Source organism: Theobroma cacao, chromosome 1 (genome assembly GCF_000208745.1).
Source record: "Theobroma cacao cultivar B97-61/B2 chromosome 1, Criollo_cocoa_genome_V2, whole genome shotgun sequence".
NCBI lineage: Eukaryota > Viridiplantae > Streptophyta > Magnoliopsida > Malvales > Malvaceae > Theobroma > Theobroma cacao.
Window position 1 is genome coordinate 3,868,256 of NC_030850.1, and position 279,787 is coordinate 4,148,042.

Genomic DNA, 279,787 nt, shown 5'->3' on the forward strand with positions numbered 1-279,787 from the left:
AGCTTAACCAAAAGAAAATTGAATATAGTGATATCTAAGAAGTGGGAAAGTTAAATTCATCTGTAGCTCGCTAGGTTGCTAACCTATCTTCTGAGGCAAGGCAATCCAGTTGCCACCAGTGCCGTTTGCCTCTATATAAGCCTTAAGCTTGGCATCTTCCTCCGGCGACCATGGGCCTTTCTTCACGTTAGCTTTATCACAGCAAGGAGCTCTCCCCATGCTTTTTAATGCGTGAGTTTGTTTGCTTGAGTTGAGAGAGTTGAAAGTTAGCTGCTCTCTAGTTTCCTGTCACTTGACAACAATGAAAGTGTGGTAATATTGTTATATATACACACACACACAAAAAAAAGGAAGAGAGGGAGACTATAATGGCTAGAGGAAGACAGACAAGGAACCTCTCCCCCAGGATTCAAAAAGGGAATGAGAAAAAAAAAAAAAAAAGATGCGACTTTAGGTATAAAATATTGCAGAAATTGAAAGTGCCAGAACAGGAGACCAGGATTTTTCTTATTGTCCTGCTACCTCCAGAATCTATGATAATCTAAATTTGTATATATAATATAGTTATCATTTGCTACATTAATTAGCCATCTGCATTTGACTCTCTCTCTCTCTCTCTCTCTCTCTCTCCCCTGGTACCTAGCTATGACACATGATCAAAGGCTGCTATCCGATTTGAAGATGATTGATGATCATGGAATTAGTGGACCCAGCAAAGGTGTAATTAGTAAGATCAGTTCAAATAAGACGGGGTTGAATGGTTCCTCAGCTATACGTGCGTGGCTTTCTCAGCAATTGCCTTACTCCATTATGTAAGATATAAACGTCATGGTTTCACAACAAGTTTCGATGGGAAGAGACCAATTGCTGTTGAGTGTCGGCTGTAAAATTAGAGCTGCGCGCTTCCTAATTAGCTTGAGCTTAATTTTATTTCTTTTTTGTTTTCTTTTTAATTCCTACTCTCATTTTATTTATCTGTGGTATTCCTATATTTGTTAATACAATGTGTAATTTCTATCTTTCAATGGGCAAGCTTAATTACTAGTTATTAATTTCTGGCTCAAGGCCATATATATTCTCTCCATACTGAAGACTATAATTAATTAATTAATTAATAATCATCATAGTAATTTTTACATGTATTACAAAATATTCATATTAATAACTTATGTATTTTCTTTAAAAAAAAACCTTATTGCTTGTATATACACACTGTTGAATACATCTAGTATTTATATTTACGTGCCTTGCACATGAATATATACTTATTTTTAATTTTTTTATATGTAAATAATAATTATATAAAATGCAAATACTTATTAGTGTAAAGTTAATTGTTTAAAAATAAAATATAATTATATATAAAAGATTATTAATGTTTAAATTATATATAATTAAAATTTTGTACCATTAATTTATACATTACTCAATACTATTAGAATTAAAAAAATGAATAAAAAAGGGTTCACTGCAATTAGACTATCTATAACATTCATAATTTAATATATATTATAAATAAACTATAAATGACATATGTAAATATATATTATAAATAATAAATATAGATAAATTATGGATTAATATCAATTAATGCGGTTTGTTGGTTGGTGAATATATATTTATACTCTCTCTGTTATCCGGAAAATATATATAGTTTTTATAGTAAAAAAGAGAGAATTTGATTCAATGGGCCTTCTTTTGATTTCCCCACCTTCAGCACCGTCAGATGTCAACCCCACAACACCCAAAAAACAAGTTATAATTAATAGGGTAATTACAGAGAAAACTGTCCATAATGAATAGGATAATGAGACACAGTTGAATTTTTCCTTCTGTGTCAGCCTTTTTCTCAAAGAAAGGTTACACTAGTTGATTTGGTATATGCTCTGACCTCCCAAATTCATAAGATTTATTACCAAGATGGAGAGAGATGGTGTTAATTAGGCACATGCGCTAATCTTAGAAATGAAATTACCTAGTTTCCGGTCTTAAAAGGGAAGTAACATAGGTAAAAAAAGTGATCTAGAAAGATAGACATGGTCAAATATACCACAATAATGTAGAATTTAAGGGGTATTCTGTTAGGTTAGGTGACCAAATTATTGGCCAAACAAGGAGAAAAATTACCATGGTGTTGAAGAGGAAACTCTAGCCGACGGTTTGAATTTACCACGCACACCCCATTGATTAAATAAAATAGTAATGGGGTGCCAATAATAGATGGGCTTTCAAGCTTTGAGGGTAGATAGATAGATTTCGTTAATTATATTAATTAAACGATATAATTGACCAATGATCAAAATTGGGTCCTAAATTATAATTAATAAAGAACGGAGTCCAAGTTTAAGTATCGGAAGCAGGGAGCGAGGAAAGCCCACTATCATGTCAATTGCGTCACGAAACTGACCTTCTTGCCTGTCCCTTATGCTTTTTACATTTCCAAATTGTCAAATTTTTTGCACACTCAACATGTTATTCACACTAGTGCACAGATAAATAGATAATAGACATAAGTCCCAAATTTAGTCCTAACTCATATTTATGCTTTTTCTAATTTTAAATTAACTTTTTGTTATAATCATCCAATTTTAAAAATGAAAACACAAAAATAATGATAAGAGTAATGTAATATTCTTTTTGTTTTATTTTTTTATTTTTGAATATCTCAAAATTATTTTCTTTTTTCGTTTTTGAACATCTAAAATTCTTACCTTTTATATTTTAATAAATTATTTTTCATAATTTTGATACTGTTTGACATTATAAAACTATGGAATATCAATTTATAAAAAAATTAAATTTTGATATTGAATACACTAAAAGCAAATTTTTTGTTTTAAACTATATAAAACTCAAAGATCATGGTATACATTTCAGGACATAGATAGAATATATTAAGAATAAAAAAAAATTTTGTTTAATTTGGATTTTTAAAATTACTATATTTTCAAAAAAAAAAATTCATTTCTCATTTAAAAATATCCTTAGTATCAAAAGAAAATTTGAGTTTTGGAATAGTTTGAGTTGAAATTCTTTCCTTAGGATTTAATTATGCCAAATTAACTAGAAAGGTCAACCTACTCAAGACATTTGAAACCTAACTCATGAATTTATTGAATCAAATGCACAATCCTAATTTAAAATGTTATGAACCCAAGTTTCACGGATTTATTATGTAATGCACAAAATCTTGCGTAGATTTGAGGATGTTTGGACATTTCCTCAACCCCAAAATTGCCCTTCATAGTTAATAATGCATTACAGATTGGGTTATAACTTAAATAATATTTAGATTTCTTAATTCTCAATTAGGAATAAAAAGAAGAGGGCCAACATTAATGCGAAGAAAGAAAAACGTCCTTAGCTGGTAAAGATGGCTGACTTGACTATAGAATACATGGGAGAGTGGAAGTCAAAATATGGCAATATATATATATATATATATAGAGAGAGAGAGAGAGAGAGAGAGAATTGCAGTTGAATTTTATTCACTTGGTTGCATTTCTTTGTCCATTTTTAATCCCTGTGTTGCATTACCTAGAGCCTCGACATGTAAAAAAATAGATATATTCAAGTATAAAAAGTAAAGTGAAAGTACACAACGTTTTCAACACGCAACCATGGGAAATGGTCGCCTTGGTAGGCCACAGCTCAGCTTTACTTTCTCTCTCTCTCTCTCTCTCTGTGTTAAATTTCCTTCAACGTGTGTGTTGATTTGGAGGATACTTTGAAGGAGTCCCCTTGACAGTCTTCTCAAGGCTTTACAGCTTTGAGATCAAGCCCTCCTTTCTTCTCAAGGCATCTTTCTAACGATGCTTTATGTATATATCTGGGTATATAAAAATATTTTTCTAACGGCATGGCCAATGCAAATTTGACATTGTTTGAAAAGACAGAAGTACAGGCGATAATTGGAAAAAGAAAGTGGAACTCGTGGGGGGAGAAATTTGCTGTTCACTGTAGATTAAAAAAGACCCAAAGATAGGGAAAGCCACTTGAGTTGATTAGGTACAGAGAGAAAATCTCAAAATGATGGGATAATGATGAGATAATGATGGCATTTGGTCCTTGTAGTGGTCATTCAAGGTTAGCTAGCTAGGTACAAATTTTACATTATTATACATATTACTGTTTCGGTATGCCTGGAAATGAATCAAACACAATGAAAAATTAAAAACAATAAAAGAAAGAAGACTATCATCTCTTTGGATTCCTCTTTAGAAGGAATGAAAGAAAAAAAAATAGAATAAAATAATGAATCAAATGTCTTTGTCCTCTCATTTGAGGAAGACTTGAATTGTATCTCATGAGAGGAGACTTTTTTACTTCCTCCTCTCACATTTTCTTCCTCTCTTCTGTTGCCAAGAAAACAAGATACTTGGATACATAATTCTGTTCACACACCATAGAAATAATTTCAGTCCATTTTCTCCCCAACCAAGCACATTATTTGTCTTGGGGCATGGCATAGAAAATGTCAGTAATCTAGTGTTGATCAGTGGTAGAATAAGAAAGTACATGCAGCACACAGTTTTCTCCACTTTTCCTTGGAAGCTTGAAAATTCTAGATATTTTGCAGCTATGTAAGACCCAGGAAGGTTCTCTATTAAATGAATCTTGCTGAAATTTTTGCCCAGAATCCTTGAATTTTCAGCTTCAGCTACAATGGAGACATGATAAATTCTAACACCTCAATGTTTGAATCAAATAGTGCTTCTCAACTTGTTTTTATAACTTCATCTTATTTTTCCATGCTGAATCTAAGACTTTTGTTCTTATTCAATATAATAGCATGCGCTGTCCCACGTTCACATTAAGGCATCTGTTTCCTCAAGTGCAACATGTTTCCAAACGATTGGAAAAATTACCCCAATGAGCTCTATCGGATTGGAAAAACCCTTCCGTACTCCTCCAAATTAAAATATAAAAACCGTAAAGAGAAAAATATATGTTTCTATAGAAATCAAGCAATGATTTTGAAAATCAGACATCTAGAAACATTTATCTATCGTTCGTCTTAGTTTGAGTGGCCATGAAACATGTGAAAGACTTAAATTAATGTAAATACATGCACCTGCTTGTTTTTCAACTCAAATTACAGCGATTGTAGGAATTTAAAGTTGAATGCCTCTGATTACTGAGTCAAAAGTCTTTTTGATAGATATTAACTCTTTACATATAGATTACACAGTAAAAAATAGTTGTTAAGATTCAAATTTGCTAAAAGGATTTGCAAATTCAAAGTTTTAAGCTACAATTGTTCGATGCATTACCTTAAGTAGATGATTTAAAGGAAAGAACAATTCAAAAGATAATTGGCGATGGTGCCTGGCATGTTTATAGATTTTGTAGTACTAATAAAAACAAACCTAGACTAAATTTTTCAATTACATATACATAGAGAGAGTTGAATAGTACCGATTGAGTTTATAACTTCTCCTTTGGTGTCACATTTAAGTGCGATTTGGAATCCCATAAACTTATCAAGAGAAGCCAACGGGGACCTTAGTCCAGTGGTCAAACAAAAAGTTTAGATTTTGAGAAGTTTCAAGTTTAATTTTTTTCTATTTTTGTGTGCTATGCGTGTCATTCTGTAGAAAGGTATATCCTAAGGAAATACCAAATTCAACCTACATAAAACTTGCTTTGGAAGCTACACGACCCATTTTACTTACTAATTTATTTTACTAGAGCTAAAAATCTATGGATATGGAGAGAAGATTGATGTGATTGACAAGAACACAACTGGCAAACTCAAATCTCATTCTTTTGTTTAGATGAGCTAATGAACTCAAATTTAATTTTACATTAAGCTAGCTAGTTAGCATGATCATGATCACAAAGGATCCTTTTCCAAGGTAATAAAGACCTAATGGTCCAGACCCTTTGTGGGGATAACACTGAACTATGCAAGAGGGATTAGTTCCATTTACTGAATTATGTTTCTTCTCCTATTGCCTTCTAGCATGTTCTAACTAGGTACTCATTTTACTCGATCAGCTTCTCTCCATGCATGAAAGGGTCTGGAAACCATGTCATGCGTAGAACATGACGTTGACTGACTCTATGTAGTCGTCAGGCTTTGTAGTCAAGAAGGGAGGTACTCCCGGGATTGACTGCTACAAACCGATCCCTTGAAGGATAGAGTGATTGAAACTTTCCTCTGCTTTAGCCTTTTCTCCGCCATGGCAAGCAAGTCAGCAACGCGGTTTCTCTCTTTTCGCTGCTGCCGCAGCATTAATGCATGCTGAGTTTTAAAGCTAGTGGAAGAAATAAAAAGATGTGTGAAAGGTCAAAAGAACAAAGAAAAGACAAAAATTTTGCAGATAAAACCCAGATTCATTATCAACTTTAGAAGTTTAAAAAATGGTACAATTCAAATTTAATATTGATTATGGTATTTGTTTCAGACCGTTTTCACAAGCTAACGCGATCTTGTGACATGTCTTGCTCTTTTCTTCTTTGTTTTTTCTCTTATTTTTAACAAAGAAAAAAACATGTGAAAAGATAACGTACAGGGGGGGATTAACTCTAGAAACCCTGGTGCAGCAAGGTAATTTCCTTACATGGGACCTTTTTGACAAAAACATAGACTATTCCTATAGTGCCTTACTTTCCGTAATGACTTCCATTGTTTTGTAGGAAAGAAAATAAAGATCAAGGGGAAATGTTGAAACGTATCTTGGCTTTTATCAGTGTTTCACCTCATCAAGCCATTGATTCTAACGTCCATCAGAAAACTGGAACCCCAGGAAAAATAAGAGCATGTTAGCCAAATATAACATCTTCAGAAAGTTCAAGGACACCTCACATGAAGCAAGGCAGCTATTAGCGAACTAGCGTTCTAAGGCAACAGCAGGAGATGTTGTGGGCTGGACTTTGACGAGACGAACTCCGATCTGACCCATCATAGGCCCAACTGCCTTTTCTTCTTTGGGGGAAACAGCAACAGCACGCGATCGAAGGCAAAGAAAGTAACGACAACTTCAAAATTGGTTTGATAACGTAATCCTTGCTTTAGTACTCTGAAGCCCACTTTTCTGTCTTATTAGAACCACAATCCTTATGAAAGGTGGTTAAAAGGCCAGCAAATCACACTAGTGAAATGGATTGGTAGCTTTTGGTACCCATGAAATAATAAGCTTGTTATTAGCTCAATACGTTTAAATACAGACAAGGAAGTCGTGAAAAATTAAATTGATGAAGTCGATATCCTTGTGTAATGCTGCATCATTCAAGAGAGAAACGATAAAACTTCTAATTACCAACGTAAGAAAAAAACAATATCGGCATGTTACATTGGAGGAAGAAACAACATTTTTAAACTGAGGCAGTGATGGATGTCTCTGTATAAGTCGAAACATTGGAAACCAGATGTGACAAAAAGTATTCCTAACTCAACTCAACAGTCCAATCCATCTTGTCCTCGATAAGACCCATCTGGAGTCTGGTAAGCACGGAGTAGAGCTGCTGTGACACAGCCCCAAAACCATCTGCTCCATAAGACACCCTGCACGATTTAAAATTTTACAACAAACTCCATTTGTCAGCACCCTATCCAAAACCAAGAAGATAGACAACTCACTTCAGCACTCAGGCAAAAGTAGCAGTTTTGCTTCAACAAGACCAGGCTACCTATGGCTTTAATCAAAGATTTTTACTCACACTTTCATTTTCAGTTAAAGGAAAAGAAGATTGAGTAAAACCATGATAAAAAGAGAGGGGGAGAGAGAGAGAGAGAGAACTAATGCTACTGTGTCACGTATGTACAAAAACCGTGGTAGTACTGACAAACAGACTTGTGACTTGATCCAAGAAGAGATAACAAGACAGTTGTAATTGCTTCGGAAATCATTAAAATTTTCCTTCCATGAACTCAAAACAATAGCTGCAATCATTACGAAGGCTATCAAGTATTGTGGAACAAGTAATGATTTTTGTTTCCTCCACTGAATGTGTCCATCTAAATCTTAAGCTCAACATCCGCCAATCCTATTTTTCAATACAATTGGAATGTTAAAATTCCATTTACTAAAATAATAGCCCGACGCAAAACTAACTAACAAACAGTACATGCCTACCATCTCCATCTCCCACAAAAGGAGACAAATAAATAATGGAAGATATAAACAGAATATGAAGAAGCAAAATTACCAAGTTATGCAAAATGCATTCAACTCAACAGCACAGAGAATTTACCTTTCACCCTTGTAAGTAATGCTGCCGACAGGTGACACAACAACCGCTGTCCCTGTGCAAAAAACTTCGTCAGCATCAAGCAATTCCTCCACTGGCACAAGGCGCTCCTCAACCTGCATCATCAGCAGATGAGCATTAGGAAGTGATACAAGGAGCTCCTGACATACTCTCACTGATGCAGACAAGCAACAATTATGATGTCACACAATGTGAAATTTATAAAAAAATTTATTAACTCAGTCTAGAGGAAACCATCCATATAAAATCTGAAAAAGTGGCCGCATCATAGAGTATTGCAGAATACCTACCAATACCTTCAGAAGATACAGACAAGTGAAGAAATTTTATTAACAAGAAAAAGTAGCTCACTCTCCACTTCATGTTTTCTCCAAGTTCTATGATCTTGCAGCCTCTATTTCTACAAAATAATTCTACGTAACAAAGAAGAAAGAGAAAAGGATGGTAACCACTCTCAGACATTCTTTCATAAGTAAAACTTAATCAATAAACACCAAAAACAATTATCCAGATGAACACAACAACATCCACAAGTTGCAGAAACCAAATCGTAAACGTCCTCCATGATCCAACATGTGAACTTTGAACCACAGGGCTCCTATAAAAACCCCGTCATATTTTCATTTCTGAATCATTGATGTCTAGGAACTTTTATATGCTGGCAACAAAGAATACTATTTCAATGTGCATTTTATGTATAACTCTATAATTTCATCAAAACGTCTGAAAAAGGCATTGCAAGGCTTTGAGGGAAAAGTCTGAAAAGAAATTCAATTGCCCTCCAATTGCAAACAACAGAGCTTTTGGGAAGCCCAGTTTTTCCTGCCAGAATCTTTGACAACTTGAAACTCTAAGATTTAGGAGACAAGCACTTGAACTATGTCAGCATAAAAATCAGGTGCAACTATACCTTTCTACAAATATCATATGTAAAAGTCTCTACTTTAAGACATTATGACATATCAAGACTCCAAGGAAGTCTGAAAGATGTGCCTAGAATTGGTGTCTGTATGAACAACAAATCTGAGCAAAAAACTGTAACAAAACTAGAATGACTAGGTCCAATTACATACATTCCCAGATACACATAGGATTACTTTTGACAAAATGAATTTATAAATAGCCTTCCAAACTTCACAATGAGTACCTGGAACCCCCGGCTTCGAGCAACATCAATTATACTCTTTCTTGTGATGCCAGGTAAGATTGTTCCCTTTATTGCAGGAGTTGAGATGACATTACCCTAAAAGCACAAAAATCAAGTTAAAGAAAAAGGGATACTTCAGTGTCAACTACATTATTCAGTATGTTTTAACTCGTCAACCATGGAGTATAAAAAGATCCAAAACAAGCCTTATTGAACTCAGAAATCTAAACTCTTAGACAGCATTTTGTTCTTAGAAACAGAATAGCTTCTAGAAATTTTCATTCAAATCACTTAAGTGCAATTATTTTATTATAAATAGATGAAACAATATCCTTACAGATTGATTGAACTAAGAAACCATTTAGAGGTACTAGATTTAACAAAGATGGATTCTAAGTAGCTACCCCAAAGTAGAAGTAAAAGTTGGTTGTCATGCCACAGCTATATGTAGGAGTCATTTGGTCAAAGGCATGACAATATGGCAATGATGTTAGCCCCAATTTGTAGTTGAGTACCACCAAAAGACTACAATGGTGGGCCTTTATTGTAATGCATAACTTAAAATTCAGGCTGAAGATAAAGCAAGGAGATCATGATCACAGAACATGGTCCACTAACAAAGCATTGTTTTTAAGTTTCAATGTTTTTTTTTTTTTGAAAGCCTATTAAGTTTTCATGTTAAGGCACATATAACTGTTGAAAATATTGAACAAGACTTTCAAAGAGGGGGAGATTCATGTTTAACACTTCTTTCTATGATAAATAGCATACCACCACAAGTCTACATGAGAAAAGAAATATTAACTACTAACAAATAAATAGATCATAATACCTTCACCACGAAAATGTTGCAAGAGGAAACTTCCTCCAAATACTTTTTGTGAACACAATCAAGATAGAGGACATCAGAGTATCCTTTGGCTTTTGCCACAGATTGCGCCTTCAGAACCTACATACACGGTAGAAAGAGATAGCATTAGCTTGTAGAAAATGTAATTAGTGTCCTTGTTTCACTATAAAAAATATTTCAACTGCCTGAGGCAAATGAATTGGTGAATGGATTCACTAAGCACTAGAAAAGCTAGCTTACTGCAGCATAATTTCCGATAGTTTTAACACCCCCAGTGCCGCCAGGAGTGGCACGATGCAATTCATTCTCAACAATTAAATGTATTGGAGCAACACCCTCCTGGAATCATATACAACTTGTAAATGAATAATCATATGATAATTTGCCAAACTATAAAAACAAGGAAACAAAACGATACCAAAGAATAAATCACATGAAATGATTATGCCTCCAAACAGAAAATTAATAGCTTGAAATTGTGAACCTTCAGTTATGTAAGAAGATTTTAGCAGAGGGGAAAAGGATTTTAAACTTAATAGAGCACAATCATGAATGGTTGCTTATCTCGTATGTAATTAAATAACAAACCATCTTCATTGAGTGTTAATTTATGGCGGTTATAAACATAGGCCCATGTATAGAGATATATTATATTATAGGGTAAAATACCCCCAGTCCCTTAAGTTTTGATCGAAAGTCCAAGCAGGTCCATTAATTTTTTAAATTGACATTCCGTTCCAAAAAATTATCTTCTGTTGGACACATAAATCCAACCGTTAGTCGATTGTTAGTGTTTCCGTTAGTTTGATGACATGGAAATTTGAAATGATAATTTTACCCTTTATTAATTTTAAAAATTACTATTATATAATCTTTATTAATTTTTTATTAATTAAAAAAAAAAGAGGAGCACACCAATCGGTGCTCCCCTCTCTTGGGGAACACTAGCCGGTGCTCTCCTTTCTTGGTAAACACCGGCCGGTGCTCTCTTTTCTTAGGGAGCTGGCGAGCACCGATCGATGCTCCTTTTTAAAAAATATATATATAATAATAATTTTTTAAATTAACAAAAAAAAGGCATTTTAGTCTTTTCATCATCTCTATTATCGGTGTTTACACTTTTAGGACAGTGTCAATTTCAAAAACTAGTGGACCCGCTTGGAATTTCAATTAAAACTTAAGGGTGTGAGACTATTTTACCGTATATTATATTATATTATATTATATTATATTATATTATATTATATTATATTATTATACATAAATGTGTATGCATGTGTGTGTATATAATGATAGAAAAAACCTTAAAAAAAATTATACAGCTAATGTATCCCTATTGCGGGGCCAAAAGACAAGGAAATTTGATTAGGCTTATGCATGACTAAAAAGCTAGTATCAAAGATAATAAACCTTAAAATAGTTTCCCACAGGTGAGACATAAATAAGAAAGGTGTACTCAGGAGCAGGTGCAAGACCAAGAACAGCTCCACTCCCCATGAGCAATGGCCTGATGTACAAGGACCCTTTACCACTGGGGGGAACCTGAAATGAGAAATTAACAATTTAGTCATTAAACGGGATAAAGCCAATTGCTAGCCAAACTCCTGCTTCATATCAAGGTTGTTTGTTACCCAACGTTTGTTTGCCAGGACAGTTGCCTTTACAGCTTCCACAAACTGCTCAACAGTGGGTGATGGCATGCACATCCTCTCTGCACCCAACCTCATTCGAAGAGCATTCTCCTCAGGACGAAAAAGAAGAATATTACCATCTTCTTTCCTGTAGGCTTTCAGACCTTCAAATAATCCCTAGAGACACAAACCAGGAAACAATGATGGGAGAGAGAGAGAAAAGAGAACTAGTATAGCACAATGCTTAAAGACAAATTAAATATAAGTTTTACAAGGCAAAGGTAAATGGGCCCTAACAACACATTATCTTAGAGCATTACACTAGATATGACACATCATGAACTCTCTCTCTCTCTCTCTCACTCTTTGAGGGGGGAGGTGGTCATCAAGCTTGTGTAACATAATATAGGTATATTACTTACTTAAATTGTAAGCATCTGCACATAAGAATAGGTTCGTACATACTGCACAGCGACCATCATGGCTAAGTAATGAAATCTAAGCAAAGCAGAAAAAAATTCAGGTATGGAAGTTAAGAAACCTAACCTGTCCATAATTTAAGACCCCAGCTGAGGGGCTTAATTCAATTTTCCCAAATTGTTGTAATTCACCTTTAGAGAAGTTTCCACCTCGAGTACATTTCATCATATACATATAATCAGTAGGAAGAAACCCAAATCCAAGATTGTCCCACTCTATATCAGCCAATTCGGATGCTTCAGTGCTGCATTCAAAACAGTTGAGTCAAATGCACAGAAAAAAAAAATCACCATTTCGGATTGAAAGAAGCAAAGAAAAGCGGCAAAGTAGAGGATAAGTTTGATAATTTCATCATTTTGATACCCATATGCAGAGAATTTATGAAAACAAGAGAAATATAAAAAAGTACTCTCTTCTGAAGTATTTTCCAAATCTTGCCACCTTTTGAAGAGATTTGGGACAGAATGTAACCACCAATAATATTGGGCATAATATACTTTGTAATACAACCCATTTCTTTATCCTCAAGCCTTTCATATTCAAGCAACTAAAAAAAATTGAATTTCACTTCTTATCAGCTTAAATGTTAGCATTTCTCTTGACTTCTCTCATTACGTAAATTTCCAAATTACTGGATGAATTGTTGATTGCATTGGTAAATATTTAGCTACAAAGAAAAACTAAGGCTCCACTTGCTAGCAATCTGCTCTGCTATAAAGGAAAAGCAAACAGAAAATTTTTTTAAGCCAAAAATAAACAAGTAAATGAATGCATATAAAACCATAGTCATAAGTTTCTGATACTTAAAAAATGGAAATGTTTTAATTTTTAATTGGTAAAAGCCTTCTCCATATGTACCCAAACATTATCCTTTAGTCATGCAATAGTATCAACCAAAATGAAGTCTAAATCTAAATTATATACATACTTTTCCTTTTTAGCCTTTTACCAAAAGCAAGAATCTAACTTGAGGCTCTTTCTGTTGTTGCTTTTGCTATTTTTTTTTTCTCGATAAATAAATTGCTATAAAGAAAAAAGGCAATAGAAAAAAAAACTGATAATTCATAGAAAAAACTAAGCAAATAGTTAAATTGAGACAATAATTCAAACAAATTTGTTTAAAAGAACAAATGAGTTATGTTATCCATGAAAGGCAAACTTTTAACTTTTTATAATTCTTAAATATTTTAGAAGTTTATAATAAAAAATGTCGCCTACTTTTGTATCCAAATGCAATATACCTTAATTTTCTTGCTACAAAAAATAAACGACTTGAAAAAAGAAATAACCATAAAACCTTAGATCTTCCAAACTAAGCAAACACCAAACACACTTGCTAATGATATCCTTTCTTTTACTTTATTGCAAAATTACGACTTTGGAAAAAGAAAAGTTCTTTGATAAAATGTAAAATTAAAGAAAAAAATAGCTACTAAAAGAGAGCCTAAATAAAATAAATAAATAAACAAAGAATGCAATGAAATTGAGCAAATCTAATGCAATTTGATCATAAAATTTCAAAATTTTAATCTTCATAGTGAAAAAAAAAAAAAAGAGAGCACGCACCTATAAGAATCGGATAACACAGCAGCACGCCTAAACGGATAGTTAGCTTCATTAACATTGCGAGAATAAGCAGAAGCTAAAATTTGCTTCTGCAACTGAGAAAGAAACACGGAGCAAATAAGCAGAATCAAATAGGCAACTGCGACGAGGAAGGAAAAAGACAAAAGAGGTTACCTGCGGAGGAGAGAAACGCGTTCGTTGAGGAAGAAATGCGGCGGCGGCGGCGGCGGAGGAGGAAGAGGAAGAGCGAGAAGGGCAAATAAGGCAAGTTGGCTGGAGACTGGAGAGGACGGCGCTGCTTTCCATTTTCTCTCTCTATTTTTTTTTCGCCAATAAACTTGTTTTTCGTTTTCTCTTTGTCTTTCTCTGCCCTTTCTGCCAACAAATGGAAAGCATTTTAAGTAAGGATTTTGCAGACTGGAAAGGGCTACTTCTAGCTGACGTGGATGCTCTTATAGTCCTCGTCAACTTTAACCTAAACCACATTTTAAAATTAAATAGGACTTTTCTAAAAATAGAATATAAAATAGCGAAACGGAAAACTATGGTATATGAATAAAGAAAAAGATACTAATAAAACACTAGTAACAATGGATAGATCATAGATCATACACCTACTTTCCGGCTTTAGGATCAGGACTACTGAGTCACGGACCAACCCGGATCCACTGCGGAAGTCATTTCTACCGTGTAGCCAGTGGGCCAACTTACGTTAATAACTTCCTAATTAAATGTCATTAAATATATTTTCAATATTTTGTAGCCTCGAGTAAACTAGACAAAATTGTAAAATTTTGGCAGCCTGGTACAGATAATCCCTTGCATTAAGTAGAATTGAGTATTTGTTATTTAATACCAACCAAATTTTTTTTATTTAATAAAAAAAGTTCTTAATTTAAGGTCGATCATAATCATTATAATTAATTAATAACGTATGATATATCTATGTTCATTATTAAAACGCGTGAAACTCCCAATTCATTAAGTAAAACTCTTTTCTTTTTGAAATAATTCGTGAGTGATAAAATCCCCAATCCTAACCATAATTGCTCTGGGTGAGAGTCGATGAATGCGGTTAGTTACTCCTTAGCTTCCATACATACGAAAACTCCTTATATTTAATGCCCAAAAGAAATAATGCCTGCCGCCTCTAAGCTAGCAGTCACCTTGAGATTTTTTATTTTTCTTCGGTGAAAAATAGAAACACATAAGCAAGAGACCATGATCCTCTCCCATAAAGATCATGCCTTTAAAAGTTGATGGTCGAATGAGTTTTAAGAAAACCAAACCGCATTTCCTCAATTTGCTATATCATTCAAGTTTGTTCGGTGGTAAGAAAGGCATCAAGCCGTCCAAACCAATTTCCAACACCACACCATGCTATAGGCTTTTAAAATACCTAGGCCAAATCTATCCGGTTTTCTCATCATACAAGCCATAAACCAACACAAGACACTCCCACCTTCCAAAAGCTATCACACCACCCTATTGAAACTAACTAGGAACATCAGAAACCAACCACTAAACATACCCACGCAACAACAACAGAATAAAGAAGCATTTACAAATTTCAAACAAGCTCTGAGTTAGTTCAACACAATCGCATGATTAGCTCCTGCAAGGTAAATCGACCCCTTCCAAGTATATACTAGTCACTTATGCTATTCTGCAATAACCAAAAAGAGTAATTAGAAGGCTGTTTCAATCAAGATAGATCTTTATCATAATTTGACATGAGACTAGACCCCAAAGAGAGGACAAAAAGCATACCTTTGTGCAAAATGGTTAAAATTTACAGCCAATTAACTGTAGCAGCTCAAAAAAACTACAATTTTACAACTTCTGCATTGACCTCGTCCTCATTCCAATTTTCTCATTGTCATCAGGTTTGGGAGCAACATTTGCTTCAAGCTTCTGTTCGCTTCTCTCTGAAATGTCTTCCATTGGCTACAAAATGAAGAATGGCATGAACCTTAACTATAAGTATACAAAATAAAGATTGAAAAGCGAAACTAAGTTAAGGGGCATATCAAATTAAAAACTGCAAGTAGATTTGCTTTGACTAAAATGCCAGGGAACACTTCCTATTTGATGAAGTTGCATAAATAACTGATCATCCTGTATAAGTACCCATCATGAGAAAATTTATTAACTTGCTCATAAACAGGGAATGCTACTGTTTACAAACCAGAGATACAGCACCGGTAAGGGTAAAAAAGCGAATAATTCATATTGCATATAAAAAGCCAACTAAATGTTGATAGTGTCATCTGCATGCAAGAAAAAGGAACTTGCAGATAGGGGCAATCAGCCCTTACCTGACAGGGCTCAATAACTTGAGACAAGTCCCCCAAATGTGCTTCTTGCACCATTCCTGGTTCCTCAGATCCCCCATTCTTTCCTTGTGTAGCATTTGCATGACTGCACATTACTCCACTTTGAGAAATATCCTGCACCGATTCTGCTACAATATCATCATCACCAACAGACTTTTTCTCATAGGTTACTTCTGAAATGTTAATTATTTTATCAATAATCAGCCCATTGGTCTCATCAGCCCCTCCATGACCCTGATTGTCCGTTAATGCAGGCTGATCCTGTGATGCATTTGGTTCAGTTGAATTTATGCTGAAAAAAACAAATGTCATCGTAAGCAAAACTGAGCTACATGCATCAAGAAATAATCTGAATATTAGTACAAGGCTAAATAACACGCTAAAAACAAAAAATTTCCGATATAAGGACAGAAGTGGATACCTGTTCGTAATATCCTCTTCTTCAATTAAAGAAGCATCTTTCTTTTGCCTCCTTTTCTTAGTACCGCGTGAAGGTGAGTTGGCAACTCTTCTTTTCTTTCCAGCTTGATTGTCTTGTTCAGAAACTAATACTGACTTTTCAGCATCATTTTTCTCAATTTCAGATTCCAAATCATGAATTCCTTTTACCACCTCACCTTCACAGGGCACTTCCACTATCACTTTCGGTTCTCTATCAAACCCCACAGGCTTTCTCCCATACCGCTTGTATTTTTGGCCATCACTTGAAACTAACTTTCCAGCAGATGTCAAACACACATTTTCAGTGTCAGATATCAAAGATCCTTCTTCAGGCTTCATTTGGGCCTTGTCTGGGTTGTGTTTGAATATCAATTCACTGCAGCGCTTGATCCATGAGAAACGAGCAGAGCTAGGAGGAGAAGCACCAGTTGGTTTTAACATTGGAGAGTTGAATCCATTGCCATTGTCAGCAACAACCATATTTTTATCTGAATCAGATCCAGCGTTTTGCATGAGAGTTTGCTGTTTCAGATTCTTTCTTTCAGATGCTTTCTGCTGGCTAAGCTCTATAATTGATTGTTGCATTTGAGCCACCATCATATTATCCAAGGCAGCTTTCAAGTCCCCCAACTTTTTGAGCTCTTCAATCTCAGCATGTATCTCTTTTCTATCAGCATGCAATAGTTCCCTCTGTTGTTTCAATTTGTGCCTTTGCACCTTAAGCTCCTCAATAGACTTGTTCAACTCCGCCCATTCCCTTTCCCTTTGCTCCCGATCCAACTTGATCTCCATTCTCTCAGCATCAAGCCTTTTCATTTCCAAAGTAGCTTGTTCCAACTCTTTCTCCACTCTTTCCTTGAGAGCATTAATATGCTGAAGTTCATTTTTCCTTTCTCGCTCAAAAGTTTCCTCTCTTTCCTTCAAAGAACCCTCTAATTCCTCACGCCTTTTCTCAATACAGTTCTCCAACTCCCTCTTTTGGGTTTCAATTCCCAACAAGAATTCACCACGCTCTTGTTGAATCTTGTTGAACCAATCAGAATGCTCAAGAACCATCTTGTTCATGAAGTCTTCTCTCTCACGATTCAATGACTCAACATCCTTCTTATGCTGCTCTCGCATCACATCACGCTCTCTTCTCAAGCTATCACGCTCATCCTTGAGAAACTTCAAAACAGCTTCTCTCTCATCACGAACACGCGCTGCTTCCTTCCGCAACTCTTCTCTTTTTTCATCTATCAACTCCCACTCATTTTCAAATTTTGCTTTCTCTACTTTTAACCTATCTGCATCAGCCATAAGCTCCAATTTTTGAACCCTGACCAAGTCAAGTTCTTCCTTCAGTTTTAATTCCAAAGTTGATAATTCACGCGTCTCACTTCTCATGGCTTCTAGTTTCTCCTTTGCACAATCAACTTGGTTTCTTTTATCTTCCAATGAAGACAACGACTTCTGAAGCTCTAATTTCATTTTAGTTATCTCTTCCTTTTCTTTTTCTAAAAGAGCTTTCTTCAACTCAAGTTCCCTATCAAGAACACTCACATTTTTTTCTCTCTCATCTATGAGATTTGACTTCTCAGCCACATCCTTCTCCTTCTCAGCTAACATCCTTGATCGAATCTCAAAATCATGTTCCCTTTCACGAATTTGGTCCTCCCGATAATTGATATCCATCTCCTTCAACTCCCATGTCCGTCTCTTCATTTCAATCTCATCTTCTGTCATTTTACGCTTGATCTCAAGCTCAGCCTCAAACTCAGATTTTCTGATTCTCAATACAGTTTCATGACTAGCAATGGCTTTGCGAATTTCAACCTACATTATTCATTGAAAAGAATAAGTTTTCTATAAAAGAGAAACAAAATTGAAAATCATAAAGCATGTTCGACAAAGTAACTCACAGATTCCTTGTTTGCAAGTTTCTGTTCAGAAACAAGCAGCTGTTCCTCTTTCTTGCTAAGCAAAGCTTCTCTTTCAATAACAGCCTACATGCACAATGGAAGAATTGAATTAATATGACTTCCACAAGGTAAAAGCAACAAATTCACAAGAAAGTTCATCCAAATCATATGGGTAGATAAATTATACAAACCTCCTCTCTTTTTGACAGAGAAGCTAAACTCAACTCAAGGTTAGATTTCTCATCCTTCAAAGCCCTACGTTCCTTTTCAATATCAGCTCTTGAAGCCTCCAACTCCTTCTCAAGTTGATTTAGTTCTTGAGTTCTACTAAAAATATACTCCTCTCTCTGATTTAAGGAAGCTTGCCCATCAAGTAGTCTTTCATGTTCTTGCTGTACGATCTTCTGCCTCTCACTCAGCGATTGCCGTTCTTGAACGATCTCTTTCTCTTTTGCATCACAACTAAAACATGTAGATAAATAATTAACAGACTCCTTGAACCAAACTTTTAAATCAAATTTATAGACTCACAATTGCACCATATGACATCACGGTAAAAACAATTAGATGAATTATATCATCATCAGCAAACTACAGAAATGCAACCGAGCAAGCATGCATTTTCACACAATATTACCATGACCAAGCCAATTAAGTTTTACTTGTTTTCAGCAACAGGCGATTCAATCATGCTCATCTTAAAAATATTATAGATTAGATTAGAAGGCTATCATGCCATGGTTCTTATTTATAGAAACTTTTCGATGCAAGACCTAATTCATATTGCAATCCAATAACATGAAAACTACATCCTATCTATGAACACAGGAAGATATACAAGGCACAAATACTTCCACTTTGCAAGTAAGAGCATGTTCAAGAACTGCAAACTGAAAGGGAAAAAAACAGAGACACAATCGAAAAAGAAAATGATAGTACACACAACATATAGAGGGAAAAGATGTGTATATCACATACTCCTTTTTGAACAACAAAATATGACGACCAAGATCATCTTCACGTGCTTCAACTTCTTGGAGCTTTCTCTCAGCAGTGCGTTGAAATAGGCTAACTTCTGCTTGTAAAGACTTTGCAGCATTAAATTTTGCCTCAGCCACTACAAACTTCTTCTGAGCATCCTCTATCATAATACGTGCTTCAGCTAATCTACTTTCAGCTGCAACCTTGGTTTCAGCAGATTCAGCACGCATCTCATGCAAAGCCTTCTCAATCTGCAAAATCCCACCACAAAGTCCTAAGAAACATATAATAGTGAAAGAGGAGGGATAAAGAAAAATTACTAAAATTAATGAGACTTTAAATGAAAATCATACACTTGTGATGCATTCTTTCTCAACTCCTAAAGCTTTCTTCAAACCATCCTCTCGCTTTTTTGCTTCTGCAAGAGCAGATATATGTGCAGCTTGATCACGTTTGTGCATTATCTCAGTTGCTTCAGCAGAGGATTTAATTTGATCATACTTGGAAGCCAACTCCTTTCTTTCCAATATAAGAAGGCCCATGTGGTGTTGGTGGTCAAAGAGCTATACACAAGAATAAACATATATATAAAATGTGATAAGAAGCAGAAAATGAATGAAGATCTGCGACATGAAATGTGCATAGATCATCATATGCTAAACAAGAGTGCCACCAGTCCTCATTCTTATCCTTTGCACAAACCATTCGTTTAAGTTTCATTCATGCACCAAGGTAGAAAGAGATCACTGCTCAATTATATTTCAACCAACCATTGGAACCAAGAAGTGCAAAAACTCAGAAGAAAAAAAATACTATAGAGTGGCATTAAATCCACAAATAGTGGCATAGAAATTGAGAAAAGCTAACTAAAAGCAATAAAACAAATTATAGAACCCACAGAACAAAACCATAAATGCTCTAAAATCCCATTAAAACCCACAAAGTTAACAGATCAAGGTGCCATTTGCATGCTCCCAACGTCAACCACCTACTGGGTATCAGAAGGGGAAACAACACCTCAAACAGCACGAACAAATAGTTAGATTAAAAAAGTCAAATTTTTTTCCATCAAAGCTCAAACAAAGAAAACAAATATGATGCTACTAGAATTAAGTGAATTACAAAGCTTTTAACCTAAAGCAATATTCAAGACTTTAGTTGGTAGCTTGACATTGAAAATTGACCTCATAAATCACATGGTCACAAATATTAAAACAAATTCTATATACAATTACAACAAACTAAAAATCGAAACCATTTCTGTTTTATGTTGAAATTTGTTATATATAATACAACAAACTGAAACTGAAACTGAAACTAAAACACCCCACAAAGAAAAAAGAATTTATCTTTTTTTGTTCTTTTGTTGCCACCTTTACAATTCACAATTTAAATTTCAATATACTACTAATACTTTCTTTTTTATCTATTGCACCAGCAACCAAACAAACCCCAAAAAAATAAACAAAAGACAAAGAAAAATCATGAAAAGAATTAAGCAAAGCAGTTTGAAGAATTGAAGCAAACCTCAGTTTCAAGCTTTGCAATATACGCAATGAGAGCAGCTTTATCTCTCTTCTTGATCGATTCCTCATCGAATCCAGCTTCCTTGAGCCGCTTCCAGATTGTTTCATCGCTAAGAGGACTCTTCAAAACCCTAGACCCCGGCGTTATCGACAACGCTCTACTAGTACCTGGCGTGACCGGACTCGCCATCTTCCAAGCCCGACCACCGGCGCCAAATCCCTAGACTTTCGATGATCCGGACGCCTTTAGCTTTTTTTTATCTGATTCTTTACTTTTTTTTCTCTCTTCGCTGGAAAAACAAAGAGCATCAAAGTACTAAGTCACCGGCTCACCGCTGAGTCGAGTTTTGTTCTTTAGACAGTAGAAATCGCTTTTACTGCCATTATTAAATGAAAAAGAAAAAGATTCTTTTTTTGTGTGACATAAAAGCGATGTCGTTTTTGAAAGTTTAGGCCGCCATCATGTGGGAAAAAGAAGGGAAGTGAATTGAAATTGAAAGTTTAAAACAGGATTAGACCGAAGTGTAAAGAGTGACAGTCAACACCCCACGTCAGCTATGTTCAAAGTTTAGAAAAGAAGTTAATTTATGGCTGGCTTTCGTTGCTGTTTGTGGGCTGAAGCCAATGAGTTACACGTGTTTCTCTACAATTGGACATTTTGCACCCGGATGTCGCTCTTCATTTACACTTAATTTTGGGCAAATAAAAAAAAGATTTAAATTTAATTGCACTTATTTGCCTCCTCATCTCAGCTTGTAATTGATATCCGAAATTACTGCAAAAGAATATCTTTTTATCTTTCTGGTAAATCAATCAATCCGATCTCAGTCACATGGCCAAAACTCACATCAAGAAAAAGATAGAGCCTGTTCCCCACAATTGCCAAAGCGTAGAAGCGAATGCTACAGAACATAGCACATCGGTTTTAACCTATTTAAATTTACTTGGCCTAAGTTGTAGCTTATCTGGCAATGCCAGATTGGAAAAACATGGGCAGAAGCAGAGCTTTGAAGATACGTACACACTTATTTACGTTAACATCCAACTTCCAACAATCTTTCACATCTAAATTTTGAAGGTTGCTTTCATTTTCTCACGGTAGTTGTCCAACCAACCTTCAATCAACTCGATCTCAGTTTCCCTCTGTTCCACTAACCAGTCCGGGTCTTCAGTCGTGGAGGCACGCAAATCTATGTGATGGGCACCTGCAACATTGCATAAGTAAAAAACTGTTGTTATACTTGAATGGTACTGGCTGCGGTAAAGGTAATCAGTTAGAATACCACTTCATCACTAACTCCAATTGTGCTAATAACGGCATTCAAACTGTTCTGTCTAGAGCTGTAAATAGTACATCAGCTAGCACATTACTGATGCTAAATCATGTCCTTTAAACAAATTCTAGCCTCGACATCAATCTTGTACGGCTTAGAAGTGAGAATAAAGAAATTGACATTGAAGATGCTTGAATCTAAAACTTAATAAAAGACCAGAGGAGCAGGAAGATTCATTGGCTGTACGTTGAAACATACTCATTAAATTTAGAAATAGGGATGAGGTGGGAAACTTTATCAGATTGGTATTGCTTGACAGGCTATTCTTAAATCTTATAAGAACATTGTAGCTATAATGTTAAACTTGAGTTCTACACTTGTTCCATGATTATAATTGTTAGACCAGGAAGATGTGATAAGTGGATAGTCACCACAAAAATATGCAGAACAGAATGGTACAGAACAATAAAACAGAGCCAAAAGCACTCCGGGATCATAAATTTATAAATTTGGGTTACTGTTTTGTGTTTATGGGATGGTTGGCTTCACTTGTTATACAAAAGGACAGCCAAAGCTGCAACTAAATATGTGTAAGATTCTCTATATGGTCCAATCAAATGCATGCTAGACTTGTTTCCTTGAAATTAAGACATTGTGATTGACAAATTATAATATTAAGTGAAAAACAAAATGCAATTGCATTGATGGAAGTTGGAAGCAGCAACAACTGAAGATTTACTTACAACTAAACTATCAAGGATCACGCTATCATTAGAGACATAATTTCTTTTCAAGCCAAATGAACTATGAGGACAAGACAAAAACCCAAAAAGATGACAGGTCAGGACTAGCTAAAGTGACAAGTGACATTTGAACAGCCCCAATTAAAGAACCAATGAGAAAAAGAATCCATAAACTGAGTAGATTTGACATTTAGGGCCTCCTAATTGATGGGGCAGTTGCACAAATGACACCTTATTCATTCAAGATAACAGCTTACTAGCTAAATCAATCACGTAGTTTAGTTTGAGAACCTTATGCCCCAAATTATTATACTTATCAAAAATGGAAGCCACAGATGACTTCAGAAAGTATTACCTTCCTCTGTAACAAGAGCAACAATTGTTTGGGATATATTCTTCAGAACACTGCAATGAATATTATCAAAATTAGTCACACATTAGATGATTAAAACTTTGATAAAAGTAAATACAAAGCGCTCACCCGCCACCACTCCAAGGATCCAATAGACCATTTGAGAATATGATGTTACTTCCAAAGAATTTCAATACATGCTCGATATCCTTCACATAACAACAATGCTTGTTCATTATCCTCCATATATCAACAAATGCTTATTCATTTAAACCATGCAAATGGAAGGAACTAAAAGAGATATGGTAACATATTGTTCTCTTACATGTCCACCAAATTCGGTTGTTATCCATCTAGGCCTTGGTGTCACCTGGAAATCCCTCCTGCACTCCTCTTGGAAAGCAGAGTAATCATAATCATATGCTGGAAACATGCTTGTCTTTCTATCACTAGACATTGGCATAACCATCTCAGTGCATGCCTAAAGAAAGAACCAGAAGTGACAGAAACAATAAACATTAATGCATAATAAATAATGCTTTGCAGAATTATAAGACTGATAAAAGAATAAAATGTAGTGTCATTTTCAGACCTGCCAGTTCCACCCATCCATGCCATGAGGATCATCATCAAGTTGAAAACAGTCAACTTCTCCAGTATAATTGTAGTAGACACTTACTCCGTTGAATATACGCTCCAGAATACTAGACCCGTCAGGAGAACTGTCAATCTTTCTACATACCTGTAATAGGTACATATTTAATTAGAGCAAGCTGGAAAACAACAGAAAATATATCACGCAAGAAAACCAGGTCCACAATAACAGCAACAAGATGCATAGATTGCAATAACACAATGAAAGGAATACTTAGAGCAATGTCAGTTCATAAAGCTCATTCGTCTAAATCCATTACTTGTAAAATCCTAAAAAGAAAGAAAGAGGCATTTAAAACCAAAGAACGGGCATTCTCACTTTCAAAATGCAAACATATCTAATATAAACAAATCCAGATAAAAGTCATTAGAGGGTAACCCTTAAAATCAACATATTTGCACGATTGACAGTGAAAAAAATGGACGCCAAAAAAGAAGAAAAATTCATAATCAAGGCAGCTGGAGGAAATTAAACTTATATTACATGGCTAATGGAATAGAAATCATTATCTTTAATATATTTTCCTATCACCTTCAATTGATTTGTATACTAATACAAAATCTCAGTCATCCTGAATAAGTTCCAAGTGGGCTCCATATATAGAACTTGCACAACAAATGGTTGATGTTCTATTATTACAGAATTACAGTGAAAAATATGTGTAAGTGAGCATTAGCGTGCCATTTCTTGAAGCTTATGCTGAACAATACACAGCAAGATGCAAATCAACAGAAAAACAAAACAATAGCATATGCAACTCAACTGTTATCATTCACCCTCAATTGATTAGTTTCCTATTTTTTTATTTCACAAAATGTCACCAAATTGATGCTCTGAGAGCTGTAAAGGGCAACAACATCATTGAATAAAGACATTCTGTACTTCATAAAAGATCAATGGTAAAGGGCAGTTCCGGAAGTAGGCTTGTTAGTTGTTATCATATTTGCGAAAATCCATCTTACATACATTTGCATACGTGGTTGAATTTAAGCCATAACATAAGTTTCAAATTACATTATTCCCAACTAACCTCTCTTATGGGATGTCCAGGTAGCGGCATCAAAAAATTAGAAGGATATGGATAATTCACCATCCCCAAATAACTATAAGCGGATTCTAACCAGTTTGAAAGGTCTTCGACACTCTTCAGTTCCCTGCCAATATTTTCAAACTAGATCAAAACCCAAAAATTTGTGTCTCTGTTGATTAGAACAGGCATATATACAAATTTCTTCCTTTGTCCTTACCGACACATCAAAACCCAAAAATTTGTGTCCCTGTTGATTAGAACATGCATATATACAAATTTCTTCTTTTGTCCTTACCGACACAAATGAAAAGTTTGAGACAGTTGCTGAAGACCATCCTCTCTTTGACCCGCAGATGTCAGTGCATTCCATGACTGTTTTATAGTGTCAAAGCAGCTATTGCTTTCATGCTACATATATTCAAAGCCGAAAAAATGAAGTGACAGTGTTATAATAGAGACTAAACTATAAACAAACTGTAACAAAAACAAAAATAAACTTAGAACTGCATTGCCTTGAATGAGTTGGAGACAATATTATAAAATGTGTCTGGAGGTACAATGTCTTCAAACTGAAGAATTGGCGCTGACGAAGCAAGTGCTCCAATGGCAATGTGAGGATATTTCAGCCTCATCCATGCCGCTAACACTGTTCCATTAATGCCATGAATATAAATTACATAACTAGACACTTTCCACTAATCAAATTCCACCATTCATTTAGCAACAACAACATTCAATAAACACCCAAAAAACTAAATTAAAATTTTTAAAAACTCGTGGACTTACTTCCTCCATAGGAGCCGCCAAATAAAACAACCGGACATCCTTCAGCAGACAAATTCCTCTTCAAATCAGTAATCAGAACTGCGAAATCCGCAAGCGCTTGCTCTGTTGTGAGATAAGAAAGAGTAGTGGCATTTTTATAAGCCTCTTCTTTACTTCCGTACGGCATTGACTCCCCATAATACCGGTGCTGCCAATTCCATTACCATTACGTTTAGTAATTAGGTTCAATCAAACAGAGCCTTAAAAAAAACGGAAATTTGAAATTTGAGTTGACCTCGGGAAAGAGAACCATGGCACCGAAGTGAGGGGCGATATCCCAGACAAAACCGGTGTTGACGGCGAACCATTCGATGTCACCTTCGTTGCCGCAATAAAGAAAGACTGGGCCGAGACGAGATGCGCCGACCCAGTGTTCGGTGTTGATAAGGTAACGTTGTCGGAAGTTCGGAAGATCCGAGAAGCTGAAATGGTCCAGTCGTTGAGAGAAGTACCGGGTTTCGTAACGGTATTGCTGGTGGTTGGTTTTGATTGAGTGTGAGTGTTTGCCCAGAAAGCGCGGGGGTTTATTGGAGGGAAAGACATTGGAGGGCTGTGATGTAAGGGATGAAGAAGGGGATGGTAAAAGGACGATGGTGATGATGATGCGGATGAAGGAAACTGTGAGACTTGCCAGTTTTTGGGGGGGGGGGGGGGGGGGGGGGCCGAGTTTCAGCGGAGCAACTGAAACTGAACCATGTACCGCGTTTAGCCGGGAAGCTTGGAGGTAGGTGAGGTTATGTTCGGGTGCTTGCAGGATCAGGGAAGAAGGCTGTCTCAGCAATTCTGTTCTATTATGTAGTTGAGTTGATCACGTGATTGCTGGAATTTCATGGCAAACTGGATTTTGGATATATGGGCTGGGCCTGGTGATTAATAAATAAACACTCAAAGGGCAAAATGTAAGTTTTGAAAGAGCTTAGATTATTTATTTTTAACAAAAAAAACAATTAGAAGTGTAATTAAACCAATCAAATTACTTATGAGCAATCAATTTGATGAATAGCTTAAATAACAAGTTAAACTAAGTTGAAGTATTTTAATACTAAATTTTAAGTAATTTCACAAATTTAATCTAAATTATAAATCATTTATGTTATGAATATTTTTATAAATATCCATTTGTATTATATATATATATCTGGATTTAAATATAAATTATATTTGGTGAAGATTAAAATTTAATTCATCCATCTAATCCCTTAATATTGTCTTTATATTATAAATTTAATCTAGATAAAGAGTTATTAACCTTTAAATAAACTCCTTCACTTTATTTGTAAATATACAAATGAATAAGATCTCTTTACTCTTTCTAAATACTTTCTTTCCCTCTAAATATTTTTTTTAATATTTCTTTTATAGTTGTTCTCTTAAGATTTATTTTATAACAATTTAATATTTTTTTAAAAAATATGTATTTATTACATAATTGCAATACTCAAGTTTTGAATCTAAGTTGGGTTTGAAACTCCTTATTTGAATTAATAATAATCAAAATGAACCATATTAAAAATCAAATATATTCGATCCCCATTTATACTTGTTTCATGATATTATTTATCCACGTTGAATATCAAAAATATTTCAATAGACTCATTTAAATTCACTAACACATATTCCTTTTAAATCTCGAAGAGCAAATACATAACACTTTTAAATTAACTTAAATAATTTAACCACTCGCAAAAGTCCAGATATCACTTTTTAATCAATTAAAGCCTATAACATGTCTTTGTTAGGAAGCTTTTATACTAGCATGCTTTCAACCGAGATAAAGTAACTTCATATTTGGCACATGTCTTTTGGTTTAGAACAAGAAAAACAACAAGGCTAGGAAATGTTATATTTCCTAATAACTTATTTCGTGGAAAATATTGGGTATAACATTAATCTTGAATAAAACGTGAGAAGTAAGATCCATGACCTGAGCTAGTCAATTATTTATCACCAAATTCAAACCATTAATAAGTTGTGGGCCTTTGGGACCCTAATTGGAGAACTGGATAGTCATAATAATGGATTTCAACTTTCAACCATACGGGCTTCATAAAATGACATAAGCCCGTACTCAATTATTATAGCCATTCACGAGCCCATACCAATCCAACCAATGAAATTTGTGGGTTTTTTTTTTTTAATGATAAGAGAAAGGGAATTTGAATCAGATTCTTTGAGGAGAGACCATGCATGCATCATCGTTTAGTCAAATTTGTAGGTGTAAAATTTGTGGGTTTTTAGTTAAAAATAAAGGGAGTAGAAGCTAGGAAAAAGGGGTGGGGAGTGGGGGGATAACCAGAAAGAAAATGATGGAGGGAAGGAGAGAGAGAGAGATTTGATGTATTGTAGGCTGGATAAGAGGCAAAATGAATAAGAATGTCCATCATTGCATGCTTAGACCGAATCTAAATTAAAAAAAAAAATTGAGCAAAATAAAATTCCATCTTCCACACTTCTACTCCAAAACCCAAAGGGTACAAAGCATTTCTCTTTCCCGAGTAGTGAATTCCGATCACAAACTCCAAAGTCCAAAAATCATTTTCGTAGCTTTGCTTGGTAGTAAAAAGAGAAAGTAATCAGCTCATAGGTTGGTCCCAATCTTGTTGGCCTTAATGTTGGGAACTATCATTCACCTCAAGCATTATTCAATTCCCTGTATCAGAATAAAATTTTTTCTGATTGATGAAAATCCCATAAGAAATTTATTTATTTTTTATATACATATAACCAAAGTGAAAAGGAATCATATCTTCAAAGGAAATCTCCCAAATAATTACACACCATGAAGCATGACCTTTGATGCTCATTTATAATTTGGCAACATTATAGGAAAAAAAAAAAGATAAGGCAGCTTATCTTCATTTTAGTCAAGTGCTGAAGACAGTTAATTGATATAAAATGCTGCAATATATAGGACAATTTTATAATCTCCCTTGTTAGCTTTAAGCTTGCCTTGAATGGTAAAAAGACTGGATGGGGGTGGGGGGGTCCAAAGCTCACGTGGGCATAGTTTTGTCTCTACCAGCCCATTGCGTGCCGTCCTCTGCTTTTCAAGTTCATGGTTCATACGAACAAGCTCTAAAACCTTTCGCATAAAGGGGTGGGGCAAGAAAGTGAAAGGAAATTCCCATTCCAAAAGTAGTATCTGAAATATTTATTTGCATTTTATCCATCAATAATTCTTAAATTAAAAAAAAAAGAAAAAAAAGAAGAGATTATTATCGTCACCACAAATTAATCATATAAGTATTGAATTCATTATACAATTTAATTAATTAATATCTATTAAAATTTATAATTTTAATATATAACAAAATCATCCGTATACGTTATTTTAATTAATACTTACTTCTCACAACTTAAAATTTAAATTAAAATTTTTATATAAATAAGAATTATCAAATCCGTGTCCAAGTTAATTAATGTGTCGAATAATTTATAAATTTTGATCTAATTGGCAATATATCTTGTTGGTTCTATCCCTTTATTTCTTTACCAAAGTTTGGTGGAATCCAAATACACAAGCAAATTTTGGGAACTTAGTGTCCACAAGGAAGCTTCACATATCTTAGTTGCAAGATGTCCAGCTTATCAATGGTCCCTGGCTCAATTGGATGTTAAAGGAGGGGAGAGTTTAAACCATTGCAACCACAATCTCACTGAAAAAGTTCAGGTGCATGTGGAGGACAATGACACTTTTTGGCTCAAGAGTAAGACTCTCCAGATTCTACAATGTTAAGGTTCTATTTTGTGGAAAGGATTCATTGTACCGGTGGAAGTCTAAGTGGAAATTGGACTATATCAAAAGGACAGTGAAAGCAATCACTTGATAATAAGTTTTTTTTTTTCTTGAATTTGAGTGTCAATCCGATTGAACACAATGGCAAGGCTACAACATTTTCAAACTTCATATTAATTAGAATTGGTAATGAAGTTTAGTAGTAACAAACTTGACCACTACCATCCTTCACACAACGGATATCTAAATATAGTTTCGTGAGCAAATTGATGGGAAGGTAGTAAAGTTTACAATCCCATTGATATTTCCTTTTTGGTACAACTAAAACTTTTATTTTGCTTCATCTCAAATTGGTTAAATTGGGTGAAAATTTTTGTATTTTTGTTTATTTTCTCTTTTTTTCCTTTTTTGGACAATGCCGATACGCATCTTTGATGTCTTGATAAGACGGTTTAATCTAATATAAATATATAAAGATAAAGTCTCGAATTAAAAAAGAAAATATTTTTGTAGATAAACTATTTCTTTTTGTATGTGTCTTTTAATTAATATGTTTGGTTTGATTTGTTTTGATATATTTTTAATTTATGAAATAACTTTTTTGACTAAATTAATTTCAATTTTTAACTAAGGTGTATTCTTTGCATTGAATCCTTAATTTCTTTTATAAAAATTTTCTAAAATATAATATATCTATTATTTGCGTTTAATCTCTTAGAAGAAAATCTACATTCAGCTATCAGCTTTTGTAAAAAAAGAAAAAAGCCCTCTACCAGCAATTTTTGCTCTTTACGAATTTTAAAAATTTAACATAATTTTATAGTTCATAACATTTACACTAATTAAAGAACTCAAGCTTTGAAATGATATAAGTATTTCTTACTCAGTCGATTCGTATTTTTCAAAGAATACCAAAATTATTTTTTTTCTCTTATATATTATTAGCATTTCAATAATTTAGTCAATCTATCACTCACTTACTACTTTGATCTTTCAAAATTAAATTAAATGCACGTAATGCACTTTCTTTCTCTATAATACTATTCACTTGATATTTGAAAATTTTTAAAATATTTTGGAAAATTGGATTTTGTATGCAACATTCCATGTGGACTTATATATTTTAGATATATATTATAAAATTTGAAAAATTAAAATATAATTTTGTCAACAGCACCTATTTTATTTTATTTTTTTAAATGTATATAAATTTTTTATATATACATAAAAATAAATAGTACATCTCACTTATTAAAAAAGCTAGTTATGAATTTAAAGACACTCAAATAAAAATTAATTAGTAGTTTACTTTTTTTTCCTTTGAAAAGAAAGTTACCACATTCAAACTTGCTATTGCCACTTTGAGATTTAACAGTTTTCCATTAATTTATGAAATAATATCAAAGTGAATTTGGGGGCAGGACAAAATGTCGGAAGAAACTATTTAACCTAAGGACAACATGTCAACATTTCAAATGGAAGAAAGATAAAGAAGAAGAAGAAGAAAATACTAAATACGGATTGTTTTAAAAAGATAAAGGTTCATCATATTTTGTTGAATTATAGGTGAAATTATGAGTAAAAGTCTTAAAAAACCAGCTAAGGCCCAGTCCTCGTGAAAACGATGTGTGTTGGATGTTTCACTACTTCCATATATGGAGATTACAGTGGAAATATTGCAATTCAATGATCAGTGGGAAACTTGCACATGAATTTTGTTCTAATTAATGTGGCATCTAGCACTACCAACATCTAGCATTCATGGTTTCATGATTAACTTCGGTGGGGAAAGATAAGTAAAGCTTGTGTGTCCCAAAGGCCCAAACATAAGGGAAGTGAAAAATGATGGACTTTTCTTAGTAATTTTCTATTTTATCCCTCATTACTTACTTTTCCTAATTACAATTACTTTTAACTTTTTTATTTTTAGCAGAAAATCTTTTATTTGTTGAAATATCCACTCACTTTCTTAAATCCAAAGTAAAAAATAATTAAAATAATTATATCTTTAATAGGAATGGATAAACGAAAAACTATTTATAGTAAAAGTGGGAATTTTTTTTTGTTTCATAAAGGAGTTAATAGGATTGTCATGAGTCTATTTAATAATTGAATAATAATTATTATTTTTAAATATACCCTAAATGATTAAATAGGGAAGAGGATATATGACCAGAAACTAAAATCATAGTGAACCTAGCAATGAAAAAATTCTACTTGATTCAAAGTTGTTGCTTGAACATTAAGGATATCTATTAATGAACTAGTAATTAACATTATCAAATCTAAAAAGTTTTGGCCAAACCCTACCTTAATACATTTATTAATTATAGTTTAATACAAGTTGTATCCGAATACTTAATTTAATAATTTAAAAAGTTAAATTTGATTTTTTTTAAATAATAAAAAAAGTTTGATATGTGTCATGGAAGATGATCAACAACTCTAATCGTTTAAAAAGCAACTTATAGGTATAAACACCTTTAGCTATTTAACATCATTATTGTTAGTGTCAACATGGCATTATCTATTTGTACAAAAACAAAAGTCAACAAGTGCCTGAATGGAATACACAAATACAAATATTTTCCTGTATTGAAATTGAATTGAATTGACTAAAACTGAATCGCATTCCCATGATGATACAGGTAATCTAATTGCTGTCTGAAAAGATAGGGAGGGTTTTAGGCTCAAAATCTGGAAGAGTGTATCAAAAACCCACATCCCACACATAGCCCCACTGAAACTGAGTGACACAATTATGACACCAAGAATTTTTCACAGAGAAAGCAATAATTCCAATTCCAACAAGTAATAATATCCGCAGATATCATGCCCAAGGCTCCGTCCATGCCCTAGGCCATGTGGCTTGGCTCTGGCATAGCCATGTTCAACCCCACCAAGAAATTTGCCCATGTGTAAACCATATGTGCTGAGCCCCCTCCTAGCATTTTTTTTTTTAATGGATCGGACCATGGGGCCCCATTGCCTTAACTTTGTGCCACAATGCAGCAGGCAATTTCTCAACTGTTTCTGCCCCCTTCCCCAAACCCGAACAAGTCAAAATTCGGGGGTTCCCGTCCAAGTGTTTAACGTGGGGTCCCCCCCCCCCCCCCCTTAGACCTGAAACAGCTAAATCTCTTCTTTCTCTTTGTAATGGGAAACAATGAGAGGAAGTCGCCATAGTGGGGGTGACATGGGTCTCCCATTTCACAACCTTTAAACGCAAGCAATGATGCTTTTGTTTGTGTGAAAGCTTCACCCCAACAAGTCTTATTACAGATAAAAATAATAATACAACAATAAAGAGAGTTCTAGTGGGGCAAGCTAAAGCTTTTGCTTTGGTGAAAGTCGGTGGATTTGTTTTTGCTTGATGCTCCCTTCTGTTGACAAAGAAAAAAACAAAAACCCAAAAATCCCATCCAAAAGAAATTAAAAAAAATTAGATTAATATATTTACTGTGGCTAGATTGATCGTTTTGTTTTCCAATGCCAAATGATTCTACCTTTATAAAAATTCAACTCTCCTCTCCTATGAAATGATCCTTCATCACTTTCATTCATTCTTTTCCTTTCTTTAATTTTAAAAATTCAACCCCCAGCCTCATCAGATGATTCTTCCCCTTTGTTATTTTATTTTTCCTTGTCTGCTTAAGGTAATATTCCTTATTTCCTTATATGATTTATTTGTTCCCAACAGAAAACCCTTGCACGAGTCAAAAGGCAACAATCCCTAGTCCCATCCACACGGTGGGACAATCATAATACTTTGTACTAAGAGCGAATTATTCAACTCTCAAATGCCCTCCATAAAGAATTACTCGTACAATAAATACTTATCCTAAAGAAAAAGAAGACTTAATCTCTACTCTCTTTATACAATATTAAAGTTTACGTACAACGGGGATTTGATATCCACACGTGCATGGTACGGTGTTTGTTCTTTAGTTTGTGAAAGTATGTGGGGAATAATAGTGCATACTTTTCTAAGCATGTGGCTGGAAATCTCCATATAATTACTAGGCCTATGGACCTATACCAGACTTTACATTTCTTTTTCTTCACTCTTATAATAATAATAATAATAATACTAAGAAGAAGAAGATTCAAGTTTGATTTTTTAAAATTATCATAAAATCTGAATATCATTTGATATAAAATAATAAATTATATTTTAATTAATAATAAGTAGTTAATCATTAATTATAAAAGTCTATTTTATTCAAAATATAATCTAAGAGTTTAATTAAATGCAACAAAAGAAAAATGACTTTATTTGAAATTTTTAAATTTTTTAAATTTTTTTAATAAAATCATTTTAAAAATCAACTTTACAATTTTTTTAACCGTAAAGTCAACTGTACATTTTACTCATAAATAAATTAACAAAAGTCTTTATGATTCATGAGAAAATTCAAAGTCTTAATTTAGAATTTAAAGCATCCAAACATCATCATTGTTAAAGACTCTAAAAAAAAAATGATCGTAAGTGTTAAAATGTGATGTTTTATCTTAATTATCCCATTTGCTTGTTGTCTGAAAAATATTATATATGTATTATTTTTAATTTTTAAAATTTTTTTCTTTAATAATAATATTATTATCTTTAAAATGTAATGGGGTTACGTTTTTCATGTTTAATAAAAGTATAATTTGATTACCAGAAAAAATATTATTATATATAAATTACTATATTTTATTTTGGATTTTTTTTTTGTTGTATATTTAAAAAGTAAACAGTAAAAATTACATGCAATTTAACCTTAAATATCTTCTTGACTTTTTGGACTATTGTTTAGAAAATTACTTGCCATGTAGCATATATAGGGTTTAGGAATTCCCTACATTTTAGATCCATACTATTTACTCAATTTTGTCCCCATTTCAATTATAGTCAAATTAACAAGACTAAAATGATAGAGAAATAATACCTTAGTCTTAATTCCATTTCATCAATTACGTATGGCTACTCTATGTCAACATCTTCTCATCAATTATGCAAGCCTATGCTAATCTTCTAAAGGTGATCAATATTGATAAACTTCCAACCACTTTTATGAAAAATATTTAAGTTGCTAAATTCAATTTAGACGCTCGTCTAGAAGAGTAGTAAAGCTGATTATTTGGCTGCAAGATAAGGTTCCATACTTTTCAAGACATGGAAAACTCAAATTTCAAAGGAAACTAGAGGAATAATAGTTAGGAGTGCGAAAATGATTAATTCGGTTAAATAAATTCTTTTAATTGAATTAATTGAATTGTTCGAAATGAAAATTTAACCAATTAATCAAATTAGACCATTAATTCGATTAATAATCATATTAAACAAAATATTTTATAATATCATTATATGTTGTAATGAATAATATTTATATTATGATATAAATATATATGATATAAATTATAAATGGTTATATAAATTGGATAATTCGATTAATCTTAAAAAATATTCAAATTAAAATTGATTAAATTAATTGATTTAACTGTATTAATTTTTGAATTAACCGAATCATCAAATTAATAAAATCTTTTCAACCAAAAATTTTGATTAATTTGATTTTAATCTAAAATTGCTCGCCCCTAAATAACAATGTTTTTATTATAGTTGTGCTTAAGTTATTTTTTCCCACATTTATAATATGATAGTAATAATTTAATTTATCTATACAACTCATACATATTAGTCATAAATTTTTAAAGCAATTCCAAAAATTAGTGAATTTCGTTTTAAAAAATATATTAATAATTATTTGTCACATTAAACGCTAAAAATATTTTAAGCAGTGGTAATAGGACAAGAAACTCAAACCTAAAACGTATACAATTAACATCCTACTTTATCAACTACACAAGGCAAGTAAAACGTGATTAGTATCAATTACAAAAGTTTTGATATAAATTTGTAAACTTCTAATGCTAACCTCTTTAATTACGTGTAATTAAGCAATTATAATCTTTGTAGGACGGGAAAGCAAGGCAGTTAGCTTTGTTACGGCTCTAGAGTACTATTGAGAATCACGTGTTTAACAGTAAACTTTGTACTCGGTTAGGCAATTGGAAGTATAGACGAATATCTAAAAAAAAAAAAACAAGATGAAGGTAAATTTAAAAGAACCTTTACCGTCGGTAACTTTGCAATTTCACCTATGAAATCATTAGCCTAAATCATTCTCGCCTATAGTTTGGTTGGGGTTGAGGGGGGGGGGGGGGGAAGGGGGGGAAGGACCAAAAAACCCACTACGTTTCCGTTTATTAGGACGCTTGGTATCTAAAGTGACATAAAAGTGAAAAGTTACAAAATATAAAAATATAAATTTTTACTCTTTTATAAATATTTACTAGTTAGATATCAAAGTTCAAATATTTAAATGACAGGTAAATTTGATAACATAAGAATTAGCTATTATATTTAATAATTAATAGTATTGAGATTTATTAAATAATAATCAATGTGTGCCAGGTAGATACTACAAAGCATTTAGACTTTGATAAATGCAAGGGCAAAAGAAAGATTAAAAAGAAAAAAAAAAAAGAAAAAGAGAAAGGCCTATTTCAAATTCTTACCTCCATCATTGCCAACTTCTACGCTCCACAATCATCAAACCCCCACGGAATCAAATGCCCATCATACCAAATCATTGGTGGCCCCCACTTGTCTCTTAAAATCTCCCTTCTTCTCAACTAGCCACGTGTCTATTATTTTAATAAATTAAATAGGCACATATTATCTTTGTACTATGTTGAAATTAAACCCATTGGATGGAGGAGATTTTGGGGTCATACTAATTAATTACGAAGTAAAGATTAGTGGGGTTTTTCTTTATTATTATTAATAATGAATGTGTAATTATTTGCAATCATACCCCTAAAAAGTGAAGGTTGGGGGGGATACCACATTTAATTAATTGGTTAAATAATTGTGATAAATATTGTTAGATTTTCTCGAATGTGTCAAAGTCAATGTCTATCTACTCGGGGTCCGAAAATAATGGCTAATAATCTGATTGATTTTGGTATTCAGCCACTGGCTGACTCCATCTTTGGATAAACCATATTTTCAAATTCCCATTACACATATCTTTTGCTCTATATAAATAAATATCGAGTTTTATTTCTACTCTCTTTTTTTTAAAAAAAAACTGGGATATATAATAAATTATTTCCATATCGTACAACCTAATTGGCGGCCAAATATTATATTTCATAAATTAATCTTAATATTAATATTAAATTAATCACACATAGACTTGTCCATATATCAGATTACCCATCACACTTGTAGGGCTGGACTTGGCCTGAGTTAGGCTTTGGATATAATTTTTATGTTCGGTTTAATTTGAGATATTTATTATATTGAAAAAGATTTTTATATAATTTTAATTTAAAATTTAAAAATAATTAAAATATTTTTAATACTTCAATAATAAATTTAAGCTAAATGATGAACCGAATTCAAGTCTAGCTCTTGAAGGTTTCAACCAACCTGCTAAGTCCAATTTTAAATACCTTTTGTCACACATATAATATAAATATAAATATATATATACTCGTGTATGTATATATAAACACACATATATATGTATGTATAAAAATAAATTGATAATTATTCTTTAAATATTTTAAAAAATTAGGAAATTTTAAATTTAAATTTTGAAATGATATATATATATATATATGGGAAAGTTGATTGAATACACATAACTACCTTTGTCATCTTGTAATCCAAAATTATATTAAAAAATAATTAACAAAATAGATTGAGAACTTAGATATTTTTTAAAAGGCAATTCGGATTGGGAATCAGAAATAAAAAATAAAAAAGAATCTATTTATCTAGTTAATCCAATGTCAATACCAGTAGATTTCGCTTTCAAAGAAATTTCATGTATTTCATGTTTGATTTTTCTTTCGTTTTGGTTGTATTTGAGTGTTGTCAAACAAATGATGATGCGATATTTCGTTTTTCACATGCATCACTATGAGAAAAGTGTACGTAGCTAGGTAGGGGCCTAAGCCCAAGGATGAAAGTTACAGTTGGTTGGATAATTAACCTTACTGCGGGGAAAGTGGAGATGCATGGCAAATGGCAACTAGACCATTCCTGTCACACCCTATTAAATCCCTATGAAAATTCTATCCAGTAGCACAACGAGAAAAAAATAAAAAAGTGCAACAAGTAATGCCGCCTTTATGAAGTCTAACATTCTATACAGATTTTTCTTTTTCATTCATTCAATAGGAAAATGTGCGTATTAATTTTTCTTTTCTAGAATCAATTATATACCCAAAAAGAATATTTTTTTGGTATTCAAATCTTCGTATCTTACGTCATTAGGATGCTAAAAGAATACCCAGACTCTCAATTTGATTCATGAGTACACATTATGATCAAAAACAGAGAGTTTTTTTTAATATATATATAAAAGAAAGAAATAACATTTAAAAAATTCATGAATTAAAGAAATATTGAAACTCTCAATTTGATTCGTGAGTATAAATTATGACCGAAACATAGATTTTTTTTCTTTTATATACAAAAGAAATGAAAATACAAAAGAAAACCATTAAGGATATTTTTTCTTCCATTCAAAATTTGAGACTTAAGAATTCAACTTTTTTTTTTCTCGTCTCGCTTTCTTTTCTATGATTTTCTCATCCTTGACTAGCTCTTTCCAAGCAATCATAAATTATTATGGTCTATGTTGTTACACCCATTCAAAGGTTACTTAATTATGTGTCTATTTAAAAAAAAAAAGAATTTTCCTCCGAATTTTCCACTGTGGGTGATAGTAAGTCAATAAATTAAAGTGTCATTTGGTTGTTAGGTTTACTATTTCCTTTCAGTTTTTGAAAGTTAAATATTAAAAACATGTTTATTTTTCCTGTACATATATATATATGTAATAAAACATGTTAGCGTACAAAAAATAAATTATACATTATAAAATTACAATTAAAAAAATCATTATTATTTTAAAATAAAACATATGATTTTATTTTTATATAGAACAATTATTTACATTTTTGGTTTTTTACAATTTTTTTTAAAAGTAAACAAATAAATAATAAAATACTATAACAACTAAACAATGCCTAAAACAACAAAAGGAATTATTATCATGATTCATGTTTATTCACGTGAAATTTTCATAAAATGGAAAAAAAAAAAAAAAACATGTACAACAACCGGGCCAACGGCCAAATTTGCCTTTGTTTGCAATATAAAGAAAATTTCAAGCAAATGATGTTTACAGTTTACTTATGTCTCCACTTTCTCGTTATCTTGAAGCAGAAGATAGTCATCCATTGGGTGTTGGCTCCCAACCTTTTTAAAAATGCGCAGTCACCGTACACACACCAAATTCAGCCTAATCCGAAGGTAACCAGAGAAAAAGCACAATCAAACTGACTAATCAGAGAACGCAATTCCTTTCCAAATTCCCATTGATTAGTAAAAAAAAATCTAATTATTAGTAGTACAAACTTTTTGATCCAATTTCAAACTTGATCAGCTGAAAATTAAATATATATATATATATATATATATATATATATATATATGAGAAATACTAAATTAACCATAGAGAAAAGAAACTAACCATTATATTAATTTCGTGGAAACAAGTGCACCACACCTTTCTGATAGATGACTTGTCGAGGGGACCATCAAAGGCCCTGAATGAAAGCATAATTCCCATAATTTTTAGGTCCTAATTATTGTGTTTTTTTTTTTAAGCTTGGGTTAGCCAGTAACAACTACCGAAAGCTTCTCTTGTTATTTGCATTTGTATTATTTTAGACTTTTATCATGTTTTATGGGTGACCTAACTTCTAATCAGAATAGCCGACAAAGCATTATTGGAAGTGCTTCTACAATGTATAGGGGAGAGGCAGAGAGGGGGGGCAGTAGGCCCCAAACCCTCCACATCAACTTTCTAGTTAAGCAAAGATCCGGATTCTTGCTGATGAATCATATTCTGGCACCATTATAACTCTTTGAAACTCCCCCATGGTGTCTTCTACCTACTTTTCTTTCTTTTTATTTTCTTTTTCCTATACAACAAACAGCAATACAAAGAAGCTACCACACTCATGATCATTGAAACTATAGGAGAGATAGATAGTGGGCATCCTTTTCTAATCTCCATCTTCATAATAAGCAAGGGAAAAACTGCCCACCAGCCCCTCTTTATTGAAAAGGAAAAAAATTTAAATTTGGAGTGCAATATTTGGTAAGCAAGGTGACATGAAACCCATCTCTAACCAGTTAAACCAGGCATGGAGTGGGAGACAGTTCATGTGGTCTGTTGTAAAGGGAACTTGGTTAATATACACCCAATTATGTCCCCCTTATCATAATTTCAGATTAAGGCAGGCTTTAATAATTACCCAATATTATACGTCATAAAACTAAACTCTTCTTTTGTGAAAGAGAAAATTTTTTGTAACATAAGTAATCTTTGAATGGGTGCAAAAACATAGGCAATATATTTATTGGTATTGTTTGGGAAAGAGTGAACAGAAAAGAAAAATCATACTAGAAAGAAAGGAAGATAAAAAGAAAAAATATCAAGGATGTATGAGAAAAATAAGTTAAACAAAGGAAAAGTTGAATAATAATTGAAACATGCAAAGTAAAACAATATATACACACAAAAAAGCAGCCATAGGAAAAGAAAAGAGGTAGTAGTAGACTAGTAGTAATAGCTAAAATTGGTACGCTAAGGGGTGGCGAGGTGCTGACGAATCATTCTCTTGATGTGTGTTTCCCATTACCATGTGAATTGAGGGGTATTTGTAGCTTTGAGGGAGAGGAAATTGCCCTTGTTTGTTTGTTAATATAATGGAGATAATTGTAGTGGGGTTCAACATGGTCAACCTATGTATAGAGAGAAGGATAGAGAAAGAGGAGCTTTCATAATTTCGCTTACCCCAGATTCGTTTCTCTACTCAATTCATTCCTTTGATTAATAATCATAGCCACCCACCCACCCAACGCCCCCTCAAAAAAGTCTTACTCATTCTCTTCCCTTCTTAAGACCCTTTTGCACCCCATATCTTTCAAACCACTCCCCCCCTCTCTTTCTCCCTTTCCTCTATTTCCTCCCCCATCTCACATACATAGCAAGAAGAAAAAAAAAAAAGCTGTCCAACTCCATTGATAAACAAAATTTTGAGCTTAATGGGTCTTGATGATGCATGTAATACAGGCCTTGTTCTGGGGTTAGGCTTCTCATCAACCCTGGAAACTCCATCCAAGGCCAATAATCAAACGCCCAAGAAGTCATCATGCCTCAAGTTTGAACCAACAGCCACGGCAGCGGCAAGTTTCGAACCATCGCTGACGCTGGGGCTTTCCGGTGAGAGCTATCAAGTTGTTACTGCTAGCAAAAAGATTGATGTGAACAAAGGTGGTTATCATCATCATGAGGAACCTGCCGCCGCCGGTGACTTGTATCGTCAAGCTTCTCCTCATAGTGCTGTTTCTTCGTTTTCTAGTGGCAGGGTCAAGAGGGAGAGAGACCTTAGCAGCGAAGAAGTAGAGGTAGAGAAGAATTCCTCTAGAGTTAGCGATGAGGATGAAGACGGTGTTAATGCAAGAAAGAAACTCAGGCTCACCAAAGACCAATCTGCTCTTCTCGAGGAAAGCTTCAAACAGCATAGCACTCTCAATCCTGTAAGCTCTCTCTCTCTCCAATTCTTTGTCTGATATTTATCACTATCAGCTTGATTAGTTGTTATATTATCTAATTGACTAATTATTAATCTTGCTTTTATATATTTTATGTTAACAGAAGCAAAAGCAAGCTTTAGCAAGGCAATTAAGCCTGAGGCCTAGACAAGTTGAAGTATGGTTCCAGAACAGGAGAGCCAGGTAAATTAATCATCTTTTATCTTTATTAAAACCATAACCCAGAAAGTTTTTACAACAAAACAATAACAATAACCGGGAAAATTTTCCAAAAGGCCCACGAAAAGGAAAAGCTTCTTTGCCCCAAAAGAAACATTATGATCACAACATTTTCACCCCGAAGGAAACCTGTGCATAAAGCACACGGAACAAGTACTTCAAAGCAGCTGCCTTCATTGTTATCTCTAGAAAGTTTTTGGCTTTTACTTTTTTACTCGTATGACCTGATCCATAAAAAATCATCTAAATCATGCAAATCTTTGCTTTTTTTTTTTTTTACTCTGACAGGACAAAGCTTAAGCAAACTGAGGTGGACTGTGAGTTTCTCAAGAAGTGCTGTGAGACACTAACAGATGAAAACAGGAGACTGCAAAAGGAGCTACAAGAACTCAAGGCACTGAAACTGGCTCAACCCTTTTACATGCACATGCCAGCTGCTACTCTCACCATGTGCCCATCTTGTGAAAGAATTGGCGGCGTTGGCGATGGCAATTCCAAGAGCCCGTTTTCAATGGCTTCAAAGCCTCATTTCTATAATCCCTTCACCAATCCTTCTGCGGCATGTTGATTAAGTTGTTAGAAATTTGTAGCAAAAGAAAAGGAAAAAAATAGACCACCCCCACAACCCCTCTATTTTTTGGTTAAGGGCTTGTAGTGAATTTAAAATTAGTGTAATTAATTAATTTGTAGAAAAAAAATAGTATAATTACTGATCAATCTCCTCATCTTATTAAATATATGTTTGTAAATCATTAGAAAGATATAGTATCTATGAAGGGATTACTGTTATTTATTATTGATTCTTTTGTTCCATGTCTAATGCTAGACTTCTTGTTTTGATAATTTATCCTTAAATATTTATTGTGTTAGCTTTTATTATATGGATATGGATGGACACATTGCTTTGATTCTTTTATTTTTCAAAACTTAGTCGAGAAAAACTTTTGCCCTGATATTCGTACAAAGTTCTTAAAATATAAAGAAAAGTAATGGTGTTCACATTGACTCTCTTTTCAAGATTTTCCCAATTGAATAGAAATCTTGTTGGACATGTTGGTTGAAATCAACCCATGTGTACATATAACACTTGCTCCGAAACTTCTTCTCACACACTTGTCAAAAAATACTTTATAGTTTCTGCTACTATTACAATAAAATAATATTTTTGATAAGAACATCAACAATCAAATTAAAATCTACCTTAGTTGGAATATATATATATATTTTATAGTATCAAATTAAGAATGTAATTCTTGAATGTATAGTACAAATGGGTCATCCCACTTTCATGCGGTATAGTGTCCACCTTTTTGGGTGTCTCAAATGAAATAGAACCTGGGGTAATGATAAATCAGTTGGAGGTTATGATTAAGTGAGAGAGGCAATGGGTGTGGGGAGAAGGAGGTTAGCTCACGTGTATCTGTCTCTAATTTAGTTGTTTTTATACATGAGAGAAAAGCTAGAAAGCAAGAGAGAGTCAAGGAAAAAAAAATGGGTGGTGAGAGGCGTGTAGACAAAGAAAGGAATGGATGATTCACTTGAAGAACTCTTCCCAAAAAAAAAAAAAAAGAAAATTGGAGGGCTAGGCTAGCCATAGTCTCGTGAGATGCTCTCTCTTTAAGGGAACTGGTGGGTCATACCCCACGTGATGTCCCAATGGCGCACCCTTTTTTTTCTTTTTAATTTTTTCCTCACAATCTCATTATGGAGATTTTCCATGGAGGTCAGACAGGCGGCCCTTCTATTAGATGGGCCCAGAAGAACCCCCCTTCTTTTCCTCCCCTCAGCTTCTTCCTCCCCTCTCAATTCCCCCCTTTTGATTAAAAATTCCAAATCTCATCCCGAAAGCTAGATATTCCACTTTACAATAATGGAACCTATCTTAGGTTTGATCAATTCGAGTGGACGGTCTTGATTCAAGGGGGGGGTGGTTCTTGCAACTCTGCAAGTAAACCATGTATACGTTATAGGCACGCTATCATGATTGCTGTGGATAGGAACATGAATGATGAGAATTTTCCCTGCTTACCAAATACTACTTCTAACTGGTGGAGTACTACTAGTTTAGTCTTTTTTTCCCCTCTCATTCTTTTATTTGATGCCCTGAAATTATGGTGTGGACCAATAAAATGATGAGAGCACTTTCCTGGAAAAGAGGGTCACTTTCCAGGAAACTGCTCTCTCCCTCTCCCACTCTGATGTTCTCATCATCATCATCATCACTTTCATCACCAATTTTTTACCATCGCCATCGTCATTATATGAACTCTTCAATTCTTTTTTGACTTCAAATATAAAAATAATTATTTACTTGACGTTTGCCAAGTTACTGTGTACTATTATTAGTTAGTATGATTTTTTCCTACCCGCTTTTGGCTCTGTCAAAGGAGTCGTTTTCTTGTCTTGGGTGATGAACAAGTGGGGAAAGAGCAAGTTCTAGAGTGGATAAATTGACATATCTCCTTCAAAGTAATAATCGTAATAATCTCGTCTGTTATATGATTAAAGATTTAGCCTTACGTGTGTGCCGACGTAATTATACTTAAAATAAAGAAACACCAAAAGACATGTGTCTTGCGTTGGCTAATTTGTCGGTCCATGGCAACTTTTTTGATACCAAAGAGTTGGGTATGGCATTATCGGACACATCTTAATTTGCATTATTTATTTTCCTTTCTTTTTCGTCAATTAAGCTTTGAAAGCAACTAAGCTGGTTTTAATGCAACCAGATCCGGTTATAATGAAACAGCAAATCATACATATATATAAAAAAAAACACTACGTGTTGTTTTGTATTAAATGATACCCGCTCCAATTAGGGGTAGGTTGAGTGCAAATTCTTGCCTGCACCAATCAAGCTTTCATCAGCCATTTTCAGAAAGGACCTTGTCAAGATCAAATTATTTATGTTTAGTTTGGTTGATGCTTGGAAAAATGGGTGCCAAATGATGAACCTTGTAGCTTTTTGGACTTGGGTTGGACTTTTCGAATATACTAGACTTTTAACCGTAAACGGACTTGGTAGTTGGATTTGATTAGGCCAAGTCTTGATGATCATTAGGTTTAGGCGGGGAATTAGCTCATGATTATTGATTAAACTAGACCCGGCTCCTCCGTGATTATAAAGTGGGTTTGAGCTCTTCCAAATAGGGGGAAAAGAGCCGACCTAGGAGTAAGGTAAAAGCAAAAATAATTGAGGCTAAAAGGACATAATGCCAAACTTAGTCAAATTCCTATTTATGGAGTATAAGATTGCACCATAAAGTCAAAAGGACATCGCGGGAGGTCCATGTTGCTTCAACAATGATGCCCTAATTAAAATAACTCTCGACGAGAAATCAAAGCCAATGATATCAACAACATGTGAATTTGTTGCCTTTCTTCAAGACATGATGGATTTGCTTTTGAAAGGCTCTATCTAACTCTTTTAAATGTAGTGAACTTCGTCGGCAGATGTGTTATCTTTCCACGTATTACTCGGTAAAATAAGGTTTTGACCTAATTAAACTTAAAACTGAAGTGACATATATCTCTTGAACAAGAGAGTTGGAATTAGGATTGTTAGCTAGTTACTGTCTACTAGCTTGAATGGTTAGATTAATTATATTGGGCCCATTTTTTTACTGCTAGTCGTAGTTTTCACGGTGAAAGATTACTTCTGTTTTCCCAACTTAAAAAAATGAAAAGAAAATCCCATTTTGTTGTTATAAGGTATCTTTTTATCTCTTCCTCTTTGGGTACTTTCAAGGGGTCATTTCTCTTACTATCAAAGGGAAGGGCAACATAAAGAGAAAAGAAATGATGACTGAGCTTTTTGGCTGAAATTGCTTTAATAATTTGCTCCAATCAAAATCAATTATACACGCTGATGATTGCTGCAGAAGATTACAGAGAAAGAGCTGTCGTCTTTTGAAAATATCATCCGCGTAGACAATTCTACAAGACTTTTAAACTTGTTTTGCCCGTTCCTCCATCTGGGTTTAGGAGCTGGAGAAACCAGCATTAACTTTGGTAACATCACATGGGTACGTAGCTGCTACAGGGGACTGAGGGTGAATCTTTTGATCCGGCAATGCATCTATCAACATTTATAGACTTCGGAGCTTGGACACAGGTTTCCATATGATGCTATCGGCTTGCATTCTGACCTAATTCCAGTAAACGATCAAGCACAAAGAAGTTTCAAAGTTTTATCACATAATTTTTTTAATTTTTTTGTCTAAATTCTTGACAGTATTATTTCCAACATTGTGTCAACTGTCATGAAATTTTCATATTCTACATATAGATATATATAACCCGTAAAAGAAGTAAACCAGAGAAGCTAACTCAATCTTTTCAAACCTTGGCCAGTTTTTCTTGCAATAAGAATGGAATACACACTGAGCAAAAATGAGAAAAATGAATCAAAATCAAAAGAGGGAACATGGCATGTGACCATTCTAAATCAAGTCATGAACATGGGGCCCTGTAGAGTTTAGTTCAACAAGCTTGACCCCATCAAACACATGACAGCCGAAAGACTGGTGGGGAACTATGGCATTGCCGTGTTCATATCTATGCCATCATCCAGAGGGAAACCAAATCATATTTGATTAACATTTAAATGGTCCCAAGACTCGCCTTGGCAAGACTGGAACAGACACACACACACACAAAAAAAAAAAAAACTAATCTAAGACCTTGAACCAGTCTTAGTGAGAGGACCAGGATCCTACCATTAGAATAAATGTTAAACAAACGAAAAATTAATGTAAACAGAAGAATGAAAACTTGATAAGGCAGTTTGTCAAACCTTAGATAAAGACCTTTTATGGTTAAGTAGTCCTTATAGATCTAATCAGAAATTCACGCCTGGAACCATTTCCATTATCCAATTATCTTTGATGGGTCCCCGTAATCTTTTTAGCTTTTTCAGCTTTGTTTTCTTGTAATTGACATGATTAAATCAGTAAACATGGGTTCAGATGAGACAGTACAAGAACTCAATCATGGCTTGGATTTAGTATTGAAAGAGGAATGACATCACCATCATGTAAGTGGGATGCAACTTCCTCCATCATAATTTCTTTTTTCCTTGGTATTTTTTACCATGGGGCCAGGACAAATTTTCCTTTGACTAGATTTTTCAAACTTTTTGGCCCAATGTAAAAAGGAAACCTGGCAAATTGCAATATTGGAGATGAAGAGAAAAAATAAGCTTTGAAAAAGTTTGTTCAAAGAAAAGATTTGGGGGAGATTTCTAGCATGATTCTTGGTCAAAACATCAAGCATGGCTTTTAGAAAGAACCAATTATTAAGATGATAAAACCTTTTGAAAACCATTTATCTACACATAATCACTTATATGACCAATAAGCTCTAAAAGCCCCATACATGTGCTAGTCGGCACTCTTTTTTCTTTCTTTTCTCTTTCCCACCTTTTTTTGGCTTCGTTTATATACAGAATTTCTGTTTGTATTTGGCATATTCTCCAATTTTAGAATACACATCTAATAAATTAAGATAAAATACTCTCACTCTTAATTTTTAGTCATAATTTCATATATGTTCATTAATTTTTAAAATAGATAATAAGATTTTAAGTACAAACACCATTACTAGAGAATATGACAAAGATTAAAATACTTTTTCTTTTTTTTCTTTTTATTTTTTTTCTCTCAAACAATTTAACCGACTAATGACACTTTCATTTTTCGATCGACCACCCACGACAGGTGCTCCCAAAGGAGGGTAACACCCTTGGGAGACCGATCTTGGTGCTCCCTCTATTGGGAGCATTGAGTTGGTGCTCCCTTCCTTTAGGAGCACGCATCATATCGGCGCTCCCCTCTCTTGGAGAGCATCAGATGCTATCAATCATAGGGTGGTATGAGAGAAATTTTTTTTGCAAAGAAAAGAAAAAATTTTTAAAAATAAAAAAAAATTAATTTATATAATAATAAAATTTAAAATTAATGAAGATTAAAATTATTTTTTAATATTATCATGTCATTAATTTAATAAAATTATTAATGATTGACTAATCATAAGATTTATGTGTCAAGTGAAAAATATTGTTTTAGATAAATTGTTTATTTTAAAAATTAATAGATTTATGTGAAATTATGATTAAAAATAAAAAATAAGAGTATTTTACTTAATAAATTAATAAAAAGCTAAATATTGGTAGATTTGGTTTGGACATCGTAATTAAGAAGCGTGGAGCGGCCCAGTTCTTTTCTTTTTCCCCTCAAACGGGCTAGTTGCATTCTTGGCTGGTTCGACAAATTTCGCACTCCATGGCCTTAGATGTAAAAGGAGGATATCCTTCTCTTTAGGTAGTTATTTTATTTTCCTTTTATATTAGCATTTTTCATTTTTTGATTTAAAATAATATTTATTAACAAGCACGATAATTAATGCTTTTTTATGATTTTTTTTTCAACAAATGATTTGAAAATTGTGATATTATAAATTTATCACTATATTGAATGTGAAAATATATTTATAGTTATCATCTTAGTAAATTCCTTTTCTACACTCATTATTAAAACCCTTTACCCAAGGATAGATGTCTTTTGCATATCAAAAAGGGTATGTACTCATCTCTTCAGAAATAGAAAAGCCCCGAGAAGGTTGAAGTGTGACTTCATTTTAAGGTATGTGCCCCTTGGATCCTGCTAAGAGAATCGAAAGATAATTAAGCTTTGCTTGTAGAGCGGAAAAATGAAAATGGTTCTTACTAATGTTTGGTAAGAGGGATCATGAGAGAGAGAGAGAGAGAAAAAAGAATAGTATTTTCCCCTCCTTATTCATAAAATCAAATTATTCTAAATTGAAAAAGTAAAGAAGAGAAAATGAGAGAGGCCTGAGTCAAGCGTTGCACATTTACAAGATTGTTCATTTTTAAAAAAAATTGATCTTGTTATCATAACTTATGAAGAGTATATTGATTGAATAATATATTTTTTATTTTTTTAACTATTCCAAGCAATGGATGAAAAAAATTTATATTTTCTATCCATTTTTTTCATATTTCCTACCATGCTATCAATAGAAAGAAAACAATTTTCCGTCTTTTCACTTTTATCCTCCACTTTTTCACCTTTCAAATTTTTTTATCTAAAAGACAGAAAGAAATTAATATTAACAAGACCCATAAAATTGTGCCAGTTCCCCAAAAATTGAGGAAAGAAATGTTTGTAAAATGTGAATTGGACATATATGATCTCCTCTTGATAAAATCTTGATTTTTATTGCTCTTATATATATGATGACCATCTTATATACATATATAAGAAAAAGAGGTCTAAATGGGTAAGTTAGAACAACATGACACGACCTAGAGATAAGATCAGCAATACATTCTTAACAACGTTAAATCCCATTAAAATTGGAAAGAGAAAAAAGGATGAAGTAATTGGGCAATACAAACATAAAGCATATATATATATATATGGACACTTAACCAGGAACCGGGCTACGGTTGATAAATTAAATTATTAAGGCGTGTGTTTCAGGTGTTTTCTGTAAAGAGACCAACTATTCTAGAGATTGGTGCAACTGTTGGGGGAGATGAGAGAGTCTCAGGCAAAGTACAAACTGGACTAGGCTAAGAAGATATGGTTGTATATAATCTGTCCACTGGCTTTGCATTCAAGGTTAAATGGTAGCCAGGTACAACAGTAAATACTGTCCAAAAAACTTGTGGACGAAACAAACCAGACACGGAAAAGTACTAGATTCAAAACATCCGTCGACCCTTCTGACAACCCACTTTGCTTAAATTTCCTGATAACTCATTGTAGCTTGATTTTGCCCAAAAACAGAAATCATAGCTTCATTCATTCCTTCAGGGGTCCCAAACAAGATTTCAAGCTGCATTTTTTGGATATGCCAGTCTAACTTCATCAAGTATCAGAAGCCGCCTTCAGCAGCTATTACTCTGGTTAATGAAGATCTTTTCTAGAAATCTTGTTACGGTTAAAGTCATGGTTCATCAGGTCTTGAATGGTTCATCTGACAAGTGAAGACAAGTTTGTTGAATGGTGATGAGCATGGGTGCAATTACATTTCTGGTGATTCTGCTGATTCTTGCAAATTTCGGAGCTCTCGCCGGTGCTCGTGGAACTTACAATTTCTCTCAGGTGGATTCATCCTGCAAAAATTCTTGCAATAACACTTTGGAGGACAAGAGAGGTGTGCCAACAGGAGCAAATCCTCTGCATAACAGGTAGAACTAGAAGAGAGGAAGAAATTATGCTCCATGGATAATTTCCTCCAGCTCTTCATTTTTTTTCTTCAAATTTTTACAGATGTTGTTCATTGAAATATGTTAATATTAATTGATTTCACACACAAATTACATGGTTTATCGAAATGGAAATGAAAAAAAAAAGAAGAAGAAATTTGCCTTTAATTATCGATTATGTTAGCAGTATCTGTTTCCTTCCAACTAAAATATAGTACTAGGGGTCCGACATGTGGTAGCATGAGTTGTCTGTTGTTTTGGTGCTGCATGCTTTTGAATAGCATAGCGTGTCTTTATTTAATTATTATTATGAGGTTTTGGTGATGGAGTCGTACATCCATCATAACGTTCCTGCAAAATGAAATGAATGAAGTAATCCCTTTGTTGTTTTCCTCTTTATTTGTTGAGCCAAAACATGCAGTAATCTATCATTGCAAACCTTCCCTCTGAATTGAAATGATGACCAAGATATGATTACCAAAATTTATTACAGAATTGGACTTCAAATTAACAATGCCTTATTTCAAATTCGAGCCAATTGCTCTTCTAGATTCAAAATGAAAGCAGAATGGGTTTGCATTTGCTGTATTGATAGTACTTAAACTTGTTTTACTTTTTGTTTTTAAAATAATGGTTGCTATATAAATTTACATGTGGATTGAGGGTCGCCATGCATGCGCTTTTCTTCTCGTGAAAGATGCTAATGATGAATACAAACAGCAAACAACCTATTCTAACTACTAATAAACTACGCATTAGAGTGTATTACTTTACCTTATCTGCTAAAATATTCAATTCCACGCGTGATACAGGGGATAAGCTTTTGATAATAAGTAGGTAATTAAACAATAATTAATGTTTGCATGCAAGAGAGCAAAGAGACAGAAAGAGAGAGAGAGAGAGTTGCTGTTGCTTGTTGGCTGTTGGTGACTTGGTGTATTGTGTTGGGGCGTTTCTGATGGTCTCTTCACGCGTCTCATTCTGTGCCGTGTCAGGTTTTTCCTATCTCATCAAGCTGACCAGTCGCCGAACGAGGACAAAATTTATTATTACTGGATTGCGTTTTAGTTTATACTAGTATTTTAATTTGTGATTATAATTATTTGCCTATAAGTGATTTCTTTATAATTCATAAAATTTCTAAATTTTGAATTTCACTCCTAATTGATTGATTCAATTTGAATAAATAAAATACATTAAAATGTTTTTTAATTTACTTTATATATAAGGTTTGGATGCACGGGCATTTGAGATTTTGATTGGCATCTATATTATTTATAATTAAATTTACGAGTTTAAATTTTTTTAAAATATAAAAACTTGGATTCAAATAAAGTTTTAAGTAAATTTTTAAGTATTTATTTTTAATTTCTAGATATGTTTGAATGAATTTCGAGTAAAGTTTCATTGAATACAATGATGAAATTGACCGTGATGAGATAGAAAATAGTCATAGCAGTTGAGATTGAGACTTATAACAATAAAGTAAAGAGCCGTGATAAAAAGATTGAAACCAGCAACGGAACAAATGATGTCGATCAAAATAGTGGTGGCTCAGGGTGAGAATAAAATTTAGATATGGCCATAATTTTATAATATATTTGATATTTCAAATGCTAAATAATAATAATAATATATTTACACATGTATATAAGTAATGAAAATTTATTTTTTTGAAAAATTACAATTATATTATATTAGATAAACTAGCAATTTGTAATAACTAATAATAGTATATTAAAAATAAAAATAAATGAAAATTTTAAGAAAATAAAAATTAAATGAAATGACTAGTACTTGTTCATATATTGAAATCAAATGAATATTTTAGGTAATAATGAATTATCCTATTTCTAAAAAAATAAAAATAAAATTTATTTACTTAGTTATGAATGCATTAATTTATTATTTAATTAATTATGAGTATATTAATTTTTTTTACTTACTAATTTATTTAATAATGTATTACAAAGTTATTTATTTTATTTACTTACTATTTTACATATTTATGTAATCACATAGCTGTTTAATTATTTTACTTCATAGTTATTTATTTCCATATTAGTTGGACTCAAGTTAAAGTATTTCAAAATTCGTAAGAAACCTATTTGTTCCTTTTCCCTTTTTTTGTTGTTCTTTGAATAATATTCGGTTTGTGTGTATCAATATAGCATCAATATAAACAAAATAATTATTAAAAAGAAATAAATAAAATACAAATGATTTAAATGTAATACCAGCAATTTAAACTTTATTTTTTCATGTAAATGTATAATAAATTGAGTTTATACTTACTGCTATTTACTTTATTACAAATTTTGTTGAGCAGAAAATAAGAACTACTAAAATAATAAAAATAACCAACAATTAAATTAAATTTAAATTTACAATCGAGTATTTGGTTTATTAATTAATAAATAATCTCTAAAAATTCGAATCCCTCTATATCAATTATATATAAAAAAAAAAGTTTAAATCTAAAATAAAAACGAAAAGAAAAAGAAAACAGCAAAACGCAGCGCTCTTAAGATAATTATACTAATACCTTCCCGCTCAAACCAAGCAGAATCAAACGGTTGCGATGGAGGCAAAGCAGAAACGCCTGAAACCGCCGCTGGAAACACTGTTGAAGTCCTCGTCACCCTAACAGCACCTTAGCGAAACAACAACGCAGCTTTTCCCTTCTTTCTTATTCCCTAGAGAAAAGGGTCAAATGGTAATTTCATTATCTTTCACATTTTTGCATTTCCGGGTGTATTACTCTATCTTCACAATTTCTGACGATATGTTTGTCAAAATGTCTGAACGAATTTGGGGTCTTACCCTGTGGTATTTTTGTTTTATTAGTTAATAAACACAATGTAGAAATAAAATCATTGATGTCTTGATTGGTAATTAAAACTATTTTTTTTTTAAATTTTGCCAAAATTTGTGCTTCAAGTTTATGTGCTCTTTTTTGCTTACAGGAAGTTAATGAACAGGCTAGATGCAGAGAGTTGGCTAAGTCGTCCTCATTTTACCGCACAGTTTACTCAGAGGTCACTTAAAATTTTCTTTTTTTAACTTATTCTTATATGGGTTTTGTTTGAAATTCCTTGATGTTAATTTATTTAAACAGGTAGAAGAGGTTGGATGGGAGCATTTGGTGAGATTGGGCGGAGATCTAACTTTCCTTAGCTTTCGTGTTTTGTAAGGAACTTTTGATTGTAGCCACTATCAACTTAATATCATTTTCCTAAAGGAAGGAAACAGCTTTTGGTTGTTCTGGTTATTTTCTATGTGTAATGTCTGGCAATAATCATGTCAAATAAATAAGAGACAGACTAACCAGTGGGATTGATGTTAAACTTTGCAATTCGTTCTGTGATTTTCTTAGATTTAAGTAGATAATTAGTGCTTCAGAGTGCAATTGTTGGAAACAGTTTGAATTACATGTCGAAGGATGTAATTTACCTTGTGAGAGTAAGGGAGCCTAATTTGTATTTTCTGTTTACCTGAAATGAGGTGAGTGCTTTTTTTTTTTTTCCCAATTTGAGATCAGGTGAGTGCTGAGTGATCATTGAGTATAGCTCTTGTAGGCAAGTGCTAGTTCAATTGCCAGGGTTGGTCAACAGGTTGTGGATGTCTTTAATCATTTTTACAGTATCAATTGCTAGCTGTTTTGCAGCCTGTCATTGTTATCAATGTTATAACCATGTATCTTTATATCTTTGATATATTTTGACACATCAGTCGCTATATCTGTATCTATATCTTTAATTTTTTTTGACACATCAGTTGCTATATCTTTAATATATTGAAGACTTGGATATATATTCTCAAAATTGATTAATAATTGATATTGGTGTTATAAAATCCTCGATACACCATATATCTCTATATACCTGTCAACATATTCCTATTGTTTGAACTTCAATATATTTGTCAGTATCAATATTGTAAACTTGGTCTTGGTCTCCTTTTGTGTTTCATGTTCATATCCTATTTATTACTAGTTGCTTATCCCTCTTGTACATTTTGGTGTTAGAGATAAGAAGGGAAGAGTGCATATCATGGAAATTCAGTTGGATAAAGCCTATCCTAGAGTTCCACCAATGGTTTCAGCGGTTTGTCTCCTATCTTTTTGGTGCTAATGCTTCCAATGAAGACCTTATATTTGCTCTGTTCTTTTTTTTTTTGAGAAATAATATATATTTACTTTATTCTGTCGTCAGGATGTACCCTATATCTTCAATTTAAAATGGTCAATGAACTCAAGATTGAAAAACTTGGTGCAACAATTTCAGGAGGTATTTGTTTTAACATTTCTGAATGCCACACAGTTCCATTTTGCTTCAAATCACCTTTTGGTGCTATGACTTATTTTAGTATTTGGTAGTACTTAGGAGTTTTCCTTCTGTATCCAGCATCTGAAGAAGCTTCAAGGATTCTGGTCTACTTTGGATGAGATTGACAGGTCTCTATGGGTTGTTGATTCAAAGCAGGCATCTCTTGCCATGTCTTGTCGTCAAATTCACGTAGGTGAGCCATTACTTGATCAAACATCATCTTACGTATATTACTTTGTTCTTGTCCCCTGTTATTATTAAACACCTTCACGCATGTTTAATTATTTGCTTCTCAGGAAATGATTGCCTCATCATGTTGTGCATTAATATCAATGACCCTAGATCATTACCAGAGTAAGAGTTCATATGAAATTACATTGAAAGCTGCTAGGAGTTTCTTTTTGTGTATCAGTAATGAATTTTTAAGTTGTGGTAGGTGTCGTTTTATGGGTTCAGGTACTATTGTGAACTCCTTGAGAAAGACATGGAAAAGAAATGGCAATAGATGGTATGCCCTTGCGTCTTATTCTGGATTTTAGCAAGTATTTTTAACTTTTGCACTTGTTAAGTGAAGGTATGGTTAGCAGAGGGGAAAAAATTACAGATATACTTGCTTAATTTTCTGCATGCAGTGTGTTAATTCCTTCTCTAGTGACGAAGTATGGCTCAATTAGATTCTTGAAGGCTTCCATTTAGTTTCATTTTCAGAGGATGGAAGCTATAAAATTGTGGTTTGATTGGGGATAAGTTTCACTCCATTTTAGTAATTTTTATTTCTTGTGTTTTAAGGAAAAAAGAGCTAGTCCTTCTCTCTTCTCTCTCTCTAAGGGGTTGTAATCGTAGAATGCTTGAACCTGTTATGTAGAAGTTATTTTTTGGTAAAAGTGTATTTTATGTGATATACTTATTATATTTATGTAGTCTGATTAATTGTGTAGGATGAGTAATAAACCCTTTACAGAGAATATTGAGTGTCTTCTGAAGACCCAACTGCCAAGGCCCCCTGACAAAGAGGAGAACAATCTTCTAGTTGAATGTGGAATCTGTTATGCTCAATATCTCCCCATTGGTAATGCTTTACATGCTTTAAATGTTTTTTTACTATTGTTTATAAACATGGCATTAACTTTGATATGTTCATGTAGGTGATGAGCTTGTACCTAAAAGTGGAAGTGGAACTGATTATACTTGTGAAAATAACAATTGCAGTAAGGCATTCCACAGCATGTGCTTAGTGGACTGGTTGCGTTCCATCACAACGACAAGGCAGTAAGTTGAGCTCTTAGTGTGCTTGTGTCCTTTAATCTAGTTCATGCCAGAGTATAACTTTAGTTCCTATGCACTGTGTTGTGATCAGTTGTAAATTGATTGCTTGTGGCATTTCCTGCTTCTGGCATGGGCTACCCGTCTGCTGAATGATCAATCGTACTAACAAATTGGGTCACTTGATCCTTGTTCATGTCCTTGTTTATGTCTTATTGATCTAGTACGCTTAGTTCCCTTGTGTAGGGGTGGGAACCACCATGACTGATCTCATTTTCTTCAGTTTCAATTAGGTTCTCTAGTGCAACTCTACTCAGAAGGGACCTACATGAAAGTTGAAGGGGCAATATAGATTAGATGTGTTGTGGATGTTTTCTGGGATTTGGATGCATCTGCCACGTTTTACCAAGCTTTTAAAGGCACAAATACATTATCCAAAATATTGTACAAAAAATTATTGGAGCTTTGTCACCCATTAGGTTGAATGGTGTTAAGGTTTTATAAGTCGATGACAGAGTATTTTTGCTTTTTATTTTTGTGATTTTACAAATGGCTCTTTCAGTTATATGATTCCAGGTACCGTCTTTCATACCTTATAAATCAGATTGGCTTTGAATATGCCTCATTGCTTGTGCATCCCCCACTTTTGATTGAGCTGATAAGCAGATCCATATAATGTTTTCCCCCTTCCAAACACTCAAACAAGTTCCCACGAAATTGTCCAAATTTATCTTAAAAGTTTGATGTGCGAAATTTTCTGCAATTACTTTATGAGAAAATATTAGTGGAAAGTGATCTTCCATGGTATTGAAAGGCTAAACTAGCACTAAGGGTCTTTGTCATCTCATCACATATCACGTTTACAATGTGGTTTCTCTTATTTTTCGTTGGCAACTTGGTTGCTTGATTTATGGTTGTGAATGCTTGTGTTGCAGGTCATTCAATGTTCTGTTTGGGAATTGTCCGTACTGTTCAGAGCCAGTTGCTGTCAAGACTAATACAACAAAGAATTAGAGACTTCATTATCCAAGTCGATTCATCCTGCCAACCTTAGAGAAGGTGTATGGAATTTCTTAACCCAAAGCAGCAAAACTTCTGATGTCATACACTATAAAATTGGAATGATTAAAGCTTCTCTTCTCCATGAATAAGTTATTGAAATTTCATTTCCATTTTGCTGAAATCATAAGCTTTAAACTAAGACTGTTACAGTATCCAATGTAGGGTTGTACCCACTTGTACTGTTGCATTTACGGTGACTTATGAACAACAACGACTTGTGGCTTTCCTTCATTATATTTTGTCCTGGCCTTATCTTAGGCCCTATTGACTTTGATTAAAACCTTGTTCATTTGATTGGTTGTCCATCCTAAAATGTAGATCTTTTGTTGCCAATTGATTCATTTCTTTGACGTTGTATGTCCTATTCCAACATTATGTTGCCAAAGCCAGATGAGCTTTTTAATTGAAACATTAAGCATTTTTTCCACATTTTTCCCACATATTGGCTGCCTGACACAACTCTCAGTCCGAACTAAAGCACCCTAGTCAAGTGTTCAACCGACTTATTCACACTGGGGATTCTTTTATGGGAATTGAGTGCTTTCAAGAACCGACTTCCATCTCTGCACTTGATCTGTTTGAAGGCGTGTTAAAATATGATTAAATGGAATAAAGTTGCAGAAGATATTGCAGCTGGCTGCTGCTTCACAGCGTGGTCCCTGCTCTCTAGTTTTAATGGCAGCCGATTGGGGCATATCGTGATTTATACCTGTTGGGGCCCTAGACTGTAAATACTAGTAAATACACCTAAAATGAAGATAGCTGGTTCTCCCAATGTTGTTCATTTATTGGAGGATGTTAGCAGCTCACATGAATTACAGCTCCTTGTTGATTGAATGACCAAACAGGATTGAATCCAAATCGTCCTCTTCTCTACCCCATTTTCGTTCTCTTCTTTACCCATGTATAAGCATTTAAAACTACCAAATTTAAGTGAGCATGCGATTTGCATATCTCGACCTAGACACATTTCATGCTCCAAAACTAAGCCAACGGCACTCAGTTTTCAATTTCGACCTCTCATAATATGGACGAGGTCGATGAACCGAAGACTAAACCTTCATCTGGGACCGTGAATGTGGTGCACATGCTTAATCAAGAGCCTGCTTTATGGAATTTCCGGGACCAAATGGATCAAACACTGGCCAAACATTCAAGAGCAAAACAATACATCGCAAAAGGGGGACCATTCACAAATCAATTAAAAGCAAATATTGAAGCACTATTGAATTTCCTGCCTGCAGTGTGTCATTTCCTTCCAATAAATCTATTTTGTTGTTTTGTGTCGCTGTGAAGAACCCATAAAATGGATCGACCATTTTCTTCTTTTTGAAGGCAGCCAAAGATTTTGGCCTTAGGCCTGAGAAATGAGAATTGGATGCTACAACAATGTAAGAAGATAAAAGTTTAAATTAATAAGCAATCGTTTTGGCGAAGGCATTTTTTTGGCACAAAATGCCATGCACCAAATACAGACAAATAGATGTCTACAATGAGAAATTGACTTTGCCCATTCCAGGAATCCCATCTTTCACTTCACAATAATATGCTCACAAGAGTAACTTATTCCCCTTTATAACCCAATTTTTTTGCATGGCTCTCTTCAGCACATATAGTATATATTGTACAGAGGGAGGCATGTACGTAAAGTATGACATGAAACGTATGTATATCAAATATTCTGGACAGTTGATATGGGATGGAACTTTGGGATAGGATTAATTTTAGATGCCTGCCATGCACTCCGGCGGGGTGACTGGGTAGCGGGACTTGTCGGTGCAGTAATCGTAGATCATGTGGTTCATGCGAACCCACCTGTATCTTCTAGCTTCCATGGCACTGAGGGCTTGATAAGCAGTGCCCTCCCACCAGTTCCTAGGGCTCGAGGCACAGTTCGCTGGCCCTGGCACAGGACAGCCTTCAATGTCAAAGTCCTTGTAGTAAGCTAAGAAAGGAGCTTTGCTCCAATCAATTTTCTCCAGGCCACCCCTTGTTGCCCAATCATCAGCTTCCCACAGTGTTGAATACACCCCCATAGGCTGGAACTTTGGGTAGGGGATATTTCTAGCTTCATTGTTCTTGTAAACTCTGATTGGCACGTCATCAACATAATACCTGTAAACATCAACCAAATTTTAACAACCCATTAATAAAAACCATGGGTCAATTTAGCACAGCTAAATACTCGTATCATTAATTAAAGTCACCCCAATTAATCATGCTTGACTTTATAGTGTCCAATAAAAAAGTTGATATAACTTTTACTGATATGATAGATCTCTCTCTCTCTCTCTCTCTCTCTTTCTTTCCTCCTCTCATTGCATTACCATACAAGTGTCGGCTATGTTTCTTATTTCTATAGCTATACTGAACTTACACAATATGATGATGGTTCCACATAATTGTGTAAGTATGGAAATCTGCAGCAGGATCAAACCAAAGGTTAACCCTTTGTTCCCTGTCACCCTTTCCATGAGCATATATATTGGTCTGGACAGTATAAGGCTGCCCGCTACGATTTCCCAGGAACTCGAAATCTAGCTCATCTCTTACATTATCTGTATCAGAATTCATCTGCAATCCAAATTAAAAGGAAAACCTATTAAGAAGCTGGAAACTTAGTACTGTTAGAGAACTGATTCCGATATTTGAAAATAGAGAGTTAAGTATTGAAGATTATATAGCATATATACATAAAAGGCGGTGACTGTTCCGGCGGAGTCACCAGGGATGAGCTTGATCTTCATGCTAACACGTCCGAACAAATACTGTCTTTTGGAAGCAAATCCACAGCCTGAAAAAAAAAAAAGAACAACAAAAATTATAAGGGTAAAACATCATGATTATCCAATTTTAAGTTTTATATACATAAAATTTTTACTTAAAATAATAAGTGACCCCACGAAAAGTGTAACCTGAGTTTTGGTCTAGAAGAAGTTGGATGGCCCTCCCTCCATCGATTTGCCTAATGTGGGAATCAGACCAAGTGATTCGAAAATCTTCAAGAAAAGTGGCTGGTCGGCCCGACACAGAGAGTGAAATTGCAAGAATGCTAGAGAAAAGCAAAAGAGAAGCATTCCTCAAAGCCATAGTCATATGTTGAGAAAAAAAGAAAAGAAAGATGAGAGAGAATTATTATTACGTTTTGGTTTGGAGATGATAAGGGAGTCTAGTGTATATATAGGTGGGAGATTAAAAGAGAGAGGTCTGATGTGGACTGCTGCATTCAAATGGAAAGAGCCATCACAGCTTAGCTTTCCATCCAGCTAATGGCAAGCCGTCATTAGGCCCTACCCAACAGTTTTTATCTTGCTTCAGGAACCTGATCTTCATCCTAACTTATGCTTCTAGCTCTATAATTTTTCATGCATCTCAATCCTTTTTGTTTTCATTCCAAACCAAATTAAGTTATTTCCACATTATTAGCTTTCTTCCTCGTGAGAAGTCATGATCAATATACGCAAAATCATGAAAATGTAGTGTTACTATATTCTATTCTTCTAACAATTTTTAAACGCAAAGTTAAAAGTGCCTAACATCCTGACTCATTCGATATTATTGCCATATAACATCATCTTTCGTATAGTTTTAAGGTATAGAAAAAGAAAAGGTGATTACTCATCGATTAGATTATTTATGTTTCCATGTAATTGAGAAGTATAAGCCTTTCATGGAGTCATGATATTTCCATCCATGGAACTGATTCGGCTTGAACCTAACAAAGTCCAGACAAGCACTTTCGCCACCAAGCTCTGCCTAAAAATTTTGGTCAACTCGCCTCTCGGACTTAATGCTGTAGCCATTCTCATCCAATCATCCTTCTCTGATATATCTGTAGACAGCCGAGAGATTGCGATTGATATGGAGCGGCCGGTTGTCGGGATCCGCACGGTTCAGGCCCCACCACCAATTCTGGGGTCTCATCTTATAGTCTGGGCAGGGCCTGGACTTGTTTTTGCTCTTAATTGTTAGCTCCTAAAGCATGCGTTGGAGATGCAACTGATTGAAATAATCTTTTGGCATTGGAATTTCATAACAAACTTTAATATCGGACACGTGGCCGATTGAGTACCAATCAATTACTATTACAAATAATCTTCACTCCTTGTAAATGTAGAAATATAGTACTGTAGTTCTTCGAACATAGACAAAGAAATGTTTTACATCAGACCGAGGGGAACCTGACCGACTGCGGCCAATTTAAACTTGAAAACAGACAGTGAAAGACTTGAGAAAACTGAAGACCACAAGACAGAGATCATTCTTTCTCTCCTTGCATTATTGAAATCGAACAATCCTGGGACTCACCAAACGTTGGCTGCCACGTGGTGGTGACCTCAACCCATCCTTCTTTTGTTGATTTCAGAGCCCAAAGTGCAGACCTTAGCTTCCACGTGGAGGGTTATGATTGGAAAAAGGCCTTGGAATGATGACCGTGGTCTGTACAGAGTGGAGACCTCTATCGACGTGCACGTCGGAAAGGTGAGAAAGCTTAGCCAACAATCACATGACTTAAACGAGATTAGCGTATTTAGTTAATGTTTAATTAAAGCGATTGATGAATTTTATTAATTAAGTAATAAAAATAACAGTGGTGACTGGTGAAGTTCCTTCTTCTTTAAATGATTATATATGAAAAATTTATAAGAATAATAAAGGAAGTAATTTCCTTATCCAAAGAAAAAAAGAGAGGAGAAAAGAAATCAGTTAGTATGTTTTTATTATTTTTAGTGTATAAGATGTTGGTGGGGGATATTTTGGGCCATATATGACGGCAAAGCAAGATTTCCTGCAACAACATGTGAAAATCTTGGTTTTATTTAATGTTATTTTATTCTTTTCTAGCATGCTGGAGAATCTTTGTTTAGTAGTTATCTCTTATCCGTTCGTGTTGTCTGCAGATTTCCTTTTACTTTTCTTTTTCCATTTTTCGATTTTTATCTCTCCACATAAAATTAAAATGGAATAATAAGAAAATAAAAATCTTCTGATTTTTTTCTCTTTCTATTTACAATCAAATAAGATGGATAAATAAATGAAGTCTGCCAATTTCATGATCAGGATTAGGAAGATAATAAATGTGGACTGCCTTTGGTATTGAAATTTTGTCCGTCATAGCATTCATATCTGCCAATAATTTTCAACTGGGGCTACCACACAATTACCCATTTGTGCCCTCAATTTTTAAAAATATTTTAAAATCACAATATGACTTTTTTAACTTTAAACAATTCATCAATTGGATAAATAGAATATTTAAACTCAACTTTTCTTTTTGGCTATTTAAACTATTATCAACTAAATTAGCAAATTTGAAGTTAGCGTAAAGATTTCAAGTCTGAGTACTCTAGTGCTATATGTTTTGAATACATTTGCGCATAAGTACATCTTAAACTTTTAGTTGAAATAATTGAGTAATAAATTTCCTCAAAATAAGTAGTTAAAAATGTTTGTGCTTGCAGATAAAATTAAAAACAAAATTGTCTCTGAATTTGCAAGTAAAGAAAGAGAAAGAGAAGTGGGGAGAACACATGTACTTATTGTACACATATATCTTTATGAGAAAATTAACTTAATTTTAAGATCTGTTGCACCTGTTACACGGTTTTATGGTTAAAATAATTACTGTTTGTGCAATAAATTTGGCCTCCTTTTGCTTCATTAAATTAAAAAGAAAATGGATATGGTGATAGAATTAATTTTCTGGCTGTACATCACTGATTAAAACTTAAAAGATGAACTAGTTCTTTGAAATGAGGTTTCTAATTAAAGCTAGGCAGCTTCCTTGTTTGTAATTAAAAAAAAAAAACGCATTTTGTTGTCCTACTATGTTATGGGCCAAAACTTTAACCTAATTTTGTATGATTTTAAACTTTAAAAATAGAGTTTATAAATTACGAATCCACGTTTTTAACTTAAAAAAATTAATAGGTGGTGAAAAATCCATAATATATATATAATACCCACTTTATCTTTTATTGATGTGAAATTCGTAACAATTACATCTGCCTTTTATTACTTCTAAGTAATACCATGTTTCTTAAAATAGCCTACCCTCTTAATGTTGATGGGAGTTTTCATTCGGTTTAAGTACGATAACAAATTCAATTTGACATTTATGTAATTTTACCGTCAATTAATATATAAATATGCTTTAAAAAATAACTCAACCTCTCTAAAGTTAAAAACCAAGCTAGGTATGGTTTGAAAATCAAGGGAATTGATATTCGATTATTTTTTCTCTTGTATAAAGAGGGTTTTTTTTTATTAATAAAGTTATGTAAAAGGTTATAAATTTGTAAATCATAAGCCTAATTAAACCTTCAAGAAATGCCTCATGAAGTAAAATAAGATGAAAAAAATACACAGGAATATATAGACAATAACTATATGATGCATAAAAATATCATATAGTTCCTCCACACAACAATGCCATCATCTTTTCTTGGTCAAACTAACAAGTAAGGTCAGTCTTATTAATGGCAAATCGAAATAATGCAGCTTAGCTTTCTCCAGTTCTGCTCCAATAATTCAATGGATCTGCATATATATAACTATCACTTGATTATGCAAACACTGGCTCAATTATTTTGAAATTAAGACCTTCGATGGACAGAAGGTTTAATGTATTTGTTTCTTGCCGGTAATTGAGCATGCTGGATTTGACAAAGCAACAACAATAAGAGGAATCTTGCAGATTATGGCAATTAAGGTTCTCCTCTTTCCTTTTCGTTATCACAATTTGGACCTTTCTGATAATGATAACACAAAAAAAAAGTTTGTCATAATTAAGAGATTCAAGTAAAAAGTAGCTAGTTGGAAATGCCGTTGACCTTCATTCTAATTTAATTATTATTGGCATATAAATTATTTTTCAATCTTTTCCATCCTTATGGGATTTAGTACTAGTTGATAACCACAATCATAAGTTAATCATTTTTTATCAAAAAAATAATTATATATATAATTTCATATTATATAAAATAAAATAGTTATTTCTGAGTTTATAAACATTACCTTTTTTTCGATCTCTATGTACTTTGAAATCTTTATATTAAAGATCTTAAATTTTAATTATCGAAATATCTTGAAGATGGCACATCAAAATCTTGTTAGTATACTTGCGGGTAATAAACATTAATAGCAATCAAATTTAACAAATTAGCTAGTGAATTTGAACTGAGAATGGTTCCTTTTGCCCTGATCTGATCATTTTTCTTATGTAGAAATAGTTTGACAAGGTCTTGTTTGTCTATCTCTAACGTACTGTAGTTTTCATATAAAGGATGCCAACATTAATATTTAAGAAGATACAGATAAAATTGGTTACGGTGGTCCAGACACTAGAACAATTGCACGAGTGGATGGCATTATACAAATCTACGTGTATTGATAAAATTCGAACAGGTATTTTAATTTTTTAAAAGACAATTTGAACAGGTATTATGTCAACATCGGCCAGGTACGCTACATTTTTGAATGGTGGTGATGCATGGTTGTATGAACTATGAATTTTATGGATCTAAACTTAATATATAATAATACTTCTACATATAGAACTATTGGCTGTCTCGTTGATGAAATCTTTTAGCATAATTTAATGGGTTTTTTCATGAGTAAATACTAATTATTTATAAGAGTAATGTTCTTTTATCTAATTTTTGATTGTCCGATTTCTCTTAAATAGTACGAGTATAATAAATAATAACTTTAAAAGCATTTATTTTTTAAAAAAATCGGATTATCAAAAACCATAATTTGTGGGCTATGCTGGGGAAGCGCTAGGAGACTGGCATTATCCAACAAGAAGATAATGGAAGAACCTCATGGCTCCTGCAATACTATGATCTATAGTTTGATGTGAATGCTTGCTTGCCTTATTGCATTGGCCAATGTCTTTCACCCTTTATGTTAGTTTCCCTTTAAACGTCGACAAGAGAATGGGCACCCACATGCTAATGGATAAGAAAAAATAGCCACCATTTATTTTGAAGGAATTGAAGGATAATTATGTTGTAACTATATTGCCATTATCATGATGTGCATACCTTAACCACCCTCTGATTAGTTACATGGTCTAAACAACCGTGTTCTGTTGTAATCATGCTTTATTTGTTTATGTAATAAACGACCGACAGTAAGCTTTTGCCCTGTCATCCATTGTTTAAGTTCAGTTTCTGTCTTGTCCATCAGTTCATGGCAATGTTGCTAGCTTACTCGTAGCCTCAAACGTTAATTAGCCAAATTAAGTGCACTGCTCTTTATTAATTATTATGGTTAGTTTTGCTAACTAATTAATGAACTTAATTGATCGACGTCGTGTGTGACTTGTGCAAACACCATCACTTTATTTTGGTTTAGACTACTAATTAGGAGTTGTCATTTTATAGAATTACCAAATATTAGGTCTTTCATATGTAAAGGACATATATATTATATCTTTGACAAGTTTTTTTTACATAATTAATCTATTTTTCATGCAAAATCATAAAGAGGATTAATTTGATCTTATCGGATAGTTTTTTCTAAGAGATTTAACGGGATAACGATAGGAGAGATAGAGACTTTGACACCATCACAGTTTTATGGAATGGCATCAAATCAGGCAATCTCAAGATGACAGCTTTCTACACCAAATTAAGTAAATAGAAACTTCTAGTATTAGAAATGTCAAGGTCACAACAGAAAAAAAAATTTTAAAATCAATCATCTCCTTGGCAACATTGCTGCTGAATCACAAAAAGGAGTACTTTATTGTAAAATTTTGAAGAGAAAATGAGATCGGGCATAAATTCACTAGAAAAGCAAATAAGCTTTTTGTGTGGACTCTTAAGCATGCAAATTGATTCGCATGAATATGCCATGGTTTGAATCTTTTGAGTCATTAGGAAAGCAACGCAAGTCATGAAGAAAGACATTGAATGAATACATACATACATATATATATATATATACTTCTATTTATATCTGTATTTAATTTTCTTCCCATGCTTTGTGTTTATTAATTTAAATGATCACATATCATATAATTAATCCATTGTGTGCTAGCTTTTTATGAATTTAATTGAATAATTATTCAAGGAAAACGTACTTAAACATTTTTTAATTATTATTAAGATCGTGCTAAATATTTAAAAATCGGAAAGGAAAGAAATAAAATAATAATAACAATGTATGTAAATAATACACGAATTAGTCATGTCTATTAATTGTTATTATGCACATAGTTTTATACCTCATGTAAAAGATCAATGATTTTCTCCTCACCATCATACATGAATGTGAATTACCTAAAGCTCATTTAATGTGCCATGGTAATTACACGTGCAGGCAGGCAGGCATGCACACGCTCTGAAAGAGACAGCTGAAACATCTCTTAAATACAAAGACTTTGGGCTGAAATGATTGGTCAATCATTTAAGACATTTTTCTTCTCTCTCTCTTTTCTTGTTTTGGTTTGAAGCCAGCCATTGGCCTATAATCATTTAGGCCATTGAGAAAGAATCCTATTAATAGCTGATTTCCAGGCTTCTGCCAATTCAACCTTTCAATCTAGGGAAGTCGTTGAGGGGTTTATATATATGCCTACCCATTCAACTAAAACTTTTGATAGTTTTAGGTACAAATTATTACAAGGAAAGAAATTGGGAAATCTAGGAATCTATAGAAGAAATTTCTTTCAACCTAATTTTTCATAACCATTTCTATTTATTAACATAATGGTAAACAAAATTATATTATCTATTTTAAATTAAAATATTTATCTTAAAATTTAACATCATATTGACCTCAAACATCATTAACAAATGTGGTTGGGACAAGGTTAGGGACCCAATACCTTAAATAAAAAAGTTGCACCAAAAACATATAGCCTAGAGTCGCGGTAAGTGGTCCACGACCTCCTTTTATTTCGTTTTCGATTCTGAGGCTAGGTTTGGTTCATTACTCTATGTTGTTTTATATATATGTAAAAGAAGCTACTATTTTGTTATATCACGTGCTATATAGTGGAGAGGATTATCCACTGACCTTCTTTGCAATCTCACTAAGAAAATGCCATTAGCAACTTGGGTTTCGACTTCAACCTTCTTTCAATTCCTTTCTTTTTCACTTTGAAAACCAACACCAACAATGGGCTTTTCAAAAATTTTCAGACCCACGTCAAACTAACGTGGACGTACTAGCCTTTTCTTAAAAATATTTTCAACTTAAGACTTTTTCGTGTATGTCAAGAATAAAATCAGCTTAATGTGACGAAGACGGGCAATTAATAATAATTAAAGATAAAATATGCTGGTACAATGTAGCAGCAGACGAAGTAGACCTATGCAAAAATAAGCCAAATCTAGGAAGGAAGCATAAGAGTGTGTGGTCTCTCTTTGACATTTCACATATGCCAAAAGAAACTGGGGCCATGCCATGACAACAAGTCATAGAGTGTTTCAACTCCATTAAAATGAGTAATCATATAATTCAAACTTAGTCTAATTAATTAATTAATTAATCCTATATTGGTTATTAATAACCATAGAGTCTGATTTCATATTATTTTAAACCTCGAATTCGTGGCTTTATATGTGAGTGGCGCTTCCAAGAGATAAAACTCGATTTGCAAAAAAAAAAAAAATTAACAAAATATCAATAGCTGTGTGGATAAGTACTTTAGAAGACAACGAAGGGAATAATATCAGCAACTCTTTAAAGCGCTTAACATCAATGCCTTTCTCTGACAATTTTATGTACTTCCTGAGCTCATAGCCACACAATCAAGATGAAACAGAAGAATCTCTCATCAGCAATTTCTTGCTAGTAATTATCACCATTATTATGCTAGTAATTGCCATTCTCGTTTCTCTTTGCCTTCGTTTTCAATTTTCAGCATAAAAACATAGGCATGTCAAGCTCACACCCGTGAAGAATTGTTTTCGAGACACTTTCGGTCGCTTCTTGGTTCTATCTCCCCTGTTTTAGAGGTATCGAAACAAGCACGTCATGTCAAATTATGCAGGCTTAAATCAGATTTCATTTTCCAAAAAGATGATGCCAATTTCACATCCATCTATAGTTTTAAGTATTTGTATTTCGTGAATTTTGGTAATTTAGGATTCTTGAACTTGTAATGCAAGAATACGAACCTAGTTCCAATATCTTATTCCCATGATGCAACCACCAGGGGAAACCTAGAACTTTCTTTCCCCAAATTTTTTTTATATACAGGAAGAGGACTCTGTGGCTCTGAACTTATGGTGCATTTGGTATGGAGAATAGTTATGCTATTCTCTCTCTATTCTCATGCAAACTCTATTCTCTTATTTAGTTGTCAAATAAAATGAGAAATAAGAATTCCTCATAAATAGCAATTCTGTCAACTTGGGTTTAAGTTTGGAATGGGTAATACTTGTGCCCCCTTAGTTTTATCTATTCCGTGACCCATGGAATAGGTTTAAAATGTTTAATGACTAAAATACACTCAATAAATTTACAAAATCATAACTCTGTTCCGTATAAAAAGTTCTAATATTTTCGCTCTCTTTCTCCTCTCTCAGTCGATCTTCCCCCATCTACCCCTCCTCTCTCTCAGCCGCTCTCTCACCCGTCCGTCTTCCCCCGTCTACCCCTCCTCTCTCTCAGCCGCTCTCTCACCCGTCCGTCTTCCCCCGTCTACCCCTCCTTTCTCTCAACCGCTCTCTCACCTGTACGTCTTCCCCTCTTTCTCACTTGTCTTCCCCTCTCTCTCAACTGCTCTCTCACCAGTCCGTCTTCCCCTCTCTCTTAGCCGCTCTCACTTGTCTTCCCCTTTCTCTCAGCCGCTCTCACCCGTCTTCCCCTCTCTCTCAGCCGTCCATAGTCTAGGTACTTGCTTCAAATCCTTCCGGTAACAAAATTTTAATTTAAGGGTTTTTATTGTTATTGTTGATCATGAGATTTAATAGATATGATTTACTTGTAAATTTAGGGTGTGAATTATATGAATTTTGATTCTTAGTTGTTGGAATTTATGGGAAAAAATTGTGGTTTGATTTTTATTTCATTTTTGTTGATTAGGGATTTTAGTGATAGAAAACAATTGGAAATTTTGGTCAATTTTGGTTAAATTGATTTATTATTGGGTTAATTACCGCCTTAAGTTGGTCTTGTGCTTGATTTTAATAAATATAGATTTATATCTAAAAAAATAGATATATTAAATTTTGGGAAAATTTTGGAGTAGTATTTTCTCACGTGGCCTAAGGAATTTATTGACAAATTAATTTAATTCCTATTAGAGACTAGTTTGGCATCATAATATTATTATACTTTGTTACCTAAACCAAAAGGAAAGTCTATGTCCAGCAAACTAGTTTGCATGGTGGAATCATTAGTTTAAATATTATTCATTTACCTTTACTTAAAGCCAAGTGTAAAAGGGATAATAATAAGTCAAGTTGTAAATTCATGCATATAAGGCTTAAAAGTCATGATCTAAGGCTAGCTGCAAATTCAGCTATAAATTTTAATTGTTTTTCACATGCAAATTATTACCAGTAAGAGATAGCAAGCAGAGCATGAAATTGGCTTACTCTTAAAAGTCAACAATTATAAGTGAAGAAAAAAGCTGGTACAAATTTTATTCCCCTTTTGTAATATATTGATCGTATGTATAAAATTTTTCTAATTGTGTAGAAATCTGTTCACAATGTGCATTAGTGTCAAACTTTTGCGGGTTCTTTGAATTGATTAATATATAGATATATATAACATAATGAACTTTTATTTTGTCCAACATAAACTCTTGCATTTTTATTTTGTGACATATAAGTCTTTGGACAATTAGAATTTTGCCTCCTCAGATGGTTAGGAATTTCGTAAAGGTAATTTTCTGATATTGTAACTTTTTGACACTTGTGGTTGATGTTGATACTAATTATGAGGTTCATTAAAAAGTTTAAACCCTTTTGAGTTGACCGTTGTGTTAGTGGTTGTATAAGAGTGATGTTATTGTAGCGATTTTATTGGTTTTATACATGTTGTAAGTTAGTATAGTAAGATGAATATTCATCCATTACTTTCAAGGTCAATGTATTTTTGTAAACTAGACCTTGGATTTTGATTATATGTAATAATATTTTCATCTAAAAGGTATTTATAGTATTACAAGACTCTTTTATTATTTATTACTTTCCATGTTAATATGCACTAGTTATACTTGTAAATTGTCATTTTCTTCCTAGAGATGGAGTGCTTATCTAAATTGAAAGACAGTTTATTTCTCTCTTTGCCATTTATGTTTCCTCAGCACCACATGGGTTCAAAGAAATGATTTTTTTTTTTTTAAAGGTATATGAATTTGTATTTAATCTATCAAAAGACATAATTTACATTTTTTTTAGGAAAAAATTGAAGGCCATCTTTCTATTTTCAAATATATGATTTTCTATTTAATATATCAAAAGACATAACTTACTTTTTTTTTAGAAAAAAATGGAAGACTATCTTTTTAATTTCAAAGACAAGCATCTATTTAATATATCAAAAAACATGATTTTCTATTTCTAGTAGTTTTTTCATTTTTTTCCCAAATATTTCTTCTCCAATATTTTTTCTTAACACAAGTGTAAATGATTCATAATATGTGAAGAATTGACTAAAATAAACATTTATACACAAATTTAATTGATTATGATGGAGAAAATATAATATAATTATATTTTATTTTAAAATAATTATCTATTTATAAAAATATGTGAGTAAATTATAATTATTTTTAGTAATTGAGATAAAATATAATTATGATGGATAATTATCTTTTGGGATAAATGTGTATTTAAATGATAATAAGGATAATTTTATTTTTAATGAAATTAAATGTTAATATGGTCAAGGGTATTTTTATCTTTTTATCACCTATTCCTTTCTTATTTTAATTTTATTTCTACCAATCAAACACTGCAATAAGTCATAATAGCAATTTCTGCTTTATTCCATTCATAATACCAAGCAAAATAATAATTATTCTATTCTATTCTTACTTTATTCTATTTTCACATAATAACAATTCTATTCCGCGAACCAAAGGTGCAGTTAAGGTTTCTGCTCTACTAGTCCAGTGATTAAAAAAAATCTACATTTGACAAAGTAAATACAGGAGTGAGGAAGAACCCCCCCTGCTAAAGAAAAGAAAAAAAAAAAACAAGGAGAGAAAAGGGTTACATGATTGGAATATTACCTGACTGGATGGCAAAATTGTAGACACATCGTGACGCGAATGATATCCATACACAGTTTACCATCATTATAAACTGCATAAGCCATTTAATTGACCAGCAGGACATTGAGGAAACTCAAAAAATCAGAGTAATTGTATAGATAAATATATGAGCATCAATGGTGAGACAATGACCAAGAAAAAAAAAACAGAGAAGTCCTGAAAATATGCCTCCAATGTTAGGGATAGAAGGCTATTTTAAAGTGTTCAACATGGGAATACATTAAACAACTTGGGCAAAGTCCTTTAAGTTCATTAACTTGGTTAACATCAATGATAATTAGTGAGGAACAACATCACTCTTCTTAGTAAACATGATTGTACAAAAGTCTTCAGAATCACAAAACCAAGAAGTACATCAAGTTACTTGCCGGTGAATAACACGTCTAATTTCCTGTTTTCTTCCCTTGTTTTAGTCCTTCAGCTCAAAACATCACATTTTCTGATTGTAGACGTGATTATGGTTGGCTCTTTCCCACCTCTAATTAGTAAATATAAAAAAGCTCTTTCCCTCTACTATTAATCAATTTGTCTCTTTTTTGGAATCCTGTTGTAGGATGTTATCTTTTGCTTACACTGTTGCAAGGCCAAAAGATAGACAGGCATCACATTAATGGAAAGCTGTTTGTAGCACCATCCTTTTTGATCTTTTCATAATACTCCAAAATAATCTTCATTTCCACCACATGTCCTCAATTCTACTAATACTTATCTCTTCTAAAATCATATAAATATTGGCAGCAATGATCTTTGATCTGAATTTCTCACATAAATAAAAGAAAAAACAGAATCTTCCTGCCTGATGATAATAACAGAGAAAGTCAAACAACGGATAATATATCCTACTGAAATTTCAACCCTACTTGACAAGCAAACCTAAAAGTATGCCATCAATTTAACCACCAACTGATAATTGAGAGATCATACAGAACTAAGTATATATGTTCCATGAGTTAGAAAGGAACTAGGATCACAGGATTTCGAGATGATCCACTCCGCATAAAAACAGCAAGAAATGCCATCTCTTTAAATATGTAGTAACAGATGAGATTCTTTCCCTTCACTATTTTCATTCTCAAGCATCAACTCTGAAGAAGTACAGATAAAGGATGAAGGGATCTGTGCAATAGGAATCGAACGACAAAATGACAAATTGAGGAAGCTTAAAGTAGGTGAATTGTTAGACACAAGGAAAATGATATTGTATCAAGAGGGAACACCAAAAACCAATTTGTAAAGACAAGACTAGGAAGAACTGAAGGTGAGTCTGATAGTTTAGTTATTTTGTGATTTACGAGCTGCTGGTATTGAAGCCTAAGAGATTTTCTCCCTCTCTTCCAGTCATGGAAGCCCAGACTCAGATAGTTCAGATGATAGCACATATCCCACGTGCAGAAATTAACTAAATGACTGAAATCTCTGCAGGATATATGCTACTCTATCCTCTTTGTATCCTTGACAGTTAAAAATGGTTTGCAATGGAAATTATACAAAGAGAGTCATCTTGAGCTAACTGCAGACTCAGTCGAGACTCCTTTCAAACTAAACATCACAATCACAGAAACACAAATAAAAAACTAAACATTTTTTTCCCTTAATTTCATCCGAATTGGTAAAAAAATAGTAAAAAAGAATTTATCAACAGAAAAATTAAAAAAAAAAAGAAGAAAAAAAGAAACTAAAATTGAGATTAACATACCTCCCCAGTGAGTCTCATCGGGGCCAAATATAGTGGCGCTCTAAACGAACAAGTTTCCATCACACAACGGACTGGCGCTACATCCCTGTAATTAAAATTGGTAATCTTGTAATTAAGAAGGTATTACGAATCTGTAATGTAAGTGAGTTGAGATATTTAACCTTAACCTCCAGCAGTTCGTTAATTATGGATTTGAGATCGGACAGCCGAGCTGATGATGACATTATTCAAAATTTCTGCTCCCCAGATCTAATACAAATGTAAAATTTGGAAAACCAAAAGAACGAAAATGCTCTTTTGGTTTTTTCTTTTTTTGAAAAATAAATTTTATGAATATTTTTTCAAGGTTAAAAACTTGGGTGCAGGCCCGTAACTGTTTGCCTGCATTAGGTTTGATTTTGAGCCCATATAATGGACCCTTGAAACAAACACGACCAATGTTGGTAGCCTTTTTTTTTTAATTTTATTTTAATAAAATCTAAATGCATCTACTGGAGAAAAAGTTTACATGTTACTTGTAAGAATTATTACAAATATTGTAATTAATAAATATAATTCAAAGAAAAATGAATTTGAATTACCATTTGAATTATATATATATATTTCCATTATTTGCAATAGACTTGTTTATTTATACACAATACTTTTCACTTGTAATTTCATCCAAATAGGTAATGTAAAATGAAGCAATATATTTGCTAAATTTTAATGAATTCAATCATCAAACACACACCATAATGGATTAGAGAGGAAAACTTTTATTATGCACAATATTATTCTTAGTAAATAAATATAAATCGAAATTCAAGCATAAAGTAATGCCATGACTATCTATATAGTCAAACAAGAGGTTGCAAATAGAAAAAAGAAGGAAAAATAGCAATAACATTATTCATGGGGAACAGAAAAAGACTATGGAAAAGATACGGAAAAAATGATCTATCAAGATTCAAGAAGAAAAGAAAATCGCATTGGATTGTGCAGATGACATGAGCCCATCACATGTGATTAAACCATCATGATTGAAGAGAGATACGAGGAGAAAGAATTTATTAGATTATTATGTTCTCTCTGTTCTGTTTCCTCAGTGAAAGGAAAGAAAGAAAAGAAAAGAAAGGAGGATATGGCGTGATGAGTTGGAACTGCTCAGAGACGAACTAACCACCACAAGAAAGCCCAAAAGAACAAACTTCAAAAAAAAGGAACAACTGTAATTGTTATATATCGAAGGAAAGCGAAAACCCAATTTCCCACAGCTGTTATTTCATGTCCGTTTGTGGGAATTTGGTGGCGTTTCTGGTGTTTCTTTGCTGTTTTGGTTCCTAGTTGTCCTTTTAACACCTTTCTTTTCCTTGTCTTCTCAAATCTCAAAGGCTTCTCTCTACTGTCGTTGCCGCTATCTGCTGCGCGCTTCTGTTTGCTTTCACCCGTCCGTTTTTGAAAATCTTTGTTGGTCTTGTAGCTTAAGGGGGCTCAAGAAACGAGGTTATAAGGTTCTTACCCTTTCTGGGTTCTCTTCCTTTCTTTCTTTTTCTTTGATTTCTGCATAACTCATTTGTCCTTCCACGTTCCATCATTTCAACAGAGAGCGAGATAACGCTTATATTATTATGCTGTCATTCATTCACTGAACCAGTCTCTTGTTCTGTTATAAAGTTACTATCCCTATATCCCATTTTGCCACTTTGCTTTCCAACTTCCAAGCGTCCAAAATGCTCATTGAAGAGCTTTCTATTTATTATATTTGAAGTCTCTCTCTTACGCTCATTATTTCCTTTTTCTCTTCAGTTTCTTTTTCTCGCTACCGTTTGCCTCTTTGGCACCCTTTTATTTTTTCTTTGCAAAATGGTTTGTAGTCACAGTTTCATATTTTTCCAGAGACCTTGCTGCTTTTCCCTTCTTATTCTCTTGATTTTAAGCACAACCCAACTGAGATACAAAGCTGAAGGTAATTGATCATCTATTTCCATCGCAACCCAAGTTTTGAAAAGTTTGAACAACAACAATATTTTACCTGGTTTTGGGTAAATTTTCTTATTCCTACATGTTTTTGCAGGCAGACCAAATCCCAAATCTGATAGCTTTTCCCAGGTGAGCTTGCAGTTTCCAACTTTCCCTGCCTGAGAACAAAAACTATTTCTTTTTCTGAATAATATACAATGAATGCTGAGATGATTTTCTTTTTTTCTTGTTACTTTGGATAGACAGTAACTGACGAAAAGGCGATATTGAGAGCTCAGATAGGTTCAAGGCCGCCAAGGTGTGAGAGAAGGTGCAGCTCATGCGGGCACTGTGAAGCCATTCAAGTGCCTACAAATCCCCAAGTCCAAAATGGTAACAGGAATTCTTCAACATTACTCTCTGACGTTGCCTATGCAAGAGGAGATGGCAGCTCCAACTACAAGCCCATGAGTTGGAAATGCAAATGCGGGAACTTCATCTTCAACCCCTGAGTAGTTGCCCGAACAGAATTTTAGGTTCTTGAATACCCATTTTTGAACCATGTAAATCTGTGTAAGAGAATATTAGTATCATTACTATTATTTTTTTGCTTAGTCTTTTATTCTCTTGCTTGTGAGAATCAGATAATTGATGCTGCATCTTCTTACTGCTATTCTCTTTATCTGCTCAAGATATATTGTAATTTCTTGATTACCAGAATGTTTGAAAGTAATCATATATATACATACTACTAGCATTAGTCCATAATCAAGCAAAGGAGCTTTTAAGATGTGCTTGAAGGTGGCAAACTGGCAATGCAGTGAGTATTGTTCTTTTCTCACCATTTTTTTTGTTTTGTGCATACGAAATTCTCCCTTGGACCGTATATTTGTACGCGTATACGGTTTATATATATGTTAAGGGATGCGGTTTCTTGTGCAAATCGTTATGACGCCTGAGTATAATCACATTGTTTTGTGAAGTGAAAAAGTTTCGAAAAGTTACTGTGGCGGTCCAGAAATGAGGGAAAAACACAGAAAAGTTTTGCTTAGAATGTAGACAATGATTTGGCCTGTACAGTTTCACCACACGCTATCGTCTCTCGTCTCCCCCAAAAAGTGTTGGTTTTTTTTTTCCAACCAAAAAAATAAAAAGAGAAAATCGAGAAATTGAACTCATGGGGAAAAATGTAATCTAAACAAAAACAGCTGACCTCTCAGTCTCTCAGGCACTCTCTCAGGACGCTCTAAAGCTCAAGTCTCAACTCCATAGCAGATTTCAGTTGCTTTTGGTTATCTTTCCATTATTTCTTGGCGTGTAAGGAAACGCATAAAACAATCTTTTTCCTTCTCCGGTTCTCCTTATCATTTAACAGCTCGCCAGGAATCTCAAAAGTGGTCTTATCAACATGCCTAAAATGGGTCTAAGCAAAAGGCTTTTCGGGGTTTGATTAACCAAATTGTCTGCATTGATTATTTCAACATCTTTTAAAAGTTAAATCTTGGTTTATCTACATTATGCACCCAAAATGAACCTGAGATTAGGAAACCTGAAATTGTCTCATTTGAGCAAGGCAGCCTTAATCCTTTAGGAATGCTTCAATCAAATGAATGTTCAAAGATGAGAATATTGCAGAATCCAGCTACTTATAAGCATAAATCAAGTAAAGCAAGGAGTGGTATGAGAAGCAAAAAAGGGTCTTCTACCTAGAGGAGTAAATCCTCAAGAAAAGTACTAGGAAGGATGTCCGATTTTACGTAAGAGGAAATGAAAAGATAGGAAGAAGCAAAAAACCAAAGGAAAAGGGAGAATCATGGGTGATCAGGAAGGAGCTTTGTCATATTTCCCAAAAAGAAGTCTTAACAATCGAAGTGATGGGATATTTCATTGGCATATTTCCGTCTCTGGTCCATCTTTTTTCTAGTTTGCTAGTATACTACAAAAATCATGCATCTTTCATGTAGACATGACTAAACAAGACTTTCCATACGTACGCAGGTACGAATTTTTGCTGCTTAAATCAATCACATAAACAGTAGCAAATTCCTGAATGACAACAGCTAAGGGAAAGGCAGACAGAGCTGCAATAACCAAAAGCAATGGGGAGTCATTGCTGCTACAGGTGTTTTACAATCTGGACTGGCTTTTACCTGCTTCACTTCTCAGGTACAGTAATAAGTTTTTTAAAAAAATTGGGTTTTGTTTACTTAGAAATTGTTTGTTTCAATTATTGTTGTACGTATATATGTCTTTACAGAACTGTTCACCTTCTTTTTTCTTTCACATTTAACAGTTGGGTATCAGTTCCTCTTGTGAATAATTCAACATTACCAACACAGTTGCATAAATGTTAGCAGCTTTTGCATGTTTTTATATTACAATCATTTTTCTTTTTATAAAATCAACGAGTGCATCGTTCTCCATTAGAATTCGAATCCGAAATGTGTTGCATCTCAAATAAGTAAACTAGTACTTTCCTCATCTTTTTGTAATTAATTAACTTTCACTACACCATTAATTAGTCATTAGACTAGAGTTAGTTAATCAATGATCTAATTTGAAAATAAAATTAAGAACATAAAAATTGTATTGGGCAAAAAAAACTTTTAATAATCATCACGTAAAACTCGGTTTTTGCTTACTTATTGATAAGTAAGTTTATTTCTCTTAAAATAATTGAAGGACGAGTCTCGTTAACTATTTTGATTTTAATTTTATTTTACTTTTTATATGATTTTTAAATGTAAAACCTAATATACCATGGAGAAGAAGTTAATAGGCTTTGGTAACCAAAAAAGCTTAAAAAAATAAAAGCTGAAATAAATGAAGATAACAAAATTTGGGGAGGGCACCCCTTGGGTGTTTTTTTTTTTTTTTTTTTGCAATGAAGGCATGCACTCACTGCAGTCCTTGGTCCTTTGCCTACGCTTGCAATTTCAGGCTTTATACTAACAGGAAATTTTTTCCCTTTTTGGTACTAACAGGATTTGAGATCCAAAGTTAAACAGAAACTGATATAGCAAAGCTACAGCAGCACACTCTGCATCAAGCAGCTGAGGCCTAGACCTGCTGGACAAACTATGATATCCAGACTGCCAAAGCTTACATATATGATTTTTTTTTTCTCAATTTTGTTAGTAAACATTGATGCTATGTCCCTGACCGGCAATTAACTCTCTTCAGGTAATCAAAAGCTGAACAGTTCTGTAAAAGTTGAAATACTGCACCAAACAACTATTGAATTTAAATATATAGAAACGAGTAAAATCCCATTTTATTTTGAAATGAAGAGCGACAAATAACATATGCCATCAAGAAAACAACATAGAGAAAAATACAGGGGCGGGTTTCGTCTTCAACTGCACATCCAAATTCCAAACGCAATCCTTATCATTCATCTGTTCAGTTTCTGGCTTTTCCATAAAACTCCGCAACGTTTATCCCTTGGGAAAGAATATTAAGGTACACTTGGTGCAACAGTTACGTGGGGACATGGGGGAACCATCTCCACCATGTCTTAAAAACCTAAAAAATGAAGTCCAAAGCTTAAAGAATAAAGAGAATGTTTGGTGGTGCAAAAGTCAAGACAGACAACTGAGGAAAAGCTGAGGCCCACGACAGCAAAACGGATTCTGATTCCCAAAGCCTCCTTTTTTTCTCCCAAGTTTTTTTGTGCTTGTGTGCAAACAGGCATTGAAATTTCTCTATCCCCCCCCTTAAACCATGGACAAAAATACACTGTACTTTGCTCTACAGAAACAGCAGAAGGGCCACGAGTCCCCCCTTACGATTCCCAGATGATGTAGACGGGCACCAATAATCAGAATGGATGGTTCAGAATTCTCTGTTAGGACATTTTCCAGGGCCCATTTTGAAATTAGATTTTTTTTCTCAAACCAAATTTGACCTCGGGAAAGATTTGAGGATCAGATTCTACAAATTGGGCTGATGTTCGCACACAAACGAGGGATACTGTACCTTGCACCAGTTGCTTGCTCTATTTAGTGTTTATTGAGGGCCTGCTCATGTAACCATTCAGGTGCTAAGAAGCCCCATTTGTTCGAAGAGGTAACTTATTATTAAGGAATATCCCGTTTATCAAGTATAATTGATTTTTGGTCCAACCGTTGGTGTCTAAATTTACAGAGCAAACGATACGAACCTTCTCTTCACATTGAACAGTCAGCTAATAGCTGTTTGAGCAATAGTGCCCTCTTCTTGTACGAAAAAAACAGAAGGGTAATATATTTTAGATAATCTCCTGAAGTATGAGATAAGCAAATGAAATCCTTGAGCCATAGCCACTGATCAGATCATTTAAACATCTTTTGATGTTTAAACACGTCTAAACTTGAGAACTTACAGAAATTGGATCAGTCCACATAAAAAGATTAGCCTAAAAACTAAGCCCGTCAAAATAGATATCTTCATTTCACAGACATAGCCCAAGATACAAACCACTTGCTAGTCGATACCGGCAAAAAGAATGCACTTAAGAAAAAGATGAGGATCAAATACGATCATGGTAGGCCTTTCAATGGTGTTTGATCTTGGCATCTATCACGACTACTCCCGAAATCTAGGATTTAGTTAAGGACAACGCAGTGCTTGACATAACCAGTCATTTGCCCAGGCCAACTGGATGGTTCGGCAGCATCAATAGGAAAGGATCGACTATTTTCCATGCTGAATTTTACAAGCTGCGCCTGAATTGAATCGTTGCAAAGACTAAACATCCTGGACAATTTGATAACTCGATATTGTAATCTAGATAATAGTATTATATAATAACTTTAACTAAATAATTAATATAATTATCTTAACAGGGATAATGTGAAAACTAAGAGCAAGAACAAGATGATGGCTTTATTAATTAGAGTGCATTGACTGAGTTAATGAAAAAGTAGATAAGTAACATAAAAAGTGAACGAGACACCCATTTATTTTTAACATAACTAACATAATTCATCCTGCAGAGTCTAAAATACCAAGTTACTGCAACTTATTTTTAAAGTTCATTACAGTTCTTTCAAACAGCAAAATTGTTAAGCGTATGAATGACAAAGGCTGAAGCAGTGCCCGGTGCCACATGCTTGAGTTGAATCAATCACATGATTCAATTAACACATAAACCCTTAGAAGCATTCCAGGTATTAATTGACTATTAACTTCCGAGTAGCAGAAAAATAGGTGTCAGACTAATAACACCCACTTAAGCTCCCAATGAATGCACTAAAACCAGTATCTCTTATAGCTACAATGGCTTGCCCGGCCAGAACCTTGGTCACTGCCCTGCGTTTGTCCAATCTTGCAGCAGACGAGCAAATGATCCAACAAACTTCATGAAGCCACAATGAGAATTTGCTCAGATAACAGAAAGGAACGAGGTAGTAACAAGGAGATTGATCTGGTACTTCTCTACCGTCAAATTACTAGATACATGCCCTACTATATTGATTGTTACTGAGACAGCCTAAACAATCCTTGGTTTCTGCGGTGAAGTAGCTTACTAGTTGTCTTAGATACATTTAGATTTATATAACACACACAGCATATTTTCAGTTTGGAACCAGATGTTATAAGCTTAATTAATAACGTTTAACAATGGCTTATGTTTGCTTCAAAATCAAAGTTTGAGAAAACCAAGGATCCATGTTTGGCTCATTAAGTTAGGAAGTAAATACATGATGCTTTTACGTTGATCAGTGGGAGAAATTCTATTCCTCAGACGAAAGTACCAGTTCTCTACAGCAATTCAGACAGCTAACATTCAGAAGAAACTTCCCTCAACCCAGAATCTATAAATAACAAACTCAAACCAACAGCGTCATCACTGACCAGATCACATTCTAGATGACAAACATGCATAACCTATCTTTTCTTGCAAATTTATCTATAGGCTCTAAGAAAGTACAAACGCTATGTAATGAGTAGTAAAGTGTTTCAACGAGCCAAATTCAGGAAATTTTTGAGCCTGATGAGTATGCATCATTTTCAATAAAATGCAGCATTTACAGCCATCAAACATAAAGGAACAAGTGGAGGCAGGATGCATGACATAGCGGATTTGAATGCATTAAAGAGGGAAACTTAAACAAGAAATTCTTGGACACCGAGTGCCATCTCAACTCAAGAGACAAAAGTTCATGTTGTCTCCCCAGTCCTTCCAATCAGCTGGGGAAATATACTCCAAGTTATACTCTGCAATTTAAAATAACACCATTATTTGGAAAAGGATCTAGTCACACTTTTCATTCTAGACTAGTTACCGCTATTAAGCTACACTAACATCAACAAAACTGCCAAACATGGTTAACAAAAGGAAGCATGCATCAGTAGTGAGAGAAAATCACCTACAGAGGAAAAAGGGAAAAGGTAAAACAAACAAAACCTTGCTATGTATTCAAAACAGTAGGCATTGTTGCAAATGGTGGAATGACTGAATCCAATGTACAATAATTTTCTCTTAGAAATTTGATCTTAAGCAAAATGACGACTGCCAAGCCACTCTACAATGCTTGATTTGACCTGAGACTTTACAATAATTTAATTGCTAGCAGAATTGGAGTATCATGACAAGTAATGACCAACTAACATCATCCAAATTCTTCATTCATCACATAAAAATAAAATAAACGGGCTAGTATTTTTTATTTGAACACAGAGTGAGCTAAGCAAGTTACTGACATAACAAACTACTGCAGAAGCATTCTCCTATTGTTCCTATTATCCAAATAACATATGCCTCTGTTTGAAGACAATGAGTATGATTTACTCTAACACCAGCCCGATATTGACCAAACCGTCTGCTAACCATATAAATTAACTATGAAAGCTCTCAAGGCATTTACAAGGATGACAAAAAGTGACAGAATTCCAGCTCTACTTAAGCAGCTGTAGCTGGCAGGCACTATTCATTTGACATGCAACCCATATCCAAAACAGGTCACCCATATTCAAAACTTGATCAATGTTGCGCCCATTGAATCTGCTTAATATCAATCCCTTCCTTCACCATCTCATAAAGTGGACTCATTTCCCTCAATTTTTCAACCTGTTTCACAGTAAGCTCGACAGCCCTATCAATCTCCTCCTCAGTAGTAAATCTCCCAATCCCAAACCTAATTGAAGTATGTGCCATATCCTCATCCACACCCAATGCTCTCAAAACATATGAAGGCTCCAAACTTGCACTTGTACACGCACTCCCACTAGACACTGCGACGTCTTTCAACCCCATCAACAAACTCTCCCCTTCAACATATGCGAATGACAAGTTCAAATTCCCAACATACCTCCTCTCCAGACTCCCATTCACCACCACTCCATCAATCTTCTCCCCAATCCCATTCAACAGCCTCTCTTGCAAACCCTTGATTCTCCTCTCATCATACTCCATTTCTTTCATTGCCAACTCACACGCTGCTCCCATCCCAACAACAAGAGGAGTAGGTACAGTCCCACTCCTTATCCCTCTCTCTTGCCCACCTCCATTCATTTGCGGCTCAACTCTAATCCGTGGCCGCCTTCTAATATACAAAGCCCCAACTCCTTTTGGTCCATAAATCTTATGCCCACTTAAACTCATTAAACTAACATTCCATTTGTTTACATCAATCTTAATCTTCCCTAAAGCTTGTGCTGCGTCAGTGTGAAAAGGGACATTAAATTCTTTACAAATTCTACCAATTTCCTCAACCGGTTGAATCACCCCAATTTCATTATTGACTGCCATCACAGAAACTAACCCGGTATCGGGCCGGATTTCTTTTCTTAACTTATCCAAATCAATAAGCCCATCAGACCCAACAGGCAAATACGTTACCTCAAAACCTTCCTGTTGAAGATGCCGGCAAGAATCCAAAACGCATTTGTGCTCCGTCTGCGTCGTTATGACATGACGCTTCTTGTCTTTGTAAAAATGCATAACGCCTTTGACTGAGATGTTGTTCGATTCGGTGGCGCCGGAAGTGAAGACGATTTCTCTCGGCGAAGCTCCGATAAGCTCGGCGACTTGTGCGCGGGCGGTTTCGACGGCAGTTTCCGATTCCCAACCGTAGAGGTGAGTACGGGAGTGAGGGTTGCCGTAACGGCTGAGGTAAAAAGGAAGCATCGAATCTAAAACCCTAGGGTCCACTGGGGAAGTCGCTTGCATGTCGAGGTAAAGAGGACGGCCCGCGATTTTCACGCCTTTCATGATAATTCCTTCTGTGTCCTCATACTCTGTTGGGGATGCAACTGCTGCCGCTGTGGAGAAGCGGCGGAGAAGGGTGGTTTGTTTAGTTTTGATTAGGGTTTGACGAAGAAGCTTCAAGGCCATCTTTGTTTTTTTCCTCTATCCGCGGGATATTGTTTTTTCTTTTTTGCGGCGTTATATAGAAGCAAAGTTGAAGAAGAAGAAGAAGTGCGGTTGAAGTGGATGTTGATAAAAGGAACAATATATAAAAAAATTTAAATAAATATTTATATTTTTATTACGTTAAATTAAATTTTATTTTTTAATTTAGATTAAATAAATATTAATTTTTTATTTAAATTAAATTAACTTTTATATTAATAATTAATTTAATTAAAATGATATTTATTATTATATAATATATGATATTTTTATATATTATAATTAATAATAATATATAAAATATTTAATTTAATATTTATTATTTTATATCAAATAATATTAATTTTATATATTAATATATTTTAATAAAAATAATATAATATATTAATTTGTTGCGTTAATAAAATATGTTATATTTTTTAATCTTTACGTCAAAGTTATATTAATTTTATATAAATATAAAATAATAATTAATATTTTTAATAATAATTAATTAATAATTAGTTATAAAAATTTATTTAATTAAAATTTTATTAAAAATAATAAAAAATAAAATTTATCTAAATAATTTAAAATTTATTTGAACATTAACCTCGATAGAATAATTAATCCTCGTCCGACTTTTAAGATCTTGATGATGACACGTGGCAAGTTATATGTCATTTGAAGAAAGAAGTGAATAGTTTAATGATGTTTCGAGGAGGAGTTTACAATTCTTACCACCTCCCGATGTTGAGTTCTCTTCCGAAACGAAAGCGATTGAGGCGGATAACCCGTTAAAAACGACGTAGTTTGATGATTATGTAATATCACGCGCTAGTAAGACAGTGAAGACATTAGCAGGACGAAGAGTAAGATTTGCTGAGAATATATAACTAAATACAAAATAAAATCTTATTTTGTTGTCTTTTTAAGAAGCACGAGATCTCTGGTCTGTTAAACACTCCGTTTTTTCCATTTCCAGATCCGATCTCACATTGGCACCGACACCAAGGCTTTTACTGAAAAATTTTCAATCTTGAAATCAAGATTTCTCTTTCCCTTTTTGCCTTTTCCAAACTCCTGGCATATAACCATTCTCGGAATTCCCACTCTAAAAGGAAGGCTGGCTTTCTAGTTTCTTTGGGATCATTTGGCTTCCAGGTAAGTCGCTATCAAAGCTTTTTCCTAGTTAATTTTGAAATGTTAAAAAAATGGGTTTGCTTGGAAATGCAAGTGGGTTTGATTTGTTTCCGATTGTGTACTGTTACCAGTCAAATTTCTGAATAACTGGATGAAAACGTGGGTTGGGTTTTCGTTGTGCTTGGTTATTTAGTGATTCTACGAGCCAAATGGTGGAGTTTTTAAAGCTGTAAACTTTTATTTTTCTTTGTGTTCTTTTCTCTTAAAATGACAAAAAGAGTTGAAAAAAATTTTATTTTCTTGGTTGAAGCTTTTAATAAGCACTGGGTTCTAGTGTCGGTGGTGCAATGATCTCTGTTTCTGTTACTTTATAAGGTTTGATCTCTACTTGTTTAAGTGGTGTCATTAATTTCTTTAGCCATATTTTGTCATCCTTCTTCTTCATCTTTTCTCTTTCCTTTGGATTAGGTTAGTGTAATTAGTATTATGTTATTATTAGTGTCTTTAACCATATTTTTCCATCCTGCTCTTCATCTTTTCTCTTTCCTTTGGATTTGTCTAGTGTAATTGGTATTATGCTATTATTAGTGTCTTTAATCATATTTTCCTATGGAAAGTGGAAAGTTTAATATCTGTGCTTTATTCATTTATGACGAATGAAAGCTTGTGAATTTTGTTTTTGTTCATGATAAACTACCTTTTGAGCTTTAGTTCATGGGATGATCTGGTTTCCATTGCATATGTTTTCTTTCAATAATAGTTTTATTGTCTGTTTGAGTTTTGACATGCATACTGTCATATGAGGCTGTTACTTCTTTATCGCAATCTTCTCATTGATGAAATATAAAGTTGAATTGTATGAATATATCTGTTAATTGTCAAACATGTGTTGATGAATTCTGATGTTTGTTGTGTTTTCTGACAGGTTTGTTGAAGGAAGTTCATCATGTTCAGGCTTTCACCTCGGAGGAACCAAAGATCTAAAGGTTTCAAGGTAAAGCATGCTCTACAAATATGTCTTCTGCTTGGTGTTTGTATCTGGCTGCTTTACCAAGTTAGGCACTCTAATGAGAAGAAAGCGGCATACGAGAAATCAGGGAATGAAGTCGTAAAGTTGGGGAGAAAGGACCTTCCTCAGGCAGAGGAGACAACTATTAGGGATGCAAGGCACAAGGAGGAAGAAGAGGAAGTAGAGAACAAGCCTGAGGATACTGAAAATGTGGGAAGAGAGAACGGGGATGATGATGCAATGCATGAGCATGATAATGACAAACCTGAAGAGGAAACAGAGCACAGAGAAGTTGCAATAGATGGAGAGAAGGAAAATGAAGAAAGAAGGAACAATGATAGTGAAGAGAAGGAGACTGAAGAGACTAAAGAGAAGGAAGGTGAGGAGAAGGGGAGTAAAGAGAAGGAGATAGAAGAGGGCAAAGAAAAAAAAAATGAAGAGAGTAAAGAGGAAAGTGAAAACAAAGAGAGTAAAGAGGACAGTGAAAACAAAGAGAGTGAAGTCAGCACAGAGGACAGTGAAAATAAGGTAAATGAGGAGACACAAGAAGTCAATAATCAAGAGAAAGAAAACACTGGGGACAGTCAAGAAAAGGAAAATAAACAGATTGGGGAAGAAAGTAACGAAATGGAAAGCAGAGAGAAAGAGTCAGAAAAGAGTGAGAATTCAGGTACTTTAGATGACCAGGTTCATGATGGAATTGACACAAATAATGCAGTAGCAAGAGAGGAACATTACAAGGGGGATGATGCTTCCAGCGAAGTAGTCCATGATATCCAACATGTAGCTGTTGAGAAGGAGACAAGTAGTTCAGAAAATTCCAATGAGTCAGAGCAGTTGGTAAGCAAAGATAAAAATGAATTTGACCAGGAGAACAAAACAAACAGCACTGAAGCATCCAATGTCCATCTTGATGAGGGAAATGTGCAAGAAAATGAAACAACTGAAAACAATCAAGAGAGTGGTAATGAGAGCAATCAGGCTCAGTCAAAGGAAGATTCCGGTCCTGATTCCCTGACAGCCACAGAGCACCAGAATGAGACAGATACAACACCCAATACAACTCAGAATGTAGATCATATGGCTCAACAATCTGAGAAATCTAACTTAGGTGGCACTGGTGAGCAATCAGATTCAAATGCAACTCCAAGTTCAACTGAGAATGGTGATGGAGCTAATGGAGGTTCTACAAGCTCTACCAGTAGCTCCGAATCTGTTGAGTCAAACAGACAGACTGAGAACTCCAACACATGGACAGGATCTGACAGTAAAACTGCACCTTCAGTTACAAGCCAAAATGATAACTCAGTTCAGAGCAAAGAATCCAACAATAATTCTGGAGGAGAGTGGACACAGGAAAATGGTCTGTCATTAAAAACAAATGACAATTCCAATACTGGCCAGAACAAAGGTGGTTATTCTTCTGATTCATCAATTCCTAAAGAGAGTGAAACATCCTCAAACACAAATGAAAATGCTGGTGCAGGTCTGAATGAAAATGATAGTGGCGATACCAGCAATGATGCAAATGCAAATGGGAAGGACAGCAGCGCTGACAGTCAGAGCAACACCAATGACAATTCCAATGCAAATGAAGATGTTGCTCAAAAGGACAACAACAATTCAAATGTAAATGAAAATACTGCTCAGAGCAACACCAGCAACAATGAAAATGCTGATCAGAATGTGAACAATGTCGCTGAGAGGAATGCCAACAATGAAAATGCAGGTCAGAGTGAGAACAATGCTGCTCAGAGCAATACCAACAACGAAAATGCAGGTCAGAATGAGAACAATGCTGCTCAGAGAAACAATGAAAATGCACGTCAGAATGAGAACAATGATGCTGTTCAGAGCAACACCAACAACAATGAAAACACAAATTACAATGAGAACAATGCTGCCCAGACCTACAATAATGAAAATTCAGGGCAGAATGAGAACAATGCTTCTCAGAGCTACAGCGACAACAATGGAAATCCAGGTGAGAATGAGAACAGTAATGCTCTACAGAGCTACACCGACATCAACAAAAATGCTAATGACGATGTAAATTCGGACCAAAAGGAATCAGTCGGTTCTTCAAATTCAACAGATGCATCATCAAATACAGATGGAAGCACTGATGCAAGCCAGAATAATTCCAATGTTTCTTCTGATTCTTCAACTTCTCAAGAAGTGAAAGAAGCTCAAACAGATTTGGGAACTTTGCCAGATAGAAGAGCTGAGGCGAATAACGGCGAGAATGCAGCTGCAGAGTGAAATTCCTGATGGTTTGTTGTTCACTACATGACCTACTACTGTCATTAAATTTTTGTTTTTCTTCTTCCTGAGATGATCAGGCGTTTGTATGTTCCTGGTTACATGGCTTTGTTGTCAAATAAGTGCTGAAAATATTATTTTGTACTTGTAGATTTCCACGTATAATGATTGATGTTCCAAGTTTTCATAAGCCACTGATTTAAGGTTTAAATTGCGTTCTACTGTCTGGCAAAAATGAAAGTCGTTAGTTTGATCCAACAGAATAACTTTCGATAAATTTTTCTGCAAATGTGTCTAGTTGCTTCATAAATCATCAATTTTGACATAGGACTGCCAGTTTTATGCCAAATCCAAGGATTTGAATGTGTAGCTAAACTTGCAAGGAGCAGTGGAGTTGGCAAAGCAGTAAAACCCGATAGTGCTCCAAGACCTAAAATCTTACCTCTAAAACCCAACCATCGACCTTAATCGTTGAGATCTCAACTTCTGCTGGGATGTCCCTTTGGTTCTGGCTATTCATGAACTTGTGTATAAGATCTTTATCTCAAGCTTATATACTAACTATCCTGTATTCCTCCCTCTTAGTAGAATAACAATGTCTTGGTAATTCAAACTGGGTTGTCCTTTTGCCTTATCTTAGTTTTTAGGTTATATATATTTAAAACCAAAACTTAGACAGAAAGGCTATGCTACATGCATGTAATCATAAAAGGCTAATGACTTAACAAATAATAATTGATGCAGTGAGTTATAAGTGCAATTTTTTCACATACCAATCACTAAATTCACGAGTCAAATTAGATCTGTAGTTCTAACATTCTTGCTAATGAAAAGACCTTGCATCTAACAATGCTGTGAAAAACACCGATCTCTTCGGTAGGAAAGGGCTTCAGGGACTTGTCATTTTCTCACCAATATCCCCGCTCTCCCAAATCACTTTCTTGTCACATTCTCACCGATATTCTCCTCTCTCCATAAGTAGTCTCAAATCTCAAATCATTTTCCTGTAGCTGCACTCTCTCTTTCGTTATTCCAACCACACGAGGACTTGGCGAGGGCCCTTTAGAAGTTACGCGCGAAAGCGGCCACGACACCCCAACATCCCAGTTAACTCTCACCAATAGTTTAGGTTAACCATGTAATAAGCAGCTGAAAATGAACGCGAAATACTATCCAGAATGAAAAGAACAAAAAAAAAAAAAAGAATCTGGTGAAAATTCCAAATACAACCCCATTTGGCAGCCACGGTATTATTCCCAATGCAACCCCTTTTGGCAGCCAGGTATTTTGATATTTGATGGGTTGGAAAAGAAAATTTCGTTCCCTATAGTTTATTGAGCAGCAATACAGCAATAGCTAAGAAAGTGAGGTTGAAAGAAAACTATTCATTAGTCTTATTTCGAAGCAGAGTATAGTAGACACAACCATACAGAAAGCCTTACTCAACTTGCAATGCAATGCAAGTCTTGAAATCCAGAAAGCAAAATGATAGTGCTAAAATTAACATCCAAGAAAAGATCCACAGTTATCTGATTGATCTGTCTGACAAATGAAGAAAATGTGCTAAACTCAGAAAGATTGTGTCCAATAGGCCATCCGTTGTCCTAGTGATGTTTCTCCTCGAACAGACCGTCTGGACCTGAATACCATGATAAAATGAAGAAAGGACCACATCAATCAATATAAATAAATAGATATATGTGAATAAGAAACATTATTTATGCAGTCCGTAACCAAACATAAATCCACTTCGGATAGTCAAAAGCACAATAAGCTATTATAAATGATAACACTTATCTTTATAACCAGATTCATTGCTCGCTCATCAACATCTTTCTTTTAAATAGGCTCATCAACCACAACAAATAATAATACATGCTAATATTCTCTAATATTCAAAATGCACTTACAAAGAGGCAACCCTAAACCAGCAATAATGACATCAATAAGGCTAACAAAAATCCCCAATTTATAAATGTGAAATGGCCGAGCTATTATACTTTATGAAATAAAAAGTATGGTGATTTTTGACAGCTCATATGCAATGAATGTCAAACTCTCCAACTGGCAAGTACAGGTAATTAAACTTTCTATCATTTTGAAAAAGGAAAAGAAAAAAAGGAATCTTTATGAAATTTGAAAACAAAAAACAGAACACAGGAAAAACTTGAATTCTGTTCTTTATAAGATCTTTTATGTTGGTTAAAACTAGATAAAATTAGAGACAGCTAAACTCAATGATGTAACTATAATATGGTTGAAATGAAAATGAATTTTAAACAAGGCCTTGCATTGAATCCAAGTCTTAGCAATTTATTAAGGGCTTAGGCATGGAAAGACAATTTAAAATGCTCTCTTGTATATCTTCAAACAATGATTGTAACCATAGGCTGATGGGGAATTTTGCATGGTATTCCATATAGGAGAAAGTTTTCAACTTATGTTGTAAGTTGTAAAGTAAAATCTACCATAAACTAGGAGATAAACATTCAACATATAATACAGTTTCCACTTCTAATCTTGTATAGAAGTGCAGAGAGCAAGCAAGCGAGAGAGAGAGAGAGGACTATAAAAAATAGCCTATTTTTTAAGTTAGGGTAAAACATAGGAAAGTACATAATTACCAGCAACCTAATTAAAGTTAAAAAAAAAAAATCGCCAACCATAATTGATTGGAAGTTAGCACTTTCCCATATATATAACGTGCACGTTACAATGTGCTGGCAATTTTTAAGTCTCCATATAAATTACATAGTGTTTGGATGCTTAAAAAAGCAAGTGATTTGTACAAAAATGAGTCAAATTTATTTCCTTTTTAACCAAATTCAATAGGGTTCCAGTTGGTTTTGATTCCAAAACAGACCTTAAATTCTCTAAGTTTGTCTAGAACTCCTTCCCTTCTTGGACTTTAAAGAAAATGGGTGAAAAGAAAAGAAAAATCCAGATTTGCCTTTAATTGCCATGGAAAGGCCTAAAATCTAAAAACAACATCCAAAGCAAGTAGGATAACATACCCCATGGGAACTCCTTGTTGCGAATGTGCAGATATGGGTACGCCTGCACACATACACACAACATGACAATCCAACAATCAGTCACAAAAGAATACTGTACATTTGAAATGTGAATGTAAAACATATCTAGAACTAAAAACATCAGTTTTTAAAAAATAATGAATAAAATTAAACAGAAAGAAAGTAAGCTCACTGGAGGCTCTTCATGATGGTGATGTCCCTTTGATAGATTATAAATCGCTAAAACAGTGCAGGTAGCAATCCCTAAATATGTTATCTTCTCCCATTTCGCCGTTTCATCTGAAAAAAAAAATTGCACACACATCATAAATTCCTGTTTAAAAAAATAAGCTCTGGTTTTATTAAGCTGTTTGAACTTTCGATTAGAAGACTAAATTCTATTTTAATTTTTCTTCTATTTCTAACACAGATTCGATCAAAATGTCAAGGATAAACTAAAACATAAAACCCTAGAACATCAAAAACGGTAAAGAAAATCAAAACATAATCAATCCGTAGATGAAAAAAAAAACCCTGATTCGAATCAGATCGAAAAAGATTAAAATTTGTAAAGAAAAAAAAAAAGCTCGCATACAAGCATCATCGTGATGAGAAGAGGAAGCGAAGCCTCGCTTGGGAGTAGCAGAAGGGCGAGAACCACCGCGAAGAACGGTTCGGAGGAAACCAGATCGCACGCTTGCCATCGCCATTTTGCCTTTCGGTTTTTTTCTATTGAATCGAAACCGGAAAACCCTTTCGTTTTGCACTCTTTATTTTGTCAGCGACGAGAAGAGAAAGGGATTAGCACGTGCGAAGTATGTGCTGTTTCTTTTTTTTTTTCCTCAATTCCTTAATTTTTTGTAAAGAAATTAGTAAATATTGAAAAATATTAAAATATAATCATATTTGGAAGATTTGTTCTAGATGTCAATGTTATTATCTCTTTTCTCTTTTTTAAGAATTCTCAATTGTGATCCTTTTTAAGCAAAACATTGACTTTTTGAATACAGCTACTTCCTTCCTATTTTACTTTTTCTTGTTTTTTTTTTTTATAAAATTAAATACATCAATAAAATTTATAATTATAATCAAACAACTTCTTTCAATACAAGCAGTTGCTGGTAATTGCTAACATAGATTGTGCTAATAACTGAGTATATTATCAATATTTTTTTTTCCAATAAAGTTATTTATGATAAAAGAACTTGTTAACTTTTGTCAATTGAAGGGAGCACTTGAATAAAATATCATGGCTTTCTTCCATTGGCCTCACATTCTTAACTTCAAACTACTTAAGTAGATGATTAGGATGCAATTTTGTCTAATGCAAGAAACAAGTGATAAGTGATTGCAAAGATAATCTCTCCTTCACTGCAAGCTAATTCAGAAAAAAGAGAACTTTCATCCCTCAAAAGTATGCAAACAATGACTGTTTCTCACCCTTTTTTTCAGGGAATTCAAGTGTTTCTAACAACACTATCTGCATAACCAGCACTGCTGTGTCTGGCCTCTCAGGATGTATATTATAAGATCAAATCTGCTATTGCATATCGGCAAATAAGGATTCTGTATGAAACAATCTTCAATTCTCCCTCAATCACAAAGCAATTGTTTCATGAATTGAAGCATACCAAGAAAAAAAAAAAAGGCACATAAAAAATGGTAGACATAGGAGCAGAAGAAACCAGTTTATTATTATTGATTTTCAATTTATTCGGTTTCCAAACCTCATCCCAACAGACAAAACAGAGAGGGATTGACTAGATCAGTTCACATAAATTGAAGCGCCTTTGGCAAGTCACCTTAGACACACCCTCTCCCAACTGACTGATTGGGGTAAAATTAACTCGCATGACCAACATCGTGGTCACAAGGATCACCAGAAGAATTACCCTCAGTGGAACCACCGAGAGAAGCATCAATTTCTCCAGCCGATATCAGAGTTAAAGCACCAGCCTCGACTGAAAGTTCCTGCATGCGCTTCCTCAGCTTCACCTTAAACTCCTCCAGCATTGATTTCAGTGTCAAGAGCTCCTCCAAGTTAAGTTCATCAACTGGTCTTTCCACCAAGCTTTGGCCCTGGCCTTGGCTCTCCATCCTCATCTGTTTGAGTCTCTCACCTCGAAGTTTTTCAGCCCTCAGTTTCTCCATAATATCAGAGTATTCTTTGTTAAGCTCACGCAGAGAGGCCTCATACTCAGCCTCAGTGCACTGGATTGCTTCCAGATCTGGCTTACTCAAGTTGGGAAGCCTGTTCATAATAGTGTCAACACCGGGATGGCCAAAGGAGAACGCCTTGCCACCAGGAGAGAAAACGACAAGGGCAGTCTCAACAGCACATAAGGTACAGAGTTCCCTGGCCTTCTTGAAGAGGCCAGATCGACGTTTGGAGAAAGCAACCTGCCGAGCATCTGCTCCTGGAATCATCCACATTTGAGTCCTTCGGCGGCCCTTGCTTGACAATCCTGCCATTGAGAAACTACTAGAAAAGCAATGAAAAAGAAGTCTTAGGGAATTGCTTGTGAAATTTGGAGGACAAATGCACCTTATTTATAGGGCTTTCATGCCTAGGCTAGTACTCAGAGGTATCCAACTCTCATTCCCGGATTGGTCGCTCCTCTGTTTCCTTCCATATATTACCTTGGCAGTCATGCAGTCAGAATAAACTCTTCTAATTTGTTTTACTACTTATTGCTAAATGACAATACTTGAATATCCTTAGTTGGCATACTTAAACAGAATCAAACTATTAGCATTTGGAGGCAAATGGAAGTTTTCCAGGAAGTTTGACATAGCTGCGTGGAAAAATGTAGTAAGCCTACCAAACTTGTCTACAAGATTCATAATGGCATTAAATGTTTCAAGACGTAATATTCCTTCAATGACTTAAGTTTTCATAAGCAGACGTGTAAGTCCAGCTTTCAATTAGCAAGGAATGAAGCAGTCAAGCAAGGCTTTCTTCTTTCTTTTAGAGTCAGAAATGAAAACCAAACAAGTCAAAGCAATCTTCTGCTAATAGGGTTTAAGTAATTAAGGTAATATTACATGTCTTGAAACATTAAAGGCTGTAATATTTTTCCAATAAACGAATTTGGTAAGCGTCTTATTTTTGCCCATGCAGCTATGGCAGGCATATCCAGGAAATTAACTTCCATTGCATCCAAACACTAACAATCTGATTCAATTTAAGTGACTCAACTTACCCTACAACCCAAACTACAACTAGAACTACAGGATTCATATACAGCGCTTTGAGCACCCTATTTCTGGTACCAGAAACCTGGCCGCAAATTTACCACAATAAAGCAAGTAATTTAATATAAGTTTAAGAATTGGTAACAAAATAAAGACCACATTAGAATTGGTAATAATTGCTGACCTCTATTATTACATTAAATTGTTATGAATTGTAACTTTTCTATTTGAAATGTGGATACAAGCATGAGGAAAGATCTTTGCCATCAGACTGTGATTATATTAATGTTATGGCAGGTTTCATTGTCAATCAAGAAACGCATTCACCTGAAATTTAAAGGACTGCTATCATGTCAAACTAATTTATCCGAGTAGAATTAAATTGCTTTCCTTAGTTTACAAGAACTTTTTACTGGGGGCCACAGAGAGTTATTGTGAAGATGGGCGTAAATGGTGTGACTTAAGCCTGAGAATTCTAATAGGAACTGGATTCTTATAATCAAAGCCATATTACATGATACAAACACATGGCATGACAATAATAACAACAAAATTTAACAGATCTGTGGTTGTTGTAAATTGTCAGAACCTTGAAAATGGCACTCCTTTTAATATTTCTAGAGATCTCTCATTTTGTGAATCATATTAATCAAGCTTGATAGTAATACACTTAATTCAACTGCATAAAAAAGAGGCAAGTAATTAACTTTCTAGTAGAGAGGTTGCAACTAAATTAAGAGTTCAACTTGCCTTGACTCACAACAGAATACATGTTACAGATTTACATCTTGTTTTTCAATTTAAAGCATATGCATAAGCAAAAAAACAACCCTGCTCTTGCTGTGGATAATACACTTTTGAGTTTGAGAACTGTCTAAAAATCCCTCATGTCATTTATTATTCTTGAGTCTGAACTTAATGGATGAGTGTAACAGTCTTTACTCATAAATATGCTATTATATATTCAAATCATACATCTGCAACTCTAAACCTTACAATTAATACCAAATCCTTTTGCCTTCTTCATCAAACATTTTTAAGCCATTTCTGCCACATTTTCTATCATCAGTCTAGACACACTGCATTAATCCTCGTAGCATGAGGCACGCACCACAACTACGCAAAAGAATGCAATATTTATAGAAACGCAAAGATATTTTTGGAAAATAAAAAGTCAAGGACAAATAGTATTGAGGGAAATGAAGATTCGAAACCAAGTATCTAGCTGATTTCAAAAATATCCCAGATGTGATGATAATACTGTCAATAATTTCATCCTGAGGAAAAAGTTATTTCTTTTTCATTTATCTCATAACTGTTAAAAAATTTGGTTGGAAATGAGGCACAACTTGAACAGACACAAAAATAGACTTTGCTGGAATAATGTGCAGTACCCTTACTTTTAACATTAATAAAAGGAAGAAAACATCTTCCAGAAAAATCAGTCAATCTCAAAAAATTTGGATATCTGATCATCAATCTCAACAAGTTCGGATATCAACATGCCCCCCCCCCCCCCAGTTGCCTCTTTATCAAACAGCTCATATGCCTGAAGTCAGTTACAGCTACTGCTAAAAAGTGATGATAAATTTCGACTTTTCCAAATACAAGCCTTATAGATAAGATGCGGTAGTACTAGCCTATAAGAAAACTAGAAAGCTACCATTGCTTTAACATAAGTATGCACTTATTGTGTAGTGCAATTCCAGACTAGCTGTGATGGTAAATTTCATTCTTATTTCTTGATTTCAAGAGTATTTTAGCTTTTTATGATTGATTGCCACACGGTAATATATTCCAACCTATCCATGACTCTGGGGGTAACTTTTACACAGTTTTTTTTCCAGCAATATGTGAGTGCAAAATCAACTTCTCCTCTAGGTATGTCATTGTCAAGAAATAATCTTGTAATCTAAATTCAGAGGGGTATACCACAAAGTAGGATAATAAATGCAGTTGATACATTATGCAACTAGATGCTGAACATTTCAGACATCATTAACTGGACTATTTAAGCTTTGTTTGGTTAATGTTTTTACTGTTTGCTATTTTACCTTTTTTGTGCAAAACATAAATAATGAATAAAAAACAAAAGGCAAATGGCAATTGCACAATCAAGCCAAGCCTTAGTTAAAATCTAAGCCTATTAAATTTTTAAATTAAGGATGAACCAACCAAATTCTGACAGTTATCTTAAGGTCTGACATGTGACGGTCCTACGAATAGTAACTATGCTTCTCTTATATGTTCAATCATGATAACTTATTTTACCAAACATTATTTATATAATTAGTTAGTTTCCTTAACCCTTTCCTATTTTATAGCCTCATCCAAGTATCTTTCCATTTGATAACAAGATATCAAAATGGGTTTTACTTTTCAACTAATCTGATAACAAATTCAAAAATAAAACCTATTCTCATTATAAAAAAGTCCAATCCCTGGTGGTCTCCATTTCACTGTCTTATAGCCAGCTAGAATCAGCCAACAAGAGAATGAAACCAATCTCTGGACAGAAATTAAAATTGAATCTAACTCTACCAGCTCGAAAAAATTGTCAGCAATTCATAGCTATCAACAATAAAAAGTTATTCCGGATTCCTCCTCCCCCAAGTTTATAATGAGTTTTTCTCCTGCTACATCTAGTCTGACCATGACTAATTAATTGTTCTTGCATTTGAAAAACAACTGCTGCCAGCATTCCTTCGCAAACTTCATTGTCGAATGCTTTGGAGTACTATTAATTTCTACAATTAAACATCAGGCGAAAATCTTATCTAGAACCAATTAGAAAACAAAAATTGAATTAAAACAAGTGCCAAACAATATGATGCAAAGTTAAATCTTCATGATATGGCAGCAAAGAACCAAACTAAATAGCATGAATGTGAAGAATGAATCAACGTCAAACTGAATGCTAAAAGACATAACCAGTTGAGAGACACCAAGCCCCGCTTTGTCTGTGAGCTCCACTCCGACGTGCACAGCAAAGAGAAGCCTTGCATCAGTGTGAAATGAAATCCCCCGCATCAAAACCACCCCCGAAAAAGAAAAGAATCCTGGTAGCGTCCAGAACCTACGCCAAAACCAACGTTTCTGATACTTTGTAGTTGAACTAGAAAGGTTCGTGCGTCTTTCTTGTGAGATTTGGTTAAACTCTGTTTGGTAAGAAAAAGAAAGAAAAAATAAAAATGTTTTTCACTTGTTTTTACCCTTCTCCGGTTCTCCAAACATGGCAGTAGACTACTAGCACAGAGTTTATGGCCTAGGGGAAGAAAAGGAGATAAAAATTCGAAACTAAGCCTAAATTTTAACTGAGATGGGACTTCAAAGATCAATCAAGCTTGGCCCAATAAAGAACCATGAATCCAATAAACAAAAGGAGTAATTTATCTGTTGCAGGCCCAATTACATATTTAACTCGAATTTTCAAAGCTTTAACCAGACGCAAACCGACCATACAAGCTAGCAATTCTCATCCGTCAACACTACCCCATCAAAATGAAACAAAATCGACTTATTTTCCAAACACATTGAACCAAAAATTTCGGCTACCGCTTGAAAGTTGAAAACTTCAACCAAGAAAAAGACCCAAAATTTTCCCACATGCCACCTCTCACAATCTCAAGACAGCTTAGACCGTTGTCTTATATGCCAAGTTTCAAAGTCACCGCCAACACGAGACACGTCCGAGATTTTGAACCTTTTATGACGAAACGATGGTCATTTGGTTTTTTTTTTTTTTTTTTTGGGAGGGGGGGGGGGGGAGTCGGGGTCTTGANTTTTTTTTTTTTTTTTTTGGAGAGGGGGAGAGGGGGGGCTAGGTTTTGGTAACTTGACCTTGTGCATGGTTCAATTTAAGGTTGCTATAGTCAAGCCAAAATGGTCCGGTCGGGTACAGTAGAAAGGGTCACCGAGCCGCACTCCCTAGACCCCTGAATTGCAGACCAAATTTGGTTTGATGACAATGGCTTTGTATTGGGTTGAAATCTGTACAAGCTTTTTTCTTTGTTCCAAAGTAAGAGGGTTCCTTTTCTTAATGCATTAAATTTGATAACTTCTCTCAGCACACGGAGTTCTTAGTTGGCATGTACGACTTTGAATGAAGACTCTTGCCATTAAGTCAAATATATAATGATAATTGAAGGAGGTTTTTAGAGCTATTTTCCACAAAATCCTTGCTATCATCCTTAAATAAGGCCAGCAAAACTGCAAATGTCTCCTCTCAATTACATTCAAAAATGTCCGCGGTCCCCTATTCACCACTCCAAGTTCATCATGTATTTAGCTTGTGATAGATATAAAGGGACAATTGGCCATATACATTTATACCAAGAATATTGGGAATCTACCTTATATGTATCCTTATACACGAGAGAAAAAATTATTTACAAAAAAAAAATCCAATGTTTGAATGTTAGTTATACAAAAAAAAAAAAGCTGAAAGTATGTAGTAATTCTACTAAAAAAAATTAAATGCTTATAAATTTATTCTTTATCATTTTTCCTCCATTTGTGAGGAGTTCCCATAAAATACTCTGATTATGCTAAACAGGTGAGCTGAGTTGAGGTTCATCACACTTCAAGTGATTACAGTTGAATCAACCGTCTGATACTGCTGTTTTGATGATCATCTTCCTCCATGCAACAGCTACTTGGACGTTGAAGTTCCAAACAAGGCGTTTCTTCTACAAGGTTAGCAAGCTCTTCATCACCATCATCGTCATCCTTATCGATAACATCGTGGAGATCAAGCGCGTACACCACATCTTCACTAGCCCATCCCGCACGTAATAACACAACAGACAAGACCCTCACATGCCATGCAGCATCCCCACCGTCCATCACCAATCGGGTCCCACTCTTTTCCTTGTTCTCGTTTTGATCACAGCCGTCGATCATCATCATCTCCCTCACCTCCTCCTCTCTCCACCCCCCCTCTCTCAATTTCCAAAACACTTCCTCCAAACATCCCCTTAAGCCCAAGTCCTCCTCTACCTCACCCCTACTCCACCACCCCCGCGTGACACCACGCGCCACAACTCTCCTTCCTTTCTCCGCCACGTCCGTCCAAAAGTCAATCCTCCGCGCTGTGGTCGCGGCCCAAGCCGGCACATTGTTATTGACGCTATTGCTTTTCTTCCTCGTGAAAGGCTTAAAAACCCCACCTCTTCTCAAGAATTCGACTTCTTGAAAAAACCTAGTAATATCAAAGCTCAAGATTCTAACCTCATCTCCATCAACGTAAAAAACAGGGTTTCCAGCCATGTTTGGCGTCGAAGGGATATAACAATTTCTATATATAGGAACAAGAAGAGGCGCTTTTTGTAATAAGCTTTTAACCAACGCCAAAGCTTCATTGGAATTTGAAGGTTTGGGCCCCCAAGAATCGGACCAAAAGTTGTGTAACGTAATGTTCTTGGAAAGAGACAAGAGAGGAAGGTTAAGGAGAATGTTAAGTTGTTGAGGAGAAGAAGATCGCCAGTTTGGGAAAGAAGGGTCGACGGGGAGGCCTTCTTGGAGGATAGAGCGGAGGTCAGGAGGGAAAGTGAAGTGGAGAGTAGATTCGACGGAGGAGAATTCTTGGTCAGTTAAGCCTGGAAGGATTGGAATATCAAGAGATTTAAGATGGTCAATAAGGCTTTTGGAATACGCAGCGAAAGAGAAACAAACAAGCTTTGATCTTGGTGGTCCTTTGGGTGCTTTCATTAAAGGGTTTGGAGGTTGGGTTTGGGTTGTTGTTGCTGTTGCAGCCATTTATTTAGTTGATGAAGAAGGAAAGAAAAGAGGATGCTTTTCGAAGGGCGGGTTCAAAGAGGATGATCGGAGAATTGTGAGATCCGTGGGGAATTCAGAGAGAGAGATATTTGACTAAAATTGGTAGAGGGAGAGGAAATATTAACGTCTCTCATGGGTGGCAAGGGATGGTCTGGGTTACTTAAGGGGGTAACAAATGGGAAGGTGTGATGGAGAATGGGGAAGTCACGTGGAAGCCTCGTTGACATTGTTGTCTGGTGCTTATATATAATCATCAGCCTGCATCTCTTGTTTCTTACTTCAATTAAGGCTAAAATAAAATTGGCTACGCAAGGTCGGAATTGCACATTTTTCTCCGCCATCACCCCATTTCTTAAATTTGGGATGATATTTTATCACCGCTGCGGAACAAGAAAAATTAGAGATGTGTAATTGATGAGTTTTTATATCGATTTGGTTTATTATAATTAAATATTAAATAGATCAAATATTTTTAAAAAATCAACAAAAATATTAAATTTTAAAAAAGATCAAACTAATCAAATATCGAGTTAGTTTAATTTATTTGGTTTTAAATCAAAAGAATCGAATTTTGTCACTTATATATTTTACAAATTATAATATTAAAATTTATAAATTTCATCCATAATTATAAAATATATAAATAATCTAAACCATAAAATATATATATAACATTTGTCCTTTCACTTGTATAATTAAGTCATTTCACATAAACCATCAAATTCATCAAATTAACATTTAAGAGTTTTAAATTTTAAGTTTTAACATTCCTAGCATGCTTGGTTCATTAGAAAAAATAGAATGGGAATAGAATAGTCATTCTAAGAGAATAAAATAGAGAAAAAATAATTATTATATAGATTGGTTCATGAGAATGAAATAGAATAAAAATTGTTATTACTACTTATTCTATTGTTTGGCTAGTAGAAATAATTTTAAGAATGATTAAAGAATAATGGGTAAATGATAAAAATACNTTGTTTGATTGGGTAGAACAATTTTAAGAGTAGTTAAAGAATAATGGGTAAAAAATAAAAATATTTTTTATTTAATTTTAAAAAAAATTTAATTAAAAAATAAAAATACTATGATGAGAAAAAATATTCTTTATTAAAATTAAAAAATTTATTTTGTTAAAAGGTAAAAATATTTTAAGTAATAAAATCAAATAACTTTTACTATAATTGAATAATATTTTCACCAAAATACAAACATAATTTTATTATAATTTAATAATATTTTATATTAGAAGCTAATTAAACATTTTATTATAATTAAATAATATTTAATATTAAAAATAAAATATATTTTTCATTCAATTAAATAATAATAATATAATAATATTTTTATATTAAACATTTATTATATTCGAATAATAATATTAAATAATATGCTTTTATAATATTTAATATATTAAATAATATTTAAATATTTTCATTCCTTTTTTTTGAAAATGAAGTAAAAATTTTGTTTCTTTTGTGCTTTAAAAAGAGAAGGAGTGAGGAAGAGAGAGAGAAAAATAAGTTTAGTATTTTTTTATAAAGTAATTTTTTAAATTGTAAAAGGGTATATTTGTCTAATCAATTTTTTTCTTATTCCCAATAATTTGGAATAGCCATTACCAAGGGGGGCTTTGGTAATGGCTATTCAGGCTTCTATTTGAATAGCTATTTTGAAAAATAGTCATTTCATTGAACCAAATGTAGTTTTATCTTAAGAACGAGAATAGAGGAGGAATGGTTATTCCATTCCCCCCAACCAAGCATGCCCTCAATGTTCAACATAATAAAGGTAATAAAATTAACATCCACAAAATAAGATTATCTAACACAAAAATAATCAACCATTGTATATCATCAACTTAATAATAGAAAAATATATATTTAATTAAAAAAAGTAAAATATATACTTTATATAAATTTTAAAAAATATATAATATTATATATATTAATATATATAATATTAGTTTTGTCTTTTAATTGATTCGATCTAAAAATTTTAAAACTAAGAACTGATCAAATAAATTAATTGGACCAATAGACCAATCAAATCGAACTATTTTACTTAAATTATATTCAATTTAATTGAGTCATTAGTCCGGTTCAATTTTACCCACTCCTACTTATATATGAGAATCATTTGAGCTATTTTTGTTAAGTCTAATATGTTTTCGTATGATTGAGATTCTGCCTCCAAGTGTACTTGATTGAATGAGGGATGTGAAAGCATCAAAGTACATTTGAGTGGCAAAATAGCATGGCAGTTGCAAACACAAATAAGAGAACAAGACTGCAATTTAATGAGAAATTATTAAAAGAATACTCTAACATGAAAACTACATGACATATATAAACCAGTTGCATAAAGAATAAATTTTAGAGTTAACTTGAGACATTTAATGCCAACTTGAAGTTAAATCTATGGTTGATATTTGGCAAGAACAAGATACATATAATGCAACGGATGATTGCAGATTATTGTAAAGAAATACAAGAGTATTATTATAAGCATATGATTAATTTTGAGACACTGAAATGGAAACCAGCTTATTCATGATAGCAACTTAAAGATAGTATAAGATTTCAATCACTTTGTCCAATCAAAAACCCAAGTAATTTGACTATGATTCCCATGAGTGATACAATTTTCTTCTCCTTACCTAAAAGAATTTTAATTGTCCCCTAACCGATTGATTTTAATAATAACCCACCATACATAAAGACCCAGAAATGGTCGCCCCAGAACAAGACACATCTTTTATTCATTGCATCATTTCTGAAAGTAATATAAATGTGGGGAATCAGCTTTAGCAATTGAAAAAGACAGAAATTCATCTCAATTTTTCTTCCCCTATGCCTGGATTTTATGATTCCAGAGGACCCACAATTCTGTTCTTATAATGCTTCAAGACAAATGGCCATGGGCTTCTGGAATTGTAGGAAGATGGCCATATGGCATGGATTTTACTGTTAAGGAGGAGTGATATACATTTGGGTCCATGAATTTAATATGGTGTAAAACATTGGAATCCAAGGCTTGCCTTGTTCATACTTAGGTAGGATCAATTTATTTCTTTGTTTACTTTTGGTATCCTAAATATGCTTTTGTTAACCTGCCCATATTACTAAACTTAAATATTTGATTAGGCGGGCAATAAATATAATCCCCTTGGTATGGGGTTCTTCTCATTGAGGTTGGAAGGATTTGTTTAATTACTTTATGTATCCACTAATTATCAATTATATTTGGAATTTTGGATTCTTGTTCTTGATTAGTATGTTTAAAGAGTTCAAACTTTTTCTTCCTTATTTTATTAACTAATAACCTAAACTTTAACTTTTTAACCAATAAAGTGCACAAAGAGAACGAAGCATTTAAAACATAATAATTGGATATAAAATTCGAACTAATTTTTTTTTACGGGTTAAGATAAGAAACAAAAAGATAAATAAAATAAAATACAAAGTTGAGGCCGGCTGGTAGGTCCATTTCATAACCCATATAAAAATAGGTAACGCCACCTTTTTTTATTTTTTGTCTAACGTTTTAAATGGATTCAACCAAGGTTGAGCCTGATCTTGGTGGTAAGTAAAAAGAGAAGAGAAATGATGACATTGTACAGCTGACACCACTAAATCAAAAAATATTTATTTATTATATTATTTATTTAAACTTTTATATATTTAATAATATTAATGAATTCACTTTTTTTTTTAATTTTATAAAGAATGGAGTTAAAAAGTAATTTTTATTGAAAAATTTATATATTAATAATATTTAAATGATTTTTTAAAAAATATTATTTAAATATTATCAAAAAATAATTTATATATTAATATTTAAATACTAAATGGAAAAATAAAAAAAATTTCTTTCTATAATTTAAGATTTTATTAAAAATATCAAAATCTAAACTACTCTTCTTTGTCAAAAATTTAAATCTCAACAATTCATTTTCTTCTTTCAGCGAAGAAAAATTGATTCGTATGACTTAATTGTATCTTTTTTATTTTTCAAAATGGATTTAGTGGCATTTGAAAATCAACTTGAAAACTATATTGTAAACTTGCATTTGGATGAAGAATTTGTTGAATTCAATGGAATTGGAAGATGGTTGAGACAAATATTGGTTTATTTGCGGGTAAAACTTGCATTGATCTTATCAGTTGCAACAATGTCAATTGAAAGAGCTTTTTCAGTAATAAAATTTATAAAGCACAAGCTAGTAATCAAATGAGTGATGAGTGGATGAATAATTGCTTGGTGACATAAATTAAAAATGATGTATTTGATAGTGTTTCTACTCATGTTATCATGCAACATTTTCAAAATATAAAAAATTATCGTAGATAATTATAGTTTTTTTAGATATTTTTATTTTGAAGTATTAAATGAATGTGCTGAATTTATATTTTTTAATTTAATATTAACATTTTTAATCTATAAAATTTAACATATTTATTTTTTAATTATTATTATTATTATTTAAATTATGACACCATTCAAAAATTCTTGATTTCGCCTTTGTGCCTTGAGATTTTTTTTTTAAAAGCTACTAAAACTCTAGTTTGTTAACACTGTGAGTGAAAACATTTTCTTTCTTTCCAATTTTCTATACAAAGCCATTGTACAATACAACACCATTTTTTTTCTTTATAAGAACCTTCATATAAAATGCTCATTTTAACTTTTTTTTTTCTCTAATTTGTTTACCCTTTGTTGCAGTTTTTCATTTATTTGAGAATATTTTTGCTAAATCTATCCTTATATCTATAGCTTTTACAACCTCTATACTCTTTATGCTGAGCATTGCCACAAGCATCATTATTAATATTACAATTAATTCTTAATTCCTTAGCTACAATTTAATTATTTGATCTATTACTATTAATATTATAATTATGAAGTAACTAAGGGATATAGGTTGTATGATATTAATTTGAGTAAGGTAATCATCAGTAGAGATGTAATCTTTGATGAAGGACAATTTTAGAATTGGGAAAAAGGAGTTATCAGGGGTACTGCTAGTGATAATACTGAACTGGTATGTGATAGTGATGATGAACCTATGCATATTGAAGATGAAAGATTGGCTGTTAGGGATACTAGGACATTGCAAGACATTTACAGTAGAAGCAATTTAGCTTTAATTGAGCCTCTAAATTTTTCTAAAGCTAAGTCAGATGACCATTGAAAAGCAGCAATGGATGCAGAAATGCATATGATTGAGAAAAATAACACTTGGATTATTGTTGACAAACCTGCAGATCAACATGTGATTGGTGTTAAATGGGCTTTTAAAACAAAATTGAATCCAGATGAGTCTATAAATAAATATAAGGCCAGGCTAATTGTAAAGGGGTTATGCACAAGTGTATGAGGATTTTGAGACTTTTGCCCCTGTAGCTAGGCATGACACAATAAGATTACTTACTGCATTGTCAGCTAAGGAAGGTTGGAAAATTTTTCACTTAGATATAAAGTCTGCTTTTTTGAATGGTGTGTTATTTAAGGATATTTACATAGAGCAGCCTGAAGAGTATGTGAAGAAAAGTAATGAAAACGAAGTTTGCAAGCTGAGAAATGCACTTTATGGTTTGAAATAAACTCTTAAAGCCTGGTATGAGAGGATAGATGAACATTTTAAGAACCGAGGCTTTGTTAGAAGTGTGAATGAGCATACTTTATATGTCAAGAAGTCAAATGAGGTGATTATGTTGATTGTTGCCCTTTATGTTGATGACATGTTGATAATAGGGCCAGACAAAGCTTATTTGGAAGATTTCAAGACACAAATGAGGAGTGTTTTTGAAATGATAGACTTGGGACTAATGTCTTATTTTCTAGGCATGGAGGTGTTGCAATTGCCTAGTCAAATAATCCTACATCAATCAAAGTATGCCAAGGACATGTTGAAGAAATTCAATATGGACTCATGTAAAGCTGTAGATCTACCATTCAATATTCGAAACCAGTTAAGCAAGGAGGATGAATCAGGGAAAGTTGATGGAATGTTGTATAGAAGCATGGTAGGCTCTCTGTTACACTTGTCAGCTACTAGACTTGATATTATGTTTCCTACAAATCTGCTTTCCAGGTTCATGCAAAATATATCTGTTTGTCACTTACTGCTGTAAAAAGGGTTCTCAAGTGCATTAAAGATACTGTGGAATTTGGCTTACATTACATGAAAGATGAAAACAGTGAGTTAATAGGCTATAGTGATAGTGATTGGGCAGGGATGAAAGCACCAATTTTCACTCGAGCATTGAAACATCTATCTAGCTCAATGAATAACCTTTCATTTTAAGTGATATGATTTGAGCATCCACTATTTATGAGCCACACATTCTTGGTTAAAAAAGTGTCATCTATCCTGGCCATGAATAACATTTCTTCATTCTCAATTACTAGCTCAACTACAGCTGCACTCTCCTCAGTAACCACAAACTTCTTTGATTTACAAACCTTTTTCACATGTCCCATTTGACCACAAGACCTACACTTTACATTAGGTCGATACCAACAATAATTGCTTGTGTGATTTTTCTTTTTACAATGGGGACAATGGGGACAAGGTGGATATCTGTCACCTTTACCTTGCTTGCTAGTTCTAGATTTATTTCCTTTACTATCAGATTTCTTTTGATTCCCACTTTTAACTTTCAAACCCTTAGTTTTGGCTATTAATGCATTTTCTACAAACTCTTCACTCTTGATAACTCGTCTTTGTTCGTGAGCTATTAAGGCATTTACTAACTCGGTAATAGTGATTCTTGACAAGTCTTTAGCATCTTCCAAAGAAGAAATCTTGGCTTCGAATTTCTCTGAAAGACTAAATAAAATTTTATTAACCACTTTTCTTTCATTCGAATCTTCTCCCAACAACCTCAGCTAGTGTACAATTTTCATAACCTTGTCAATATACTCCTTAACACTCTCATCATCTTTCATTTTTAACACCTCATATTCTCTCAAAAAATTCAATACATGAATTTGCATAGTTCGTTCACTGCCCTTAAATTTTTTCCTAAGTTTATCCCAAACCTCTTTAGGATTATCAGAAGTCATTATTCTTGTAAAATTTGAATCAGAAACAGCAGAGTGTAAACAAAAAGTGCTTTGTACCTCTTTGCTACATCTTCACTATACTAATAAATTTGAGCCAAGGTTAGGTTTGCGTGTCCCTAAACCGATGGATCTCCCCAAATTTCAATCACTTCCCACAAATCAAATGCTCTGAGAAATGCTTTCATCTTGACTATCCAAATCGGGTAATTTTCTCCGAAAAAGATCGGTGGTGCCGACGCATTGTAACTAGATGAAGCCATGACTCAATCAATACAAACAAAAACAATAAACAACAGAAGAAAAACAGAGTCTTGAGGTCCCTTAAAAACTAAAATGTTCTGATACCATTTTGTTGAAAAACTCAAGAAAAACAGAGAGAAAAACTAAATAAAGAAGATGAAATAAGTGGAAAACTAACTCACATGCTTTATTTCCAACTATGTTAAAGCTTTTATATTGGATTACAACTAAAACAACCGAACCTTATAAAGATCGATCTTTGTAAATAAACTTGAAACAGATTTTTAACAAGATTCACAACTACCAATTACAACAGATTCTAGAAGCAGTAAAACATTATTAATAAAACAACATGAGAACTTGAGTTTCAGCTAATATACTTAAACGACTCATGAACAATCGTTTAATTAACACTGATAATATCAAAATGATACAAATATTTACGTTTTACTACCAACCAACACAGCTACAATTTAATAAAGTTTTTAACACTTCTGTCAGCCCAGGTTTCAAGCACTTTTCAACACACCGAAGGACTCAACCTATAATTTATGTATATAAACATAAATATCCTAAATCAAGGATTATCGTGCAAATAATGTGCAACAATATTATTTTTAGGATTATCGTACAAATAATGTGCTTTTAGGATATTAGTGCAATAAGCTCAATATGAATAGTTTCAAGATGGGTGAATTGAAATATTTTTATATATTTGAACATTCTTTCTGAATTTTGAAAAAATATAATTCTCTTTAAGTTAAATCTCCAATTTGAAAATAAACAAAATAATTGATTTCTTGTGAAGTAAAAGAAGTAGGTAAACGTAAATGAAATTTAAAAGAGTAAGAGATGAAGGAAAAATCAATACAATAATTTTTATAAAGGTTTGGTCTTTTTGCCTACGTCCTCTCTTTTAAATTCAGGAGTTTAAAATCCACTATTAAAATGAAATTTAATACAATACTTTTTTATGGTTAAAGTATAATCACTTTACCTTTTATCTTGGTTAAGGTATAATGCTCAATTTTCACCTTTCCAATTGGTTAAGGTATAACCATTTTAAGTGAATACAATAAAATATGAAAGTGCAGTTGAGATGCCTCTACAAAGTTGAATAGTAAATTAAGTACAATGTTTGGTGAGAAAGAACATAAGTAAAAATGGCTTTATAAGTGGTACAATGGAAGACTTAAATTCAAGAGGAGAAGTACAAGAGCATTGAATGGTTTGAGATGAAGTTTTTCTTGGAGTTGTGTTTCAATGTCTTCTAACCTTCATAAATGTTGAGCGACCTTGTTTTTATAGTTGCTAAAGCTTCAAAAGTAGTTGCGAGTACATTAAATGTGAAAATAGTCATTCTTCTTTTCATTTAAAGTTCCAACAGTCATATTGTATCGATATATATTTGAATGTATCAATACATTCCTCTTTTATTTTTGAACTCCTGCTATGATGTATCGATACATTTTGCCATATATTGATACTTTTTAACTTTTCTACAAAGTTTGTTTATTCTGTTGAAAATGTATCGATACTTTTGCTAATGTATCGATACTCTTGACATAACAAGCATTCTATTGAAAATGTATAAAGTATCGATACATTAGTATTGATCCACTTGAGAAATGTATCGATACTTTTGAAGCATTAAGCATTCTATTGCATTTTTATCAATACATGTAAGAATGTATCAATAGATTGAGTTTGACTTTTTAAAATTTGACTTTTATTAAGAACATGTATCGATTGATTTTAAAATCTATCGATATTCGTCCAAATGTATTTATATATGAAGCACATGCATCGATAGATTTGTATCAGAATATATTTTTCAAAGTCTTTTTTATTGTATTTCTTTTCAAACTTATTTGAAAGTGTTAAGAAATGTTTAAACTTGATATTTCAAGATTTAAATAAATTTTGATCATTTTCTTTTGTCATTTCAAAACACGAGATCAATTTGAAAACTATAAAGCTAATACAGGATTATCCTGAACATCCTATTTAAACAAAATTGTTAATAACTAAAGAATATTATATTATAAATACTCTAAATTTATACCATATTTAACAGGAAGAAATTAAGTCATTACTTTTGTTAAAATCTTAGTGAACATTATTACTTTTGTTTTTGTATATTGAAATAGGATTGGTTTTTTACCAAATTGATAAGTGCATTGTTTTTGTGCAAGAAACTCCTAATAACAATAGGACTTGTGCTGCTTTACTTAGATTAATTCTTAATTCCTTGGCCACAACATTAAAATATTTTAAGAAATTTTAAACACAAAGGGTTTTATTTGTATTAGCAAGTCAAGAATTGATGGATCATGGAAAAAAGGAATTTAAAAAAAATTCAAGAATTGATAAAATTTTTTTTGTACGATTTGGATTCCACATGTCCAAATAAGGGACACAAGGGTATTATTTGTATTAGCAAGTCAAGAATTGATGGATTTATGTGTTTAAAATTCTTCCATGTCTTTGATATGAGGAAGATCATTGACGGTTATAACGAAAATCCACTTTTTACATCTGAGAATCTCTGGCGACAAACTTGCAGCTAAGCCTTTGATTTTTGTGTGTGATTATCAATAGGTTTTCATTTCTTTGTGTGTTGTTAGGCTTTAATTTTTTTTTTTCTGGGCTCAAAAGCCTTTGATTTCTTTGTGTGGGTCTAGAAAGCAATGGAAGATTGATTTCTTTTTATGGGTCCTGAAAGTGATGAAAGATTGCAGCATTCGGTTTTTTTCAGGGAAAGGAGAGTTGGGCCCGTTTGGACATTTCTTACAAGTATTTACTTTTTTTATTTAGAAAAATTTTAAAGATGTGTTTGACTTGTAAGAAGGAAAAAAGTAAAAATAAAATAATTATTTGGTAGGAGAAAATAAATAATTATTATATAATTTGATTGATAAGAATGGAATAGGGAATTTTTTTTGTTCAATAAGAATAAGGCAGTAAAAATTGTTATTATATAATTTGATTGACAAAATAAGATAATAATTATTATAAATTATTTTGATGTTTGATTTACTGAAATAATTTTAGGAATAATTAAAAAATAAGTGATAAATGATAAAATATTTTTTATTATAATATTTAATTTTAAATTAAAATATTTATTATTTTAATAATTTATTAAAATATTAGTAAATTGTTATTTAAATTTTAATATGATTATTTATTATATATTTTATTTTAAAACATTAATAATTTATAATTAAAATATTAATGTCGTTATTTTATTTTATTCTTTATTTTTAAAATATTAACATATTAATTTTAATTTAATTTTTAAATTTAAAATATTAACTTTTTATAATTTAGAATTAAAACTCAAGATTTTTTAATTTAAATTTATTTTATTTTCCCTTCTCTCGTTGACGGGTCATCGGAGATGTAGCCAACCGGCGTAAGGGAGCACTAAATTGACACTATCTGCAGTCGAATCTGGTCGTGGATTGCCAATTTGGATCGCGTGAATCTGGTTAGGGAGCATTAGATTTGGCATTTTTGCAGCCGGATTTGATCGAGAACACCAAATCTGACGCTTCTGTAGCCAAATGCAACGGAGGTGTTGGATTCAACGCTTTCACGGCTCGATTTGGTCGGGGAGCACCAAATCGGCACCACCCACGACCAAATCCAGCCATGAAGATATCGGTTTTGCCCGCCACCGCCTCTGCTGTTGCCCTTTGCTATCCTCTGCGGTGGAAGAAATTTAGTGAGAGGAGAGAGGCAGATATGCAAAGAGAGAAAGAAATTGGAAGAAATGAATAAATTATAGTTATTATAGTATGATAATTTTTAAAATTGATAGAAGTCATTTACATCTATTAACATTTTCAACTTATTTTTAACTTTCAGGAATTTACTTTTTTTTTTTTTAAATTCAGCAAGAATTACCATTACTAAAGAGGTCGGCAATGACTATTCCCCTTTTCCTTGAATCATTCTTTTCAACAAAATAACGTTTTAAAGAAAAAAGTACGAATAAGAGAATGATTATTCTATTCTCGAGCCAAACATGCTACAAATGTTGTTTGATAAATTACAAGAGGACAATCTGTGATAAATTTAATCAGTAAGACTTATATAGTATAACATTAGATGTGGGTCTTTGCCCTGGTTAAACCCTGCTATCCTACAAAATTTTGGGCAAACCTCTCTTAAATGTCGACAAAACAAAATTGTTGAAGCCCAATTGAGCAGAATCCATCCATCATCAACTATACTTGTCAAACAATTATCTATCACCAGTTATTATATTGAGGCAGATCCTTGGGGCCAGTTCCTACTGCAGTATCCATCTTGTAAGCAACCTGATCTTTTGTTTAAGCAATTTCTTCAGCTTCTGAGCTAACATCATCTCCCACTTCCTCTTCATTCTCATCCTTTGCTGAGCCTACTACGGCATCTTCAAGCTCATCTGAAGCATCCTCTTCATTCACAAAACTCCATCCAGGGATGAGTTTTCCTGCTTGTCTGATTACACAGCCATTATCATAGAAACTTTGGGAGATCGTATTATATATACTTCTCCGAGGCTGATCTTCAGGGTGGACACTAGCAGGCCAACTAAGGGTTTCATCATTTGTTCCTCCCATGTGTGTAACTGAAGCACCCTCCTTGTTTTCTTTAGGTTGCTGAGACAGAATCGAAAGGGCAGCTTTAGCGTCACCTACCTTATCACCACTACTTTTCATTTGTAAAGAGGAATTAGCATCAATTCCACAAATTTGTATGCCAGTACCTTCCTGGTGAACTTGATTGTTGAATGCAGGCATCGACAAATTACTTCCATTAACTTCCAAGTTTACACTACTGTTTGTCATGACGAACGGGATCTCACCATTACCTTTCTGGGTACTAGAAGTAGACTGAGCTGTTTTTTGTCTATCTTCCAACTTGTTCAGAGCAACTTTCTCAAAAACAAGACCTCGAGCCTCAGGTTGAACTTTACCTGCTGCAGGCTTTCTAACTCTAGCTCGAGGATGAGACTCATCAGGAGAAGCTGACACATCAACTGAAGCAACTGATCTCTTAGGTCTCCCTCTCTTTGATGCCGCTCCAGATAAGCCAGTTCGAATAACATGAGCAGCAGGCTCATCCACAGATGGTTTCAAAGATGAAATTTCAGCTTCAAGCTTTATTAAGCGGCTCTTGTAATCAGCTATTTCTGATTGCAATTGACCAATTACACTCCATAGCTGAACATTCTCAACTGACTGCAAATGGAAGCAGATAAAATAGTGTTATAATCATAGTTAGAAGAGTGGAAACCTAACTAAAATAACAGATTAGGTGAAGAAAAGACAACTACTTGAGCTTCCCAAAGTTGTTGGTGCTTCTGGGAAAGTTTTGCTGTAGGCCTGATTATTCCTCTTTGAGAGGATTCTCCAAAGGTTGCTGAGCAATTAGGCATTGCTGGAGGTGCTGAAGAAAAGTAGCCATAACCTCCCGGGGAAGTATAGTTGAAAGATGGCTGAGATTGTTGACCATGAGCCCACCAAGAAGAGGGATCCCAAGGACCTATTAACATGAAAACTCCAACATTATATATATGACTCAACTCATGCATTTAGCAACTTCTTGAAGACTAATTTACAGACTATGCAACATAAATTAGAACAATACACGAGTCAATGACTAATCATATAGCATCATATATTCATTGATAATCAATTTTCAATCAAGATGAGATGTCAAAAAGTCATTTTTCACTATTTACAATCATGCAGTATGACGTGAGATGATAAACATGAATCAGAAATAATTGCCTTGTATTACTAGTTACAAAAGTTCTTAAGTTGAAATACTACCTGGAAAACCCGGGTATGGACCAAAATGGTAACAGAGATTTGGAACTTGCTGTTGGCTTCTTGAGGTGGTTCCTCCAATTATAGCAGAAGGTTGGCAGCTAGCATCAACTGTTGGAATGGAAGTGAATGGCTGAAATGTGGCAGGCACACTTACTGCAGGAAATTGGTAACTATGTCGCTGAGGCAGCCAAAAGGGTGTGGTCGATTGCGCTAAATGGCCCTGCAGGATCGGATGATTAGGGGTATTTGGCTGCAATGTTGCTACTTGCTGCCATCGACTTACAAGGCTTGGTGCACAAGGTCTTGGATTCAAGGAAGACTGCTCTGCAGCATGTTGAGTGGTGCACGTCCATTGGAGAATATGTGGGTATTGCTCGTTTAAGGAAGAAAGATTTTCTTCTGAGGGGCTCCCAGTTTTGGTATTCTTTGCTGCAAGCGCCTCGTTGGATTGATTTTGTTCTTCCTTGCTCTGTCATGATCAAGTTCACATCATTAAAATTGGAAAATAATATGCACACTCAACAACATCACTCATCTCATTAAAGCCATCCATCAGCTGCAAAGTGGAAATGGATGGGTCAAATGGGATGAGAGGAAATGGTGATTGCTCATAACATTTAATTTTCATTGTAATTAATAGAAACATGAAAAAAAAAACATAATTATCTAGCTCATACATTTAGCATTATGCAACTAATACAACTTGACCTGTTCAACACTATCGCCTAAGATTAGAAATCAGAACAATAGCAACAAAAGCATAAAGAATATGTACGAGTTCTCACTCCAATATGTTAAAATGAAAATTAGTCTTGTTCTTATCATCCAAAACAATGGGAAAACAATTTGACACAGAGATTTTTTCTTTTTGTTCTTAGCATCTAAAATACAGAGGGAGACGCCATGTTTAAATAGGAAGAACAAATAAAATAAGACAAACCCTTTTAAGAACAAAAGAAAAGAGGAGAAGGGGCACATACCAAGAGGTCATTTGAGGCAGGTTCTTGACTAGAAGGAGTCACAAGTTTCTGATGCTTCTTCTTCTTTTCCATGGCATTAACAGAGTAGTTTTTTAGAAGCTCAAAAACCTATCTTTTATGGATGAATGTGGAGAAAGTTAACTGCTGTAGGTAAAATGCTACATTACCCTAAAAAGAAGGAGAGAGAGAGAGAGAGAGAGAGAGAGAGAGAGGAAGAGAGNAGAGAGAGAGAGAGAGAGAGAGGGTCAAAGCCATTAAAAGAGCAGGACAAGTGCCCGAATGTCTTCTTCAGCACAAAGAGAATGTGAAGGAATATTTTACAGCTTGTTTCCCTGTTTCTTGTTCTTGCCGCAGACTTGTCCTTGTGTCACTGCTGCAAATCAAGTAATAATAGTAATCAAAAGGAAAAAGAACAATATCATAAATAGTATTCCTTTATTGACTAATTGATCATTATTTATTTATGAAATATTAGTTGGCGGTGAACATATTTTAAGGTTTATCAAAACCTTTCTAAGTTTAATCTATTGTTTCAAAAAAGTAAGGAAATTAGTGCATTGAACAAAAACATCAATAATAAGTTTACTTTATTCATTTATAGAGTGCGACAGAAAATGGCCCAGCACGTGCGGTAGAGTATTAAATGAAAAATTTTTAGATCAAATGCTTGATATTTTTCTGTTGGCGATTAAGTGCAAATTTTCTCATGCAAGTAGTAAAAGTTTTGAAATTGCTTCGGTTTCAGCAAAATGCCTTGGAAACTAAGAAGCGGAGGCAGTTTTCCTCTTCCGCTTGCAGCGGGCCAATGGGAACCATGAGGGGAAGACACAGGCAACTTACATTGATATCTTGCTTCGGGCGCTGATATCTTGCTTTCTTGTTTTTCCAATTTGCTTAATTTGTTAGCCACTGGCTTCTAATTCATGAAAATTATATACACAATGGACAGAGCAAGTAGCCAACTTCTACCAGAACCAAGCAAAATTGTTGTACCAAGGTTTGTTTTATAATCATTGTGGAGGAGGGAAATATTAGTCCTAGTAGGGGAGCAAGAGCATGGAAAGGAACGTTTGCTGTGTGGAAGACCGCCCCCTCAAAATTTTACTTTGGTCAAAGCTGCATTATGTTTGCTTAGATATGATCAGAAGCTCAAACAAGTACACCTTTTCCCAATGCCTCCTCTAATTATGTACCTGCACGTGTGCTCTACGAAGGGTGAAGAAAATTAGTAAAAGTACTAGTTTTTTAAAAACACAAAAAGACAGAAAACGCCAGGGAAAATGGAGAAGAAAAAGAAAGCAAAGAAAGCCGACCATGTGAGCCAAGGAAACGCTTTAAGGCCCACTCATTCCCTCTGTCAAAATCCAGAGCTCAATGGGTTTTAACCCTGTGACAGATTAACCTTCATCTGCTCTAAAACATGCCATTGCATTGAGCTTCGGCTCGCGATGGCATCCCGTGGGAGTTCCCAGGCAGGCGCTGGGACCTTCGGGGTTCAGATTAGTACTTAGCAGTCGGGACTCGGGACTTGGGAGGGGTAAAGTCGATCTCACAATTGTAATATTAAAAAAAAAAGTCCAATTTCGAAACCATCAATAGCTTTAGATATGCTTTGAATAAGATCAAAATGTAAGCTTTAAACTCCAAAAAAAAAAAAGGAAAAACATATGAAAAATAACACAACAGAAGCGTTACTTTCATAAAATAAATGTTATAAACTTATCCACAGAAACAGCATACTTGGATGAAAAATGTGAATCCATCCAGAAAAGTAACAGCTATTGTGGACTGCATTCCCAACTTTAAACTTTATTTGAAATAGGAGCCTTACCCCCCTGATAAAGGTGGCTCAAACCTTCCTGTTTTCATGATACAAATTTATCACACAAACACCTAACAAAAAGTAGATTTCAGCAGTTTAGATTGGAAACACAAACTGGTATCTACCAATCAACCTGTTCTGAAACTTATTAAACAACCATTTCAGGGTTCATACTTCATAATACCATAATACGTGTACTGTTAAAAGTGATGCCATTTTATATGAATAAGCAAATCTTGGAACACAAAGCCACAAGCATATATCATTGATAAAAGTTTTTAGTGCAGCAACAAAGTCAAGCTACTTCAACAAAGCAAAGCAGGACCTCAAGTCAGATAACTAGAATACATGTCCACCTATTATGAAAGATAGTAACACCAGACATCACTCAAGAAAATCAGACTAACGGACCAGAAACACACATTCAATTCTTAGTACTCATCTCCCTCATCACCATCTTCACCCTCGGCAGACTCAGCACCTACCTCCTCATAATCCTTCTCCAAGGCAGCAAGATCCTCACGGGCTTCGGAGAACTCACCTTCCTCTATGCCCTCACCAACATTTTTTTTTGAAGATTAAAAGTATTTCCAATAAAGCAGAGTGAAATCCCCTATGTACACAAAAAGGAAGGGACTAGGAGAGACTTGGTCCAGGTGCCCTTCCTGAAGCTTGGCATACAAAAAAGCCAGCTGAAAACAAAATACTATACAACTACAAAATATGATATTAGCAAGACTCAAAGAAGTTACAGCCACCCTTAACAGCCAGAAAGGGCGAAGGGAGAGCAAGAGTGAGAAACATGGCCATTTTGGATGTTTCTCCTTCTTGCAAATCCATACACAAGCAAAACAACCCAAAAAGCTGTCCGCCTTATCATGCAAAAAGTGATCTGCACCAGCAACATAGCAGTAAACAGTCAAAAGCACGCCCAATCACTCAAGCAGTTATGGAAACACACAGAGCAGATCATGGCCATGTTCACCAACATACCAGTGCACAAATGCCCTCTTTGCATACATGAGGTCAAACTTGTAGTCAATACAAGAGAACACCTCTGCAAAACTGGTGGAGTTGGAGATCATACACACAGCTCTCTGCACCTTAGCAAGATCACCATCCGGAACAACAGTTGGAGGCAGGTAGGTAATGCCACACTTGAATCCAGTTGGGCACCAGTCAACAAATTGGATTGTACGCTTAGTTTTGATGGTGGCCACAGCAGCATTAACATCCTTAGGCACATCACCTCTATACGAGGCAGCAAGCTATGTACTTGCCATGGCGAGGATCACACTTGGCCATCATCAATGATGGCTCAAATGCACTGTTGGTGATCTCTGCAACAGACAGCTGCTCATGGTAGGCCTTCTCAGCTGAGATGACAGGAGCATAAGAAGAAAGCATGAAGTGAATCCTGGGGTATGACACAAGGTTGGTCTGAAATTCACTCACATCCACATTTTTTTGTTTTTGAAAGGCTGAGATTTTATTGCTAAAAAATCTCCAAATGGAGACTTACAGGAAGCAAGGTCACAAGTGGCTTGCTTGAAAACAAAAGGAATTCCCAGCAGGGAGGATTGGCAGAACTTAGAAAAGATCTTGACGAGCCTTCAGACATCAATCATACCAGAAAAAGTAACAAAGAAATCAAAGCCAATATAGGCTTGCCCCAACTAATCTGGGACACTATGACAAAGAAGATTAGTCCATATTCCCTGATAAGACAAAGTAGATATTCAACAGACATGACAACAAAATATACCTGAGAAACTAGACGGTTAAGGTTGGTGTAAGTAGGACGCTTAATGTCAAGAGAGAGCCTGCATATATCATATATGCCTTCATTATCAAGTAACACAGCAACATCTGTATGTTCCAGAAGGTAATGGGTAGATAGGACACTGTTATAGGGCTCAACGAAAGAGGTTGAAACCTGTGGTGAGGGATACACAGTGAACACAATCTTGGACTTCTTGCCATAGTCCACTGAGAGACGTTCCAGCAGAAGGAACCAAGTCCTGAACCAGTACCTCCACCAACAGCATTAAAAACAAGGAACCCTTGTAGACATTGGTATGTTCTTTAGCTTTTTTTAAGCACTGAGACATTGGTATTACGAAAAATTATTCTTCTTCCAAGAATAAGATATTATCACTAGCTATATCTTATATGATCAATTAACTACTAGTATTGGTATGAATTCCTATTCCTGGGTTGTAATCATGAAGCTTCTTTGTGTTGAAGGACAGATCACACACAATAATAAAACCTGCATGCTTTCTGATATGTTTATGTCGGTATTTATGACATATTATATTAGTGAAGTACAAAACGGTTCTTTGGTAATTAATCTTGCTGTACAAGCATACTAGTGTTATGAAAAAATTTGCCCACCGCAGATTAAAACTTTCAGGCTTGCGTCATATTGTCCACATGTACAATTCTTTTGCCAAATGTCCAAAATTAAGCAGGCCAACTGTCAACCGAAGACTCCCTTTGGGAGGGACAATTTTCATAGTCGTTCTATTGGTAATTTATCCGCGTCTACAATTTAGTTATAAAAATTTGAAAATTAAAGGTATAATATTTGTAAAAGTTTTTAAATTATTTTAAAAATTTTAAATAAAATTTTAAACTTTTTTTACGTTCAATCAAATCTTTATTTTTTTATATTGAACTAAATAAATTTTTATATTTTTATTTTAAATCAAATAAGTTTTTATAATTAATGATTGACTTGGTTTATATGTCGTTTGTCATTTGTCATTTTATGTCATGTAAGGTTGATGAGGAATGCTAACATATTATAATTAATAATAATGTGACATGTTAATATATTATAATTGATGATAATGTAACATGCTAATGTAACATTATAACATGGTTATAAGATATTTTTACTCTCCACATTAGTGGTATGTTAGTGTCATTAGATATAAAATAACTAATGATATTTTATCTAATTACAATTAGTAAATTATTAATCATAAACACTTATTTAACATATTTAATTGAATGTAATAAAAAATAAATTTATTTAAATTTTTTGAATAATTTAAGAAATATTTTAGGCATTATGCAGTTAAAACGTCATAGTTCTATAACCTCAAACTCCAAATAACAAGAGGACTTGGGCAGCTATTTTTGAATCAATTTCTAAGACACAAATTAATTATTTTATTTATTATTATTACTGTTATAATTATTAGCATAATAATCCTAATACCAAAACGACTGAGACTATAACTTCTATATATAAATATACATACCCTAAATTAAGACATTTAAGTATTCACAAGAGCTTCTACAGCAAGAAAGCCACTATTGTTTTCTGTAAGTTTTCGACATCTTTGTTTTCATCTTCTTCTTAATAATTTATTAATTGAGTAACAGAATACTGTCGTATATCAAGACTTAAAATTCAATTATGTTTCTTTATTTTTCTCAAAAACTGAGATGTTGGTGTTACAATATATTAATCTTCTTGTAAGAAATTATCACTAACTATGTCTTATATGATCAATTAATTACTTGTATTTGGTATGAATTCATATTCCTGCTTTGTAATCATGTTTGTGTTAAAGGACAGATCATATAATAAAACCTATATTCTTTGCGATAAGTTTATATTGGTATTTATGACATAGTATGTAGTTATGTACTGCTCAAAAGCTTTAGAAGATTAGTGCAGTTGGAAACTCATGGTTGGTAACTAATCTTGCTGTACAAATATACTAGTGTTATCAAAAAATTTGCCCACCGTCAGATTAAAACTTTCAAGCTTGCATCATATTGCCAAGCATCTTCTTAATACTGTAGTATGTACAAATTGGGGTTTGAGTTTTGATTGATTCTATCTGTTTTCTTTTTCTGGGTTTCTTGCTTTTTAAGAATGGGTAAGAGAAGTTTACAAATAATTGAACTTTGGTGGACCTTAAGTTGTGTTGCCTAACATGGTAATCTTTATAGGTCAACATCTTATCTTATTAGTTGGTTTTAACATTGTAAATCAATTTAACAACTATTAGTATAATAATCCTAGTACAAACAGGACTCGGTCAACCATTTAGATATATAAACATACTTACCTTAATTAAGAGATTTAAGGATTCATAAGATAGCAATACAATATTTTTTTTTGTAACAAGAATATCATTATTTTTTTGTAAGTTTTTGACATCTTTATTTTCAACTTGTTTTTTGAATTATTTATTAATCGGTGACAAAATATTATCATATATCAAGATTCAAAATTTAATTACATTCTTTATTTTTCTCAAAGACTGAGATGTTGGTATTAGGATATAGTAATCTTCTTCTAACAATAAGCTATTATCACTAGCTATATCTTAAATGATCAATTAACTACTAGTATTTGGTATGAATTTCGATTCCTGGTTTGTAGTAATCAATGATCATGAAGCTTGAAAGCTTTGGGATACTTATTGCTATGGCAATCAATCATCTATGATTGTAACCAGTTAACGTGTTTCTGATGAAGATAAAATTGTGCTTTGTCTTTGATAGGAAAAGCTGTTGGACTAGTGGAAAACTGTGTTCCCACATCGTTGAGCAATGATCAAGAGAGCAAGGAAGGGCAGCAAGAACCATGGTGCAATATTCCAAAAGATCTTTTAGGTTTAATATCGTCATACCTTGTCACTGACGACAGGGCAATTTTTGGCGCTGTTTGTAGAACTTGGCAATTGATCACAAGTGCTTCTAGACCGCTTCCTTCACCTTTTGATTATGCAGATTCTCCACCTCCATGGCTGTGTTCGTTCCGTAATGCTGGAAATAACATGGAGAGATGCAAATTCTTTCATCCCATGCATAATGATGCTTATGAGATGAAAATTAATCCAGAAGTATCGAATGCTACGATCTTATTCTCAGGATATGGTTGGTTGCTACTTTCTAAGGGTTATGGACAATTATTTTTGTTTGATCTTATCACAAAACAGAGCATTGACCTTCCCGATTGTTCTGAAGATATGGTATCAGTGATGTCATTCACTTCTTCTCCGGCTTCTCCTGATTGTTTGGTAGTTGGATTATCATCTGTAAGTGATATAGCCACCTCCTTCACTTACAAACTCGGAGAAGATAGTTGGAATGTATATTTCATTGAACTTGACAGACTATTTCTTACGAAAGATTGTTCTCCAGTTTTTCACAAGGGATTATTCTATTGTTTGGACAGGAAAGGGTGTTTAATAGAATTCAATCCTAATGAACCTGACCAAAGTTGGGATACTTATAAAATGCGCCTCCCTGAGCGAGAGTCAGCAGCTCATCAAACTTTTATGCTGGAAAAAGAAGATAACTTGTTGGCTGTTTTGATTACAGAGGATTCAAAAAGTGTTCATGTCTGTAAGTGGGATGATGAGGAGAAGATGTTCCAGCCAATAAAACGTTTAGGAGACTACATGCTATTCGTTAGTCATGGTGCATCATGTTCCGAAAGGGCTATTGTGAGAGCAACGGGTAACAAAATCTTTTCTCCAACATTTTTTGACAGAAATGGCTCATACGCATTTTACTCGCTTGCTACCAAGAAATACCATTCTTTCTTGAATAATTATTCTCGTGAAAATTTTTATGGAATGAGGGAACTTCATAATACCTTTTGGTACAGACCATCGTTAACATGTAATAAAAATATAGAATGATAGTCTATTTTTAAAATAGTTTAGGAATACGATTTTTCTTGTTTTGATATTTAATAGTTAAGAAAGCTGACCATGTGAGCCCAGGAAACGCTTTAAGGCCCACTCATTCCCTCTGTCGAAATCCAGAGCCCAGTGAGTTTTAACCCTGTAACAGATAAACCACCTTCTGCTCCAAAACGTGCCTATTGTATTGAGCTTCGGCTGGCAATGGCATACGGTGGGAGTTCCAAGGCAGGCGCTGGGACTTTCTGGGTTCAGATTAGTACTTAGCAGTCGGGACTTGGGACTTGGTAAAGTCGATCTCACAATTGTAAAAGTAAAAATAAAAATTCCTATTTCCAAACCATCAATAGGTTTAGATATGCTTCGAATGAGACCAAAATGTACGTTTTAAACTCCAAAGAAAGTATGAAAAACAAATAATGCGACGGAAGCATTATTTTCATAAAATAAATGTTATAAATTTATCCAGAGAAACAGCATACTTGGATGACAAATGTGAATCCATCCAGAAAAGTAACAGCTATTGTGGACTGCATACCCGACTTCGAACTTTTTATGAAATTGGAGCCTTACGCCTCTGATAAATGCAGCTCAAACCTTTCTGTTTTTATGATACAAAATTATCACACAACCACTTTAAACAGAAAGTAGATTTCAGCTACTAAGATTGGAAACACAAACAGATATCTACCGATCAACCTGTTCTGAAACTTATTAAACAGCCATTTAAAGGCTCATACTTCATAATACCATAATACGTGTACTGTTCAAAGTGATGCCATTTCATATGAATAAGCAAATCTTAGAACACAAAGCCACAAGCATATATCATTAATAAAAGTTTTAGTGCAGCAACAAAGTCAAGCTACTTCAACAAAGCAAAGCAGCACCTCAAGTAAGATAACTAGAATCATGTCCAACTATTATGAAAGCATAGTAACACCAGGCATCACTCAAGAAAAGCAGACTGAAGGACCAGAAATACACATTCAATTCTTAGTACTCATCTCCCTCATCTCCATCTTCACCCTCAGCAGACTCAGCACCAACCTCCTCGTAATCCTTCTCCAAGGCAGCAAGATCCTCACGGGCTTCAGAGAACTCACCTTCCTCCATGCCCTCACCAACATACCAGTGCACAAATGCCCTCTTTGCATACATGAGGTCAAACTTGTGGTCAATACGAGAGAATACTTCTGCAACACTGGTGGAGTTGGAGATCATACACACAGCTCTCTGCACCTTAGCAAGATCACCACCCGGAACAACAGTTGGAGGCTGGTAGTTAATGCCACACTTGAATCCAGTTGGGCACCAGTCAACAAATTGGATGGTGCGCTTAGTTTTGATGGTCGCCACAGCAGCATTGACATCCTTAGGCACCACATCACCTCTGTACATTAAGCAGCAAGCCATGTACTTGCCATGGCGAGGATCACACTTGGCCATCATCGATGAGGGCTCAAATGTACTGTTGGTGATCTCTGCGACAGACAGCTGCTCATGGTAGGCCTTCTCAGCTGAGATGACAGGAGCATAAGAAGAAAGCATGAAGTGAATCCTGGGGTATGGCACAAGGTTGGTCTGAAATTCAGTTACATCCACATTTAAGGCACCATCGAACCTCAAGGAGGCAGTCAGTGATGATATCACCTAAATCATCAATCGAAAGAAGATTAGTCCATATTACATGATAAGACAAAGTAGATATTCAACAGACTAGACAACAAAATATACCTGAGAAACAAGGCGGTTAAGGTTGGTGTAAGTAGGACGCTCAATGTCAAGAGAGCGCCTGCATATATCATATATGGCTTCATTATCAAGTAACACAGCAACATCTGTATGTTCCAGAAGGGAATGGGTAGAGAGGACACTGTTATAGGGCTCAACAACAGAGGTTGAAACCTGGGGTGAGGGATACACAGTGAACCCAAGCTTGGACTTCTTGCCATAGTCCACTGAGAGACGTTCCAGCAGAAGGGAACCGAGTCCTGAACCAGTACCCCCACCAACAGCATTAAAAACAAGGAACCCTTGTAGACCAGTACAATTGTCAGCAAGCTTGCGGATGCGGTCCAAGCAAAGATCAACAATCTCTTTCCCAACTGAGATAAAAAGAAGCCAGTTTAAGCAATCAACATTTCAAGCAGCAAGAATAATAGAGAAATGAAGAGGACAAGAATTATTACTGGTATAATGGCCACGAGCAAAATTGTTAGCTGCATCTTCCTTGCCACTAATGAGCTGTTCAGGGTGGAAGAGTTGGCGGTATGTTCCGGTCCTAACCTCATCAATGACAGTGGGCTCAAGATCTACAAACACTGCACGAGGGACGTGCTTTCCAGAACCAGTTTCACTGAAGAAGGTGTTGAAAGCATCATCTCCTCCACCAACGGTTGTATCACTTGGCATCTGGCCATCAGGCTATACAAAGACAAAATATAAGTTTTAGAAATCTTATAGAAGCTGGAAAATAGCAAGAGTGTCTGTAACCAATAAAGGAGTGGCGAGCTCATAAACTATTTCAATAAATTCATCATCGTACAGTTAGGATTAGCTCTTCAAAACCCACAAAACAATTATAGCAAGTGTTAAAGCGGTTGGTTCTAATGTTTTAGAGGACAAATTCATCACCCAAATTCGACACCATGGCAATAAGCGAAAAACAAATCACAGTGTGGCTTAAAAATTAAAGCAACAAGCAAATCTGCCAGAAGAGAAAAGCCAAAAATGCATAACCAGACTGTTAGTAATTGAAACAATTTCTTTCAGGGAAATGCTAGATCTTTTGAAAATGAAATAGGATAAAATAAACTTTAAGATCCAACTCGTAAAGATTAATGGATTGAAAATCGCATGTTAATTAACCTTTCATTTGCATTCAGTTGATGATGCGTCGTTATTTCACAGATTAGCACAAATCATGAAATGCGATATAAACTATAATTATTTTTGTAGATCAATCTAAAAAAGAATAAATCAAACGAAATTCAATACTGAATCAACAATAATCGGCAATTATATCGGATAAGCATGAAAATCCAACATAAAAATGTGCATCTAGCCCTAAAACTTTAGCATTTTACCAAAATGAATTCAAAATTGAAACTATCAATCTACACAACAAATTATCAAGCAAAGAGATAGAAAATTCACCTGAATGCCGTGCTCAAGACAGTAAAGTTCCCAGCAGGCATTGCCGACCTGAATACCGGCCTGGCCGATGTGGATCGAAATGCACTCCCTCATTTTCTCTGAGAAAACAGAAAAACCAACCGAGAAAAGGAAATGAAAGAAAATGGTATCGATAATGAACGAGAAAGAGAACGACGTTTATTAAGACGCCTTTCCTTGGAAATTTTTTGCTTCTGCAATGCGAAAATGCGATGGAGGATTTGATTTCCTTGGTTCCGTTTATATAGGTGGCGAGGATGTAAAAATGCCAAAATGGAGATGATTTTACCGTGGTTAGATTGACCTGCCAGTGGAGATTTCTTATTGGCCAGGGTTAACCACCTTAAGATTAACTGCGGGTATGGTCCCTTTTTAGCGGGATATTCGATAACGGCACCATTTGAAAATTCTTGCAGGAAACGACGTCGGTTCATCTATGTAGCAGTAGCATATAGATTTTAGAGGTTTTTTGACCAAATAGAAATGCTTAACATAACAAACTTGTAACTTTCCCCCTCTTGTATAAAGGAATAGTAAAATAAATCTATAATTTAGGCAAACAAATATAAAAAATAATTTTAAAAAAAGGTCCGAAAAAAGTAGGCCAATTACATCAACAGGGCAAATGTTGCTGTGATGTGGTTGACAATTTAGACACCCTTGGGTTGTAAGCCAAGCATTCATGATGTGATCCACAAGCGGATACCTGCCATCTCCAATTAATAAGAGTATCACTGTAGCAGAATGCAAGTTATGCGACTTGCAATGCTTTCTTTTTGGTGCAGTCTTTCGATCAAAGAAGCATCAACTTTTAGCTTGATCAAATGGGAAAGAAATTATGTTCTGCTTCTTGATCAGATAAGCTGTCATATCTCAAATTTATGTACGTTATCAATTGATATTTACCTTTTTGAAGAAATGGTATGTTACCACTTAAACATAGATTGAAAGGTAGATGGGAGATTGGTACTTCATTTTCGCCTGTAAATGCTATTTACAGAAATGGTGAAATTTCTTGGAAGCAGAAAGCAAAGCAACACATTCTATATATTTTCTCATAAATTAAAAATATACATAAACCAACTACTCAAAATACAAGAACTAAACCACAACTACTTTGGCACAATTGCACTAAAAGGGAAAATGTGCCATGTCTCAAAGTCATAGAGCAGGCAATGCCCAAACCTTTGGTTCATCAGCTTGGACGAACCGCTTTGTGGTCCTTTAGCAATTCAACTACCTTCCTCATAGAAGGTCTGTTAATGGGAAATGCCGAAGTACATTTGAGAGCCACGTTCAAAACTTTCTCAATCTCCTTCAAATCAGATGCAGATGGGTTCATCCTTGGATCAACAATCTGGGGTAGGTTTCGACAGCAATTCCAGCCATCCTCGATTCCTTCTTCAGGAGATGATGATAAGGTAGCCCCAGTGACCCACTTCACCAGGTCCTTGTTCTCACCAAATGAAGGGTCGTTTGGCCTTTTGCCAGTAATCAATTCCAGCAGCACCACCCCGAAACTGTAAACATCACTCTTTTCCGTGACTTTTAGCGTGTAAGCATATTCTGCAATGAGCAATCATATCAACAGCAAGTACTGGTAAACCAGTTGGCATCAGAGATGGCATGTCTTTCTTTTTTTTTGAAAGTCATTAGAAGGTTTCATTAAGAAACAAGGGGGAGAGAAATTCTCCTATACAAAAGCAGACCCTGAACAGGACCAAACCACAGATATTGGGAGATATGCCCATTGACTATCAGGTATACCTCCCAATATCCTATGGCACAGCATTCCAAACCAGTATCAACCTCTCCAGAACAAGGAACAGACACAAGAAGAACCCAAAGTCCTGCCCAAGTCCTCACTCCTGTAACCACAAAAAACATACAGGAGAAGAAACAGTATCCTATACACATGTACAAAAACCACCCAGCTACCCAACCCACAACCTGCACCAAAGGTTTAAGCAAGAGAGCCATACAAAACCACATTCTGTACACGTAAAACATCTGTAAAACATCACAGATGGCATGTCTTTCAAGAACAAATACAGAAATTTACAAGTAGGAGACAAGGGAATTTCCAAATCCAAGTCTACTATACTATTTAGTAGTACTATCACTTAAAAAAAAATCCAATCAAACTATATCAAAATCCAAGCATAGTCACAATTTACATACGTTCAAAGTTGCATTTGTGTGGCATTATGACCTCAAACTTTAAAGTAATCTTTATTTAATAATTAGATCATGTGATTAATAAATTGTTATCTTTATATAATATATTTCAATTATTATTATTAATGTTATGGTTCTTTTGAGAATTTTAAACAAAATTATATTTAATTTTTAGGTAATATCAAATATGATAATTTTTAATCTCCAATAATTAATAATTATAAACCAAACATAATAATTTTAAGATGATTAAACCACCATGATAATTTCAAATTGATACCTAACCTTACGTAAAAAAATATTATGGGGCCAAAGTTTAGCTTCCAAAATCAACAAATACCAAACCCATCAAAGCCTTAACAGTAGCATAATAATACAAAAAGTTCGGTGCCCTATCACAATTTTAGCAACATCTAAAAATTCTACAACGGTAAAACATGACAAATCAAGCATAAAAATAGTCTAGTACTAGAAAGTAAAAGGAAGAAATAAGAACTGTCTGACCTGGAGCGATATAACCATGGGTCCCAGCGACTCGAGACATGGCCCCATCACCGTCCCCAACCTCAATCTGCAACGTTTTGGCCAACCCGAAATCCGCCACGCGTGGCTTCATCTCCTCGTCCAACAGTATATTGTTACTCTTCACATCCCGATGCACGATAGCAGGCAGGCAATCATGGTGCAAATAGGCCAGCCCCTGAGCCGCGCCGATTGCAACCGTGAACCGCTTGGGCCAATCCACTAAACCTGCGAACATGTCTCCATGCAACACGTCACCCAAACTCCCATTCCCCATGTACTCGTAAACCAAAATCCTAAACTCTTCTCCACTGCAACACATAAGCAATTTTACGATGTTGCCATGTCGGATCCGACCCAATGTCTCGGTTTCGGATTTAAAAACCGCATCTGTCTCAGGTTTAACTCCCCATAGCCTCTTAACCGCCACGACTTGACCTGTTTTAAGCTTAGCTTTGTAAACCCGACCCGACCCACCTGTTCCGATGATATTCTCGTCTTTCAGAAACGGGAATATTTCCTCTTCACTAAACCCGACTCGTTGGAATGCGGTGACTTGATACGGGCGTCGGGTTTTTCTTCCGAACTTTACCCGGCTTCTGAAAATCCATATCATCGACCCAATAAGAAGGAGAAAGCATATTGCTAAAATACCCACAACGTAATAGGTAGCGGGTCTAGATCTCGGGCATGGAGGAAGCGGTTTCAAATTCGGGCTACAAAGACCCGTATTACCCAATAAACCCGAGATGAAAAACATATTATTGAAACCCGAAGGCACTTTCCCATTCAACTTGTTATCCGAAAGGTTAAATTGGTTCAGCCTCAACTTGGTTAAATCCTCTGGGATTTTACCGCTCAGTAAATTACCGGACAAATCTAGGTAAGTTAAAACCGGTAATTTACCGAGGTCGGGTGGAATTTCACCAGTGAATCGGTTTCTCGCCAGGTTCAATTCGGTCAACTCAGTCCACGAATTCTCTGAACTTGGAATCTCCCCTGTTAACTCATTATCTTGCAAATCAAGCTTTTGCAACTTCAAGTCCGTGATACAAAAGGGCAGTTCACCGGAGAATCTATTATGGCTCATATTAATTTCTGTAACATTCTCCAACCGACAAATTTCTTCTGGAATGTCACCGGAGAAATTATTACCAGAAATTCGAAGACTGGTTAACTGACGAACGGCTGAGATTGAAGGAGAAATTGAACCTTCAAAATGATTGTTTTGTAATTCAAGAAATTGAAATGAAGGATGACCCCAAAACTTTGCCGGCACGTTACCAGAAAAAGCATTATCAGCCATCCGAACATAATTCAACGTTTTACATTCACCGTACGATTCCGGTATGTTGCCCGACAACAGATTCTTGAAAACGACAATGCGTTTAAGCTTCATTTTATAACAAAGAAACGGCGGTAACGTCCCGGTAAAATCATTTGTAGAAACATCAAAATCTTCTAAAGGAGAAAATTTACCGAGGTTGGGCGGTAACTTTCCGGTGAAGCTGTTGTTAAAGAGTTTTAACTGCACGAGATATTGATTCGAAGCTAAAACTTCAGGTATTTCTCCGGTGAAATAATTGTCGTTGAGATTCAAAGACTCGAGAGGCAATGCAGCGATTTTCTCTGGTAATTTGCCGGTGAGATTGTTCTGTGACACGTCGAATCGAAGCAGGGCTGTCAAATTTGCTAGACTCTCGGGGAGCTCACCGGATAATTGATTCTGGTAAAACTCAAGTTGCTCCAGATTTTTTAACATTGATAGACTTTCCGGAATTTTACCGCTCAAAAAATTACCCGATAAATCGAGAATCTGTAACGAAACGAGATTTCCAATGGAAACAGGAATTTCGCCGACGAGATTCGCATTCGTCAACCATAAAACTTCGAGTTTCGACAGATTTCCAATCTCGTTCGGCAAAGGACTTTCTTTAAAAGGATTGTAACCGAGCTCGAAGTGAGTTAACTCACTGAGATTACCCAAAAACGAAGGAATGTTTCCATTGAGTAAATTCCCGCCAATTGAGAGAACTTTGAGAGACTGCATCCGTCCGAAGCTCAGGGGAATATCGCCGGTGAAGTTGTTGTTAGAAAGTTGGAGAATTTCCAAATTCTCGGACGAGAAATTCGGTAACTCGCCGGTGAATAAGTTGTCGGAGAGATTAATCTCTTGGAGACGAGAACATGGAGAGAGAACCTGAGAAGAAAGTGAACCGTTGAGGAAATTATCCGCAAGGTAGAGAGTTTGGAGGGTCCGAATCCGACAAAACCCGAACGGAAAGCCGCCTGAGATACCAAACCCTGAAAGATCAATTGAAATAACAGTTTGGTTTTGAATGTTGCAGGTAATGCCGGTCCAATTACACGGACTTGGATCGGGCGTTGAAAGAACCCAGTCATGAAGCTTTCCATTCGGGTCGTTGAGCTGAGAATCTTTGACCCGAGTCAAGATTTGGGAGTCTCCATGAAATGAGATCACTGAAGGGAGAATGAAAAAAGAGCACCAAATGAAGAAAAGGAAAGTTTTGAATTTTGGGTTTCTCATTTCAAAACATAAACACAGGAATGAGCATGGCTTTGTTAAGGGGTTTTGGGTTTTTAGGATTTTGTAAGAAAGTGAGAGACAGTAAAGGTTGGGGGGAAGGAAACAATTGCATGACCATGGCGACGAAAAGGAGGTAAAGTTTAAAGTGCGATTATAATTTTCTCAACAAGTTCGCATGGAAAGGAAAGGAAGGGGCAGAGTAAAATCTTTAAAGTTGGAAACTTCTACCCCTTTTCCGCTGTTTTTCTTTCTTTTCAGGTTTTATCTTTATGGGATGTCGCGAGGACATTGGTCGTTGCTGATTGTAATTAAAAGGGATTTTGTAGTTACAGGGAGGATTTTTGGAAAACAGGGGAACTGAAAAACGTGACTGCCCTTCGTTTTTTGCCCTTTTGGCAGTTTTGAGGAGGAGAAAGTGCCAATAGTTGGTGGTTTGGTTAAGTTGTTATGTGCTTTTTTGAGTTGGAATTGGGAAGAATTAGATGCCCAAGATGAGTTGCCAAACAAGGAATGGATGCAAGACTAGTGTGATGTTAATCATAATTCGTTTTTTCTTGGTGCTCGGAAAGAGACAGGTTTTTATTGGAATCGATGGAAGATTTAATTTTCTTTAGTTAGGCAAGGCAAGAACTGGAGTGCTTGAAAGCGTTAAGTACTGGTTCATTGTTTTGAATTTTAGGCTAGATTTAAAGCCTTTTTTGGTTCTTTTTCATTCTTCTGCTGATAAATGGATGTGCCAAAACATTAGAGGAAATTTGAAGAATAATGGTGATAATTGGGAAAGGGTTGGTCTCAGTCAATTTAAGAGACTATTCAATCAGTGGCATTTGAGATGGTCTAAAATTGGGAAAAGTTGATTTAAAATTGGTTGGGAGATCTGATGCAGAAACATAGTGGGCTATTCTTTTTCCTTTCAAGGAAAATAAGATTATTAATCAATTAATAGTTGTGATTAACTCATGGAAAACAAAATTACATTCGTTTTATTTCAAATTATTTATAACAAAATTTTAAAACCATCATTACTTCTGGAATTATTAGGGTTGGAGGGGAATTTCGAGCTTTGGGTTATGATGATGGATTCTAAGAATCAACCCAAGTGAAGCAGAATTAAAATTTTACCATATTCGGCACATTTCTGCAATCTATTCATCTACACTTGGATTCTAAACTTACATGGGGGACAAGTATCAAGCTTTTGTAAGAAGCGAGAAGTTTGACAAGTGAGAGAAACAGCTGCTAAAGTTAAATTTCCTAAGCAGCCATGAGCGTTTAAACATGCCCCAGAGAGCTCACCCGCGGCAGGTAGAACCTGACTTAATGTCAGTCCATTCTTATTCTCAAAGCCTTTGACAAAATAAGAAGAAAAATTAAAGATTTGCAGTCTCCCAGGGAGGCATATTAAACGCATTCTGATTTCATTTCCGGTTTTGGGGTGCATGGGGCCTTGATATGTGAGATTTGAAGATAATAAATTAAAGATCAAATTTAATTAAAGAAGGTTTCGGCTTGGGAAGTAGCAGTCGCCAGCAGGCTCTGCGTCGCCGTGAAGACTCAGTTGTTTGGACGAGAAGCTGTTGAAAATTATGCTTCCCGAGGCCCATGTGTTTAATACCAAATGAGGGGTGCCCTAGAAAGAAGAAGAATACAACTTATAATTATAAGCTAATTTATCATAACTCATCACGGATAGCTAATTTGTTCCTCGACTTGTTGATATGAAAGTTACTCGATACTTTCAAATATAAATAAGATAACAAAGTGTACTCGATTTGTTGAATCGTAAATGTAAAGTCTTATACATGTTTTATGGATTTAATCATTAAAAGAGACCTTGGCCACTTAAAAAGAAGTCAATAATGGAGTACTGTGGCTGCGTCATATGCACTAATAGCTTTTGTAGGTTATAACAGCCGCATTTCTCTTCTGTAAGCAGTTCCCCTTGTTAGAAAATTAGTAGAAGAAATTAGGTTTGAGGTGTGCTGTAACACATTTTTGAGTTGTTGTCTATGAAGATTTACATACAAAGACTCTTAAGGATACAATAAATCTTTTTTATAAAATGCTTTAAATGAATTCTGATGTAAAAGTACATTTTTTTTATAAACAGTGAGAGATTGTGTCTTTTATCTTTCAACAGATGTATTTTTTTTATTTTCAATAGATGTGTCTGTTGAATTTCAACAGACGTATTTATAAATTTTAATAATTGTGTTTGTTGTAAATATTTATTTTTTATTTATATTTATTTTATTGTTTTTTAAGAATTATATTTATTTTTAAATAGTCATATCTGAATAATTATCTTCTAACAAATGTTACAAACTATTTAACACCCCTTTTCCACATAAAATTCAAAAGCGACAAAACTTGGTTGGTTGAGCTAACCCATCTGATTCTCAATTATATACTCCAAAAGGTTTTTTAAAAAAAAATAAAAGAAACAAAGGCTAATCACGTGGTTAACAACCTTAATCCATATTAAATAGAGATTATATCAAAATGACAAATGGTTAACAAATGAAGCCAGTCAAAAACATACATTGGGTGTCAACTAATCCTAGGTCTTGAAGATTAAACAAATAAAGAAAAACTGATAAAATTCTAAGGATTTGAACTCCCCCCAGTCAAGCTAGTCAAAAAATCTAGTGTCTGGTGCGGTATGAACGCTTGATGCACCTTTTAACCCTTGATAACCAGAACTCGGCAGCCACTGTTTATCATTTTCGGGAAGTTAATGCTCCACGGTCTATCGCAAACACCCAACTCTACTGGTGAAGTGCACCGACACAGGTTGTTTTAGCTTTTAATTCTTGCAGATTGATCGATATGAATTTGAGTCTGCAAAACTTCCGTTCCTGAAACAGTAACATATTACAATTTTTAAGTCAAGGACCCTTGATCCTTTCTATTTGTATTTTTCTTTCTTTCTTTTTGGTTTTGTTGTATTGTCGTGATACAGTCTTGCATATGTGAATATTGACGTTGTGAGAAATTTGTATGGAATTCATGTATATATCCGCCTCTCAAAGTCAAACACAAACAAATCTCTAGTCGAAATCGAACCGAGAAAAACCAACTTTGGGTTTTTATTTAATTAGCTTATTGCTAGGAGACGTTAAAGTTCGTAGAATTGCCGTGGAACTAAAGTTAAGTGACGAGTAATTTACAATAATTAATTCTTTCGTTACATCATTTCATTCCAGAAGCTGCGTTTTGCATCGTATCCTTGCTGCTCTGGAAAGGGAAGGGGAAAGGATAAAACGTTGATCAGTTTCCCTGAATGTGACCCTCCAAATTAAATCGCCGTTGGCCTAGACCTTAGTGGTGCCGGATGCCTCAATAGCAGCCAGCTGGTTTATGTTGTTCCTAGCTAGGCTATAGTCATGGACAGGACCAAATGCTTCAAAACAACAAGATTTTTATGCCTAATTTGTTTTTATTTGAATAGTTTTTTATTTTGAAATATAATTTATGAATAAGAAGAAGGCATGGACTTGAATCAATTGCAAAGTCCAATAAGTTTATGAAGCGATAGCAACCCTAACATTCTGCTTCGATGGTTTGCTATTAGTTAACCTTGAAGCCAAGCATACTACATGCATTATGTGCCCTTATATTCATAAAAAAAAATGGAAGAAAAATGTACATATATAATGGTATTCTTCATGAGAATTTGAAACCTTTTTTTTTTTTTCCAACTAATTGTACTGATCTTAAGGTAGTGCATCTTCCGAATTCCCACTTAGAAAATGGTGCAACTATTACTTTGATAATATGAATAGTTATATGAAGTGATAAACATATACTAGCCAGGTCTGGCTTTACCCTACATGCATAGTCTAATATTGCCGCATTTCTTGACTTGGTGATTTGCCAGGATTACTATCTGCACTAGTAAATTTTAATGTGTTACTATTTACTAACTTTTATATAAACATATTGCCAGCAAAATTCCACATGACAAGATTATTCAAGTAATTAAAGGGTTGGCCTCGGAAGCAGAAAAGTTAGTAATGTAGGTTTTTGGAACGAAATTAATTATTAGTTTAGTGCTTCACATGCTAACATTTTTGTCCTTGCTTTTCTCTATTTGCGCAGCCAACCAAGTTTTTTACTAGTGGTACTAAAAGAGACATAAAACATGTCCATGAAAACTGGCTACATCCAAGGACAGCAGAAAATTTCAACGGGTGGTTTCAAAGTGTAAGAAAAAAAAAAAACATTATCCCACGTATCAATGGCGTTTCAAAATATAGTATTTGTTCATTTAAGTAAAAATAAGTTAACTGGAAATTGATTCAATCATGAACATGCATCTTCCTGCCATCCAAGTCCAAGAATTGAAATTAAAAGATAATCCACATAATTTGCTCCCACATCTTCAACCATGGTGCATCTCATAAAACGATGAATGCAATGAGAGAGATATGGAAATAAGTTTTGGGAGAGTAAACATCTTTCTGCACCTTACTAGAAAATAGAAACCAATATATTGCTTATTTATGGAGCATATATACATATACCCCATATGTGTATTTGCACCAAGTTGTTCCAATAATCACTTTAGGTTTCCATAACTTTGATCTTCAGAATACTCTAAAAAGAACGAGCCTAATAAGAAAAGAGTGCTAAGACAGTAAACAGAACCAAAACCATTGAGATTAATGAAAGCAGTATCAAATAGACAAAGTAGGTGATTCAATGGAGTGCTGTTGAGTCTAAATGGTTTCCAGTTTCAGTACTCTTCTATTCCCTGCACATTCTAATAGTTGAATTTTGTGACATTCAGCAAGAAGTTAAACGGTATGCTTTCCTTTGCTTTTCTCTTCTTTCGTTTCCACTATGTTGGGCATTTAGCTGCTAGAATATCAGGTTAAATGCAATGTATATGAGACAAACAACATCCGGAGCCAAAGGCCATTGAATGCAGCGAGAAAAACAAGCAGCAGCAAAACATCAATCTTCACCCAAAGAAATAATTGAGGATACATATCACTTACAAGATACATTTAGATCTCAAAAATATATAGACAAACCCACATTTACAACCATGGATATGACATCAAAAAGCTTCAAAAGTAGGTCTCTTAGTGTCAACAAAAACTGCACTAGTTCAAAACTTTTGCCGGCTGGAGATAAGGAAAAAAAAATAGAACTACTCCCTTTTACTTTTTCCTTCTTGCCATAAAGAATATCTTTTTCTGCATGTCATACGAGAGAAAAAAACATGCAAAACTCAAGAATTTCTTTTTCTAAAATAAAAATCAGTGTAGGGGTGTATTACTTTGATCCCTAAAGATCTACCAGATTGATTAATTTTGTCAGAAAAATTATAGGAAGTTAAAAGTCGAAACCCTGCAAACTCAGGAAAGCAACTCTCAGTATAAACAACCAGATCAACAAATAATTTATGGAAAGAATGAAGTACTGTTTTCTAACTTCAGAGAGAGAACAAATGAAAAGTTTTTTAAGTGGTTAACCCAGAGTAGTCCAATTTATATCATGCCTTCAACATACAAAAAGCTACAGAAAGAAAAATGGGCAGTCCGGGAAAGAACTATCCTTAGTAATCGTCTAGAGGAAACATACAACCATGAATAATAATTAGAAGACAAACAGAAAATAGCTTGAAGAAGGAAAGGAAAACAGCCAAGAAAAAGAAAAGATCTGTTATATTTATATATATGTCTGAAAATAATTATACAATCTATTGAAAAATGGGAAGAAAATGCAACATCACCATCATCATTGTGCTCATAATAACATGAAAAAGCCAGATTCTCATGCAGATACATAGATAAGCAGATGGTTTCTTCATGTATGCTGCGAAAGGCTTGTTGCTAGCTCTTCCTTTTCTTGGAAAGTTAACGAAGATTTAACCAAAAGGAGTAATGGTATGATGAGAACAATCTAAAACTAAGCACAGAAAACCATAACTACTACAATTGCCTGGCTCCATCCTGTCTGCCTTTTTTCTATTCTATGAAGGAATGTTATTGTTGTACTGAGATAGACAAAGAGAGAGAGACTTTTACATTTGCACTCTTCAAGCTTAATGCTGTTTTCCCAATTATGACCTTTGGGTTTACATGGGAATGGATGGAGGGGCAGCACAGTCCTTGGAGGGCAATTTGGTCTCATCAATTCCCCATATAGAGAAATGGGTGGTTGAGAAAGATGAGAAGTGCTTGTCCTGTTGAGCCATTTCTGAAATTTTCCTTTCAGCCCCCAACCCCACCCAAAAGAATTTCCTTCCTTTCAATTCTCCCTCAAGAGAGAAAATTAGCCTTGAGCCTTTGAGATAGAGAGAGTGTAAGAGAGGAAAGAGAGATGGGGTTATAAAGAGGGACCCAGCATAAGAGAAGAAGAGGCAGAGGGAAGGGATTTTATGCATGCGAGGAATAAACTTTTTAAGGGGCAGAGGCCAAAGCCAAAGCAATTTTTTGTGTGTGTGTGTTGGCTTTAGGTGGCCGGTGAAAGAGCCCTTTCAACTTACCCTTTGGTCCGTTTTTCTGGTAAGACATAAAGAACGATCTCTTTCATTGTCTCATTCAATTTGCTAATTATTATTTTATAGGGTCAAACTATACTGACCCACGAAGGCATGCAAATTTTTAGGTCAAGTTTTGTGTGACTCCAATGGGTTCATCAAAGCCTGTAGGTTCTCATTTCTTCCCATGGGTACTTGGATTGACTTGGGAATGCATAAATTATATGTGTTGTCCTTTTTAATTCCTAATAAGGCAACAACCAAAATCAATAGTCTTAACAAATAACACATAGAAAACATAATAATATTGACAATGACATTTGATTTGTATGGTGACTTAATCCAACTTGGAAGATAGTTCCATTTTGATCCTTACTTTTTAATTTTTTTTTCAATTTTTTTCTTAATTTAAATTGTGATTTTTTATTTTTTGACCATGTAGACTAGCAACTAGCTAGTTAATAAGGAGAAAGCAAAGCAGAAATGACCTATCAAATAAGAAGCAATTAATTTGTCATGTTGCAGCATTAATCAACTGACGAAGAATTACCCAGCAAAGGGTTGAAAAGATGAGAAAAAGGCCTTTTGGGATGGGAAGATGAAAACCTGCCCAAAGCAATTTATAACTTCGTAAATGGTTTATACTATATTTTATTTCCTTGGATTCCAAGTAAAATGACAACAAATGTCTCAGTTTCATTATGATGTTCTTGCTTTCGTGCCTCCACAAAGATAACAAAAATTCTTTTAAACAAATGGTTATCTTAAAAAGGATTAATCCACAATCTTGCTTTGCATTATACATAGATTAATATGATTAAGATTGGATAAATAATGATTAGATTTCCACCGGGGGTACGGAAAGATTGGATAAAGGAAAAGCAATTATTAATTAACCCCTAATACTTAAATTTGTTAAAATAAAATATTATATTAAAATGTCCCAACATCAGGGCAGCCACCCTCTTTTGACAATGAGAGGGGATATTCAAGTGCTGTGCCTTAGACGTCAATGGTTCTCTACATTCAAAGGAAGCCATCATCAAACCCCTTCTCCCCCAAATTTATATTGCAGTCAGAAAAAGACATCACCTTTTCTAGAAGCCCCTTTTCCCTCCCGTGATTTCTCTAGCAATGGGATCGGAAATGCCGACAAAGATATTTTTATGCTAAGTATAATTAGATATTAGCTTAGGGTAATGCACTTTGATTAATTATGTGTAAAAGCCTTGAACCGAAGCTGGTTGGGCAAGAGAAGAAGCCCATTGGGTCAATAAGTAACTTATACAAACTCATGTTTACGCCCAACAGGCTTCACAATGGGCCTCGGACTATACCGTTTGCATTGCCATATCTGTGAAGGCAGGCTCTGTTGGACTACTGTACAATACAAGGCCCGCGGGTGTTCTATGAGTCAATTTTTTTTTTCTAATTATCACCTTTTTTTTTTAAGATTCTAATTATCACCTCTTTATCTAATTACAAATGTGATTCACGTGATTTTTTAAAATAATTATTAATTCCAACGTGACAAAGCGTTGATGGTTGGAAGTAATTTTTTTATGAATTAACGTGATAAAGTGTTTTTTTTTAATTTAAACCTTAAATCCTAAAAAATTATATATTTGTAAAATTAAATATTTAAACTTAATTCTTTGTATATATAATTTGATCCAAATTTATTTTAAATTAAATGTCTACTTTTACTTTGTTATGGTAAAACAAAATAAATTTGATCATTATTTATTATAATCTTATATGTAATATGTAATTAAATGTAATCAGGAGACAATATGTTTGATTAAATGTACAGATTTGAAAGGTAACCTTTGTTTATTCTGTTAATGAAATTCTTTACTTCTAAAAAAATGTAATTAAAATTTCAAAAAATAAGTTTTGAAAAACTCTAAACTCAAAATTTTGAAATTATGATAAAGTTGATTAAATTTGATTAAAAATGATAAAATGATGATTTAATTTGGGACAAAAAGAAATAATTATAAAACTTCAAAATAATAATACTAGCTAGTACCAGTAAATTTCAGCTAAGAGGAAAACAGTGGGAACATCCGAACCCGTGGAGAGATTGGTAAGAGCAGAAGTTAAACCGAATTTTCCAAGTACCGCATGGCATCGAAAGCCACAATTATTTATTGATCTGGAAAGTTCATTGGAGATAAGATCAGTTTGCACGCTTCCCAATTCAGCAATTCTGCGACAAAACAAACAAATCTCTCACGTCATCATCTTCAAGCTTTCCCCTCTCCATCGTTTATAAACTCTTTGGCAAATTGCCAAAATCCCATCGCCCTTTCGAGTTCCAACCCCCAACCTTCTAAAACAGGAAATTTGTACTCGAGCCCAGAAAAGGAAAAGAAAAAAACATGCAGCCTAATAACTCTCAAGTCAACCGACGCATTGCAACAATCTCGGCCCATCTCAACCCTCCCAATTATTCCCAGATGGAGGGTGGTTCGGGTTTGGGTCGAGCCAACTGCCGGGCCAAAGGTGGGTCAGCTGGGTTCAAGGTGGCAATTTTGGGAGCAGCGGGGGGAATAGGGCAGCCGTTAGCGATGTTGATGAAGATGAACCCTTTGGTTTCTGTTCTTCATCTTTATGATGTGGTTAATGCCCCTGGTGTTACCGCTGATATTAGCCACATGGACACTGGAGCTGTGGTATGTTAATGTTAATGTTTTCCCTTCATAAGAACATGCTTTTTGGCTTTTGAAATTCGTTAAAGTTGTTTTTTTTTTTATTGGTGGTGGAATTGGTAGCCTGAGAGAATTTTTGGGTTGTCCAATTGAATTTGATGTTTTGGTTGGGAATTTGTTTAAGGATTTTAATAATGTTGTTTAATTTTTAGGTACGTGGATTTCTGGGGCAACAGCAATTGGAGGAGGCTCTTACAGGAATGGACCTTGTAATTATTCCAGCTGGAGTTCCCAGGAAACCTGGAATGACAAGGGATGATCTTTTCAACATCAATGCTGGAATTGTTAAGACTCTTTGCGAAGGAATAGCAAAGTGCTGTCCCAAAGCTATTGTCAATTTGATTAGTAATCCTGTTAATTCCACAGTACCAATTGCTGCAGAAGTTTTTAAGAAAGCTGGCACCTTTGATCCAAAGCGACTTTTGGGAGTCACAATGCTTGATGTTGTCAGAGCCAATACTTTTGTGGTAACTACAAATCTTGCCATTTATTTACTCTTCTTTGTTGTTGATTAGCCAACGCCAGGATTTCTTAGACAATGTTGGATAGGATTCTTCATCATTTTGCTCCATGTTGTCAGTGCCGATGCTTTTGTGGTGATTAAAAATCTTGCCATTGATGTATTCTTCTTTACTTTTGATTAGCCAATGCTGGATTTTGTTAGACAATGTTGGATAGGTTTCTTTCATCATCCTTTTTGTGCGGTATAGTGGAAATTATGTTACATTTGTGGTGAAGCTAATATTTTGTAACCTAGCTGTTATCACTGTGCAGTTCTGGTATTCAGTCATAATTTTTTGCCCCCATTATTTTGGTTTCTTTATAGGCGGAAGTGTTGGGTCTTGATCCACGGGAGGTTGATGTTCCTGTTGTTGGGGGGCATGCAGGGGTTACTATTTTACCTCTTCTATCTCAGGTTCAAAAGAACTTTTCAGACAATTACTTGCTCACTGTTTTGTATTTTAATGACTTTCTATGTAATAATCACTGTTCCCCTTATACAGGTTAAACCTCCATGTTCTTTCACCCAAAAAGAAATTGATTATCTGACAGATCGCATTCAGAATGGTGGTACAGAGGTTGTTGAGGTAAAGCTTATATCTTTTGATTTCAATACTAAGCAATCGGATAGCTTGAAACCACTGGGTGAACTAAAAGTAATCAAATCTTATGCATGTTTGATTTTGTTTGAGCACAAAAAGTGTTCCTAAAATATTAACACATCTAATAATTAGCATTCAAGAAATGGTGGGTTTGCCGCAGAACAGTGGAAGATTTAGGCCAAATTTCTTGGAGCATGTGCATTTTCCTATCTTGTTAAATATGATGCAGAATTAGACAAGTTCTATAACTATCCAGCAATTGATATGTAGATACAGTACTAATTGCAGCCTGGTGTTGAGAATTACTGAAAAAGACTTGCGAAGGGGTAGAAAAGACTCTTGTTTGTGGACAACCTAGATCAGGTGGAAACAAAAACTCTGAAAAGGCAACTTTGTAGGATTTGTTAATTGGGCATGATGGAGTGATTCATGAGGAATTGTTTTGAATATCTGGTAAAAAGATGAATCTGGATTAAGTTTTATTTGATATAATGCAGCTGGCATTAAAATTTGCAGTGAGTTACACAAAAAACCCTACCCACATCATCTAATCCATGGTTGGGGTTTAACAATGAGGATGAATAGAGAGATCTTTGCATTTTTTATTTTCTTTATGGCTTCATAACTTACTATTAGTCATGATATTCTTCACTACTTTAAGGGGTTCGTCCAAAGGATAAGACAAAATATGAGCACACCACCATTTTACACTTGTAGAGCAAATCTAGCCGGCATATGTGCTTGATACTGTGGAATTTTTGCTGCTACACCAAGATCGGTGGACAATATGTTGATCAAGTTTAAGACATAATCAACCTGACTGTGCTACTGCCTACATATTCTCTTGGTTTGCTGAAGCTTTCCACTTAAATTGGTTTATGCTAGCATGTACCTTCATTCCTTGGGCTCTAAAAACTTATTTTACCTATTTGTTGCCATTATGATGTTTACATGCTGGAAACCTGTCAGTGACCTTACTGTGTAATTTCTTGCAGGCAAAGGCTGGTGCTGGGTCTGCAACATTATCAATGGTTAGTCATATATATTCTTTGTTTTTCTCAACCAATAAGTGCTCATATTTTGTCAAGTTTCCTATTTAGACATGATTCTAGCTGGTTGTTGCACAAATGTATAAACATAAATAAAAGTGCAGGCATATGCTGCGGTTAAATTTGCTGATGCATGCCTTCGTGGCTTAAGAGGAGATGCTGGCGTTGTTGAATGTGCATTTGTGGCCTCACATGTATGTTTTCTGAGTCCCTTTTTGGATTCACATCTCTTTTCCGTTTCTTCTTCCCCCTCTCTTTGTTTTTTTTATTTTCTTTTTCTTTTTTAGGTTTATAATAACTAATACTTTTCCTTTTCTAGGTGACTGAATTACCCTTCTTCGCATCCAAGGTAAGACTTGGTCGGTTCGGAGTTGAGGAAGTATACCCTCTTGGCCCACTAAATGAGTATGAGAGGTTTGTAATTTTCTTTGTTAGAGGACCTCCTTTTGAATTTTAATTCAAAATTCATTTGTCCCATATGCCATATTTATTTAAATTTAACATAAAAACGGAAATGATGATCAACAGGATTGGCTTGGAGAAGGCAAAGAAAGAACTTGCAGGTAGCATTCAGAAGGGCGTTTCCTTTGTCAAGAAATGAATAGGTGCTGATATCTTGGTTTCCCCTGAGAGTCAAGGAACACTACAGTTATACCTATTTTCTGACAACAAAAGTTCCTAGGAATAAGGGGTAAAACCCCTGTTTTGTTATACCAAAGCCCTGTGCCATGGGTTCCTGGATGTGAGCCAACCTCACAAATGTGGTGGGTCATGGTTAAAATTCATAATACATTAATGGTTTGTAAATTAGGAACGTCTGTTGCATTTTTTATTCTATCAATCAAAAGTTATGTTAAACCGACTCTCCTATTTACCTGACACGAAATGTTTGAGGCTTGAGCGTTTCCTGACATCTCCTTCCTACCTCGAAAGTGTTTTCTATGATTCTCATTGGTAATTTAGCTCTACCAAATCATAGGGAGTCGAGCTCAGTTGAAAGGAATAAACCTGTGGAAGCATTAATTCTGGTTAGCCTGTCTGCCTGGACTTGCAGCAATAAGCAAGCCTGCTGCGACGGGCCTCTCCTGCAATTTCAGGTACTCCTTCAGGCTTGCACTTCACCTTAGCGTCAACTGTCAATGATCTTTCTGCTTTGGTGGAACTAGATGTTTTTATCAGAGGTGGTAAAATGAACTTAAACTCGAAAACCGGAACATGAACAAATTTGAATTGACAAATAAGGAAAAGTTTAAATTGTGAAATTCAGAATGACTTGAATTTAAGATGGATTCAATTTAAAATTGTACGAATTGAAAATATAAAAAATAAAAATGTAATCACTAATTTTATTTTAACTTGAATACAAAGGACTTAAATCTAAAATAATTTCGAATTTTATGCCAAAAAAAATCCGAATTTATTGTGACTTGGAACTCAAAATGAATGGAACCCGTTATTTGTCACCTTCTGCTTTTACCCTTGGCGCACGACACTATCGCCCTATTTTGCGGGTTTCGTGTGGACTTGCTTCTTTACATTGCAAAGCTAAGAAGGTAAGCCATAAAGTCACTGGCGTGACTCCAGACTACAAACTGCGCTGATTTAGGGCCAGCATGCTGGCGGGGAAACTTATGTGTCAGAGTTTCCAAAATGATAAAATGATTCTACCAAATCAGCTAGCTCTTTACATGGGGTCGTATCTTGTTGCCACATTTCTGGCCCATTAGAGATTAAAAGCCCATCCCTTAACTAGGCCGAAAATCAATTCTCTCTGAACCATCGGCCTTTTTGGTTCCCAAATTGGGCCGAGTATTGGACATTAAATCTCTGCCAACGTAAAGCTTTGCCTTTTCACCAACATCAATGGAAAACGCTGCTTTTCTTCATTTCTTTATTTGGGAAACCAAGACAAAAGAAAAGATAATCATGGCCACGTGTGTGCCGGAAAATTTCTTTGACTCTCTGGTAGGTGGCACATGAAGATCACATGATACCATGTTGTGCTACTTTATTTTTCAAGCTTTGACTCTTAACCCATAGGCTTCCACTGTTATAAAATATAATTTTAAAAATAAATTTATTTTTGTACACAAAATTTATAATATTATCATTTATTTATTTAAATAATTAAAATTAATTAATTAGTATATAGAATAACGTTTTTAATTATAATACAACCAAAGGATAAGTTGAAGGATGAGGAATCCACAATTATAGCCCCGTGAAAACCTCACGTGATTGAAAAAGCTGTTTCCCTAAGTTTATCCGAACCCAAAGTTTTTCTTGACCCCACAGAGTTTCCATACATTTTGTTCATGCACATACCATAGCTTCATGAGATCTCTCTTTCATAAACAGATAACATTAATGTATTTTATGGATTACCTTTTCCAATCTTTCTACTGAAAAGCACAATGGGAGCAGGTTTCAAATACTAAACATACTTTTAATCAGTGGAGTGGACTTAGGTTAAAGGTTGCTTTAAATGAAATATATGATGTTGGAGCCCCATGTACATAGCCCCACAAATGGTTTTTTTTCTCTTCTTTTTTTGCTTCTCATTACACATGTTCAACTTTGTTGCTAAAAATACTGGACAAGTGAGTGCCAAAGTCCAACTTAGTGCAAAAGTTTATTATCTTTCAGTCTCCTTTTGCAGTCTTGTTGCTTACCAGGCTGCCATTTTCTCTTGTTGAATTTTCAAAAGTTATGAACATGAAAGGCCCTTGTCATGTCTATCCTTTTGTTTCTTTTCCCTACATCAATTCAGTGTCTCCCCCTCGACTTGTGTGTGTGTGTATATATATATATATTTTGCAGTGGAACAGTGTCTTAATTGATGGAAAAGTGGGAATGATATAATTTTTGGAGCAGTCCTTGATTGCTTTGGAATCCAGCCATCCATGCCAGAGGCATGTTTTCTCCATGCAGCTAGTCGTGTTTAGAGATTAAGAATTCAACTCTTTTGCTATTCATCCATATGACACCTAGAGCTAGCCATATGATCTTTCACTTGTCCAACAATCAATCCTAAGAGGGAATTTGTAAGTTCTTTCATTAAAGAGTCGACACAAAGCTATCGGTATAATTTGCTCGTGCATGTAAGACTGTGCATAGTTACCGAATGTTAAACTTAAATTCCACGGTCTCTTTATATTCTAAATTACTTAGGTTGATAGCTTTTACTATGATTTTCAATTAACTTTTACTCTATATGTTTTTACTTTTTCATGAAAGCTTGGTGCTTCATTGGGTGAATTGAACATGTCCTTCTCCACTAGTGTCCTTTCTACCAACTCCAATGCCTTTCCTCCCAAATTTTGGATCATCCTGTCTCTCATCTTTATCTTGTTTATCATCTTTTTCTTTTTTGGTACATTGTATCTTCTTTTTACTTTTGTCTAACATATATAAAATATAAGGCACACTTTCAAGGAAAAGGCAGTGCCCCCCTGCTCATGGTCTTTTACAAGGTACAGAGAAACACTAAACAGGAAATCTCTTCACCAAAAATTCGAAAAATTAAACAGTGAAAAAAAATGAAGAAAGAAAAAAGAAGTGAAATTTTCTGCAACTTTGCTATACAAAGGGAACAATAATGTGAGTTGTCAAATCATGGACTGGCTTCCTCTGCCTAATATTATGAACAGCTGTCAATGACTCTCGTTTCCTTTAGCATGCATTTTCACAGCTCTTTTTTATTCAATTTTTGCAATATTACAAGGTTAGGTAGTGTACTAAATTTAGTCCATGATGGAAGGTTGAATTCATTAACTCTTTAAACCTATACAAAGGTAAAGGGGAAAAAAAAGAAAAAACTAGTAAGATTATAGCTTGCAAACAAATAACCTTTAAAATGCATAAGCACATAATGAAAGTCAATAAAGCACACTTAATTGTGAGTTTTGCTGCAGTCCAATTTAGGTATAAATATTATATATTGTATCTTTAATTAATAATTCACGAATATACTTATTAAATTAAAAATAATATTTTCTAACTTATAAAAAAAGATATCCGAACTTAATTCTTTGAATAAGAAATATAGATGTCCTAAGATAATAACATCTTTAGCTGATGGCCTTAACAGGTATCCACCAGGTAGAGGTAAAACCATGGTGAGTGACATTAAATTTACATGCGGCCATGGTACTGATGATACCCAAAAGTTTGGGGAAGTAACAGAAGCACAAATTACGAAAGAAAACAATAAATGAAAGCATGTGCCAAGAATGGTACCGTAATAAAAGATTGATACAAAGGTAGTATATATATCTGGAATTAATAAATGAAGCTGAACCCAACAATCCTAACTTCAAAATGAAGTGTGAAGTCAAAGAGATAAAGCAGATGAAAGGTGGGGTGCCACAAAGAAATATAAATTCCTTACCTACATTGTGGACTGCCCTTTCTTCCCTAATTTCAGCTTTTATTGCATGTACCAAATTTTCCGCCCAAAATCCCAAGGCCTCCAAGTGCCCCCAACATGAATTAATATGTACTTCTTTTCCCTTTGCTTGCCTCGCCATCATTAACATGCAACCTGAATAGGCCCACTCGTGTGTCCATAAATATAGAATCCGTCAACCACAGATATATAGAGGGAAATCATTAATTTCTCGTCAACAAATAGAACCGAAAAGATTACATTTTAATTCGATATAAATAATTTAGAGAATAGTAAATTTTAAGAGGAGCACTTAGGTAGCTTTCCCCTCTCCTTTCCGTAGTACAGGAAAAAAGTTTAGTTAAAGAATGAAAATACCCTACTTATTGGAAGTTTCCCTTTCGATGAAGGGCAAATCAACATAAACATTGGATCCCATCAATTAAACAGCGACAGATTTTGTAGTAGTGGAATACTCTTGACTAATAAGCATATAATCACAGGAAAAATAGAGTTACATTGATTTGTTGGGTGGTCACCCTGCTAAATGAGAAAGAAATGCAAAAAAAGGAGATGGAGACAGGGAATTATTATTGGCAAACTTCCATTAAATAATTTTGAATTGTGATGGGGTAAAATTTAATTCAAGACCTATCATTGTAGAGGGAGGCAGTGGATTCCAATGTGAGAAAATAAAGACAAAGCTTGAAGATCTCATATGGTTGTAGCAAAAAGAAAGGCTGATTTGCTGAGAAAGAAAGGAAAAAAAATATGACAAGTCCTTTTTTGCGTGGTTGGTGCCCCATGCTGGATGCATTTTTTCCTTTGAAAAAGTTGTTTGTCATTTAGGAGTATTCCATCTTTCTTATTTTGACCTTTTCCTTGTGTGTTTTTTTTTTTTCAATTTCGCATGTTCATCATTTGAAAAAGAAAAGAAATATAGACATCAAATATCCAATTTGAAGTCCCATTCACAAGAATCCTGAAACACATTCTGATTTCCACCTTATCACATTTACCTCATTTCGTTTTCCTCTCTTCCTAATGTTTTGTCCTTTCCTTTTGGGTTTTTTGAAAGGTTCCCTAGATCTCCATTTCTGAGTTCAACATCAATCATTGAGCAATGATCCATCATCTTCCATTGAATGTGCTTCATTGTTAAGGCTTCTAGTGACCAACCATAACATTAGGAAATTCTCTTTTTTCCTTCCCTAACTTCAGAATTCTATGTAACTTATTAATGAATTGGGAAACGAGAAAGTGTAAACCTGATGCCATTCTTCGGAAAGAACCCATGTTTAGGTATCAATCAAATTATATAGTATTAAGAATCTTTGGATCAACTATCATCTATTACGTTAAATGTAAAAATATTTATATAACTAATTAATATCTTAATGAGTGTCCTGACATAAAAAAAGAAAAGAAAAACAAACAGAAGGTAAAAAATTGTTGCTATTATCAAGTGACATAATGAGTAGGTGGGATTAGGTTTTGAACATTGATGTCCACTTACTAAGCTGCCAATTATTTAGTGACTACCCTACATTCAATGTGCTAATTGCCTAATTCAATCCAGACCGACAGTAAGCTCTCTCCTTGAATAGATATCTACAGAAAAACCCCTTTTTTTCACTATTTTTTCCCCTTTAATTTTCCTTCTAGGAAGATCTATGGAAGTACCAGTATACTTTATTAGTTAGTTTTCTGTCTTCTCTTCTGTTTTCCCTTCATTATTTGACCTTCACCTGTCAGTAAACCTATTAGAGAGGGGACCATATGTTCACACATTTATGTAAACATGAGGGAAAAAAATAAAACTAAAATTAAATGTTGTAAAATGACTCAGGCAAAAGCACATGCATGAGAGGATATGGAAGATAAAATTCTTAAACACATTACTAAAACCGAAATTATTGGCAAAGGAATTGTTTACATTATCAATTCAAGAGGTAGATTATAGCCAAAATCCCACCAAACTTGCCACAAATGGTGAAAGCTTTTTAAAATTTTAGCCATCTTGGATTAAGGCAAGGGGGCCGGGAGTGGGGCAGATGAAGTCACACCCTACTATCAGAAATCGAAGTCCTTCGACTTCATGTCATTGGGTGGGTCTCAGTGTTAGAAAAAAAGGGTCATCCCTTTGGACAAAGACATTGTGAACAGTTATAGTGATAGGTGAATATATATTATTGGAGTACCCAATACTAAAAACACCATAAATGATCAACTCTTTTTTTTTTTTTTAGCATTATTCCACTTACCAACCAGAAAATTGAAGGGAGATATTTAGGGAGGAGAGGAATTGAAGAGTACTTTTTTGAACTAATTTGAACAACAATCAGGGATATATCAATATGATGAAAACCTCCTTCAGAAGGAAAAGAAATGGACCAGTGAAACTTAATAGATAGACATTGCTAAGAAGATTTGAACCATTCCCCAGGTAAAAAAAAAAAGGAGAATCTATTGTGCTTTTCAGCATTTGAAGCAACCTATGAAATATGAATGAGAGCAGAAAAGTACTTTCTGATTGATTGAAAATAAAAGATTTTATTATATATCAAACTTTATGTCAAAAGAAAAAAGGGATATCAAACTTGACCTGACTCCCTGGTGAACAAACCAATCAGCCCGTGCAAAACCCAGAAAAATAAAGGTGAATGAATTCCTCTTTTCGTTTTTAAATTTTTCAGCTGATCATATAAAATAGTAGAGGAAAGATCAACTACATCAGAAAAGAGAATATAATGTCAGAATTATTTTACAATAAAATATTTTAAGACCCAACTTTCAACTCGAATTCAAGGCTACATGAGTATACATGGTGGTGAGGAATAGTAAGGCTCTGTCCAAGAAGGAAAAATACAAAACTAGTGGAGTATATTTATTCTGCACAGTTTGCATAGTGGATAGCAATATTTTGGTACAAATTACAGGGGTATATGATCATTCCATTCCAGGTGCCTGAGTTTTCACTTTGCAGACTCCAATACAAAGTGGGCAATTAAATGTAATAAAATTCAGAAACATAAAAAATTAATCCCATCAATCAAAAAAGCTCCGGAGAACGAAAAATGCCATCCCAATCTTCTCCATGCTTGTTACTTGGATTGGACGTTCCACGTCACTGATGAAATATACGTACAATCAACCATAAATAAATTTAGCCCACTTTGGGTGGAATCAAACAAAACTCCAACATGGGCACCGCACATCCTAGCCATACGAATAATCGCCAAACACAAGTAGGTACAAGCAACCGCTACCAAACAGGGACGTCGTGTTTTGTCATCGTCCTGTAAAAGAACCATATCATATGATATGAATGTTCATGTAACTTTAAGATTGAACATTTTCTGTTTTTTAGGGTTCATAAATATTCCAGATTGGTAGATTGTTTTTAATCTTTGAATTAGGAGTTTCAGATGTGGATATAGAAATCCGAAAGAAACAAATCATAGCTAAGAGACAAAATTTGATATAAAATGGCCTTATTATAAGCTAGGATGATTTTTATTCTATTAATGGGTTTTTTTTTCGTTGGTGATTTTGTTTACGAAGAATATCTCCGATTCAAGAATCAGAGTCCAACAACCAAAAGGACAATCCCTCCCTAACTCAAATTTTGCATTTGCATGTGAATTCAACTTGCATGGCATGTGACGGAAGCCTCAAAATGGGGTCCAGCTGGAAAGGCCACCATTCCCTTTGCCTCCAAAACCAGAGACCGAAAAATGTTTAAACCCTCATGGTCCCCCTGCTATTGCCACACCAAAGCCTTGTTTATGGCGGGTGAGAAACTAAGAATCTAGACTTGTAAGTTCGAAGTGAGCTTATGCATGTAAAAGGATCCATCCCTGCTTCTGTTAAAGGGAAAACAAGCACTCATTTCACTTGATCAATTGATTCAGAAAAAAAAAAAAAAAAAAGGAATCCTCAAAAAGAGCCAGAAAGCCCAGAGTCAGAAAAGCCGACGAGTTCACTCTCCACCAGAGGAAATCTATTGGCCATGGGTCTGGGTAAGTGAGCGCCACTGCTTTCATCTGTTACTGTGTGCCCCTCGACTTTACGGGCTATTATTAATCTGCATTGAACCATATAATACACGATTTTGGGTCTCTTTCAATGTTTCACTCTCGTTTGTCAGAAACACTCCTTCAAAAACACTGACTCATTTTCCCTTGATGTTTACACTGAGGCTTTGAGTTGTGCAGGGCTAGAACAGTTAACAGACGTGCCATAAACAGATAGCAGAAGGGTGAAGCAGCGGCATTTGCAGCCAGTACAGCATGATGAAGACAAAAGCTTTTATAATAAAATACCCCCCACCAATCCTACTGTACAAAATTAAAAAGGATAAAAAAAAAACCCTTCAAACGTTTAAACACCTTAAAGTTAGAGAAAAACCCCCCAAAAGATAAATAAAAGAACACAAAGTAGTAACTAGCACAATTCATGAAATTTAGAGCACAAGCCAATCCCTCCAAACAAAAAACAACTTTAAATGCTAAGAAGATCAGGCGGTGGTGATTTAGGTGCTGGAGGCTGTTGCTGGTCTTTCTGGTCCTTTGTTGTTGCATTAGGAGAGTCTAAACTTGTTCCTGGGGATGGTAATGATTCTGTGACTGTGGAATCTCCCTGCTTTGAGTTGGGTGGTTTTGGGAGTTCTGTTAGAATTTGAACCACTTCCCTCATTGTTGGTCTCTCTACAGCTTGTTCTTCAACACAGAGCATCGCTACATAGAATACGTGCATCACCTCATGGAGAGGCACTGATGGGAGTCTTGGATCAAGGATTTTTAGAACCCCTTCCTTGTTTGAATCTGTCATTTTTCGAACCCATTGAACTATGTCTACACCATCGCCAAATTCACCCACTGGTTTTCTGCCACTAACAAGTTCTAAGAGGACTACACCAAAACTGTACACATCACTCTTCTCATCTACCTTAAGCGTGTAGGCATATTCTGCAAAAAAAATGACGATGAAATTCTAAGTCAAACAACAGGAAGAGCCCAGTATGAACTTCAATGTAGCACAGTTAAATGGCTGTTGATTTTTTAACTTTGAGCAGATTAGTAAAGACGATTACAGTAGATCATTTGAAACAAGCAGCTAGAAATAACAAATTTAAGTTTGTTTTGATTGTTTCTCAATTGTGGACAAGAGGTTTAGTTGGTCAAACTTAACTAGATTGATGTACTTTCAAAGCTGCCTATACTGATTGAAAAGAAGAAAATATTTAACTTCCCTAAAGACAATTTCGGAGCACCAAATCATGCTAACAAGAACCACAAAGTCAAACAAAGTACACAAGAAATTATTGGTAGGTATTAATGCATGATCCTAACCCAAATCATAACAAGAGTCAAAAAGTTCGCTTGGAAAACATGAGTTTTTGAACATTTTTTTTTTAAAAAAAAAGAGAGACAAATATAAGAAAACTAGTACAAATTTCAAGAGACAAAAACAGAAAAAAATCAAAATTCATCGATTTTAGAGATTGATTATACCTGGAGCGATGTATCCGTATGAACCAGCTATAGCAGACATGCATTCAGATGTGCCTGAATCTTGCAGAAATTTGGCAAGGCCAAAATCAGCAACATGTGCTTCAAAATCACAGTCAAGGAGGATATTGTTGGATTTCACATCTCGATGGACTATCAAAGGGGAGCAATCATGATGAAGGTAGCAGAGCCCCTTAGCAGCCTCAACTGCGATCTTATATCTCGTATCCCAGTGCAAATGACCCCCTTTTTTGCCATGAAGAACCTCTCCTAAACTCCCATTCGGCATATACTCATAGACCAAAAGATTTGTCTCATGATTTGAGCAAAAACCCAACAGTCTCACAATGTGCCTGTGCCTAATCCTCCCCAGAGTCTGTATCTCAGCATTGAATCCATGATCATGAGAAGATCCTCGGCTCATTGCCGGTAACCTTTTAACTGCAACCTGATCACCATTAGCCATAGCTCCCTTGTACACAATCCCAGCACCTCCTTTTCCAATAATGTTATCCTCCTTCAAACAATCCAAAACATCATCACAGGTAAAATCCAAGCGCTGGAAAGCAGTTAACTTCCACGAGCGAGACTCACTGGCCTTCTTCAAAGATCTTGCTTTGATTATAGCCGCGACTGCAAACAAAATCGAGCACACAAGCAACCCAATAACAAGCAAAAGCTTCAAAGAAGCTGAGAGTCCACCTTTGACATGAGTTTGATGAGTTCCATTAGCAACCCCATCTTTACAAGGCCCCAAATAAGGGCCGCATAGTTCAGGATTCCCCAAAAATGAGGTGTAGTTAAAGTAACTAAACTGACCAGTGCCCGGAACCAAACCAGAAAGATTGTTATATGAGAAATCAACTGAAGTTAAACTTTGCATAGTAGCTATTGATGAAGGAATGCTACCAATAAGATGATTTCTTGACAGATTCAGGTAGTTTAATATCCTCATACCTGTGATCTCAGTCGGAATCTCACCGGAAAGCTCGTTTCGACTAAGATCAACAAACGTTAACAGCTTGCATTTGCTAATTTCCGGGGCAATCGTACCTGAAAACTTGTTATGACTAAAATCCATCTTTGAAAGTTGTTGTAACTTCCCAATCTCAGCTGGGATTCGACCCGAAAACTTGTTCCCGTCAAGAAGAAGCTTCTGAACACCTGAAAAGTTACCGACACTAGCCGGCAAAGTCCCCGAAAGCTTATTGTTTGATAAACTAATTTGCCCAAGATTCGCCGAAATGGAAGATTCAGTGACAGGAAACTCCCCGGTTAAATAGTTATCTTGCAATTCAACTTGAGTAAGCTTAGGTAACCCGAAAAGGCCTTTCGGAATTGATCCGTTGAGAAAATTTTCCCCCATTCGAATGCGACTGAGTGACTCACATTTCCCCAACGATTCCGGAATTGGACCAAACAAGAAATTCCCCAAAGTAATCAACGTATGCAACGTGTTGCCGGAACACATATCCAGCGGCAAAGTCCCCGTTAACTTATTCGACGAAAGATCTAGAAGCTGAAGCTTCTTATTACTTCCCAGCTGCTGAGGAATACTTCCCGTGAAGTTATTTTCCCATAACTGTAGAACCTCCAACTCAGGCAACTCACCAATGAACTCGGGAATCTGTCCATGAAGCTTGTTTCTGAAGAGATTTAGAAGTGTCAAGTTTTTGAGGTTGGCGAAACTCTCTGGTATCTCTCCGGCGAGCATATTGTTCGATAAATCCATTGATTTCAAGCTTTTTAAGGTTCCCAGCTCGGGAGTTAAGGAACCGGAGAGTGCATTGACTTGGAGGAACAACGTGTCGAGCTTCTGTAACTTGCCAATTTCTGGAGGTATTTCGCCGGATAACATGCAGTTAGCAGCGTCAAAACGAACGAGTTCGGACAAGTTTCCGATCTCCGGAGGCAAACCACCTTCAAAACTATTGTAATAACCAATGTATAACTGCTGCAACTTTGTCAAGTTACCGATTTCCGGTGGAATTTTACCATCGAGTTCGTTACCCGAAACAGCTAAATATTCTAGAAACTCCCAGCGGCCGTAACTTGACGGGATCTGACCGCTAAAAAAGTTTCCTCCCAAATGTAAGTGGAGTAAATTGGGAAGCTCAGTGACGGAAATCGGTAACTCTCCCGTCATGTTGTTGTTGTATAAATCGAGGACTTGGAGATTTTTGAGTTGGGAAAGTTGAGAAGGGAAAGAGCCATTGAAAACATTGTTGGATAGGTTGAAGTAACGGAGAGAGGAAAGGGCGGCGAGTTCCGTCGGGATTGGACCGGAAATCTGGTTGGCTGCGAGGGAAAGGCTTTGGAGGAAACGGAGGTGGGAAAAGGAAGGGGAAAGAGTTCCGGACAGGTTGAAGTTAGATAGGTCGATGGATGTCACGTGACGACCGGTATAGTCGCACGCGACTCCGGTGAATGAGCAGAGGGGCGTAGTTGCATTCCAGTTGGAGAGATAAGATTCAGGGTCGTCGGTAAAGGAGGATTTAACGGCGAGAAGCGCGCGAAATTCCGAGACGGGTCGTGCGGCGGAGGAGTGGGAAATGGGGAGGAGAAGAAAGAGAAGGAGGAGGAGCAGCCTCATTTTGCTCTATTTTTTTTTTTGGGTTTTTTTCTTTTCTTTTCTCTCCCTGTAATGGATATTGGGAGGAATGGGAGGGAAAGGAGATAGGGTGGGGAGTGAAAAGAGAGTGAGGTGAGGTCAGTGAAGGTGATGCGAGGAGTGTGATTTTATTCTGTTTTTTTTTTAAATGTATTATTATTATTATTATTTGTTTTTTTTTTAGTTAAGGTAAAGCTCGTATTTGAACAATATGGGGGGAATTTTCATAATTGCCAAAAGGTTTCATTTATTTTCATTTTGGACTGTTGTTGTTGGGTTAATTCTATTTATCCCTCTTTTCATTGAGGGAAAAATTACGACTGAGTTGGCTTGCTTTTGTAATTTTGTTAAATTCGGGAGGCACAATGTTAAAAGTTCGTTAAAGTTGAAAACCATAATCAAAGGAGAAATTTCTCCTTTAATTGAATGGTCCAAAAAAAAAAGCAAGTTATTTTTTTCCCCCAAACTTGTTGAAATTATTTCAATCATGTCACCCAAAATAGAAACAAAATTACTAGTATTAAAGGAAACGATAAGAGGAGAAAAAAGTATGTTGGCTGAATTTTACTATTTTAGTCAGCCAGCTAATAAGAGTTGGCATATACTAAGAAAGTAAAAATTAGACGAATGAACCGTTGATGAGTGGGTAAAAAGATTTGCCTCCAAGTTGAAATAAAATGGGTTCTCTTGTGAAGATGAATAATCTAATTTTTTATTGTTTTTAGGTGACCAGAACTTGAGAAGTTAAAAGAAGAAAAGATGGGATTGGAGAAGGGTTCCCAAATCAATCAAAATTTGGAAATTTGTTTGGTGTGATCCATTATTATTTATTATGTTTTTATTTTANATATATATATATATATAGTTCTATTCTTATTTTCTTTTTTTTATTCTTTTAACATAATGATTTGTAGTTGTTGCATTGATTTGCAGCAGTATGAAAATTTTGGCATTATTCGTAGACGGGTTTCATATTTCTAGTAGAGGCAATATATGTAGACTAGCTGTGTGTGGGGGGGTTGACCTTCTTACATTGTGGCATTTATTGTTCAATTAATTTCACAAACTGGTAACTTCATTCCATCATATGTTACTGCAGATTTTAATATTGTCTCCTTTCTCTGTTTCTATTTTTGAGTGTTGGGGGTTATTTTTTTTTTATGCTGATTGAAATCGTCTAATTATTGTCTGACTCTGACTACACTCGATGCTAAAATGTGTAGTATTAGTAACAGTGAAAAGGAAAAGAGCTTTACTAAATGAGATGGCTCACTGGTATTTGTTCCAGGGTCAAGAGACTGCTATTTTGTTTTCTAGCAGATTGATTACAGTGCAATGACCCAGGAATCAGGATCATCATAATTCATAAGCAAAGAACTGAATCACTGCACCAAAAAATAAAAATAAAAACAAAGAAAACATGTGGATTAGTGATAATTAATGGAGGGGATGACCAAAAATTCTCTACCCTAAAAGAATGGGTCCCAGTTGGCGTCTGATGCAACCTCAAAGGATGAACCGTAAGACACCCGAAAACCAAATGAATACAAAGGGAAGAAGGGTCCCATATGACCCTTACACTGTTAGCTACTAACTGTGACCATAGAAACCAAATATACAACAAATAAAAAAGTACCCATCATCCTCATCATCCTCATCATCATTTCTTTTTAACCCACCATATCCTCTCCCAATCGCAGCCAGTATTTTCTTGACTACGTTGTAGAATCTAAAGAGGAAGAAGAAGAAAATCTGAAAGATGGGGAAAAAAGGAAGGATGGGGGAAAAAATGATTTACAATTATTAAACAGTAATAATTTTGCTGGGGAGGTGGTAAAGAAAGTTGGTCAAATTTTGTTGACTGACAATGGAGAGAGACACGAGAAGTGGTGTCTTCGTGAAAACCCATTTCCCTGTCCCTCTTTTCTATTAGTATCATTTAGTAGGAGTATCACTTTTTTGTCTCCTTAACCGGTTGGCATAATTACCATCACCGTGTTGTGAAATTTCGGGATTACCCTCAACTAGGCCTCTGGTAAAGACAGGGGACCCCGCTAAAGGGACACCCTAGGGAGGAAGATGGTCCAAAAACAGGGAAGAAAACACATAAGCGAGCTTGATTGCCCATGGCCAGAAAATGACCAAACGGTCCTTACACGCCAGGGGAAAAGCGACACTATAATGGGGGGGGGGGGGCCGGGGGGATGGTGTCCATTGAAAGGGACTATAATACCCCTTTCTTGCCTCGTGGATATCAGTGACTTTTTAAAACAACCAAGTGTCCCTTTCAGGGTGTCCAACAGCTCATGTGGTTCAAAGGGTATTGTAGTGATTTTATCTATCTGTGCAGCCAGCAAAGTTTTTCTTTATATAAGTTCTTTTTGCTTTTTGAATTTGGCCTTATCTGTTTTGGCTCTTATTCAACTCCAACCTCGTTGATCAAAGATTCAAAACCAATGATCTAATGGCACCCAACGATTCCTGAGTAAGATTAGGCACACTGCCACCACTGCAGTTTCAAGTAAACTGCAGCCTTGCAGGTTTAATTAAAGGGGCTGTTAAACCTTCTTTATTATTGCTCATTTTAAATAATAATTATCTAACAAAATCATTACACCAATTGATCAGTTTCTTTTGTTTTAATGTTTTCCTATACATCTACACTCATTGAACTTAAAACTACATAACCAAAGATAATCTTATATCTTTCCATAAAATTTATCAATTTACATTAAAATTCAAATTCAAGTCTCAAATTCTAATCACTGAATTATATTTCTAAATTATTGAGATAATTAATTAAGAAAATTCTTAATCTTAATTTGGTTTATGATTTATATGGCATTTTGGGTTTTTAGAAAAAAGTGTGATAGGTATTTATATTTCAAAATCAGAACCTTGGTTGCTCAACTTTTATAAAACTTCATACAAGTAAGAGGGAAGATTTGGAAGGTTGGCTGGTAGGATTGGGTGTGGGTGGGGGGTTTAATATATATATATTTGGGAGTTCATTGGGAGTGTAGTTGGGGACGGGGGGGAGTGGGTGGGGGGAGATTCGCTGGTTTTATCTTCTTTTTTCAAACACCCTTTCACTAAGTACTAGAAGCTTTGGGCTAAGATAAAAATATCACCAAGCCCAAAGCTCTTCCAACCCAGAAAACACGTTATATCTATCACTATTTTATGCCTTGAATGGTGTTCCTTCTGTCCCCCTCGCCCCGTTTGGACTTCTCTTCTCTCCTTTCCATGGAAAAAACATGAAGAGTTTGGCTCGGCTTTCACTTTCTTCTTGGTTTGGGAGAGTGAAGCAGGCTCCAAGATTATCTTCTTTTACCCTCCACTAATGCCTTGATATAAGACAACTAATAGTGTACGTGCTTTATCTAGGGCAAACAAAGCCTACTTAATTTTCTTCATTTCAAAAAGTTTTTTATGGTTTGTTAGGAATGTGAGTGTTGTACACGACATGACATGAAAAGTTTAAAATACTTAAACTTCCATCTAATTTAATCTTTTTTCTTATGCATTCTACAACTTTTGTGCTTAAAATAATGTATCTGTGTACTTATATTCAATAGAAAAATAGAAACAGATAATGGTTATAGTGAATCCCGATTTCTTCTTTAATTTTTAACACTTGGACAATCTGATTTTTCTGTTAATAACAATTTCTGGACATTTAATTTCTTATATGAGCAATTGATTGCTAAACACTTTAGCATTCTTTTACAATAATCAATCCCATTATCCTTTTTCTGATTTCCATAATTGTAACTTGCACGTTGAGACCAATAATTGATTTGCCATCTTGTAAATTGGGCCTAATAAATTCTTCATTTCTTGCCATTCTTCTTTAATGGAGAAGTGATTTTGAGGCCAAAATATGGGGACACCTCCATATGAATCTAGAAGCAGCAAAAAACATATGTAATAAGGGATAATTACGTGAAGGGATGATTACAAGCACTAAACCATCTCAGCCTGCAAAAGCCAATTTCCTTTGTCTGCCTCATCTTTTTCTTCATTGTTTGTGGGAATAAAAAAAAATAAATCTCACCTTCAACTTTTGTTCTGACTCTGATACATTTGTTGCTACTAACTCCTTCCCCACCTTGTCATTAATACCCCATTGTTATCTATATATATATATATATATATATATATATATATATATATATGTTCACATCCAAGACAATGGACCGGAACATCTATGATTTGATGTATAAATAACATAAAATGTTTTCATTACTCTTCCTAACGATATGTGACATAAAGCTATTAGTGGACTATCATTTCCCTTCATCTTTAAATTTTCCTTTTCTTTTTTTTTTTTTTCTGTCTTCTTACCCTTGGGAGTTGGGGAGAGTGACCGAGGAGAGGTGGGAGTTGCGTGTGGGGTAAAGTTTCATTTCTTGGTTTGCTTCACTATACTTTACTGATTTGAAATTGTCATATTTTTGGAACCCAGATTTCCTTGATGTGTCAGCCCGATGCTCGCAACTTTTGGGTGGTTTTTTTTTTTTGGAAACCAAAATTGCAAGGTGCTTTGTCAAAATAAAAGTTACAAAGTGTGCGTTAAAATATAAATTTGACTTAGATCTATTACTCTGTGTAATTATTTTGTTTTGGTTTTGTTGTAAGCCAATAATAAGCCAAAATCATTGTTCTATTTGCAAGCTTTCTTAAGATGAGGAATTCTTTTTTTTCAAATTAATTTCAAGTAGTTGGGACGGTGAGAATTTAATCCAAGTTTATTACAAGCTATTATTACCACCAAAACACCTAATTATCAGTAAGGGAATCTGGCATCTTGGGTTGCACATGGAATTTAAGGTTTCTTATCCAATGGAATTCAAATTCAAAAAGCTTCATTTCCATGAGTGGTACTCATAACCTGTGTATATAAGTTTAATTTGAATGATAATTGCTTGGTCATGATCAAGAATCCTCACAGCCTTAAGAAAAGGCTGTGCAGTCTTTAAATATTAAAATAATGATCTACACCATAAACACTATTCTTTTTTCAGATATATGATTTTCATATGACCCATGAAAGATACCGGCTCTCACAATTTGAAATCACAAGCATCATATTTTTGTAGGATGTGTTTGCATTTTATTAGAGAGCTTGTTACATAAACCATATAAAATGAAATGATTCCGTTTTAACCTGGGGGAGGAAGCTTCTTATTCTCCAATTAATTTGATTAGCAGTTCAGATCTCACTGTCATTGGATTTGCTACAGTTCCTGCAAAAGTTTCGAAAGGCTGCACTGGTGATCTGGGATTGGTCGTCAAAATTGCAAGATACCCATTTGACCTGACGTTAGAATCGTTGAATTAATCACACCACTTTTAGTGTAAACGACGCAGTTGAGAAAGATAAGGGTGGTCCATAAAACAGCTTGAAGGGATTAATATGGGACCAAGCTTATCCTCTTGCAATCGTGGCCCAATCAGTGTGTGGGCTTCTAAACGAGCTTCTGCTACCTTTTTTAACTAACTAATAAGGTGCTGGGATACCCTCCAAAATTGAATTGGAAGCAATCAAAGCAGTGAAGTATAGGTTATTATTTTCAACATTTCTCGTTTATTTAAATGCAGTTTTATATGCATGTCTTGATATGTGGGAGGTTCAACACTGAAGAGTTCACTGAATTTGTTTCTGCTGCGTCTGGGATCTGGAGCAATGCATTAATGCGGTAGGAAATTGACAAGTAACAAGACAACGGCGTTTCAGCAGGTTTGTTTTTTACCTTACAGCTCGAGTCGTTTTCAGCTTGTCTTGCTTAACTTGTATCGTTTTGGTCAAGTGGGCACCAGTCCTTGTTACTGCTGTTCCATTTGCAGGTTTTGACACCCTGGATAACCATTTGCTCCTTAGTGGAATAAGTGAACCATAAGAAAGAAAATGAAAAATGAAATCTCACAAGTGGGTTATTTCCCTTTGACTGGTTGGCTTACCAAATTTACATGGGGCATTGTTTGGAATGGTTTTTCACACATTTAGACTACTACTCTTTCGACTGATAATGATATATCAAACATGCCTCTGTTAATCTGTTTCAAACAGAAAGGCATGCATGTCCTTTTTGTACGAAGAGTCACAAGTCAGAACCCATCTGTTAGCATCTAGACTTAAATCCCAGATCTCAATCGTTTTTCACAGGAGATACATTTCATTCTTTATTTCAGATGAAGCTGAAATTTTTACTTGACAGTTCAAAATCTGTATTTGTCAACCGACACCTTATTACCAAGATGTCCAAAATGATTTTTTGTATTTGTTAATGGATGTAACTTCCTAGGTAAACAGTTATAGTGTACCTAATGGAAGTGACAAGAGCAAAAACAGACCAGGCAAAAAGTGAAAAAGAACAATTACGCACCAAAAGGAACTACTGTTTTTTGCATGCTTAGAAAACATGTACACTGAGAAAATCAGGTATAATTGCATTAGGAATCAGGAGTCGGGATTCTGAGAAGCAGCAAGAAACAGAGCACCAGCTCCAGAGCCACCATGAGCATGTTCAATTATTATGTTGCCTGAGAGCTCATCCCCAAGCATTTCCCAAACACTGCTGTGAAGATAATTTCTGAAGATTCTGTAGTGCTCATAAAGCCCGCCTTCTATTGTAATAACACTCCTTCTGTTGGCTATTCTCCCAAGCTTCTTTGTAATGGCCACAATGCCTGCTCCAGCCAGACGGGCTCCGCGTTCTGTTACGATGTCACATACCTCTGCAACAATTTCTCTTGCCATTTCTGTAGAATTGGTGATCTGAGGTTGATGAAATGTCAGAGTTAAAAGAAGAGAAATTTCCACTTTTAATCAGTTTGAAAATCTAACATCTTGGTTTCAAGAATGAGAGTAGTAGTATACAGAGTACTTAGGAATTGATTAATTTCAATTTGGTGACATAGAAAAGATCCTTAACATTCAATAGTAGGATTCATTTTAAGCTTTCAAGGACATGTCCAACATAAATGCATTCAATATTTTTTTTTCTAAATTTTTCCTTTTATTTAGAGCGTTATACCCTATATCCATGTTCACTTTAATATGTGATTGACATTGACATACGTGGCGTACAATCTGATGGAATCCAACATGAGGAACAAAACCTTACCCCAAATATTTCCTTGAGTTTTTCATGCACAACTTCACGATCTTCTGATGTATCTTGATGCATTGCAGCCATATCTGGCGGTCTGAGGAGGAACAATTAGGTCAGGTATTAAAGATTCGGTTGACGTGTCTGTGATGCAATCCTGATCTATCATGACCACCGAATGGACAATTCTTTTTAATGATTATTTTTTTCCTTTTACTATTATTCTGTACTCAAATAAGATGCAACTAAGCAGGAAATCATGCGCTTAGGTTAAACTTATTGTAAGCTTGTGTGCCTTAGCAGGTAAGGAATCGCAAATTTTAGAGGTACAATTTCACCAAACAGGGCTGCTTCCTGGGCCAACCATGACTCTTATTACAATTTCTTCGAATGTATATTGCCAATTAAATGATTATCTCAAATTAGTTTGGACTCAAATAAGATCTAATTAAGCAGGCAATGTTGCATTTAGATTAAAATTATTTGAAGCTGTGTACCTTAGCAGGTAGGGAATCAGAAGTTTTGGAGGTACAGTTTCACCAAACAGGGCCGTTTCCTTTGCCATCTTAGCTAAAACTCTTCTTACAATTTCTCCCAAATACATTCCTGAAATCAGCTTTTCGAAGATCTGAGATAAAACAAGTAAAATCAAATAGAGAAAAATTATGTATTTCTATTTGAGACGCATAATTATGTTCCATAGTACTCATTTACTATTTAATAATCTTGCATGCTTTTTATCAGTAACTGTCTATGATTTTAATAACTAGCGTTATAATTTCCCTTTTAACCTTGTTCTAAAAAACACAACTCAATGGATGAGTAGTCATACAATCAGAGTTGCCTTACCCGGCTACCAGGATTCGAACTTTCAGCATCTAAAGAAGCATCAAACTGAGTTATAGGAAGTTGGCAGGAATTGAAGTTTCCCCATTCGATGCTAATAACCTATGAATGAAACACGCACAAACGTCAAATTTATATTCACTTACAAAGGAAAACGAGTAGCATATATTTATAAATATATATATATAGCAGTGACATACTATCTCGCCTGAATTTGGCAATAATGAGCCGCGCCATATGGGGCCTGATTGGGCTGTATCTACGTAAGCAGCATTTGTGCCCATTCCTAAGCAAATTGCAGCCACACTTTCCTTATTATAGTATCTAGCACCAGCTAAATCTCCAACAGTGTCATCAACCTGCTCAATATCTTAGCTCAAACATACTCCTATCTACTAGGATAACAAGAGTAACTAACGCAAGCAAATGAAAGATGCTTACTAATGCATGAACACGCATATTTACGCCGTGTTTTTCCAGATCTTGATTGATTTCGCTAACCAGTTCCTTTCCTCCCTGATTACATGGTTAGATTAATAAATATTAGTCTTATAGCTATGGAAGGTTGTGAATTCATGTTAACCATGTTACCAAGCAAAATAGGATAAGATAAACCTTAACTATGTCGTCAGCAGAGAAATTTTTCCATTTAATAGCAGCGCCAGAGGTGGCTGCAGCTTGGTTCGCTGCATATGACAAGGTAAACCCCAGTTTCTTGTCATTTGCTGCTGTTTCATCATTGTTCTCGGGATGAGCCGAGATAAATTTTGATAGCTCCACGGCTATGATATCGTATAATTCCTGAAGATTAAAACTTAATCGATAAGAATAACTGTTCAAATAATCACAAAAATTTGGAAGCAATAACAACAACATGCTCAACCTTCTACTTATGATCAATCTTCAAGTTCATTATGTCGAACAATTCTATTTCTTTTGGCAATTTACTTTATCAGAAACGTGGTAAGGAAGTTTTTTAATTGACAGAAGGATTTCGCAAAGGAAAATATTATTTCATTCAATAGATGGTAAGGTGTGTTACATGTAGTAAATTTCTTTATCAATCTCATTACATACTAAAAATTTTCTTTTCTGAAACAACTACCAATCTCTCACCCGGTTATTCGTACGACTATATAGTTTATGATAATCAAGACAATCAGCTACACCAAAACCACACCTGTGAAGTTCCCAGCATGACATTTGAGGGAAGAGAAATCTCCTCTTTATAGAAATCAGAAATAGGCTCATTTTTGCCTCCAAGCCTCGCACACACCATCAAAAAATCCGTTCCTCTCAAGTTCACCCCATAATACATTCCCTGCTCATTCCTGCTACCAAGGCAACAGCTCCAATACAACATCAACATATGCTATAAAACAATTACCAACTATCTATATTTGAAGAATGAATTTACCCCGTGGGAAGAGGAGAGACGTAGGAAACAAGCATGTTGAGGCAACTTCTTGCTTCATCTGAAGAAAGTGAGGCTTCCATATCAGATACCATGGCATTAGCCACTTCCCATAACTTGGGGACCGGAGTTGCACATTCCCTTGCAAATATACGGATAATTTGTTGACATTTCTTCCATTGTCGGTCCTTTTTTTGCTTCCAATATTGCCTCACCAGAGTCACCACCACCACAACTGTTGCAGCTGTCGTGGTCACTACTGCAAGCGCCACCTCTTTCTTCATCTTTCTCTTGGTTAGATCACTATTGGGTAACAGAAACACCTTTTTCTTTGTAGTTTATAATTAATCTTCTTTTTCTTTTCCCTTGTTGATAAGGTATATTAACAGAAATCCGTGTATTCAGTAGAGAAGAACGAGTATCCAGGGCGGGAAGTTCATGGTTGTGCTAGTTGAGATATAGGCAGCAAATGTCCAAAGATCCAAGCCCAAGTTAACGGGAAAAAAACTCTTAGGGCTCCCAGCCTCAGCCTTTGTTTGGGCATAAGAAAAGTTCATGGGATCCACTTCCAAGAAAAGAGAGGCTTGTGCCAGTAATATCACTTAGGTCTGCATTTTCGTCAAAGCAGTGCAATGGTGGCCCAACTAGACCAACAATGGATTTGATTTTCTGCGACCCAATATAGAGCTGTCATATTTCTATTTAACAATTATGTTAATTTAGGCTAGTAAATATGTGGCAAATTGTATAAAATAATTTTCCTAAAAAATTATATGGTGGCAACTTTTTACCTTTCTTTTATTTAATTTCCTAATTAAAGGACTTCCACGTTAAAGAGAGATGGAAGGGGGAAAATGCGAAGAAAATTGGAAAAGAGGTAATGTGATCGCATATTGAATGCGTAGAAAATTGTCGTTGGATTTTCTAACAAAGAATAAGACATGAAATGAAAAACTTCGTCATTTGGAAACCCAGCCGCCTTCTTTTTGCTCTGTTCAGTACTTTCCTGAGTGAGTCTCTGGTCTCTTTTTTCTCTCCAATAATGATCATTTTCCATGTAAAAGTTTAATCATTTTGCATGGAATTTGAAGAGTCATACGACATCAAAAGTTCCGAATCAAGTCAAATTTGCGGTGCTCAATCATTTGCCTCCGTGTAATATTTTAACGTTCGAATATAATTTTTTTGTAAAATTAGAATTCCTTGGACAAAAATTAAACTGTTTTCACTTGAACAAAAGTCAACCGGAAATGCTTTACCCTGAGTCCTTGATGACAAACCCCATGACTTTTTTGCATGTCCCTTTTGAAGATAATGCATATCCTTACTTGAAGGGCAACCACATTTGATGCTTGAAATGAAGGAGGCACAGCTTTATCCCACCTCCCTCCAGCTAATTTTCCCTTTCGGTTCCCAGGATAAAGGGCCAAAAAAAAAAAAAAACTGTGTGAAAACAGATTCCTTGGTAGAATAATAATCATATATTATGAATTAAAAAGATGTGACCCTTATTGACAATTTGACATCAAGACTTATGTATATAATGACTTTACTCTTGACTAGGCATATTCAAGTGCTTTATAATTAAGTCATTTTGTTTAATTTGATTTTGAAATTTTTTGAGTAATTATCTATTATTATAATTTTGATACTTCATGATGGAATGAAATTATCCCTTTCAAAAAATAAAATAAAATTTTTAAACTTCACAAACAATATATTAATTTTTTTTTAAATTTCATTTATTCTTACATAATAACAACCTTATAAATATATCATTGAGGAAAATCTTTAATTTCACGAGTATGTTTGTAGTTTGAAAGTCTCATTTTTGTTAAAACATTTTTTGATAATATTTTTACACTGCTTCAATTTGTACCTATAGATAATTCTTGATGTTGTTTGTTTTTATCTCTCTTTTTATTAATGAAAACTTATATTTATTTTTTTAAAAAAAAAAACAGGAGTCACGGTCAATGTACATGACAATTTTTTCCATCTAATTAACATTGACTATTTCTTGGTAAGTAAATAGGTGACAAATTCCAAGTTACTTTAACATGGTGGGGTATTGTGACAAATTACAGCATGAAAGTAGAACCGTGTGTAAGAGTTCTCTCCCATTGGGTCAAGCTCCGGCAACCCAGAAGGATTTAACAAATTTGAATGAATATGGCTTCATGAAAAAGGGGAAAAATATAGAAGAATGGAAGAAATAAAGGTACTATCGTACAAACTTTTTGAAAAAGTATGAAACAAATTATTATATACGTATGTATATAATTAGTGGTAATAAAAAATTTTGGCATAATAATTGTTCCCCACTGATTCCAAATATCCAGCATCCAGTGGAAAGCTGGTGATGAACACATTCATTGACAGGACAAAACCCACCAAACTTTCACCAAATTTTCCCCGAAGAAATTAAGCAAAGAAAAAAACAAAGCCAAAAACTAACTTTTGTGTTTGTTTAATCGTAGTTCAAATGTCCATATCAGATCATAAAATGAGAATTTTTGTTTTTATTTTTATAATCATTCGATTTCTCTCTATCCGAATCAAGAAATCTCATTCAATCTTTTTGTTATTTTAAATAATATAAAGTAATTAAATAAGAATAAGGGGAGACTTAAACTTTGATTATAAGCCACTATACATTAAAGATTGTTTTACGTTCTTCTTTTATGTCATGTAATGCTACCAAACCAAAATTTTTCCATCTTAATTACAGAGGGCATGAAATGAGTGTATATGCAGGATAGATGCATGACATTTGGGTGGGGGAAACTCCAACTTTAAAGGATATGCATCTTGTCATCATACAGTGGGATATGTCCTAAAGATGGGAAAAGGGAAGAGATAGAACATTAACATCATTCTTGTTGTAGTCGTCAACGATTCCTCAGCTCATACTAAAATCAACATTAACACCACCGACCTTTGTTTGGACTGTTTGGGTCAAAAGTCGTAAGAAAATGGGCCCTGCTCCTCCTTACACGTAGCTGCCTGACTTTGACTATTCCTCCTTGTAGCGAAGGATCCTAGAAAATGAACCCACCTTTTTTCGATTACAAACTTTGGGAACCTTTCCAAATGCCGTCCATTTTGGTCGGTTTTGGGTTGGTTTATGGTCTCATCTACCTTCAGTAAGTACAGTACTGCAATTGAGGTTGCAAAATCTCGCCAAAATGGTTGGTTAATTAATTAGAAAGGCTTTAGTCTTACAAGTTAAAACGACGGTTCCTTCAACCACTTTATACTGCAAATTAATTAACCACTGACCATCAACTTAATTGCTCTCTCCATCGGTATATATGTTGAGAATTATCGTTGCCGCTTGAACTTAATTAGGAGGGTGAAAGGGGCTTCACTAGCTAGTTTCAAACTTATTAGGGCTGCTGCCGCAGTATCAATTAAAGATGAAAAACTATTCATCTCTTTGCATGCATTTATAGACTTTTAGAAAATGAAGGGAGGAGATCCCTCTGAACATGCTATTGTGCTCCATCATGCATGCACGACTGTTTTACCCCCCGAAAGGAGTTTAATTAATCGCACATCTGTTTCGGACTTTTTCTTAGTGGATAAAGAATGTTCACCCAAAGGATCAATCTTTTAAATTGAGTTATCCTATTTATTTAACTAAGAGAGCATTACAACTTGAGTTCAAAGTCATTATTAGACAATATTCCTCATCTTATTTTAACTGTCCATTAAGTTATATACACAAAGAGCTTAATAGAATGTTCATGATCTACTCTCTAAAGATTGTTTTACTCACCAATGAAATTCATAATATTTATAATTATTTAATTTCAGCCATCCGATTGAGATTTATTGTATATACCATGAACTGTAAGTGATATAAACATTTTTTTTAATGGACTTCTCTCTACGTATTCAGCTCCTTCAACTGATATATTCCCTTCCCTTGAAACCCATGTACTAATTAGGTTTAGTTTGCTTGGAATTTTAAACCCTCGACCATGTACCAAAATCAAAAGTAAGAGTTACTCTTTCTGAAAACAATGACAAAAGCAACAATATTTAAATATAAGATATTTATTTAGATATTTACTCTATCCTACAGCCTAAGATTTGCTTAGGCAGCAAAACAGAGTTACCCTCTGATGTTCCTCTTAGCTTGTAACCTCGGAACTTCCAAACATCGGATGGTGTTTCTATCAATCGATGCTACTCCAATTAATGTTTGCTTTGAAGCAATGGAATCACAGGAGAAAAGAGAAAGTTGCAACAAACTTAATTCCCCATTAAAGACAGAAAGAGATAAGAGAGAATAGAGAGTCAGAAGTCAAAGTAGAGAAAGAAACTGAGGCAGATGACGATCTTTGGTGGGGACTAAGATAACCTTTTATTTAGGACAGCAATTATCTAGAAAGTATTAAATATTTTCACAAGGCCCCATCTGTATGCCTCCCAACTGTTACAATCATCCTACCTCACAATTACATATCTTCTCTGTTCACATGTATGTATATATATATGTTCGTTTCAAATATATAGTTAAATTAATGGTATTTTCCAATTCAATAATGAGAATGATATACTCAAACTCCCCTTATTATAAAGAAAGTTGCCCATTCACTACTTTACAGAAGAAGAATGTATATGAAAAAAACAATCCAATTGCGTAGGGCTAAAAGCAATTGATTAGGACATTGAGATAATTTTAGATCATTGTCAAAATGCGATGTCAATTTATTCGATTTTAACTCTATGGGCATATCATAAAAGATCATAATTTAATCATCTTAGTAAAAACTTGAAGAATAAAAAAAAACAAAATAAAAAAAAAAAACCTGTTATTCAATCCATCGACTACAAGGTGCAAATTACAAGGAGAGTTTACACAACGACCTAAAGATAAACAAATTATCTAAAGGTTCCTAAAAACTCTAAATTGTCAAACCTAAGAGAAAAACTGCCTGTAAATCTCCAACTTTAATGGAGAAAAAGAGCTACTGCTTTCAGTGGGAAAGGGGCGACGTAGAAAAGTCAAATCCTCTCAAAAACCTCTGCAAGCTAGCTAGGAGAATCCACATAGAGCACATGGGGGAGTTAAACATGGTCAACAAGTCAACCACGCAAAAATAAACACAGGAGAAACTCCCTTACTGCAAAATTGGTTCCTCCCAGCTTTTGTTAATGGCAGGTGGTCATTGTTACTGAGTGAATAATTTACAGGCTACTTTTCTCTCGTTAAGGTCTGAGGAAGGAACAAACAAAGATAAACTGTAGAAATCATCACTGATACAAAAAAAGAAGATAAATAACTCTATAGCGTTTATTCCTATCCAATGGAAGTCAATGGGTAATCCTTTTTTTCTCAATGTGAACATGGTGTTGCAACTTCATCACATGAACTTGAGCAAAGCCATTCGAAGGCTTTTCACAAGATCCTTCACTGTCATTGAAAACTCAGCTTCCATCTGCAATTTGACATAAAACTATGGTTGAAGTCAAGGGTTGTTATAACTTGTAACTAAACTAGATATGAAAAAGCAAAGCAAGCTTGAGAAAAGATTGAATACAAATGGAGAAACAAAAGTTCTCTACAATCGCTAAAAAGGTCTATTGAATTAATTACCTTAGCAACAATGGTTATGTCTTGAGTAGCTTGTCCAAAGGGCAAGACATTGGTATTGAGCACAGAGAGATGAAGCTTTTCGACTTCGTTTATGATGTTTGGTATGCACCCTTTGTTTTTCTCGCAGTGGATTCTGATGAGCACATCCTTGTCTGCAACTCTTGCTTCAATTTCGGGGAGTGGCTTGTTAGAGTGGCTATCAAAGTTCTCATCAGATGAAGATGTCTCATCATCTGCAAAAATTTGGGTTTTCCTCACAAAGATTACAGATTCCATTGTTTTCTTAGCGACTTGTTCCTCAAGTGTTGTTACTCGTTCTTGAAGCTGTTTCAAGTATTTGATAGCGTCTCCAAGAACGGAAGCCTTGTCCGTCTGCATAGGCATATGAGATCAGCATAAGGCTAAGCTTTGTTTCTTTTGAAAGTACTTTGCTTTTGATGAATTCCAAAAGTTATTGCATGAAATACTAATATCATATGAAACAAATTAACATTAGGCTAAACCTTCATATTTTATGACAATTAAGAGTCCCATCTGACAGAGAATCATGAAATTTAAACATCACATATGAACCCAAATCTAAAAGATTGAACTTAAGCTTTTATTAGCTCCTTTATTTCAAAGAAATCACTTCATAATTTCTTGACTGCTTTGTCCCCATGAAATCATATGGAATTCATCAATCAGGTTAAGGTAAGAAAGCTAAAACTTAATAGTTTTAATGAAATTTCAAAGCCACAACGACCGATAATACTTGTTCTCTACAATGACCTAAACTATAAAACAAGGAAATTTAAAAAAGGAATCTTTGAAAAGAGTTAAGGACTCTGAACTTGTACCTTTTTGAGGCCAGGAATAAGTGCTGAAAGAGATATGAACCTCTGGCTGAGCTTCTCACGGCGTTTTCTTTCAGCAATTACATGATCTTGAGCATGTAATGGAGTCCTAGTCAATGAACCAACCCTCTTTGAAACCTGCCCATATTTAGGTGAACAATATTGGTCCTTGTAGGCATTTTGAGGAATCAAATTAGATGGAAATTCAATATAATTTCCATCATAACCCACCTCATTTTTTGGTTTCACAGCACAGTCTAGACCATAATATTGCTGGGAAATAGCTGGTGATGAATTCCAGTTGTCGAAGGATATAATATGGGAAGACGGGGAAGAAGACGCCTTTGGTGGGATGTTTTCTGTGATGCAAGAGTTCGGGCTGTTGGTCTTGAGTTGTTTCATTGGCCTTTGAAAGTTGTCGACCTGATGAGAAGCTCCAATGCATGAACCATTCATATTGTTGTGGGAGCTAATTTTCTGGTCGATATTTTGATAAGATGAATAGCTCTCAGAAGAAAAAGATTGGAAATTGAGATCGTCAAATGCATAGTCCATGGGGTTCATCATTTGGTATTGTGGGAGAAACGTGGAGTCCTCCATTTCCTGGCAATCAAAATCATCATAATTCTCCTAAGTAAGATTTGTTTCTTTATTTTTGCTTCACAAACGTTGGGAACAGTGGAAGAACAGTCTTTACCAGTTCAGATAACCATTTGCCTGAAGCGATTTCCATTAAAGAAGCTTTTCTTTTTCCTTTTTTTGTTGGGGTCCTTACAACTGGAATGATTAAACAAGGCACCAAAATCTTAGAAATGAAGGCTCCAACCAAAGAAATCAAGCAATTAAAAGTTGCTAAGATTTCAAGCTATATATCTGATACTAGTACTATATATCCCATAATCATCTTTGCTTTTGACTAAAGAAACTACAAAGAAGAAAAAGCTAAGCAAAACTATACCAAAGCACAGATCAAGAAGAGAAAATCCATTAAAGACCCAGCAGCAAAAACCATCAAAACTTAAGGCCAAAACAGCATAAAATGGAATATAAAAGTTAATTATAGAGATCCAAAAATCTCCAGAACGAAAAGTCAAGTGGAGTTTGGGGTTAGGGAGTTGAAAAGCTTACCTTCAAACAAAGACTGGGAGTCTGAAGGGAAGTTTTTTCAGCTTTTGGTTTGATGGAATTCTTTCCCTATTCGCCAGGAGGAAACAAATTCGTGAATCTATATATACAGGTGTACGGGTACGTACGCGCTTCCAAGTATTATATGGTGTTCTCACATGTGTGAAAATATCGTTTCCCTTTTCTAGTTTTCACTATTCATGTGGAGGCTCTGTTTCTGGACTTTCTCCTTTGAATTTAATATTACTAAACTAATATCCCCACATTAATAAAGGATCTCCTGCTTTTCTTGTCATATTGCGATGGCTTTTCAACATAAAAATTATGTAGTACTAAAAGACTTCACTGTTCAGTAAAAATATCGCTGCTATCTCTTAATTTGTTTATTTTAATTAGGAACAGAACTTGAATACTTGATGTTTGCTTAGTAATTTATACTGCCATTTTTTCTTGGTTATATTTGAAGTAGAATTGCTAAATTTTGTTCCTTGTAACTTTAAAATTTTTGTCAGAGAGGGAGGAAGAAACTTTCCTATAATGGACACTGCCATACTGGTATTGCTTGACTCTTCTGAAAATATCCACTTGTTGGAATCTCATTTTATATCCGGAAATGGATATGAATACAACTTCCAACGGTAGGGTGATCTCCTTCTCCACATTGAAGAGATTAGCACATTTTTATTTTGCTTATAAAAATGCAAAAAAAGACTTAAATGATATGAATTAAAAAGTCTATTCCCTTGAGATTTCCTCTATTCATAGTCAGATTCAGCAACAAAAGTAGGATTGGCTCTGACATGGTTTGAGAATCAGGTGGCATGAGAATGGGATTTTAGGTGAAAATCTTATCAATAACCTTACAAGTATAAGTTAAGTGCTCTCATTTGATTTTTGATTTTATCTTTTTCATTGAATTTTAATTAATTCTTATTTAATTAATTGTTATAAAATAAAACAAATTTCATCCAAAAGATTTTACTTAAGTCTTTATGTAAGATCTTGTTTGATAATTTTTTTCATTAATTCTTGATTACGAAATCATGCGTTATTCTATTTTATGATATGATCGTCTAAATTATGAATTGTTTATATCATATCTCAAAACAATTCAAAGAAAACATTTTCTTTCAAAGAATTTTTTAATATTTAGCAATGGAAATGCTTTATACACTTTTATGGCTCTAATGACCCTCCTAGCACTACAAATTGGAATGGATCCCAATAACACCAATTCAAGCAGCTGTCTCGTAGTTGTAATACAACAAAGAAACCAATAAAGAAAGATATAATTGGCACATGCCTATTTCTCTCTAGAGTTTGCAAACGTGTAAGCAACTCCGTGTTGCCCCTACATATGATGTGTTAAGGTTGAGTCTCAGTCACATGCAAAATTAGGAACCTCGAATGAAGGTCCCTATTGCTATTGGGGAAAGAGAATGGTTCCTAAATCCCAACACTGAGCAAAGAGAGAGGACCCGGATGGTCAAAGCAGGCTCCGCTTTCCACACGGGCCAAACGGCTAGCGGCCATTTCTTCCTTTCATTTCATCACCAATCTAATTAGTTGTTATATCATCCTTCACATAATAAAAGAAAGCTGAAAAGATAAGATGGGAGGTCTCAAATTGAAATATATATTTTTTGTTTTATTTTATCAACTAATATCTAATTTTTTAAAAACATCAATTGGCTTGTGTTTTCTTTATCATAGAAGTTGGAATGGATGATCCAAAATTAAAGATTTCAGTAGTTTCTTTTAATGGTTTGGGATCTAATTAAGAGATTGTACTTTTTGTTTTTATGGTTCAAAGACAATTGGATATAGGCCCTTCAAATATATTAATATGGCTCTTAAAAATGGAGGGATTATGTTGTTAGTTGGAACAGGTCCCCTCTATCTTCCAACTCCATAGACTGGTCAATTGTTTCTTATTTTTCTTTTTCTTAAAAAAATTAATAAAACTATTATCAATAAGATGTAATTTACATCCAAGAAACCCACTCCTTCCCCTCTCAAAAAAAAAAAAAAAAAGAAAGAGAAAGAAGTTATTGTTACAACATCTTTTACTATTGTTTAGCATTTTGGAACAGAGTTCATTTTTGAATATTAATAGATTTGAGATAAATTAAGATGAAATCTTAAAAGAGAAGGTAATTTATTCAAGAAAATATCATCTTTTATTTTTCTTGCTGCCGATTCGAATGTGAGAATCAGAACTAGCTAGCTAGCTAGCTTTATGTTGTAATATGAGCAAGGTGCTTAAATCACCATCAAAGGATTACTATCTACTTAGCCAAAGGTAACTTCTTTTCCCTCTTAAAATGATTGGGCAATCTGAGAATAGATTTTCTATGAGAATTTAGTAAAACATAGTAAAGAAGAAGACATATAAACAAAGACATTGAAAAAGAAATGTAGGTGAGTTGTCTCCTAAGCGAAAATGATAGCTTCTTACTTGCACTTCTCTCCTTTCACTTGAAACTTTTCTTTATTGATACAATCTCTTTCTCCGTCCATCTCTCAATTAATCTGCCATAGCCTTCAATTAACAAAGGAATAATGATTATTGTGGGGATTATGAAGATCTACATTTCTTAATTCTTTAATACCTCAGCCACGACAAATTTTGTCAACTTTAACCATCAATTCGCCAAGCAAAGGGAAAAAGATTACCGGGGAGGAAATAATTAAAATGGCGTGCAATTAACGATAATTGTATTATTAATTTAATCCTATTTAGTCAAAAAAAATTTATTCATCATTGGCGCCATGTCAAGAAAAGAATTAAGAAATAACAATCAGAAACGTTTTTTTATGTAGCAATTAAAAAATGTTATTTGCATTGGATTATCCTAAATTTAGAAGGTTTGCTTTTGATTAGTGGGGTCTATTTTTCTTTGTTTAATGTTCTTAGTTTTGAGGCTCATTTGATTTTCATGTTACATCATCATGTCGTAGTTTCCAAGGAGCTTCTAACCTGAAATTTTTTAGTTTATTTTTTCTTTAACTAGAGTAAAGTTAGACCAAAGGAACAAAACGGACGGCGCAATCACGTGATAAACGTGGTTTAGCTTTACTAAAGACAACCAAAAAAAAAAAAGAAAAGAAAAATAAAAGACACGTGATTAACAGTTCAAATTGGCTTGTAAATTTTTATGTTTAATATTTATTTAATTTAATTATTAATTAAACCAATGGAGTTTGAGCTTAAGTTAAAAGCTTATTTATTTTAATTATTAATTTACGCTATTTAACTATCAGAGCTCTTTTCTTTTTTTTTTTTTTTGCATTAGAAATGAAGCAATTCCATAAGTATATATATACTATTATAAATAAATACAATAAGGCAGAAATATAATTATACAATTAATAAGCTTTTTCACACATATTTTTTGTACTCTAAATTAGATGCAGCTTTCTCATAGATTTATTTTGGTGAAATTAAATGGAAATAAAAAACCTTTCTATTTCAATTTGTTTATTAATTGGACTTGAAAGTTAATTTGAAGCTCATTTACTAACTGTATAATAAAATGGATATAGATATTAGATTAAACCTAAATAGTTAAAAAAAATTGTAATCATTATATAAAATTGGATTCTCATTAAAAAATAGCCAGCTTCTGAAAAAATAATTAAACAAAAAGAAGTGGGCTATTTCTATGTATGAAGCAAAGCATCTGATATTGATCATTAGACTAGAATTTGAAGCTTTGGACCCTTTCTGGCCCTGTTTACCAATTTTAGAAAATTTGGATGATCTCAAGGCTTCAAACTGAGATTTAATTAATCTTTGTCCAACACATTAATTTTGAGAACTGATATCAGATATCACTGGCAGAAGGATAATCAATATATAATAATAAAATATTAGGATGCGTCTCCTTTTATCACATTGATCATTTTCCAAATCCAAAAACAATTTTGTGTGAATATATATTTTCAAAAACAATTTTAATTAAGTCACGAAAAATCGAAGAAAATGAATCTGGACATGATCTCTTAGAAACTGAATAAAGAAATTAGAGATATCAAAAACATATTGTGTTCTAATTGACCAAATTAAAAAAATAAATAAAAAAATATTGAAAACAAAGCATATCGAGTGCTGAAGAAGAATAAACTTTTGTCGACCCTTAACCCTCTCAGCAATATATCAAAATTCCAAAAAATATATCTTTTTCTTTGATAAAAAAATGATAAATTATCTGATGAAATATTTAAAGCTACCATATCTAGTGCAGATTTTGCTTTTCACTCAAAATGAAACGGATCCGTAGAATTGAATAATTCTCATAAAACAATAAGAAACAATGGCACCTCATGCGTATCATGTGTACTTTTGTCTTAATTGAACAAACTTTAAATTGGTCTTTGGATTAATTTAGTCATGGACGGAAATGATGTTCTAGATAAAGTACATACACGCATTATACCTAGTTCATTTCATTGTTTGAACTCTCGGCAGGATTTTGGAGTTGAAATATTGAATAAATTCAATTAATAATATGTAGATTACCATTTTCAACTTTATGGTTTTTATTGATCTTTAATATTTAATAAAACAGTTTAGGGATGATTTTATATAGAACTTTTATCCATGTATTACCGTTAAGCTGCATGCGCTTGTTGTATACCGACTTATAATTACTAGTAAATGCTACATATATCAGCTAGGTTTGAGGCATTTTGAGACCTTTAAATTCTCTCCTTATTATTAAACTTTAAGTTGGAGTTCTATTTTAATTTTCTTTTTCGTTTTAAACTTGGGCAAAAACTCACAAGCAAAAATCAATTAAAGTCTATAAATGAGGACCCTGCGAGCCTGCAACTCCAATGAAGTACTTAAGAGAACTAGATTTTTTTTTTTTTTTTTATAGAAAAGAGGGAAAATTTATTAAATATGTTATTTTTATTACATCAATTGTAAATTCAACAGTGAATCAGGATACGACATAGTATTAAATTGTCATCGCACCCGAATTCATAATAATTTTGTCACATTAATGAAAATTTTGTATTTATTGATAATGACAAGATAAAATAATTAATAATGTGTCATATCACGACTTGTAAATTACAATTGATGCAATAAAAATTGTTTATCGCATACTGATGCTCAACGTCCATATGCAAACTAAAAGATAAATCTTAAAAGTAATATGCCATCGCATTGCATATAAGAATATGTTTTAAAATGCACATGAAAGTTGTATAGTAGATTCCTGTAGCACCAATCATCACACTCGAAAACCTCTCAAATGTGATCTTAGTTTTTTTTTTTTTGTAAAGATATGGTAATTTCATTACTAAATGTCATCGTAATTAGTTAATTGCATGCTGATTTGGACATTACTAATCACTTGCCTTTTTAAAATATTTTTTAGATGGAAGGTGCACTTCAAAGTTGAACTAGAGCTGGCATATTATGAGTTACAGCACTAGCTAGCTAGGGTTTGAAAAGTCAGAAGATGGATTGTATTATGTATGCTGAGGTTTTTTATTACTACGAGAAAAACCAATTTTTTTTTTTCAATAGGAGCTATGAGGAAAACTTGATGAAAGATGTTCTTTTCCCACTGTGTCAAGGACAATATTAGAAATTTAGGGGGTGGGAGATATTGACATTCCACCCATGGCATAGCCTTAAAAAACAAAGATTACATATTAATAAATAATTATATAAACTTACAAGTTAAAACTAAGTTGAGTCGTATGAATGCTAATGGGAAATGGTGGGAAGTTGACTGGCAGCAATATTAATTAGCTTAACTCAAGCCCCCGTTTTCCTGGAGGTTGGAGTAATGGAAATCAGCTATGTAAGCTTACATCATGCATATAATAATTTACTTTTCAGAATGATTCAACCATTTTTTATCTTAACCAATACAAATTGAACCCAACCATAAGTTTATGGTGAAATTGAAGCCAACAATAAGTGATCAAAGTTCCAAATCCCGGCCAGCAAAAGGCATCTTTGATAAAGTCATAAAGATTATAATCATTACTTGTGTACTTGTCACCCAGCTTTTCTTGTGGTAGTAGCAATTTTTCAACGTGGTTTGGAGTCAAAGACCATTACAAGCAAGTTGCAATCTAACAAATACCTAGTTGGGGTATCTAAATCTCCCAACTAGTTGGTGTCAGATTTTCTTTGATCATCAAAGAGAATGGGGAATTAAATAACAGGTTTGGGATCATTTTCTTGGGTAAACTTTGGACTCTTGCAAATTAATTTGGGAAAATAATTATATATTTCATGTTTATTTGTTGTGCAATCGAGAAGGATGTATAACCAAATTGTATCCATATACCTGTTAAGTAATCTTGGTTTTGAGATGATAACTTAGAGATTGAAACAGGAATTTGAACTTTTACCAAAGAGAATTACAAGTTTCCTCCTATTCTATTCTAGAAGGAAAATGTATCCTTTGTCCACATTTTGTCCCTTTGATTTAATGTGACATTCATATTTTTTTTTTTTTTGAGGAAAGTGATATCACTGATATTCATATTTGTTTGACGACGTGGATGTATATTCATCCATGAATTAATTGAATGAGGCATGATATTTCTTGTACTATATAAAAATCAATAATATAATTGCCACGTCGTCGAATGAGAAAGTGGAAGTGATAAAAAATCCAAAAGAAAGCTAGGATCACCTTGTTCAATTTGAATAATTGGCAGAAAGCATATATAGACTGAAGACGAAACTGGAAAGAAGCGTGAATCATGAGTAATATAAACCCATCTTTCAATATAATGGGAAAGAGATTATTTTGTTGTTTCAATTTTCAAACAACTACCTAACTATTATAAGATTTAACAATTCAGTATTTGTTTGGTTTTCAACAAAACATCTAATTATTTGGTTATGATCTTGATGTATAGATAGAGAAATAGATTGAATTGCTTGAATATATATATTTATATTGGTTTCCTGATGATGTGGAGAGGACAAGGAAGATCTGTTTCTTTGAATTTGGTCGATATGCACATGATGGAAAAACTTTTGTACACTTCAATAAACCATACGTTGTATTTATTCCAAAATTCACAAGTTATACAAAACAATTATCTATTTCTTCTTGTAGCTAGAACATTTTCACACTGTTGTATTAAAACCCAAATTGGTACGGGGCAGCGGGAGATGAACTGAATAAAATTAAGTGGTCACACTTCTGCAACGTGTATATATATGGAAAGACTGAGGCTTTTGTTTTGTTTTCTCTGTCTCTTTTATGTGAGAAAGTGTATCAACCCAAAATCCCAAATCCATACCCACCCCAACAACTTGAGTTAATTCCAATTTGCTATAACCTCTTAATTCTGTAAAACTCTTACTTATAAAGGAAACCTCACAATGTTAAGAATTACAACTATTTTTTTAATTAACAGTCAATTATTACTGTATATTGATGAATAACATGGAGTGAAATGTGCTGAAACAAGTTTTTTAACTTTTCCAATTAAGCATAAGACTTGTTCCAATCTAAATAACTTCAGTTTATAGCTATACAACACGTAGAACCCCTTAGCTTTTTTTTATTAAGAACTAGACTTGACAGTGTTTTTTTTTTCTTATTAAATTTTTGAATGAAAATATGAGAAAATGGTGCGACTCTTCTTCTAAGCTAAGTCGATATATGAATTTTTATAAGTAATTGAAAACCAATTAACTACCACTAAAGCTACAATCCCACAAAGAAAGAAAGAAAAAGAAACCCCAACCAAAAACTAATAAAACCGCAAACTTTCAGTATTTTTCACAATAATGTGTTATTTAATACATCTAGACAAGGTCAAGAGAGAAGAGGGAAGTTGAATCCAGTAGCTCTTGACCATTCATTGGAGGGCTAATATAGTTAGTATCATATATTACCAATACGATGGGCAAGGAGTTGAAGTTAAAGTAGGCTATCCTTATCTGCAGTTGTTATAACTTACTCTTCGTCTAGATTCTCATCAATCGGTATTAATCTAGCAGTAATCTTCCACTAGTTTAACACACACAATTTTAGGGGCATTTGTACTTAAACGTTATTATTCTATCTCCTTTTAGCCTTTTTTGGAAAAAAAAAAAAAAATAAAGGCATATTGAAGTAGAGTTTTGCGAAGAACTCTTCTCTTTTTAAGGGGGCAGTGCAACTTCTTTATTAGTTGCGACTTGGAGGATAGCAGAACTGAGAGTTTTGCAAAGAAACAAACAACTGATTTGTTCAATACGTATTCTTCTTTTTTTTCCTTTTCCTTTTTTAGTAAAAAGAGTGAGATGTAGAGTTTGTAATTAAAGATCTTAAGTTCAAGTAATGTTGTTCTCTCTTGTATTAAAAATAAAAAGCAAAAGCAAATTTATAAAACTCAAAAGGCAACTCTTTAAAATAAATTTCCCTTAAATTAATCTCACGTTATGTTATTGGATGAGAAAATCTAACCTCTTAATAGTGTAAAGATAAATAATTACAAGTACACATTATTATTGAGCACATGCACATGATCTTTTGCTCCTGCTATGCATATCTGATCTAGTCCAATATAATTGGAGATGCTGATTAATGTTGAAATAAATTTAAGTCCTGTTTAATTATTAATTAACCTCACATTAACTCATTGATGCATTCATGGACCCTAGCCTCCAACTGTCACAAGAACGCAAATATATTCATTTACATAAACCACTGGTTTGCTCACATGCATTTTCTTATTGGCTGAGCTGTAAGTGTGATTGAATATCGAAGCCCATATCTGGAATTCAGATACCAAATCCAAGCAAACGCGCTTCATTAATCAGCTACACTTATAACATAATCATATGAAACAATTAGTTGAGAACTTGCAGTTAAATGGAATATGTACTTTTTGCAATATATAATCAAATGTTACAGTGGAAAAAGAAAAAGGAAACATTTCTGGAAGAATCGCCAAATCTTACATTGTACAGAAGGGATGATTTCAGATTTCACAGAGGTCAGACCCCTGAAAAAAAGCTAGATCCAATTCTAAGGAAAACCCACTTCTCATCTATCCATCGTAGAACAACATATAGACCAATAATTAAACACCATGTTCAAGCAAATTCAGAGAGAAGAGAGAGATTTCATTATATTGAAATGTTAATGAAATCTCTAAGCTCTCTCTGAAGCCATTATTGAATGAATTCTGGCCGTGATCAGTTTGCAGCATCAGGGTAAGCGAACGTGGTCAACGGTTGAAACCACGCAAAAACAAGTATAGAGGAAAAACCCTGCAGTAGTTTGAACCTCACGGCAAAATAAGCTTTAGGAACAAGAGATTTATGAGCCTTGGTTTCACTTAGAAGATTTGAAACAAAAGACAAAGGGAGGACAACTCAAACTTAAAGATATTAGTGGAAGGAATCAACGATGCAGAAACTGATGAATCTAGCTAGTTTTCTAGGATTTCACATGAACTTCAGAAAAGCCACTCTTAAGTCCTTAACAAGATCCTTCACTGTCATGCTGAATTCAGCATCTTTCTGCAAAAAAAAAAAAATGGAATTGATTTTCATTGATCATGTTGAATTCAATGTCAATAAATTTAAATCCCCCAAGAAAATAAAAGATGTTTTGAATTTCTTCTAGTTAATTACCTGAGCTATTATGGTAATGTCAAGAGTGGAATTCCCAAAAGGCAAGACACTGCTATTAACAACAGTTAGATGGAGGTTCTCTATTTCGCTTAGTATTTTCACCACGAAACCTTTCTGTTTCTCGCAATGGATTCGGATGAGAACATCGTTATCCGAGACTCTAGCTTCAATTTCTGGTAGTGCTGCATCGGATGACTGACTATCGGAGTTCTCTTCACATGAAGAGGTTTCATCATCAGCTGATAGCTGAGATTTCTTGACAAAAACTACGGATTCCACAGTTCTCTTCTTGGTTTGCTCCTCGAGCACTTTTAAACGCTCTTGAAGTTGTTTCACATACTTGATAGCATCTCCAAGAACTGAAGCTTTGTCCATCTATAAACAAAAAACTCTTGGTTTTACTCAATGAATTCCCATAAAAAATCAAGAGGAAAAAACATGCTCTGAAGAAAGATATATTTGGTACCTTCTTCAGGCCAGGAACAATTGCTGAGAGTGCTATGAAGCGCTGGCTAAGCTTTTCTCTTCTCTTTCTCTCAGCCATAATGTGATCTTGAGCGTGTGAAGGGCTTCTAGTCATTGAGTAAGTCCTCTTGATCCCTGGATTGGGTTTTGGTGCATAATTTGTGTTCCCGTAAGGACCATTTGTGATCACAGGCGAAAAGTTCATATTTCCTGAAGATACCGCTTCGTCTTTAGGCTTCATAGCGTGGTGGTCAATATTATAAAACTGCTGAGAATTGGCAGGCAGTGAAGTTGATTTCTCGAAAGAAAGAATTTGAGAGGTGGGAGAGGAAGGATTTTGCGGAATGTGCTCGGTGGTTGTGCTAGAGTTCCAACTAGTGCTAGTTTTGATCTGTTTTGTAGGTCTCTCACAAGTTTCAATAGATGAACCACTAAAAGTGGTGGCGTTTTTGGTGTTGAAATTAGGGTAAGAGGAATAGCTTTCAGAGGAAAATGATTGCTTGAAGTTCCCTGCCGTCAGGGCAGTGGCAATATCTTCTGCGGTGGTGAGTTCAGCTAAGGAGTTCATATGGCATTGGTGGATGATGTTGTATTCATCCATTCCCTGGAAACTCAAAACCCCGAATCAGAAAAGTTGAAGATATATATAATTAATTAGAGATAAGGAAGAAACATGAAAGTTGGAACAACATATATGGTCATCATATCTATTTATTTAGCAATCTTACCAATTCAGATAACCATTTTGCTGATGAAGAATCCATTGTTGTAGCCAGATATGAATAAAAGATTATCCTGGAAAGATCAAAGAAGGTGCAAATGCTTCAGACATGAAGAACCAACCTCAGAACAAAAGAAGGGAAATGATACAGAACAAAACTCTGCTTTCAGACCTTACATCAAGATGAACAATAGAAAAGTAGAGATGCAAGATTACCTTTTCTCTAGCGATTATAAAAACTGGTTTAATTATCAGCTATCCTTTTCTTCTGCAATGGCTGAAAACTGAAAACAGACTTCTCCTCTCTTACCCTCTTATAGTTGTGTCTGACCCATCGATTCTGCTCTAACCCACGTTTGATAATTTTGTCCTTATCCTCAAATCATTATTCAATTCAAGGCTGTTGCTCTCTCCTTCCCTCTCTCGACTGAGATGGAATCGTGGACACTGGAAAAAAATATTGTCAATAAAATAATCCCAAGTTGATCCAAGAAGAGATTGCGAATCAACAGGGAGCAAGAAAAGAAACAATATATTTTCTCTCCCTCTGCCAACCAGGAGCAGAACTCACACAATTATTGAATTAGTCATTGTAGTCCCTGTCAAGAGTTTTATAATCTGGTATTGCTTCCATACCCTCTAATTGGCACTATGGCATATATATGTGTATCTTATTCTAATTTCTTGTTGGTTTATCTATCATTTCTTTCAATGATTATTTGTTTAACAATTCTAGCCTAGAAAAGAGGTCTGTCACAAACATCAATGCTTACCTGCCCGTCATCAATGCTTCCATACCCTGTGCTGTACCTGTCTCATCATGTCATTTAGACCAATCCATGGATTCGGTCCAGGGTGTGAAAACAGTCACAATAATTGCCATATTTCCTCCAGTTTTTCTCCTTTTTATTTTTTTTAAATTGGATTCGGGTACTCACATGTCAAATTTCTCAAGCAAGACCAACTTAGATCCATAAGCCTAGGGCTACCTTCATTAGAAACTTTTATGAAATCCAAACCAGCATTTTCTAATACTTGAATTCTGAAACTATCTTTGTTAAGATACATGCCTGTTTGCTCTGACAACAACTGTGAGATCAAAACAGCCCATATCCTGACCATGCAGTGGTTAGCTCACCTATGTCGACCTTGTAGTAATACATTTTTTGTAAATATTTTTCTTGGGGCTTCTCCCAATGTGAAACTTAGTACACTGTTGAACAAATTTAATATTTGTTTGACGCAATTGTTATAAAGATGCAATAGAAATAGACGGAATTAGTATGAAACATGTGATTTGATAACTTTTCTCCATAATCATGATATGTGATCAATAAAATTCAAGCAAATTACTAGAAAAATATCTTTGAGATTGTAGCGATATCACATTATCATTTTTCATATCTTCAAGAACTTGCACATTTTCCTTTATACATCATAAAATATTGAGGAAAATGTATAGATCGTCTAGAAGATGATAGTGATTAGTGAATGCAACTAAAGATTTAGGATAAGAATATAATCTCAAATATATTTACCATTAAATGCTAAGGTTATGAATTATATATACATGCTTAATTAATCACTTTAATCCTAGTTAATATATAACAGGCTTTTGGCCAAAAGGAAAATTATACAGGCTAATAATTAAGCAGTGTTTAGCTCAACATATAATCTGAGAAGAGTAGGCAGGCATGGTAATTTGCTTACCAGTTATATTTTTTTTTATTTTATGAAATTACATGTCTAAATAAAAATTATAATTATAAACAATTAATTTAACATATATCTAGTAAAAGAAACTAATGAACAAATCGAATTAATAAATTAATATAAAATTGGACAAAACCTAATGAAGTATGTATGATGAGCCTTGAACTATGAGTCTCAGGACCATGAGCAAAAAAAAAAAGAAAAAGAAAATGACTTTTACTATTTTTTGTAAATAAGGTAATTAATCATTGTCTTTTGTTTCTAATGTAATGGAAATTAATTAATTGGTGGGAGATCCCCAAGATACTTGCTATTTTTTGGTATAAAAGATTGCGGACAACCACCTGCTGATCTCCATGATCTTTGCGGCCATTTCTTAATTCAATGCCAAATTGCCAATATCTTTCTCGCCAAATTGGTCCAAAGAAAAAGGAAAATGCCTAGAGGATCTACTTATTAAAGCCACATTTAAAGAACAATCATATGATCCAAATACATGGTTTAAGAAAAATGAAAGGGTTAGATTACAAGAAAGAATCCTTAAGTTTTGTCCTAGTTATAAGGCTTAAAGCAGTAAATAAATATATGAAAAATTCAAGAATGCTAACTAAGGTCATTATCATTATGACTATTGATCATTCATTTTGTACTCGTACTAGAATTAATAATGTTCCTTTCAAATTTAAAATTGGGATAGTTTTTCTTTTATTATTCATTTTTATATACTAAAACTCTATCAAAAAATTTTACTTTGGTCATAATTTATGAGCTTTGCAACTCTGCAAACTGTAACATATTTCTAGATTATTTGACCTTTGCTTCAATTTGAATCCAATGTTGTAAAGTGACCCACATGGGAAATTACAACTTTTAATTTGGAATAAACAAGAACTTGCACAAACCTGGCATTCCACATTAACCATGTGCATTTCAGGAACTTTTGTTAAGGCTAATTAATTTATTTTAATGAGGGGTTTTGCCATTCCCAATATTGGATGCATGCATTAATGGCATTGCACATTGAAGGTATCGAAACAGATCCCAAAGAGCCAGATAATAATAAGTTTATAACAATTCTGCAATTGTCAATGTTGGTCTTAACTTGAATTTGAATGATAAATAGCAAACCAATTTTGGGTAAAATTCTAAGTTTGAGTTGCTGTATTATTTTTTCTATACTAGTAAAAAAAATTGCTATTATTCATTAACACTATTTTTACTTAGTCTATTCTTAATATCAGTCTCTTTGTATACTGATATCGAAGAGGTAAAAATTCATAAGTAAAAACCAGGAAATTGTTAAAAAGAAAAGGTATGACCCCTTATTTCTTGTTGATCAATGCAAGTCACATGAGCCTTTGTGAAAAGGTACCAAAGTTCCTTAAAACAAGACAAGAAACAGAGTCGATGAACCATTTTAGATTAGGTACTACTCAAAGATTGAAGAGCTAGATGCATATCTTTCGATAATAATTTTCTATTAAAAATAAACAAAGAATTTGGTAAGCTTTATTTTTTTCTTTTGGGGGTGAAATTAGATGGTTGTTTAATCCGCACGAATGGGCACAAAGGTTGCTCGACCCAAAGGCTAAACCCCTTTTTGTTTGTTTAGTCGTTTGTGCTCGTTGGTGGATAGTACTGTCTTAGGACAACCTGGCACATCATTGGCCTACATCTTCTTTGGAACACTATTTTGTCTTATTTGGTGTCCAACTCCAAGTCCAAGGGCTATCCTCAACCCTCTTTCCTCTTTTATTGGCAATTTTGCAATGTTCTTGGGTATCCACTATCCACATAAACAGAGTCCCAATCTAGGGTCCAGCAACAACTCCATTTTTCTTTTGTATTTTGCCCCCACCCCTCCCTCTTCCTTTTGGGATTCAGAGAAAACAGCTTTAAGTCATCCAATTTAACCAATGAAAAAGAAGAAGAAATTAGTCAAATTTTCCTACCAACCTAGTTTTTATCAATTGGTATGATTTATGGCATATTGGCATGTTCAGAAATGAGTGTGTGCTTCAAAATGTTAAAAGAAAAAGAAAGAGAGTTTTAAGTTCTCCAGTTCTTGTATGACCTTATGTTCTGAGTTCCAAAGACTAGAATGCAAAATTTCATATCGATCAAAACTCAAAAGAAAGAACAAATTGATTTCAGGTATTGCAATGCGTTTCTTTTCAAAGGGGAACACAGAACTCTAGCTCCCTAAATCTTTCAGACAGACCTGATTTATGTTTGCAGTAACTGCTTCTAGTTGTATGGTGATGAAGTTTAGGAAGCTTTCCACAGCCAACTAAAAATTGCCAATCCCTGACAATTCTCTTGAGCTTTATAATAGATTATCATCAATGGTACCCTGACTCAAACTGTGATACTTGTGTTTCTGTGTAGCCTGGTATCAGTTTTTCCAATTCAGCATAGATCTCTTGGGATCGAGGGTGAGTTGGATCGCCGGCTGAAAAAACATGAACCATGTTATCCACTCCAACCCAGCTCCAACCTGCACTTTTCCTTAGTCCCTTTTGTTGCATCAGCTTCCTAATCTCAGCTACCTCAGCCCATAGATCAACTTTTGCATATATATGTGCAAGTGTTACGTATGAGGCTGTATCAAGTGGTTCCATCTTGAAAAGCTTATTGCAGCCTCCCTTCCAAGCTCTACTTCACCATAAACTTTGCATGAATGCAAGAAGGAACTCCATACGACATAATTAGGATCGTAAGGCATTTCCTCCGTCACCTCCTTGGCCTTTCTCAAGAGTCCATTCCTAGCATAGAGGTCAATCAAGCAAGCATATTTGCTCTAGCTCAGGAACCAGCCCATAATCCCTCGTCATTCTATTGAAATACTCTATCCCCTTGTCTAAAATCCCAGCATGATTGCAGGCAGTTAATACGGCAGTAAAGCAAATATGATCAGGCACATAACTTTCTTTGGTCACCAGATGCTCAAAGAGTTCCAATGCATCAGAAGCCCTCCCACTCTGGGCATAACCCATGATCATTGAAGTCCACAACACACGATTCTTCTGTACGGTCTGATCAAAAACATGACGAGCCTCCTCAACGTAGCCACACTTGGAGTACATATCAATCAAAGCTGTAACCACAAACACGTTGCTTTGAGAACCCATTTTAGTAAACAAAGCATGCAGCTGTCTTCCTTCGTTGACAACAGTTAGGCTGCTGCAAGCATTCAAAATGCTAGTTAAAGTATGATTGGTTGGTCTCAAATTCTCCTTCCTCATTTTGATAAACAATTTCAAAGCCTCTCCACCATATAAATTCTGAGAATAACTTGATATCATTGAATTGAGTAGAATATTATCCCACTCTTTGGCCTCTTTTAATAACAACACAGCCTGATCAATTCTTCCACAACTTGAATAACAATCAACCAAAGCACTAAGCACGAAACTATTTGAATTAAATCCAAGTTTGGTAACATGCCCATAAAGCAATGCACTCTCCTCCAATGCCTCTTCTAGCATAGTACAAGCACTTATAACACTAACATAAGTAACACAATTAGGTTTAATACAAGTACCAAACATCTTCTTAAACATTAAAATGGCTTCCTTTCCATGACCCTTTTGAGATAATCCAGATATGATCGAGGTCCATGAAACTTGATCATGATTTTTCATGCTATCAAATACTCTTCTTGCATAAAAAATTGCTTCACATTTTGCATAGAAATCAACAAGTACAGTGTTCAAAATCAAATTCTGTTCGTACCCGGATTGAATTATACGGGCATGAAGTTGTAAACCAAGATGCCAGCTTTGTGTTTTTGTACAGGAGCTGAGAGCAGAGCAAAGAAGGAACCTTGTCGGCTTCGTTCCAGAGGCAATTTTTTTACAGAAGGAATGCAATGCTTGAGGGACATTGGAAGGCTCAGCAGATTCATTGCTAACAACGACTTCACATTTTTCTGTCAAACCGTTACCTTTTGACAGTTGAAAACCACTTCTTTGGGGAATTTTGTCGAACAAATGGCGTGCCAAGCATGAGAAACATTTGTGGCCACACCGCAAAGGCAACTCTATGGAAACACGGACGAAATGGAATCCAACCGCACGGGTAGTAACAAGCATATGGGGAATGTCTAAGTTCCAAAACTTGTTAATATCTTCAGGAACACCTTACTCTAAAGAATTATAGCTATAAAATCCAATTCTAACTTTCAACTTTCAAGTGTTAGGCGGCTGTTGAGTTCTGTTATATATGAAATGCCTTCATAACATTTGCCAGAACCAGAAAAGATGTTTCCTAGTTATTGAAAATTATCTCCTGTTTTCTCAAGGATTTGCCAGCGTATAATCTCCCGCCTTAAAAACAATCAGTCCATAAAATAGAATTTACCTTTTAAATGGACCATATTAAACTTAGAGGAGAAAATGAGATAGAGAAGAGGGTCGAGAGTGTTCTTACCCTTAAAGCCAAAAGATACATTAACAATTATGGACAAAAAAGTTCATTTGAAGCTACTAGTCTAGTGATCCCCAAAGGCCAAAAAAGTTAAATAAAAACAAATTTTTTAACACATGATCTCAAAGGGGTGCTAAGTGGATACAGAGGCTGAAAGATAATCATTAGTGAATTCAGGTATGATGAAGAATGCCATGCATGCAAGTTGGTCTACCCTGGAATCAAAATCTTCACCAGTGTCTCAAGCTGAATCATGTTAAACAACTGGCATTACCAAAGCAGATCATTCGTTCTCCTGAGTCCAGATCCTAACAGTTTTGTCATTGCCAAGTGCAGCAGATGCGATCATGTTCTGAGTGGGGTGACATGCAACTGAAATAACAGCGTCACTATGACCTTCCAACTTCTGAACTACCTTCCGGGACTGAAGTTCCCACAAGTATACACAGTTATCTTCAGAACCACTAACAATATACTTCCCATTCGTGATAGAGAAAGTAGATGCAATGCAGTACTTTGAATTCACATGGCCAGTGTAAGTTTTCAAAAATTTCCCAGTTTCGAAGTTCCAAAGCCTCTGCAATTATAACATAAATATGAGAAAAGTATGCCAAATATACCGAATATTTCAATAATCTACCATAAAATTAAGAACAAAGACACCAGGAAGGAAAAACAGGATACCAAGCAGAAATACACCAAATATCTAAATAATCATTAACACAACATCAAAAAATACTTCAAACCCATCTTAATTGGCATATAAAAGAACTCACAAATAAGATAACTATGCAAGACAATTTCTGCCTAGGAAACTGCATTCAGAAACTCCCCTCTATGTGCTCTAAGCAAAGTCAATTGATAGAGAAATGAAACAACCCAATTATAATTCATCTAAACAATTGTTTCCAACAATGTGTAGCACCTAAACTGTAAGCAAGGTGCATAAACGAGGAATGATGGCAAGGTTGAAACTGCATTGCAAGTGAGTCAAGTATGACAAACAAACAATTCTTGTGGCGACTCTCAAACACATGCTCTATCCATCTACACAAATACTAATATGTGACCTATCAATTTTTCCCAGCAAGCAATCATTTTCAGTAGCACCTAGTAAGATGTTAGACAAAAATAACTCATCCATCAATTCCACAACCATTAACTATTAGCGCAAGGTCTTGAACATCTCATCAATACACATACATACATACATATGTTGAAATGCTTCTCATTGAGAATAGACTTGAAAATGGGAGTGACAGAAAAGAAAGGAAAACAAACTAATGAACTAAAATATAACTAAAAAGAGAAACTCTGATAGATGATGCTGCCAAAGTACTCTAATGCTTCGGCCGCTCCTCCATTTCCAGCCTAAGCACCCCAATATTGCCTCCGACTAGTTTAAACTTTATAGTTCCATATCAGTATCCACTCACTCTGAATTGTAAACAAATATACTACCTTTCAAAAACCAACATTAACAACATAAAACCTTAGAAAATCATAACCCACATCACCAAAACTAACATACATTCAAGAAAATTTAAAAAGAAAAAGAAAAGCCCATAATTTAGCACTTACCAAAGTATTATCCAGAGTCCCAACAAGAATAAATTTCCCATTAGGCGAAAATTTAACAAATGAAACAGGTGGGTTCTCATCATCAATCAAAGTCTTCATACAATGTCCAGTTCCAGCATCCCAAATCCGACAAAGCCCATCGTAACTACTCGAAACAATGAGGGATCCATCTCGATTAAAATCAACGGCTGTCACTGGATCCGAATGAGCCGGTAAAACTTTCAAACATTTGCCCGTTTTCACGTCCCAAACACGCACCGTTTCGTCGAAAGAACCCGAAACGATCATGTTAGATTGCGGGTTAAAGTTGGCGCAGAAGACATAGTTGGTGTGGCCGTGGAGGGTTTTGATTAAGGAGCCGGTGGGGACGTCCCAGAGACGGAGGGTTTTGTCGTCGGAAGCGGAGACGAGGAAGCGGGAGTCGGAGGAGAAGGCAACGTCGGAGACGCCTTGATCGTGGCCGGAGAATTCATGAAGAGGAGAGAGTGTGGTGGAGCTGCCGGCGGGGGAGAGGGAGAAGGTACGGAGGGTTTTGTCGGCGGAGGAGGAGGCGAGGAGGCGGCCGTCGGAGGAGAATTTGAGGGAGGAGATGGCGTTTTTGTGGCCGGTTAGGGTTTGGGAGAGAGTGTACGGTTTGAAGGGTTCGGTGGTGGTTGTTGTGGTCGTTGGTTCTGTCGACATAATTTTGGGGGGGAATCGCTAAGATTTATGGGAATTTAGAGGGAAGAGGGCTTAGGGGAGGGTTTAAGGTTGTGAAAAGTGAAGTAAACTAAGCAGTGAGAAAGATGTGCTTATTCTAGAACGATCGGTGTATGTCGAATCTGAACCTGAAATTCTGATTAGGCGGGTAACTGGCCTCTCGGCAATTTTTTTTTCTTTCTTTTTTTTTTTATGAATAAATATTAATTTCTTTTTCTTTTTTTAATGTAAACACGTGCAACAGCTGACATCATAAAAAAAAATTGATCTAATAATTTCTCTAACTCTTTCCTTAAATTCGATTCGAGTGAAATCCGGGCTGTTGTCGAAAAAAGAGCCAGACGGGCGCACTGCTCATATGGCAGCTGACTGCTTCGGAGACGAACATCAACATTAACAAGATGGTTTCGGTCGTGGGCAAAAGAAAGAGAAAAGCAAGATCGTTTGGTTCGGTCGTGGTCTCCTCAATAGATGAACATTTATCCTAAATAAAATCTCAAATTCATTAAATAAATTGATGAACATTTAATACTGAGTTTGCTTGTTATTATATTATAACTTAAGTATACTTGATAGGAACGCATTTGTTTACCAGACATACCGATACAGGAATAACTACATTCCGCAGATAGGGTTGTAAGCGTGTATCCAACTCCTTACGCAAACTCCCCGGTCTTCTCTCCACATGCAAACAAAAAATTTTACCTACCAATTCCTCCTGAGAGCAATTTCTCAAAGACAAATTCATCTATGTACACTATTGAGGAGAAAAGAATGAAAAAATGGAAAGACAGGGAGGGAAGGGTACAAAATACAGGAGGGAGGGCTATACAAAAATGCTTACGTTTTGGGACTTTGGGAAGTAAATGAAGGAATGCGGGAAAGGCCTAGATGGCTTGAGGGTTTGGGGGTTTGGACAATTTGATTTGAGCCTTGTTCGGATGGGATAAATCCCAAAAAACCATTGCTTGTAGTGCCATGGTCTATTGCTCTTCTGAACGAGTCTTGACTGCCACTCATTCCAACATGAGGATCCTTGTTGAATAGATTTTGCCTAATAGTGTCCTGTGTAACAGAGCATAGGTTAAGAGACAGTTAATATGGAAATGGATAATGACAAAATAAAAAAAATGAAATAGAAGTTACTGAACTTTAAAACTCGTAATAAACAAGAACAAGAAATAAAATAAGGTACCACTGTGGTATTCTAAATATCTACTTCTCATAGTCTTAACAACCTCTTTACAGGAAGAACAAGCAAGGACAGGAAAATATAATTCAAAAACACCCGTTAGCAATGACTGAATGATACCTTTTGCCCCTGCCCAAAAGCTGCACCGAGAGCTGGAGCTAACTGAGAGCTTTCATTGCGTGATGAAGCAGGACTTTTCATCTCTGGATATGATTTACGCCAATCTTGAGGAACCTTATCAGGAGTCCCAAACCATGAAACTGGACCACCAACCCAGTTATCACTACTCTTGGTAAACCTGACATATGGTGGAGAGTTATCATGAGCCAGTAAGTAGTAGGAACTGCGGTGCTCCTCCCTGCAAAGAGTAGGAGACAGATCCCAGCGCCCTCTAGAAAAAGACTTTGAAGCAATATGTTGATAGTTCGGATAGATGCAAGATAATCTTGAATGCCAATGGCTTATAGAAAGACCGTATGTGAGAGGAGGATATCCTCCAGATGCTAAATTAGGTGACTGCTCCCTGTTTGAAAGCCCCAGATAGCGTGTCATTGCCCAGTCTTCAATTGTTATTCCCTGCTTGGCAGCAAGGTCCAGTATCTGTTTCTCCTCAAGTCCCAAACCCATGAGCAAGTTCCAAAGATTTCTTTGTGCCTCTCTTTGGTTGTGAATTATTTGATCCCTCATTGCCATTTCAAACTGAAGCTCAGTATTAGTCATCCCCTACAATAATGCAAAGAAGACTATGAGACTTTCATGGCATAAGCCATTATTTCCTATCTTTAGTTGTCACAATGTGTTCATCTTTGAACAAGTGGCAATTTGCAGTTATATTTTAGTCAGTAGATAGGTACCAGAAGTCAACTTTCAAAGGCTACAAAGTTAATCACAAGTAAACTTAAGACATATTCACTGTCCACTCACCAGGAGTCTGTATTGACTGAGTATGCGCAAATAGATTTTATTGCCATTGTTACTAATGGCTTCATCAATCATATCTTGCAGTTGGCAGCGATGCTTTTCATTTGCTTCAATTTCCTACAAGAAGATTATCCTTGACACAATTAGAAGGCAGAAGGAATTTTAACCATATAAGCCTCTGTAGCAGCAAAGTTTACCTTTTGGTAACTAACACCAGCCTCATCATTGTCACGGATGTTATCAAGAATATCTTGCCTCCTTACTCTCAGAACTTCAACAACAGTACCATCATTTTCAGTAGCCTATTACACAGGGTTAAAAAAAATGAATATCATAAAAAAAGATAATTAAATCCACCCACCACCAGCTACACACCACAGACTAGTAAAGGGGAAGAAAACTAGAAAAAAAAAAAAAAGCTTGTCATATGTTATTGTTACTTTGACCAGGGTATTCTCAAGTCGTGACGGCATTTGGTGGGTTCGGTGGGTCAATGATTGGATGGGTGGAACTGGAAAGTACTAATAACTCAAACATTCTTTACTTTCACTTCTATCTTGATAACCAAAGAATATTGTCAAGAAGCAACAGGAAACTGCCATTTTCCATGATCAAGAAACATTAATGGAAGAAGAGACAAAAATGACAAGCACAACTCATTAAAAATATAGGCAAGAAGTTGCAAAGCGGCAGCCTCAATGTCTAACCTGGTGTTTTGCAATAGCATCATCAAGATGTTGGAGTTCAGTGCGGTTTCGAAGATTGGTTTCCTCAAGTTCAAATAGTGCCTTCTGTAAGTTTATCCGTTCCTGAACGTTTTCACTGATTTCTTGGCTCAAAATGTTTAACCAAGACAGTTCATCATCGGCAGCCTTGTCAGCTGGTTTGACACTCAACTGTGATTCCTTTTCTGCTAGTTCTTTCTTTAATCGGCAAACTTCAATCTATACACCAACAGCATATTACACAAGATAAGATTGCAACCAATTATAACCTCAACCAAAACCCATCAAAAAGCTTACCTGAAGACTGTCAATCATTCGTTGGTAATCTGATACATGTGTATCAATTGTGCCAATATTTTTCTGAAAAAGCAAAAAAAAAAAAAAAAGGCAGGAAAAAACAAAAGACAATGAGGCATTTGATAATACAGCATAATTAAAGAACTTACTACTCTTGACCTGAGGAAAAAGAAAAGGTAAATACAGCAAGAAAACAGGCAAAATAAATGTGATGCATAATCTAGCATATGCTGTGGAGTTGAAGAACTGATAGAATTTGTCCTTGAAAAGTGTTACATGCATAAAAATGGAATAAGCCTCATGACACTGCACAATCTTATGTTCTAGGGAAGTATAAATATTGTCTTCTGAAAAAGTGTATTCAGCCTGACCTGGATGTGCGTCTTTATTTCCTTTGCTCTGTCTGCATATTTCAGGGTATTCACAGTGTGATGATACTGACCATCTGCTGGAGATATTGTAGCAACCATCACTGTCTGAGAATTACCACTCAAACCATCTTTAAGTATCCGTGTTAGTTTACTGCAAAATTACCAATAGCTGCATTAGCGGAAAGGACTCAGGCTACTATACCTACAATAGCTATTAACAGATACCTATTGCGGTAAGGAACATAGGCAAGACCCTTCTTTTGTTGTTTCCCAAGAGCATTGATGCAGTTTGCTAAAGCAAGAAGTGAACGATTAATGTTAGCTCCATCCCTCAGCTTTTGGCCCCCACTATTTGTTTCAGAAGCTCGTTCACTGCCAGCAAGATCCACAAGTGCAAGTTTTCCTCGCATGACTTGATTTCTATATTTGTTTCTCTGTTTTCTTGTCACAGTAATCTCCAAGACTGCATGTGATCTAGTTGGATGAAGACAACTTTATCATGAGATGAGTGCTTCAAGAAAATATAAAACAATTTTTATAACAGAGTTCTATAGATGATTTAGCACATTGAAAAGTGAGAACAAAATATGAAAGTGAGCAACATTAGAGAAAATCCAAAATGAAAGAGGAATATCAAAAGCGAGAATCAACAAATCCTTACCTTGATGATGTCACATTAGCCTCTGTGCTTTCTGTTTTCCTTCGACTATTCCCCAGATTTAGAAGTTCAAGAATCTTATCAGCCGAATGAACCTGACGAGGGAGAAAAACCACCAAAGACCATTAAGCATCAGGATCATAGCACTCACCATAAACTATCGATAAAATAATGTAAAATTGAAAAACAAATGATTAAAATTTCTCTAAAAGAGAAAATTATAAAGTCCTTTAAATGTTCTCGTGTGGGCTCTTTTCCAACTTTGATCAATAATGACCCACTCCAACCTACAGACTTAGAATTAATGCTTTGCATGCTAAACAACACCCAGATTTTATATATACAGTTCAGTAGCCTGAATAGATAGATAAGAGGCTGAACCTTAATACATCTTAGCCCAGCAACAATTATTCCTTGTTCAGGATCCTCTCTAAGGTCCAAGGGACCCGATGATTTTTCAAGTAAATCATAGATAACCTAAAAACATGAGAATTTGAAAATTCAATAACATATATAACAAAACATGAATATACTAAAGGAAAGAAATAAGTATCTTGATAAAACTCTATTCCCTACTTCATTGTAGACTTCAAGGTAGGAACAAGTAACTTCAAATTCGTCAGAGCTGTTGTCCCTTTTAATAAGATTAAAAATTGTGTGCAAACTAAGAACCATGAGTCCAGGATCACGTTGTGTCCCAACCATTGTATATGTTTTACCACTGCGAATGCATAAAATAGTCAAACTTTTGTAATTGAAAGACTGATCTATAGATGCAAAAATCACAAGAGATAAGTAAGCATCAGAAAATTATTCAAACTCTAAGTTGCCTCAACACTACATTGTTTTGGGGGAAAATTTGAGGTTGGTAAATCTTGGGCAAAATCTTTTGTACTCTGAAATTTATGCCAGTGATGATTAGTCACTTATGAGAATATATCAATATAACTTTTTGGTACCTTCCAGTTGACCCATAGGCAAACACTGTTGCATTAAGACCCTGTACAACTCCAGAGATTATAGTCGATATACATTTTTGGTATGTATCCTGGATACACAAAACCAAATTAGATAAAAAGATCATGAAATAAACAAAATTGGTAATGTGACTTGAAACAGCCTTCTATTTAAATACAGAAAATAAGAAGAGCAACCTAAACTGAATTTTTTCCATGGTGCAGTAACTAACACAATAATGTTAATATGAAACTAACCAAGCTCCAGTTGATTCAAACTATCACCTCTTATTCTTTATACTAGACTTTAGAGCAATCCCATGTGGGGGAAATTAAAAGGACCCTGCACAATAGGAGCCCCCCATACCTATAGACCAAACCTTCTTTCAAAAAATCAACAAATAAGCACACAATCATACATTGCGGATGCAGCCAATAGAAATTATGAGAAATTTAGAACCATCCTGAATTACATGGCCAACAAAAGGCATTATCATCTTCTCATATTCAATTTTTTTTTCTTTTTCAGGAACTGCTCCTTGACTATATCATTGCTCCATTTCAAAACATGAATTTGGGAGAATGGATTTGGATTTGCTTTTTCACAGACATTATTACGATAATATATACTAATAAATACTTAATAAATTCATATATTTGAGTCGCAATCATGAAAAATCACGCTTTTATGATCTCTATCACACATTTTACACTAAATTTAAATCTACACTTCTTGTTTCAAATTCTAAATTCTAAATTACAGCCTAAAAAATTTTCCATTTACAAAAACTACAAAAGCTTTTAACCATCAAGCTTCAAAAAAAATTAAAAAAAAAAAAGAATAAAACGTACCAAATTTGTACAATGAGGACCGAAGGCGTGATCGAAGTAATACTTTTTCTCTTTAGTTCGGTTCTGAATGCGATCCAAATAGTCCTTTGATAAGTCAGGATCCAACACTACCACCTCCTTCAAAGTCACAAATTTCTCATTTCACGTTTTCAAATCAAACTAAATTAAAAAACAAACCAAAGAAAAAGAAAAAGAAGAACTTTACCGCTTACCTTATTGTTTTTTACTCTAACAATGTCACGGCCGCGCTCTCTCGCAGTTAACGGTCTACATTTTACAGCTACCTGCAAAAGGTGCAGAGAAAGCAAAGATCATGAAGATATGAAAGCTGTGAAAAAAAAAAAAACCAACAGAATGAAAGAAAATGAAATGCGCCGAGTAAATTTCAACGTAAGCAAGAGAAAACTAACCGTTAACGTCGTAGTTTTCTTCTTAGCAGGAGCTCTAATCGTCGGCATTTTTTGACCACATCGATTTCAAACTAAATCGAAAAGCAATTTTTTTTTTCTACAATCTTGAGCTTTCTTTAAGCAAAATTCGTCGCTAAAAACCTTAAACATCAGCGGAAATTCAAAACAAGTCTCCAAAAAGCGCGGATTTTGTGAATGTATTTCCTTTTTGTTCTTTTTGGGAGAAAAAAAAAACCGAAATTTGAATATTTCAAGAAATTCGAATATTTCTCATTTTATTAAAGGTCATGCTAATTTTTAATAAATAAACTTAAAAAAAAAAACAACTGAAGCGGAGAAATTTGTGGGAGAGAAGGAGACGCGTTAGAGAAAAAGATTGAGTGTCGTGACGGTATAAATGGAGTTGATGCAGCGTAGGAAAGTGCCCTGTAAACGAGGTAAATGAATAGGAGGGAGACAACAGATTTGAAAAGAAGAAGAAGACGAGGTGAAAGAGTGTAGGAACGATCGTGACCGTTGGTTTAATAACGACAGTGATGATAGAGAAGTAATTTTCGATTTAGTTAAAAAAGCAAAGGTTAAGAGGGTTGTTTGGTCTGGTTGGGGAAAAGTGTTCACGAGAAATTTCACCTTTCGGGACAAAAAATGATTTTGGCGTAAGAAAAGAAGAGGGTTTTTAGATTTACGACAGTGACATGCTACCTAGGTTTTTAGTGTGGACATGCACACGTGTAAATTGTAGTTGGAAATTTTTATTTTTTCTCTTTACTTTTGGTGTATGAACCTATTAGGTCTTCAATATGTTGGGTTAATATTGAGTGGTTGCGATGAATCAAATTTTTTTTTTAAATAATATCTTAAAAAAAGTTTTTAAAAAATTTTAAATAAAATTTTATTTTTTATTAAATTTAATAAGTTATGTATTTTTATTTTAAGTTAATTAATTAATTGAGTTTTAATTATTGTAATTAATCAAAACATTATTTGTTATTTTTAATCATTTTGTGTTGACGTGTCATGTTAACATGTTATATAGAATAGTGATATTTTTCATCATTTACGTTAATATTATGTAAGTATAAAAAAATAAATAATATTTTGAATAAATTTATTTAATTTAAAAAATATATATATAAATTTAATTGAATGTAATAGAAGAATAAGAATTTATTTTAATTTTTTAAATAATTTAAAGATTTTTAAAAATATTATGTTTTTTTAAGTAAAATGTATTTTTTTTTTTTGAAAAGTAAAATGTTAAAATTTAATATTTTGAAAAGCAAATATGGTAGGTGAGATATTGTCATGTCAATTTAATATTTGATTCAAATAAAAGTTAAAATTTTGAAAAACATGAGCTGTTTAATTAAGTTTCCATCTTTTGCTATTTATATGTAGAAATTTGCTTAATATAAAAAATATTACTACTACTAACTAACTAACTAACTTGTTATCTTCAAACAATCAATTTTCTTTATTTAATTATTGATTTATGTCACATTTGTTTATATATCCCTTCACATTTGTTTAGATATCCTTTCACATTTGTTTAGTTCATTTCAATCTCAAGTTTAAAGCCCTCCATCTAAAGTTCAACTTATTTCACTAAATTTAATGTACACTTTTACTCAAAATATCTTGTTAAGTTTAATGAAATGTTGTCTCGGGTTAGCAAAATTCAAGCAATAAATTTCAAAATTAAATCATCATGTAATCTATTCAAACATCAGAAGGAATTAACCTTAATTGTACTAATTATTGTACAATTAATGATAGCTAACATTTTTGTTGTTGTTATTATTATTATTATTTGTATCCATATGTAGATGCATACATCTACAATTTTGTAAGCATTCATTATTATTAGTCCAAAAATAACTGAGAGTTTGGACCACTCCCAGCTCAGAATCATTGCTGAGTAATGTACTTTGGATTTGCACATCAATTTTGATGGGAAATATGCCTAGTATTTTAGGTAGAGTAGATGAATGCATATGACGCGTTCTTGGGGACTGTATACCAATTACAAAGTTCATCACATCATTCTCCATTAAAGCTATCTCTCTTTGAAAAGCATCATTGTCAAGTAGTCCAACCCATTATTGACTTTCAACAACATTATTAAATTTTTTATCCAGTAATATTAAACTTGTTACCCTTTTGTTGAAATACAGGAGGAGAAGTAGTAGAACAACACTTTAAACCTTATCGTGAGGATAATAATGCCTTAATTATGAGTGCCCCTATCGACCTGAGAGTGTGAAGGATGGAGCAAGGCTTCCATGGCTGACAAACAAATTATTGACTGCCGTGGGGTGGATGATGAGAGACCATAACCCTGGCAGGCAAGCATATCTGGAAAACGTGACAATTAAGTTACAAGACAAACCATTCTGGAAGATGTGCATGGCATGTAAGTGAATGAGAAGTGGGCAAATGGGAGGATGTTATTAGTATTAGGTGATTGATATTGATGAGTGATTAATGAGGCAGTGAGGAGACAATTGGCGTTGACTGTTTCATGGCATCGGTGGATTACATCTTCGATCCTCTCCTCCTTAGTCTGCCCCTCCTTCATCAGATATGACAGTTGGCCCTCACTTCTGTGTTTATGATCTAAATAAGATACGCAAATACTCTTTAGTTTTAAAGCTAAACTATTAGAAAATAAATAAATAAAACTAATATTTGTCATATTTTTGTTGATAAATCATTGGACGAGACATGATGAATTCAATGCGGGGACCTACCTCAGTTCACAAACCATGTATGATAAGGCAAAGGAGGCATCTGCACACCAACTACCCGATTAAAACACTTGGTTTGGGTTTTCACGTGAAAAATACTGTGCCATCCCATTAATAACCCTTTTCCTTTGCTTCTTATCCATTGGAGTAGGTTCCTTTGAACAGCTAAAACATATAACCTTAATTGCAACAACATGGATACGGCAGCCGAAAGGGCAATCGGCACACTCCTTTTCTTCTAAGAAATTAAAATGGGATCTGCAGATTTATAAATCAAACCCTACAATTCTGTTCAATTTTACCATCATACAATTTTCCAGCAACTTTAGCCAGATTTCAGCCTAAAATCCTTCGACGAAAGGAAAGTCGGCCATTACTTTAATTCACAAAGCAAATGCATATAGAATTTATAGAAAAAATGAAGTGACGCGCACCACCTATTACTTTATAAAAGTTTATTGATAACATTTAACTAAAAAATTAGCTGATATATCTACAAAGGATTAAACTCAAGTCAGAAGAAAAAGAAAAAGAAGTCACAGTCTAAAGCATTAATTTGGTCACGTATCCCCGTCCTTTAAATTGAAAACCTATCTTCACATGATTCTTTACAAGCAATCAATCTCACCATTCGCGGATGTTGACGTCAGACTCGGGCAAATAGCACCAAACTTCTTAGCCTCGAGAAAACTACTTATTTCAGAGACTGCCTCAACAAAACTAACCAATATATAAATTAGCAAACTTCTTGCCAGAAAATTAAAATTTTTATTTACATTTGGGAGCATGCAGGACTGAACTTAGACTTCACAAGGACTCTCATCTTCATTTCCATCAAGCAATGGCTTCCTGTTGGCTACTGCGTTTGCCGAGACTTGGCTTTCACTTTCATCATTAGACTTGTCGACACTGCGTAGGAAAACACCTGTCAAAGAACAAAAATAATGTAATCTTTGTTAAAGCAACCATGATATCAGGCAATCATGCACATCTGGATTTAGTATGGTGTAAGAATCCCTGAGCTCATATGGAAAAATATATAGTTGCATCATGCTTAATTTCTCAATAAAAGATGCTGCCTGACCTCTATGGCACACAAATCATAGCCCTTAATCCAGTAGCAAATGGGAATATTTTACTAATTGGTCTCCTCTGGATAAGTTATGTACCGTTTGTAGCTACATTGGCATGCCTAAAGGAGGAGGCTTCACTAATATGAAAAATAACCTAAAAGAATCTATCATCAGATCTTTTCCTGGAAACATTATCAAGAACTTATTATTACTCACCTATAAACCATATTCCAGCAGCTAGAAAGAGAATAGAGGTCAGAATAAGTGCAGTTTCCCTCCAATTGTTAACATGATCCTGCTCAAAACATTCACCACCGTCATAATGATGCTACAAAAATTTTAATTCATGCTGAAAATTGAAAGGTTAAGATTGCGTGGACATATCATAATTCATATGAGCCTCATTTGAAAGAATTACAAGCATATTCAGATTTGTGCATCAAATCCTCTTAAAGTGATTCTACAACATGCTGGATTAGAGATAGAAGCTAGGTAATAAGTTAAAGATAAAGGGTTGCCGTTTAGGACAACAATACAGTTCTTCGCAAATGGGGAAATTAGTTTCCCATATGTGTGTGTGTGTGTGTTGCAATGTCATACTTTATTTTCTTATAAAACTTCATTTAGATCAATAATGCGAGGTTCAAGAATCAATTTTTCAACTTAAAAATATTAGCAGTTAATAATAGTATTTTTGGCAATAGTTTGACAAGATATTGTGTATTTTATTTCCCCCAAAAATTTATAGGACAATTGCAAGGCATGCTACATTTACCAAGACAAACGCTCCATTGTAATCAGCTGTAAATCATGTCTAGAATTGTTGAAAGAATTTTGGAATATTGTGTTCAAAGTTAGAAGGCAAAATTTTATTCAGAGCAAAAACAAACCATGAAACAGCATATAAATGTAAATAAACAAATATAGCATACTATAATACATGTGCCTATACACAGCTCTGATGTAAATAACGCACCTGGAGAACGCCAACAAGTGGTGAGGAAGGCACATCACCAAAGATGTGAATTGAGACAGTAGAGATGGCCATAGATAATGGCCTCAAACTTGGTTTGACACAATGGAGACACACATAATTGACTGGAGCCTGCAAAACCAATGTTTGGTGAGAAAGTGACACTACTAAAGCAGCATAACTGGTTAAAATATTTTGTGATAATACTAGTCCAAAATAATATATATTGCTCCAGCGCCGATGATTTTACTACAGGGACAAATGTGGACCAGAATAGCTCTTTTATTATCAAATGAAAAATATGAAAATGTGGTTCAATTTCTACACACTATTAAGCTGTAGCTGCTCTTAAACAAGTGGTTAAAACTCAGGCATAACCTCTAATTAAATCTTCCTCTAAATCTTTACTAAACAAACATAATTGAGAGAGAGAGAGTTCCTACACCTGCAGAAATACAAGTATATAATAATTTGGAGAAAAACTAGATCATAAATCTAATGAACTTCGTTTTTTATTTTACCTGTGTTGCAAAAACAAGTAATTCCCCCACTGCAAAAAGAACTATGAAACCATACAAGCTCCTGAGACAGAAAGCAAGGAAGCAAAATATAGCACCCAGAAATGTTGCACCTGAAAGAAGCTGTTATAGAAGTAAAGTAAGCCACAAATACCGCAATAAACAGCAAACAAAAAGAGACAATTTCAGACTATAATTTCCGGCTAATAGTTAGCTTCATCAGGAATTAGAGTTGAAGCTACTCAATTGTAAGAAGATCACAATACATCTTTGTCAGTTTGCTAGTTAACTTGCTTTCATTTTTTTTATATATTCTTTGCAGTGTGTTGCAATTTTTCTTTAGTTATTTGGATTTAGAGAAGTAATAGTCAGAGAGGTAATTTTACATTAACAGAATTCTACATCCATCTTTTGTTTATCACGTCTGAGGCTGTATTAGCCTTAAAGCCAAAAAATAGCACTTTAGTTCATTTTCTCGGAAAACCTCTCCACTTTTTATCAACTTATTTTTCCTATCCAAATGAAACAAAGTGAATAATTGCCTTTTGTTCTGATAAGCATGAAAAAAGAAACCATTCACACAAAACATCATCAAAGAGCAATAAAACTCACAATGAAAGCATGAGATATTGTAGCACTCATGCGATCTAGGATGAAGCCACCAGATATTGTTCCTAAAATCCCACAAACAATTGTAATCCCTCCAAACATCATATCTGCACTCTTCTGCAAAAATCACAATTTGAATGAGTTCAGCACCAAAACAAGGAACAATTTGATTCTCTGTGATGTCAAAAAAAAAAAAAGAAGCTAAAAGGAAATGCATGCAACTTAGCAGAAACTGTACCATATGATAGATATTATAACCAGCCTTTGGCCCCCAATATGAGTATGCTCCAATGACAAAGTTGTATGCTATGTAACCTGCAGACATAATGTTGCTTAAGTAATTCTTCGCAAGCCGAAGTAATATGCAATAAATGCAAGCTTAGCATCAATGCATTAATGATAAAAGAAACAATCACATTTTATTGTCTTAGAAATATCCAGGAGCAAAAATTGTATGCAAAATTGTGACAATAATTGAAAAACTCAAATAGCATTTTATTGGTATTTTTTTTTTCTCAGAGCATTAATTCACTGGAAGTGAAAAGGGTCAAGAAAATACCCAAAACATTTATAACATAAACTTTGTCCACCAAAAGCACTTTCATATCTTTTGCAAACCGAGAGAACTGATTCCGTATGTTGCATATGCCTACTGACCTGCCAAAGAAAAGAGAAACAATCAGGATATCAAACAGAATGAATCATAAATAACAAAGTTCACAGAAAAAGTTTTTACACAACCCTAAAGTAAATCCTAGTTTATGTATGTTTTTAAAATCAGTAAGACAGGATGAGATACAATTGTTTCAACCGAGACACAAGACCAAATTTCACAATTACATTGGACATCAGTCTATTCCCTGCTGCCAAGTGATAGTATATCATAGATTAAGGACTCCTCATCCCAAGATTGGCTATTACCTATATTTTAACTTTTCCATGTACCCAATCTTCCATTTGCTGCCAAGTCATAGGAGTCACTCCCACTTTCTGACTAGAAGCCTATTGATGAGAAGGCTGATGGGTACAAGTATGGAGCAGGCTGGTGGCTCTAATGCGTCCCAGATTCTTAATGCAACTAAAATCTTAACGCATTATGTATTATAATTCCTTTTAAATCTTTCCTATTTGATGACTCATCTCTCTTTTCTTTAATAAAATTCCTAATTGCAAAAAAGGTCTATAAGTAAACATTGTTTTGTAGCAGTTTACCCCATCATAAGGAATACTGATTCAAATAAACTAATGAAAGATTTAACAAAAACCATGGGTTGAAGAACTGCTCACTTGCAAGGCATGTTCAAGTCATCTGCACTAATACCATCTCTTCCAACCAAAATACGGCCATCTACTTTTGATGCCTCTGAATCTGCAACTAGGAAAGGTTAGACTTATAAAAAAACAAGAGTGCTTTGCAATGAAAAAAAGGCACTGTACTTAGCAGACCAGCTTATTACGAAAAACAAACTTACTTATCATTTGGCTTTGGTTTTATTTGGGTTTTTCTTCTAGGTTCAATTTTGGTCTTTGTGTCTGTGTGTTGAGAGAGAGACACAGAGAAAAATAAAATATATGTTTGTTGTAAATACAAAAAATTTCTTGACCTATTTTCTGCTCGAACAAGTAGTTTTAGTTGAGTTTCATTTGGGTTTTTAAAACCAACAGTCTTGTCTCAGTTTCAATCAAATCAACTTGATCCTGCCTAAAATCAGTTAGCAAGAAACTGAACCAACTCATCACATGTAAATCCCTACAAATCACCACATTTGTAACACTGCTTAGACAAGCTCTATGCTGGTTTAAATATTTGGTCACAAGGAAAACATCATTCATCGGGAATAACACGCCAGAGGTGCTGTAACAGGAGTATGGAAAAACTAAATATCTACGGATGATAAGGAATAACAAGATTTACAGTCCCATATAAGAACCTTTTGTCTGCAAAACAAAAGATATTCAGGGATTGAAAAATCACAGTTTGTACAGCACATCCAGAGATATTAATTATAGAATATCGAGAAGAACTTAATTTTGATCGTTGTCTTCCTGCATGGACCAGGAATGGGCATTGTAACCAGTTAGCACAGACTAATAAATACCTTCATTACTTTTATTTTTTGGCTGCATCCCAAGAGACATACTGAACCACTCCTTAGGTAAAAGATTTGGATAATAAAACAGGAGTGAGATGCATGAGATTAATAAATCATCTATTTCAGGTGAGTAAGGCTTTTTTTTCCTTTTTCCTTGCAATTGTGTTCCTGTCTGATTATGCTAAAAACTAGCTCTATTACTTATTAAGGGGAGGCCTAAAACTTCCTTTCTAATATGTCTGGTCTTATTGAAACTTTTGACTTACCACACATGCATACATACATAGCAGGTGCTTAGCACCCACTATTGAAGGCAACTTTTCCCGAAAACAGTGGAACCAATGACAAATTAATGCAAGAAGAAGAATGGTAAGGAACATGTACCATCATTTACAGCAGAAACTGTCTCCACAGATGTCAATGCTTTCTTTGATTCAACATGAGCAAAACCTATGGTTCAAAGTTCAGTAAAGTTTAATGATTATATTGTTCTAGGGTCATAAAATAAAAAACTCTGGATTGCAGATGACACATCAAAACATTTACCTTTCAACTGCAAAGGTTTCACGACAAAGCCAAAAACAGCAAATGGAAGCATCAATAAGGCCTCTCCCCAGAATGCATAGCGCCAGTTAAAATGGCCCCCAACCTATATTTTAAGCAAATGCAATTTGTGATTAATTATAAAACATCCTGCAGTTATGTCTAGACAGTACAGAGGGGCCGCACCAAGTGATTCAATCTAGGAGTATTATATCACATCCTTATTATACAATCAACATATAAAGTGAGAAACAATGAAAAGGGAATACAAACTTACAAATCCACCATAAACATATCCAAGAGCAACTCCAGAAGGTATGCACATATAAAACATCGCAAGCCAAGCTGTTTTCTGGAGTATGACAGAGAATTAGCATGATCATGTAGTCCGGGAAGAAGAATGACGGTTCAGGCGGCTCTAAGTTCTAAAGTTAAAATAGAAATAAAACAAATGAACCTGAGAAGCAGGAGCGTTGTCATCAATAAATGGAGCTGCAAGACTTATGAAAGAAGCTTCTCCAACACCAACCAGCCTAACACATCAAGACCCAGAGACAATTTAAAAAAAAAAACAATATAGCACAAGAAACTAATGAAGCAATAATTGAAATAAAATCAACACTCAGAAAGTATTGGGATTGTTACACTTACATGCGGCATATTGCAATAAACCAAAAAGAAAATGCACTACCACATCCAGCTGCAGCTAAGGTCCAAACAGATAATCCAACTCCAATAAGCCTAAAAGGGTTGTGGCTGCAATCGTAAAAGTCAACTAACATTAATTAACTGCCAATAAATTGCAATAACTACAAAATTAAAATGATGTGCCCTCAAAATTAAAAGCTGGTTCCATTTAGCGTTTAACAGGGCAGTTCTACAACCAGAACGCCACTTTGAAAAACTTAAAAGATTTTTGACAAATAAAAAAGAAAAATCAAAGGTAATTCACCTCTTTGCTAAGGAAGCAAATATTGGGGATGCCACGAGAAGTCCAACCATGAATGCAGACGATAACAGACCATCTTCAAAATTAGTTAATTGAAATTCCCCCCTGCCAGCAAATATCTTTAGATAAGACAATTAAAAACAATAACAAAATTTTATGACAGCTGAATTTATGCTGCGAAACAAACCAAACGTTTTGAGTAAAAATCTTACTGAATTCCACTACCGGAAGTGCAAATTCCCTTATCATCACAACTCCTAGCACTCCCATTAACACCGTTGCTAGCTATCGCTCCTCGGTCAACATAATTTATCATGTTAATTACACAAAATATAATCAACAACCTACAAAAAACACAACATAATATCATAAATTAGAAATTAGCATCTCTCTCAAAAAAAGTCAACACAAAAGTTCTACCTTCACCTAACTTTTTTTCTTGGAAACCCTAATTGCAGTTAGAATCAGCCTCGGCAAGCAATAAAATCTCAGCAAAAGCGGCATACAAGTATAATTGCCGGATAAAAGAGCTTGATAATTAACCATTCAAATAAAAAAAGAGAGAGAGAAGTAAAGTTCAATTATTTTTATTTTTTTTTTAAAAATTTACCGCTTGGGAGTGAACCAGGAAGGAGCCGGAGGAGGATCTTTGGTGGAAGAGGAACGAGCCATTGCTTCCGGTTGGGCGTTTGATTGTTGAGCTGAACTTTCTTTTTCCTCTTCTTTTGGAAGAGTTGAAGAAGGTGAAGGTGACGCCATAAAAAGAGATTCTAGTTTTTAATTTATTTTAGAAAAATAATAAAATTTGATTGACGTTTACTGCTACTTTCTAATCGTTGGTTACGCAATCATGGCTGCTGCTTTTTCAACGCGCATGTTTCCATTTTCTTCCTCTTATGTTTTCTTGTTTTGCTTCATATTTTCGTCTTTCTTAGTTGTACTAATATGTAACGATAATTAACTACCCATCATCTCAGGTTATGAGTTGTGAGAGAGTTTTAATGGAAATTGTTCTGCGAGAAACAAGAGATAAGGTTGTTGACGCTTTCTCATTTTTAAATCTTTATCCCATGTATATGAGTTTGCACTTTGGTAGGAAAAACCAAAAACGAAAAAGGTTTGGAATTCTATTTCCAACAGGACATGGTCAATTCCAACACAAAATACTGCTTGTGAACTTGCTCTCTCTAAGTACACTCTTAATAAATATTTATTAAGTAAAAAAATTTATGTATTTTTTATTAATATAAAATTTATAATATTCAATCACTCAATTATATATTTTAATCATAAAAATAAAATCTCATTTTAATTTTAAAAGTATCTCGATCTTAATAATTTTTTTAAAATATCTTGAAGTGAATAATTGAGTAAATTTTGATATCACTTAATATTTATAATTTTTTAAAATTTAAAATTTAACTTTTATGATTTTTTTATCTTCAGATATTAAAAATCATTAACCACCAATTTTAGATATATTAAAAATCTTTTAAATTTTATAAAAGTCAAACAATAAAAATGATAGGAAGAGAACAGTTTTTGACTCATCGTACAAAAAAATCGGGGATTTCTTATAAAGTAAGCAACAAAAAATATGAAGTTTATTTGAAAATTTTGAGGAAAACTTCCACAATCCCCCAAAGTTGATTTATCAGGTCACTACTTACAGCCAGGCTGGCAACCCTCTTTAATGTGTAAAATATATACATCCAAATTACAATAACTGCCACTCAAGTGGGCGTGGAAACGGCGACTAGGACTGGACAGAAACTTTACAAACGAAGATTGAAGCCACTTATTACCCAACTTTCCTCCCAAAAACTAGTATTTATTTAATTTAAGATGATACCTACCTTCATGGATGGCAACATCATTTATTCCACGTTTCAATAAGCTTGGCTTCCGTGCATGGAGACATGGATACACGTATAATTATTATGTACATTCCCATTCACAGCTGCTTCACAGACTTTTGACCGCGGTGTATGCTGAGACATGAATGTCATAGCATTCTGCACCCCATGAGAAGTCCTTCATCATGGCGTCCGATATCTTTCTTTTCCATGTAGATGGGTTATTATTCTACAGAAGGACAGTGACAAGTAACCACACAGTTTTTGAAAGAGTTTGCCTTCAGTTGCAGAACAAACTCCTTGACAAATAATTTCGACATAAAATGGAGAAACTGAAAAGTCTGGAACTTTTATGACTGCATAAGTAGGTACTCACAATTTCATCAAGGGCCTGGCTAAGGGTCATATTTCCAAAGGTAGATCTCATGAACTGTGACAATCTGGTGATCTCATGGTCATGATCTGCAGAATATCTGTTGAGATATTGCAGAAAACAAATGCTTATCATTCTCCTCTTCATTAGAAAATAAGACGTATGATAGTTCTTTGAACAGTTCCAGGCCTTACCTAAAGTTCTTATCGCTGGAGGTTAGTGAAACTGGAGCAGCCCCATATTTTAAAGCCTTGAGCTACATTTTAAGAATCAAACAAAGGGGGTGAAAAGTATTTTAGACAATACATAGAGAAGATACAGAGTTGTTGAGAATAACGAAGTTCATTCTAGAGGTCAAACAAATTCAACAGCAAGGCATGCATATGTATAGACGTAGGACATGCCTACATCATATTTGTATGCAAAGAACTGATGGTTGCAGGCAGAGTAAAGAATCTCTCAGTGATGTAAACTAAAGGTCCACCACAGACTGTCAATAGACAGCACAGGTGAAAGTGATGGAAGATTAGGATTGCTTGCAAAACAGACACTCATACCCCTTCTACTACATTGAATTCCCTCACATGTAAGTGGTCACTAGTGCTTAGAATCTGTAGCAGATTTGGGAGGCCAGAACTCAGTAGCAAAGATAAAGGTTTAGGTTGAATTTGAATATTCAGCATGTGAATCTAGACAACTGTTTATTCATGGATGTATGAAATTCCTTGAAAAGTTATATTACAATGTCCAGACGTTAGAATAGAAGGTTGCTTGGAATGTGACTAAAATGGGTTGCGTATAAGCATTGGTATTTTCTCACAACGTATTTGACCTTTTTCATTTATGTAGATATTGTGTTTAACTTACTGGAACTTGAAGCAGAGGATCGTCAAAGGACTGACACAATATAATGTCAGATCCTGCAAACATCAAATGTGATAGTACTTCATTGTAGCGGTAAAAGAATTTCACATTTCCATCCTGGGGAGGGAGGACAGCATAAAAATAGATCATTAGCAGAAAAAAAATAGGGGGGGTGTGTGGAGGAGAAAAGAAAAACACCTTATCAGAAGCGACAGAGGACAAACTTCGGGTGGGAAAAATTTGTTTTCATGACATCAAATTAAAATTAAGCAGTTTAATATAGCAAAAAAAAAGAAACATTTTATTGAAGTCAAGAAAAAAGAAGTTGCTTCCATGTTGTGAGGGGAAACTTTCTCAAGGCACTAAGAGTGCACTTTTCATTTGCTGCTCTTGGTCTGCATGCAAATTATGTACAAATGAAGAGTTGCCTGATGTCAAGCTATACAGTAATTACAATGAAGCAAAGGTTGTACCTCCAGTTCTTCCTGAAAAGATCTGAGTGCTCTATTTATAGTTGGCACTGCACCATTCCCCATGAAGACAAACTGCGGAGCGGCAATAAAGCTATCGTGTCAACAGAAAAACATCAAGCAGAAAAGAAAGAGGAAAAATATAAACTAGTTAAAATTCACAGAAAGTCCCTACAGCCTGATATAGCTATGAACTAAATAAACACCATTTCTAGTAGTAACTCTAAATATTCTCCCGATGTTTTTAAGAAAAAAAAAAAGGACAAAAAAGAAAAATGAATGAAACAAAGGATACAGCTACTATCGCTAATTATTTAAAAGAAATTTGTTAACTAGAAAAATCCTTATAAAGCATCAGCTAATAAGACTTTTTAAGAATATTCAGTGCTAAAACCATGCTTTTCTTTTTGTCTCTTTCTAATGAACTTAATTATGGAGAGAAATATACACCTGGGCACCCACTTTGGTAGCATTCCAGACAACTTCCTTCATTTTCTCCAATTCAAAATCTGATACTTCAGAGAAGATGAATCCAGCCTCAAAAAATACATTTTTAGCATCTTAGAAATAATCCAAGTCTGGTTAAAAAATACAAAAATGAGACATGTGAAGGAATGAAATTGTTAAGCAAAACTATAAAAACTTCTTTTTTTACCATACAAATATATATAAGTTCTAGAACATTTTATGGATAGCATCTCTCCTCATGCCTTGTTGGCTTTGAGCATCAGGTAACAGACTTCTTATGTCACATGTCAAGGTTTCGAGGGATGGTAAGAAAGATAAGAACAAGAGAACATTTTACATATTAATTTATACCTTTTGCATTTGCAAGGGTAAGACAATAAATAAGTGCATCTAGGTTGCAGAAGATATACATGCTAACACTTAAGTGGCACCATAGTTACATTTATATTTACCACACCTTAGAGGAAATACTGTACCAATGCACATGCATAAAACAAAAAATGTGTATTTTTCATCATATATGCAAACAGTTGACAATGTATCTAGCATCAAGATCTAAAATTATGTAGAGAAGGAAGTTAAATATTCAAAAAATTGCATTTCATGGGAAAAAATGTATATAAAGAAAAAAAAAATTAAAAGGAAGTTTTTAGTAGGCTGCAAGGAGTTTTCTGTAATTAACCATCAGAGAAGAGAAGTACTTTGTAACAATCTGTCTCTCGGTATCTTCAAAACATGGCTACATAATAACCAAGTAATAACTGATAATCAATTAAATTGAGACATAAGTTGATGGAGGATGACATAAGTATAAAACACTTACCAGAATAAAAGAAGCATGTTCAGATAAGCCTGCCTGCTGCTGTAATGCAACTTTGCATGCATCTTTTCCCCTCATGTTCTCTGCACTATAATTTACTGGAAGAAAATTATCCTTGGATGGATCCCAGGTAGAGTTATCAAATCCGCAAGGAGCAACAAGCAATTTTTCCCTTTGGTATAACACAAACCAGAAGAACGGGAATAAATATATTGAAATGTAATGATTCTCAAATTGAAACAGAGAGATTTCTGCCTCATTTCAAGTTGCAGAGTCTGAAGGGTCCTTTTGAAGTGCAGTGAGGTAGCGTCACGAAGGGGTGAAAAAGGATGAAGTAGGAATGGAAAAGAGGAGGACTGAAGCTTCCTTGCGCACAGGGGTTGTTCTTACTTCCACGCCGCTCCAATTAAGCTTCCCACTTCCATGCGCCACTCCAAGTTCTTGTTCTCACTTCCATGCTGCTCTAAGTATTTGCTTCCCACTTCAGTGCGCCACTCCAAGTTCTTGTTCTTGCTTCCTCTATTTACTATTTCCCACTTTACCTTTTTGATCTTTCCACCTGCCACGGCACTCCATACTCCAGAGACCGGCTCAAGTCCTTTTCTCTGGCACTCCTACTTTACTCTGTTTAACCCCTTTGTGACACTACCTCACCACATATCAAAAGGACCCTTTACACAGGAAAAGGAGGGAAGACAAAGCTATACATGGTCAAACATGTATGATTTGTGTGCAGAAAACAGCATGAGTTTTTCTTACTTGTGAAGGGCTAAGGTAGGTTCCAATCCATGACTACTGCAAATGATCCTTCCTTTAGAGTGCATGGATGACATAACTACAACTTTGTTAGAATAAACTACCCCACCCTGCAAAGTGCAGATAGTATACTCAGTGCTGGACAGAATAAAAAGTAGTTAAATTGTTCTAGCACATTATGGATTTAGTAACGTGGAATGCAATATCAAATAAGCATGTAGATGCTGAAATTGAGAGGCCATAGAAAGACAAGATGGAAAGTTGATAAACAGAGCTCATTATTCATTATAACAATTTTCTAAGTTGGTTTTGGATGCTAGGCTCATAGGTAGAGAACTAAGTCTGCTTACCAGACATGTTAAACGAAGGAAGAAAAGGTATCATCAGCCCTCGCAACTTATTCCAAAAATAGTTTGACACTACCTAAGCTAAACGGTTTCAGGGCAATAAAAGTTCAATGCATATGAAGACTGCAGAAAGAGATTATTCGACAGGTAGAACCCTTTACCTTCAAAATGTTCACAAGATGTGTCTTAGCAGTATCTTGCAAACGGTCAGGGCGATGAAGTCTACCAGGATCAAGTCCACATAGTGCTAGCTTATCAGGTTCCTCGAGACACTAAAAATTTAACAACTAACAGCAGGTAAAATAAAACTTTAAATTTGAAAAAAAATTGCGAAGTCAACATACCTAATTAAAACTGTAAAGCTAGAGAGGAAATGAATATAGTAACTTGCCTGTGAGTCAAGGCCATGGCATGTCAATAATATTCTTGTATTTCCCAGCCCCTGTACATACAATATCAAGAAAAAGAAGAGGTGACTATGATTTCCAATTTTCCACAATTTGTAACTTTGCTGCAATTACTTCCCCATTTATGTTAAAAATTCTCAAGAGAAGTATGCAATAAAGACAGAGCAAAAGTCAACCGTCCCACATCATGCAAGAGCAATCTTGGATGCAATCACATCAATTATCAGAACTTTTTCCTCCCAAATCAAAATGAAATAGTGGAATGAAATATGTTTTGCAGAATAGAAGTTTAATGAAATGAACTGTACAAGGCTATTGATGAGTTCCAAAAGTTTCGACCAGTTTCAGCCTCATGGCCTTGAGTGTGTCCCACCTCTCACAATCATGGCTGCCAGTAAATGCTATCTTACAGGTAGAAGGACAGGTTATTAAGTGCTCTATTAATTAAACAACATATCTGTCTGAATTTGTTTTTAAAACCCTGGAGAATTCCCACAACCTCCTTCCTTGGCTCACCAGTTACCTCTTACCTTATCCATTCATCACTCATGTCACATAAATTAAGACCAGGTTAAAATAATTCTTTTAAAAGGAAAAGGGAAAAGTCTGCAAATTGGAGAGGCCACAGGACCAAATCATCCACACAGTGCATCATTAGAACTACCTGTATCTTTGGTGCACTTTTCACTTGAGTGTATATTCCAGCAAGTTGCATCTGGTGAAAGGAAGCCATATGACTCAGGCAGGGAGACTGACAAAGGCGACATATACTGCTCATCAATTTTATACCATATTTCATGTTTCGTGATGTTTCATACTAATAGATTGCGATTTACTCATTTCCATTAATTCAAAGGCTGGAGATGCAAAACAAGGACTTTATTGATGCCAAAAGGCATAGAATGTAAAGTCTATCATAATGCAGGAATGGGAAATTATACAATTCAATATGATTATAAGGAAGAGTAAGAAGATGCACCTGTTTAGCAAAAATATCCCAGAAAAGAGGTCCAACAATAGCAGTCTCCCAATTATGTAAGTGCAACACATCAGGTTGCTTTCCAGATTTTGCTATATAATCCAATGAAGCACGAGAGAAATAGGTAAATCTGAATGCATAAAGTGGATAAACCATCATGAAACAATTCAAACAAATTGATGTGAATATATGATACAATAAGTTAATTAGAAAATTTTGAACAAAATACCCAGTCAAATTCGTAACAGAAGTGGACAAATATAGTCCTCTAAAAAGGATTTAGAATGTCAACAAAATTATTCAGAATACTGAGCCCCTTAAACTGCGCAATACTGACCATATTTAAATGGTCATAGTTTAACAAAAAATAGTCAGAATGGCGATGAAAGTGGTAAAATATAAGCTTCTTTTTAGGAAGCATGACATCATAATGGCGTATCATCTCCAATTCATGAACAATCTCCTCTCCATATGCAAAAGGAAACACGGCCCTTTTAGATTGGAAGCTCAAACAACCTATATTTTCTGCCACATCAACAAAAAGAACAGTCAATTACTATCTAATTCACCGTATCAACTTGAGTTACCTTTGTGTTTGTCTATAAGAAACAAGTAAGCTATTAGATGGAGTACTATGGTTCGCTTCTTGAAGAGGCAGATTCAGGTGATCTGAACTATGTCAAGTACAAATATGATTGCCCCAATAGCATGACCAATCAATCTGAATTTCTAAGGATATTTGTACAAAATTTATGCATCTCTCAAAACTGCATGTACCATTGCTTCCAGTAAAATGCAACAGGAACCAACTTGTGCTACCCCTTAGAGCAGGCTGCAACAAATACCAGACCTACAAGCAGGTTGTTTCACCATATATCCTTTAAAAGATTCACCAAACCTTGCACCTAACTGAACAGAGATGCAACATCTTTTTCTCTGATCAATTTTATTATACTATTTATAGCATTTGAAACTTATAATTGTTGAAAGTTAGTCATTCCAGAGCTTGACATTTTTTAATTATTATTATCTCATGCCCATAATGTGCCTATGCCTGAGCAAAGACGTTTATCTCAAGCTATTTTGTCTGACCAGAAGAACACTACTTGTACACATCAAATAACTGAATTTATTAATCTCAGTCTCTCAAAATGACAAGTAACTTAAAAGAAACAAGGTTTTTCAGGAAAAAAAAAAAACCTTAAAAGAAACAAGAGTGATTTCACTTGGTCTCCACAAGCACAAAGAATTAGAGTGCAAATGATAAACAAAATGGATGATAAAAAAAAGTAGCGAGACATGCAGACTCACCGTTCAAAGTCATCAGGATAGTCATATATCCTGTCTCGGTTGAAAAAAGATGAGAAATATAAAGGTTGAATAAAAGTAACTCCAATGCCATAGACAACCCTGGATTATTGGCAGAAAAAGAGAGATAATTAAGCTTTTTAATTAAGTTAGAGATTGTGAAAACATTTAACTCACTTCGCAGTCGCAATTAGCCAAAGAAAATGCCAATTCAAAATTGACACCCCAGTTTTTTCCATTTTTATCACTGGAACCCTACTTTCAATGACCAGAACTCACCCAGTCCAGATTCTATTTCCATGCAGTTGGCCATTAAAATATGAAAAAGACTCTGCCTCAATTTCTCGCAACCCCTGAACCTCATCCAGGTCAAGGCTGGCATACCTAACCAAAAAGCAATATCCTTTGTGTCAATTTATTAGACAAACTGGCTTCATAATCCAGTTCATGGTTGGAAAGTTAATGGCAGAGAAAATATCTGATATAATATTTGTCTTTTGATGCAAATTATTAGGGTAAAGGCATGCGTCAGGCACATGCATTCTCTCCCTATAGATTAGTAAGTAAAACAGAGTGTCTATGTGCATGTGTGCAGGCATAGAGAGGGGGAGAGATAGGAGATTTCCTATTTTATATATGAGTAAAATAATCTGTACATGTTTCTTAAGATTTATTAAACTATGAATAGTCTAAGATGACCTAACATCAAAGTTCATTAGAAAACACAAGGTCAATATAATCCTAAAGAAAGGAAGAAAAATGCTTAAAGTTGAATTTGTGTCTCAAGAATTTGTTCAGATGCACAGACAACATGTAGAACCAATACCAGGGAGATCATTCTTTCACTCGCTTTCCACCAGAATGTAAGCCAAAGTAATTATTACCATGGCATTCATAAAATTCGTAAATTAACATGAAAAATGAGGTCTAGATATACACAACTACATATAGTACGAAGCAACTTCAGTGAATGAAAGAGACAAGTTCCACTGATTACTTTGGCAAAATAACTTCCACCAAATGGCCCTTTCTTTGCAGTGCACAAGATAAGCCAGTTATGTACGGTGCCAAGGGCCCAATTGAAACCAATGGTTCCATTTCAGTACATATGTGAATGATGTGAAAACCTTTCCTGTATTAGTAACAAATAAATATTTGTTAGAAGAGGAAATAATCATAAGTTGAAAAACAATGTTGAAAAAAAAAAGTAGGTAGAATCAACAGATCAACATAGATATCAAAAAGGAAAGACTCATTATTCTGGAGAAACACAACTTTTCACCTCCAAAAGAATGCAGAACCCCCAGTTATGAAGTAAGATTTTGTCAGCAAGAACAGCATGGTGACAATAACTCACAAGACACCGTCATTATTTACAGAGTGTTGCATACCTTGGTTTCCAGCAAAAAAGCGCACGCATAGCAAAAGAGTTTTTTTTTGTTTTATGCAGTTCTAGACATTTAAAACCAGAGAAATCAGATGAACCAATTAATAATCCTCAATATAAAACGGAAAAAGAAAAAATCAGCCTGGACTTTTACACATTGCAAGAATGTAGTTATAAAACTGCCAAGTGCCTGTGTTCTTCATGTCAAAGTAAATTTTTTGCAATTTCTACAGGACAGTTTTACTTTTTGCTTCCTTCAGAGAAGTGGCGGAGTTCTGCAAGAAGTTCAGCATCTCTTTTCTGCGGCATGTCTGAGAATACATTTGCTACACTAACTTTGCTATCCATGACCATCCTTCTCAAATCAGTTGCCTCTGCGGGGCTAATCATTCCACCAAGGACCATTGCGTCTATCCGAAGCAACAATGCCCAGCACAGTGCTAGATTATCTGCTCAAATAAGGACACCTGAGAATCACATTGTTGAACTTGAACTAGTAATTAGTTTAAGATCAAGACTTCCTATATTAAAACACATTACCTCATACAACGAAGTCCAAGGAAAATTAAAATCTTGACCAACACAAAACATATGAACATTAATCCCTCTCAGGCAAAACATGCATACATGATACTCTTGCAACCTCACTAATAGCATTCGACTGATAATATTTTCACATGGATGGCCAAAAAAAGTGCAAAATTTAAGCAACTGAAAGAAGCCTTTGAGACAACCTAGAGTCCTAAACTAACTAACCAAAGGCAGCCCATGTTGAAAGCCTTTCTCGAGTTTTTTGACAGCTCAAACAGACTTGAGATGTGTCAGTTTCAAGCAAATAGAATAACATTATGAAAGGATCAGACATAGTTGCAACAGCACTATCATTTTGGCAATAGCCAAACACAGCTAAAAAAGGAGTAAATCTCAATGAAACCTTAAAATTGCAACCAAGACATGCCCGAATTGTGTGAGACTTTCTATGAAACTATAGCAAACCATAATTAACTGTTGCAACAACAATAAGCCAAGTTCAAAGTGCAATAACCTTTCCCACCAGCCCGTCTGTTTTCTTTCTCCAGTTGCTCTATCTTATCTACCAATAACTGTTTCTCCCTATTTGCTTTATTCAGCTCCTCGACAGCCTTGAGTCGTTGTTTATTCAAATACAAAATATCTAAAATAACATAAGAAACATGAGTAAAAACACTTAAAGAAAAATTTAAACGACGAACATTAATTATTTTGCCAGTCAAACAGAGACTTACTCTGCTGAGCTTCCTTGAATAGTCGCCATATCTCTTTATTTTTCATTTCCAGTTCAACATTGGAAGAATGTTCCTATAAACAAACAGCAAAACCTTCCATGAAAATGGAATTATCGATACAATATGTCCAAGTCTTCCTTCAGTTACCAAACAATTTTTTTAAAAAATATATATATTAATTAAAAATGTTCAAATTTTTAAAAACAAAATGCATTATTTTATTTCAACCTCGAAGAATAATAATTGAATTGTCATTACATTTTTACAACTTATTAACGTCTAAAAGAATACAAATAATTAAAAATAAATAAAAAAGAAAGGAAGCAAATTTTACCAGTGACATTTCCCCATCGTTTTGACCTCCAGAGCTAAAATGTAGATAAAAAAGAAATTAACAACTTCTATACTTGAGATGCATCATATTCAAAAAATTATTTAAAAAAAAAAAAAAGAAAGGGAAGCTCACTCCATTGGTGAAGGGGTTCTAGATAAGCCATTGATTTCACCCTTCTTCCTAAAAGTAAACATTAATTAAAAGAGCGCAAATAGTAAAATTACTGCCGAAAAAATTGTAGAATTTTGATTTTACCTGAAGCAACAAAGTGCGGGAACTTTAAGGAATTTAGCGTTAGGCGTCGTTAGAATCGAGAAGCGACGAGAAGGCGAAGAAGGGATCGCGGGAATTAGCGAAGTTGCCATTAACATCCCCAAATCCTCGGGGCGCGCACGAGTGAGAGAAAGTAGTGCTAAGATTTCATACTCTTTTGTTTAAATAAATACAATAAATTAATATTAAAACGATATTGTTTGTTAACTGCTAAAGGAATGGTTAGTTTTGTTTGTTGATACATTAAATTGAGTTTTTCTTTTTCTTGTTTTTTTTTTATTGTGGATTGGAGTAATAAACATTTGCGAAGTTGTGACACGTGAATATTTGCGAAATTGATACATTTTGTGGATTTTATCTGGAAGCATAAATAATGCATTTTTAATTTTAAGAAATTGAATAATTTACCAAGATGGCGTAATATTTAATTAAAACCAATGGTCTGATTCTCTTTATCGAGTTGGTTTGGGTGAGAACGCAACTCCTGAAATTAAAGATATTTTAATTATTTATCTAAAATTAGAATGGAATGCCGACAAGCTATTATTGTTATCTATAAAACTTTTTTGCTTTTTTTAACATTTATCTAAATAATCAAATTATTTAACTAGTTCGCTCACAGATTGTGATACAAGGCCTGCAAACAGTAAAATTATAGAGTCGAGGCGATGGACACGAATTTTGTACAGGGCTACATTAAAACATTTTATGACCTTAAATTTATGAAAATTAGATGGTTAAACTGACCCTTGCCCCCCTCACACATAAAAAAGAAAAATGATTGAGACGTCTAGATTTGTGGGGAATATCTTCCAAAAAAATTTTTTCCTCTAAAATTAAAGAAGAACCAGTCACAAATCGGCACCAGGCCCCAGTTGAGAACTAAGAAGATAAGATCTAAAAGGGGGGCAGATACAATCAGTGCCGGCTCAGCTTGCGCTTTTTCGCCATCTTCCTCATCCGCTCCCGCCGCTCTTCTTCCTCTAGTAGCCTCAATTGTTCTTCGTCCTCCTGCCTTGCAATTTTAGCACTGTAAAAAAAATAAATAAACAAATAAGTGAGATACATGCAGGAAATTAGATATTAAATGCACTTTCAAACATTTATCTCCATAGAGGAGTTCATTGAGACAGTTCTCTACATGCAAAATGTTACATAATATTTACCTAAGAAATGAAATTTGGGAAATTTTACTCACCTTCTTCTTTCCTCCTTCATGATCTCGTCCCAGTTTGCCTCCATGTCACTATCATCATCATCATCACAAACAGGATATCTATCGGTGCTGCAAAAGAGTCATACTTGTAAAAATCAGAAAAAGTAATTTTTGCAGCGTCCAAATCAAATTATTAAAAGCAACAGAAAAGACATTTCCTACTCCCCAAAACCTAAAATAAAGCCAATCTACATCCAGTTCATTCAATTATATATACACTCGTATGCTAACAAAAATCCAGAGCCCATTTTATGGCATATCGGCACGAGTGTGTGCTCATATACTGAAAGAAATTGGCTACCATATTTTTCAATCTCTAAAACCAATATCATTAAATGTGAAAAGCATTCCGAACAAAAAGAATATAAAACATAATGTTTCAACAAAGGGCCAAGAAGGGAGAACCATAAAAGGAGAGAGGCCTTACTGGAACATATTTCTGATCATCATTAGAGCCTTTTCATCTTCACTCAATTGCTTCTTCTTGGGTCGCTGAACATTTGATGTAGTGTGAGACTGAGATGAAACTGGCTTGACTTGCTTGTTTACCTGTAAAATTTCAGAAAGGGTGCAAGTCAAAACTAAAAAGTGTAATCTAAATATACCAACAGAAGCATAAGCATTTGTGTAGGACTAAAACCTGAGGCTTTGATGATATCACAGGCCTTTGGGGTATGATTTTATCCTTACTACGTTCCTGTGATCCCTTTTTCAGTTGTAAGTGCTGTTTTGAATCAGATGAGTGCATCTTTGAAGAGGGTGCTTTCTGTGCACTGGGCGGCAAATTCCTAGCAACTGGTGCAGAAATCTTCTTCTCCATCTTTGCAATAGGCATCTTCAAAGGCACAGCTTTAGGCCCAGTAGGCCGGCCAGGCCCAACACCATTGCTAACACCAACAGGCCGGCCAGGCCCAATACCATTATTAACACCAAGCTGCTTTTTGGAATCCATTGACATCACATTTGGTTTACTGGCAGAAGACTTGTAGGAACCAGCTTTAGAATGCATTTGACCATTCAAAGGAACTGGTTTCCTTTCTTCACGGATGCCTTGAACATTTCTGCCATTATTGCTGCCCAACAGTGGTTTGCTTTTTGGCAGCATTTGAGCTGATCGTGCCTCTTGAAAATCAGCAAAAACCCTGTATAAGTTATCTATGTTTTATGCTTCACAAATGAAAAAAAAAGATTTGATGCCGCGAAGTAATAACCTACCTGAGGTTGGAACATTAACATTTCGAGGTGGAGGCTCTCTCGGAGGAGCTGGAACCTCTGCATCATCTGATAGAAATGAGTAATCTCTTGCAACCTTCAGTTTCTCAACTTTCTTTTTGAGCTTCAAAGTCCAGCAATTGAAAACATTCATCATCACAGACCAGAGGTCTTTGAAAAGGTAATACCAACTTTAGAAGTCAGTGCTCAGAAAAATACCTCACTTGTAGCTTTGGGTACCAGACCACGTTGTCCAAGCTTTGATCCAGCACTGTTTGAAACAGAGTTCTTTTTACTCTACAAGATCACAAGTTTGTTAGTAAAAATTATTCAAAGACCAAGTATAACTTGGAATATATTCAATCTGCAATTTTTCACAAAAACAATTCAGAATATAAACTACAAATTGACACGGAGGTACTATATGGCCTCAAACTTCAAATAACACAAACTTCTTTACTTTCAATTCTATCAACAAGTAATATCATGGGCATACATGAAAAGGGTGCAGAGTTGGTCTTGAAAGACATCTATTCGCAAATAACAAAACCTGACTCTATATCTAAACACTTGGCATGCATACTACATTGAAGCAAACGTAATTTGTTCAGTTTCAAAACTTAATAGTAGGTTTTTAAACAGTAAAAAATTATAGCAGTATCTACTGGAACAAGTGACTACCACAGTGGCTGATTGGGTTCATCAGATTGCAGTTTGCATAACCATGTATATCACTAGCATTGAACACAGACACTATATGCAACAAGAACTCTGCATAAAAACAAAAATAAAACGAAAAAAGACAATAATACTTACAGATTGATTGGAACTCAACATCTTTGAAACCAAATGCTGGTTTTCTAATAATGACTTGCTCTCTTGGATAACTCTTTGAGCAATAACTGGCTGAGAAGGACCAAAGAAGGAACCAAAGCTGCAGGATGACAACATTTAGAAACTTAATTACAATCATTAGGGTTATGTAAACCTGGAATAGACACTTTTTAAAACTTTTATACAGCATAGAAGAAAAGCATCTTTATGTTCTATAAAACTTGAATCCAGAAACATATCCAAGTGTCATAGAATATCCCTATTGGCAAATAATTCAAGAAAAAGAAGCACGTTACTCACTTGTCATATGGAAGCCTCTTCTCTTTCTCTTGAGAAGAAAGACCAGCACCACTTTGTTTCCTCTTTCGTCTGATAGATTCTTTCAGCCGCTGCCTTAACTCTAGATATTCCATCTCTTCTTGTGTAGGCTGCCTAGCTTCCTCTTCTTCATATTCTTCCCCCTCTTGTTCCTCAACATCTTCATCTTGATATTCACCTTCCATGTCATAATCATCATAATCTTCAACTTCCTAGATAGGAAAAAACAGCAGGGTTAAAAAATAAAACTTTATAACATTAACAGCAAAAAGCCCACACTTGACAAACCTTGGTCTACTTACCTCTCTATCATATCCCCCCATTGCTGATTATGAGTTTTGTACAAACTAATTTTCTTGAATAAACTTATCAGACAAGCAACAATCCAAAAAAACTTGATACCTGAAACATCAAAACACAGATTCTTCATTGAACAAAAAAAATTGAAATTTCAAAGAAAATCAAGCGAAAGACAAATCTGGATTAAATTGCCCCCATTTAGGAACTATATTTTAATTTTTTTTCGCAATTAACTATCCTCAATTTTGCAGATTTCTGAAAGATGATGAATAGCATATCTTCATATTAAAAATTAATCGGACGCAAAATCGATTAGAAACAATTGATGAAATATAGATTCGCAGCAATCAGCAGAAGAATTCACGCTTAGACAAATATTCAATTTTCAATGAAAAACGTAAAGTAAACCCTAATTTTTTCACAAATACTACCAATTACACTAAATTTGAAAAAATCTCCAAACGAATCCATCAAAATCTGGTTTAACATCGATAAAACTCGGTAACACCGATTCGTTCAATCCCGATCAAATGCTTTTAAAAAGAGGTATAAAAGCGTAAAAAAAAAACCAAAAAATACAGAAACAAACGGAATTCATAGATCCGATAAGAATCAGCATACAGTACCTGAAATTAATAGACAATCGACGAAATCTGGCGATTTTTCAAGCGAAAAACTTAAAAAGGCGCTTCGGGAGAGCAATACCTAGACGGCAAGATTTCGAGACAGAAAATAAACAGAGAGCAAGGTTCATAGATCTGAGGGACTATTATGATAGAGATTTGAGATCCCGATAGGCTTAAGTATTGTGGGAAAACGGAAGGTCCCAGAACAGATTCTATCGTGCGCCTGGGGGTAGAATATCACTTCATATTTTTCCGAGTTCGTGAGTGAGTTAAATAGGTCGAGTGACTTCAAAATGGAACCGGAAAAGGCAAACCGAATTTCAATTTTTAACTTTTTTCTTAAAAACAGACAGACATTGATACGGCGCAAAGCAAGCCCGTTTTGACTCACTGAAGGAGCGAAAAACGCCTGCAGGGAAGCTCAAAACCAGCAAACGGTGCGTTTTGCTGTTACTGATAATAAAATAACTGTCTGGGCTGTAGAGGCGCGAAATAAACAAGCGCAAAACAGAAATCCAGGTAAGTTTTATTATTATTTTTTGGGAATAATATTTCATAGTATTTGTTAGTAATGGGTAAGATATATTGTTCTATTTAGACCCAAATAAAACTGACTTTTTAGTTTTGAAAATCAAATAATTCTTGTGTTTGAGCCTCTATACTGTAAAGAAGGTAAGTGAGCAGTGCAAGGAAGATGTTCGATAATATGTTTAAACAATTATGGTGCTTTGTACCCTTTTTCTTTGTTTTGGTTTAGATTCTTAATCTCATTGGTGACTGCTCTTTGGATATTGTTGTTCTCTGCAGGAATGGAGGGTGAAGAACAGAAAAAATTAAAAGGTGAAACAAAGGAGAAGATTGTCCAGATTTTTAAAGATTTTTTGACCAGGTAATCAGAAACATAAAATTTTGTCTTTGGACATTGGATTTTGTTGTTGTTCATTCCCTTGTTTGCTTTAGAATAATTTATATGGGCACTTTGGCATGGATTTGTATTCACATTTTAAGTATGCATTTTCGTTTTCTATAGAAACTTGGAAGTTATGAAGTGTTGGGTTTTCGTGGAACTGCTATTTGAATTCATTATCTTTACATGGTGTTTCGGGTCATTGCAGTGTGGCAAAGCTTGATGAATTGGTGGCTGTTGGAGGCAGACTACTAACTGGCTTTCAGCAAGGACTGGGTGGGTGCTTCGGAAATTGGCATTATGTTTGTTGGTCATTACATTTGGTAGGATGGATGGAGTTCCTTGCTAGTTTTCTTAGTGATAGTTTGTCTAATCCTCTGTGCAGAGTTTCTTCGACGCCCTCCAATAAACATGACATCTAAGTTGATTGAAAGCATTATTAAAGCTAATGAAACAAAGAGGTTGAAATCATACCTTCAAGCTGGTTGTATTAAAAGTCATGACAGTGTACAAAATACGAACAAGTGTAAGTTCCTTTTGCTCCAAAGGTAAAACATTGTTTGGTTGATATTTTGGAAACAGTGAGTACCTTAATACCTATCTTCTCTCTTACTGTCTCATGCTATAATTTGTTAAAGTGACTAAAGGGTTTGTGACTTAATAATTTCATCTCTAGGAATAAAAGTCCTGATTATCTATCATATGCTTCCATGCCACTTTCCAATGAATCAATAGTAATTCATTTTGTACCTATCCTTCTTGGTCTACTTGTTTCATATGGCTTCTGTTCTTACGTATTGCCCTTTCATATCAGAAGTACATACAAGCCTCCCTGGACTACGCAATCACTTAATTAAAGGTAACATTCTGTTTGCAATTGTAAATGTTCTATTTATTTGTTTTTGAAGGATGCAAGTGTTTGCAATTTTCTGAATGTGTGTATATAAGGTGACTATTGAAACTAATGTTATGTTATAACAACTCATGGAGTGCAGTCAAAAGCTTACTGAATGATCTTGAATCTCTCTTGGAGGATGCCAGAGCTGCATTGCAAACTGCAAATGAACATTTTTCTCCTTTGTTGGACAAGGAACCTGTTGATGGACTAGACCTACAAGAAAGTAGTGGTGAGGTCAGTTTTGTGCTTCAACTCTTTCTATTCATTCCAAAATATATGATTAGGTGTTTCTTTACTCTATTCATCTTTCACTCAATGCAGACATTTTCATTTTACCTGCTGTTATGGCTTATGAGTATTTAAGTCTTTGCCTGCTGCAAATAGTGTCTTCCTTTTTTGTCCTTCCTAGTTAAATCTCTTTTTAGTTAGAGCAGATTTCGTGTTGATGATTACCAATTTCGGTGCATACACTAATTCACAAAGTTTATGCAGATTTTATTTCACAATGTCATTATGCTGGCAAAACTTTTATGTTCTTATTTATGGTTGATATAACTTTGTACTGGTCTACCTAACTATGAATTGTAAAACTTCCAACAAGAGTAGTGGCTTTAAGGCAGGGTGTTTGGATTTATAAATTTATTGTGTTTCAATATTTATTTTCTGCCAGAGAAATATTCAGCTATTATTAATGTGATCATTCTACCAAAAATAGGAGAGCTACATTTTTATTAATTATTATTATAGTGATCATAATCTGTTTTCTTTTTTCTTTCTGCCTGCTGCAATTGGCTATTGAAAGTTAACTGTCTTGCTGAAAGTCCTTTTTTGCTTTAGGATGAAATGGCTCCGTCTCCTCTTCGAGAACCTGAAGTGACAGATTATGCTGCCCTGATGGGGATCATTTATAGTATGGTGAAGCAGGACTATGTGATGCAGGTAAATGGGCTACTCCAGATTTATTCTACTTTTGATATGGAGAGAAACCATTCTATCATTCAGAGATAAAGTCCAGGGGCAATTTCATTTTTTGTTTCGTCGTTTTTGCACAGAAGAATGACAAAATACCACCCTTCTATTGCAGGATAAGATCGTTGCTTCTCTAAATCTCAAGTCCTCATCAGGAGAACTAGAGAGCTACTGCCTGATGTGGTCTTTGCGACCTTACATAAATGATCAAATTATGCATCTAGCATGGAAACTTGTTCCTTGAATGTTTCAGGAATCCAGACTTTATATTATTTTTTGTCAGCCAACTAGAATTATTTTGAATTATGCCCCGCTTTCTTATACATGTTTGGTACTTTTTAGCTGAGAAATAATCCACACTTTTATATAGCATACGTAACAGAGCCTCCATTGTCTGAATGACTTGCTCCGGTGAAATGATTGAACACAAACTATATCCTCAAGTCCTTCGCATAGGCATTCGGCAACCATGTGTAGGTAATCAAAAGCTAAGTGTACTAGTAGTTAAGCAGAGAAAACAGAGACTTAAGGGTACTTGTAGGCAAGCAGTGAACACTCAACAGCTTATCTCGCCTTTTTGTTCTCTCTTTTTAACTGTTTGGATTAACATGACATAAGCACCAATGATTCGACTACAAGTTTATAAATCTATCTGATAAACTAAAAGATAAAAAGTGTCGAGTACTCGAATAATTCTTTCTAACTTCGATTTATTCCCCTCACTTTTTTGGAAGGTGTTTTAGAATGGGCTCAGCCCGGCTACAACTGAAAGCAGGGCATTTTCCTTGTATTTAAGCGGTGAATGGTTAATCCCAAAGTAAAGAGTAGATTAAGGCAGCGGAAAAGTCAGCTCAAGGTCTACTTCATATAGAAAAGGGATAAACGATTGACATAAGAAACCATTATACATATCACTACGGACCGCATAAATGACCAACAAACTGTTATTTCTCTCACATTTTCGATCATTTATGCACAACAGCTAACGACTATTTCTTCTTCCCTTCTTCATTGGTCCAGATTTAAAAGTTTGGACCAGCTGCGAGGATCTCCTCAGTCAGCTTGTTGTCCTTGCCAATCTTGTAGTTTGTGAAGGTCTCAAAGTTCTTCTTGAACAGGCCAGCCAATTTCAACAGTGTGTCCTTGTATGCCTTCTTGTCAGCCCACTGCAATCCAAAAAGCCAATTACATTAAACTTTAAGAGAAGTTCGGGTAACTCTACTGAACAAACAGGTTGGCCGACACCAAGCACTGAAAAAGTAAGGAATGGACCACTTACAGTGTTCTCTGGACGCAGGATTTGTGAAGGCACTCCCTCAATCTCAGTGGGGATCTCTAGCCCAAACACCTCAGTTTTCAGGTAAGTTGCATTCAAGAGGCTGCCAGAGTGAATGGCATCAATGATTTTTCGGGTGTATGGTAACTTGATACGGCTTCCATAGCCATAGCTGCAGCAAAACCCCAATTACTTTATTCAACTTTCCCCGGTGAAATGTTAAATGTAGTTCCAAAACAATTCATAATAACTTCGGTTACCTTCCACCTGACCAGCCAGTGTTGACAAGCCATCCTGTTGCCCCATGCTTCTGCATTTTCTCAGCTAGCATGGCTGCATACTTAGTAGGATGCAACATTATAAATGCTGCACCAAAGCAAGCTGAGAATGTTGCCGTCGGCTCCTTAATACCATCTTCTGTGCCAGCCACCTATATTTATCATCAACAATGTCACAAGATGAAAAAATTCCAAACCTTTTATGAGCAATTAAGTATAAAAAACCATTTTTAATAGAACATGGACACATACCAGAGCAGTGTAACCACTAATGAAATGGTACATGGTTTGTGCCAGACTCAGCTTGCTCACAGGTGGAAGGACACCAAAGGCATCACATGCCAAAAGTATGACATTCTTAGGGTGTGAACCAACGCATGGAATCTTAGCATTGGGAATGTATTCGATGGGGTAGGCTGCACGAGTGTTCTCTGCAAGCAAAGAAAATTATAGCAAATATCATGTCTAAAATTGATTCACTGCCAGATGTTCTGCAAATTATTCTATTGTCCTCCTCCATCCTGAATTCATGGTTATTCAGACAAGTCATTGAGATTCACCGCATAGTTGACATCATGGAATTTGACAGTGGAAGCTTCTTTTCCTTATATGCTTTTCTTTTTTTCCAATTTTCTAAACCTCTATTTAATATTCTATATTTCCTTAAAAATCTCTCACAATTTGCATCAACTAAATGGTGCATTGTGAAAGTCAACGAATTGTTTACCTCTATCTTCTTTATCTAAAAAACCCAATTGACAAAGTGTATGAGCTGACTCTGAATATTTGCCATTAGATTAATCAGATTAAATAAATGTGAAAGAAAATGCTGAATATAAACTAAAATGTTCCACTTAAGTCAGCTATATCTCAGGATGACTCAGACATTGTTCATCTTATCCATTGGCCACTTAACTGAGTCAAGGTACTTGTGATGTATATCAGATTCCAAGATTATTAATAATATAAAATATACCTGTAACTGATTTCTCTTCATAATCCACCTCTCTTGTATGTTCATCAAACACTACGTTTTCCAACACTGCAGAAACATAGAATTTAAAAGATCAAACTGAGCACTATGGTCTTATTCCAGGTAAAATAAACAGATAGGGCATAGAATTTTACCCGTGCCAAACTTAATGGCATTCCAGATATCAGGCTCCTTCTCCCTTGAAAGACCAATGCACTTGGCATAGCAACCACCTTCAATGTTTGACACACCATTATCGCTCCAGCAGTGTTCATCATCTCCAATTAGATACCTATTGTGATCAGTAGACAAAGTAGTCTTGCCGGTACCTATTAAGGAAATTGTTGAAGTAAACTCATTAGTAACAATGCAAAACCAAATAAAAAGGACTTACAGCCTTTTCAAAACAAATGCATTAAGGCTTCAAGAACAAAGTAAGAGGACACATATCGTGAGGGGCCTGGTACCACATCGAGACCTTGATCCGATGATACTATACCTGACAGTCCAAAGAAGAGGGCAACATCTCCATCTTTCCCCATATTGCAGCCAGAATGTAAGGAGAGGATTTGACGCTTAGGCATGAGATAATGCATAACACTGAAAAGACCCTTCTTCATTTCCCCGGCGTACTGAGTGCCGAGGATGACCATTTCCCTCCTAGCAAGATTAAGATCTATGCTAGTGGAGGATGTCATGTAGTGTGTATAACGATTACACGGGAACTGTCCAGCATTATATATGGTGAAGTCCGGAGTACCGAAATTCTCCAGCTCTTCAGGAGTGGGTCGGATACACCTGCCACCCACCCAATTATCCAATTGTACACTAAGCTTTTACCATTTTTTTTTAACCTTATTCCTCCACGGAATTCTATAGGGATGATAAAACTCAACACAGGATACATATAATTAACATCATGACAACGATAAAGAAACTTATCTGGGATAGGCTTAGACCTGTGAAAACACAAACAAAAACTGCTGATAAAATTTTAAAATTGCTTAGCGTTTACTCACATGTTGTGCATGAACAATGAATGATAAGCTCTAGCAGAGACAATTCGGACTTTGATTCTGTTCTGTGGATCCCAGTTCAAGAATTGATCATTCACAAAAACCTGGAAATCATTTACATCGAATTACCATCAATCAGAAATTACAAATACATCAAGATTCATCAGTAAACAACTGCATACGATGGTAGTCTGTGGGCCAAGTAGCACTAAATAATGGACCATTTTATTTTCTAATATAGAACAAGTATATTATTAGATTTAAAGATTTATCTACTTTTGACAATTTTATTTTTATCTTTTACTTTTTAATTTCATTTTTTAACAACTTTTGAAGGAATAAAAAAACAAATAGCAACCAAAATAATACTCTAGATGGTATCGAAATAATTGAATGAACAGGATTTATCAGAGAGATATATTCTCTTCTCTCCCTGCCTCTAAAACAAAGCGAGGAGGACATAACCTAGAGATGGACCCCACAACGCATCATCTCCATTCTCCAGTAAGCCATTCCCTAAGTTAAGGACAAATAAAAATTTACTCATGCAATGACAAAATTGCTTCTCCCAATGGATTAGGAAGCTCCCTAGGACAACTTGGACTAAAAGACGAAAATGATACCAAGGGTCCATAAAACCCCACATCAACATCTCCCAGAAGTAAATACTATTACTGTCATTCTTAGAGATAATACTTTATATGCGCAACTTTTGTTTTCCATTTATTTTATTAATGTTTTATTCATTTTCTTTCTCTTTTTGAGAGGTGAGACTCTGTCTACGCAACAGATATTTCTTAACAGGAACAAAAAGGTGAGCAGACTGAAAAAATAAAGTTCACCTTGTCCAGAGAATTCAAGTAATCAACAGCTCTTTCTCTGTTCACCATGAAGGTGTGCTCGTCCATTTCAATGTTGGGTGATCCCCTGTACTCACCAATTATTAGTTTGAAGTATTAATTATTGAGCAAGCACAAAAAATTTTTCTTACGTTAAAATTCCATACAAATTACTAAAAAGAAAAATAATCTGACACTTACTTTCCCCACCAAAGCTCATCTTGGGTGCTGTCATCGATAACAACTCTCTTATCTCTTGGAGCCCGCCCGGTCTTGGCCCCCGACAGGGTGGCTAGTGCACCGGTTGATGTAATGAACGATCCCTTCTCATACTTTATAGCCTGCTCGTACAACTCTGCACCAATTCCAAAACCATAATTTTATAATTTTACGTTCCGTTATGATACTTGATTATTGAGTTAAAAGGCTTTTAACGGCGAAAGATGAAGATATACCCGCAGGGGAAAGGTTATACAGGACATGGGTGAATTTCAAAGAACTGTCACTGACGCTGATGGTTGGTGCCTCCACATGGTGGTGATGCGCCACACGCGCCACCGCCTGGGTCTTCGCTGGGTCTCCTTTAACCAACTTTGGCCCTGTTTCTCTCGTCAGTGACGCCAAAGATGCACTGTTCAAAAATAAATGAAATTGTAAACAAATCTATGTCCTAGGAAATGACAGATCTACCCTTGTTAAAATTATAAAATTTTACGCTTTGCAAGGACGGTTTAGTATTTCGATCATGATAAGGAATAACATCCATTTTCATTTCTTTTATTCAATCGGATTCTCGGGACCAAGCAAGAGGGAAGAAACCCGAACAAGCTTCTGTATATCGCATCCTTGAACGCGTCGTTTCTTGACCCACCAATCACGTGGCCCCACATCAAATCCACCCCAAAAATACAACACCGCATGATCCACCTTGATGGATCAATCTCAGTCTTCCACCAATTTTCTACGCCGTCCGATCATCCCAAATGAAAGGGGAAGGGATCCACATGGCAATTTATTTTTTTTTTCTTTAGGAGATCATGATATTCACGTTACACATATTTTAAAAATCTATTAAATTAATATAATAAACAAAAAAATCGTGTCGTATTTTAAATTTAAGAATTCCACGGTTGTCTATAAGGTAATAGTCTTAACTTCTTATTATTTTAATAACAATTTTGCCAATTCTTATGATAATGATAATTTTCCTTTCTGTAATCTGTGTTGCGCATGTGCACGTGTACCTGATAGACTGAAGCTGCTGCCTCTGGCGTTCCTCCTCCGACAAGCTAGCGAAGGCGCCCTGAGCCCCTTCGAGAGGCGTAGTTGGCGCAGATCTCTTCTTCTGCAAAGAGTGAAGCTCATCAATGGTCTGAGCCTTGACGGGTTTCCCACTATCATCGTGACAGATCCCGTTTTGCTTCTTCTGTGTCTGAATCCTCGCCAACGGACTCCTTGGCGTCGGCACTCCGTTTGCGTTTGCCGCCATATCTTCCTCTCTACAAAATGACAATAGAAAAACGAATAAGCCTTTTTTTCTTTGGTAGTATTATCGACAACATCTGCCGGCCTTATATAGTGAAAAATAAAAGTTGTTAAAACTTAAATATAGGCCCTGCTTTGAATGAACTGTTGCAGATTTCTGTTATTATCTTTTATCATAATTATCCCAAAAAAAATACCAAAACTAATGGCAACTCAGATTTCGCCAAACAGTCGTTAAGCTAATCTTCAAAAAGTCACAATTTAAGGCTGGAATCCTATTTTCTCTCAAGAACAAAAAACCAATAAGATAACATTCGTACCAGAGATTCAGAGAGCTGGAAATGAAAAAAAATGAGAAATGAAATAAAAAAGAGGGGCTAATGAGAAGTGAAATAGATCATTCAATGTGAAGTAGGGTGCTACGCAAAGGAGAAAGACGAGGAGGGAGATGAGAAAGAAAGGAGCCGAGCACTCCAATTTAAAGGGTTCAGTGGGGCGGGGGTTAACTAGAGATTTTTTTAACTAGGGTTAAAGGGCTAACCATGGTTAAATCCTATCTCCCCTTTTTCATAGTCAAGGCTCTAAAAAGAGAAAAATTCCAAACTCCCATTTAACCAGGGGTCGGATTGAGACCGGGAAATTCAGCTGGTCCCCGCATATCCACCGTAAGGCCTTTTAGGCAATCCAAGGCAGTTCTCGTCTGTCAGGACTCACGAACATAAGGCCCTGTTTGGTGCGAACTCTCATACAAGATTTCTAATCTCTTTGGGTAAATTGCTTACACCTTAAAAAAAGAAGTTATCCATTTTAATCTCATTTTTTAACCTTTATTTATTAACTTGTGATTAATTTACACTTAGAGGTGAGAAATGGACTAAGATTACTCACAAATTGGTTTGGATTGATGAATTTTGATCAATTTTAAAACAATCTCTTAATTTAATTGATAATTCATGGTTTTAAATTTTTTTAAATCTAATTAAGGTCATCTTGGACTGTATCAATTTCAAAATTAATTTTTCATAAAAATCATTTTATGTATGAAGGCATGGTCCAAAATTTTTAAATTTGGATTCAGTATAGATGATTCATAATCTTGATTTCAAAAATACCCTTTCAACCATGCTCATCCCTATTTACACCATTTACATATGAAGTCCTCTACTCATGTTCTTAAAATTAAAAATAATAACATACTATAATATAACAAACATTATCCAAATTGAAGATACTTGTAAAAATGTCATTTCATCCTATTATATTTTATGTAGCAAATCTCTTTATTTACTTTTAAAATATATCCAGACCCCTGATATCTCATTACATACATATGTTGCCTCTTAATATGAATTAGCATATACCAATTTGATTTCATTTTTTAAAATTTAACTACCATACAAAAATAATCCATATCAAAAGGTCATCAAATATTAAGAATAATATTGCTGAAACTATTACCTTATTACTTTATATTCTATAATGTACATAATCTCATATGATAAATTTTCACTGTATCTTTTACTCAACCTTCTAATTTCTCTTGACATTTGTTATGGCATAAAATCGATAAGAAATGATTAAGGAACAGACCAAGTGCTGAGGGAGATATCATGACTTAAAACAAACACGGCATTGTAATGCTTGACTTGATTTGGCGAGAGCAAGGAGATTCGATGATCCGGTGAACACCTGAATATCTTTACGCACTAGAAATCCAATGCAATGAACGCGCCAGAGTGGGGAAACAACGTAGCCCCCACACGTATACACTTAAACTCAGGGAAGGCTTATCCCAACCGTGTATTTTTAATTCCAATCCAATTTAATTTCTTGTTCAGTTCCGGAATCACCGTAATTCCCAGAGTGAGCTCGCAGTAAAAGTAAATACACTTGTACTGATTTTACTCTTTAACAAAGCTGATTTTGAGGGATCCTGGTTTAAATTACGCCTGTAGCTTTTCTATTCGGCGTCCGCTCGCCACAAGCGGAACTGTAGGAGGAAAGTGGGGCCCAATTGTGTAGAGAATATCATTTTTGGTTGTCATGATTGATATCCAGCCGTTCATTAGGTGGTTTGCTCAAGGCGTTGGCTGTATATCATGAGCCGAAAATACCATACTTTTGCTTTAGTGATTGTGGGGTCCAATTTTAATCAGATATGGTTAATTTTTTTTTTTTGTTTTTCCAACATTCCTTTTTTTTATTTAAAAATATAAAAAGTAAATGATCACTTTCTTCAAATAAAAAATAGAAAATATCTTCAAAATTTTGTATTGGATTATTACTAAATTATGATATGATATTATTGAAAACATAATTCATTAGTCCTAATAAATGAGAATAAATTATATAATTTTGATATGCATTTAACTATTCATTTTAAAGAGTCCTTCATCGTATTTGAAAAAATTATGATGATTTCTTAGTCACGTATAAGTTTTTGTACTACATATTCCAGTCAATGTGTATATGGTGAAAAAATAGACTTGAAATTTCCATTACCTAAATTTAAACATATTATAATTTCATTTCTATGTATATATTTTTTAAGGCAAAGTAGCACATTTCTATGTATATTTCATAATAATAAAATTTTACTACTTTGATCCAACTCAAATAAATAAAGATCATAAAGATTTTAAAGTCAAACTGTGGTGCCTTTTTTATAAAAAAATTGATCCAAAATTTGTATATCAAATTTATTGATGGAGTCATTGACTGCTAAGCCGGATATTATAAATTTTAAACATAAGCATCAAACCATTATTTTATATAAATCCAAAGAAAAAGTTATTCTTTTAATAAAATTCAAAAACAAACTTCATTGTTGACCTAAATTTAACAAATGCATTCATTTTGATAATAATAAGCTACCGAACTGACTCTTAAAACGAATCATAGTCAAAAGTGAAGACTTGTTCAAAGGTAGCCTGTAAACTGGGCAGCTTGTTTCCTATAACCTTAGCCGTTGATTCACCGCAATCAAGAATCAGATTCCAAAGGACGTGCAAACCCTCTAGTTGTACAAAGAAAGAAATCACTGCGTGTCAAATCCAAATAGCTTTCACATCATAACGTCCACGTCAGCCGTTATCGTTCGGACATTGATCCAAGTACGGCCGCCAAAGATTGCGCCACGTCATTTGACCTTTCAGGGAAACCATCCGAGGTTTAATCCTCTTGCTGATATCATCTTATTATTTTTTTTCTTTTTGCGTGGAAAAGTAGATGTTTTATTTTCAGGGGTTAAATTAAAATGTGATAATGGAAGGATACGTGGTCCAAAGTCTCTAAGCGGTCCATTTTTTCCAACTGGGGCAATGTTGTGCCGACGGCATTAGAGACTGTTGCATAAATCAGCAAAATCGGTGGATCTAAAAAGGAACTCTGAATTTGGGCAATTGGGAAATTGCCGCCATGGAATTCTGAGGCAGAGGAATTAATTTCCCTTCCCTCTCTAATCTCTTCCCACCCCAAAATTATTTTCAGCTGGTACATCCAATCAAAAAAAAAAAAATAGAGTAAATATTCCAACCAAAAATCAGAATTCCACATAAATACTTGGTGCTAACTTTGAATACAAGAAAGGTAAAATTCGTCGCATCTTCTTTATCTTTCTCCATGTAGCATGAAAATGTGGCCAGAGGGATCCATGTCACCTTCCATTTATATCAGCTTGAATTTATAAGGCAAAGAAGGAACAGTTTAGTATTCCCTCTTTTTCAACCGCAACCTAATTCAAACTTGTTCAACCAAACCTCCAAAGTGCAGGAGAAAACACATTTGATTGGAAGTACTAGGCATATTTTTGTCAAGCACAGAGTCTTAGACCCACAAAGAAAAATAAATCTTTTTTTTTTTTTTGGTGTACAGAGGGGGAATCCCGCAGGCAATCATAAGATTCAAGAATAAATTTATAGGAAAAATTGTGGAAATCATGATTCTGAAGATCGTAAAGAGCTAAAAAATGGAGGAATACAAGTTGGTTCGTGACTTCGTTTAAACGTGTTTTTTGCTAGTTAAAATGTACATATGGATATGGTTGTTGCTGCACTTTGACGCATTGGCATTGGAGAGGGAGTGAGGAAATTGCCTTGTGGGTATCATTCTGATTTTGTTGGAAGACTAAGATATAAAAAATGATAAAAAAAAAAGGAAAGAAAGGAGGAAGAGAACAATAAAGATGGCTTGGGGAGGAAATGGGTAACCATCCATTTCTTTATGTTAAACAGTATTGACAGGGCACATCTTTAAGTGCGGCCATGGCCGTCAATCGTCATCATCGAGCCCCTTGGTCCACGAATAAATTTAAAGTAAAATATCACCCTTTTTTTTTTTTATCACAATCAATTTTAAGCCAAGCAAATCAAAAGTTTAATTGAGAGAAAAATAGTACTATTGGTCCTAAGGTTTGGGTCGTATATGTTGATCTCTGCCATCCGAAATATCATTTATTAATTTTAAATTTATAATGCTATAACAAAAAGTATTTTCATTTGTATTTTTTTCGTCAAATTAATCACTCAAGGCTGACGTGCATGGCTGCAACTTTGGATTTGTTGATTTTAATTTTAGAGTTATTTTAAATATTTTAAAAAGATAATTGTCAAAAATAACTCCAAAACTTTTTTCAACATGTAAAAAAAAAAAACTCTAAAATCAACCAACACAATGAAAATTTTAGCCACATATTGTGTGAGTAATATGATACATGACTTAAACTTTGAGACTAAAAATATGTATGAGTTTTATGTACCAGATTACTTATTGAAACATTTGTTAAGATATTTGCTAGATTTAGGAGAGACAAGTGACAAGCTTATGTTATATGGATCTAATTTACTTAGATTTTTTTTACACTTGCACAAACTTTATTGGGGTCCATCCGAACTTAATTCGCAACACAAAGAGGGAATCACTATCTGATTTTCTTCACTCCCTTTTGCTGATTACAGTGAAAAGTGATGTTATTCCAACTGGAAATCCAATTCCAAGGCCAGAGTCCTCTTAGTTAAACATTGACCCATTCACGTGAAACCAATAAAAGCTTTAAGCATTCCCCCCCATGGATAGGAGTGGTAAAAAATTAATAAAGGAAAAAGAAGCAGCATAAGGTATGCGAGATAGAAGCTTTATCACGAGGAGGTTGAAACCAGGGGAGGGGATATGTGGTAGAGGCTAAAAGGGCAAATTGGCAAAAGCCATTGCCTTCCCCTAATGGGTCTTTTGATATTGATGGGTCAACTTGGGGGGAGATTGATTCAAAATGAGTTGTTGTGTGGGTATGGTCAGGATTTGTCTGCACGAGGGGGAGGTTGATTCCTGCGTCTAGTAGCAATAAATGCAAAAGAAGGAGAGGGCTGGGGGAGTTCCAAACTTGGGGGAGATTGACACATTGGCACACTTTTCCTTTGGTAAATTATATTGATGTGCCATTGCATAGACATTTCCCAATACGACCAAAAAGTCCACCAACTGACGGACTTCTTATTAAAAAACTTCTACAATCTTGACCTAACGTACAAATTTTAAATCTTTGTTTGATCAAATGAGGGTGCTAATGACGTGCTTATTTGACTACCAAGGGCTGGTTTCATTTCATTTGTCAAGAAATATTAGGTTAAACTTTAAAAATAGGGGTAAATTTCACTGTCGTTTCTAGTTTTTTTTTTTTCCATTCCATTCTAATCTCTAGTTTTTTTAATTATTCTGTTTGAGTCCTTAACTTTTTAAAATTGTCCATTTTGATTTTTTCATCAAATTATTTTATTAAAATTGACTAATTGTCCACATTACAGAATTTGAAATACGTCATGTGAATATTCTCATGATATTTCACTTGATTATTTTCAATGGTTGACGAAATAATGTTGCAAAAGTACTAAAATTAAATAAATTTAAAAAATTAAAACCCAAATAAACTAATGTAAAAATAAAAAACTAAAGTGAAATTAAAATACAAAGTTCGGACACCATAAATGAAGTTTACTTCTAAAATTAGCATTCTCAATACTTTACTAGTTTATTGTAAATTTAGGTTGAACCTCTCAAAAAAATCTCAACGTTGAATTGGTTATTTCTTTACATGAAATTATTAAAAATCAATGGTAAATATGTAAACGTGGTCTTATGCAGTGTAATCTTTTATTGAATTATTAGTAATTTTTATCTATTTGTTCTATAAATATTTTTTTTCAAATACTTACAAATTGTTTAAGGTAAGTATTGCTACTAAAGCATCTCTCACTAAAATGCCATTTGGAGTGGAGTTAGGTCATTAGTCCTTTGACATTTAAAGGGTTTGATTAAAGTGGCTATTGCCTATTGGAGCTCGATTGTGCAATTTGTGTCCCCCTAAACCTAACATTTGCATTGATTACCCGTTCATAATCTTAAATTAAATTTAATTAAAAACTTAATGATTACTTTAATACCGTACTTGTTCATTTGTTGTTTAGCCAAGGCTGGCTTTTCGGGTTGACTATTGCTCCCCGCAATCTTGCTTTGGAGGTTGATGCGCAACACATGACAATGCAATTTGCGTGTGATCTTATAACAATAAACAAAAATAGTAATTTAAAATCTAGCAAACATTTTGAAATCAATTTTTCATTAATAAAAGCGTCATTCGTCATCTAGTGGCAGATTAAGATCCAATGTCCTTAGTCCCCTTTTTTATCAGATTGCATAAAAATATAATTTTTATATGTCAAACAATATATCGGAGTTTTAATCTTATTTTTTAGTCTATTTAATTGATTTTGTCGGTTTTTGTGTTTTTTTCTTATAGATGTAATAATAATATAATTATATGTCAAAAATTAAGATTAAGGATAATCTGTGTTCACAATATTAACGTTGAGATCTATATTTCAGTATTAAAAATTTTGAACTTGGTCCATGCATACATAGAACGGTCCCCAGACTGATCCTATGATCATTAATCATCTCTATTAAATATTGTTTGGTTATAATTGAAATACCAAAAAGCAAGGGAAAATAATAATGAGCACAAAAAAAAAGAAAAAAGAAAAGAGCAAAGAAAAAGGAAAGGCAATTCAATGAATCAAATATTGTGTGCAGGAAGTTTCTTGAGTGAAGTAATGTTGTTGCACTAAGCTACAGCTTAATTAACATTGGATGCCTACGGAATTTGAGTGGGGGAGATAACGGAAGCTTCATAAAAACAAAAGAAGTTTCGTTTGTCTCACGTATTATCATGTGGAACAAATTATTTTCGTTTTCTACTATTGCTTTCGCTTTCTTTCTTGTTTCATGGCAAACCTACTGGGTTGTAAAGGAATTTTGGACGGGCAGAGGTTTTCTTGTCGGGCCTAATTTGGCTCTACATACTTAGACAGCTTACTTTAGATTGGTAGATGAGCTGCTAATTTTTTTTTAAATATTTAAAAATAAAGTTGGATTTATCGGGATATATTATGTTTGTAATCAAAGTCAACTATTACAATTAAAAGAAAATTAAATCTCATTGCAAAATGGGTATTTATTTTACGTAAGTAGATATGATCATTTACAATGACGAGAGGTGTAATTAAATTGAAATTAAAAAAAATTTCTTTCCCCCTTTTCTTCTCAGCATTATTTTGGACCATATTAGTTGCTCCTTTTAGCATATACCATATATCTGTGAGTTATTATTATCAATATGAAATGGATCATCTATATTTGAATTATAATATTTAAATAAAAATAATCATCCCGTATTGAGCTCGAAAGGCAATAATTCTCAGCCCGGTTCCAATCTCACAGATATGTAGGTCTGCTGGGCCTGAATGGGCTTGATGTTTTACCCAGCCCAATCTACTGTTCGCGGGCCGTAATGGAAAGTTTGAATGCTATACATTTTTTCCCCCGTTTAAAATCGTTTCAATTCAAAGCATTCTGCCGTGAGTTCAGTGCCTTTTGCCCTGGGCATCTCCGGAGGGAGTAATCTGAAGCACTAACAATGGACTACGGGAACAAGCTCGTCCTGGCTCCCATGGTTCGAGTCGTAAGTAAACTGAACTCCTATGCCTCCCTTTCTTACTCCCTCTTCTTTTCTTTTTTAGAATTTCCTTCTATAATTGTGCTCTTTGTTTGTTTTGTTTTTGGATTTAGGGAACGCTGCCTTTTAGATTACTAGCTGCGGATTACGGTGCAGATATTACCTACGCCGAGGAAATTATTGATCATAAACTGATCAAATGTGAGCGCAAAGTTAATGGTAAGGTACACGTTTTTGCTTCAATTTTATTTAATTTTGGAACTTAAGCTGTATAATTCTGTTATTGAACAATTTTAGGACTGTTTTAAGTTAATTCGATGTTTTCCTTTTTTCTTTTAGCTAATTAGGAGCTTTAATTTCATGGCCATGCTTTTAATTTTATTTGATTGTAATGTAAAATGCCAGTTTTCCAAGCGAAAAACTCTTTACCACCTCCGTTCCTAAATTGAATGACTTTAACTTGACATGGATTTTAAGAAAAACATTATGACTTTAGTGTTTTATTTTTTTTTACTATAATTTTTAATGCCAAAATATTTTAATAAAAAACTTAAAAATTAATATGGAACATAGAACAGTAAGAGTTGTAGCGTTCAAAAAAGAAAATAGACAGTTTTAGCATGGCACAAAATGAAAAGATGGATGTTCAATTTGAAACGGAGAGAGTATTATGTTTAGACGGATGTTTTATTAATTTTACTCAATAATTGTGGTGGACTTCATCCTTTGTTTGTTGTGTTTATATAGTCTGCATAAGAAATGGAAAGGGAATAGCATTCTGTTTTAATATTTTGTTTTGAGACACTCATGTCTGCTTCTTTTTCCTTTCTTTTTTCACAGAATATATTGGGTCAACTGATTTTGTTGAGAAGGGAACAGATAATGTTGTCTTCAGAACCTGCAATCAAGAAAGAAACCAGGTGGTGTTTCAAATGGGCACTTCTGATGCTGTGAGGGCTCTAAAGGCTGCTCAGATAGTGTAAGTTTATTCTGGTGGCTTTCTTTTTCTCATTATCATGAAGTTGGGATGATACCCCTGAATTTTTCTTTGTTTGCATTGTCCTTTTATGGGTGGTATTTTTGGTCCTAGTTAAGTATTAATTATGTAAATGACATAATAATCTGGAAAGTGACCCTGTTATCGTGTTGAATTCTGATGACTCAAGTGTTATCATGAAATTAACTTTTTTTCTTTTTGTTTCTTATGCAATTCTTCTTTTAAGAGTTTACTTCAATGTACAAGAAGATGGCTAGAGCTGTAGGTTAATTGGAACCAATGCAGGTTTTCTATTAATCCATAACTTCATATATAAGGGCTCGAAGTTGGAAACTTGGCATCCACCCCACATTTGTAATTCCATTTGATTTAAGAAAAACAAATCCACGTGGCCTAAGAATGGTTAGTTTGTTTTTGGTACTTCAATGTGAGTTGTGCCCCTGAAAACTATGAGTTATCATGACAACAGATGATCGATTTATTAAATGCAAGATTCATGTTGAAGGTTTTCTAAATTATTACTTTTTAAAAAAATTTTAGTCATTCTTATAATTTGATCATTGCTTCTTTTCAATTACTTAACAAGTATATGATTATTGAAGCAATTTATTATTCTCTCTTTTGATGATACTGGCAATAAATTTAATATAAACAAAGTCATCATTTATTTTGCCCTGTTAATGGTGAAAACTCTTTAACTTTATATCATTTTGTAGGTGTAAGGATGTTGCTGCTGTAGATATCAATATGGGTTGCCCCAAGTCATTTTCTGTGAGTGGGGGCATGGGTGCTGCGTTGTTGACGAAGCCTGATCTCATACATGATGTATGTGCTACATTTTGGCAAAATCATTTAATAACTTGCCAATATTTGTGGTGAAACCTTGACCCTTCACATTATCTTTTTTCAAATTCAGATTTTGACAACTTTGAGGAGGAACTTAGACACACCGGTAACATGCAAGATTCGACTTTTAAAATCATCCCAGGATACAGTAGAACTTGCAAGGAGAATTGAGAAAACTGGTGTTTCCGCTCTTGCTGTCCATGGACGGTAACTTTATATCCAGACGTTTTCTTTGTTTGAGACCCACATGACTGCAATTTGTGAATCAATGAGATGCAAATTAATGCCTTTTGTATTCCTTGGTCGTAATAGATAACTGTTTATCTGTTTAAAAAGGATCAAGTATGTCATACTGAAATATCTGTGCTAATTATTTCTTCTTCTTTTTTTCTCTAAAATAGTGAAATCCAAACTTTGTTGGATTGGCTTTGGAAATTTCATTCAAATTAAAATTAACAAAGAAAATTCTATCAAATTCTTGATATAGCTACCGGAATTATGTTTAATTGTATTTCTTTGTTCTGAATAATCACCTGTCTTGTATAGGAGGAAAACAACCTTCCACTTGATTTTATATTTTAATAAACGATTCATAATGACAGTAAATTAAAATGCAATGACATCTGGCCTTGATTTTATATCATAATTGGTTATTTTAATGGCTAGATTAAATTTCTAGGATATGAGAATTGTGGACGAATTACGTGAAATCAGGAAGGGGAAGTGGGGCCATGATAGAAGCCTGGTACTTCAGGAAGACAAGGAAAGTCTAATGCTTTAGGAAACGCTGTTCTTAGCAGCCATAGCAATTCTTTCCTGTGGGTGATGGTATCTGGAAAGATAATGATGGTTAAGAGATTGTAAAAATCCAAACTTTTAACCAGCAAGGTACTGGCCCAGTAGTCTGAATGAGGATATTCTGAACACCTAAGCTGTTTTTAAAAAGTAAGAGGCTTGAGTCTGAGTCCCAGGCCAATGAAAGAGAGATTGGAGCTAAACTGTAATGCCAAATAGAATGACTTCAGAATATGATGGGTAATGAACTTGATTGTTATCAAAGTACGTGGGCTAAGGGGATGGTTTCAAATGAGCATTGCTGGTGCCACCAGAATATTTATACGGTTAACCAGTAACTGGATTTAGGAAATGAAAAGCGTATCTACTGCCCATATGTGGATGAGAATTAAAATATGATTTAAGATAGCAAAGAAGCAAGTTATCAAAGAGCATTTAAACTGGGAAGCAATGAATAGGGTGTTCGATTGCTATGACACACCATAATACGAAATTGAAAATGGCATTAAAGCGACCATATATATGATTTACTGTTATGGTTGGATTTATGAGCATGCAATGCACAGTTAGACTTTCAATTGTACTTGACAAGCTTGTGATCTACTCTACATAACGTGTATCGACAAAATAAATATGTCTCTAATTCTCTTCAAAGAAATATAGACAGGTTTTTATTTTATTTCACAAATTAGAAAGAGGTTGGTAGAACTTATTACCTAATCATGTCTAGTTACTTCTTGTGAGCTACAACATGAGAGATTGTAATGAAAAAAAGTAGAAACCAAATTAAGGGCACCATACAAATCATGTTTCTGTGCTTTCCATCCTTTTTTTTTTAAGTTTTTTTGTCTCCTAGTTTTGCTCATTAAGAGTTTGGTGATTTTATAATATTCCTTTTATTTGTTTTCTTAGTTGGTTTAGTGTGTTTTTCTTGTAAAATTTGCAGAAAAGTTGCAGATAGACCAAGGGATCCAGCGAAGTGGAATGAAATTGCTGATATTGTATCAGCATTGTCGATTCCAGTTATTGCAAATGGTGATGTCTTTGAATATGATGATTTTCAACGCATTAAAGTCGCTACAGGTAGCTGAAAGATACCCTTTTTGCTTTCTATGATGCCCTTCTAAGTTTTTAAAAAGTTATGTTAAGTGGGTAGAAGATGTTCTTTTACCATTTGTACCATTGTCCTCCTTGCCTGAAGCATAGTATTTGACTTTTGTATGGCAAGATCTCCAGATGAATGGTTCCTACTGCATCCAGACTGTTATAAATTGCATACACTAACAGTTGTCCCAACTCCCAAGACTTTCATATTCTATATATGCTTTTACATTTTATCCTGATATGTGTCATTTGATAATGTTTTTCTTTAAGGTGCTTCATCAGTTATGGTTGCAAGAGGTGCTCTCTGGAATGCCTCAATTTTCTCTCCCAAAGGTAAAGCACATTGGGAAGATGTGAAAAGGGAGTATGTTAGGAAGGTGGGTTTGTCCCGACTGGCCTACTCTAATACAATTTGAACCTTTACTATGCAGTTCCCTTTTGAAAGAATCCCAATAGTTTTTTGCCCTGAGTCTATTGCAATGTGACAGAGGAATGTGTTTTTATTAGTTTATCTAAGTTCACTGATCTCAGTCTTAGGTCAAGAAACAATATATGAAATAGCAAAGAAAGAAAATTATTGAAATAAATTTGACACTTGTTGAGAGTGACGTTTATAAAGGAAGCAATTTCTTCTTTTTAATGTTCCCAATTATTTTGGTAATTACTCAAGATGGTCAAATTTTTGTAGCTATGGTTTCTGCCATGCTGTTTAAGTTTCACCTTCTGGTATACTGGATTTGGAACTTGCCTGAGTTTACAACTTTTTGGAGCTTTTATTTCAGAGCATATTATGGGATAATGATGTGAAAAGCACAAAGCATACGTTAAGGGAGATAATAACGCATTACTCCTGCCTTGAACTCCCAGAGGGAAAAGCTGTGATCAAGTCAGAAAATTTGGCAGATCTAGCGTAAGTCTGTTTTTAGATTTACCTCTCTGGCCTAAGCAATTTAATTTTGGTTGTCATCTTGCATTATGTAGATCACTTCATCATCTTCATGTGATGTCTTAGACGACTTATCCTTTTCTTCAATATTGCATGATGAAAATCTCCTACCTACTTCTATTATTTCTCTTGTTTAAAACAAACCTGTCATTCAGCGTACTTGCTTTCCAGCCTATAGTTGTATTTCAATTATGGTTAATCTGATTCAAAAGTAGATTTAAATTTTGTTAAATTTAACTTATACTCAAGCTCTAAATTGTTAGCTTGAAGTTTTAGGCTGAGTTCTGAGGGCCTGTGTGTCATCACACATTGATTTTCAGTCATCACTGAATTGCTCATTACTTAAAAAAGCTCTCATAGTTCCTTCAGTGTATGTATGATCCTAGTTTTTAATTCACTTTGGAGCTCATGGTCCTCCATCTGATTCTTCAGGAAAGTTTACGGGGAGGAAGAATATTACCGGTTGGTTAGCGAGAACAGGTTCTCACTCAACGGACATAGATGATAAAGCGTATCCGTAGGCTGAACAGTAGACCGTGCCCATGCCGTCTAAGGGGTGCACTTGGGGTTAAGCTAGATGAGTCAGATACGCTTAATAAAAAGGTGGTGCCAACCGAAGAATACAAGGGCTCATGGTGTTGTATTATGTAACAGTAGCATTATAATTGTTTTCTGCAACATTTTGATTTTGATTCCCTTAAATCTGATCTTTTAAATTACGGCATGAGTGGTGAAGAAGCCCTTCGAGAGTATTCTTAGCCTGATTGAATTTTGTACTGTACCAAGGAAATTACTTTTACCCGATAATTTATTATAAAAGAAAATAATTTTGATTGAAGTTATTGGAAGGTTGTGTTAAATGGTTCAAGATCCGAAGAGGTGTTTACAATTTATATTCTTGTTTCCTTTTTTTTATTGAATATTGCAGACTTTAAGAGCAAATAGTTATTATTTTGTTTTAATAGAGTTTTCAATGTTCAATGTCAATATGAAAAATACGTTAAAACTTGTATTAAAGAAAATGAACATGTTAAGAATCTAGACGAAGGGAAATTAAATTTTGCCTGTTGTTTACATTTAATTTCATTTTCTCTTTGATTAAGCAAGGAAGGATTAGACACGAATCAAATCAACAATGATCCGTACAAACCTATCAGCTTAATTAATCTCTCGAAATGGGCCCACCCTCTAGATGACCCGACTAGTCCTACGGCCAGGATTCATGATCCACCCTACGAATTCCCGTTTCCCAAATGCCCCTATCCTTTAACCGGGACAAAACAGGAATAACATGGAGCCGCCAAGCCCTTTTTTGCCATTTCACATTCGGGATCCTCCCCTTCTTCCTCCTCCTTCACAGGGCGTTTACTTCCCACCGAGGTTTCCCCTAACTGATTCGCTCCTCCGCAAAACCGTACGTTCTTCCCTTTCATTTTTTAAAATTTAAAACATATATTCAAATTTAAATTTGTTTCTTTCCTAAATCTAAATCTGGATTTCTTTTTACATTTCGTCTCCCTATATGTTTTTCGCTTCATTTCTCTTCAATCTCGTATACCTAGATGAAACTATGATGAAATTCTCGTTGTTCTTTGTTTTTGATCTTTGGTGCTTAGTTTCTGTAATTGATTTTCCACTCCAATTGAATTTAATCGCGTTTTTTATTGTTTTTTCGTTTGATTAAATTGTTGATTCAGTTATGGTATATCTATTTTTTGATAATAAAGCGATTGGGATATTAATGGACCGTTCACGGTTAGATATTTTATATTCTACAGTTAAACTTATTGCTGAAAATCTTGCATTTAATGAAATTCATGTTTGCATTTTCTTTTAGATTAATTTTGAGCACTGAGTTTTGATTGTAATGTTATTGCATGAATCATTTCCACTCTTACTTTAAACGCTGAAGCTTAATATTGGTAATTTGAGATTAATCTGTTCTTGGCTGTTTTTCTTTTTTTTTTTTGTGTTAATTCCGATTCATTTGTAGCGTAGTTTCTTTAACTATTTTTGGTTTGTTGCTTCTTAGAAGAGTTTTCAGTTTGTCACATAATTTATATCAAAATGTCACTATAAAACTGATCGTGGATCTTGAATTATCCGGACTGTAGGTTTTAACTGTGATTATAAGGAAGCTTTGGATCTTACGGAGTTCTATATAGTGAATAATACTTTGAATTCATTGGAAAAAACGGGAGATCAAAATTATGTGATATCTTTAACTTCTTTCACAAATCTTTTATTTGATGCAAACCTGTAGTTCATTCTTTTTAAAAGTGGATATTAATTTGTTTATGCAAGATTCAGATTGGTTATGTCCCCTCCCTTGCCTATCAACCTCCTTCAGCAGTCAAAATATGTTCATGCAGAAGAAATTACATGGCTGTAATTTGTTTTCCTTTTAACAACAACAACAAGAAGAAACTAAGGCTCTACTTGGTTTATGCTTTTGCCATTTACTTTTTTTTAGAAAAAAAAAAAATAGAAAGAAAAGAGCAAAAGTATCAACCAAACTGTGCCTATGCTTTTCTTCACTACGTGTGTAGGGTCAATTATATGGTTTATATTGCACGACCATATTGAAAATTATGGTCTCAGTAAGCTCAGTAATAGAGAAGTCCATCTTTTGTAATTTATCTTCTTCCTTCTTGGTCCGGTTTCCTCTCTTGACATTGGTACTTCTGTCAAATCACATCTTTGCACGAGAGTATTTTTAAATCTGTATATTCCGAACCACGTTAAATGTATTTTTGTCATTTTGTCCTCAATGTTTGTGACCTCCATCTTTTCCTTTATACTGTCATTCCTAGTTTATCTTTTCATGTCTAGGCATCTAATGTTGCATTCTCATCTAAGTCACACTCATTTTTTGCGTACCCCACATTCAGTCCTGTAAAACATTGTTGATGTCTAGCAAAATTTTCCCCTAGGATTTCAATAGAATATGTGGTACACAAGTCTTCAATGTATTTGGTAATATTTTACTTTTCTACATGTGCATTTGTTAATCAGGATTGTGAGCCTGCTTGTGCTGTCATCTAGAACGAATCAGTATTTGCAGTTTCCTTGTGTCAAAGCTATGTGTCTAGATTTGTGGCATAATATGTTAAATTAAGGGACAAAAAATTCTTGAATTGTTGTGATACTTTTAAGTGTATCTAGACTATTCTTGCCGTTATTAAACTTTCTTTTTTTTTTCTCCTATTTAATGAGATGGCTATTGAGCATGTGTTTCATATCAGTCTTGAAGCTAGAAAGTTGGTGTCTGAGGTCTTTCGTGCCATTTCATTGCAATCATGTTCTTTAAGAGTTTTATTTTTTAACCCAAATCTATGTATCACCACAAAGTTTTATATGCTGTGTTGGAAACCTATTGTATACCAGTCACTATCTCCTGCTGAATTTGTACACATTTATTTGTAAATACTACAAATGAATGTGTAGTATACTGAAATATAGTTGTCGGATGGATGGTTGAGCAAGATTTGTTGGATGTGAATTAATTGGCCATTCCTGCTAGTTTTGGATTTTGTTCAATCATTTCTAGGCATTCACCAAGTTAATTTATCACATGTTGCTACTTGTTGAATTTCTACAGGGTTAAACAGTAGTAACTTTGTTATTTTTAACGCAAAATTGATGGACCACTAGTCAGCAGCATCTAGGTTATATTAGAAGGCAATTTTATAATTGTTATTTTTCATTTTTCGCCATCCCCCGACCCCCTGCCAAGCTCTCCGCTAGATATGAATCTGTTCACTTGACAATTTTCTGGTGAATTTGAGATTATGACCCAAATGATAGATATATATCAGTTCACTGAATCTTTCTTCCCAGAGATTATGCTTTTTCCTCCTTCCCCCAAGTTTAGTGGAACATATGCTTAACCTCTCTTCGTGCTGTTAATGACCCTGCTATCCTGGAATATGTTACATTTGTGAATATTGACTGCAGATTTGAGGCCTTCGTAGGTTTTTTTTTTATGTTTCCACATAGATAAGTTCTTTGAAATTAGATTATTAACTGGTAGGAATTCTTTATCTCTTTTTTGCAGGTGCCCTTGTAGCAATATTCTAACCTGGTTAGTGGTAAAGTAAATAGAAGTGAAAATGGAGTTGAATAGCCTGAAAGATGCATTTGATCGTGTTGCAAAGAAGCAAAAGCTGTCCTTTTCTAAAACCCAGGAAGTTATGGACCTGATTTTTCAAGAAATTGAGAAGGCAATAGAGATGATGCAGTCAACCACATTTGATTATAAATCTGTACTTGCTGAACTGAAGAAAAAGTTGCATGAAATTGCTCCACTCAGTCAGTTAGAAGGCACACAGAAGGAACTGAACATAGCGCTGAGCAAGTATCCAAAAGCCCTTGAGAAAATCCTTAATCCTGATATATCCAAGGCTTATCGAAATATTGAGTTTGATTCCAATACAGTTAACCAAATAATTGCCAGCCATTTCTATCGGCTGGGGCTGTTTGACGTTGGTGATTGCTTCATAAATGAGACTGGGGAGGCAGAGGCTGCTGTTGCTATGAGATCACTTTTCCAGGAAATGTATCAAATGCTTGAAGCCATGAAGATTAGGAACCTGGAGCCTGCCCTGAAATGGGCAGCTGTAAACTCTGATAAACTGAAAGAAAATGGTTCAGACCTTCAGCTGAAACTCCATCATTTGCAGTTTGTAAAAATACTACAAAAGGGAAGCAGAGATGAAGCACTCAAGTATGCAAGAACTAACTTTGCTCCCTTTGCTGCAAACCATATGGCTGAAATCCAGAAGCTCATGGGGTGTCTCTTGTATTCTGATAGACTTCAGGACTCCCCTTATGCTCATTTATTATCGCCAACCAATTGGGATGTAGTGGCTGAGGAGCTTACAAGGCAGTTCTGCAATCTTCTGGGGCAATCATACGAGAGCCCATTGAGCGTGACAATAGCAGCGGGGGTGCAAGGGTTGCCACCTCTTCTGAAGTTTATGACTGTAATGGCTGGGAAGAAGCAGGAATGGCAATCCATGAAGCAGTTGCCAGTGCCGGTGGAGTTGGATAAGGAGTTTCAATTTCATCCTATATTTGTGTGCCCTGTGTCTAAGGAGCAATCAACTGATGATAATCCGCCAATGCTGATGTCGTGTGGTCATGTGCTCTGCAAACAGTCTATCAACAAGATGTCAAAGAATAGCTCGAAAAGTTTCAAGTGCCCGTACTGCCCGTCTGATATCGATGCGACACAATGCAGGCAGCTGAATTTCTGATGTATACCCTAATATGTACATGGGGTTGTATTAAAAACTGTTTCCTCTAGACTCAACCAAAAATGTTTAGAACTAGCAATTGGTGTGGTGTTGTGTAGCCAAATGTGGTGAGATGGTGGCAATGCTAGTCTGTGTAATGGTGTACTGTTTGTTGATGTACTTGTTGTAAATAGAAATTCTTTCCACATTCATGCTGGTAATAGAAAGCAAGTTGCTTCTGGCCGAAAACTATAGAACACTGAATCTGGGAAGTTAGTTGTGTGCTGGGGTTGTGACATTATGGGCTATGGTTCGTGGAGCCTGCACAGCCCTTGGACCAAATTTTGAAATGGGCCTTAATGGGAACTGTTCGAAATGCGGAACACAGAAGAAGTAGTACAACTCCAACTCCAATGATATTCATTCAAATCCCGTTTTCTTCGGCTATTCTCCTCGTCCTTGTAAAAGAGTTTGCGCTCGGGGAAGCCCTTAATATTAACATTCCAATATTTTCCTATTTGATAGGATTATGTTTTTATTTTATTGGCCTATTTTTATTTTGCCCAAAACAATAGTAACTCTTAATGGCCTCTATGCATGGCAGGTTTTCAAATATATGAAATCACAAGAATTTGTACAAACTGAAATGGCAACATAGAAGGTGCTTGTGTTTAAAATTTGCAAACGGGGTTTCCTTTAAGTGTACAATTATTAAAATTACAAAGAGAGAGAGAGAGAGGGGGGGAGTGCCTTTTTCACTCTTTATTGGGATTTGCTTAGTTTTATAGTATAATATAAACACAAGTAATGGACCTTCAAGATGCACATATTAAAAGAAAACAAAAAGAAAACTAATAAAAGGTGGGTATAGGCACTCCTCAATCGATACCATTAAAAGCTTAAAAAAATTTTGCGCAATTCAAGGAAATCATCAGTACCCCAAAAGCCAAGGAAAATGAACGAATGAAAGGAAGGAAAGGGCCTAAAAAGAGCCTTGATCAGTAAACATCCTTTTTAAGCTTAAGTTCATTGTCACCCCACCCTTCTCTTCTCTTCTCTTTTCTTTCCTTTTCGTTTTTTCCTTTCCCCGTATACATATCTTTCACTCAGATTTAGGCTCCAGAAAGGCTTTCACTTTTAACAGTACTTCCAACCCAAACATATACCCTTTTCCAAACGTGTAACCCAAGTCATGCTATCGTAATTTTTACTTTTTTTTTTCTTTTCACAAAAAAGGGTTGGATCCTATCGAAAAGGAGATGAACAGGAGAAGCTTATTGATTTTCATGATAATAAAATTAAAAAAAACAAGGTGGTCCTTAGATATTTTTAACTGAAGGGTTTTTTCCTGCTAGCCATGTGATTAGTTACTGCTTTAGGCTTTTAAGATAAGATATGTTCGAGTTTTTATTTGAAAAACCAAGGTGATTTCATCATTATGTGGTCCATATGCTTTCAACTATTTTGATCAACTACTATTTCTTCAAGATAAGACTCAAGAGCCTACAATTTCTTTTGTCTTTTTGGGTTCATGTTTCTTGGTTTCGAGCTATCAATATTCACAACCCTTACTGCCCAACGTGCCGACTTTCAGTGTTCATCGAAAGGGATTATCATTATTAGGAGGTTTGACAAATTAATGCCAAACTAAATCTCTTTCTTCTTTCTTTTGTCCAACTTGCAACAATTCACACCGCCTCTCTCCCTCCACCATCTTAAATGTTATGATGCTTTCAAAGTTTTGGCATTGAATTCTATTAGGAAATGAGTGAGACGCACAATTTTTTCAAACTTACAAGTAATGCTAAAAGAAACAATTTTAGGAGATCCAAAATATGTCCTACTTTCAATGTTATCATAATTATGAACGGATATCAATGAAAGTTGATTTTACGATTTTTAGTAAATTTTAATGAATGTAAAAAATAACTTAAGATTTAAGATTAAAAATTATAAATTTTAAATTCATCTTTCATCATAATTGATACCATTTTGAATTATTATACGGTTTTACCCATCTCTAAGACTTTAATACACAATGTCATATTTAATTCAAGCAATGGACTTACGGAAAAGGCTAAAAACTCAAAATAAATGGGATGTTATTAAAAGTCGCCTGTCAAATTAATGGAATTAATAATGGTGTTGAGAGAAGGGCTACGGCGTCGTAATATTGATTGGTGAGGCAGAGCGAGTTAACCCTTTTCGACATTATGACAGCTAGCTAGGCAAGTTGTCCTTTGGTTATTGTTTCTTATTGTCCCTTAAATAAATGGTTGATGCTTCTTTTTTGTGCATGTCTTTTATTAGGTTGTAGGAAGCTGACATAATTATGGCCACGCACAATGCAGGCAACTTCTAGTAGAGTATGTGAGATTTTGAGTGTGCATGCTGCTTTCTCCTCTTATTTTATACATAAATATACATACCATCTCCACTTTCTTTACTATTTTTTATCCCCAACCCTTTTTTTCTTTTTTTCTTTTTATGAGTAATGAATTACTACTTCTTCCTCATTGATTCATTATGTGCTACACTTTTACACTTGCTCTCTCTCTCCATCCCTCTTTGATAAGAGCAAAAGGGGCTTCGGTTGCTTACTCTCCCCATATATCAACCTGGTTTTGAAAGAATAACTGGGGTTTTCAAAATCTAATTATGGATATTTTTGGTGTTTGAAGTAATTGGAACGTCTAAAAATGGGATGAAACCAAAGTTACATGTATTCTTAAATATCCCTTTTTTATCTTCTAAAATGATGGTTTGGTCCACACTTTTTGGGCCAAGCAAATGAACCCACATTTTATGATATGTATTACCTCCCCAAGCACTTAGAATGTTTTGATTAGTAATTAGTGTAATGTGGATGATTGAGGTCTTCTGTTTGGGCGGGCACTAGGAGAGCAAAATCTTTATAGGGCGGGACACATGAGCCGCACAAACCGAAGGGTGAAAAACAATTAAAACCATCATTCCTTCTCTTCTTTGCTTTTGCTTTTGCATTCATTCATTGTACAACCGTCAATCCCCAAAATGCCTAATGAATTGCGCCGCAGAATCGAAAACCCACAATTGGGAATAGTAGCAAACAAAGGAAACAAAATTATACCTTCACTTTTCAAAAGCACTTTGACCATCATTAAGCACTAACGTCTGTATCAAGTTTGAGAAGAAAAAAACTAACAAAACAAAACAGGTCCTTCTCGTTTGGAACACAACTCATCACCTTCTCTGATCTCTTACAAGAGAAAAAACAAATGAATTCTTCCCCATCAAAACAATCCAAAATTCCCATTTGGCATTTTCCTATCACGAAAACCCATTCACAGCTCAGATACACAAACAACCCGAAGAAAACAACCCCTTACCCATCTCCTCGTTTTGCAGCTACCTTACAAAATTTTCAACATTCTTTTGATTTGACCCACCAACCAAACAATCATGCACTCCAATTTTTTTTTTCTTGTATATTTATATGCTTGTATAAATTAAAGGGAAAATAAAAAAAACAAAAGAAACCCAAAGTTTTCCATTCTCTGCCTCTTCTTATTCTAATTCTGAAAATTTCCCATTCTTTCTTAAAATTTTATTTTGCAACCATAAAAATTGAGAATGAAGACAAAAGCAAAGACGAAGCTTGAACTCAATCAAAAGTGGAAGTGGGTTCACTCTCATCTCACTATCTGTTCCTTCCCTCTGCAGAAAGGGCCTAGCCGTCGGGTACTCTTTGTCCTCGTTACCCTTCTCTTCGGCCCCATATTATCATATATCATAAAATAAAAACATTTTCCCTTCCCAATTTTTTATTTTTTTTATAAATTTATACTAATTGTTTCGTATTACAAAATAGTCGGAACAAAAAAAAATAAAATGAAATACTAAAATCTAGCATTTTCAAATCCATGCAGATCGCTAACTCTATTCATATGCTTCCTCATAATCGCGACTTTAGCCAATCTCTCCGCGGCTCTCCAAGCCGAAGTCGGCGTTAACGGCTCAGACTTTTCCTCCCCCAGACCATTATTATTATTAACATTAGTGTTATTTACCCTTTGTCTCTGGCGCCGCCGATTCAACTCGGCTAACTCGGTTTCCAACCCGCGGATAAAGTCCTCAGCCGAACTCGACCCGGATTGCATCAACAAAGCTCGAGCCGAGGTCAGCAAATGGTGCGCCCCCGATAAATCATTCCGCTCAATCAACCGACGAGACTCCGCCACGGCACGAGTGCTGACATGCAGGTTCCTCAACCGTCCGATGCTATGCGACGAAGATCGTACGGACTGCGGCGGCCGAGGTATTAACAGGCTTTGATCCCTCGAGTAGACCATCTCCTGAGTAAATGGATCTCTGTAAGACGTTCGTACGGACATTACCCTGTGGGACCCACTCGAAGATACGGGTACTTTCACTTCCACCAATAATTCTCTCTCCTCGTCCGAGTGCAAATCCCCGACCCGCACCCAATTCGACCCCACGGAAGTGGGCCGGGACTTCAATGAATAGACAGAAGAAATCTCTGCTGGGGCTGACCCGGATACGAATCCCAGTTGGAGCCTGACATCCTGCACCACCACGCTCACGAGACCGTTCACGATTTTACAAAACGCGTCGTCGTTTGGAGCGTGGGTCCACGTACCGAAACTGATGGAGTGCACGGGGATTTCCAAATGGGCCAGGCGCGTGGTTGAAACAACTGGAAGGTTCTGATTGGGGGGATTCAATTGGGACTGTTTATCCTGACCGCCGGATAAGATCATGATGCTGGCAACGGCGTTTTTCTCTCTGCGGTCTTCCAACACTTTAGCCGCCTTTTTAAGTGCGTCGTTGACACTCATCCCTTGCCCGTTACTCTCCTGCGCGTCAACAATCCTCCGCGCAGATCTCCGTCCGCTGGAACTCATCTTTTTCAACGGCATCAACCGTTTCGAACTCGATGAAAATACCACGATCGACAAACGGTCCGTTTCGCTAAGCAAAGAGATAACCAACCGCATCGCGCGTTTAATCATCTGCAACCGCATCCCACTCCCGCTAACATCCAACACGGTAACCAAATCAATCGGAGCCCTCTTCACCCCACGTGTCACGGTTGGCGCGTGCACTTTCATAACCACCACGTAACTTTCATAACTTCTCCCAACTGCCACCATCGCCGCCTCTTGTAACAACCTAACCTCCACATTTCTCGCATTAACTCCAATTTCTTTCCCAATCTTCGGAGTAACAAAAAAACCTTGGAATTCCTCTTCTAAGTCGTCTTCGGTTTCTTCGGATTCTGGAATGGGATTAAACTGAGAAAGAGAAACAGGGGAGGCTAATGGTTCATCGTCGTTATAGACACGAAACGACTTCGTTTTGATGTCTTTCAGAGATGTTTTATTAGGTTGTTCCGGTTGTTGAAGAGAGAGTAAAGGGAGCTCTTTCCAGGTGGTGGAACAGACGGGGCAAATTAGTAATTGTCGCTTTTTTATATGGGCGGCGATGCAGGGGAAATGAAAGGAATGGGAACACTCCGCCGTGAAAATCGCCGTGCCTTGGCCCGTTTTCACGCTCTGTGCACAGATTCCACATCGACCACCCTGAAAAAAATATAACAAAGTTAGTGGAAAGGACGAAATTTTGAAAAAAAAAAAAGACTTAAAAACAAAGGTGAGAAAAGAAGCTTACTTTGGAGAAGCGGAGAGTGGATTTAAGGAGGGAGAAACTGGAGGGGGATTTAGGGGAGGAAGGATTGGAGAAATGGGAAGTTTTGCAATGGAGTTTGGGGCTATTGGGAAGTGAAGAAGTTGGGGTGCAAGTGGTCCGGCAACGGAGACTTGGGCTTGAAACGGGTTGAGATTGTAACCTTGGTGTTGGTGGGTTGGAAAAAAACCCAAACTTTGAGGTAAATCTTGGACTTTTGGTGCTATTGCTTTGCTGTTGATGCTGTTGTTTTTCTGGTAAAACTGGGCTGTCTTGTTTCTTGGGAATGGAAGTGCAAAAAGCTCTTCTCCAACCAGTCACCATTTTGAAAACTTTCTCTCTTTCAGTTGAATCTTTTTTCTCTGGTGGGGGGATTTAGTTTATAACAAAGACTTTTGTTTGATAGAGAAGGCGACGAAATGGATTGAGCATGGAAATGGATTGGTGACAAAATTTTAAAAAGAGAGGAATAGAGAGACAAAAGAGAATGGATTAGATGGAGATGGAGAGATTGGAGAAGGGAGAGAGGACCCCAAAAGATCACTGCTTTGCTTTATTTTTTTCTTTTCTCCCCTTACACTAACTCTGTTTCCCTTTCAGGCTTTCTATATTGTTTGCTTCTCTTTCGAAATCCTCCCCGCAAAAAAGATCACTGCTTCTATCAAAAGCCCTTGCTCCTTGCTCGATGCCAAAAACCCTTTCTCTCTCAAGTCTCAAAGATAAGAAGATAATATGAATTGTATATATTATAGTGTTATATATATACTAGTCTGCGATAGAAGAAAAAGAGCTGCCTCATTTATAAAGTTAGGAATAATAACAAGTACTGGTAATTTAAGAGAGAGCAGTTTAAATGGAAAGAAAAAAAAAGAGGGGGGGGGGGGGTTCTTGGGATTGACAAGGGTAAGTGGGAACTGGCAGCTGGAGGTTCTTACTTGCTTACCCTTTACAGTAACAAGTCAACGGTTTGGCTTTTTCTTTGTCATATAACAGTGTGTTTTTATTCTTTCTCAATTCTCTCAAATCCCCCACCCCACGTTACACCTTCATTTTTAGTCATCGACCTTCATATGAATGGACCCTTCGCTAAGGACAGCAAATTTCAATTCACACTTTCGCCTTACTCTGAGTAGAACTTACCTCTTTCCTCACAAACAAGCTTCTTAGAGCTTCCTGTTTCTGATAATTTTTACTGTGAATATTTTTTCATTTCGGGTTTTGTTTCTTCTGCAGGGTTTTTGGGAGGGTTGGTATCAAGTTTCAAATATCAATCAATGCTGTGCAACAAATGAGGTTTGTGAGAGATCTGATCCTGACTGCTAAATCTGTGATCTTATGCCCCACTTTTGGTGGGTCCATTAAGGGCTAGCAACGCAAAGTGATGTAAATTTAATTAAGGACAGAAAGGGGTGGGATCTTCAAGATATACCTATATTACAACGTCTATGGCTATCTTTTCTTTTCCTCCATTGATAGACGGGGGAGGTGAAAAAATTCACAGGTGTTGGGGTCTATTCCCCATTGTTCATTGATGGTGATTGACCATCACTTATTGCCTAATTGATAAAAGAATAACGGCCATCATCTTTTTTCTTCTTTTTTTTTCGGTTTTGGGACAACAATCCCTAGGGATCCAGCAAAACAACTGTCCTCTACTGTTGTAAAGGATTAAAGATGGAGACAACAACGTATCCCCAATCCCATGAGATCCAAAGTGTTTAGAATTAGACTCAATAGGATGCTCCTCTTTGCCCACTAGCAAGTGCAATTTCAGATTTTTGAGTGAAAGGGATTTATTATTATTATTATTACATTTTTGATGAATTAATAATCAAAATCAGACAGCATTTAATACTCTAGTTGATTGAATGATTATTATTTTGCAAAAAAGCAATTACATGGCTTTAAATCCTAAGCTAGTAATGGAATATCAATGTTAGGTTTGTAATAATTCCATTGTAAGTAAAGAGAAATTGTTGTCATAATGGGACAGGACGAAAAAAAAAAAAGTAAATTCAAAGCAACGGTAATCTTTTATTATTTATTTAAAAAAGTTAAAAATTAGGTTGGCAAATTAATGAGTGAAGGGAGTAATGTGCTCAATTTTGGTGAAAAGGATAGTAAAAAGTAGCTACGGAATTCCTTAAAACACTCTATAAAATATTAAATAATATTATATGAAAAAAAGATAGTAGAAAAGGACATTTTAATTATGAAAATTAAATAATCTGGAGGCAATCTGCAAACACTGGAGCAACACGTAACTAGGCTTGGGAGTTGAGCCTTTGGCAAATCTCAAAAACGATATGTACATTTCATTTTGCTTAATTCTTATCCAAAGTATGGTGATGGAAAGTCAATACAAAGCTTTCATCAAATCCTTGCATTGCATCCTTTTCTCACTGCCGACTTTGACAGAAATCGATTCACCACCATATATTTCCTTTTGCAATTTTCCAATGTCACAGTTCCCTCCTCCATCAAAGTGCTATAAAAAGGAATAGACTTTTTATTTTTTTTTTCTTCTTAATAAAAATGGAATGCACTAGTACTTTTTCTTTTTTCTCTTTTCAAAACTTTAATGAAATCTTTAATCAAATGATATCACCTTCTACAGCTAGCTTTACACCGCCAACAACTATACCTAAATAGTGGACCACTAATATAAATGGGGGAGTAATTTGTGTACTCAATTTTTTTTCCTCTTTTTTTTTTTAATTTTCTATATTTCATATTTACAAAATTTTCAATATCTATCTGAATTGTGGTCTGACATATGTACGTCTTGATGGAAACCCATTGTATATCAAACAGCATTCATCATAAATGTAGGGTGGCAGCAGCATTTTTTGGGGTTTGAAGGTCTGTATAGCTGGATTTTGTTATGCCATCAATTGAATTTGGACAATTTTTATCATGGGAACGATATGGATGTTTTAACAATAAACAAAACTGTCAGATAATATCTCATATTGAATTGACTTGACTTGCATTTGAATTTTGATACAACAAAATATAAAAGTTTGGGTTTTAATATCACTGGAAAAATCTTTGAAAATAAAGGGAACAGATTTGATATTCTATAAACAGAAAAGGGTTCTTGTCATTCTTTTCAATTTTTTGTTGTTCACTTTTCTTGAAAAGAAAAAATAAATTATTTGCTCACGAACTCATTTGTACTTTGCGAATTATTTGAAAATACTCCGTAACAACCACCTGTAAAATCATTATTCTTCATTGTTCTCTTTTATATATGTACACAGTCGTATGTGATTACACATGTGTGTGTGCACATATTAATATATATATATATATATATTAAGTAAATGAATAATTTTAATTATTTTGTCAAGTTTACAAATTATTCTTTATCAAATCTTGTTTTATATGCATGCATGTGTGGTGTTGGTAAGGTATTCTCGTCAACGAAGAATATCGTGGAATGATTGAAATCAGGTGCAAAAAGTGAAGCTTTAATTACCAATATGCAAATGGAAAACAAAAACAATGTTCAAATATAAAATGGGGATATTTACTACAATTTTTGTCATTGTAGCGGCAAAGAATGGCTCTTTGGTTAGTAAAAATACCATCATTCCATGTAAAATTATGTTGTTAGTAAATTTAATGCAGTTGGTAAAATTATAGTTGTTAATATTTCATATACATGAAATCAATGCTTAGGAAATTTTGAAATTCAATTTCGAAGATCTAAATTTGAATTTGAAAAGAAAATTACTTAACATTTGGTGATAGGAGAGGCAAATTAGAGAGAATGTGAGCTCACGATTGCACTCATTCCATTCAAAATTAGCTGAAATAGTAAATGCAGTTGTTTAAATAGTTTATGGACTTGTGGGTATTTATATATGCCATAAACATGACTTTGAATTTGAAAAGGAAAACCATACCAAAAATTATGAAATGTGATAGAAGTTAGAGAATGAAACTTGGAAACAACAACCATTTCATTCAAAATTAAATGTGTTAGTAAATATAGTTGGTGAGATATTTTATGTTTAAGAACATAAACATAAAATTTGAATTTGAACTCATTAACGATTATGGAATTCAATTTTAAGGTGTCCACTGGAATTTTGATAAAAAAAATTATCTAATCACATTGACTTACAATAAATGAACTTTCATAAATTAAAAAAATAAAAAAGCATTTAAAAAATTTGCTCAACTTGTGTAAGTTATTTTCACCCAAATATTTAATTAAAATAAGTGTACGACAGTACTTGTCACGAACCCACGTTCGCAACTCAAAAATTCATATTTATATATTAATTGATATTTAATGCATGTATCTTTTTATTTAAAAATTTAAATTTGACTCTGTTTTTGTTGAATAAAAATGTTATAAGTCATTTAATTTTGATAGTATATGGTTTGAGAAATGCTGACGTTTTGTATTAAAAAATTTTAAGTACATATCAACATTAATCTTGATTAGTTGATTTTTTTAAGGCAGATAAGGTGAAAAGGAGGGAGGATTTTTCATCTTTTCCCTGATTTTTTTTAAAATAATTTTAAAATAGGAAAACACAATGATGCTACCACACGTCCAACATTGCAGGCATGGGTGGTACCTTCCCAACGATAAAACATTGGGGACGCTTGATTTGACAGTTGACAGTGTTTTAACAGTCAATTATAAGCGCAGCACTCACGTGCTCACCCTTTAACGCCGTCACCTCCGTCCAAAGTATCCCTTCATAAAACACGAAACGGCTACGAACGAACGTTATTTAAATTTCTTCCATTATTTACCTCGAAACTTGGACCGTAAATCACCGCTGAAATCCTTTACCCGATAATTAGAGCTAATAATAATATTTTCGACTTAACCTCGTTAATTGGACTCAAATAATTCAGAGAGTTTGACAAAAAATTCTATCAAATAATAATAATAATAATAATCAGTATTTTTTTCCTTTTGGTGAAAGTATCTTCATTTACCGGCAACCGTTAAAAGATATTTGTCTCTTTTTTTTTTTTTTTGGGTACGCGAAATAAAATCATAGAATAGTTTCATCAAGTCAATTTTTTAGGGAGTCAAAATGGGATCCCATGTAGCACGCGATTCTCCGTAGACAGAAGCCTAGGTTTTGATTAGCGATGCAGGGATAGGATACTAAATATAGGTCAGAAAATTTTGTAGAACCCAAGGTAATCTGTTCTACTTGTATCTTACTGGTTGGAAGTCTCCACGTATTAACCCTTTTTATTGTTTTTCGTAGTTAATTTCTCAATTCTTACTATTTTAATCTCGCACTTCACCCCATTTTTAATGCTGCTGTCTTTATTTAATTGTTTTGCCTGATATTCGACTAGATTTCCTAAGAAATACAACATTTTTATTTTAAAATTATAGCTAAAGAACAAGACTAATATGCCGACATATTGGTTTTTCAATGTCAATAATTTGTTAATAATTTATTTTTTAAATTAAACGCATTCTGATTTCAATTTCAAAATGAAGAAATGAATGACTTAAAAATAAAACAAAGACGGTCCCAAAAGGTAATGATGATAATGAAATTTTGTTAGATAATCAAATTATTTATTAATAGAATTGTGGCGAACACAATCTATGTGATCTCATTTTTGAAATTGCAGCGGAGGCCCAATCTAAATTCCTAATCAAGCATTTTATGAAAATGCTATGAGTATTTTGCTTTTGTTGGACTCTCCATCAAAGCAACTCAACTTGATTTGATAGTAATCTTTTTCCATACAACTTAATGGTAGGGTTCCTTTGTGGGCTACCTGCCTTCAGATGAATGCTTTATTTTTTGTGAGGAATGTAGCAAATCAATGGAAGCTACTAGAGATTAAAGGTTAAACTAGGCTTTTGCAACTTAATTTATTTTAAGACAATCACACTAGTTTAATTACTCTATTGATTAATTATTCGAGTTCAAAATCAATTCATTTACATCGTGATGGTAATTTTTACCAATATAAGTATATATATATATATATATATATATATATACAATTTAAATTAATTGTATTGNTATATATATATCAATTTAATTGATTTGTTGTCGATTAATAAAAAAAATTGTCAAAATCCAAAGGTTTTTTATAAAATTTTTCGTTACGAATTTTTTTATTGTGATAAAATGGACTGTGGATTAAGCATTGATATTTTTTTTTATTGTTTTAGGTTGGTCAAAAGAGAGATCCTAATAATAATCTGTCTAAAGATCAAGCCTAAAGTTTTTTTTTTATCCTAATAAAATGATCCTAAAGATTAAATATTTATTTCTCAAATCGGTATAAAGAGAAACCCCAATGATGAAACAAATAAATTATCTAAGAAATGTTGCAATTTGGGAACGCAATCTAAGTAACCTATCTTTATATTACACACGCCCCATCTTATTGACTGTCAAAAGAAAAAAAAAAGTATGGCCAAAAATCTAATAGACCCATTTTCTCCATGAAACAGTAAACTCTTTATTAAATATATAAAGCCTAAGCATGCAACTTGAGTCTTGAAGGATTGAATCTTGTACACGAGTACAAAAGCTTAATTCTTCATTAATTGAAGCTCATCTGTCTACTCTTAACATCAATTTGTTGAGTGTTTATCACTTAAATTTAACGATTTTGAATGTTTCGAAATCTTAAGATTGAATCGTAGTATAATTCACTCAAAAATTTAATATTTTTATCTTTTAAAAAAATGAATACCGTTTGATATCAAAGCAGAGTTTCTAGCTTTGGTTTATGTGTGCTTTAAGGGACACATGCTCTTGCCTTTGACCACACTCTATTAATTGACAATTCAACCCTATTTGATAGGGAGCAAAAAAATTTAATTATTAATAATAACATTATTATATGCTTTTGTGAGTTTTATAACCAAAGATGTAAGCATCTTGTGGGACTATCAAGACCCACCTCATCATCCCTTTTACATTGAAACTAATTTAAAATTGTGCTAAATTTATGATAGGATCAAGGAACTAAATATATTTAAAATTCCCCCTTAGCATAACCCAATACACTTGATATGACCTTTAAGAGGACAGAATTGCCCCCAATTGACAAAAAAAAAAAAAGGGTAAGAAAAAGAAAGAGTAATAGATTTCCTTGCACATGATTTGGGGAGACAAGAGACACCCCATATGATGGTTATACAAAAACTTTGATTAGCTCTAAATTTTCAAAGGCCAAGTTGATTTAAGCTGTGAGTTATTGGCTTTACAGGCTTTACTTAGATCTAAGAATGTGTAATAACCTCAAGCTGCATTTGGAGAGGATTATGCACATTGTCGCCACAATGAATCCTTCAGCCCCGGCATTGGAGCATGAGAAAACCAAACAAAAATGGCAGCTATACAACATACATATATCAACTATTTTTCCCTTTAGTTGCAAAGCAATCAGCCATTTTGCTTGCACCATGGTGTACGACATCCAACATCTTGATAGCTTTTGAATGAACATGGAAATTGTTAATTACTTATGTTTGATAATCTTCTTCTTTTGTTTTTCTTTGCTTAAATTCTCCGAACATTGAAAGCAAATTGTTGAATATATAAACTCCAAGACCTATATCCTTCCAACTCATAAGAGAGAGTTGGTACTTAAGCCAGCGTAGATACCAAAGGCTTAGATTTGTTCCAAAGTGATGTTAAATATTAGTCAATTGAGCATTAAAGAATGTGTATTTAGTTTGGAGCTTCATGTTAAAGCATTAGGCTGCAGAGGAGAACATTCCTTCCCATTTCTCCCAGTGCAAAAGCCTTGGAAAAAGGCCTAACAATCTTTCCAAAACGACAGAAACCAATGATGGGAGCCAAGCTAATTAAACCATTAGGTTGGCCTCACATGTCCAAACAAAATGGATACATAAACTGACATAATTATGACTAAAACCAATGAAAAAAAAAATTTCAAAGTTCAGTCTATTTTAATCCTTTTTTTAATGTTCTGCATATGATTAGCAGTTAAAATCATGGAGATTCCATTAAACTGCAATTAAATTTAGGTAATCACATGGATAAGCAGAGAGAAAGATATGGGATTACAAACTTTCCACGAAATTTAGGAATGGAGAGAAGATTGATGGGGATTGAAAGATTTTTGGCTCTGGTTGGTGGTTGAGTGGCTGCCATTATTGGGGCACATGCCATAGACTCATAACTACTAAGAACCCTCACCAACCAGGAATAATTATTTACAGAGAAAATGTGAACCAGGGTTAACATGCAGACACAATTTATATAACAAGGTTAATGCATCTGATTGCAAAATGATTTTGAATATTTTACATGTAAAAGTAGAAAGAATTGAGAGGGCATCATGTTACAGAATATGGACAATAAGCTCAAAGAAGGATCTCTGTCCGTCTCAAGAACCAGCATAAAACAAGGGAATTTTTTTGTACATTCTTTTCCAAATTAAAGAATTCTTAATGGGTAAATTTAAATCTTTGAATCTTTTCTTTCTCCTGTTAAAGATCTGTAGTAATCATAGGGCGGCTACATTGTACAATGTACATAGGACTAATTTTTTTTATATGGGGCTGTAGAATATTAATTATCTTTAATAATGATTCGGTAATCTGTGTTATAACTACTCAAAAGACTCATCGGCGGTAGAGATGAAAGTTTTCGATTTTTGCAGAAAACGTGAAGAATGTCTTTACCAAATGGTTATGGTAGAGAGAATATTAAAGGCTTGATGAAAAGAACTGTGTGATGATGCTGACCTTAATGGGGTGGTTGGGGAAAAACGCGCAGAGCATAAGGGGAACGAACAGGGAGAGAAACATTTTTGGGTTTAGGATTTGCAGCCAGTCAAGTTCAATGGCTCCAATTGAGTTCATCATCATCATCAATGTCGTTGAACTCATAGAGGAGATGTGGAAGCCTGAGGAACATATGTGTTTAAAGAGCGACTTTGGTCCCATGATCAATTTATGGTCCTTGAATGAAACGAAAGCAGTCGATACAAGGCAACCCTGTATCCCCATGCAAGTTAAATTAAGAGATCATCAAAGCTTGCTTGATTATATGATTGATGCAAGTGAACATTAACTAACTCCATAATCATACTCTTCCTTAGCTTAAGCAAATGCTCTTCCGAAGAGAGGCAAAGGCAATTGGAAAGTGGAGAAATGGTGTCCTTGTCATCAAAACACCTTTTTAACCAGCAGCTGGAATGTTTCTTATCCATTCCCAATTGAGCTGAGTGCTGCTCACGTTCTCCTTTACAAAATCAAAGTTCCCAATCATGAGAAAGATAAAAAGGGATCCAGTACTGCATCTGACGACGAACTTGAAAGATAAAAACAAAGTTAAGAGATATCCAAGCAAGATCCAAAAGGAAAAGTTGCATTCATGCACTTTGATGAGTTATTGCGCGGCAAAATATATTGAAAAAGACTGGTGTGGTTGTGGCAGCGAAAACCCCTAGTTTGAAATACAGTAGTCTTTTTATCAATACCAGCCTAAAATTTCGTAGTGGGAAGGAAGAGGAAAAGCTGAAGCCATGGCACCATGGTTCAGCATCTTTCTCTGAAACATTCTGGGGAAATGGCGTGGCCCAACAAATGACACGATAGTACGAAAAGCTCGAGGCCATGTACGTTGTTTCTTTACAAGGAAGATCATCATCATCATCTTCCAACTTCTAGACCCAAAACATTACATTTTCGTGGGTCCAAATCATCGGTAACCATTGCTAGTCATTTTGCGTATGAAAGATAAGATGGAATAAAATCTAAAAACTAAGGGGCTCCATTTTTGTACCCCTATATTAGCTGGTAATGTTGCACCCAAATTTGTTCTGACCCACATCAATAAAACTGAGAATATTGCATACCTCCAACCAAAGGGAAACGTGAAAACTATAGAAGGCTAGCTATTTGTATGCTTGTTGCTAATAATTGAAGCTCATCATCCCCTTGGGGATTGTGGTTGAGTTTTGAGATGGCCAAGCCCATTTTCTGCAGAATTCAAGATCATGAATGAGCCCGATCTGCAATATTTTATTGCTAAATACAATTTTTTTGTTCTTACGCTGTCAAGAGTTTTCAATTTTTCCAAGTTAAACTTTGGTATCATGATGGGAGCATGATTAGGTCAGAATTTCACCTTTACACAGTAAGGGGATAACTTTTAATCGTTACAATTGCAAGAATATTCCATAGCAATGATTTTCTAAAAGAATCTATGATTACAACAGAATTCACCAGCCATTAGAGCTTTTTTATTTTTCTTCCACTAATTGATTAATTATTAGAACTAACCTCACTACTTACTCCAACTTTCTTTGATAGTAATTCTTAATGATAATTACTTAGTGGCACTAAGTCCAACTTCCCACAATTATATACTTTATTGCTTCTCTTCACATCAGGCATTTGATGACCTATTTTAACAGTAAGTTCTCAGAAAATGAAATGCAGATGCAAGGAAAGAATCCTGGTACCTTGACCAAAGCCAACATGGAGAAACAAGAAACAAATTTAACCTTCCACCAGTGAAAAGGTAAAGAACAGAAAATGAGCTTCACAGTGCTAAACAAAAAAAAGTAGTCAATTCAGAATGACATTCAGATTTGTGACTTGGATAATACTAGCAACTAGAAACAACCAAAGAAAGTGGCAACCCACAGAAAAGAAATACAAACAGATAGTGGTGGGATCACAAAAATGTTGAAATACCTAATCAAATATGCCTTGTGACTCCGCTGCTGTCAGCCTAGCTAGGTTTCTTTTAAGATACTATATCATATTCAGTGAACTAATCGAACGTAAAAATAGGGTTATAGCAGAACAGAAGATATGAAATTGTCAAAGATAAGGAGCGGAAAGTTTGTGAATCTTTAGATAGTGACAATACTGTAAGCTATCCAACTTTATTTGGTTGAACAAAACCACTGAAATTTTATAATAAGCAGAATCTGGAAGGAAGACCCAAATGAATTCGTATCAGAAACTGATTTTTCTGATTATTTAATGCCGGTTGTCATGATTAACCTTGCACTAATTTGGGAAAAATTTTTCAAAACAGCAGAGAGATTCTACTGGCACTACCAACGAGGAAGGGTAAAGCAGGATGGGATACAAAATGCTAACACTGTTGCCAATTCAAAAGGTCAACAAATCCAAATTGTAAAGTCAAAAGGCAATATAATCAATTTGAGATGGAGGAAGCTTTCAATTGGTGTATGAAAGCTCCATGCTAAAAGAATATATTTTCAGCTGGATAAATGGGCACTACAATCGGCAGAATCATGATGTTTACATACCAAAGAAGCCTACAAGGCTGGCTAGGACTACACCTCCCACTTTCAAATATCCTACTTTAGTTTAAAAATTTATACAATATGTAAAATGTTTCTGCCATAAACAGTGTGTTGAAAGAGATCATACAGATTTGAATATCAAATTCTATCTTCTCAGGTCGTGTTTCTCTTGCAAAATCATTGAACCTGGTATTCCAGTACAGTTCTCCAGTTGCATCTCATCCACTGATCCACACTTTTCACTCTTCGAGCATGAACTTGCAAAAGTATTTGGTCCTGGGAGGGAATGTAATGCGTTTTAATCGTGGTATTCCTGTCAGATATCTTCTTGTGTCATAAACATTTACATGAATCTGTTATCTGGTTAGCCCTACACAAACGTAAGTTCAATCAAATTGAGGTCTCAAAGAGAGGAGATATCTCAAATCTGACCAACCCCATATTTTATCTGATTGCTGGAATCAGGGATCTTTAGTCGCCTAAGAAATCAGAATAAGGAACTGATTTAGAATCAAAATCTGTCACTCTTCTTCCAATCTATTGCCTGCTATGGAAGTGGCTAGCTTACTTTCAACTGAACAACATGATGAATCCGAAACATTAAGAAAACAGTAACATTCATATTAATGTCATTGAATTTTATAAAATAAAAAGTACAACCTTTTAATGCGAAATGAAAGTATCTGTTTCAATTATGTAAAGTCCAAGTCAATACCGATTTATTGATCGAAGAAAACAACATAACAAACAATCTTACTAACGTGATAAAGGTTTACCAGTTTTCAATGTCTGCCACTGAAGCCCTGTCAGTATCAATATGAACTAGTGTATATAATTATACCATTTCAAAAAGTTCTTTAGATCATTCTGATAAAAGCTACCCACTCAATATCCTTTTATATTATTGTGCTTCTAAATGATCATATGATCTGCCGAAAGGCCTTTGATTGGGCCGCCCTTTCATGATTTAGTTTCTGAATCATGCATCACACAGTTGATTGAGATTCTAGCCAAGAACCATTGCCTTAGCAACTAATGCATTTCTTAAGTCAAAATACGTTACCCTTTTAAGATTATAGTAAAGAATACTCGAAAGACACTTGTTAAGATATTTTATTAGATGAGGATAAAAGATTAATAATATCATATTGGATCATTTATTTTACCCACAGAGAAGAAGTTAGTTGGCAAAAGTGCTTATTCAAGACCGGCATCAGTAGAGCTGTTAATAAGCTGCCGCTTTCAGCTGAAGAGTGGACTCATAGCTGACAGCAGCCCATCTAGGCGACCCTATGAAGTGTAGCCTTAGCCCCCTCAGCTCCCTGCAGCAAACCTCTTTAAAACGATCTGAAAAACCAATTAAACTTGGTCCTCCCCTGCCAAGAAGAGAGACCTAGTTTTACCATATTCGATGGAACTATTGAATTGAACCTGCTGCCAAACTGCTATTCCTCAAGCGTTGGTTGGTTCAACTTTCGGTCTGCAATAGCGGCAGTAAACAACATTATTTGGGTCTTCATTTCTACGCCTTCGACATGTCCCTTTCTCAATTTACTGGTACAGTATTCTTGATCTAATTAGCAGTTGTCTTGCGGCCTCCAAGATCAGGTTCTTTTTGGTAGGATTTGGGTTCTCAAAGTACCTCAGCCTACCCAGTTCTTCCGTTGTTTCAGAGATGATAAAAAGAAGATTCTAAAGCTGATGAGGTGAATTGAGCTTCCCCTGGATGATGGAAATGACCAACCAGGCAAGACCAACCTTGCCTAGCTTCGAAAATAAGGTACCATTTGATCAAACGAACCCAAGGAAACTGACAAAATAGTCCATGCAACGGATCCTTCCATCCAAAATGCGATCAGTTCCATCCTATGAACTGATGAGACCGAGCATATGCCTTGGTTAAACATCTGGGGTCCCCGCACATGCTACACATGGATACCCCAAGAACCAGAATTAAATCTCTCAACGGATCCCCTCGAGTCCCTAGAGGAATCATGGGAGTGGAAATTTGCTCAGCTTCGCAAAGAGGTGCACGTTGCCATGGCGGTTGTCGAGAAAATTGTAGAAAAATATTACATTAGATTTTATATCACCCTGGATGCCGTTGCTCCTCATGGTTCAAAGAGGTAACACATCACAGAGTTGATGTAGCGAGCAAGAGAAGGTTACTCTTAGCTTTGAGAGAGGCATCAACTAGACAAGGCAGGAATTTTGACAGGGAACCAGAATGCAAAATAGTAAAACAGTTTAATCACAGGTCAACAGATGAAGCAGAACAACCGGATGGTTTTAAGATAAAAACACGCAGCATTCAACGGAATACAATACAACTTAAACATTACAGGTTCCTATGAGGATATATAATATCCACAATCACTAATTTTCTTAACACTTTGGACAATCATGATAAACTTGTGACAAACATAAAGTAACACTAATTCTTCGTGCAATCAAACAAAGATGAGATGGAATTTGCCATGATCTTTCATTCTGCACAAGGCATCCTGCAAGTTAATGCTCTCCATTATCACAGCTTCCTCCACACTCTAGAATTTTCCACTTCAAATTTGGCAGGAGGAAGTTAATGATCACATCCAAAGTCTTTCTAGTTGCTGTTCTTGGATTTCTCCATTGCTCTAGGAGCTGTAGACAGGCAGAAAACACAGTTAACATAGCCTAAAACTTCGTCCATCTGCTGCCATTCAAAAGGCATTTGAACTATCATGAGCTACAGTAATAAGAAACGAGTTGAGATAACTGAGATATCAACATAGAAAGAATGATACGTAAACTAGAAAGGACAAGGGTACTATGCTTTCACCCTAGTGATAAAAACTATTACATGAAAACATACCAAAAGAAAATCCACTCCGTGGAAGATGCTTTGAAAATGAGCTCAGATGTCAAGGCAACAAATAGACATCTTAGCTGCAGGCATGAATATGATGGATTAATACACCTCCCATTCAAAAGACCACCCAGCTAGGGAGTACAAAACATAAGTCCAGATAACACATTTACTCTGTACATCATCTCCATTGTAAGCCATAAGATAATTCACTTTACAACTTAACTGATACTAATCCACACCCCGCACCCCCAGTTTTTCTATTTATCTTTATTTTCTAAACATTTGACAGGACATAATTTGACCAGTGCAGATCAATCCACAATGTGTGGAGTAGTATTTCATTCACATGTGCACTTATGCAAATGCACATAAAGGTACAGACAAACAAAAACTGAAAACACGTACATACAACCCACTATCAAAAGATGTACAAACAAATAATATGATCAATTTGATCCATTCTCAGAAGATAACTAAACCAAAAGGTACTTACCTAATCCAATCGCATCAGAGCTCTTCATGATTTTCAGCCTCTTGCATGTTTCAATAAACATCCTGCAACAAAATCAATTACATTTCAGGGTGTTAAGGTAACCTCAGTGAGAAAATCTCAATCTATCAGCAGGTATAGTTTTATCGTGCAGTACTCCAACAAGCTTCAAAATAGCCTATTAAATAAAGATCAAGTTGGCAGCCACCAAGCAAATCATGCATGTTTATTATATATGTGCCTCTGTGTGTGTGTGTGTGTGTAGCATGTAAATCTAGATTCTCAAGCTTGACAAACTAGCCCATAACTGATATGAAAATCTAACCCTGCATCTAGAAGATATAAGCAAAAATGAAATCAACACTTCTTTAAAAGGACAAAACATTCACAAGGACGACAAAGCAAAAGTTCATAATTATTTTTATATTTTTTTTCTCATTTTACCATTTTTGTGGAACGAAGTATAATGTCTCAAAGAGACTTCTTCACCAAACTCTTATTCAACTTTATACTGCTTAGGCATTATAATCTTGCAATTTTTTGCTGTCAAAACTTGGGTAATATGTCTTGAGAATTTTCCCCTTTTTGGTATAGTCATCTAACTAGTAAGCAAAATCATCCTACCCCTGATCCTAGCATCAAAGGTGATGTCAGATAAAAATCTCCAAACTGGAAAAGTAATGGACTTACATTATTGCAATTAAAAATATGTGAATAAGCCTGGTGGAATTCGTAATTATTAATTCTTAAATTATTCAACAATATATGCAGCAGTTACACACCACATTAATTGAAGTATTTGTCAGTATGAGAACATGTGGATGGGTATAAAAAGTAGTGCACATAAGCTATATCCATTAATTGTATGCCTCCCATAGATAAGAAACAGGAGAGCAAAAGTGCACACTGAAAAAAGTAATCATAATAAATACAAATGCATCTAATATTTCATACTTTGGATTTCATTTCTAACAACCAGAACTATAACTCTAATTAGAGAGATTCAGTCTACAAAGCTACTCCAAGAACTTGTGCCCGTGTGATTTAGGACTTTGAAAAGAAAGCAATTAGGAAAGAATAGTTATAATGTTAAACAGTAATTTTGAAAGATTGAAGCTTACTCCCATGGTACATCTCCAACAAGCATCCAGTCCCCATCTTTATCTTCGTATGTAAGCACATATTCTGATCCATGCAAAAGATCCTTCAACTTGCTCTCACTCAAGATTTCCTTCCCAGGAGAACCATGAGACCCACATTGACCTGAAATCATTGTAAAATGTAATCTATGCCAAATATTGGAACTTTTCCTTTATTGAAGATACAGGTAAGCACATTTCTGTGCATCAAAAAGGATTCAGATTGATATTGCCACAAGGCGATGAGAACAGCAATAGCTTACCAAGGGTAAAACAGCTGAACATCTTCTCAAGAGCAGAAGATAGTTCCCGATAAGTTGAATAAGTTCTCAAATCCACCTTCCTCAGATAAGGAGCCCCATCCATACTGACCTTGATAAAAAGAGCACCGGGACCTGGTTTTCCATCAACTTCATCATTGTTCTTTGAAGAAGTGGCCAGTGTTTTAGTCCTAAATGATCTTATTGGTGGCCAACCAACAACCTGTGCCCTGTCAAGGATGGCATATCACAACAACAATCAAATAAAAAAAGGCACAATATAATGCTCTTTATCCCATCCAATGCCTAAGAGCCCCTTCTCAAGTAACTTATACTTACTTGGCAGCAGGTGCACTGCTGTTGTTGTTAGAAATGCCAGTTTGTTTGAGGCTTGTTCCATTTGGGGCACGAGGTCGTTCTTGTAGTGCATTTGGAGGCCCATCTTTCTTTACAGATGCTTGAGCTCCAGAAGACCTTGCCGACAGCATCACATTGACCCCTGGATTACCAGGATATTTTCCGTGTCCCACAGTTTGTGGAGATTCAGAATCAGAACCAGCTCCAGGAAACATCCAAATTTTTTCAGTGTACACAGAGCCTTTCACCTCTGAGAATCCATCCATGGTGTCAGAGAACCCCCTTTTGTTTCCAGAAACAACAGTTTTCTGTGATGATGAGCAGATTCCATCTTTAGAAGGAAGTAGAGGAAACAGTGGTTTCTCATCAAGTTTTCCTGAGTTCAGTAAGCAAAGCTCTGGTTCTCTCTCAGGGGACTGGGATCCAGGAAGACCAAGCCTCAGCTCTGTAGCCTTCAAATTCAGATTGTTCTTGTTATCCTCTGTCAAGCTCGAGACACCAGAGCTGTCAACTGAGGAACAATCTGATAGTCCAAGATAATTACGCTCCTTTAATCCCAAGCCATTCTGGGAGATACAGTCATCAGAGGGAGAAGAAACATTACTCTGCCCTTCCTCCTCCACGCCCAGCAGCGGTTGAGACATCAGAACCCAAAACTTCTCAAGACAGCCTCTTTTACTGCATAGAAAATGAAAAAGAACCAAACCAAAAAAAAAATCAAATTTTCTGCTCATTCCAAGAAAGACACCTTTTAAGCCAAATTATATAAAAACACAAGATTCAACACAACTACAAATTACAACAGATCACAATCTGCTTACAAAGTTATCTAAACTAAACCGTCAAGTAGACTAGTCAATCATTATTGACGGTTCCTGAAAGAGCCATTCTGAATCCAATAACATCATCTGCGAAACCCACTTCAACCCATTTTTTCAAACAACTCCAGCTACCAAATTGGTTAATTCGGGTCATTTTTATTGCTTCTAACGGTCAAAATTAACGAAAATTTTCACTTCCTAAAGCTCAGATAATGGTGTAAGCTAGCTAATCTGCATTAGACCAATCTAACTTCTTATACAAAATTACATGCCAATGAAAAACGAAGTAGATTACCAACCTCAAGAAATATCCTTAGCTGTGGATGATAATTACTATATATTTACCCGTGATTTACAAGAGCGGCAGTATAGCCAAAACTGAGTCAAATTTTACAAAGAAGCTTAGAAAAAATCAACACTTCTAAGTACTATTGTCCAATAGTTGCTGAGAAAGAATAGAGCTTAAAATAGAAAAAAGAGTAAAAACGGGAAGCGCATATATTTTCTTCTAGCTCACAACTACATGTAAGAAGAAGAAATAAAGTCAACTGAAGTCTTGTGTATTTAATCTTTTTAGGAGAGTTGAATTTTCCGTTTTCCTTGAATAATAAGCAGAACATAAAAGAGAAAGAGAAACAGAACAAAAAAAAAAAAAAGAAGCAAAAGCAAAAATTAAAAAGGAATGTTTTTCTCCTTCCATTTTCTTCTTCCATCTTCTTCTGTTTCCGGTAACTAAACAGAACAAACTGATAAAAGCCCCAAACCAAAAATAAAAACTGGAGATCTTACTGCTGAAATGAAGCAGAGCTGCAAAACGAAAACAAGCAAAAAATGGCAAATATAAACAAAAATTTGAAAAAAAGAAAAAGCTTACCGGAGAAAAACTTGGCGGAGGAGACAAAGAGAAGAAGATCAATTACTGCCTTCAAAAATTGCAGGTGAAAATGCACGAACTGCAGAGGAAATAAAAGCAGAGAAAGAAATAAAGAGAGAGAGAGAAAATAAACTCCTCAAGGTCCTTCCATTAAGCAGAAAGCAACAAAAGCCATTCACCGAGAAACTCGAAGTAAAAAAAAAAGGAAAAGAGAGAAACCAAAAGAAGGGCAAAAGCGAAAATAAACGGAAAAAGTTGTGTAAATTTTTTAATCTCCTTGAAAAGAATGGGACCAGGTCGTTTTTATACTGCGCCGATCTAGGAGTGGGGGCGGAATCCAATCGGACGGTTGAGATCGGTATCGAGTTGGGGGATCTGGACCGTCAGATTGTTGAAAAGAATCACGAAATGAGTATCTGTCGTTATTACAGGTGGTATATTTGAAGGAAAGATGGTTTTGATTGGCTTCTGGTTCCTGCTTGCTGCTTTCTTTCTGGTTCAGTGACTGGGTTTTTTATAATTGAATAGTCGAATTTGCCCTTGAATTAATTAAGCATTGTACCTTATTCTGAAGGATTAATAAAATGACAATAACGACAAATTTTTTTTGCCCCCCACTCTAATGTGGACTGTGTTTCAAGAAGGATTAATTAACTGCTTAATAGGTACTAATACATGCTTATATTAAATTTGTTCAATTTATAAATCTTGTCCAACAATACTTGAGATGCCTGAATAAATGAGAAATAAAACATTATCTTTATTTATATTTATATATTACTAAAATTACCCCTAAATAGGGTCTGGTAATAACATCTTTCCAGAGATTATATTATAATTTGAAATGATAATATTTTTAAAGGTTTTGTTTGAGTTTTTATGACTGAAATCAAAGATAATTTAATTATAATTACATTTTTTTTATTGGGATTATTTTCTTTCCTTTTTATGACTCAGGGTAGAGTCGGGGACTTTTGGTTGTTGGGACATTTTTCTCCAAACTCCAAGTAGAATTGATTAAGATATTCTTTGGTACAAAGACCAGAACAATCAATTAAAGAGGTATTTGAACATGTTTTAGGAAAATTTGCAGCCATCGGGGCTCAAACATGAGTTCTATTTAATGTGACACAAATGGAAACAATTTAGAATATATATGGAAATGATAATTGTGGGCTAAACCAAACCAGGATTTTTGTCTAGCCAAATCTGACAAAACTCAACCACTCCGCTCTCATTGCTCCTTCTATTATCAGCTTTACGTACATCTTCAGTTTTATACAGGGCTGATTCCTTTCATCAAGACTTCAAAATTTTCTTCTTCTTATTATTATTTGTTCTTGTTATGCTGCAGAAATTAATGGGCTTCGTTGGTTGAGATTTGGAAAACCATTTAGATGCTAAATTTTGCAATGGAAGTTAAAAGGATTCACCGATCAAAAATTTTGAAAATCCAGATGAAGCAAGAACTCATCCCTAAAGAAGTCGGATTGCAAATGAGAGAAAGATGAACTGATGATAGACTTTGATTATTAACATTATTTTGTTTTATGTTTTCTAGCATTTTTTTTATAATTATTACAAAAATAAAATAAAATGATTCAATTTACGCATAACACGTACAAATGGCATTTTTGTAAAAATTATCTAAATATGTAAAATTTTTAAAAATTAAATCTTAATATTGAACAAATAAAATGTTAAATATTGATATAAACTCCCATTTTCTTTTGCTTAGGCGAAGTTTGACAGGATGTATTGGTACACGGAGGGCATGGTTAAATTTCAAGTGAAATTTGAGAAAATCTAAAAGATACAAGCCTATCAACTCTTAAATCCGGATGCTCTTAAAGAAAAGCAACAATCATTAACCCAAAGTTAAATGGTTAAGACTTAATATATTAATGACATAACAAATAATCAATGGTTTATAATTTCAGCAACTTACTTGCTGATTAACATAAGTTATATAAAATTTACAATAATTAGTAAGTTTGTTCGTTTTAATGGTAGGAGATTTTGAATTTGAATGGTACCAACAATCTCTTGGTGATATTAATTATAACTCATATTGCCTTTGCAGGATTGATGCATAATCCCGAATTTCACGTAAGAAAAAACAAAAGCTTATATAAAAATTAGGAAAATTATGTTCGTTGCCGTAAGCATTGAACAGATTTTTGTCAAGAAAAAGAATGAAAGGAAAAAGATTGGATAAATATGCATGAAAGGGTAAAAGTGGAAAGGGAGGGAAAGAGAAAGGGGGAGGAGGGGGGGGAATCATGTAAAGATGCATTAAATGTGGGAGAGGGGGATTAAGACGAGGGGACAGAAGAAAACAGGGGGAAGAGCTGTGATTGGGGGACAAGAAAGCGGCATTTTGAAGTCTGTTTGCCGGGTGGTGACCAGGACATCTAACCCTTTTTTTTTCTTTCCTCATCACTTTCTTTTCTTTTCCATCATTGCCCCTTCAGTCTCTGTCTCTCTCTCCTTCTAATTGAATTGTTTTTTCCTTTTCTTTCCTCTGGGGGGATTAATTAAATTAAAATAAAAAATATATATATGTTTTTGGTGCGGGAAAAAAGGGTCTCCCTAGCATCATTAGCAACTGCTACTGCTCCAGCACGCCTTGGTTCACAGCCGCTCTCATGTCCCGTGCATGCCACACCCCCCATCATCACCCTCGCATCAGCTCACGTCATTCTTTGGATTAGGCAGCCATGCTTTTGCTTCCTCGCTTTGTTGTCTCTTTTGCTTGCTAATTCAAGGATTATGTCTCTGATTTTTGCTTTCCAAAGATGCTTTGCTGTGTGCCATTTCATGTTTGCTGTTTGCATTGTTAGTTGTTTGCAAATTATGCTCCTTGGGCGTTTAAGAACATGTACTGCCGTATGGAAATGCTGAGTCTTTTTATCTCATTTTATATGCTTCATAGATTAGGAATTTAATTAAGACATGTTTTTCCGGTTTGAACTCCGAGTCATATGAGGAGCAACCTTAATTTTGTACAATTAGATGCTTCAAAAAACAAAAATGGAGTTGATGATATAAAAAAAGTTTCTTTTTTGGTTACGTAAATCGACATTTAGTGTAACTTTAGGGTATTCTTAATATTATTAAAATAATTTTTATAAATATTTAATTACGACATCTTTTAATCAAGTATTTACTGTTTACATGACAACTTAAAATTTCTTTTCTGGTTCATCTTCTATCTGATTCTTCTCTACTAACGTTTCATAATTGTTGTGTACAAATCAAAATGTGTAATGATTGGGCACAATACTAATTTAACCATGTATTAAGAAAAACACTAAGCGCCAAGATGAACTGTTTGACCTTCAAATGTTTGGTTACCATCTGAATCACAATAAACCCAAAATATATAATATCTTAAATAGTATTTGTTTATTGAAAAGAAAAAGAGAGTAATGCGATAAATTCACAGGCTTCTTTTTTTTCAATGAACAAACACTCCAAAGTTACTATAATACCATGCACATAAATGAACTCGTAGATTATTTCCAGTGAACATGTTTTTATTACAAACAATCAAATTTACTACTCATATAATGAATTTAATACACTTTTGACTGATTTTACTATTTAACTCTAGCACTGACATGTGGCCCCAATGAGGTGATACCATGGCAAAGAAAAAAAAAGCTTTGTACTTTTCACCTTCGGCTTTCGAGATTGAGAATTCGAGTCATGACAAGTTCTGTCCATGTCTTGGGTCTGTCTTGCATTTATTTTTGGCCTTATCATTTTTTTATAAAAAAATGTAAATTAATATTTGTATTAAAATTTCATATATAAACTTAGAAAATAAATAAATTTATCAACAAACATTAGAATACAATTAAAAGGAAATTCATATTAAAAAAAATTAACCTTAGACATGATAAAATTTGAATTTAAAAATTTAAATATCGTATTTTCCTTTAACCTCCAAATAGCAAAATACAGAAAATGGTAGTATAAAACCTAGCAATGATGGAATGGTATCGTGCGAAGAGAGAAACAATGAGTAAAGCGAAAGTTACGAATGGCAAAGAGAATAATTTTATGTTGTTAAAAAATTAAATACTCTTTAGAGGAGAGACCTTTGCACAGCCACAGATTTTGCGGGGCTGTGCCACGACAAAGGGACCCAATGCCGGGTGATCTCCGCTTTTGCCGGTGACTTTTTAGCTTAACCCTGGTTAACCCAAAAACGCTAACCATGATTAATTGAAAAAAAGTGGTTTTACGACTTTGATCTCGATGTTCCAAAGCAAATTAGAACCGTCGGATTAGAGTCAAGCAAAGGGTCAACAGATCGGCCGGCCGTGCTTTGACCCAAGGAGGAAATTACAAGTTTTGGTTGGACTTGTGGGGGCACGTGGCCTGCAAAAGACGACGATGGTCAATGGTTTTTATCAGAGAGATTCTGGGGTCCACTTTAGCACGTTTGTATCTGATGCCTCACGTGTGTGTTTGTATTCGTGTTGTTCTTCTCAAGCTTTTGACTTTATATATACACACACACACGTACGTAGTTGTAGTTTTGAACTTTGAATTATTCGGTGCTGGAAAAGAAGGGGAATATGTTTGTTTATTTTACACCAAAAAAATAATAAAATGAAGGAAGATATGTATGCTTCAAAATAGAAACGTTGCACAAATAACTTTTGTGAATGGATTTTAATTAAAGAACATTAAAATTTAATTAGTAAGTTATTTAATTTCTTAGATTAAAGGAAGATGTATCATATTTTATAAAGATTATTGATTATAAATCAATACTAACAAAATACTATGATCATTATAAATGGAAAATGAACAAAAGTTTCCTTTCCTTAAATTTAAACTGAATAACACATTTTAGTTTAAAAGGAAGAAAAAAATAAATAAAATATTGATGCCAATAGTTGGTTCTTTGGACTCAAAAGATTGCTGCCAAACAAATTGTATTGTATAATGAATTGTTTAGAATAAACATAATAACAAGGCAAAAGAAGCTTTGTGAAAAGCCTGATGTGGGGCTGTTTTGTTTTCTTGATCGGAAGTTTGGAGTTGGAACGTCAATTCCAAATGGTATTAGGCCCCGCCGTCTACTTGCAAGTTGCAATGTCAATTCCCAGCATCGACATAATAACTCAGGGCCAGCCCTGTATTATGTACTCAATAGAAACTTAGCCTGCCTAAGCACTTTCACGCTTTGGTCATCTCCTCCTTGGTTTCCATCACATGCCACATGGATCGGGGCCCAATAAAAAACGAAAAGGTTCTCGGACGATGTTGAATTGTTAGAAAATTAAAATGATAAGCATGTGCATGTCGCCTGGCCCCATGTTATTCTTCTCTTCAAACTTAAAATTGATTATAAGAGGATCAGTTTACAAGTTGTTTGTTAGCCATATTGTGTTGTTTTCTTCCAAGTTGTAGCTGCCCTCCTCCCTATGGTTAGATGGGTTAAGCTGTAAACGGACCACCCAGTTTTGGTGGCCCACTTCAAGTTCTTGGCGAGCTTGGGAACTTGACAAGCCCACCCCAAGCTTTTTCTGGCTTTTAATTTGGAACCCCGCCCGTTAATGCCCACGGCTCGAAGACTTGCAGAAAACATTTTGTTTTGTAGTTGAATAAACTTATATACATAAAAACGACTTAATTTAACAGTTGTGATTAATTGTTTAAAACTTACTCACATGTATAATAGCAGTAACAATAAAAAAAAAACTAATACTATTGTAATATAGATATTTTTTATTAAAATCAAATTTTTTATAATGTAATGGTGTCATTTACCTAATTTTAACTTTTCATCTCCTTTTTGATTAAATTGCAATTCAATCAATAGCTTTACGTGCTTTTACTCTTAACACGATTTGAGGCATATCTATTGTAATATGGATTAAGATCTTGTAATTTTGAGGTCAAAGATTTACCATTAATCTGATCGGGATAGCCATGGTTATAATGATAGGTGAATGGTGTTCAATTTTAGCTAAATAGTACCCAATTCTATTCTATACTAAATCTATTACTATCTTCAAATCAAAGTGCATCTTCGGTTTGACACTTAGCCGCCCACCACCTTGGAAAATTATCATGATTTTCATGTTGATGAACACATTTTATTGTCAAAAAAAAAAAGAAGGGAAAATCACTTTGCTTTGTGTGCTTTTTCCCCGTTTTAATGGGCTTCATTATTGAACTCCACTTGAGCCACTAGTGAATGGGTCAATATAAACATTAAAAACTATCAATTATCCCTTAACATCAGTACTATCTGCTCATGGTTCCCACAGATTAATGATCCGCCTCTCGACAGAAAACACTTTCAAGTCAAATCAATTAGATAAAAAGGCATTGGCACATCGATTTGCCATCTTTAACCAAATTATGGGGGTACCACAAGAATCTTTCTTTGTACCTTGTACAATCTTATCCCATCTCTTAAACAAAGTCCACTGTAATTCCTAATATGGAGGAATTTTATACAGAAGATGATTAATGGAGGAATGGTATCTATATCTATTATTGATGTGACAAACAGTTAGCATAGATTTAAGTAATAGGCAGAGATAAATATGAATGCAGCTAGCTTATAAAAAGGGCAATTCATTCTTAGTTGATAAGCGGGAGAACGATGTGATGTTTTGGCTACAAAATTGAAGCTAGAATGAACCCGAAGCTATCAAGAAATTGTTTCATTGCAGTTGATGTTGGCCCAAAAAAGAAAAAAAAATTAAAAAGCTGAGGGAGATGTGCCAACTGCCACCCGATAGGTAGAAAAATTCATGTTTAGTTTTGCGGAAGGACAGAAACTACTCCATTTTTCATGCTCTTTTCAGGCACCTGATGCTGCAAATGATGAGTATGAGATATATTATTAATGAGAATATGATTCCCTTCGGCTAGCTTGTGCTGATTCTGGAAATAATTTTAGTATTTTTTTCTTTAGGCAATTCACCATTTAAACAATATATTCTTTTAGAGTATATTCAATTATTCTGTAATCTTTGATATGAAGGATGCTTTCAATTAATGCTGCCTGCAATGGTTTATTTGTCTTTTTTCAATAAACCAGATAGTACATTCCTCTCTTGAGATGCTTGTGCTGATTTGGGTATATTTTTACCCAATTTTTTATTGTTTTCTTTCTTTCGTTTCCTTCAAATTCCATTTCTTTTTAATCAAAGATCATTGGATCTGCTTTTTCCTCTTTGTGTTTTTTATTTCGTACATAAGATTTTAAGTGAGCGGCCAATATGCCTCTGGATGGATTTTGGCAAACCGACACAGTTGCAAATAATTTTCATGTAGTACAATCACAAATAAGAAAAGGGTTCATTGTCAATGAACAGCTCATGATAAAAACTGAAACCACTGGCAAGGGCTAAAAGATGGAGTAAGTTATCTGATCTCTAACACAGTATCATTCATGATAAATGGCTAAAAAAACTTGGGCGGGGTTTGGTGAAGAATATTCAAGAAAAGATATACATGACACATCATTGATGAAAACTTATAATAAAAGTCAGATTATAAAGAGTGCAGAGCGAAGATTTTCTAGAGTGCAGCAAACTGACGAAGCTGATGGTCCCATTGGCAATAGGTAGGCATGGCTATCAACGTTTCCACCGCATTGGCAATTAAGACAGAGATAAAACTATTCCATATATGGAGAAGTCCCAAAAGGAAAAGAAGTTGGAAAACATGGGAAATTCTTTTACTTATCCTGTCTCAACGATTTTGGCCCTCCATGGTCCCCAAGGTTGAAAATTTTTTCCGATGAAAAGTTAAAGATAAGATCAACAGAAAGTACCAAGAAGGTGCATATTATCCTGGCAGCACTGAATAGTGGCCATCCAGGCAGAAGCAGAGCACTAAAGATGTCAAGAAAACCTTCTAAGGAGGCAGGGCTGTGTCGCTGTATTCTGGCAGATAAGGACTAATATTGAACCGAAAGGTACGAAAGTGACTTGCAGATGGCTAGTGACCT

The 279,787-nt window shown here is 34.7% G+C and overlaps 33 protein-coding genes, 1 long non-coding RNA gene and 2 pseudogenes across 48 annotated transcripts in view; 9 read left to right on the plus strand and 27 right to left on the minus strand.

Annotated features, from left to right (window-relative positions):
- LOC18611348 (transcription factor RAX3) overlaps nt 1-443 on the minus strand; it is a 1,722-nt gene extending 1,279 nt beyond the window's left edge. Inside the window, exon 1 of the mRNA XM_018116324.1 lies at nt 84-443. Within this exon, the coding sequence (XP_017971813.1) occupies nt 84-219 (136 nt within the window). The 5' untranslated portion in view covers nt 220-443. The remainder of the gene's footprint in view (nt 1-83) is intronic.
- LOC18611350 (branched-chain-amino-acid aminotransferase 3, chloroplastic) lies at nt 7,107-14,311 on the minus strand. 2 transcript variants are annotated; one of them, XM_007047566.2, is made up of 10 exons: nt 14,066-14,306; nt 13,892-13,986; nt 12,392-12,569; nt 11,846-12,022; nt 11,625-11,756; nt 10,455-10,553; nt 10,197-10,313; nt 9,365-9,460; nt 8,200-8,312; nt 7,107-7,510 (listed from the first exon to the last, which is right to left on the minus strand). In XM_007047566.2, the coding sequence occupies exons 1-10, from the start codon at nt 14,195-14,197 to the stop codon at nt 7,393-7,395; spliced, it is 1,257 nt and encodes a 418-aa protein (XP_007047628.2). In that variant the 5' UTR covers nt 14,198-14,306; the 3' UTR covers nt 7,107-7,392. The 2 variants fall into 2 exon arrangements, with proteins under 2 accessions (XP_007047628.2, XP_017969297.1); XM_018113808.1 differs by lacking the exons at nt 7,107-7,510; nt 8,200-8,312 and adding an exon at nt 8,338-8,630 and having other exon boundaries at nt 14,066-14,311.
- Nucleotides 15,164-21,454, minus strand: LOC18611351 (protein CROWDED NUCLEI 4). The gene is made up of 9 exons (XM_018129792.1): nt 21,078-21,454; nt 19,904-20,113; nt 19,548-19,801; nt 18,761-19,031; nt 18,570-18,653; nt 16,649-18,483; nt 16,210-16,519; nt 15,662-15,838; nt 15,164-15,557 (listed from the first exon to the last, which is right to left on the minus strand). Exons 1-8 carry the CDS (start codon nt 21,264-21,266, stop codon nt 15,725-15,727), a joined length of 3,267 nt encoding a protein of 1,088 aa, XP_017985281.1. The 5' UTR covers nt 21,267-21,454; the 3' UTR covers nt 15,164-15,557; nt 15,662-15,724.
- Nucleotides 21,849-28,040, minus strand: LOC18611352 (lysosomal Pro-X carboxypeptidase). The gene is made up of 11 exons (XM_007047570.2): nt 27,995-28,040; nt 26,191-26,738; nt 25,917-26,103; nt 25,643-25,776; nt 25,426-25,538; nt 25,131-25,254; nt 24,038-24,187; nt 23,771-23,926; nt 23,575-23,654; nt 23,449-23,498; nt 21,849-22,281 (listed from the first exon to the last, which is right to left on the minus strand). The coding sequence occupies exons 1-11, from the start codon at nt 28,038-28,040 to the stop codon at nt 22,142-22,144; spliced, it is 1,728 nt and encodes a 575-aa protein (XP_007047632.2). The 3' UTR covers nt 21,849-22,141.
- On the plus strand, nt 40,626-42,402 carry LOC18611354 (homeobox-leucine zipper protein HAT22). The gene is made up of 3 exons (XM_018115010.1): nt 40,626-41,368; nt 41,487-41,566; nt 41,891-42,402. The coding sequence occupies exons 1-3, from the start codon at nt 40,874-40,876 to the stop codon at nt 42,168-42,170; spliced, it is 855 nt and encodes a 284-aa protein (XP_017970499.1). The 5' UTR covers nt 40,626-40,873; the 3' UTR covers nt 42,171-42,402.
- LOC18611356 (E3 ubiquitin-protein ligase FANCL) lies at nt 52,394-56,780 on the plus strand. Of its 3 annotated transcripts, none has more exons than XM_018114731.1 (11): nt 52,394-52,551; nt 52,802-52,873; nt 52,954-53,024; nt 53,863-53,941; nt 54,050-54,124; nt 54,221-54,356; nt 54,460-54,517; nt 54,600-54,671; nt 55,102-55,232; nt 55,309-55,432; nt 56,362-56,780. In XM_018114731.1, exons 1-11 carry the CDS (start codon nt 52,549-52,551, stop codon nt 56,438-56,440), a joined length of 900 nt encoding a protein of 299 aa, XP_017970220.1. In that variant the 5' UTR covers nt 52,394-52,548; the 3' UTR covers nt 56,441-56,780. The 3 variants fall into 3 exon arrangements, with proteins under 3 accessions (XP_017970220.1, XP_017970229.1, XP_007047637.2); XM_018114740.1 differs by having other exon boundaries at nt 54,221-54,352; nt 54,620-54,671; XM_007047575.2 differs by having other exon boundaries at nt 54,242-54,356.
- LOC18611357 (probable xyloglucan endotransglucosylase/hydrolase protein 6) lies at nt 57,881-59,658 on the minus strand. The gene is made up of 4 exons (XM_007047577.2): nt 59,404-59,658; nt 59,182-59,282; nt 58,866-59,062; nt 57,881-58,603 (listed from the first exon to the last, which is right to left on the minus strand). The coding sequence occupies exons 1-4, from the start codon at nt 59,582-59,584 to the stop codon at nt 58,213-58,215; spliced, it is 870 nt and encodes a 289-aa protein (XP_007047639.2). The 5' UTR covers nt 59,585-59,658; the 3' UTR covers nt 57,881-58,212.
- On the minus strand, nt 70,891-72,752 carry LOC18611360. 2 transcript variants are annotated; one of them, XR_001926185.1, is made up of 3 exons: nt 72,594-72,752; nt 72,433-72,517; nt 70,891-71,821 (listed from the first exon to the last, which is right to left on the minus strand). It is a non-coding gene; the product is annotated as an uncharacterized LOC18611360 (long non-coding RNA). The 2 variants fall into 2 exon arrangements; XR_001926184.1 differs by having other exon boundaries at nt 70,891-71,852.
- Nucleotides 73,414-75,117, plus strand: LOC18611359 (EPIDERMAL PATTERNING FACTOR-like protein 2). Its single transcript, XM_007047580.2, has 3 exons — nt 73,414-74,380; nt 74,489-74,523; nt 74,637-75,117. Exons 1-3 carry the CDS (start codon nt 74,278-74,280, stop codon nt 74,883-74,885), a joined length of 387 nt encoding a protein of 128 aa, XP_007047642.2. The 5' UTR covers nt 73,414-74,277; the 3' UTR covers nt 74,886-75,117.
- LOC18611361 (cysteine desulfurase, mitochondrial) lies at nt 80,825-82,761 on the minus strand. Its single transcript, XM_018124337.1, has one exon. The coding sequence runs from the start codon at nt 82,691-82,693 to the stop codon at nt 81,341-81,343; it is 1,353 nt and encodes a 450-aa protein (XP_017979826.1). The 5' UTR covers nt 82,694-82,761; the 3' UTR covers nt 80,825-81,340.
- LOC18611362 (uncharacterized protein DDB_G0290685) lies at nt 83,572-87,294 on the plus strand. Of its 3 annotated transcripts, XM_007047583.2 has the most exons (3): nt 83,572-83,854; nt 84,759-86,253; nt 86,329-87,294. In XM_007047583.2, exons 2-3 carry the CDS (start codon nt 84,780-84,782, stop codon nt 87,102-87,104), a joined length of 2,250 nt encoding a protein of 749 aa, XP_007047645.2. In that variant the 5' UTR covers nt 83,572-83,854; nt 84,759-84,779; the 3' UTR covers nt 87,105-87,294. The 3 variants fall into 3 exon arrangements, with proteins under 3 accessions (XP_007047645.2, XP_017979812.1, XP_017979814.1); XM_018124323.1 differs by having other exon boundaries at nt 84,759-87,294; XM_018124325.1 differs by lacking the exon at nt 83,572-83,854 and adding an exon at nt 84,186-84,208 and having other exon boundaries at nt 84,759-87,294.
- Nucleotides 88,470-90,979, minus strand: LOC18611363 (cytochrome c oxidase subunit 6a, mitochondrial). Its single transcript, XM_018124342.1, has 4 exons — nt 90,714-90,979; nt 90,312-90,418; nt 90,119-90,161; nt 88,470-88,743 (listed from the first exon to the last, which is right to left on the minus strand). Exons 1-4 carry the CDS (start codon nt 90,826-90,828, stop codon nt 88,709-88,711), a joined length of 300 nt encoding a protein of 99 aa, XP_017979831.1. The 5' UTR covers nt 90,829-90,979; the 3' UTR covers nt 88,470-88,708.
- Nucleotides 91,793-95,382, minus strand: LOC18611364 (agamous-like MADS-box protein AGL29). The gene has a single exon (XM_018114296.1). The coding sequence runs from the start codon at nt 92,588-92,590 to the stop codon at nt 91,961-91,963; it is 630 nt and encodes a 209-aa protein (XP_017969785.1). The 5' UTR covers nt 92,591-95,382; the 3' UTR covers nt 91,793-91,960.
- LOC18611365 lies at nt 97,504-99,463 on the minus strand. The gene has a single exon (XM_007047586.2). It carries the CDS (start codon nt 99,068-99,070, stop codon nt 97,904-97,906), a length of 1,167 nt encoding a protein of 388 aa, XP_007047648.2. The 5' UTR covers nt 99,071-99,463; the 3' UTR covers nt 97,504-97,903.
- LOC18611366 lies at nt 110,435-113,282 on the minus strand. The gene is made up of 4 exons (XM_018116835.1): nt 113,211-113,282; nt 112,231-112,699; nt 111,732-111,940; nt 110,435-111,636 (listed from the first exon to the last, which is right to left on the minus strand). Exons 1-4 carry the CDS (start codon nt 113,280-113,282, stop codon nt 110,743-110,745), a joined length of 1,644 nt encoding a protein of 547 aa, XP_017972324.1. The 3' UTR covers nt 110,435-110,742.
- Nucleotides 115,446-119,101, minus strand: LOC18611367 (annotated as a pseudogene).
- Nucleotides 119,324-120,977, plus strand: LOC18611368 (F-box protein At3g56470). The gene is made up of 3 exons (XM_018116846.1): nt 119,324-119,342; nt 119,563-120,522; nt 120,862-120,977. Exons 1-3 carry the CDS (start codon nt 119,324-119,326, stop codon nt 120,975-120,977), a joined length of 1,095 nt encoding a protein of 364 aa, XP_017972335.1.
- LOC18611369 (tubulin alpha chain) lies at nt 121,422-124,119 on the minus strand. Its single transcript, XM_018129971.1, has 4 exons — nt 123,870-124,119; nt 122,903-123,137; nt 122,448-122,818; nt 121,422-122,363 (listed from the first exon to the last, which is right to left on the minus strand). The coding sequence occupies exons 1-4, from the start codon at nt 123,960-123,962 to the stop codon at nt 121,707-121,709; spliced, it is 1,356 nt and encodes a 451-aa protein (XP_017985460.1). The 5' UTR covers nt 123,963-124,119; the 3' UTR covers nt 121,422-121,706.
- LOC18611370 (LRR receptor-like serine/threonine-protein kinase HSL2) lies at nt 124,908-129,354 on the minus strand. The gene is made up of 2 exons (XM_018126404.1): nt 126,570-129,354; nt 124,908-125,453 (listed from the first exon to the last, which is right to left on the minus strand). Exons 1-2 carry the CDS (start codon nt 129,133-129,135, stop codon nt 125,083-125,085), a joined length of 2,937 nt encoding a protein of 978 aa, XP_017981893.1. The 5' UTR covers nt 129,136-129,354; the 3' UTR covers nt 124,908-125,082.
- LOC18611372 (malate dehydrogenase, glyoxysomal) lies at nt 137,676-141,399 on the plus strand. Of its 2 annotated transcripts, XM_007047595.2 has the most exons (8): nt 137,679-138,306; nt 138,495-138,809; nt 139,169-139,258; nt 139,347-139,430; nt 140,441-140,476; nt 140,599-140,688; nt 140,814-140,908; nt 141,023-141,399. In XM_007047595.2, the coding sequence occupies exons 1-8, from the start codon at nt 138,013-138,015 to the stop codon at nt 141,093-141,095; spliced, it is 1,077 nt and encodes a 358-aa protein (XP_007047657.1). In that variant the 5' UTR covers nt 137,679-138,012; the 3' UTR covers nt 141,096-141,399. The 2 variants fall into 2 exon arrangements, with proteins under 2 accessions (XP_007047659.1, XP_007047657.1); XM_007047597.2 differs by lacking the exons at nt 140,441-140,476; nt 140,599-140,688; nt 140,814-140,908; nt 141,023-141,399 and adding an exon at nt 140,107-140,249 and having other exon boundaries at nt 137,676-138,306.
- LOC18611374 (leucine-rich repeat receptor-like serine/threonine-protein kinase BAM1) lies at nt 149,091-153,121 on the minus strand. The gene is made up of 2 exons (XM_018128036.1): nt 150,398-153,121; nt 149,091-149,851 (listed from the first exon to the last, which is right to left on the minus strand). The coding sequence occupies exons 1-2, from the start codon at nt 152,985-152,987 to the stop codon at nt 149,385-149,387; spliced, it is 3,057 nt and encodes a 1,018-aa protein (XP_017983525.1). The 5' UTR covers nt 152,988-153,121; the 3' UTR covers nt 149,091-149,384.
- Nucleotides 159,369-162,803, minus strand: LOC18611376 (probable hexokinase-like 2 protein). Of its 2 annotated transcripts, none has more exons than XM_018115807.1 (9): nt 162,384-162,803; nt 162,147-162,297; nt 161,588-161,767; nt 161,408-161,482; nt 161,167-161,325; nt 160,970-161,068; nt 160,618-160,748; nt 160,136-160,217; nt 159,369-159,786 (listed from the first exon to the last, which is right to left on the minus strand). In XM_018115807.1, the coding sequence occupies exons 1-9, from the start codon at nt 162,662-162,664 to the stop codon at nt 159,469-159,471; spliced, it is 1,476 nt and encodes a 491-aa protein (XP_017971296.1). In that variant the 5' UTR covers nt 162,665-162,803; the 3' UTR covers nt 159,369-159,468. The 2 variants fall into 2 exon arrangements, with proteins under 2 accessions (XP_017971296.1, XP_007047663.2); XM_007047601.2 differs by having other exon boundaries at nt 161,582-161,767.
- Nucleotides 167,188-170,009, minus strand: LOC18611377 (transcription factor bHLH18). 2 transcript variants are annotated; one of them, XM_007047602.2, is made up of 6 exons: nt 169,953-170,009; nt 169,522-169,601; nt 169,056-169,427; nt 168,828-168,962; nt 167,989-168,360; nt 167,188-167,830 (listed from the first exon to the last, which is right to left on the minus strand). In XM_007047602.2, exons 2-6 carry the CDS (start codon nt 169,555-169,557, stop codon nt 167,756-167,758), a joined length of 990 nt encoding a protein of 329 aa, XP_007047664.1. In that variant the 5' UTR covers nt 169,558-169,601; nt 169,953-170,009; the 3' UTR covers nt 167,188-167,755. The 2 variants fall into 2 exon arrangements, with proteins under 2 accessions (XP_007047664.1, XP_017971736.1); XM_018116247.1 differs by having other exon boundaries at nt 168,828-169,427.
- LOC18611378 (transcription factor bHLH18) lies at nt 178,795-181,394 on the minus strand. 2 transcript variants are annotated; one of them, XM_018114074.1, is made up of 6 exons: nt 181,323-181,393; nt 180,968-181,198; nt 180,759-180,825; nt 180,032-180,634; nt 179,566-179,940; nt 178,795-179,451 (listed from the first exon to the last, which is right to left on the minus strand). In XM_018114074.1, exons 3-6 carry the CDS (start codon nt 180,792-180,794, stop codon nt 179,377-179,379), a joined length of 1,089 nt encoding a protein of 362 aa, XP_017969563.1. In that variant the 5' UTR covers nt 180,795-180,825; nt 180,968-181,198; nt 181,323-181,393; the 3' UTR covers nt 178,795-179,376. The 2 variants fall into 2 exon arrangements, with proteins under 2 accessions (XP_017969563.1, XP_007047665.2); XM_007047603.2 differs by having other exon boundaries at nt 180,968-181,394.
- On the minus strand, nt 184,592-186,783 carry LOC18611379 (annotated as a pseudogene).
- Nucleotides 186,863-189,348, minus strand: LOC18611380 (COMPASS-like H3K4 histone methylase component WDR5A). The gene is made up of 2 exons (XM_007047605.2): nt 188,474-189,348; nt 186,863-187,469 (listed from the first exon to the last, which is right to left on the minus strand). Exons 1-2 carry the CDS (start codon nt 189,152-189,154, stop codon nt 187,176-187,178), a joined length of 975 nt encoding a protein of 324 aa, XP_007047667.2. The 5' UTR covers nt 189,155-189,348; the 3' UTR covers nt 186,863-187,175.
- On the minus strand, nt 189,687-195,799 carry LOC18611381 (kinesin-like protein KIF19). Its single transcript, XM_018114357.1, has 15 exons — nt 195,555-195,799; nt 195,357-195,428; nt 195,145-195,261; nt 194,296-194,384; nt 193,913-194,057; nt 193,718-193,813; nt 193,340-193,431; nt 192,904-193,152; nt 192,679-192,829; nt 192,308-192,370; nt 191,993-192,229; nt 191,483-191,587; nt 191,289-191,402; nt 190,485-191,087; nt 189,687-190,237 (listed from the first exon to the last, which is right to left on the minus strand). Exons 1-15 carry the CDS (start codon nt 195,600-195,602, stop codon nt 190,013-190,015), a joined length of 2,406 nt encoding a protein of 801 aa, XP_017969846.1. The 5' UTR covers nt 195,603-195,799; the 3' UTR covers nt 189,687-190,012.
- On the minus strand, nt 198,822-206,053 carry LOC18611382 (probable sphingolipid transporter spinster homolog 2). The gene is made up of 16 exons (XM_007047607.2): nt 205,670-206,053; nt 205,272-205,403; nt 205,063-205,164; nt 204,762-204,866; nt 204,568-204,643; nt 204,388-204,462; nt 204,114-204,216; nt 203,952-204,017; nt 202,762-202,843; nt 202,034-202,131; nt 201,713-201,789; nt 201,478-201,591; nt 200,869-200,988; nt 200,351-200,479; nt 199,591-199,669; nt 198,822-199,226 (listed from the first exon to the last, which is right to left on the minus strand). The coding sequence occupies exons 1-16, from the start codon at nt 205,816-205,818 to the stop codon at nt 199,102-199,104; spliced, it is 1,632 nt and encodes a 543-aa protein (XP_007047669.2). The 5' UTR covers nt 205,819-206,053; the 3' UTR covers nt 198,822-199,101.
- On the minus strand, nt 206,612-217,204 carry LOC18611383 (probable starch synthase 4, chloroplastic/amyloplastic). 3 transcript variants are annotated; one of them, XM_018129410.1, is made up of 21 exons: nt 216,949-217,197; nt 216,826-216,873; nt 216,694-216,727; nt 216,360-216,432; nt 216,140-216,268; nt 215,339-215,543; nt 214,705-214,839; nt 213,987-214,091; nt 213,711-213,809; nt 212,400-212,529; nt 212,085-212,171; nt 211,405-211,455; nt 211,175-211,285; nt 210,670-210,776; nt 209,914-210,082; nt 209,073-209,159; nt 208,626-208,697; nt 208,156-208,269; nt 207,483-207,544; nt 207,292-207,388; nt 206,612-207,144 (listed from the first exon to the last, which is right to left on the minus strand). In XM_018129410.1, exons 1-21 carry the CDS (start codon nt 217,062-217,064, stop codon nt 207,025-207,027), a joined length of 2,151 nt encoding a protein of 716 aa, XP_017984899.1. In that variant the 5' UTR covers nt 217,065-217,197; the 3' UTR covers nt 206,612-207,024. The 3 variants fall into 3 exon arrangements, with proteins under 3 accessions (XP_017984899.1, XP_017984905.1, XP_017984907.1); XM_018129416.1 differs by lacking the exon at nt 212,085-212,171 and having other exon boundaries at nt 216,949-217,148; XM_018129418.1 differs by lacking the exons at nt 206,612-207,144; nt 207,292-207,388; nt 207,483-207,544; nt 208,156-208,269 and adding an exon at nt 208,436-208,547 and having other exon boundaries at nt 216,949-217,204.
- LOC18611385 (protein spt2) lies at nt 217,636-221,773 on the minus strand. Its single transcript, XM_007047615.2, has 10 exons — nt 221,473-221,773; nt 220,849-220,948; nt 220,529-220,758; nt 220,211-220,328; nt 219,614-219,691; nt 219,398-219,518; nt 218,823-219,304; nt 218,610-218,731; nt 218,165-218,251; nt 217,636-217,996 (listed from the first exon to the last, which is right to left on the minus strand). The coding sequence occupies exons 2-10, from the start codon at nt 220,867-220,869 to the stop codon at nt 217,885-217,887; spliced, it is 1,371 nt and encodes a 456-aa protein (XP_007047677.2). The 5' UTR covers nt 220,870-220,948; nt 221,473-221,773; the 3' UTR covers nt 217,636-217,884.
- On the plus strand, nt 221,846-224,645 carry LOC18611386. 2 transcript variants are annotated; one of them, XM_018125520.1, is made up of 8 exons: nt 221,846-221,991; nt 222,280-222,361; nt 222,588-222,655; nt 222,765-222,905; nt 223,197-223,238; nt 223,375-223,511; nt 224,115-224,216; nt 224,362-224,645. In XM_018125520.1, the coding sequence occupies exons 2-8, from the start codon at nt 222,282-222,284 to the stop codon at nt 224,488-224,490; spliced, it is 699 nt and encodes a 232-aa protein (XP_017981009.1). In that variant the 5' UTR covers nt 221,846-221,991; nt 222,280-222,281; the 3' UTR covers nt 224,491-224,645. The 2 variants fall into 2 exon arrangements, with proteins under 2 accessions (XP_017981009.1, XP_017981012.1); XM_018125523.1 differs by lacking the exon at nt 221,846-221,991 and adding an exon at nt 222,038-222,144.
- LOC18611387 (phosphoenolpyruvate carboxykinase [ATP]) lies at nt 224,940-230,568 on the minus strand. Its single transcript, XM_007047618.2, has 13 exons — nt 230,434-230,568; nt 229,873-230,127; nt 229,084-229,259; nt 228,830-228,983; nt 228,632-228,716; nt 227,793-227,893; nt 227,273-227,571; nt 226,929-227,102; nt 226,777-226,842; nt 226,053-226,231; nt 225,783-225,952; nt 225,526-225,694; nt 224,940-225,412 (listed from the first exon to the last, which is right to left on the minus strand). The coding sequence occupies exons 2-13, from the start codon at nt 230,115-230,117 to the stop codon at nt 225,269-225,271; spliced, it is 1,962 nt and encodes a 653-aa protein (XP_007047680.2). The 5' UTR covers nt 230,118-230,127; nt 230,434-230,568; the 3' UTR covers nt 224,940-225,268.
- LOC18611388 (tRNA-dihydrouridine(20) synthase [NAD(P)+]-like) lies at nt 238,026-243,648 on the plus strand. The gene is made up of 9 exons (XM_007047619.2): nt 238,026-238,124; nt 238,232-238,337; nt 238,959-239,097; nt 239,832-239,940; nt 240,032-240,168; nt 241,703-241,839; nt 242,131-242,237; nt 242,643-242,770; nt 243,239-243,648. Exons 1-9 carry the CDS (start codon nt 238,080-238,082, stop codon nt 243,309-243,311), a joined length of 981 nt encoding a protein of 326 aa, XP_007047681.2. The 5' UTR covers nt 238,026-238,079; the 3' UTR covers nt 243,312-243,648.
- On the plus strand, nt 244,065-248,255 carry LOC18611389 (protein RMD5 homolog A). The gene is made up of 2 exons (XM_007047620.2): nt 244,065-244,220; nt 246,864-248,255. The coding sequence occupies exon 2, from the start codon at nt 246,919-246,921 to the stop codon at nt 248,062-248,064; it is 1,146 nt and encodes a 381-aa protein (XP_007047682.2). The 5' UTR covers nt 244,065-244,220; nt 246,864-246,918; the 3' UTR covers nt 248,065-248,255.
- LOC18611390 lies at nt 251,829-254,506 on the minus strand. Its single transcript, XM_007047622.2, has 2 exons — nt 253,714-254,506; nt 251,829-253,625 (listed from the first exon to the last, which is right to left on the minus strand). The coding sequence occupies exons 1-2, from the start codon at nt 254,050-254,052 to the stop codon at nt 251,922-251,924; spliced, it is 2,043 nt and encodes a 680-aa protein (XP_007047684.2). The 5' UTR covers nt 254,053-254,506; the 3' UTR covers nt 251,829-251,921.
- LOC18611393 (auxin-responsive protein IAA9) lies at nt 267,264-272,006 on the minus strand. 2 transcript variants are annotated; one of them, XM_007047626.2, is made up of 7 exons: nt 271,798-272,006; nt 270,085-270,780; nt 269,749-269,975; nt 269,468-269,609; nt 268,350-268,411; nt 267,860-267,933; nt 267,264-267,648 (listed from the first exon to the last, which is right to left on the minus strand). In XM_007047626.2, the coding sequence occupies exons 2-6, from the start codon at nt 270,744-270,746 to the stop codon at nt 267,902-267,904; spliced, it is 1,125 nt and encodes a 374-aa protein (XP_007047688.1). In that variant the 5' UTR covers nt 270,747-270,780; nt 271,798-272,006; the 3' UTR covers nt 267,264-267,648; nt 267,860-267,901. The 2 variants fall into 2 exon arrangements, with proteins under 2 accessions (XP_007047688.1, XP_007047687.1); XM_007047625.2 differs by lacking the exon at nt 267,860-267,933.

What these genes read in the sequence shown, in the direction of transcription:
- LOC18611366 (XM_018116835.1), bottom strand. Translation starts at nt 113,282, where the DNA reads ATGGAAAAGAAGAAGAAGCATCAGAAACTTGTGACTCCTTCTAGTCAA. An exon ending in CTGCCTCAAATGACCTCTTG is followed by an intron (nt 112,700 to 113,210) that starts GTATGTGCCCCT and finishes TGATCATGACAG; the next exon opens with AGCAAGGAAGAACAAAATCA. An exon ending in TCCATACCCGGGTTTTCCAG is followed by an intron (nt 111,941 to 112,230) that starts GTAGTATTTCAA and finishes TCATGTTAATAG; the next exon opens with GTCCTTGGGATCCCTCTTCT.
- LOC18611365 (XM_007047586.2), bottom strand. Translation starts at nt 99,070, where the DNA reads ATGGCTGCAACAGCAACAACAACCCAAACCCAACCTCCAAACCCTTTA.
- LOC18611368 (XM_018116846.1), top strand. An exon ending in GGCTATTGTGAGAGCAACGG is followed by an intron (nt 120,523 to 120,861) that starts GTAACAAAATCT and finishes ACCCTGTAACAG; the next exon opens with ATAAACCACCTTCTGCTCCA.
- LOC18611387 (XM_007047618.2), bottom strand. Translation starts at nt 230,117, where the DNA reads ATGGCGGCAAACGCAAACGGAGTGCCGACGCCAAGGAGTCCGTTGGCG. An exon ending in GATGAGCTTTGGTGGGGAAA is followed by an intron (nt 228,717 to 228,829) that starts GTAAGTGTCAGA and finishes TGGTGAGTACAG; the next exon opens with GGGATCACCCAACATTGAAA. An exon ending in TTAGTGGTTACACTGCTCTG is followed by an intron (nt 225,953 to 226,052) that starts GTATGTGTCCAT and finishes TGATAAATATAG; the next exon opens with GTGGCTGGCACAGAAGATGG.
- LOC18611370 (XM_018126404.1), bottom strand. Translation starts at nt 129,135, where the DNA reads ATGAGAAACCCAAAATTCAAAACTTTCCTTTTCTTCATTTGGTGCTCT. An exon ending in CCATGGTTATATCGCTCCAG is followed by an intron (nt 125,454 to 126,569) that starts GTCAGACAGTTC and finishes TGCTCATTGCAG; the next exon opens with AATATGCTTACACGCTAAAA.
- LOC18611372 (XM_007047595.2), top strand. Translation starts at nt 138,013, where the DNA reads ATGCAGCCTAATAACTCTCAAGTCAACCGACGCATTGCAACAATCTCG. An exon ending in GTGCATTTGTGGCCTCACAT is followed by an intron (nt 140,689 to 140,813) that starts GTATGTTTTCTG and finishes TTCCTTTTCTAG; the next exon opens with GTGACTGAATTACCCTTCTT. An exon ending in CCACTAAATGAGTATGAGAG is followed by an intron (nt 140,909 to 141,022) that starts GTTTGTAATTTT and finishes GATGATCAACAG; the next exon opens with GATTGGCTTGGAGAAGGCAA.
- LOC18611362 (XM_018124323.1), top strand. Translation starts at nt 84,780, where the DNA reads ATGTTCAGGCTTTCACCTCGGAGGAACCAAAGATCTAAAGGTTTCAAG.
- LOC18611381 (XM_018114357.1), bottom strand. Translation starts at nt 195,602, where the DNA reads ATGCCGACGATTAGAGCTCCTGCTAAGAAGAAAACTACGACGTTAACG. An exon ending in GCTAATGTGACATCATCAAG is followed by an intron (nt 193,153 to 193,339) that starts GTAAGGATTTGT and finishes TCATCCAACTAG; the next exon opens with ATCACATGCAGTCTTGGAGA. An exon ending in GAATGATTGACAGTCTTCAG is followed by an intron (nt 192,230 to 192,307) that starts GTAAGCTTTTTG and finishes GTTGGTGTATAG; the next exon opens with ATTGAAGTTTGCCGATTAAA.
- LOC18611388 (XM_007047619.2), top strand. Translation starts at nt 238,080, where the DNA reads ATGGACTACGGGAACAAGCTCGTCCTGGCTCCCATGGTTCGAGTC. An exon ending in TGGCTCCCATGGTTCGAGTC is followed by an intron (nt 238,125 to 238,231) that starts GTAAGTAAACTG and finishes TTTTGGATTTAG; the next exon opens with GGAACGCTGCCTTTTAGATT. An exon ending in ACGCATTAAAGTCGCTACAG is followed by an intron (nt 241,840 to 242,130) that starts GTAGCTGAAAGA and finishes TTTTTCTTTAAG; the next exon opens with GTGCTTCATCAGTTATGGTT.
- LOC18611386 (XM_018125520.1), top strand. Translation starts at nt 222,282, where the DNA reads ATGGAGGGTGAAGAACAGAAAAAATTAAAAGGTGAAACAAAGGAGAAG. An exon ending in TGTACAAAATACGAACAAGT is followed by an intron (nt 222,906 to 223,196) that starts GTAAGTTCCTTT and finishes TCATATCAGAAG; the next exon opens with TACATACAAGCCTCCCTGGA. An exon ending in ACGCAATCACTTAATTAAAG is followed by an intron (nt 223,239 to 223,374) that starts GTAACATTCTGT and finishes CATGGAGTGCAG; the next exon opens with TCAAAAGCTTACTGAATGAT.
- LOC18611376 (XM_007047601.2), bottom strand. Translation starts at nt 162,664, where the DNA reads ATGAAGAAAGAGGTGGCGCTTGCAGTAGTGACCACGACAGCTGCAACA. An exon ending in GTCTCTCCTCTTCCCACGGG is followed by an intron (nt 162,298 to 162,383) that starts GTAAATTCATTC and finishes CCTTGGTAGCAG; the next exon opens with GAATGAGCAGGGAATGTATT. An exon ending in GTTCGAATCCTGGTAGCCGG is followed by an intron (nt 160,749 to 160,969) that starts GTAAGGCAACTC and finishes GTTTTATCTCAG; the next exon opens with ATCTTCGAAAAGCTGATTTC.
- LOC18611374 (XM_018128036.1), bottom strand. Translation starts at nt 152,987, where the DNA reads ATGAGGCTGCTCCTCCTCCTTCTCTTTCTTCTCCTCCCCATTTCCCAC. An exon ending in ATACGGATACATCGCTCCAG is followed by an intron (nt 149,852 to 150,397) that starts GTATAATCAATC and finishes TTTTTTTTGCAG; the next exon opens with AATATGCCTACACGCTTAAG.
- LOC18611393 (XM_007047625.2), bottom strand. Translation starts at nt 270,746, where the DNA reads ATGTCTCAACCGCTGCTGGGCGTGGAGGAGGAAGGGCAGAGTAATGTT. An exon ending in AGCAGTGCACCTGCTGCCAA is followed by an intron (nt 269,976 to 270,084) that starts GTAAGTATAAGT and finishes CATCCTTGACAG; the next exon opens with GGCACAGGTTGTTGGTTGGC. An exon ending in GTTCAGCTGTTTTACCCTTG is followed by an intron (nt 269,610 to 269,748) that starts GTAAGCTATTGC and finishes CAATGATTTCAG; the next exon opens with GTCAATGTGGGTCTCATGGT.
- LOC18611357 (XM_007047577.2), bottom strand. Translation starts at nt 59,584, where the DNA reads ATGACTATGGCTTTGAGGAATGCTTCTCTTTTGCTTTTCTCTAGCATT. An exon ending in TCTTCTAGACCAAAACTCAG is followed by an intron (nt 59,283 to 59,403) that starts GTTACACTTTTC and finishes TTTTTTTTTCAG; the next exon opens with GCTGTGGATTTGCTTCCAAA. An exon ending in TGGAACCATCATCATATTGT is followed by an intron (nt 58,604 to 58,865) that starts GTAAGTTCAGTA and finishes TGATGTTTACAG; the next exon opens with GTATTATGTTGATGACGTGC.
- LOC18611351 (XM_018129792.1), bottom strand. Translation starts at nt 21,266, where the DNA reads ATGGCGAGTCCGGTCACGCCAGGTACTAGTAGAGCGTTGTCGATAACG. An exon ending in CTCTGTCAAAAAGAGAGGAG is followed by an intron (nt 18,654 to 18,760) that starts GTTTGTATAATT and finishes TTGTGCATGTAG; the next exon opens with GCTGTTATTGAAAGAGAAGC. An exon ending in AACTTGCAAACAAGGAATCT is followed by an intron (nt 18,484 to 18,569) that starts GTGAGTTACTTT and finishes TGAATAATGTAG; the next exon opens with GTTGAAATTCGCAAAGCCAT.
- LOC18611378 (XM_007047603.2), bottom strand. Translation starts at nt 180,794, where the DNA reads ATGGATTCTTCATCAGCAAAATGGTTATCTGAATTG. An exon ending in TTGTTCCTGGCCTGAAGAAG is followed by an intron (nt 179,941 to 180,031) that starts GTACCAAATATA and finishes TTTTGTTTATAG; the next exon opens with ATGGACAAAGCTTCAGTTCT. An exon ending in ACATTACCATAATAGCTCAG is followed by an intron (nt 179,452 to 179,565) that starts GTAATTAACTAG and finishes TTTTTTTTGCAG; the next exon opens with AAAGATGCTGAATTCAGCAT.
- LOC18611389 (XM_007047620.2), top strand. Translation starts at nt 246,919, where the DNA reads ATGGAGTTGAATAGCCTGAAAGATGCATTTGATCGTGTTGCAAAGAAG.
- LOC18611364 (XM_018114296.1), bottom strand. Translation starts at nt 92,590, where the DNA reads ATGGCAGGATTGTCAAGCAAGGGCCGCCGAAGGACTCAAATGTGGATG.
- LOC18611382 (XM_007047607.2), bottom strand. Translation starts at nt 205,818, where the DNA reads ATGGCGTCACCTTCACCTTCTTCAACTCTTCCAAAAGAAGAGGAAAAA. An exon ending in AGTTTCTGCTGTAAATGATG is followed by an intron (nt 202,844 to 203,951) that starts GTACATGTTCCT and finishes TCCTAGTTGCAG; the next exon opens with ATTCAGAGGCATCAAAAGTA. An exon ending in GTTATAATATCTATCATATG is followed by an intron (nt 201,592 to 201,712) that starts GTACAGTTTCTG and finishes TGATTTTTGCAG; the next exon opens with AAGAGTGCAGATATGATGTT.
- LOC18611385 (XM_007047615.2), bottom strand. Translation starts at nt 220,869, where the DNA reads ATGGGGGGATATGATAGAGAG. An exon ending in TGTTGAGTTCCAATCAATCT is followed by an intron (nt 219,692 to 220,210) that starts GTAAGTATTATT and finishes GTGATCTTGTAG; the next exon opens with AGTAAAAAGAACTCTGTTTC. An exon ending in ATGAAGGAGGAAAGAAGAAG is followed by an intron (nt 217,997 to 218,164) that starts GTGAGTAAAATT and finishes TTTTTTTTACAG; the next exon opens with TGCTAAAATTGCAAGGCAGG.
- LOC18611361 (XM_018124337.1), bottom strand. Translation starts at nt 82,693, where the DNA reads ATGGCCTTGAAGCTTCTTCGTCAAACCCTAATCAAAACTAAACAAACC.
- LOC18611363 (XM_018124342.1), bottom strand. Translation starts at nt 90,828, where the DNA reads ATGGCGATGGCAAGCGTGCGATCTGGTTTCCTCCGAACCGTTCTTCGC. An exon ending in ACCATCATGAAGAGCCTCCA is followed by an intron (nt 90,162 to 90,311) that starts GTGAGCTTACTT and finishes GTATGTGTGCAG; the next exon opens with GCGTACCCATATCTGCACAT. An exon ending in CAACAAGGAGTTCCCATGGG is followed by an intron (nt 88,744 to 90,118) that starts GTATGTTATCCT and finishes CATGGTATTCAG; the next exon opens with GTCCAGACGGTCTGTTCGAG.
- LOC18611354 (XM_018115010.1), top strand. Translation starts at nt 40,874, where the DNA reads ATGGGTCTTGATGATGCATGTAATACAGGCCTTGTTCTGGGGTTAGGC. An exon ending in AGCATAGCACTCTCAATCCT is followed by an intron (nt 41,369 to 41,486) that starts GTAAGCTCTCTC and finishes TTATGTTAACAG; the next exon opens with AAGCAAAAGCAAGCTTTAGC. An exon ending in TTCCAGAACAGGAGAGCCAG is followed by an intron (nt 41,567 to 41,890) that starts GTAAATTAATCA and finishes TTACTCTGACAG; the next exon opens with GACAAAGCTTAAGCAAACTG.
- LOC18611377 (XM_018116247.1), bottom strand. Translation starts at nt 169,557, where the DNA reads ATGGAAATCGCTTCAGGCAAATGGTTATCTGAACTG. An exon ending in GCAAATGGTTATCTGAACTG is followed by an intron (nt 169,428 to 169,521) that starts GTAAAGACTGTT and finishes TTTGATTGCCAG; the next exon opens with GAAATGGAGGACTCCACGTT. An exon ending in ACATAACCATTGTTGCTAAG is followed by an intron (nt 167,831 to 167,988) that starts GTAATTAATTCA and finishes GTCAAATTGCAG; the next exon opens with ATGGAAGCTGAGTTTTCAAT.
- LOC18611390 (XM_007047622.2), bottom strand. Translation starts at nt 254,052, where the DNA reads ATGGTGACTGGTTGGAGAAGAGCTTTTTGCACTTCCATTCCCAAGAAA. An exon ending in CCACTCTCCGCTTCTCCAAA is followed by an intron (nt 253,626 to 253,713) that starts GTAAGCTTCTTT and finishes TATTTTTTTCAG; the next exon opens with GGTGGTCGATGTGGAATCTG.
- LOC18611356 (XM_018114731.1), top strand. An exon ending in TGGTGCAACAATTTCAGGAG is followed by an intron (nt 54,125 to 54,220) that starts GTATTTGTTTTA and finishes GGTAGTACTTAG; the next exon opens with GAGTTTTCCTTCTGTATCCA. An exon ending in GACCCTAGATCATTACCAGA is followed by an intron (nt 54,518 to 54,599) that starts GTAAGAGTTCAT and finishes AAGTTGTGGTAG; the next exon opens with GTGTCGTTTTATGGGTTCAG.
- LOC18611380 (XM_007047605.2), bottom strand. Translation starts at nt 189,154, where the DNA reads ATGTCGACAGAACCAACGACCACAACAACCACCACCGAACCCTTCAAA. An exon ending in GGACTCTGGATAATACTTTG is followed by an intron (nt 187,470 to 188,473) that starts GTAAGTGCTAAA and finishes TTATAATTGCAG; the next exon opens with AGGCTTTGGAACTTCGAAAC.
- LOC18611350 (XM_007047566.2), bottom strand. Translation starts at nt 14,197, where the DNA reads ATGGAAAGCAGCGCCGTCCTCTCCAGTCTCCAGCCAACTTGCCTTATT. An exon ending in GTGTTATCCGATTCTTATAG is followed by an intron (nt 12,570 to 13,891) that starts GTGCGTGCTCTC and finishes TTTTGAATGCAG; the next exon opens with CACTGAAGCATCCGAATTGG. An exon ending in CTATCGGAAATTATGCTGCA is followed by an intron (nt 10,314 to 10,454) that starts GTAAGCTAGCTT and finishes CCGTGTATGTAG; the next exon opens with GTTCTGAAGGCGCAATCTGT.
- LOC18611383 (XM_018129410.1), bottom strand. Translation starts at nt 217,064, where the DNA reads ATGTTAATGGCAACTTCGCTAATTCCCGCGATCCCTTCTTCGCCTTCT. An exon ending in TTCTCTGAAGGAAGCAAAAA is followed by an intron (nt 214,840 to 215,338) that starts GTAAAACTGTCC and finishes TTACTAATACAG; the next exon opens with GAAAGGTTTTCACATCATTC. An exon ending in GCCAGGCCCTTGATGAAATT is followed by an intron (nt 207,145 to 207,291) that starts GTGAGTACCTAC and finishes GTCCTTCTGTAG; the next exon opens with AATAATAACCCATCTACATG.
- LOC18611352 (XM_007047570.2), bottom strand. Translation starts at nt 28,040, where the DNA reads ATGGCTATAATAATTGAGTACGGGCTTATGTCATTTTATGAAGCCC. An exon ending in TATGTCATTTTATGAAGCCC is followed by an intron (nt 26,739 to 27,994) that starts GTATGGTTGAAA and finishes ATAATAGAACAG; the next exon opens with AATTGCTGAGACAGCCTTCT. An exon ending in TGGATGGGTGGAACTGGCAG is followed by an intron (nt 23,927 to 24,037) that starts GTCTGAAAATGA and finishes TTCTTTCTTTAG; the next exon opens with GCATGCACTGAGATGGTTAT.
- LOC18611369 (XM_018129971.1), bottom strand. Translation starts at nt 123,962, where the DNA reads ATGAGGGAGTGCATTTCGATCCACATCGGCCAGGCCGGTATTCAGGTC. An exon ending in GTCTTGAGCACGGCATTCAG is followed by an intron (nt 123,138 to 123,869) that starts GTGAATTTTCTA and finishes GTCTTTGTATAG; the next exon opens with CCTGATGGCCAGATGCCAAG. An exon ending in TTAACCGCCTTGTTTCTCAG is followed by an intron (nt 122,364 to 122,447) that starts GTATATTTTGTT and finishes TTGATGATTTAG; the next exon opens with GTGATATCATCACTGACTGC.
- LOC18611359 (XM_007047580.2), top strand. Translation starts at nt 74,278, where the DNA reads ATGGTTTGTAGTCACAGTTTCATATTTTTCCAGAGACCTTGCTGCTTT. An exon ending in ACTGAGATACAAAGCTGAAG is followed by an intron (nt 74,381 to 74,488) that starts GTAATTGATCAT and finishes ATGTTTTTGCAG; the next exon opens with GCAGACCAAATCCCAAATCT. An exon ending in AATCTGATAGCTTTTCCCAG is followed by an intron (nt 74,524 to 74,636) that starts GTGAGCTTGCAG and finishes TACTTTGGATAG; the next exon opens with ACAGTAACTGACGAAAAGGC.